Source organism: Trichosurus vulpecula, chromosome 4, assembly GCF_011100635.1.
Source record: "Trichosurus vulpecula isolate mTriVul1 chromosome 4, mTriVul1.pri, whole genome shotgun sequence".
Taxonomy (NCBI): Eukaryota; Metazoa; Chordata; class Mammalia; order Diprotodontia; family Phalangeridae; genus Trichosurus; species Trichosurus vulpecula.
In genome coordinates this window covers 185220001-185444133 of record NC_050576.1, presented here as the reverse complement: position 1 = coordinate 185444133, position 224133 = coordinate 185220001, and the positions used below count along the sequence as shown (strand labels likewise).

Below are 224133 nucleotides of genomic sequence, written 5' to 3'. Positions count from 1 at the left end.
CGCTGTTCTCTATAACTAAATCGTCCTCCCCGACCTTCTTTTGTTGAATTTCTGCCCATGCTTTATTTTTTCCCAAAGCAAAGGCAGTAAATGGAATCAATACTAGAAACGTAATAATGGCAGCGATTATATGACGATTGAAATATTATCTCACTTAAGACTCACGGTAACCCTGGAAGTAGGTACTATTATCTCCATTTTACAGATGAGGAAACTGAGGCAGGCAGAGGTTGTGCCTTGCCCAGGGTCACACAGCCAGTAAGTGTTTGCGGTCATATTTGAACTTAGGTCTTCTTGACTCCAGGTATCCATCCCATGACCTAGCTCTCTCTAAAAGTAGCAACAAAACATTCTCCCATAAACCTGGGCCACACTCTCTCACAAATTATATGCAGCATCGGTGCCTACCCTTGGTTTAAAGGACTAGGAGGTTGGACCTGTGATTATAGAGGTACAGGGAAGACTGAAGTGAGCAAACTCCCTCTACCCGTGCAGATTGACAACTCTTGGGCTTGAGCCTTAAAGATTTGCCTAGAACACTGAGATAATAAGTGATTTGCCAGCAGTCACATAACCAGTATGGAGGAAGGCTTTGCGTACAGGTCTTCTGTCTTCAAGGCTAGCTACTTATCCTGTAGGTTAAGCTACAGCTCTCTATGCTTTAAGGCCATATCTCCTCCATAAAGCCTTCCCTGTTTCATCCTTGTACATAAACATCTTCTCCTTCAGACCTCACGTAGCCCTTTGTTCTGCTCCTCTCTGATGTTCTTATCACAAACATACGTTATAGTTGTTGAAGTTTGTCTCGTTCCATTTTTAGCGAATGTTCCACGAGAGCAGGGACTGGGTCTTATCTAAACTTTGTTTCTTTCTGTGCCTAGCAAGATACTCTGTATAAAGTAGGAAGCTAATAACTTCTTACTGAACTGAAGGGTGACCTTGGGAAAGCATCTTCTGGGACCCAGTTTCCTCTTCTGTAAAACAAGAAAGTTGGACCAGACAGTTTCCCCAGGTCTGGAATTTTATGGTTCTCTGATCTTGTGTGTGTATGTGTGTGTGTGTGTGTCTGTCTGTCTGTCTGTGTGTCTATCTGTGTCTAGTCTATCCTGGATCCCTCCAGTTACAGAAATAGTTTCTAATTCTTTCTCATTTATGAGTATTGAGTGTGTGTGTATGTGTGTGTCTGTCTGTCTGTGTGTCTCTGTGTCTGTCTGTGTGTGTCTAGTCTATCCTGGATCCCTCCAGTTACAGAAATAGTTTCTAATTCTTTCTCATTTATGAGTATGAGTATGTGTGTGTGTGTGTGTGTGTCTGTGTCTGTCTGTCTGTGTGTGTCTAGTCTATCCTGGATCCTACGGTTACAGAAATAGTTTCCAGTTCTTTCTCATTTATGAGTATTGAGTGTGTGTGTGTGTGTATCTGTCTGTCTGTGTATCTGTCTGTGTGTGTCTAGTCTGTCCTGGATCCCTCCAGTTACAGAAATAGTTTCTAATTCTTTCTCATTCATGAGTATGAGTGTGTGTGTGTGTGTGTGTGTGTGTGTCCGTCTGTCTGTCTGTGTCTAGTCTATCCTGGATCCCTCCAGTTACAGAAACAATTTCCAGTTTTTTTCTCATTTGAACCTTAGAGGGTGCCAGGTCCTCTCAGGTCTCTGTATTAAGATTTCCCTGGTGCTCTGTGCTGCTGTTTTTCTCCTAAGCATAATACTCAACATTACACAGCTTAACAAATAAGCTGTTATACTGCTGGAAAAAACAAATTCAACAAACATTTATTAAGGAGGTGGCTTGGTATGGTTGGTGGAAAGAGCCCAAGCACTGGAGTCAGAGGACCTGGGTTCCAATCCCACTTGCCAATACTTTCTGCCTTCTTGGGCAAGTCACTGAATCTCCATGGGCCTCAGTTTCCTCATGTGTAAAATGAGGGGATCAGACCAGGTGGCCTCTGAGTCTCCTTCGAGCCCTAGCCCTGTGCTCCAAAAAATGCTATGTGCTGAGTGGCACAAATACCAAGAAAGGGCGGGCACTGCCCCTGTCTTCAGGGAGCTGACGGTATAGGAGGAAAAATAAGACTCTTAACTGAAAACACATTAAAAAAAAGGAAAAGAAAACATATTGCATGTCCTTATCTGCAAAATGGGCATAATAATGCCTCCAAGTGCCTACATCACAGGATTTGTTTTGAAGATCAAATCAGATGATGGAAAGTGCTTTGAAAATTTTTAAATGCCCTAGCAATGTCAGCAGTGATGATGACGCTATGGGATAATTAGCATTGATATAGTGGCACTGTTCAGATAGGGCATCGGCAGCCTTCAGGGGGTCTGGGAGCCACAGGGCTGCTAGTACTAGGAGGGTGGTGATGGCTAGGCTTCTTTCACAAGTCACAGTGGGGGCCACTCACTCTCCCTCCTCCACATCTGTAATGAGGCTACAAGGAAAATCCAGATGAGTCCTGCTAAGAAAAGGGAGTAGGGCAGAATGGGTGGGGCATCAGAATTACCAAACAGCCAGCTCTGAGTGTCTTCGTCATGACAGTGTTTTCATTTTATAGTCAGCGCATAGTAGGTGCTGAATGAATGCTTGTTGAATTGAATGAGGAGGATTCTGGGGCTAGTTGGACATCCACGTAGTGGGTCATAGATTCAGAAATGGAAAAGATCTCAGAGGCTAGTTAATCCAGCTCCCCCATTTTACAGATGAGAAGACTGAGGGCCAGAGGAAGTGACTTGCCCAAAGTCATTTAGCCAGGAAGTAGCACAGCCAAAATTTGAACCCAAAGCGCTGACTCCAAATACATTGCTTTTTCCTTTTAAACACATTGCCTCCTAAGGAGCTCATTCTTGTAAACACTTGGCTGGCAGAACCAGCACTGGTCGCATCTTCCAGATCCTGGGAAGCTCACCTCACCTGGCCCCACAATGATCATCATTGCCCTCCCTTCCCACACTGGGCAACAACTCTGATCATCATACTCTAGAGATGGCTTCTAGGATCATACCTAACTTACAGCAGATGGAGCTATTGGGGGCCAGCATCCATTTTAATAGAATGTCAGAGATGGAAGGGGCCTTTGGGATCACCAAGTCTAACGAGGGAACTGAGGGACCTGGATCCTGTGATTTCCAGCCATAGCTGGGACTAGAATCCAGGGCTCTGAGGAGGGAGAAAAAAATACATTTATTAAGCACCTCTGTGGCGGGCATCATGCCAAGCACTTTACAAATGCTATTTCATTTGACCTTCAAGACTCTTCAAAGTAGGTGCTGTATTATTCTCATTTTAAAGCTGAGGCACACAGAAGTTAGTTGCCCGTGGGTCACACAGCTAAGTGTCTGAGGCTAGGTTTGAACTTAGTACTTCCTGACTCTGGGCCCAGAGCCCTATCCACTGAACCAGGAAGGGAATAGATAGCTCTGGAAAGTCAAAGTGGGGATCAAGGGCTGAATAGGCCAAGAGGGTCAGTCACCTCCACTTTCAGAATCTGCCCTCTGTCCCAGGGGTGGGGACGGTGGAGGGTGGCACCCATGCCCCAGACCATGCCCCCTGTTGGCTGGTTCTGGGGTTGGGGGGGGGAACTGCATGCTCCTCCCCTACTCCTCTTCCTAGGAGCCGAAACCTTAGGTGTCCCCTTCAGTGTGAGTGGGAGCTGTTTGCTGCTCTGGACACCTGGGCCCCTCCCCTCTTCCCTCCCCCCACCTCCTGCGACACCTAGGTCCCAAAGGCCTGGATTAGAATAGCACAAACACTCCCCACCCTAGCGGCCGGAGGAGTATTCTCTTTTTTTCTCCTCCCTCCTTCCTCCTAGCCCCGCCTCCACCTTTCCAATCCCAGTCACTTTACCGCCTTTCCAGCCTTTCCTCCCGGTTCTACCACCTCTCTACTCCCCCTCCCCCTACCAGCACATTTTCTGGAAAGAGAAACTCAGGAATCTGACCCTGGTGTCCTGGACCCTTGGCTGTCACCAGACAGAGCTGGACATTGGACCCCAGGCATTTGGGCCTCTCATACTGGGGCTTCCCAGGTAGGAAGATAAATATCTATCCAGGATAACAACCTCCATTCACCCTTATTCCCAGTATCTGTACCTGCTGTCTGTGCCAGGGCCCCTTGCAGGTGGGCTTGGTGTCTAGTGGGCAGTGTTGTAACCCCAGCCCGGTTCCCATGACGGCAGGTAGGGATGAGGAACCTATGAAGATTGGAGGGCTAACGAACCTGCAGAAGGTACTGGGGTGGAGGTGGGTGGAGGGGAGACACAGGTGGATAAGGGCAAGGTCGGTCCTCCCCAAATGGATTGCCTCAGCCAGGTGTGTGCCAACACCCAGGGTCCAGGTAAGGGCCAGGCTCGGCAATCATTTCTGTCTCCTCCGCTGACATACCTGGGACCTGAGGGCGCCCTACTGCCCAGCTCCTTCCTTCTTTGTTTCTGGTGTGCCTGTGGCTTCTCTCACCTGCTTCTCCCCTTTCTCCATGTCCTCCCCTTGGGTCCAGCGTGACTCCTCCATTTCTAAAGATATCTTCTGTTTCTCTGTGGGGAGAATATTGGCCAGCATTGTGTCAGCTGGAGGGTGGTGGCAATAGGGAATCTTTTCTCATTTGGGTGATTTCTGCTTCCCCTGGACAGCTCTCCCCCTTCCCTTCCTAAAAGGGAGATAGGGGTAGGGGGAGGCTTTAGTTGGAGGCTCAGTGTCACAGTAAGCCCCCATTCCTTTTCGTCTCCACAAGCCTACTGTGAGCTTACCCTGATTGGGATTCACCAAGATTTGTCTAGAAATGGGCCTATCAGGGGTTCCTGAAAACTTCATTTCGGGGAGCAGTAAAACGATTAGGGCACACTGAATTAGAATTAGTTTTTGGGAGAGAAGAATTAATTGTTCCTTCTTTCTCCCCAACTTTCATTGCTCAGTGGACTGAGGTGGATGGCCTCGACGCTGTTCCCCAACTTCCAGCTCCCCAGCAAAATACTTAAATCTCAAGGATCTTGTTGATTGGGTCCTAGCTGTGTGAAGGATGGAGGTGGGGGACATGGGGAACTCGATAGTGATACCCCAGCTTCAGGACAGGAAATTGTGGGGCTGGATGTCTGGGTCCCTGCTAAAGAGACTAGAGAATGGGGCAATTAGGGTCCTAGTACCTAATTTCCCCTGTCAGATGAGGTGGGAGCGCTCTCTGTACCCAGAAAAGGATGCAGGCTAGTTGGGGCTCATTCTTGCTATAAATCCTTCTCCTCATGGGGAATTTCAAATCCATTTCCCCAGTGCACCTTCAGTAAAGACTGAGGATAATAAATCTGTTACTTTTGGACTCTGCTTCCCCCACTCAAAAAAAATCAGCTTAGGGGAGATGGGAGCCATCCCCCCAGGGTAAATAACCTATAATGATTAACCCTAATCAGATTCTGGCCACCTTTGCATATTTTCCAAATTAAACTTTAAAGTTTGATCCTCCCCCTTCCAAAGGCAGACACACCTTTGTTGTGAATTTCTTCTTGTGGGTAGGTTGGACCTCCGTTTCCTGGTATCTTCCTGCCTGATGCAAAGGTCAGGGTAGATGTCATCCTGGGTCTCTTATATTGTTTACCAGTGATCTCCCATAGTTGCACCTCAAAGATTTCCCCCTTTTCTTCCCAAATCTCATTTAAAGGGAGAACCTGGAATTCTCACCCAAAGGGGGAGGTTCATTCCCTGCAAATGGGTATGCCTGTAGGGAGAAGGGAGGACCTCTAGCTCTGGGCCTCTGGACCCTTTTCCATTGTCCAATCCTACCTCTTCAACCTTTACATAATTTCTCCCAATCTTTCCCCTGCCCTCCAAACTACCAGTGGCCCCCAGACCTCCAGTGCCCCCCCCAAGAGTTTCCAAGACTGTGATGTTTAGCAGAGGACCTAGAATATTTAATATTGTGTCCCTGACCCCCAAACGCTCCTCTCCCAGCTTTTGCTAGCCAGTAGGGGCAAGTTTCAGGAAGTAAACAAGGAGACTGGGGAGAGAAAGGGGGTGGGGAAGAGAGCTTCCGGGGAACTTGGGGTGGGAGGGGAATACTTTTGAGGTGCGGAGTATGAGCTTCTTTGGAGCACGGAAGTCTGGGGATGCCTGTGGGCAATTGCCCTCCTTCATAAACCTTTCCCCCCTTTATTTGTATTCTCCAAACCAGTTTGGTGGGTGTGGGAGGACAGACTGGCCATTCCAATTTCGTCCCTCTGGGTCTCTTCTCTTTGTCTTGTTCACCTCACATACTTTCCAGTTTTTCCCTCCTCTGCCATGATCCTGACTGCCCTGTTCCAGAAAGTAGGGTCTGGGAATGAAGGGAGCGGGGAGTGGAGAGAAAACTGAACCAACATTTCCTCACCCCCTCACTCCTCACCCCTCACCCCTCCATCTCTTTTCTATGTCTGGTTCTCTACCCGCAGGCTAGAAAGTAATATACTGTAAGGTAGGCTAAGTCATTTATCCCTTAAAAAGAGCCCCCCACCCTACCCTGTCAGCCTTTGTCCACCCCACCCCCAGATTTTGGCAGAACTGTCTCTTGCTTTTTATCCATCCCCCTCCATGGGGGATGCCATTTAGTGTTGCCTGTGTTCAGGAACTGGTAGGGAAGGGAGAAGGTGAGTATGTTGGAGGGCCCTAACAGAGCTCATCCACTCCCCCCCAAACACATAAGGAGTTAAGGACACCCCTTCTTGGCCCATGAATAGACTGAGGGAAGGACCTCCTAGGGATATTGGTTGATTGTCAACTCTCCCCCCTTATCAACAAAGCTCCCTTCTTTGAGTTTGGAAGATGTCTCCATCTCTTCTATGTTGTTATGTCTGGGGTCACCCTTGTCTTAGCAACATCCCTCTCCCTGTATCTTTTGGCTTTTTATGCTATTTCTGGGTCTTCTCTCTCTTTGTATTTCTCTAACCTTAGGAATTCTGAACTTTTCATATGTCATGAACCCATTTCACAGTCTGGTGAAGTCAATGGCCCCCTTCTCAGGAAAAGGTTTTTTAAAAATTGAGGGAAGTTCTCAATTTCACTTAGAGGTTAGTGAAAATAAAGATGTCCTCGTTTTCCTGACCAAGTCTATAGATCCCCTGAAATCCTTGGACCTCAGGGTAAGACCCCTTGCCTTTCATGGTAGGGGTAAATGGTAAGAGATGCCCTGTCTCCCTGCCTCAATAGTCTCCAGGGACAGAGTTGGGAAAGGGTTATCTCAGGTCGAGCTGAGTGTAGTGGGGTGGGGTGTCCTGGGAGGGTGATGGCAGACTAGGAGACCAGGAGACCTGTGGGGCTCGAGGGAGTCAGGTTCCCTAGGAGTGGGGTGGAGAGAGGAGGGGAGGGAAGGCTGGGCCTGACAGGGCTGGGCCAAGGCAGAGCCAGAGTGGGGCATCTGAGCCTTTTTGTACACAGTGCAGGGAGCAGAGAGGACAGGCGGCATATGGAGGCACTGGGATCCCCTCCTGAAGCTGGTTGTGTTCCAGGTGGGTTTCTAGGCAGGGGGCAGCTAGGAAAGCTAGAGAGCATCATTGTCCACCACCAGGAATGGCCCTATGGGTGGTTGGAAGAATGGGGGACTGGAGAGGGCACTAGATAGCGACCAGAAGGGGGGCTGCTGGGTATGAATGGGGAAGCCCCAGGCTACCTCTTCCACCCTAATAAACAGTTGCCCCCTGACCTTTATCTGCCCCTCTCCCCCCTTGTTTTGTATGAGTAGGGGTGGGGGTGGGAGGAGCAGGTTGTTTGTGTTTCTCCAAAGCCAGGAAGTTGTGAGGATGAGTCAAGGTTGAGTGGAGAGCCCCAGGCATCTCTACCTCACCAGCCCCTCCCTGACTCACCTGCCTCGGCTGTCTCCTCCTCCTCCCTCTTCAGACCCCAAATCTCCTCTGCTATACCCACACCCCCTCAGGACTAGCAATGCCTATTTTTTCTTGCTCTCTGCCTTACACCTTTCTTCATTCCCCAAGCTTAATGTCCACCACCCTGCCCCTCCTCCTCCTCCCTCCTCAGACCCCAAATCTCCTCTGCTACACCCACACCCCTTCAGGACTAACAATGCCTATTTTTTCTTGCTGTCTGCCTTGCACCTTTCTTCATTCCCCAAGCTCAATGTCCACCACCCTGCCCCCACTCTCTTGGGAGCCAGAGGGGAAGGGCATCTAGGAAGTCAAAATAAGTTGTCATCTCAGTCTCTGCTACCCACAGGTGGCATCAGACAGGACTGGACTGGCTGTGCCAGTCTCAGGGGTGCCTCTTGGGCAGAACTTGGTTTTTGCTGCTGATGTTGATGATGCCAGGCAAGCAAGATGGGTACAGTGGAGGTGGCAGGGGTTGATAATCTGGTGTTGGTGTTGGTTGCTGACAGATGGCAGGATGGGTAGGTGTTCACCTTGTCAGAGCTAAGAGAGATAGAGACAGAGACAGCCAGAGTCAGCGGCAGCTGGTTCAATAGACCAGGTAAGGTGGGCTACAATTATCCCCATTTGTGTTGGGGCTAAGGGGAAGAGAGTCTTCACAGCCAGGTAAGACATGCCCTATCCTGTAGCAGGCTACAGGATAGTGTCCCAGGGTTTCCTCCTCAATGGAGAAGGATAAATGGGTCGGGTTCCTGCCAGCCCTCCCCCCCCACCCACACCTTTAGCCACAGGTTCCATTGCGCTCCAGAGGATTACCTACTTGGGCTGATATCAGCTGTCTATTTCACTGGGAGTCTCTTGCCTTGGTTTCTCTGTGTTGCCTCCTATCCCTAAATGAGGCCTCTCAGGTGAGGAATTTATTCCAATTGTCCCCCTTTGCCTCTCTTGCCTGCGGACTAAACTCACCTGCCTGGTTTCCTGCTATACATTTCCTCCCCTCCCCCCATTCGAGTCATGAATACTGCTAGCTCCCTCCATGCACGTCACTGGCAGGTGTTGCCACAACATGCCTCTGGCATCTAGGCCCCTGCCTGGTACCTGGAAAGGTGGCCTGCCAAAACCCAGAGTAGAGCAGGGCTAGAAGGGCCCTGAGGTCTGTAGAGGAAATCCTGCCCTGTTTGCTCTTTTCTGTCAGTCCCAGGGGTACCTCCCTACCAGGAATGGCCCTATGGGTGGGTGGGGTGGTGATGGTAAAAAAAAGAGAGACTAGAGAAGGGATAAGCTGCTGTGGAGTACCCAACCCCACCCCAGGCATTCCGTCTGGCATCCTAAGGGTGTAACTGATTAGTGTGTATGGGTCTCAAGGGTGAGAGAAAAGACCCCTGGATTACAGAATCCTGAGACTGGAAGGACCTTTCAGGCTTGCCCATACCTGTACAGGATGGGTGCCACATCCCAGACAAAAGATCATCCAGCCTTCATTTAAGGACTTAGGCTGATGAATGAACGAGAGAATGAATGCCAAAGCATTTAAGTGCTACTGTATGCCAAGCCTTGTGCTCCGTGCTGGAACTACTGGTAGGGAGGTAGCACATTCTATCTTTGGACAGTTCTAATTTTAAATAACTTCTTCCTTGTTGTTGTTCAGTCGTGTCCAACTCTCCATGACCCCATTTAGGATTTTCTTGGCAGAGATACAGGAATGATTTGTCATTTCCTTTTCCAGTTCATTTTACAGATGAGGAAACTGAGGCAAACAGGGTTAAGTGACCTGTCCAGGGTCACACAGCTAATAAGTGTCTGAGGCTAGATTTGAACTCGGGAAGATCCAAATCTTCCTGACCCCAGGTTCAGTCCTGTATCCACTGTGCCTCCCAGATGCCTGACTTCTTCCTTAAAATCTTCCTCTTGACAATTTCTTTCCATGATTCCTCAGTATTGCCCTCTGGGGGTAAACAGAACAAATCCAATTCCATCTGACAAGAAAACTGTCTCTCATAATAATAATATTTATATAGCATTTGAAAACTTGCAAAGAAAATTTAAAATATGATCTCATTTTAGCTTCGTAACAACCCTGGGAGGTAGGTGCTATTATTATCCCCATTTCGCAGGTGAGGAAATTGAGACACAGAGAGGTTAGGAGACTTGTGAGGATATTACATTCCTCTAAGTGTGCTGTATTCCAAGTTAAACACTCTTAATTCCTTCGGAGTCAGTGTCATGTAGGTAGCTTGCCTCAAAATCAGGAGGACTGGGTCTTCAACCTTGCCTCTCTCTGACACATTCTGTCTCTGTGACCATGGGCAAGTCAGTTAAGCACCCAGAAATTCTCCAGGAGTCTGTATTGGCAGGGAAGGTACCCACCTGCATGGGTAGAGGGGGTTTCCTCACTTTCCTCACTTGGGAGTTTCCTATGCCATTGAAATTACAGATCTAGTCTTAATCCCTAATTCCTTCAACTAATCCTTCTAATCTAAGGCTTGGCTCCAGGCCTGCCCTCTGAATGCATTCTAACTTGTCAATACCTTTCTAACTTGGGCAGTATAATGTCTTGTGTACCCTGGAACTGTACGGTGGAATGATACTAGCTTCCTCATTCTGCACATTATATTTCTAGTAATATAGCTTAAGGTTGCATCATCTGTGTCCTAGGACTATGGATGGAGAGTCAGAATGGACTTCAGGGTCATCCAGCCCAGTGCAACAAGCATTTATTAAATGCCTACTATGTGCTTAGTAGGCACTGAGTATACAAAGACAAAATGAAAAACAAACAAACAAACGAAAACAAAACCTCTGCCTTCTAGTTTCCAATCTCCTGGCAGGGATAAAAACAAGTCAACAGATAAATATATGCATGGTCATTTGAGGAAGAGAGAGAAGGCATTAACAACTAGGGAAATCAGGAAAGGCTTCCTGTAGGAACTGGCACAGGAGCTGAGCCTTGAAGGAAGGTGAGGATTTTCTGTGAGGCTGAGGCAAGGAAAGACTGCAGTCCTGGCATTCTGTACATTTGCACTAGACCCAACCTGTGCAAAGTCACAGAGAAGGGAGATGGAGTCCTAAGTCTGAGGAAAAGTAAGTGGGCCAGTTTGGCTAGGTCATAGAATTTGTGAAGGGTATTTATGTTCAGCAAACCTGGAGAGGTAGGCAGGAGTTAGAGCAGGAAGGTCCTTAGATGCCTAACTCAATGAGGAGTTTGTATTTTATGCTGAAGGCAATAGGGAGCCATTGAAAATTCTTGAACAGATTATTTTGGCCACTCTTCTGGAAAAAGGGTTAAAGAGGGAAGAGATTGGAACTTGAAACCAGTAAGTAGGCTAATACACTAATTAATATAGATGAGAATTAATTCAGCTCTGGGCTAGGATTGTAGCCATGTTAGAAGAGAGAAAGGGATAGATACAAAAGATATTGTGGTGGTAAGAGTGACAAGGCTTGGTGATCGACTGGATATTTGGAAGAAGGAAGAGTCAAGAATGATTTCGAGTTGCAAACCTTGGATGACTAGGAAGGGTTTCTTTATTGGAAAATACTACTGGAAAAACTGGAACACAGTCTGGCAAAAAAATAGTTGTAGACCAGCTTTTTATGTCTTTATAAAATGATACATTCCAAGTGGAATTTAGGTTATTTTGTTCGACACCTAGAGAAGTTCCATACTCTTCATTCGTTGAACTTGCTTTCTGTGAAAACCCCAAAATCTTTTCTGCACAAAGTCTCTAGCTTTATCTCTTCCATTCTATATTTATGTAACAGTAAGGCTTGCTACTGGGCCCAGGAAGTGGAATGCTGTACTCTCCCTCCCTACTAAGGATCTCTACTTTGCCCTATGCATGTGGAAGAAGTTCAATTCTAGGGGAGCCTGAATTCCCCCAAAAAGGGTTAGGCTTTTTTTTGTCTCATTCTTTGACTCTTTGTCTCTTTGTACCCCTTAGGAAAAATAATTGGAAGCTTAGGTCTTGGCTCATGTCTACGGTACACCCAAAGGGAGTAGTAGAAAGGTACTTGATATACAACGTGGAACAGGTATAGGACTGCTATTATTTCCTCTACACAAAAGGAACGTTTAATAAACAAAAGGCCCGAAAGTAGGAATTGACAGGAAAAAAAAAGAAACTGAAACAAGCAGCCACAGTAACATAGTTACTAATATATTCTCCTGGGAGGCTGATATTTAAAACATCAAGACGTGATGCAGTTTGTGGAACTGTCAAATACATACTTTGCAATTCCCCTTAGTTCTGCACTGGCCAAACAGTTTCCTTCAGGTCCATGTTCTGTGGCAAACAAGACCAGGACTTGGGTTCATTCTCCTCTAGGTGGTCATCTTCTCCTCTAAGAAGCAGTGTAGTGAAAGTATGTGACATGTTCTATAATGTAGAGGAGGAACCTCTATTTAAGGAACCTCTCCTTAATCTTGAGAACTCACAGAGTTACCTCCGAGGCTGGACATGGCCATCTCAGGATTTCTGTGTTTGGGGAAGGAATCATGAAGCAAGAAAGGCAGCCAGGGCCTAGTTTCCAATCTCTCACATGAGAGCAGTCACCATGCTCCCCCCACCACAGCCATCCTTCATGGGAAGTCCCAGAGTTACGTGATGTTACCTGGAGAATTGAAAGAAGAGGGTAGAGTCACTCCCTTTTTAAGATCTACCAAGTGGCCCATTGGCCATTCTTTAGGCCTTAGTGGCTTAGCCTCCTGGTTTAGCCTCCTCTCATCTACCTCTGTGGGACAGGAAACTCGGGAACCACCCAGGGTTTACTACATCAGCTCACAGCAATGAGGCTTTCAGTGCTAAGCCACTCTTATCCCTGGAAGTTGCCTGGGGAACGAACACAAATACACACTCCGTGGGACAGCCCCAATAGGTCCAACCCTACTCCATAGGGTTCAGTGCCTACTACACTTAGACATTTGATTAAAAAAACCCACAACAACCCTCAAGTATAGGATTTTACACTTATTCCTGTTTGATTTGATTGTCATTAGATATGGCCCACTATTCTACCCTACCAATATGGAAGATCTTTTTGGGTCCTGACTATTGTCCATCATGCTCTCCTTTCTAGCTTTATCCATAAGTTTAATAACCATACCGTCTGTGCCTTCATCCAACTCAGGGATTAAAAATGTTGAACAGCCCAGGCCCAAAGATGGATGACTGGGGCAGTCTGTCTCCCTCTAGGTGGACTTCTATCCATTCTTTAGGTCATTCTTTGAGGCAACTAGATGTCAAAGTAGATAGAGCTCTGGTGCCAAAGTCAGGTAGACTTGAGTTCAAATAAAGTCTCAGACACTACCTATGTGACCTTGGGCAAGTCACTTTACCTTGGGCTCCTCAGTTTTCCCCTAAAATGGGGACAATAACAGCTCCTACTTCCTAGGGTTGTTGTGAGGATCAAATGTGGTAACATTTGTAATTTTGTTGTCGCTCTGTTGTTTCAATCATTCTAACTCTTCGAGATCTCACTTGGGGTTTTCCTGGCAAAGATACTGGAGTGGTTTGCCATTTCTTCCTCTAGCTTATTTTACAGATGAGGAAACTGAGGCAAACAAGGTTAAGTGACTTGCACAAGATCACTCGGCTAGTGTCTAAGGCCAGATTTGAACTTAGGAGCGTGAGTCTTCCTGACTCCAGGCCCAGCGCTCTATTCACTCTGGCCACCTAAGATTTGTAAAGCATTTAGTTAAAGGGCTTGACACATAATAGGGCTTAATAAATGTTTATTCCCTTCCCTCCTTCTTATCTGATCATTTATCCAGTTCCACTGAATTGTTCTATTATCTAAGTCAATAAGCATTTATCTAGTGCACTTACTATGTGCTAGGTACTAGGCTAAGCTCTGGAGATAAAAATACCAGCAAAAAGAGAATCCCTGCCTCCTTATCCAGAGTTTATTATCTAGCCTTCTTTTAATTTTGTCCGTAAGGACAGTGTGAGAAACTATCCAATGCATTAATGCTCTATGTAAGGCATTTAACCAATCTATGGACCAGGTAACCTTGTCAAAAATGTAAATGAGCTGCCTTGAATGAAGCTGGTTGGGTGTGGCCTGCTTTGGATGAACTCATTCTGGCTCTTCATAATAACAGTGCCTCCCTTCCCAGGGTTGTTGTGTGGATCAAGTGAGATCATAATTGTAAAGTGCTTAGCACAGTGCCTGTACGTAGTAAACATTATAATAAATGTTAGCTATTAAAATTATTATTAGTGATCACTGCTTCCTTTTCTAAGAACTCACACACCATAACAGATTCAAGTTTCCCCAGGAATTTATATTGGACTAACCTCTGTCTCTATAGTTGTGAAGAAACCACGTTCTTCCATTAAAAAAAAATATTGACATTAACCTATCTTTCTTCATGTGGCTTTTCTGTTTTATACCTTTTTCTTTTAAAAAATACTAAATTTATTGGTATATTTTGTTTTAGCAAGACAAACCTCCCAAAGGTATTAGTCTATCAATTGTTAGCACCAAGGAAGTCATGTAATTTGACAGCTTGGGTCTAAAATAATGGATAGGGTTTTGTTGCCTCTATGTAGAACTAAGGACCGGATCTGTGATTTCATTGATTAGAGGAAATTCCCTCTACCAATGCAGGTTGGCAGCTTCTCTTAAAATTCATAGTCCTAGAAAGTTGCATAGAGCACTGCGAGGATAAGTGATTTGTCCAGGGTCCTATAGCTAATATGTGTCAGAGATAGGTCTTTGTGGCTTTGAGGCCAGTTCCGCAATACTACATTGCCTCTTACTGGTTCAGTATGTGCTTACCCCATGCCTGTAAGCACGGGTAACTAGTTATTCCACCCCTGGATGGTCAATGTCCGTACTTTTTAAAAGGATAAGTCGCTTTTCAGCCATCTAAGATGGAGGTCTGTGATGCCCTTAGGAGTCCGGAACTGCACAAACACTACACTTAATCTACATGTTAAGTTTACGTACATTGTTGTGGTCATTGTCTCTATGGTTCTTTTGATTCTCCTTACTTCATTCTATATCACTTCATGTCAATCTTCCCATAGTTCTTTGAATTCTTTATATTCATTAATTCATATTCTTGATTATAGTGCCTTTTTCTCTGTTAATTATTTTATCTTTATCACGTATTTTGCTCGTTTGTATATTTGTATGTAGTCTCCCCATGAGACTGTGAGCTCCACGAGGGAAGGGACTGTCTTTTGCCTCTTTTGTATGTTCAGCATTTAACACTGTACCTGGCACACAGTGTTGATGTTGCTAAGTCATTTCAGTCCTGTCTGACTCTGCTTGACCCCATTTGGGGTTTTCTTGGCAGAGATACTGGAGTAGTTTGCCATTTCCTTCTCTAGCTCATTTTACAGATGAGGAAATTCAGGCAAACAGGATTAAGTGACTTGCCCAGGGTCACACAGCTAGTAAGTGTCTGAGGCCAGGTTTGAACTCAGGTCCTCCTGAGCCTTCTGGCACATAGGAGGTGCTCAAAAAAGGTTTATTGATTGATTGATCATCATTCCTTATGGCCCAACATTACTTTCCTATACCTCATTTGTTTCAGCTGTTCAGCTGTTGTTGCACATTTATTGTTTCTAGGTCTTCTTAGTCACAAATAATGCTTCTTTGAACATTTTTGATACATATGTGTCTTTTCTTGTTGTCAGTAAACTCCTTGGGATGTAGTCCCAGTAGTGGAATCCCTGGATCAAAGGATATAAACAATTTGGTAACTTTGCTTGTGTGATTCTAAATCATTTCCCTGTATGATTGAACCAATTTGCAACTCTGCCATCAGTGCCTGAGTTCTCCCATCTTTTAGGATCTCTGCTACCTTAAAGGGTTTGAGATGTTACCTCAGCAGTTTAACTACATTTTTTCAGATGGCCGCTAAAAAATGTCTTCTTTGTAATATGTTCCCATATCTTTTGACCACTTTTCTATTGGCTCTTCATATCACAAATTTGTGTTTATTCCCCATAAACGTTGGTTATCAGACTTTTTAAAAAATCAATATTCAATACAAGTTTGTTTTCAGTCCACATATTTTCTTATGATTCTAGCTGCATTCATTTTATTTGTGAAAACACTTTTCCATTTTACGTAATTGAGAGCTTCTGTTTTGTCTTCTTTGATCTTTTCAACACTGTCCATAAAGTTAACATGTAGATGAATCGTAGTGTTCATGCATTTCCAGACTCCTAAGATCTCCATCTTAGATGGTTGAAAAGTAACTTATCCTTTTAAGAAGTAAGGACATTGACCACCCACGGGTAGAACAACTAGTTACCCATGCCTACAGATTTTTTTTTCCCTATCTATAATTGTAAATGATAAAATGTCACATTCTCCTTTTTTTTTAAATGATGTGATTTAAAAAAATATTTAGAACATTTATCCATTTTCCCTAATAATCATTGTCAACGAAAGAATGTCTTTCCCCATAGTTTGTGTTTTGGGGTTTATGGAACAACTATCTTTTGTGCGCTTTTTTTCCCTTCTAATTCTTCTCTTCTTTGGTCTATTCCACTTATTTACCTTTTTATTTTTTACTCAGGGCCAGATAATACTGGTAATTACTGTTTTGTAGTATATTTCATAGTATACTTTGAAATCTGGGAGTGCCAGGTCCTCCTCCTTCCTTATTTTCATTATGTCCCTTGATATTCCTGATCTTTTATTATTCTAAAGGAATTATTTTTGTTATTCTGCCTAATTTGTACAGCATCTCCTTGGTAACTCATTGTCTTTTCATTCTGTCTTTTATTCATGTAAATACCCAAAGACATACATTTTCCTATGAGAACTACTTAAGCTTTATCCCACAAATTTTAGTGTACTGTTCTATTGTAATAATTTTTTCTAATATAATTATTGTTTCTATGATTTTTCGTTGGCCTACTAATTATTTAAGATAATATTATTTAATTTCCCTTTAGGCTTCTGTCCTTTGTTCATATTTCTCTTCTTAATTAGAATTGTTATTGTGCTATGATCTGTAAAGAATGCACTGAATATTTCTCCCTTTATACATTTATCTAAGAGTTCTTTATGTGCTAACTAGCACACGATCAAGGTACCATGATGCGTAAAAATTGGTATATTCCTTAATAGTGCCATTCAATAATCACCAAAGGCATTTAATGACTAGGTCTTGTTTTTAATATGTACTCTTCAAATCCTTAAATTTTTTTATTTTTATGTTAGAGTTTGTCTAAATTTGAAATGGGCTCATTGAAATCATGCATAATATCTTCTTATCAAAGCCTTAAAATTCAGTTAACTTTTTAAAAAAGTATTATTGTTCAGCTGTTTTCAGCTGTGTCCAGTGCTTTGTGACCCCATTTGGGGTTTTCTTGGCAAAGATACTGGAGTGGTTTGCCATTTCCTTCTCCAGCTCATTTTACAGATGAGGAACTGAGGCAAATAAGGTTAATTGACTTTGCCAGGGTTACACAGCTAAGTGTTTGAGGCCAAACTGGAACTCAGGTCTTCCTGACTCCGGGCCCGGTGTTCTATCCACCATACTACCTGGCTGCCCTTTTTTAAAGTACTGAGCTGCTAAACCACTTGGTGCACACATGTTGAATATTAACTTCTTTTCGTTATCTATACTGCCTCCAACCATAATGTATTTTCTCTGCTTGTGTCTCTACTCTTGTCTGAGAACATGACTTGGAATTTTTGAATTCTCCTGAGGCAGCCTAATTTGTACTATAATAGTAGTATAGACTTAGTGTAGTTGCTGGGTATGGCCATGGTGGGGGGTGCTGGTAAACGTTTAACAACCAGCTTCTTGAATGGAAAAAAAGTGCCATGCACTTTTAAGTTTCATCTGCATTATTAACATTTTCTGCATCACTTTCTTAAATCTAGACAATAACAAACCCAATATTATACCAGTCTTTGATTTGTACTTCACTGTTTTCTTAGGAATAAATAATGCTCACACTGAAGATTTAACAAATGATGAGAGCAGGTAGGAGCCGATCAGGCTCCAGCATAACCCTGTGGGTATCCCAGGTGACACTCCAGGTGTTGCAGGAACACCTGTCTGCCGACACCAGGTTCTTATCCTCCCTTCTGTAAGCCTTCAGAAAGACAATGTCATTTTGTCCTTAACCAGTAAAGGAATGTAATTTACAGTTTTGCCCAGCAGGTGGCGTGGCATTGCTCTAGCCACCACCCCAGTGGCCCCCTCTTGCAGGTGTCAAAAGTTCCCTTCTATCTGCAGGTGCAAACAGCCCAACCCCCATCAAGCTTCCACCATTGACTCTTATTAGATGTCTTAACTATGGGCAAACTATTTAACGTCTCTGAGCCTGAGATTACTCATCTGTACAATCTGCTAGTAAGAACTATGGTTGTCAATGTAAATTATGAATGTTGAAGAGATGGGTGGCACTGCTAGGGAAGAGAGCCCTCAAAAGACAGCTGGCCTTGGGGTCAAGAAGACCTGAGTTCAAGTAGCCCCTCTGACACATGCTGGCTGTGGGACTCTGGGCAATTCGCTTTCACTTTCCGTGGTCCTGAGCAGTTGGACATTTGTATCAATAGAGGAAATTTCCTCACTGGCAGTTCCCTACATAATTGTACTTATCTGATAGGGATACTATAAAAGATCAAATGTGCTAGTACGTGGTATGTGTATGTATGTATGTATGGGTGTATGAATGTATGTAGATAGAACATTTAGTACATGCCTACTATGTGCCAGTTGCTGTGCTCTGGGAATATAAATACGAGCAAGCAAGATAGTACCTACCCTCAAGGAGCTTCCATGATGAAAAATAGTTCTTTTTAAAAAATTTAATAGTATTTTATTTTTTTTAAATTACATGTAAAGACAGTTTTCAACATTCATTTTTGAAAGACTTCGAGTTCCGAATTTTTCTCCCTCTCTCCCCTCTCCTCTCCCCTCCCCAAGATAAGAAGCAATCTTATAGAGGGTATACATGTGTGATCATGTAAAACATATTTCCGCATTAGTCAGGTTGTGAAAGAAGAAACAGAACAATAGGAAAAAACACACAAAAAAGTGAAAATAGTCTGCTTCAATCTGCATTCAGATTCCATCAGTTCTTTCTCTGGATGTGGGTAGCATTTTCCATCACGAGTCTTTTGGAATCATCTTGGATCATTGTATTGCTGGGAAGAGCTAAGTCAATCAGAGTTAATCATCACATAATGTTACTGTTACTGTGTACATTGTTCTCCTTGTTCTGCTCACTTCACTCAGCGTCAGTTCATGTGAGTCTGATGAAATGTAATTCTTGAAGGAGAACTGGAAAGGGTAGAGGAATATGTACCTAGTTTGCGACAGTGGAAACTATATGTCTCCCAACCCAAGCCCACTATGCTACTACTCCTGGGCCATCCTCATGACTTGCCACTGCCTGCATCCCCTCCCTTTCCTCCTTTCCACCACATGCTCTAAGAACAGTAATTCAAATCAATGCTACCCATTCCTAAAATGAACACGGCAGTCAATTGCCCTATGACTCCACTTACTATCCTTCTGACTTTCTTGAGTATTATACTCCTCCCTGGCCACCACTCTCCTGTGTATGTGCTTTCCCCTATTAGAAGGTAGGCTCCTTGAGAGAGGAACCCACTTGCTTTGTTGTATTTATATCCCCAGTTCAGTGCCTGGTATGTAGTAAGTGCTTAATAAATGTTTTTTCATTCAATGAACAGGGCAAAGAACTTGACCTGGGTTCTGTGTGAAAATAAGATGGTACTCTTCAGGATTATAGGAATAAGACAGTTTCTACTTTTAGCATTCCCATCCCCCTCTTGTCTGGGAAATTGCCTGGCTTAGTTTCGACTCTATATTCATGACTCATAGGAAAGAAACTTTCCTGTGACCACATGTTTATTAAACAGTAAGGTAAAAATTAAAAAGAAATCATCACAAGCTTCACTCCAATCCTCTCCAAACTTCTTCCTGATTACCTTCCCACTTCCCTGGGGTGCCCAGGGAACAGTCTTACACTTATTTCTGAAGTCATGGACTGCTTTATGACTGAGCTGCTGAGATCTCTCACTGGGGCAGCAGTTATAAACATGGGAAAGCAAGGAGAAGAGCTTAGCACGTAGCAGACACTTAATAAAGCTTGTTGACTTGACCTGAAGCTTGGGGAGGAGTGTTGGGGGTTTGGAGGGATCACCTGACTTCTTACCAATGGCTGCCAGTTTGGATCGGACTTGACTCCACTCAGGCTGGATGCTGATTGGCTGCTCTGCCTCCCAGTCTGATCCAGCCCTCCTGCTGCCTTTGACCCCAGAGAGAAGGGCACCATCCCAGTAGCCAGTTGGTAGGCTGGAAGCTCCTGGCCACTGATAGCACAGATTTTTAATCTGGGGTCCAATAGATTTCAAGGAGTCTGAGAACTTGGATTGGAAAAGAATTATATCGTTACATTTACCTACCAACTTCTAACTGAAAGTTAGCATTTCCTTCAAAATGTTATTCTGAAAAGAAGTCCATAGGCTTCACCAGATTGCCAAAAAAGTTCATGACACAAAAACGGTGAAGAGCCCTATATCTGAGATCTCCAAAAGGTTGCTAGATCTTTCTCAATCTTTGGCTGCTGGGCCGGTGAGGGTCTATCTAACAGTCCCAATACTTCAACATCATTTGCTACTCACCTACCTGATATACAGTTTCCCAGGCATCATCTGTCATCAGCCAAACATCCCCCCCCCCCAATCAATCAGCAAACATTTATTAATCCCTTATTGTATACCAGGTACTGCTCTAGGTGCTAGGGATTCAAATACAAAGAATGAAATATACTCCTCAAATGGTGAAGAAGTTGAACTCAAATCCCCCAGACAAACAGGAGGAAAAGATATACTAATCTGGTACACCCATGTACTGCCTTGTCATTGCTCTGCCGTCTTGACTGGCCTCCTGTCCCAGAGTGGCTTCTCACTGTCTGAGGATTCTATAAGGAGGTAGGGGGGGGTGAGTAGGGGAGTGAGGTTCCAGTTGGCTACTCCCTGATAGAGAAAAAGAAAACATGGCCCTAACCAAAAGTGCTCCACCAAAAGGCTGCTGCTTTGGGTTCTAGAGCAGATGTAGTCTAGAACTGACAAAGGGACTTCCTATGGACATGGTACCCGTGGCATGTATACTCTAGCACAGGTGCAAGCTCTCATTTTAGCTTTCGGTTTCGAGTGTATTTCTTGTATGGAATAGATTATTGGGTTTTGTTTTCTATCATGTTCTGCCACCTTTTTCTGTTTTACAGGTGGCTTCTTCTCCCCTACCTCTGTGTTAAACTTTCATTGATAGCTTTTTAAAAAAGCCTTTTTGGGGGGGATAATGGTGAGGTTCACGAGATTTCCTTCTCCTCCTCCTGTGTTTTAATGACCTTTACCTGTCATCCCTTGGTAATAACAAGAAATGCCAAATTCCCCTCCTCCTTTTTTCTCTAGGGTATCTTTGCCCAAGCAAGCCCAGAGTTTGATTTTCTTTATTTCTTCAAGGAGTCTTAGGCAAGGTGGGACTCTTGGAGGAACAACAATTTTTGCTCTAATTTTCAGGATGTAAGCACTGAATCTTTATCCACCCCTTTTAGTTGTTCAAACTTGTTTACCTTTCTTAAGTTTCTTTTGTTTGCTTTGCTTATGTTTCAAAACTGCTGCCCAGCCTTGGTTTTCTCAGCAGGAGTGCTTAAAAGTCATCAATTCTGTTAAATGTTTCATTTTTCTATAGGATTAATTTTAACTTCACAGAAAATATTATTCTTGGGTGCCAGCCATTTTCTCTTGCTTTGTGATATGTTGTATTGTAAGCATTTCTTCCCTTCCTCGTTGATGAGAATTCTTGTGCTATCCTCACTAGAGGCAAGTGATTTTCACCTCCTGACCACTTGCAGTATTTTTCTTTGACCCAGGAATTCTAGAACTTTATGATCACATTTCTCGATGAGTTAAATTTGCAATTCCTCTCTTGTCCTGACCTGCAGATTTTTTTTTGTAATAGTCCAGTGATATGAATTTACACAGTGTCCATGTCAAAAATGCATGTCTCTTCCTTGCACCTTAAGTCCACTACCTCTCTCTTAGGAGATGTGTAATGTGCTTCATCCAAGTTCCTCTAGAGACATGGTTGATCATTGCTTTGACTGGTGTTCTTAAGTTTTTCAAAGTTTTTTTTTTCTTTACATTGTCGTTGCCCTCTTACAAATTGATCTCCTGGTTCTGATCACTTCACTCAACAATCAGTTCATACAATCCAGGATTCTCTGAAATCATCTCTTTCAATGTTTCTTACAACACAATAATATTTCAGAACATTTATGTAACACAATTTGTTTAGCCATTTGACCTGTGGATTTTATTGATCCTTTGTCTTCTGGTTCCAATACTTGCAGGCAATTTTCTTTTATTACTTCTTGAAATGTGGTAATCAGGTATCTTTTTTTTGTTTGTTTTGTATTCTTCTGGGAGGTCAACGATTCTTAGATTATTTCTTTCTCAACTTTGTTTTTCAGTTGCTAGCTTTTTTGTGTGTGACGATTTATTACCTGTTCTTCCATGTATCTTGTCTTTTGTCTTTGACTCGCTCTGTTTCATCTCACATTTATACCTCATCCCCATCCTTCTCCCCCTGTAATCTGCGCCTTCCCTTACTACTTCAGATCTGTCTTCCTCTTCCACTGTGCCTTCTGGAGTTCTCACTCCATGATTTACAAGCTTCCTTCCTTTTTAAAACTCCTCCTTCCATCTTTTAGGACTCATTGACACCTGGCTTGATTCAGATGACACAGCATTCCTGGCTATCCTCTCCAGTCCTCATTACCTTGTTTTTCATACCCTCTGACTCACTGGTACTGGTAGGAGAGGCAGAATATTCCTTGTTCCTCATTGCCAAGTTCAAGTATATGAGCATCCCTATGTGTAGTTGAGTTGGAAAGTAGGAGTAAGTCATGGAGCTTGAATAGACTGACCCTTCCAGACTCTCCCTCTACCATTCTGAAGCCTCTCTTGAAGATTACACTATCCAAATTTATCCAGGACTCAAATCCTCGTGGTTGTTACCTCCCTTCTTTCTCAATGAGTTCAGTGCCTGACTTATATTCTCATTTTCCACCCTAGTTCCTACCTCCATATCTTTGTTGTTACTGTTGAGTCGTTTCAGTCATGTCCGAATCTCCATGACCCCATCTTGGGGTTTTCTTGGCAAAGATATTGAAGTGGTTTTTCATTTCCTTCTCCAGCTCATTTTACAGATGAGGAAACTGAGGCAAGCAGAGTTATGTGACTTGCCTAGGGACACACAGCTAGTAAGTATCTGAGGTTGGATTTGAACTCAGCTCCTAATGACTCCAGGGCCAACACTCTAGTCACCTAGCTGCCCTTCCTTCATACTAGTGGGCTTCAATATACACCTTGATGTTCTCTCGAATATCCCAAATTCCTAGTTTGTCAATTTACTTAACCTTCATGAACTACTCTTTTCTGCCTCAATTACACATAGAGATGTCCATCCACTTGATCTTGCCATGTTTCATAAGTGTTCCCATTTCCACATTCAAGAACTCTGAAATTTCTTTATCTGACAATAACCTTTTATATTTTTAAATTTTGCATTCATATATTTTTATTTCTACCTTCTCAGTTTACCTTACTACTCCTAACACAGTCTTCAGCCTCATCATGACCCCCAGTCCTTCCTTCGGTACTCTATCAGACTATCCACCACTCCTGTTCTGGCTACACTCTCCTCTCTTCACAATCTTGACCCTTTGCTGAACCAGTTCAACTCTACACCATCCTCTATTCCCAAATCCCTAAACCCTTTACCTATTGAAGATTATTTCATACCAAATCCCAGCCATGATTTGCTCCCACCATCTGCTTCTTTCATTCCTACTCATGTGCAGCAGAATGGAGCTGGAGGAGGTCATGTAACCATGCTGACTGGGTCCATTACACATTTATGTTCTCTAATCTCAGTTGGCCCTCACTGCAGCAAGGCGATCTTTCTACTCCTCCATAGTCAGTTCTCTATCACATTCATAATAGCAGCTGTTCCCAAGCTCAGCTAGGTAGGGCACAACAGGTAGAATGTTGGGCCTGGAGTTAGGAAGACCTGAGTTCAAATCCAGCCTTGGACATTTACTAGTTGTGTGACCCTGGGCAAGCCACTTAACCTCTATCTGCCTCAGTATCCTCAACTGTAAGACAGAGACAATAATAGCACCTATCTCTCAGGGCTATTTCAAGGATCCAAGGAGATCATTTTTGTGAATGTGAATGGTTCCTGGCATGTAGCAAGCTCTTAATAAATGTTTGTTCCCTCCCTGCTTCCCTTCTCTCCTCAAACCTTACATGGTATTTGTACTCTCACCTTCTCATCTGAGGAATTTGCTTCATATGTTAATGAAAAATAATTAGTCCGTTTGCCAAGAGTACCGTCTTCTCTCTTCCTCCTCATCTCACACCCCTCTAATTTCATCTCTCACTATGCCTTTAAAATAACCACTGATAAAGAATTAGCCCTCCTTCTTGCCAACAACAAGCCCTGCCCCCCCCCAACATGGACCCTTGATCCTATTCCCTCCTATATTCTGTAGCAGATTATATCCACTATCATCCCCACTCTCTAATCTTCCTTCTTTTCTTTTCAGTTAGTTCCTTTCTTGCTGTCTATAACCACACCATCCCCATCCCTAAAACATGATCACTGGATCTTACCATCTCCGTTAGCTATAGCTGTAATATTTCTTCCTCATGTGCTCCTATCTTCTATTTTTTTTTACTATGTAATATTTCGGTTTTTTCCAATTACATGTAAAGACAATTTTTAACATTCATTTTTAAAAAATTTTGAGTTCCAAAATTTTTCCTTCGCTCCCTAAAAAGGTAAGACATATGTTGCACCCCTGGTCTTTTTCAACTAAATTCCTTGAAAAAACCATCTACACTCGATGCCATCTCTTCCTCTCCTTAAAATTTCTTCTAAAGTCTCTGTAATCTGACTACACATGTATAACCTATGTCAAATTGCTTGCTTTCTCAATGGGAGGGGGAGGGGAGAGAATTTGAAACTCAAAATTTGAAAAAAGAACGTTAAAATTGTTTTGTTTTGTTTTGGAAGGGGGAAGGCAGGGCAACTGAGGTTAAGTGACTTGCCCAAGGTCACACAGCTAGTAAATGTGTCAAGTGTCTGAGGCTGGATTTGAACTCAGATCCTCCTGACTCTAGGGCTGGTGCTCTACTCACTTCACCACCTAGCTGCCCCTAAAATTGTTTTTACATGTAATTGAGAAAAATAAAATATTAAGTTAAAATTAAAAAAAATCTCTGCAGTCTATTTCCTGACAACATCATTCCAGTGAAACTATGCTCCCCAAAGTTCCCCATGGAATCTTGATTGCCAAATCTAATGGCTTTTCTCAGTCATCATCCTTGAACTCTCTGCAGCACCGGACACTGTTGACCACGTTCTCCTCCTTGAGACTTTCTGCTCTCTGGATCGTCACAGTGCTGCACCCCTTGTTCTTCTCCCACTTACCCAATGATGTTTCCCTTTTAGTCTCCTTTGCTCTGCATCCATGGCATGTCTTCTGACTGTTGGTCCCCACGCCCCCTTCCCCTCCCCAAGTTCTGTCGTGGGCTTTCTTCTTTCTTTTCTCCATATTCTCTTACTTGATGACCTCATCACCCATAAATCCAATTCTGGTGACCACGCCGATAATTATTAGATCTATACCTCTGTTCCCGGTCTCTCTTCTGGGTCATGCATCATCAGCTATATACTGAACATTTCCAACAGGATATCCTATAGGCATTGCAAACTCACCATGTCCAAAACAGAACTAATTATCTTTCCCTCTTCCCAACTTCCCTATTAACTATCAAGGGAGCCATCATCTTTCTAGGCACTGAGGTTTGCCACCTGGGTTTCATCTCCAACTCCTTGTTCTCACTCACCCCACTTACTCAATCAGTGGGCAGATCTTTTATTGTTCTCCATAGCATCTCCCGGCATCTGTCCCCTTCTCTTCACCTGTACAACCACCACCCTAATTCAGGCTCTTGTACTTATCATCTGGGTTATTGTAATATCTTTTTCTTTTTGAGGCAATCAGGGTTAAATACCTTGCCCAGGGTCACATAGCTAGTAAGTGTCTGAGGCCAGAGTTGAATTCAGGTCCTTCTGACTCCAGGGCTGCTGCCCCCCAATATCCTTCTAATTGGTCTCTCTGACTCAAAGCTCTTCCCACTCCAGTCCATCGGGCCATACAAATGTCAAAGTGATTTTTACTAAAATGCAAGTCTGACCACGTCACCACCCCCTAATAAAATCCAGAAGCTCCCCCAAACCTAGGATAAACATAACTTCTCTGTTTAGCATTTAAGGCTCTTTATAACCAGGCCTCTTCCTACCTTTCCAATCTTATTACACATTTCTTCCCTCCCTACTCTATGGTCCTGTCATACTAGCTTATTTGCTGTTCCTTACCCCTGGCACTGTCTTCTATCTCCACACATTTGTGCTAACTGCCTCCCATGTATAGAGCAGAATCCCTCCTGGTCTCCGACTCTTAGAATCTCTGGCTTCCTTCCAGACTGCTCAAACACCACCTTCTTCTCTAGGCCTTTTCCAGTCTCCCAAAGTGTCCGTGCCTTCCCCACTAAGATTATTTTCCATCTATTCTGACATATCTTAGATATTCAGCCTCCCTCACATACTCACTTGTATATTTGTGTGTTATCTCTTGCCATTAGAATGTAAGCTTCTGGAGGGCAGGGATTGGTTTTGTTTGTTTTCTAAGCTCTTAGCATAGTCCTTGGCGTATAGTATGTACTTAATAAATGCTTGTTAATGGATTTACCCTTCACATTTCTCAAATTCTTCATTGTTGTTCCTTGCTTGTGCAAAAAGACTCCACTACATTCATATAATACACATTTTCCTGCCATCCTTTGGTCTGCAGGCATCTACCTTGTTTCTAATATTTTGCTACCACAAAGAGAATTGCTGTGAATATTTTGTTGTAGAGAGATCTTTATTTCCCCCATCATTGACCTCTGTGCCAAAGGCAATGTAAAACACATTTGTGGACATAGCCAGTGTAGGAATTTGTGTTGCTTGACGACGAATATTTGTTACAAAGGTTTTTTTTTTCTTTTTTCAATTGGGGGATGGGCTGGGTTGGGGGAGGGAAGAGAGAGAGAGAGATTGAGAGAGAGAGAGGGAGAGAGAGAGAGAGACAGAGAGAGGAGAGACAGAGAGACAGAGACAGAAAGAGGAGACAGAAACAGAGACAAAGACAGAGAGAGACAGAGACAGAGAGAAAATAAACGCAGCTAGATAAGTGCAGATAAAGGGCTAGGAAGACCTGAATTCAAAAGTAGCCTCAGATACTTAACTAGCTGTGTGGCCCTGGCCAAGACACAACCTCCGTCTGCCTCAGTTTTCTCACCTGTAAAATGGAGATCATAATAGCACCTACCTCCCAGGGTGGTTACAAATGAAATAACATTTGCAAAGCATTTTGTAAACCTTGAAGTACCATGTAAATGTTAGCTATTTTTATAATCAATGTTTATTAAATTATTTATTTATTATTTATTAAATTATTTAAAATTATAATTTATAATTTATAAATTATTTATTAAATTATTAAATAAAAATTTTTAAAGGCTATTATGACTTGCATAATTCCAAGCTGTTTTCCAGAATGTTTGGGCCATATCTTAGTGTGCCTCTTTCCCCATAACCCCTATAATACTGACAGTTGCTCTCATCATCTTTGCCAACCTGATGGGCTTGGGTTAGATGCTGAGTTGTTTTAATGCGCCTCTCTCTTATCTCTAACGATCTGGAGATTTCTTTTGTGTGGTAGTTGATAGTTTGCAGGGTTTGTTTTTTTTTTAAGAATTTTAAGACTATGTCTCTATTATATATCTTGGATATCAACTTTTATCAGAGATATTTCATGAGAACATTCTTTTTTTTCCCCAATTGACAGTTTCTCTTAATCTCCTTATTTTGGGCCCCCCAGTATTTCTTCATCATCTTGAGTTCTCCTTTGCTCCTTCATTTCATCAGACCTTCTCTTGACTTTTTTTTTTTGGTCTGGACTTCCTAGTGAAACTTTCTTCCTTTTCTCCACCCAGTTATTGTCTGTTTGTTATTGAGTTGTTTCAGTCAGTGTCCAACTCTTCATGACCCTGTTTGGGGTTTTCTTGGCAAAGATACTGGAGCAGTTTGCCATTTCCTACTCCAGCTCATTTTACAGATGAGGACACTGAGGCAAACAGTTAAATGACTTGCCCAGGGTCACATAGCTAGTAAGCCTTGGGGTCACATTTGAACTCAGGAAGATGAGTCTTCCTGACTCTATGCCTAGTGGGCTGTGCACTATGGCGCCCCCTAGCTGCCCCTGTTTTCTGTTTACTCAGTCTATTTCTAGCACTTTAGCATCAGGGAAGCTGGCCTCCTGTAAAGCTTCTCATTCATCTGTCTTGCTAGAAATTCTTTTCCCATTCTTTTTCCAAGATCCTTTCTCTCACTCTGTTCTCTCTTCTAATTCCTCTGCTCACACTGCTCCTCAACACTCCATTCCTACCCATTTTGTTCCCCCCAAATTCTCCAAAATATTTTACACTCTTACCTTTTTTCCCTACTCTGTCCTCCTCTGTCTTTATTCCCCCCTAGCTGTTAGGGTAAGAGGGCAATACGGTGTAATGGATAGTGCTGGATCTGGAGACATTAGGGGTTGGGGGGAGAAACCAACATTTATTAATGTTAATTATTATGTTATATTATATTATGTCATTTATTATATTATTATACATAACATATTATTATAATATATTATTATATATAATTTATATTCTATTATAATACATTATAATGTAATATATGATATTATAATAATTAATGCCAGGCTCTGTGATGTTGTGGAAAGGAATGTTTTACAAACATTTTCTTTTTTAATCCTCACAACAATCCTGGGAGGTAGGCACAATTCTTCTTTTTTTTTTTTACAGTTGCAGAAACTGAGGCAGATAGAAGTTAAGTGACTTGTCCAGAAAATATCTGAGGCTGGATTTGAACTTAGCTTTTCCTGACTCCAGCCCCAGGGTTCAATCCACAGTGCCACCTGCTGCCTCTAGATGCATAGATCTAGATAGATCTAAAGCCAGAAAACATCTAGTATGACCCTTTTATTTTTACAGATAGAGAGCTGAGGTTCAAGGAAGTTAAATATCTTGTCCAAGGTCATGCAGGTCTCAAGCAAGCATCAGAGGCAGGGTTTGAACCAAGATCTGTGGACTCCATACTCTTGCCATGGTGTCACGCTGTCAAGAGTCCTTAGTTCAGTGGTGTGCTGGGAAATATTCACAGGTTCTCTGTGGGGGAGAAGTGCATGCAAGAAACACCTCCAATCTTAATCTGCATTATCACCATTTTCCCCATCACTTTCTTGAGTCTACAGATCAATCAATCAATAAATCAGGCCCTGATTTGTAGCATTTCACAGTTCCTGAGGTGTAATTCTAAAATTTAATCATTGGCTTTCAGGTTTAGCTAGCTCCAGCACACCTAAGTTCATATCTCCTTTCATAGGGGCAGCTAGGTGGTGCAGTGAGTAGAACACCGGCCCTGGAGTCAGGAGGACCTGAATTCAAATCTGAGCTCAGACACTTGACACACTTACTAGCTGTGTGACCTTGGGCAAGTCACTTAACTCCAATTGCCCTGCCCAAAAAAAAAAACCCAAACCAAAAAAAAAAATCTCATTTCATAGACTTGTGATTAAAGAACTAGGCACTTAGTTAACCTCCCAAAGCCTCAGCTTTCTCATCTGGAATATGGGAGGGGGGGGGATAGTATACCATCTAACTCACAGGGTTGTTGTGAGTTGTTTCTTAAAAATTATTTTTATTTTATTGAATATTTCCTGATTACTTGTAAAAATTTTTAGCAATTATTTTAAATAATACTTTATTTTTTCCAGTTACATGTAAAGATAATTTTAAACATTCATTTAAAAATATTTTGAGTACAAATTTTCTACCTCCCTTCCCTCCCCCACCCCAAAAAAGGTAAGAATTTTAAAGAGGTTTAACAATAATTCAAAAAAAATTTTTTGATTTCCAAATTATCTCCCTTCTTACGAAGGAAATCACTTTGATATAGATTGTACACGTGAAGTCACGCCGTGCATATGTCCATATTAGCCACGTCGCAAATGAAAACAAACAAAGTAAAACAACAAAAATAAAGAAAATTTTAAAAGGGTGCTTCAGTATGCACTCAGAGTTCATCGATTCTCTCTCTGGAGGTGGATAGCGTTTTTCCATCATGAGTCTTTTGGAATCGTTTTCGATCGTTGTATTACTGAGAATAACTAAATCTTTCACAGCTGATCGGTGTACAATATTGCTGTTACTGTGTGTAGTTTTCTCCTGGTTTGCATGAGTTCACACAAGTCTTTCAGGTTTTTCTGAAACCGTCCAGCTCATCACTTCTCATAGCATATTAGTATACTGTCACAATTGTATACCACAACTTGTTCAGCCATTCCTTGATCGATGGGCACCCCCTCAATTTCCAGTTCTTTGCCACCACAAAAAGAGCTGCTATAAATACTTTTTACAAATAGGCCTTTTTTTTTTCTCTTTGATCTCTTTGGAATACAGCCCTAGAAGTGGTATTGCTGGGTCAAAGGGCATGTACAATTTTATGGCCCTTTGGGCATAGCTCCAAATTACTCTCCAGAGTGGTTGGATCAGTTCACATGAGTTGTTACATGTTAGGGTGGAAGAAGGCCTGGTTCACAGAATCATAGATCTGGAGCTAGAAAAGAATTCCCAAGTCATCTAGTTCAGGGCTTCTTAAACTTTTTCCATTCACAATCCCTTTAGCACTTCTTAAACTGTGGGTCCATCCAACTCTTTCTTTTTACAGATGGGGAGACTAAGACCCGGATTAAGGGACATGTCAAAGTCACACTGGTACCAAGTGTCAGAGGCAGGATTGAGGCCATGTCCTGTCTCTTCTTTCCACTGTACAACACTGACTTCCTCAAGTCTGTTTTTCTCTTCTCTCCTAATTCCAGATGTCATGGACCTGGATCTATCCCTGCCCCATCTCACTAACTCCTCAGATGACCCAAGCCCCGAGCCCGGAACCCCTCCTGGAACACCCCCAGGGTCTGATGCTCATCTTCCTGGGGAACTGAAGAGATCCCAGCCTCTTTCCATCCAGGCCAGCAGGTAAGAGAAGGACTAGACATGGGGAACAGGACGGGGAGAGAAGACAAGCATGTTATCTACCCTGGTTTTAACTTGACTTTTTCTTCTTACAGGAAACTTAGGGAGGAGGAGCTCCGAGCCTCATCTTTGCCCGCTATCCCTAACCCTTTTCCTGAGCTGTGCAGCCCTCCTTCTCAGTCACCCATCCTGGGGGCCCCCTCCTCAGGGCGGGGGTTCCTCTCAAGAGACAGCAGTGGCCCCCATGTGAGTTACTCTGGGACAAGAAATGGGGGGGTGCTGTGGAAAGGAAGGGTGGAGTGACTGGAGATGGGGGTTTTTGTAAAATGCTAGATGGGTGGAGGATGTCCCTCTTCCCCTGGGACAACACCTACTGATGGCTTCTTAGGGGGAGGGAGAGTTAGGGTTACCCTCTCTGGGAACAGCAGCCTGCTTCCAGTAATCCTAGTATCTCAGGCAGGGAGCCCTAAATCAGGCAGGTGTTGGACCGCCTTCTTGTTCTGGGTGGTGGGGCAGGTGGTGAAGGTGTACAGTGAAGACGGGGCCTGCCGGTCCGTGGAGGTGGCGGCAGATGCCACAGCCCGACACGTGTGTGAAATGTTGGTGCAGCGGGCACACGCCCTGAGCGACGAGAGTTGGGGGCTGGTTGAGTGCCATCCCCACCTGGCACTGGGTGAGGGAAGGGACCCTGGTGTGGGGCAGTGGGTGGGCTGGTTTTACCCATGGCTATGGGAAGGGATGGGAAGAGTCACTATTGGGCTTTCAGGACCATGGGAAGATTGCTCCATTCCCACCCCTTCCCCTGCACGTTGGGCATCCTCATCTCATTTGGTTAGTGTTTGTCCCATAGGCAAAAGACACAGATGTTCAGCAAATCTGTCCTTTGTGTCAGGCTCAGCCTGTGTGTGGCACACGGGAATAGGGACGAGTTTGGGAGCAGCATTGTCTCTGAAGTTAGAGGACCTGCATTCAAATGCCACCTCTGACACTAACTGTGTGACCTAGAGCAGGTCACAACCTCCCTGCCTCAGTTTCCTCCACTATAAAATGAGAGACTCGGACTAAATGGTCTCTGAAGTCCCTTTGAACTCTCGGTCTAGGAGACTATGATCTGTTAAAATGCATGGGCTCCAGGGTTCTCCACCCTATCCCTAGAGACTTGAACTTGGGGTTAGGAAAAAGTTCAAATCCTCTCTGACACTCACTAGCTGTTTGACCCTGGACAAGTCTCTTAATTCAGTTGCGTTAGGGAGTTTGAACTTGGCGGCTTCTAAGGTCTCTTCCAGCTCTACATTTATGAACTTATGATCCTACCTCAGACACTTAGCTAGCTGTGGGATCCTGGGCCAGTCACTTAACCACTATAATTCCTCAGTTTCCTTATCTGTAAAATTGGGATAGGAATACAGATCTGTAGCTATCCCTCTCTCAGAGGGTTGTTATAAGGACCAAGCCAGTATACATACGTACATACAGATAGATAGATAGATAGATAGATAGATAGATATATTTAGATATATACATGTGTGTATTATAGACAAATGGAAAGACATAGATGGACACATATACATGCATATGTATATCTGTATGTGTGCCTGTATATATACCTACGTATGTAAACACATATATACATTGTTGTTGTCGTGTTTGTTCTTTGTTCTCAAAGAGGACCATGACATCAGGGAAATGATGACATGACTTGCAGTAGACTTTTATTTGAGTGAGGGAGGGCTCTGCAAGGTCACCAGTCTCACTTTCTCCTCCAGAGCCATCTGGGTCCAGTGACCTGACATTCATCAGGATGACAGCAGATGGCCCAGGATGCAATGGGAGACCCTGGCCCTTTTAGGCTAAGGCCTTTTCATGTACTCACTCTAGTAAGATAGTGCCCATTCAGTGAATAGGCCTTTTTAAGAAGTGAGTCCAGAGATGGCCCCTTTAGTTAGAAAAAAAGGAAAAAAAAATCAAGCTGGGAAGGGAAGACCCTCAGGGTTGCTGTTCCAAAGAGAAACAGTTACTGCTGACTTTCACTCTTTGTGAGTCCCTTTGGAGTTTTCTTGACAAAGATACTGGAGTAATTTGCATTTTCCGTCTCCAGCTCATTTGACAGATGAGGAAACTGAGGCAAACAGAATGAAGTGACTTGTCCAGAGTCACACAGCTAGAAAGTATCTGAAGTCAGATTTGAACTCAGGAAGATGAATCTTCCTGACCCCAGGACAATCTAGCTGCCTAGATGTATACATATACGTATATACAGATACGTGCGTGCACACACACACACACACACACACACACTCACAGTGCATAGAACTCTTCAAAATGGTTATATTTGTGTTTCCAGAGCGGGGGCTGGAGGACCACGAGTCAGTGGTAGAGGTGCGAGCTGCCTGGCCTGTCGGGGGAGACAGTCGTTTCGTCTTTCGAAAGAACTTTGCCAAATATGAACTGTTTAAGAGCTCCCCAGTGAGTGAGCGTGTGCGCGCGCATTCGTCTGTGTGTGTGTGTGTGTGTGCGTGTGTGTGTGTGTGTGTGTGTGTGGAGCCGGAGGGGGAGGGGAGGAAGAGATATGGTGGATGATGTTGAGATAGAGGGTTTCCACCCATCAGCCACCCCTAGAGCTGCAGCATATTTGACTAAGCAGTTCTGCTGAGTGGAAGGAGGGGAGGGTGGGGGTAGCCCATAGGCCTCTCCTCCCCTTCCTGACCTTCTCATCCCCATCCTCTCACTCAGCACTCCCTGTTCCCAGAGGTAATGGTCTCCAGTTGTCTAGATACCAACACTCGCATGACCCATGAGGAGCTCATCCAGGTGAGGGACCCTTCCTTCCCCTCCTGCCGAGTCTCTTTTCCTTCCTCTAGTTCTTCTCATCTTTATCCTTCCCCACAAAGGCCCTCTTATCCCCCCTTTCTAAAATTCCTCCATGTCAACCAGTATATGACTAGGGTACTCAGTGGACTTGGAGTCAGGAAGCTCTGAGTTCAAATCCTGCTTAAGACCCTCACTCGTTGTGTGACTCTGGGCAAGTCACTTAACGCTATGCCTCAGTTTCCTCATCTACAGGAAAAGGGGGAGGGTCCCTGGACTTAATGGCCTTCTAAGGTCCTTTCCAGCTTTATATCTCTGATCCTATGGTTCCCATCTCAAATTAACCTTCTTTTTCCCAGAACTTCCTGAACGCAGGTAGCTGCCCTGAAATCCAGGGTTTCCTCCAGCTTCGAGGGTCAGGACGAAAGCTCTGGAAACGTTTCTATTGCTTCCTACGCCGCTCTGGCCTCTACTATTCCACCAAGGGCACCTCCAAGGTTGGGACCCTCTGCAGACACCCACCTCCTATAGGACTCCCATGCTGGCCCCATTCAGAGAGCCCTCTCCTAGGGATACCCAAGAAATGGCCCCTCTACCTCTTTGGGATTCCCAGATATTGGACCCCATAGCCTCACCAACACTACTGTGGCAGGAGGGGCCCATCTATGATCATGCCTAGAAGCCAGAACAAGTCTTGGACTCGGGGCTCTTTCTTATCAGAGGCCCCCAGGCTCTCCCTAGCATTTTGCCCCTGGGACTCTCCTGCTTCCCCTGCTCCCCTGCTCCAGGCAACCTGATATGATCCTTTCTTCCAGTTCAGATCTCTTCTTCATTACTATTCTAGCCTAAGAAATCCGTCTTCTTTCTACCTAGGACCCCCGGCACCTACAGTATGTGGCTGATGTAAATGAGTCCAATGTGTACCTAGTGACCCAGGGCAAAAAGCTCTATGGGATGCCCACTGATTTTGGCTTTTGTGTCAAGGTGAGAGACCTTTAACCCTAATATCCTGGGCTCTAAGGCCTGACTGGTGTTTTGGCCCTGATCCCAAACCTGGTTGCTAGTTCCTCTGGTCCACTATCTCCCTGGCTCCCTAATTCCCCAGAATTCCCAGTGAACCCTAACAATAGAACTTCACCCCCCTACAATTCTCCAGTCCCATTCATTCCTCTTTTCCCTTAACCCCCAGAATTCCCAATTCTTGCTCAGGTACAGAGAGAGGTTGGGGGGAAATGGGGGGAGGGTCCTTGGTTCACTCAGATCTCCTTGTTGTCTAGTGGGGAGATCCCAAGGTGAGCAGGAGGGAAGAAGCAGGACTCTGGCACCTAATGGGTTCTTCCCTCCTCAGCCTAACAAACTGCGTAGCCCAAAAGGACTTCGGGTCTTCTGCAGCGAAGATGAGCAGAGCCGCAGCTGCTGGGTGGCTGCCTTCCGCCTCTTCAAGGTATCTGAAATCACTAGAGGGAAGGTGATGACCTAGAGATACTAGCCAGGACCCCAAACCTTGGCTCCTAGCCTGGACAGAGGAGGGAGGAGGGAAGGCCCCCAGGAGCTCCCAGATTAATGGAGGAGACCCAGTGCCTGGTCTCAGGGGGCTCCCAGTCTGATGGAGGACACCCAGTGCCTGGCCTCAGGGGGCTTCCAATCTGATGGAGGAGACCAGTCCATGCTCTCAGCCAGATAGGCAGGACACAGTCTCTTTCCTAAAGGAGCTTCCAGTGAGGCCCCTCTCCTGTTATCTCCCCAGTACGGAATGCAACTTTATAAAAATTACCAGCAGATGCAATCCCGACGAATTCGCCCATCCTGGTTTGGTCCTACACCCCTGGTGAGTGCTCCTCAATGCTGGCACACTTTCTCTGCCCCAATACTTCTGCCCCATACTTGCTCTTGGCCACACTCATCCCAGGGTTCCCATGTACTTGCTCATCTCATCTCTCTTTGTCTCTCTGTGTCTCTTTCTCTCTCTCCCTACCTCCCCACCCCCCCCACTCCAGAGGAGCGTCTCGGATAATACTCTGGTGGCCATGGACTTCTCTGGTCATGCTGGACGGGTCATTGAGAATCCCAGAGAGGCTCTGAGCGCAGCACTGGAAGAAGCCCAAGCCTGGAGGGTGAGAAGAGAAAGTGGGGAGAGGAGGGAGGCAGCAGGTGCAGAGGGCCTAGGAATTGTAGGGGGTTCTTTAAGGGCACTGGTCTAGGACCAAAGGCACCTCGGCCCTCATATCCATAAGTCAAGGACCAGTGATTTTTGCCTGATCAGGGTTCTCTTCACCAAGACATATCATACACAACAGCCATCTTACTGCTTAGCCTGAGGCTCAGAGCTTAAAAGACCTGCCCAGGCTCATTTAATCAGTAAATAGCTTCATTGCCAGCCGCCCCCCACCCCTTCCCCTTTAGATGTTGTCTTCTTCCACTAGAATATAAATTCTTTGAGGGTAGGAACTGTCCTGCTTGATTATTTAGCATAGTGCCTGCACCTAAAATGGGGCTTAATAAATGCTTTCTCTCTCTCTCTCTTTCTCTCTCTCTCTCTCTCTCTGTCTTGCTCTTTCTCTCTCCTCCCCCCTCTCTCCTTGCTCTCCCTCTCTCCACTTCTCCCCCTGCTTTCTCTTTCTCTCCCCTTTCCCCCTCTTTCCCTTTCACTCTCTCTTTCTCTCATTCCCTCCCTCTATATCCTCTCTTCTTCCCCCTCTCCCCTCTCTCTTCTCTCTCTCTCCTCTCCCTCTTCTCTCTGTATATTTTTATATACACACATAAACTATATAAATGTATATATTTTTCCAGGAGTTCTTAACCTATGATCTGTGAGCATGATCTTTTTTTTTTAATTTGGGTAAGATTGTAACAATTTTTCTCCTCCATTAGAGTATAAGCTCCTTGAGGGTAGGGACTATCTTTATTTTTTATTTGTATCTTCAGTGCTTAGCATAGTGCATGTAGTAGGCACATAATAAATATTTATTGATTGTATTTAAATATAGTTGACTTCCTTTACAATCCTATACATTTTACTTTGTCAGTTTAAAAATATTATTTTGAGAAGGGGTCCATAGGTTTGGCCAGATGGTCAAAGGAAGGTCCATGATACAAAAAGTTTAGGAACTCCTGTGTCCATGGTGTCTCTCTCTTTGTCCTTGTCTCTCTATTTGTATCTCTGTCTGTCTCTGTCTCTGTCTCTCTCTGTCCCTCCCTCCCTCTCTCTCTCTCTCTGTGTTTCCACTGTGTCATACTGCTTCTCCCACCTAAGTTTTAGGGCCAATTTGTGTGCTTTGATTCCTTTTTCATGTAAGAGGCTGAATTTCACAGATAGACATTCCTTTCTCCCACCCTGCCTCCTCTTGCCTAGCCCTTGAAGTTAGGACCCTCTAGGTGAAAAGACCCTCAGTTTTGATGGCATGCCAGGAAGCGCTACTCCCAGACTGTTTCATCTGGGAAACAAGCCTCTGGGGTCTTGGAGAGAAACTCTGAGCCACTGACTGATTCCTTCTTCTTTTATCGCTCCCACCTCCTTCTAGAAGAAGACCAATCACAGATATAGCCTGCCTAATCCTTGCCCAGGCAGCACGCTCAGCTCAGGTGAGGGCCTTGGTGTGGGAGGCATGGAGTAGGAGGGACCATTGCTTGGGTGGAGATGAAATGCTTGACATGCTGCTGTGGACTGATGGGGTTTCCCAAGGGGACTTTATGTACATAGCGGGAAAGGGGGTGGGCGAAAGAAGATTGAGGGTTTTCACCAAGAAAAAAAAAACTTTCCTGAAATCGTGTTTGATTTCTTCTTCTTCTGCCTCCTCTTAGCCATTCACCGCTCCCAACCGTGGTTCCATGGCCGCATCTCTCGGGAGGACACCCAGAGGCTGATCGGACAGCAGGGCCTGGTAGATGGGTAAGATTAGGGATGTAGGGGCAATAGGGGCAGGTTTCTGGGTAGTGGCATGTGTATGGGTGTGAGGTTGTATGAGAAGAAATACCTAATCTAACCAGGGTTCATATGTCTCATTCTATGCCCTGGCAGTGTGTTTCTTGTACGAGAGAGTCAGCGCAACCCCCAAGGTTTTGTCCTGTCCTTGTGTCACTTGCAGAAGGTGAAACACTACCTCATCCTTCCGGTGAGTGACACCCTCCCGAGCACACCCTTAGGGGCTCCCATCCCCACAACACATTCCCTAGGTCCTCCTGCTAGCAGATCCCCTTCCCCTTTCCTAATTGCCCAACGGAATCTCCTAATAGATCCCAGGAACGAAGCCTTCCAGGTGTCCCCTCCTTCCCTGTTCCAGAAAGATCCTGTGAAGTCCTTGAATGACTTAGGGGCAGGAGAAGTAGGTGGTTAGGAGGGAATTGATATAGGCTACTTGAGGAAGCAATTAGTGTTGGGTGGAACCCTTGCTGGGTCGCTGTGCTTGATGGTCTGGCTCTTTTGGAAGGAAGTGTACAGGAATGAACGGCAGGGGGCAGGAGGGAGACTCAAGTTCACCAATGTCTCTCTCACCTCTTGCTTCCATCCACAACCCCCCAGAGTGAGGAGGAGGGCCGTCTCTACTTCAGCATGGATGAAGGGCAGACACGTTTTACTGACCTCCTGCAGCTGGTGGAGTTTCATCAGCTCAACCGTGGCATCCTGCCTTGCCCACTTCGTCACTGCTGCACTCGGGTGGCCCTCTGAGTGGGTGACTCGGCAATTCTTCCCTCCCCCAGAGAGAGGTATCTTGTCTCTCTCATCTTCCCCCACCCCTGGCCAAAACAATAGGGGAATCCTTTTCCTCCCCCACCAACCCTGTACCTCATCGGCCCTGGAAGACATGCCCCCACCTCTGTCTGACTCCTCAAGGACCAGGCTTTGTGGGTCAATGCACTTTGGATCTTGGTGGGAACACATACATCAGTAAGGAGCCCCTTCCTCCTGCTGTCTCTTCTTTCTCTTTCCTTTCTCTTTCTCTACTTTTTTTCTACTCTTTTTCCTTACTTTTTCCTCTCTCACTCTTTCAGTCTTCTGACTCTCCTCTTCCTTCTCTCCTTCCCATCCAGGCATAGGAATTTCTCCCTCTCCTTTTGCCCCAGTCTCAACCCAAGACTCTGCGAATGGCTTCTCCCCCTTTCCCCCCAGCACTGAGCCCCTGGTTCTCTCAGTCCCTAAAGCTGTGGAGCCTGGGGCAGGGCATTATGGGAGAACTGGGGGGAAGGGGGTGGGAGCATCCTCGTCCTTGTACAGATTGAATGGCCAGTTGATCTGCCTTGTTTTATACTAGTAACAATAAAAATTATTTTTGGACCTCTGGTTGGGTTTTTTTTTTGTGGGAAGGGCTAAGGGGAGCTCGGTTGTAGGATACTGGAGAAGAGAAGGCAGAGGGGGCAGGGAGAAGATGAAGTAGGATCTGGCTTCTGTTACAAGAGGAAACTGAGAGATTTGAGGGTCTGATTTCAAGGGCTTCCTGACTGCCAAGGACACTGGGAAGGTGGCCACGTGGATCTGAGAATGTCAGAGCTTGAAAGGGAGGTTTGAGACTTTCTAATCCCCTTATTTTACAGAGGGGGAAAGAGAGGCACAGAGAGGGGGAGTAATTTGCCTATGCTCAAGGGTCACATGGCTGGTTGAGACTGGGCCAAGGTTGGAAACTGGGTGTTTTAACTCCCAGGCTAGTGTCTTCTGTACTAGACCACACCTCATTGTCTCTCCTGGAAAGATTCCCTGCTCCTGACCTGAGAGCCAGCAAGGCGTGGAAATGTCCTGAAATGACCCAAAGGCAGTTTCTCTGCTCTTGTTTGGCCCTGGCACCCACCTGGTTACATCTGGCATCCACAGGGCAGCTTGTGACTTTAGCCCCCACTGTTCTGTCCCACACCTGTTCAGCAGTCTGACTAATCCCCTACATGTGGGGAGCTTGGTGCCAGGGTCCAGGCAGGCACCAAGAGGGGAGCTGTAATCTGCTTTTCAGATTTGGAGTCTACAGAGGGATTTAACCCTTGGAAACTTAGTGCCCTGTGGTGGGAGGGACAGATTAAAACCTCCCTTTATTAGGGCTAGAGAAAAACCCAGCAGGGAGACAGAGAGTAGGGCAGGGCGCAAATGCCAAGACTGATCCTGGTTCCTGCTGTGCCCCCATGGCTCCCAGAACAGTCCTCATCACTGGCTGTTCCTCAGGCATTGGGTTGGCATTGGCTGTGAAACTGGCCACCGATTCCCAAGGACGCTTCAAAGGTAATGACTCCCCCACACTCCATTCGGAAAATGTGGGGGGAGACTGGAGACCCATCTAATTGCTCCTTAAAATCCTTTATACCTCACAATCCAGCCAGATATGCCCCAGGGATGCCAGGGCACTAGCAACTGGGAGCTTAAGCCCTTTCTTGGGGCTCCTTCCTTTTTACTCTCCCCAACTCTCACCCTCACTCAACATAACTTTTCCTGGGGCACAATTTTGCTTTCTATTACTCACTCTCTAATCCTATACAGTGCTGGCCACCATGAGGGACCTGAGTTGCCGTGGACCCCTAGAGGAAGCAGCTGGATCAGCTCTGGGGCAAACCCTAGAGATTGGGCAACTAGACGTCTGTGATGAGGACTCCATCACCCGTTGCCTGAATAAGCTTCCGGGACAATATGTGGACATCCTTGGTGACTAGTTTAGATCCTGGGAAGGCCACCTTCCTAGGCAACAGGAAGAGACAGCTAGAAAAGAGAGGGCTGGGAGCAAGGGTTTGTTAGGTTTTTTTAATGGGGGAAGGTTTTTGTGGGGGCAGCATGGATGTGCTGGGGGATCCTGATGGTAGAATTACAGAGAGACTTGCAAGAGATCAAAGAATTAAATTTTTAAAAAATTAACAAATATTTTTCTTTCTCCCACCTTTACCCACTTCATTAGGGGAAGAAAAAAGAAAAACCAGTCCCTTGTAAAACAAATTCCTTGCTAGGTCCAAAGACGTGCTCCCCGTTCTGTACCCCAAGTCCATCACCTCTCTGTGGGGAGGTGTGGGTGGCCTGTTTCATCACTGGGCCTTTGGAATCCTGGCTGGGAGGAAACTGCAATCTGGAGAGGTTATGGCTTTTACCTAATAGATAACAGAGCTAGGATCTGAACCCAGGTATTCTGGCCATAAAGCCAAGGCTGTTGGGACTCTATTGCAATGCCCCTTATCCCATTTTAGAGAAGGAAGTGGAGGCCCAGCAAGGAGAAGTGAGTGCCCAAGACATTTACTATTTCCATGACCTTGGGTAAATCACTTAAACTTCCTGGGCTTCTGTTTCCTCCTTGATTAAAGGATTAGAGTAAAAGAAGATATTTCCAGCTCTCTATTATCTTATACACAGCTAGTTAGTCACAGAGCCAGCCCCAGAACCCATAGCTGTAGTTGTTCAGCTGTGACTGAACATTTGGGGCTTTCTTGGCAAAGATACTGACGTGGTTTGCCATTTCCTTCTCCAGTTCACTTTACAGATTAGGAAACTGAGGCAAACAGGGCTAAGTGACTTGCTCAGGGTCATACAACTAGTAAATGTCTGAGGCCAGATTTGAACTCACAAAGATGAGTCTTCTTGACTACTCTATCCACTGTACCACGTAGCTGCCTCTAGAACTGGTGTCTCCAGATCCCTTTCAAGTCTGTTGTTCATACCAGTCTACATTCCCCCTCTTAGAATACTATTGGGCCACCTTGTTGTGTTGCTTTTTGTGGTGGTGGTGGTGTTTTGTTTTGTTTCATTTTTTAAAGAGCTCAAGTGTTATTTTGGTAACAACCTTTGTAAAACACTCGGAGTCAGCTGTTAATTGTGGAGGGAAGAGTGAAAAGAGCAAACTCAAGTTGGAGGATGGGAATGCTTATTAACTTCTGAAATCTGGGGGAAAATAGATATAGTCTGGGACTCTTGACAATGAAGGTCCGTACAGTCAGTGTTCAGCGATTGCTCCTGGCTTCCATGGAGAACCAATCAGGAGCTGGGTGTTCAGCGATTGCTCCTGGCTTCCAGGGAGAGTCAATCAGGAGTTGGAACTATAAAATGATGTAGGATCTTCAGGGGTTCAGACCGTGGGAAAGGGAATCATCTCCTTTTCTGGGGAAGAGTAGCTGACAGATGTGGCTTATGTGAGTTGATCTGAAAAACTCTGTGGGACAGGTGGTATATTATGCCCATCTTTTACAGATAAACTGCAAAAATTCAGAAGGATGAAATCTCAAGGTAACACGTCTAATAACATTCCTCTGTGCCCCAGAATCTGGGCTGGGAGAGGGGAGAGATTATCACTGTCCAGAGGCAAGGAAATACTTGAAATGGCAGCAGAGGTTAACTTTCGTAGGAAAGGGGTCCGGGTTAGGTAGAGACTTACACCTAAATGGCCCCAGGAATAGACAGCCTGTGTTGGGGAGGGGTTTGGGGGAGAGGAATTTCCAATTGCCTGACTCTACCTCTTGCCCCACTTCTCAGTAAGCAATGCAGGCATAGGGCTCATCGGGCCACTAGAGTCATTGTCCCTGGATGACATGCGCCAGGTCATGGATACCAATTTCTTTGGGTTGGTGCAGCTGGTTCGGGGACTGATGCCTGCCATGAAGCGCCAACGCCGGGGGCACATCGTGGTTATCAGCAGCATCATGGGCTTGCAGGGTATGGGACAGGGGCAAAGGGATAATATGGGATAAGGGTGGGAACTGAGACAGCCAGGGTAGGTGTTGGGGGTCACTGATGACTAGAGATGGTGGTGGCCATGAGGTAGTGTAAGACCCAAGTTTTTTCTCTCCTTATCAATCTCTGGGCCTGTGACTGGTAACATGGCTATTTGGAGGGGTCAGGGTGTCACCCTCCATAGGAAAAGACTCTTAAGAATTGGACAGATCTAAGTATCTGACTCTCAGGGACTACAGGGGAACCTGTGGACAACCTCTTTTCTTCCATCTTCTCCATCAGGCATCATGTTCAATGATATCTACGCAGCCTCCAAATTCGCAGTGGAGGGTTTCTGTGAGAGTCTTCTGGTACAGGCACTTCAGTTCAACATTTCGTGAGTGACTGGCAGGGAACAAGCTGGGGAGATATGCCAACTGCCTAGGACTTGAGGATATTTGGAAATTTCAGCTCCTGGCCCAGCCTCATAGGTTAAAGGAAATACTGGAGGGTGGCAGGTGGGATGCTCTATACAGGCAGAATCAGGATCTGGGTACAAATTCTGGCTCTGTTAATGTACGAAAACCACTGAAAATCTGGGCCCGTTTTCTCCTATGCAAAATAAGGGGTTGGACTAGGGGGTTGTGGATAGATTTCAGAGGGTCCCTGAACTTGGATCAGAAATAAAAAAAACAACCCACATCTTTATTTCAGTAATCCTTTGTTATTATGCTGAGAAGGGGCTCGTAAGCTTTACCAGACTGCCAAAACGGTCCAGGATACAGAAAAAGAGATTAAAATCCCTGAACTAGATGAATCTTAAGGTCCCTTCCGGCACTAGACTGGTCATGAGGGTGACCCTGAGGATCGAGTCCCAGAGGGTCAGGGCAGGGGGGTTCCTTGTAGGGTAACACTGGTAGAGCCAGGCCCTGTGACCTCAGAGTTCGAGGGAAAGCTGTATTCCGGGGTGGAGCAGGTGGACTGTGTTGGCACTGACTCTGAGACGGCAGACATCTTTACTCGAATCTACTTGCCCAACTCCCGGGCTCTCTTTGCTAGCGTGAGCCAGAGTCCTGAAGATGTGGCCGAGGTGGGTGTTCTGCAAAAATATCTGTCTTCAGTCTGTCGCCCTCAGGCCCCCATTCCCAGTCTCACTCCCCACGAGGAGAACTCCCCCCGGGTATTGGAAAGCTCCAATAAGCCATCTCTCTTAGGCATCATTCCTTCACTACACCCTACCTATAAAGTTCCCCACCCACCCACCCTTCCAATCTCTAGGAAAACGCCAAATCTCTTTGCCCCCGAGTCCAACAACCATCCCTTTCCCTGGAGCCTCTGGTGCAGTGTTGAAACAGATGATTCTCTCTTCCCTCTGACCCATTGTTGTGATCCCTCTTCCCTGGTTAGCCTCTATCTATTACTGCAGGCAGTCTCCCACTACTAGCCTAGTTATCCCTGCCCCGAGGGGCCCCAGCCTAGACACTGAACTTCCACCCGACGCCAGCGCTGTAGGGCAGTGCAGGGGAGGGAGCTAGATCCCTAAGACTGATTGCCCGCTTTGTTGTCGCAGCACACCCTGAAGGTCATCTGTGCCCGCCGCCCACCCTTTCGCCACCAAACCAACCCGGCCTACACGCCCATGCTGGCCCTGAAGCGCGCCGACCCGTCCGGGGAGCTGGCTGGCACCGCCTTCTACAGCCTGGTGTTCCGTCACGGGCCACTACTCCGGGCCAGCCTTCACGCCGTGCGCTTCTGCCGCTGGAAGGCGCGCAAGCTCCGCCAGGCTTTACGTTTGCTCGGCCTCAGCTGAACCGGGTCCCCTCGGTCCCTAGCCTCGACCCCGCCGGGCTGTGGGCAAGCTCGAAGAGGCTTCTCTCGCTTTCCCTCATTCAGTACCTAGCTCGGGGATCCCTTCCTACCCCCACCCCACCCCACCCCCAACGGAGTGCGCTGGAACCCGGGCTCTGGGACTAGGACGGGAACGTGTTGCGTGTAGGTCTGTGGTGTTGGAGTGGAGGATTCGGAGCAGCCCGGGCTCCTCTCTCCCTTCCGTTCAGCTGCTGGGATGCCAGTAACCCACACTTGGCACCGTCTAGGCCAAACTCTCCCCCTTCTCATTCTCCAAAGGGGAAAACCGAGGCTCAGAGAGGGATGGGAACATGTCCGAGGTCACACAGAGTCACAGTGGAACCCGGATCTCTGGACTCCAAGTCCCCGATATCCTGACACCACAAGGATCTAAGGCGCGGGGCTGGGGCGGGCAGCAGCGGATTGGGGGGCGGGGCGAGCCAGCTGGTAAGGGGTGCCCAAGCGAGTTCTGGTGGAGGATATCCTTGGAGGGGTCTGGACAATAAAACGCTAAACAGCACCTGCCTGGTTTGGGGCATGTATTTGGGGCCCGGGCTTGCGGCCGGAGCACGAGTGTGGGGCACGCGGAATGGGTGCGAGTGGAGCGCGCGTGCGGTGGGGATTCCAAAAAGTTCTGCGAAGGAGCCCTAGGGTTTCCCTGCGCCGGGACCCCCGGAACCGAGCTCAGTCGTGCGGCTGTAGTGACACCCAGTGACCATCCGTGGGAACTTCAGGCGGCCGCGCCCGGCTCTGGCAGCTCAGGTTCCACGAGGTTCGGAGCGGATACCCAGAGGCGAGAGCTGAAGAGTACAAAGACAGACCTATAACCTTCCTCCCCTCTCCTCCATTCCGCCCTATTCCGTTCCTCGGCTGATCACTTTCCCCTCCCCCAGTTTTCTCTGGCAAGACTAGTATCTATTAGACGCCTGGAGATCCACGGGCGGCTGGTTCCCGGAAGGGTGGAGCCGGGGGGTCACTAAGCCGTGACAGGGTGGGGGGTGGGGGTCAGTTTCACTTCTGGATTTCGGCCCTCTGTGAAATAGGAGTGTTTCTATATTGGGCAGGGCGCGGCGAGGGAGAAGGGGGCAGGTGGGAACAGCCAAGGGTGTCATCGTCGTAGTGAGTCTGCCCTCTCACCCCGTCGCCTCCCCCGCCCCATCCTCAGCGGCTCAGCGGCCAGGGTAGTGAACTCGGGGTTCGAGGGATACCCAAGAATGTCAGGCAACCCACTCAGCATCACTCACACCCAGATCCCTTTCTTGTCTGTTCAATTCAGTGGTTCCTATGTAATAAAGGCTTTGGTTCCCTCTTCTCCAGTCCCCGCCATACACCTACCCCTCAGCACCCTCCTCCTCCATCAGGACCTCCCAGCCCCCGGAGAGGCCCCACAGATCCGTGGGCGGCTGTAGGGAGCTAGCTGTGAAGCCACAGGGGAGAGGAGGGGGGCTGTGGGCTGCTGGGACGCTGGGGCTGTTTCTCAGAAGTGCCGCTGCCCCTCTCCTTTCATCACCATCCCCCCCCCTCCATCTCCCATCTTACACCGCCCCCCTCCTTGGCACCTCCGGATGCGGCTGCGACCTCCTTCCCCTGGACCTTGCTCATCACCACTCCCCCCAGCGCCTGGGAATCCGGGTCGCCCCCCCCCCACACACACACCTTGGGTTGGGCCCTTGTGGCTTCAAGTGGAAAAACTGAGGCACAGGGTATGAGGCAGGGAGGTGTAGGAGTTGGGAGTAACTCTCTCACTCAATGGCAATATTCAGAAACCCAGCATTTCCAGGTCTACACTGCTCAGGAGACAATGTTTCTCCTCCACCCCCTTCCCTTTGCAGGTTCTATTCTGGAACTTTTGAGAAAGTGCCCGACGCCCCCTCTTGCCCTCAACCCCTTTCTCCCTACCTCAACTTGTGTTCACCCAGATAACACTCAATGCTTTTAACCTAATTTCTCAGCACTTTAGATGGTCCATCTTTGGGGAACTTGAGGGAAGCCTTGGACAAACATTTGACTTTGGATGGAGGGAAAAAAGGAGAACTCGACTTCCACCCCCCCCCCCAGAGGCAGGGAGGTGATGTGTGTGTGTGTCCATGTAGGCTGGGGGGAGATGGAGATAGCATCTCAGAGATCATCTGTTCCAACTCCCTTCATTTTACAGATGAGAAAGGGAGACAAGTTTAAGTGCTTTAAGGTTACTCAGGAAGTAACAGAGCTGGGGATGGAAACCCAGGCCTTCTGACTCATTTAAGTATTCCTTCCAATGCCTGTAGGTCATTGCCCTCATCCTAATGAAGGCAGAATCCCACTTTTGAGACATACTAGCAGTGTGACTATGAGCAAATCCTTGTTTTCTGAACCTTGGTCTCCTGATCTGTAAAGTGACACAGTCAGACGAGATGAAATTCAAGGCCCCCTTCAACTCTAAATCTATATGATGGCTTGCTGAAGGACACAGAAAAGGAGCCCAGGTGTCCTGACTCCCAGGTTAGTGCTTCCACACCTCTGCCCCAAGAGCCACTGACTTGCCCTCAAGTCCCCGGGGTGGAGCTGATGAAGGCACAAGTTTGATGTGTGTGGGCCAGAGAACATCATTCCAGCGGGGGTAGGAGATGGCATTTTTAGACCCTATGCCCAGGTGGAGGTGTGGAAATGAAGGGGAGTTGGGAGAAGAAGGGATGGAAATAGTGGAAGGAACAACTCTGGGGGAGGAGACATCTTGGTAGTGTCAGTCCCCCCCAGTTCCCATCCACCAGCCACCCTCAGAGCTGTGGTTTATTTGACTAAGCTGCTCTGCTGGGCCCAGGGGGGCAAGGGGGAGGAGGTGGGGTATAGATGATGGGAAATGGGTCTCTTCAATTCTTCCTGTTCCCCATACTTTTGTGAAAGGGGGCAGGGAGGAGAGCCACATGTCACACACTCAACCTCCATCCCTGCCCCAGTGGTCTTTTCCTTTGGTCACCACAAAAGAAGACATGATGAGAAGGGAGCTAAAACTCAGTTTTCAAATAAAGCATCTCAACACTTCAAACCCCCTAGGGACTTTGACCTTCTTCCCCAACCCCTAACTTCCATTGCCCATCGAGGGAGTCTCACCCTAGTGATCTCCCCTCCCCAGGTGCAATTTTGGGGGCTTTTATGCAAACCATTGTCTGAGCTGGGAATGTCTCAGTAGCCAGGACTTGTGATTTGGGGAGGGGTGGGTGACCACTGACCTGTTCAGTTTCAGTTCTCTATTGCCTCCCTCCTGGAACTATTGTGTGCCTTCCCTACCTGATGGTCTGTCATCTCTGGGACTTTCTCCAACCCCTGGAGATCAGGGGAATGGAATGACAAAGAGCTGAGAAGATATCTCTCCTCTTTCCCTCATCTTGGGGCTGGCTGTTGTAGCACAGTGGGTGTTTAGAATGCTGCTTGGGAGAACGGAAACATTTCCTCGTCTATACAATGAGGGGGGGTGGACTACATGGATTCTGAGGTCCCTTCCAAGTCCAGATTCCATGATTCCACAATCCCATGATTGTTGTGGAGCCATGTATGAAGGGTGCTTTTAGTGGCTGCTAAGGGGAGTGATGAAGGGCACAGGTGGGTGCCCCCATTGCCAACCTCACCCATGAACCCCATGGGAGAGAAGAGGGAGGGATTGACTTAGTTGAACAGGCACCAAACAAGGTCTCCAAGAACAAATGAAGTCAACCTATCTTCATGTTTCATTTTTAACTTTATATTACCAATACCTAGCACACAGTAGGCATTTAATGAATGTTTATCGATGAATTGATGTAGAAGGAGCCATTTCACAATACCTTACAGTGAGGTGTAGACCTCAGTTCAAATGAGACAGCTCTCATCCTTAATCTATCTGTATGGTAGTGGGCAAGCCATTCCAATGCCTCTGGGCCTCAATTTCTTTATCTGGAAAATGAGACACTGCAAAAATTTATCTCTGGTTTGTTTGTTTTTTTCTTCTGAGTTGGTTCTCCCTGGGGGAAAGATCACATCACATGGTCTCTCTTTCCAGAGGAGCTCACAATAAGACAGTTGTTTTATATGTATGTTTAGAGAGTAGTTCTTTAAATGCTAAAGCCCCTTGGTGAATGAGACTCCCTGTCCCCCCACCTCCCACCCCAAGCTGTTCCTTCTCAGTGCTATGGGCTAGGAATGCGGGGTGGGAATGAAGAGGAGGAGGAAGCTCATAGTAGTCTTGGACTTCCAGGAGCCCTTCTGCTTTTAAATACATTTCTTTTGGTATCCTTTTATACTAAAGACAAGGCAGGTTGCCAACACATTGGATGGACACCATGTCTTGAATTCGTGGGATGATATGAACGAAGAAAAGTCCAACAAGATGAGAAAACATGCATGGTGATTCCACATCAGTGAGACCACTGGTCCATCTGAGTAGTGAAGAGAGTAGTTGTCTTGGAGTCAAGAGTCATTGGCTTGAGTTATAGTTCTGCCATTTATTATGTGTGTGACCTTGAACAAATCCTCTCAACAACTTCTAAACTTAAATGTCGTTATCTGGAAAATAGGTATCACATTTGTGCTGTTTACCTCAGACATACTACACAAATGTGAGCTATCAGTATTTTGACTTAGTAGAACTACAATGTGGTTGAGGGTGGTGGATGTGCTTTCCAAGACTAGTGGCCTACTGAAGAGACTGCCTCAGTTAGAGAGTTCATATTGATCTCCATATTGTTTTGTGCATATTTCATATGAAATGTATGGCCTCTTCTCTAGTACTACTCCCCAGGTTTGGGCTAGCCAAGTTTGGAACTAGTAGTGGTTTGGCTAAAGCTACCTCTCTACCTACAATCAGGATTTTCTGGGAGATGCTTGAACAAAGAAAGAGGCAGGTTGTCTATTTCCCTAAGAGCTCCCGATCTCATATATATGTTACGGGTCTGGGCTTTGGTCTGATCTGAAACATACCAAGGACTTGGTATCTCAGTTTTTTAAATACTGTACAGACTCTAATTGTGGCTGATCTTTTATAGTTTTCTCATGGTTTTGATTACTTAAACTCTAAAAATGAGGGGGAAAGGGTCTGGGCAAAGTGAGAAGAATGTAACCTTTCTTTTCTCTTCCAGGTGGGATCCTTTTAATCCCCTGCCAATCACACACTCACTCCAAAGCTGTGGGATTTAGCTTTCCAGTGCTAGGCTATGTTTCAGGATACCCAGGAGTCTAAGTCACTATTGCTTTCCTTATCATGGGAAAATAAAAAACTGTTGCCTTCTACATTCTCTAAGCCCTTTGGGGGAAGGGGTTCTCTTTTCTGACAGAGACCAAGAGAACTGGAACAGCAGAGCTAAGGGTAGGTGTGGATGTCATCACTTGGAAGGGTTGAGTGGGAGGAGACCCAAGGTCTTGGCATCAGGACTGGACTAGGAAAATGGTCTCCTGTGATGTGGCTTGCTTCTTGATAGGTTCCTTGAACAGAATACTTCAGATGCTTTCATATGGACCTTGAAATATTTCAGTTTTAAAGGAGAATAAAACCCAAAAAGAATAGTAAGTTCTTGAGTCCAAAACCCTCCACAAACCAAATGCATCAAACATATCTAATTTCAAACACACCAATTTTTTTTATTTTTTTCCCTGTTAAAACAATCACAAAGAAACTTTAAACACCTAAACAACCTTGTTCTTAACACAAGGACATATTGAAATTTGGACAATGGTTAGCACTGCTACATTACAAAAGCTTTGGTCTTTGGAGGATCTGGGCATCTTGCTGTGACAAATGGAAGGACTTCAAGTGGCTGGATTATTGGAATCACACAAAGGACAGGGTCACTAGAAGTGGGATGGGGGTGCCCCCACTGCTTGCTTGGGAATGGGAGTGTTTTGGGGAGTCACACATCAAGGAGGGTGCTAGTGGCACCAGTAATAAGAGGATTGCTTAACAAAGGTCTCTAAGGCATACAAGTGCAAAAAACAACCTGGTGAGACATAGTCCTCTACCTCACCTTTGCTCCTGCTTAGAGGGCCATTTATTCAGATGTGTGGGAAGGTAACCTAAGGCTGAGACCTCAGTTTCTTTCTCAGTGTTACCCTAGTCACTCAGGCGATCAGGGCCATCCACAGACCACACCTGTGGCTTTGGAAACCAAAAGTTAAAAATAAAGCCTTGGTTTTTCCAGTTGCTAAAATGATCCCTCATACCGGCTCAAAGCCTGAGAACTTGAACATTCAAAGCCACTTGTCTAGCTGAAGGAGTGTCTGCTCTTTAAATGACCCACTAACCACTTGTAACCCACAATGATTTAGTTTCCATACACGTAGCCAGGGCAAGGATGTCTTCCAAAAAAAGGGGGGAGGCAGAGATGTCCTGTATCTGTTGCCCTACTAAGTTGAAGGCCTGGGAAATTCCTTACAGAGGTGAGATGGAAACGAGGCTGGCTGATTTAGCTAAAAGGCTTTTGCTATGTTTGTGGGACACTCAAGCTCTATATTACCCACCTAGGAAAACAGAGAAACTGGTTGCTTTCTGCCTTCACTGGGTGAGGTGAGTGAGGAAGCAAGTTCACTTTGAAAAGTTACAGATGGTTGGAGAGCTGAGAGTAGAATAGGTGTGAGGAGGGTCACCTGGAGCCTCTCCAGGCTTTCTAGAGTAAGGACCGTAAGAGAAAGAGGTTCTAAGGCACTGATTGAGGAAAAAAAAAAACATAAGTTGCTGAAGGCTACTGGCTAGAGGCCTATTAGGACAGCACAGTTTCTCTGCATACATCAAATTAAGAGTCTGGGTACTTAATGCTAATGAATGAACCTGGTTTCCCTTCTTAAAAGGGCCTGACAGGTTTGACAAATATTCTTCATTTATACCTTGAAACAACATAAAGGGAATAAAACCAAGGAATAAACCAGTGTCAATGTTTAGTATTGAGAAGTTGCCTCCCCTGGGAACTAGTTCAAGTTCAGGACCCTGGGCTGGGCTCAAATTTATATCCCTTGAAGTCTTTGGGACACTAGTATAGTAAATCACCAAAAGATACAACCATCTCGAGTGAACTTTTATCCAGAATCAGAGCTCATTCTAGACACGGAATTCTATGACTCCTCATAATATCCCCTGAGGTAGATATATGCATATACTTCTTTCACTAACTTCTCTCACAGTTAGCACTCGCCTTTCGACTGACCAAGAATCACATGGCTCCAATACATCACAAGACCAAATTATTTTACGAGGAAAAAACCCTTTAAAATATAATCCATTTCTTTTTTCTGGATGATGCCCTTGGGGCCTAGAACTGCTGAGTGTGGACACGTGGATGAAGTAACTACAAGGACTTGGTATCCTTCGCAGAGCTCAGACTCTCTCCTCTGTGAGGAATGGATGTCCGTGGGAACTAGCAAACAGATGGCTTCTTTAAGTGAATAATCTTTTACTATTATGATTTAAGAGAATAAAGGGGGATTTTCCTCCCTCATCAACGCCTTTTGGGACTGACTCATAGCCTGACCCATTTGGTTTTTCCAACAATGTACCTTCCCCAACGCTATAATGGACTGAGTGGGAACAGGCAGCTAACCAGTTCTTAGCACAAAGGAAACAACTTTCCAACAGTGAGGAAGTCTTGTGGTACAAATCACATAGAGCTTAGGTAAGTGACAGGTATCTTGTTACTCAACGGCTTTAACAAGCATTAACACATCCCCTCCAGGTTCTCCTGATCATCAGGCTTCTTCTCTCTCTTGACCTTCTCTTCTTGACCTCTCAGGTCAGGGCCACTGTTATTTCCTTGCAACTATCTATGACCAATCCTACTTCTTTTGGTCCTTACACAAAAGCAGGGTCCCTTTTGTAGCTGAGGACATATTGAAATCATTCCCCTTCAATCCTTAATTGGATTGGAACCTGATCTCTGCCCACATCAACTCCCTCAACTAACTTTTCCTCTGATCTAAGAACCCAGTCTCCTAAATCTTCCCTAGTTATCAGTGTTTCTCACTAACCTTCTTCCTCTAACTCCAGGATGAACTGCCCCAGCCCCTTAAAAATCACATTATCCTGGTTTTCACTCCATTTTCATTTATCCTCTTGAAGAGGTCCAAATCCTTTCTCCAATCTGAATAGCCTGGAGGCCCCAGCTCCCCACCAGGAATCACCCCCTCTCAGAAAGGTCACACATCTTTATTCTATTCTTCCAATCTGCCCTAGGATCTCTCAGCAATATACTTTCCCTTTCACTACCTACACTCCTATATTTAGCCAGACATATTGAGAGGGGAGAGGCTAGGGAAAATGAGATTTTTTTTTTGTTGGTGGTAATGGAAATTAAATTTTTGTAATCAGAAATTTTTTTAAAAGTATCATGTTTCAATTAGAAGTCATCTTCAAATTAATGTGGTATGTGCCTCACTACTACATTTAAAAGTGAGAAAATGTGTCAGTGGTAAAGTTAGGAGCTAGGGAGGCAAGAATTGAGAATGGTAAGAAAGATATCAGGTTAGTCTGCTTTTTTTCAGAGTGTGACTGTAGGAGAATGTGGAGGGCTTTTTAAACTGGAAGGAGGGGGAAGAGAACTGTTCCACTCAAAACTAAGTATGTTGTATCTATACAAAAAAAAAAAAGGAATTGCTATTCAGTAACCCTTTCACAACAGTTATTCTCTTCCCTTCCCACACCCATGCCACCCCTGTCTCCTTAACTTCGAATGAATTTTTCCGGGGCTGGTTGTTTATCTTACTATGGTTTTCTGGGTGGGAGGTGGAATCCTTGCCTAGTAGATTTTGTGGGAAAGCAGAAGTACAGAGCTGAAGGCCTGCTTCCTATCTTCCCAGGTCCTGGGATTGCAAAGTAACTGCTAAGAGAACATCTATTTGCAGCTACTGCAAAAGTTCCCCGGTCCAAGAAAGCTATGAGTTTATAGCTCTGAACCAAACCTTCCTTTCCATTCTTCTCAAGAGTTGTTTCCCCCCCCCCCCAACAAGCATGGTGTTGACATGACAAGCATATCAGGGTGGCTTCAGAAAGAATAGTTGGTTCCATGAGTTCCAATGGATAACTGTTGGGGTTAGACTATGAGACTGAAAGTGAATAATTTTCACAAAGTACTATTAGATCCATTTTGTCCCATCCTTGGAACCCTAGTATTAAGAAGTATGTTCTTTGTGACTTAACGCCCTCTTTCCCCAAAAGAATATATTTCTAGTAAATTGGCACCATTCAGGAAACCAATCGGGCATCAGAACAAGGTAAATGAATGAAGGTTATGAGATATTCCTATGGTTGGTGGAACAAGTCTTGTCGTCACCATTTTGAGATGTTAGAGTCATCTCTTCACCAGAATTTCTTCCTTAAGGTGATAAGCTTTCCTTTTTCCTAACACTCACCTTCAAACTTCTTCTCTTCCCCAACCCCCTAAATATTCAAAAGAATTTGTGAAATCTTAAGAATGATATGAAAAGTTCCTCTTTTACTGGGGAATCTCACTTGGCACAGAGTCAAATACCATACGGTGATTGATTGAAAATGACACAGAAGCATCTAGGCACACAGGATCTAAGAGTTGGATACCCTTATTTTATAGATAAGGGAGCCTGAGGCCCAGAGAGGCTAAATTACTTGTCCAAGGTCACACAGTGAGTTTGAGGAAGAGCCAGAACTAGAAACCAGATCTCCGAGCTTCCAAGGCCAGGATTCTTTCCATCATAGCACACTGCCCCTACTGCCCCTGGGTAACATCCCCAAAACAGCAAATGACTACAGAGTTTCATGAGTGAGAAAAGGCAAAGTTGCAAAGGATGATTTGTGACTTGCACAATCAAGGGGAGGATGTTTAATTTCTCACAGTATCTAAAGAAGCTGAGTGTGAACTTAAACCATAAGCCCTTTCAATATTTGGCACATGAAAATTGCATACATTTCAATCTCATACTTATCCAATGCAACAAGCTATCCCTTTTGAACCCATTTGTTACAGTTACAGTTACAGTAGCCATGGAGAGAGAGCTGTCCTTGTTCTCAGGAAGACCTGGGTTCAAATCCTGCCTCTGACACCAATGAGCTATGTGACCTTGGACAGGTCTCAGTGCCTCAGCCAAATCTCTAAAACTGTAAATCTCAGAACAATTGCAGATCTGCCTTGGTAGAGGGAATTTCCTCATCAAAAGCCTCCTACACCAATGAAATCACAGATCTACATAAATCTTTAATCTGCCAGGAATTTGAGATTTAGTAGAAATGCTCAATGAAGCTTAATCCCTCTTGTAATGGGCAGCACAGAATTGTTCCACTAAACAGAATTCTTTTTTCCTAACATGAGATAAAAAATTCTTTGGCAAGAAGCTATTTGCATTACTTTTTGCTCATACTTTGGGGGAGAATTAAGATGTTTTCCCCCTTTATGTTCCTCTTCATCTCCCTCATGACCCAAAGATGTTTAAGGAAAAACTGAAATACATTTTCCTTACCATCAGATAAATGTGCAATATACCTACATTAATATTACATACACATATACATTAATTATATATATAAAAATTTATGCCCACTCAGTTCTGATAGATGAGGAAGCTTCAAAAGGACCTGTAGTCATCCCAAAATCAGACTGTCAGAGTAAGAAGGAACTTTAGCAACTGTCTAATCAGATACTGTTTTGCAGATGAGGGAACTAAGGTTCCTGAGAAGTACAGTGACTTGGTGAAAACTCATACAGGTGGTGGCAGAGCTGGGGACTAGATTCAAGGTCTCTTAAGTCTAAGACTCTTTCCTCTGTTCCACGATGTATTTCTTTTATATTAAGGCTTATCAACTCCTTCTCCATTAGACTTGTGATTGATACACCTCCTTTGATGAAGCGCAGACTACGAATATTTAGCTAGAATATGAGCTTCCTACTGGCAGGCACTCTTGTCATTTTTACCTTTGTACACCCAAAGCCTCTGGCTAGTGCCCTTCCCAAAGCAGATGCTTAATAAATATGTGTTGCATTTACTGGGTCACCTCTATCAAAATATAAACCTGTCATATTGCCAAAGATCTTGTGCCATCAGAAAGGCTATCTCCCTGATGGGCAACTTCTGGCCTGAAAAACACTATCCCTATGACCTCTCAAGAACTGCCTAACCTTCCTTAGAGGTGGGGGAGTTAATATGCAACTAAACAATGTTTTTAAAAATTTTATAATACTTTCAAGGAAGGGTTGGTTGGCAGTTCTACCTGGACTCTGTAACAATAGACTGTGAGGGGTCAGAAGAACATAGTATCTGGCATACTTAATACAAAGCACTTAATAAGTGCTTGCTGATTGATCATGTAGGTAGGTGTTTCTCCTGTTTAAACTGCTGAACTATTTCTTTCCCCTCTTAGATACTCCCTCTTCCCATCTCCGGGGAAAGGAAATTGATGCTGAGTTCCATAACGGACAATTTGCTATGTTTTAATGAACATATGTCTTTGTTTATAAAAGATGACTCTTCTTATATAGAATTCCTTCCAGAGTAGTTTGCTTAACCCAAGACAGTTCTTAGAGAATTGGGGGAGGAAGGATAGTAGGGAGAAGCAGCAGGATGAACACGTGACTGTCTTGGAGCACGCTGCTGGTCTAAGGCAGATTTGATGTTGAGTTTGTGGTCTTCGAATACAAGATTAGGTCCCTTGATCACATAAACTATCACACTGCTGTTCTTCCCCTGTTCTTTATATGGCACTTGGAAATACCTTCCCCTACAACCCCCTTCCCCCAAAATCAATGCAGTCCAAGATTTGAGTGCATGCAAAATTCTGAGTCAGTTTTCTGACCAACATCAGTCTTCCCTGTTTATGGAGCTGAATACATGTCACCTCCAAGCTTTCAGACAGCACAGCCAGGGGACTGTTTGAGGTTTGAATGGATGACAAACTTCTCAACGTAGATTTGAGTTGTGCTGTTGTAGAAGGCAATGATTAAAGATTCCCCTGCTTTTAGTCCAATAATATAAAGTCCCTGAGGAAAAAAAAATGCTATAAAAACCCATCTCTCAATAGTAACACAATGGGTTCACAAGAATTATTGAATGAGAGCAGAATCCCTTAGGCAGTAAATGAAGACATTACACTTTTTATGTCAGAACTGATATGAAAAAAATATTTGAGGTGGTATAGTTTCAGCTAAGTGGAGGTGCTGGTTGTTTGTTGTTCTTGTTGCTTTTTAATGATGCTTAATACTTAAATCTCTGAGACAGAATTGAGCTATTTACTTTAACATGACTCTGTGTTCTCCTCTAGCAATGTGAGAGGAGAATTCATACCTGTCATGGCTCCGGTACCCACACATGTTACACTCAAAAGGGTCACGAAAACCGTGACAGCCCATGTGAATGGTGAACATCACATAATCCAGGAAAAGGACTCGGCAGTGGTCACACCTGAACACACCCATCACCTCTCCATCTTTGTTGATCACTTTGATGGTATCTCGAGGGCAGATAGGTGGGGGTTTGAGGAGTTCATAGGAGTGGGGCAGCTCCTTCAGGGGTGGCATCCCATTTCTGGCCCGGGGAGGGATCATGAGGTTCTGCTGGTAGGCATGATTCTGGCGTTCTTCATGGTTGCTATCTGTGTCTGTGGAGTCGTGGCCACTGTTGTTGGGGGAGAGGCCTCTTTCAGAAGGTAGGCACTTGTCTGATAGGTGGGTGTTTTTCTTCTCTAGGTCCTGAGGGCCACCGTTAGGCATCTCTGTACGGGTAAGTGCAATGGGGTACATGCTGCTGATAACTGGGACCATCTCTGAGGTTGGGGCAGGAGGGGTCTGCACTAAGGGACGCAGGGCCTCAGCTCCAAGGTAAGTGATGGCATTGTTAATGGCCTGATCCATCATCCGAGTCTGGATCATCTCACTTTCCTTCTCATACATGTAGCCGGAATTATAATTGACTTCAAAGCAATGACGCTTCTCACCTGTAAGAGGGAAAAGAATAGGTTACAACTGAGCCATATAGGCACGGGGATCTCAGAATTGCTCAGAGATTTTGGATTGTGGGAGACTGTGTGGTCCATTAGAGAACACAGAATGCAAACAGTACTGACCCTTTATGGAGTTACAGACTTGCTCCATGTCAGAGGCCACCGGCCACTAACATTAGGTTGAGGCAATAGTTTTGTCGTCATCTCCTGGTCAGAATTTGGGGAATCCCAGGCATGGGAGAGATGTAGGCGCACATTAAGACTGGGTTCAAATGACTGAATGACAAGTGGTAGTTCAGTGCTGCTATCATGTCCATCCTCCTCTCAAAATACTGGCAACCCTTCACCTCTTGTTTTCTGCTAACAATTTTTGAAAGATCAGGATAGAAATGAGGCAATGGATGGCAAAGTTCATTGGCTGGTGAAAGTATTTCCCTTAAGGAGATCAAAGAAAGAGGGAAAGGACCCATTTGCATGAAAATATTTATAGTAACCCTTCTTGTAGTATCAAAAAACTGGAAACTAAGGAAGGACCTATCAATTGGTGAGTGGCTGAACAAATTATGGTATATGAAAGTAAAGGAAAGCCATTGCACTATAAGTAGTGATGAAAGTGGGGCAGCTAGGTGGCGCAGTGAGTAGAGCACCAGCCCTGGAGTCAGGAGGACCTGAGTTCGAATCTGGCCTCAGACACATTTACTAGCTGTGTGACCTTGGGCAACTGCCCTGCCAAAACAAAACAAACAAACAAAAAAAAACTAAAAAAAAAAAAAAAAGAAGTGATGAAAGGCATGGGATTTTAGAGAAACCTGAGAAGATCAGGAGGAGAAATAAATAAGCAAATAAATACACACGTATATATACATATGTACACACATATATGTCTATGCACATATACACACACATATATGTATACGCACAACATTGTAAAGACAAATAGCTTTGAAACACTTAAGGACTCTGAGCACTGCAACGACCAATCATGATTCCAGGGAGCTGATTATGATCTATGCTACCCACCTTCTGACAGAGAGGGGATGGATTCAAGAGGCAGAATCAAGCATACATTTTTAGACAGGAATTTGTTTTCCTTCACTATGCATATTTGTTTTGAGGGTTTTTTGTTTTGTTTGGTCGGGGGGAACGGGGTGGGACAGAAAGAAAATAAATGCCTCTTAATTGAAAAGTATGACAAAATTATTTTTAAAAAGCTTTTTAAAAGCCATCGGTTTCACGCTCCTCAATTATGCTCAGTCGCCTGACTGAGTCAATAACCGGGAAAGTGAGAAGAAGCCTTAGCAATGGGAGACTAGAGTCAAAGGTTGTTTCAGAAAATGTTCTCTCGTTATTTACTTAAAAAATGGATCCATGATCAATATCTAAGTGTTGATTAAGATTTGTTTTGCCCTTAACTGAAACAGTTCTTATGGTTCCCCCCTTCCTATTTCTCATTTCAGACTGATGAGAAATTCTGAAAGGCTGTCCTAGCCTTCCCCTGGGTGTGTGGGTGTTGTGTGTCAGAAAGCAGAGGCTTCCAGGCCACAGGGAAGACTGGGATGGATCGTAGCAGTGGTGGCAGGTGCACTTAATGGGTGAGTAGCAGGTGAACAAAGGAGAGACTATGAAGGACTTATCAAGTAAGTGGAAGAGATGGGGCTGGGGCCTTTGGTGCTGCCTTTCTCATCCCATTGTTTTATAAGCTCTAAAAACACCTGTTGTATTTCATTCATCCTCTGCAGACTTTTCTTTTTTACATAGAATTGACACCAAATCGTGTCACTGCAACTTATATAAAACATTCCTTAATTTTAAAAAATGTTGAATAACAGTACCTTTTAAGTTTAGCTAACTACTACAGCCATCATTTGTTGAATGCCTCCTGGATTTTTAGCACTTTGGGAGACATAAAAGAGGTGACATGATCTCTGAACCTTAGCAGCCTACAATACAGTTGGAAAAAGACCAAAAACCTAACTGAAATAACTATAGAAAAAAATGACCAGACAAAATACAAGTAAGTAAATGGCTGTATGGCGTAGACTGCCTACAGAAATGTTTAGGGAACAAAAAGTAATTTTGGGCTTAGTCAGGGAAGCCTTCTGGGAAGAAGTAAGATGAGATGGGCCATGAAGGATGAATAGAATTTAAAGTAGCAGAGAGACAAACTGAATCAGAGAACAGATCAAGTATAGACACATAGGGAGGAATAAGCAAGATATATATGGAAAAAAATAATGGTTGAAGTAGAGGGGCAATGTTGGGTAGAAGTAAGGACTAAGATTGGATGGGTACAGTAGGACTGGTTAATGGAGAGCCTTGGATGCCAGTTTGAGTCTGGCTTAGATTCAAAAGAGAGCCCCTATATACTCTTGAACAAGGGAAGCATGTGTTGAAAAATGATGTTTTAGGAAGTGGCAGTAGGCAAAAAGGATTTAAACAGAGGGAAACTAGAAACAGACCAGCTAACTGGACACACCTGCTTCCACATTCCCTAACACCTACAAGCCAAGGTGATTGTTCCAAGACCAAAACTGAGGAAACAACAGGCAGTGAATCAGATCTCTCCTTCTTTACTCAACAATCAACCTTAATGGAAGAGCAGACCATAGGCGAATTTACCATGGTCTCTGCTGTTCAACTTCTAAGAAGAACGTGCCTCTGCACACTGCTGCATTGGGAGGAGGGAGGGGCTGAAAAAAATGCAGTCCAGCAAAGCTTTAGACTTCCCAAACAACCCCTAGAGCATGGTACCCACATGATGAAGCTTCATGTAAGTTTGGTGTTCCATCCCACCTGCTCTCATTAATTCAGCCTCTTGACAGGGTCCTCTCAATATCTTCAGCTAAGGGAGTAGGTCCAGGACATTTTCCCCTGAGATGAAAACCCTTCACTAATTCTTGGTCTTAATCCTCACTCTCATCAACTTACTTCACTTAGCTAGGCCTGACTTCACAATCTGTAGCACCTGCAGCACATTGCTAGAAAACAGCTGAGTGCTAAAAGTTCTGAGAGGCAAAACATTAAGAGGAAAAAAGAAAACAAAAACCTCTGGATGAGTGGAAATAAGTAACTGAATTCTGTGGTTAACGAAACAGCCATTGTTCATTGTTAAGAAGACAGAAGAACCTCACACCTTCACGTGCAAGCAACTTGCAATGATCAAATCCCCTCATCTCTGAGTTACGGTAACTTAAACAGCACAGATGTATATCAGTCACCTGTAGAGATGATGACTCAATGGGTATGAAACTCTTCAGGGTGAGCTACAGTAATCGAAAAGCCAAGAGCTCACGTTTCTTTAGTGATACACTCATTTAAAAAAAAAAGGGTTAGTCAAACCACAAAAATGTAACTGCTTCCAAACCCACACTGGACCTATAGTTCGGCTTCAAGTCAGAATCACCTAACATCTCTTGAATGATTCATAATACCAGCTCTGGGCTGAACCAAAGGCTCTTAACCAATAAAAACAAAACATCCAAAGAGCAGGCTCGGTCAGGCTACCTGTTCTCCCTACAAAGTCCCATGTTTAGAATAAGTCATTTTACGTGAGAATAAAACCGTGACACAATTTGTTTATAGGAATTCACAGAATTTAGGGTTGGAAGGGACCCCAGAACAAAGGAGAAATTATCTGGTCCAACCCTCTAATTTTATGGACTGTTGTTGGCCATTTTCTTTCTTTCCCATCATTCTTTAAAAGCAGGGGTTCTTAACCATTTTTGTGTCATGGACCCCTTGGGCAGTCTGGTGAAGCCTATGGACCCCTTTTTCAAAATAATGAATAAAGTAAAATACATAGGAATACCACGGAAACCAATTGTATTGAAATTTAGTTATTAAAATTTTTAAAAAGGGAGGGAAACTAGGTGGCGCAGTGAGTAGAGCACTGGCCCTGGAGTCACGAGAACATGAGTTCAAATCCAGCCTCAGACACTTGACACACTAGCTGTGTGACCCTGGGCAAGTCACTTAACCCCCACTGCCCTGCCTTCCCCTCTCCAAAAATAAAATAAAATAAAAATTTTAAAAAAGTTCGCCCACCTCAGGTTAAGAAGCCTTGATCAAGTCCAATGCCCTCATTTCACAGCTTAGGAAACTGAGGCACAGAGAGGGGAAGAGATTTACCCAAGATTACACATTGTGTTCAGGGGCCGAGGACTAGATGAGGTAATAGGATCGTAGATTTAGAGCTGGAAGGAATGACAGTGAATACCTCTTATTTTACAGAGCAAGGGACGGAGGCCTAGGGAAGGGCTGACTTGACCAAGAACATATAGCAAGTGAATGGCAGAGCCAGGATGAGAATTCTGTTGGATGAACAAGTCCTGTAAGAAAGCTGCAAATTAACCCACATCTATCTCCCATTGCCCCGGGTTTTCCCCAGTAGGAAAGTGGGGGCCATAAGCACTTTAGTATCCTAACTCCAGTACCCAAAGCAGGGAGTATTAACATTTTTTTATTTCATGGACCCCTTTAGCAATCTGGTAGAGCCTATAGACTCTTTCTCATATTAATGTTTTTAAATGAATAAAATAAAATACGTAGGCTTGCAAGGGAAGTGAATTATACTGAAATACGGTTGTCAAAATGTTAACAGCAACAATAACAACCACCAAGTTCATGGACCTTAGGTTAAGAACATCTGTTCTAAAGGGTGTCAATCCCTAGTCCCTAGGCCAAACCCCAAACTGCGTCATTTGCCCCCAGATACAATATTCTTCATTTCCTGTTCTAAAACTGTTGGGTTAGTGTGGGCACGGGCCTGTTAACATCTTCACGAGATGTGAACAAATCTTAGGTATCATTATATAAAAACGCTGGGAGGGGCCTTGAAAGATCAGTTTGTAATCATGAGAGTACATAAGGAAGTCTGCTGAAGAGATGAATAAGATTTGAACAGTCTTTTCAGAATCTATAGTTAACAGAATGAGAAAAGGCAGCCTTAGCCCCATTCCTACCATTTGACACTAGATGCTTTTGGCCCCCTCCACCCCCAACTTCAGGAAAATGACTGAACCATCCAGAAGAAAGGTCTGTGGGTAGATTTCAGGGGATCCATGAACTTAGATGGGAGGAAAATTACATCTTTATTCTCGCTAATCTCCAACCGAAATGTAGCATTTCCTTCAATTATTTAAAAAACATGATTCTGGGAAGGGGCCCATAGGTTTCACTAGACTGCCAGAGGGGTTCATAACATAAAAATGGTTAGGAATCTTTGACCTAGAAGGATGCCATTGTTGGATCCCCTTTCCTTTTCGGTCTTTGCACATCTTTGTATCTCTTTTGACACTTCATATAGCACTTTGCACAAAGTAGGCCCTTAATAGTATTTTTTGATTGGTTGGTGTTTGGGGCTGGTGATAGGGAAGTAGTGCTGCTCATCCTAATTCATACCCCAATTCATTCGCTGAACAGTGTCTACAGCTAGGTGCTGGGGAAGATAAAAATATCAACAGGACACAAAATGATTTACAATTCTTGGTGGGGGAGGGGAGGAAGGAAAAGTACAGCCCCATGTTGGTCATTGACTCTAGCACAGGAGAAGGCACCAAACACAGTCTCTTGTGGCAGGGGCAGCTGGCTGCAGTTCTCAGAAGAATTAGGGTAAGGGATATGGTGGCAGCACCTGGTCCACACACATTTTTGGCCAATACATTCATATTATATAATATACACTGAGCACCTGCTATGTGTCAGGCATTATGCTCAATGCCATGGGGGATATAAAAATTAATTAAGCTGGTCTCTACCCCTAAAGAACTTATAAATTAATAGGGGAGAAAAGACATAAGTGCCACCTAAGTGTTGCCAAATGCCAAAGGAAGGCAAAAGACATAGAAATAATGCAAAAGGAGCTCACAATTTTTAATCTATCCCTTTCTCAAATGCAGGTATTCTGCAAATTCCCCTGAATACCCATTCTGGCATTTTTGTCACCTGGACAGGTAAAACAATAGAACATTTTCAGATATTCTTTACATGGTCATATTGTCTAGATACTGTTTGCAAAGAAAGTTGCTGCCTCCTCACAAGTGCCAATAGCTATCTCTATTCGAATGTGAGCTTAGAACAGGGCCTTTCTTTTTATCTCCAAAGCTTAGCCAAAGTCTGAAACATAACAAGTGCTTAATAAATGCTTGACTTTGCATTTTCACTGGTTATCCTTCATACCTGGAATTCTCCCCCTCCTCAGCTAAATTTCAGCTAAAATCTTACCCTCTGCAAAAAAAAAAAAACTTTACTGGTCCCCCTTAATGTTAGTGCCTTTCCTCTGCTGACTATCTCCATTTTACCCTGTATATATCTTGTTTGTACATAGTTTTTTTGCATGTTGCTTCCTCCATTTGATTGTAAGCTTTTTGAAGACAGGGACTATTTTTTATTTTACCTCTACTCCACTCCCCACAGTTAGCACAGTGCAGGACACATTGATGGAGCTTAATAGATAATTTCTGCTTTGCTGACTTCACTATTACCAGATAAGTCCCCATGAATAGTTAGGGTATCAGAACTATGCCTCTCAGTGTGTTTATCTCCTATCAGACCTTGGTAAACAAAAGCAGTAAAAAGGAAAAGTTAACTCCTTTCTCATTATGGATGTGGTCTCAGGTTAATTGTGATGAAAAATCCCCTGCCTCTGACTCCACATTGGAAGAAAAGAGAGAAGAGAACAGAAAAGTGTAAGAAGGAGAGACGCAGAGACAGAGAGAGAGAAGAGAGAGAGAGAGAGACAGACAGACACAGAGAGAGACACAGAGAGAGACAGAGAGAATAGCACTGATAGAGATCAGGAAGAGAAACTGCAGAGGGGTCAGAGTGCATTTTTTTTTTTGTTTTTTTGGTGGCAGAACAATTTGTTCTCTGTAAGGTGGATGCCATTTGTTTCAGGAGAGACAGCACAGGAAGATAGTTCTGGTCACTAGGAAATACCCAGTTTCTCTTTCTACTAGACTGTGATCTTCTCAAGAGTAGGGACTGTCTTCTGCTTTTTTTTTTTTGTATCCTTAATGCTTAGCACAGTGCTTGGAACATACTAGGCACTTAATAAATATTTGTTGACTGACTATCATTGACCAGCTCAGCACAACCTTAGAGCTAGATAATACTGTGCACACAGACGTGCATACACCCACCCAAGTAGCTTTTCTCCCCCCATTTTTCACCCTGTCAAGTTTTTTCCCTGACCCACAACTGGCCAGATACACACACCTCAACTCAGCTCAGTGAAGCTTAGAGGCCAGGGATCCTTTATGCCTCTGGGAAGGGAGAGGGTACAGGCAGTTTTCACCCTTAGAAACAGGTAGTGAAACTGCTTCCTACAGTTCTTTTAGCCAAAGGAAGCAGTTTCTCATTAGCTGCTTTACACAGAGAGCTGGTGGTATATTATTTTGAAGTGTCAGGATTTCACTAACATTCTTACAGTGGGTGAGAGATTTTTGCGTATGTATGTGTGTTGTTTTCAATATAAAGAAAACATCCTTTAATATGAGGAATAAATGAAAAAAAAAGCAGGGGAAACTCTGGAGTGTACTCCTTGTTCTAAACTGATGAAGAAAGAAAATCCAGAGAAAGCAATTGTGCTTTTTTCTGTTTGTCCCCCAAATGGGGAATCCGTACATACTTTCATTTTGGGCCTAGTTGTTCAATGGTGGCCTTGTTAGGAATTGAGCCAAATAAGGTTCTGTCAGTAAAACAAGATGTTGAGAAAGGAAAACTCCAGAAAGATTTGTGCTATCAAAAGTAACATCCTGGCCTTTCATAAGAATAGCTAAGAAAACTTTATTTCAATGATGTAAGGATGTTGGCTGATGAGTATGTATCATCATGTTATTTCCTACTTTACAGAGAATTTCCGGGAGAATCAATTAGAAATGGGTTTTCTTTTTCTTCTGTCCCCTGGCAGCTTGTGTTTACAGTCTTATTCCTCAATAAAAACGATTTCTACGTGTCCAGCCTGCTCTGAGCTTTAATCTAGGGCCTTCGTTTGAAGCATATGAAAAGTAGTGCTTAATTTGGGTGTAAGAACCAGTGTGTCTGTACAACAGGTTGCCCTGATGGCACATTTTGACCTTTGCTTTTATAGTTCAAGAGGTTAGGAAAGCCAAGATTGGTCTGAGTACTCTGTAATTGGCTTCAAGTATTAAAGGGAGTGACTCATTCTTCCTTCACACCTTACCCATCTCCCTGGGAGCTTATGTCTTCAGAAAACCATGTCCTAGTTCTTCAGACAGTCAGAAAAAGAACTCTTCCTGCCCTCCCCATCTTTCTAGTCTTATTATACCTCCCACCCTCACTTACTCTCAGATCTAATGATGCTGACCTCCTTGTCATTTCTTGAACAAGATACTTTATATCCCAACTGAGGGCATTTTTACTTGCTGTCCCCCTACTTGGAATTCTTTCCCTCTTCTCCCTTCCCCTGTAGCCCCTGGCTTCTCTGGCTTCCTTCAAGTCCTAGCTAAAATCCCATGTTGCGCCTTTCTCAGTCTGCTCAATCCCTCTGTCAATTATCTCCAATTTATCCTGTCTGTAGCCTGTTTGTACCTAGTTGTTTACATGGTGTCTCCCCTATTAGATTGTAAACTCCATGAGGGCAGGGGCTATCTTTTGCTTTTCTCTGTATCCCTCAGGGCTTGGCACAGTGCCTGGCACACAGAAGGCACTAGATACATGTGAACTGACTGACTGAGGAAGAAGTAGCTAAGCTAAGAGTGAAGGTTGTAAGTTGATGCTGGAAGACTGGCTCAGTGCTTTGCTTTGTACCATCTTAGGTAAAACGCATCAACATTTGCCTAGTCCTAATTCTGCAAATTCTCTGATTCTATTTACAGAACGCTGAGAGAGAGGTACTATGGTTGCCGCTAAAATAGCACCAAGTTAATCTGGCAACACACATATAGCTTGGTGTCATATGATACATGCTGTTTAGTTGCTGTTTGATAACAGCACAAGGTTGACTGTTTGGTAAGGAATTATCCAGCCATCATGAAGATGGTTTCCTAAGCTATAAAGGGGATTGTATGTGAAGTACATTGGTGGAAGGAGTACCTCTTCTAATGAAACCAGCAATCTCTAAAGTAATAATAATTAATATTATTAATAATAATAATTAAGAGCATTGTGGCTCACAGAGCACTTCCTTCATAACAACCCTGTGAGATAAATGGCATACATTTCATTCTTGATTTTACAGATGAAGAAATCAGGGCTCAGGGAGGTTACTCACTTGCCCGAAGTCAATCAGCTAATAAGTGTCAGAACCAGGATTCGATGCCATGACCAGGAACAGTCTTCCCATAATGCATGCTGGGACTTCCCATAAAGAAACTCACATAATGAACATTGTATACCATCCTTATTGTTAACCATCCTTCCACAACTTTACAACTTTGAAAAAAATAAAGTTACAAGTGCCAAACATGGACAATGTAAACACAAAATGACAGCCATAATGGCTAGCTCAGATGTTCTCTTCTGTTACCTCTACCATTCATGCTTTCTCCTGAGCAATTCCCAGTTATTGCATAGGGCCAAGAAGCCCTGAACCTGCCACCTCAGTTCAGATCACCTGTCAAACATAGCAGCTATTTGATGACTCAGATGATAGGGGGAAATCAACAACTAAGAAGTCTAGAGTGGTGGTGTCACACTCAAATACAAATGAGGGCCACTAATCCCTGTGGGCGCATATTGGTTTGAAAATGTAATGCTACCTATGTTTCATTGCATTTTTATTTGTTAAATATTTTCCAGTTACATTTAATCTGGTTCAGGCAGCGCTGGGGAGTGTTCGTTTGACACCTCTGCTCCAAAGTACTTGACACTAGTCTGGAGGTAAAATATTGAAATCGTATGGCCACAAACAGCAAAAAGCAGTCAAGATCCAAAGTATGTTGTTTTATATTTGAAACATGTACCTGAGACTATAGCCCAAAAATAGGTTCAAGACAATGGCAATATAAATGGTTAATATTAATCATATTAATTATATAATATAATCTATTATGTTAAATATATAATATTGTATTAGATATAAATTTTAAACATATGATATTAATTCAACATATTATAATAATTAGTCTCATATTTCAGTTCCTTCAAGTAAAAATGTATTGCTTATTGCCGGTTTAAAATTCTGCAACATATTAATTTTCAAATTTTCAAAATATCAATTTTCTCCCATCCATCTTTACTCTATCACCATCAATCCTTCTGATTAAACCAACCCTTTCTCCAGATTAAAATATTAACCAAAGTGTTTCTAGTCAAAGTCTTTCCAGTCTTAAAAGAAAACTGAATGCAAACAACAGAGCAGGGGGGAAGGGAAGGGAACAGAAGCATTTATTAAGCACCTACTATATGCCAGGAACTGTACACTTTTATAAATATTACCTCATTTGATCCTCACAATAACCCTGGGAATTTGGTGCTGTTAATATTGTCCCTATTTTACAGTTGAGGAAACAGAGACAGCCAACAGTTAAGTAACTTGCCCAAGGTCACACAGCTAGTATGTACCTGAGGCTGGATTTGAATTCAGGTCTTCTACCTGACTTCAGGGCCAGCAATCTAACCACTGTGCCACCTAGCTGCCAGGATCTAGGAATAAAGAAGGATGGAGGGCTGGGTTTGGTATTGCACGACCTGATTTGGAGTCTTGCCTGTGCTGCACTGGGCAAATCACAAACTCTCTGGACTGAAGGTTCCTCATCCGTAAAACAAAGCCCTCAGACTAAAGGGCCTCTCAGGTTCCTGCCAGCTCTACTTTATTTGTGTGCTGTCTTCAGAAACTCTTAAGTATTCAAAGATGCACATTACCTTCAAAGGTAATGTACTCATAAAATTAGTCAGAATCATAATTCTGTACCTGAAACTCTGTGAGTCTCACTGCTTGACCACATTCCCTAAGGATCAGTAAGGGTCTTGATCAGACTAAATTAAAATGTATTGTTTATTAGTCCAACATAATTTATTCTTAATCTGTCCAGTGATATGAAAATCATTTATCCAGGAATAAAACCAAAGAAAGATTCAAGTTAGATAACCCTGAAACATGGATTCTCTTAATTTAGCAATTTATCACAACATACCTATGCAGAAAAAAAAAACCTCTCCAGGCCAAAATTAATTTCACTCAGTTCGACAGTAGGGTAGGCAGTTGATCTTTGTAAAAGATATTAGGGATGGTAGTAGGGAGAGAAAGAGAGCTGAGATTAGAGATAAACAGATGTGAGAGAGGGACTGACAGTGCTGCTAAAACTCTGTGTGGCAAAGCAGCTCTATTTTGATTCGGATAACTATTTTTGTTCGACATCAGTGCCTTGAGACTAATTTATAAGTAAACTTCATGCATTCATTTCAGCTGTCCACTTCACAAAAATAAATCTCCTTTAATTATCATGGTCACACGCATGCAAACATCTGGGAGAATTTATCAAAATGTTGATGGTCCTCAACAGTTGAAACATTTTGAGAAACATAACTTTTTTTTAGTAATCTCATTTTGCACCATTTTCTAACAAGGTGAAAGCCAATGACACAAAAATTAACTCCAGCATGCAAAACATTTCCATCAAATATTGCTATTTAAGATATTTGATTTTAGGCATTCTCTCTTCAAAGTCAATCCCTGACCCATTCTAAGAAAACATGGCAATATTTTTCAAAGTATGAAATCAATTGGAGCTTCAAATAGAAAAACATATGAAAAGGCTTACCATAAATGCTGTCCTGACACAAAAATAAGGGAAGGTGAAAAAAAATATTCTATTCAATACATGTCACACAAGGAAGAAACTATAATTTTTATACAAAAATAAATTCTATTTATTAAGTGCAAATTCCCAATACTTGCATAATCTTTATTTGTCCTTCTTTAGTTAATCAAATTCATCCTATTTGCTCCATGCACCACAATGACCTTTTAGAATAAAAAAATAAGCTAGAATGAAATAAGAAGACAATATAATGAGAAACGAATTACTTATTTAAACCTAGACTGGGCCAGGATGGCCCTTGTGTAACATGTACTCTGTGTTATCCCCTTCAGATGGATCTGCTAACAGCAGCAGGCAAAGGGCTTGTATTCTTACCAATAAATTTCTGGGGCATCGAGCTTTTTCGTTTGGCCACGTTGGTTGCTAATCTGTCCAGCACAAGAGCTCTTTCAGTTCCCATCTCTGCTTTGAGATGTCTTGCCTCCACGCTGGCTGGTTTGGGAAAATGTAAGAAAGGGAAAAAAAAATAAACAGGTAGGTAAGAGGAAACGTTTGGAGGTCTGATGCACACCTGGTTGTTGTGGCTTCCTGTCTAATATTGTTTGGACTCTTGCAGAGGGTCCCTGCTGTGGTCAGGGAAGCCTAGCACTGAGCCATATACAAACCTTGTTGTCTTAGGGTGAGGTAGGAAAGTATGACCCATCCCCAACCAAGACCTTCATTAGCATGAAGAAGTATGAAATGAATAGCCTGGATGTGGTTGGCTGAGAGAGAGAACTTCTAACCCCCTCCTCTGCTTTCTTTCTGATTCTGAGTAAGGCTGTGTATGTGAGACACCTGCAGACTGGAATATCTAACAACTTGTCAGAGGGCTAAAAAGTGTGGTGCCCTGCATAAAGGACTCTATTTGTGTTAAACACACCATAGGATTTTTTAAAAGTAAAGTAGCAAGAAATCTGCCTAGTTATTTGTACTTCTAGGGGTGTGTGTGCGTGTGTGTGTGTGTATTTAACATGCTTCTGTCTGTTTCTCTTTGTAGGGCAATAAATTTCAGCTTCAGTCAAAATGCCTTGGGCACATCTAACAAACATTTTACCATTATTTTCTAAGAGCAGATTTTTGGCTGACAGTCATTGTATGAACCATTGAATGAGGCAGCTATGTGATGTAGTAGATAAGAGTGCTGGGCTTGGACATAGTAAGACCAGAGTTCAAATCTTGCCTCAAACACTGACTAGCTGTGTGACCTGGAGCAAAATCACTTAACCTCTCAACCTCAGTTTCCTCCTCCGTAAAATGAGAGCTAGCTTTTATGTAGCTCTTTAAGGTTTGCAAAATGCTTAACATATGTTAGCTCATTTTCTCCTCGAAAGAACTATGGGGCGGGGGGGTGGGTGGGGGTGGGTAGGTGTTACTGTTAGTTCCCATTTTATTAATGATGAAACTAAGGCTGAGTGACTTGCCCAGAGTCACAAGGCTAATAAGTATCTGAAGCAGGATTTGAATTCAGGTATTGTTGGTTTTGATCAGTCGTTTTCAGATCACAGTTTCAGACTCTGTGACCCCATTTTGGCTTTCCTTGGCAAAGACACTGGAGTGGTTTGCCATTTACTTCTCCAGCTCATTTTACAAATGAGGAAACTGAAGCAAACAGGATTAAGTGACTTGCCCATAGTCACACATCAGGAAGATGAGTCTTCCTGACTCCAGGATCGGCACTCTATTCATGTTGCCATTTATCTGCCCCACACAATTCCTAACTCCAAATACAGCAGTCTTATCCACTGTACCATTTAGCTGTAAAGTGAAAAGTCTGGACTCTACACTCTAAATCTATGAGACTACAAACGTTTTGAATCTAATCTACAGAACCATAATGCTTGATTCAGCAACTAAATCCTTTTCTTGGAAGTCATTTTCCAAAAGCAGCAGTTCACCTTCATACTAACCCCTCAGGTTTATGCCCTGAAGTGAAGCAGTGACACTATCTGTTCCAAAAACACAGTTTTCTGTTAAAATACTTATATGCTGTCCTAAGCAAATACACTGTAAAAGACACTCACCTCTTACCATGGTGCATTTTGGGAATTTCAGGAAAACAACTTTTAAGGTGTTCAAGGAATAAAAAATTGAGAGGTGGGCCTCAAACTGCCATTGAAAAGGATGCAGTTTGAAGCACTGGGCTAGGAATCAAAAGAGCTGGGTTCGAAACTTGACTGTAACACTTATTAGTGACATAATGTTAGGCAAGCCATTTAGCCTCTATGGATTTTCATCTATAAAATGAGGGGGTTGGAATGCATGACACTATGGACCCTTCCAGCTCCAGCATCCTATAGGTCTATTATAAGCACCCCCCAAAATCAGTTATAGATACAAAGTTTGCATCAACTGAGAAAATTATTTTTTTCCTACATCACGTGGCTATGAGATTTGGAGTTTGCTAAAGTTGCTGGTTTGAGGGGTTAACAGTGTGATGGACTTATTACAGGAAGAGGCTCCAACCCGACATTCTCTGGGGGTCTAAGAGCTAGGCATTTCAACACTCCCAAGAGATACACATCTGGGGTCCAGAAAAAAAGAACAAAAAAGCCGCCACCTCTGCAATAAGTGAAAAGGAAGCAATGATCACCAGAAGCCAGCACAGATTCACAGAAAACAGATCCTACCAGCCTAATCCCATTTCCTTTTGGGACAGAGTTACCGTACTAGTTGTGGTTCTCAAGGTGTAGTCTCGGTACTCCCCCATAGCAAGACCCTTTCATGGGGTCCTCAGGGTCAAAACTATTTTCATAATAATACTAAGACATTTTAATTTATAATAAGGTAAATGTTGATCAGTATAACTCACATAAACAAAAGCTCTTTGTGGGGAGGTCCTCAGTGATTTTTAAGAGTATAAAGGGGTCCTGAGACCAAAAGTTTAAGAACCACTATATTAGGGAAATGTGACAGATATATTATAGTCTAATTTTTAGCAAGGCATTTGACAAAAAATCTCTTTATCATCATGAACAAGGAAGAAGTACACAGGCTGGGATCAGAGCTGGTTGAATGAATGGATCCCCAAAATGATGATTATGTTGACCTAGAGGGAATGCCATAGTGCTCTGTCCTTGACCATATGATACTCAATGCTTAGATGATATCTAAAAACAAATTTTTACAAATGACACAAAGCTTAGAGGGACAGCTAAAACTTTGAATAACAGAATTAGAATCCAAAAATATCTAGAAAGAGGGACCAGATCAAATAATATGAGATTTCGTAAAGCCTTCTATTTGATATTGTGGGTTAGAAAAAACCCAAAGCAAAACAAAATGGGATCACAAGTGTAGGATAGGGGTGGATGGGAATAGAGATGAAGTTAGGCAACAGCTGATGTCAGATTTTAGTGGACAGAAAACTGAATGAGTCAAAAGTGTTGTGGAAGCAAAATAAAACAATTTTTTTCTTTTTACTAATTTGATCTTAAGCTTCCCTAATAGACACATTCCCTGGAACAAAAGAGGTTCATTTGTCTGTGCCTAAGTCAGACAACATCTGGCATACTGCATTCAGTTCCTGATGTCACATTTTAGGGGGCCTATCAACATGGTGGAGTGTATTTGGAGCACAGTGACCAGGACATTGAAGAGACCTGATAGATACCATGCCATACGTGGGATGAGGATGGGTTCAAGAGACTGGGAATATTTAACCTAGAGAAGAGATGCCTTGGAAAACCAACACAGAGACTTCAATCATTTGACAAACTGTCACAGAGAGTAAGAATTAGATTTGTTTTGCTCAGCCTTAGAGGACAGAACTAGGAATATTAGGCAGGAGGTGTATAGAGAGGCAGGTTTCAGTTCTTCATAAGGAAAAATTTCCCAATGTGAGATGGACTCCAGAGATAATGAGTTCCATGTCACTGGAGGTCTTCAAGTAGAGTCGGAGATGCTGGGGAAGATTCCTGGATCAAATGGCCTCTGGAGGTCCTTCCAACTCTGAAATTCTATGAATGTGTAGGGAAGATTCTAGAGCAGGAGTTCTGAACCTTTTTTTGTGTCCTGGATCCCTCTGGCAGTCTGGAAAAGCCTATAGACCCCTTCTGAGAACAATGATTATATATGCATAACATAAAATACACAGGATGATAAAGGAAACCAAAGATTAGTGGAAATAAAGATGTACTTTTCCCTGGCCAACTTCACAGACCTTCTGAAATCTATCCACAGACCCTGTTGGAACCTCTTTTCCAGCTAGTCAAACATGACTAGGTGGATGTGCTTAAGAATTCACAAGAAATATTGTCAGATGTGAAACTAACAGCATTTCTTTTTCTTCGCTATTTTGCAGGCCCTATGGGGCTTTACAGATCAGTCATTTCACGGGAAATTATAAAGGCCAGTCAGTGTGTCTATTCTGCTAGTGTCAGACAATTCTTTACTATGACTCAGGGAGGCCCGTTTAGTAAAAGACGTATTAAGCTACAGATTCGATGATATCTGCCTGTGAAAATAGGCTATGGAGGGGAAATGGGGCTGAGGACAATGAAGAATGACCAAACTGACTAGGCTTTAACGGATTGCTCTGAACAAGTGTTACCTCATCTCCCATCTTTAAGCTACCTTTCACATGAAGGAAAAAATGTCAAAGTGAAGGGCCCTGGGCATTACTGATAGAGTACACCATCCACAACCCTAAGCATCCTGGACACCCCATCTCCCAGCCCTCGGCATTTTCACTGAAAGGCTCTGTATCCTCAGCTCTGCCTCCTGGCTTCCCTGGGTTCTTTTAAATCAAAGCTAAAATCCCATCTCCTATAAGAAGCCTTTCCCAATACCCCTTAATTCTGGTGCCTTTCTCCTGAGAGGATCTCCAGTTTACTCTGTCTATAGCTTATTTGTACATAGTTGTTTGCATGAGGTCTCCCTCATCAGGCCATGAGTTCCTTGAGAACAGAAATTGTCTTTTGTTTTTCTTTGGATCCCTAGCACATAGTTCCTGGAGACAGTAGGTTCTTCATAAATGCCGTTAACTTGACATGACTTTATTTGAAAGGTCACTGCTTTGAGGATACTGTCACTGGGTAAATGGATCAAATACTTTTCAGACAACGGGTAGATTTAAATTGCCAAGGCATAAAACTATCACACATACTACTTTCAGACAAAAGGGAAAACTTTCTATACCCTTAGCACTGGATTGCTTCTCTACAGTTAAAAGATCAGGATAACTACATGCAGAGAGCTTGGCTGTTAGAAGACTGCCTATGAACCAAAGGAATGGCTGAATTTTAGAAGGCGACATAGCCATCCATGAATAATATCTACCAAGGCGTGGAGAGATGAGATCAATGTCAGTGGAGGGAGCATCCGCACCAATAAAATCACAGATATTTTGAAATATGGCACAATCCTGAGGACAAACTCAGGAGAGAGTTTGAACTAAGTCCTAGAGTCCAAGCTGGACTGAATGAGACTCCTAATCCTAGAAGGGTGAGAGAAGCTGATGAAGCTCCTTTGCCTAGAAAGTATTTGAATTTTGGTTCAGCAATAGCCGTCTATAGTGTTCATCCACATAAAATCATTAATTATTTTGCCATCGGATATTTATAGTAAAACGAGAGGCGATCAGTACAAGGCTCTGCCCTTAATCTCCACTACTGTCATTCTTTTCTTCCTCCAATTATTTTCTTGAGTCCATGAATTCACATGCACGAGTGACCTAAGAAATGTCTATTTAGTCCTATGACCAAGATTATTTTAGGATGCAAGGTCAGGCTCTCCCTTCTGCCTCTGGGGTGGTCACTGTGTCAATTGAACAAAGTCACTCTCAACTAGATCCAATAGGTCCACGCTGCTGTTTGATCAGTATCTAACAGATAGCATTAAACTGGCAAGCATAGCTAACCCACTGGATGACAAGAATCAAGGAAAAAAAATAAAAGATGTTAATTAATCCTCAAGGATGAGAATAGAATGTTAGGCTTAGTCTAACAGAATGAAATTTAAAAAAAGATAAATGTCAAGTCTTACATTTGGGTACAAAAAAAAATCAAATTCACAAGGGAGGGGAGACATGATCATACATTGGTTTGTCTGAGAAAGATCTGGGCGTTGTAGTGAGCAGCAAGGTTAGTTAAGAGTCAATAGTATGATGTGGCAGCCGAAAATGCTAATCTGGTCTTGGGCTCCATTAGGAGAGGCAGAGCCTCCGGAAACAAGGAGGTGAGAGTCCCTTTCTGTCTTCTGCCCATCTGGCGTCTCCTGTTTAGTTCTGGGCACCACCATTTAAGGAGGACACTGATAAACTGGAGACTATCTAGTTACCAGATGAGGGCAACTAGAATAATTAAAGGACTTGAGTCGGTATGAGGACTGAGTGAAGAGACAGACTGCAGAAGAGAAGAGTGAGGGAAGGTGAGGGGGTGGGAAGAGGGTTGGCTGGGGAGGAGGTGATGTTATGTTCATGTCTATGAAGGACTGTCCTGGAAGAGGCATTCTATTTGTCCTTTTTGTACTCAGGTCAACGAGGGCATAGAGTCAGGAGGGCCTGAATTCAAATTCGGCCTCAGACACTTACTAGCTGTGTGACCCTGGGCAAGTCACTTAAGTCCTATTGTCTCCAAAAAGAAAAAAAAGTAAAAAGAGAGAGCAATGAGTCTGAAGTTGCAAACACAAATTTAGGCCTGATATTAGGAAAAAACTTCCCTAACATTTAGAGTTTATCCCATATGGATGAGTTGGGAGGTGATGAGTTTCTCCCACCCTTGGAGGTCTTTAAGCAGAGAAAGAGAGAGAGAGTAGATCAATTCATCTCTAAATTTCTGATCCTCCGGAATATGAGAGCACATTGTGGGGAATCAAGTCCTTCTTTGGTCACTTATTTACCATTGCTGTGTTTACCAACAGACAGACTGACCAAAGGTTAAATAAACTCTATCTACTGAACATAGCATTCAATCTCATTTTTGTTTTTAATCCAAAATAGTCTATTGCCCTGTAGGTGTTTGGCAACTACTGAATTCTACACCTCCCCTCACTCCCAATGGTCACACTTTGATACACAAAAAAAAATGCTGTTGAATTAGAAAAACACACAGGAGGAGGAGTCCAGGTAGTTGATGGGGTGGGGTTGGGTGGGTAGGTGGACATATTACTAGATTCTAGTCCTTTGTATTAACCTCAGGACTAAACTGTCTGTTTACACAAACAGTCTAGACTTATTATCATGCCTTATCATGTCTCAGAAATGCAAGTGGCAGGCAACCAGTTTGGCAAGTTAGTAAGGGAACTAGATAATGGGTTTAAATGATGAAATAGGAAATCCGTTCCTGGGTGGTATTTGGAGGGTTAATGTTGCAAGGAGTTGGGCGTGGGGGATATGGGAGGGTGACAGAGGCGTACGCTATTTGCACACAGTTTGTGAGTGAGCTTGGAAATTCAGTATATATGCTTCATTTTAACCTTTGGGCCTCTGCCTAGCATAACACTGAAATAATGACCATTATTAGCAAGGAACTTTGAAAGATATGAAAGCAAAGTTCTATGATGGCATAAACAAGAAATGCTGAAAAGACAATAAGAATAATACAAAGCCATAGTAACAGACTGTTGCCTTTGCTTCCCTTAGAAAGATTAACTTCTTTTTCATCTGGTCATTGGTTAGTTGTTTCCATGATGCAGTTTCTGACCCAAGGAAATGGACTGTTTTCACTATGATTTTCCTTTTCTTTTCAGAGTTTTTCATTAGACCCTGAAGAGTTCACAGAAGAGGCTTCCTGTCTTTTTGAGGGTGTGTGGTCACTAGCTGATGGAACGTAGAAAGTGGCGGAGGGCAGGGAAGAGGGTGGGTTATTGTGCAATGAGAATTGTCTAATGAGATTGCTATCAACAACCTGGGGCAGGTTTTAGCAAAAGGCTACATGAAAAACTTGCTTTTTGGAACAAGTAGGATGAATAACCATGAAATATTATCAATTTTCATCTTCTATTTTTAAGAATGATAGACTTCTTAATATTCACATTCTTTAACCGTCTTCTCACCTTGGTCCAGACATAATATATTTGGTCCGAAACCCTTGCAATACAAGTCCTTGTTGGAAGCAAAAGGCATGAAGATTAAAGGTTCTAATGACTCCTCTTGGACCAGAGGTCCTGAATTGTGTGTGTGTGTGTGTGTGTGTGTGTGTGTGTGTGTGTGTGTGTGTGTGACAGAGAGAGAGAGAGAGAGAGAGAGAGAGAGAGAGAGAGAGAGAGAGAGATGGATCCCTTTGGCAATGTGATGAAACCTATGGACACCAGGGCCACAAAGGAAACCAATTCTATTGCAAGTTAAAAAGTCCTCAATTCTTTTGAATTTCATTCTATTGAAAGTTAAAAAAAAAAGTTCAAAGATCTCAGGTTAAGAATGTCTGTTCTAGATGTAAAAAGGGGCATCTGGGAAATGAAAACAGAGAAAATTACATAATAGTTATTATTCTTCAATTTAATTTAACTCAAAGTCTACCCTGATGCCTTTTCCAATGAATTCTAAATTCCAGTAGGTCCCACAAAATGGGAAAACCCTACGTAGGCTTAGCAACGGATTGTGTTATTTATTGTCAAAAGACTTGCCCTAGCTAAATGCAGAAAGCTTCATCATTGGAAGATTGGCTGCTAGCCAAGACATGACGAATGGCTGAACAACTCATCCACCAAAGCATGGAAGGGTGGAATCTGTGTCAGTGGAGGAGGTGCCCATGCCAGGGAAATCACAGATACTTGGAAATATTAGTCAGTGACTTAGAGCATCCTAATACTCCTAATCCCATAGAAGCTCAGCTCAAATGCCACCTCATCTGTCAATCCTTTGCTGATATAATCAAGTGGAAGAGATCTCACAGAACTTTATCTCCTCAGAGAGGCAACCTGATGGCATGGGAAAAGTACTGACCTTAGAGTCAGGAGGAACCTCAGCATTGATCCTGCTTCCAATCCTTACAAACTGTGCTGCACTGTGTAGGTCACCTAACATCTCTGAGCTCTGAAGCTGTCTCATCTATAATACCCTTAGTCATTATATTACATAAACGTCTTGAGAACAAAATAAGACTATGTATTTATATGTGTGTGTGTGTGTGTGTGTGTGTGTGTGTGTGTGTGTATACAGGGTATCCTAAAAGACTTTTAGGAACATGAATACATATACAGCATACATATATATGTATGTATATACAGCGTATCCTCAAAGTCTTTTAGGATTTTATCTACACACATGAGTACATATGTGTATACATATGTATGTGTGTGTGTGTGTATTACAGGGTATCCTAAAAGTAGTTTAGGAATGTATATATGTATAAATGTACAGGTATATGTACACACATTATATATATATGTATGTATATACAGGATGTCCTAAAAGTATTTTAGGAACATATATATGTACAACATACATATGTGTATATATGTATGTATATACAGAGTATCCTCAACATCTTTTAGGATTATACAGACATGTGATATATGTGTGTATGTCTATATGTGTATGTATGTATATATGTACAGGGTGTCCTAAAAGTCCTTTAGGATACTATCCATGCACATATGTGCATATATATATATGTATACATGTGTATGCATGTATGCAGGGTATCAAAAAACCTTTAGGAATATATATCCATATCCATATCCATGTATGTATGTGTGTATGTATATATGCATATGTAAAAAACTGTGTAACTTTAAGGCACTTAAATATGCATATTTTTCTGTCTACATGCTATCTTTTGTACTAAGCTTCCTGAGGACAGGACTCACAGCTTATTTATCTATCTATTTCTTCTAGTGCCTAAAACATAGTAAGCCCTTCATAAGCGTTTGTTGATAAAATGTTTACCACCCTACACAAATATGCAAATATTGAGTCCTACTCTAAGTATTTACAATTTATGTGATAATTAATATGAGCCTGAATTTATGCCACCTATTAGCCCCATGCTGGGAAAAAGACAAAATCAAATGAGAAAAATCTAACAAGTTTTGCCTTTTTACAATCTTGCATTCTTTTCCATAGCTTTTACTATGACTATATATTGATGACTCTATGTATGATGCCTACTAATATAACTATAGATAAAAGAAATTTGCAAGGCTGGATGTTTTGCCATACTAAAAAACCTAAGCTGTTTCACAAAATACCAATCTCATGACTCTAATCTGTGAGCTCAGGTCCTACACTTTCACTTTCCTGGATAACATGCCTACCAGGACGTCTTGAGAGTCTCCTAAGCAACATGTCCCAAACGGAAATCATCTCCCCTAAATGTTGCCCCTCCTCTCAATATCCTTATTTCTGTGGATGGCTCCACCAAGCCCAGCCCCATCAAACATTTAGCCTTAACATCTGAGTAACTCCTAGTCAGCCAATTCCTGTCCATTCTGCTTTCACATCCATCCTCCTCTCTTCCATCTCCTCCTTTCTGTCCCCACTGCCCTACTTCAGGACTTCAGTACCTCTCCCCTGGAGCATCCTCACTGGTTTACCTGCCTGCATTCTCTCCCATCTCCAGTCTATCAGTCACATCACTGACAAAATAATCTTCCTAATGCACAGATGGACCATTTCATTCCCTTGCTCAAAGACCTTTAGCAGCTCCCCACCACCTTTAGGATAAAATGTGAAAGTCTGACATTTAAACCCATTAATAATTCCAGTCTAGGTTATCTTTCCCATCTTATCTCTCTCTTTCACACTATGTTCCAACCAAACTGAACTACCAGCTATTCCCTGAATTCATCCTGCACTCTTCTCGTATTCATACAATGCCTGAAATCCTGTTGTCTCTGGCTACTGAAGTCCTTCTATTCCCCCAAGGCCCACCTTACATCCTCCATGAAGTCTAATTTGAGATGCCATATTTTAAAGAAAGAGAGGAAATGAAGAACAATGCCAACAATGAAGCAAATGGCTTAGTGTTGAGCAAGAGTTCTATTCATTCTGGATTAAAAGTCACGAGAAACAATTAGATGTTAGAAAATGCAACAGAACTGGGTCAAACAGATTGACATGTAGTCTCTTTTACCCAGAGAACCTTTTAACTAGAAGACCTTAGAATTTAGTGCTGAACCTTGCTGGGTCTCAGAAATCTCTTCCATAAAATGAGGGGGGTTGGACTTAATAATCTCTATGGTCCCTTCTGGCTCTGGATCTAAAATCCTATGATCGCTTTAACCATTTTCATTTTATGGATAAGTAAACTCGGGCTCAGAGAGGCTAAATGACTCACCCAAAGTCATACAGGTAATAAGGTAATCAACAGAACTGGGACCTGAACTCAGGGTCTTTGAAAGCAAGTCCATTGTTCTTTTGTTCACTACCCCATGCCATTTCCTGTTCCATGAATGTGTATATTTTACAAGATGAAACCACCATTACAGCATGTTCTATTCTCCAAAAAGAAAAAAAAAGTCAAACTTCATTTTGCCTACATTCTTTTTTTGCTGATACTTGAAAAAGTGTGTTGTACATACTCATAAAAGCACCCTATGAAATGTAAATGAACTCAACTTTGATAATTCAGCATTTCCTGAATCAATTTATGTCACTGAGGAGAATGAAATAATTTCTTTTGGTAATTCCACTAGTTTGAAATTCCTAATGGGTAACAGCTAGTAAGGGTATGGGAAAGGAAATACGTAAGATGGTAATGATCACCCAAAAGGTTGTCAATGTGTGCAGAACAATGGCTTTACCCAATTTCCTATTTATAGGATTATATAGCAATCTATGCTGTGATGAGTTTAGCAAGTCATTTTATCTGTCAAATCATGGAATTGGGCGAGATCATCTCTAAAGCCTCTTCCTGTGATTATTTTGTAATTATTATTATTTTTTGTTCCGTTGTTTCACTGGTGTCTGATTCGTTGTGACCCCATTTGAGGTTTTCTTAGCAAAGATAATGGAGTGGTTTGCCATTTCCTTTTCCAGCTCATTTTACAGATGAGGAATGGAGGCCAACAGGGTTGAGTGACTTGTCCAGTCACACAGTTAGTAAATGTCAGGGCAGTTTTGAACTCAAGTCTTCCTGACTTCAGGACTCCCACACTTTATCCGCTGTGCCACCTAGCCGCCCTTTATAGTATTTATTATTATATTATTAAGTATAACATTATTATGTTGGTAATAATATTATTGTTACATTAGTCCTGTAATCATTCCTATGATTCTCTCCAGAATATGGTGAGTTTTCAAAGCTTGGAAGTTTCTTCTTATTGAAAAAGGACCTGGCCCACTGTTTAAAAGATGGGTTTACATGCAGACTCTGGTTGGTGTTCCTTCTGTCTTCGGTCCAGTCTGCTTAGTTTTGTGTTCTCAGGCATGGCAGTTGAGTGCTTGGTTTTATTCTTTTCTTCTCTGTGTGTGTGTGTGTGTGTGTGTGTGTGTGTGTGTGTGTGTGTGTGTTTAAAGAAACTGGAGTAAACATTTCTCTTTAGAAATAAGGAGGAAATCCAACTCCCTGATAAAACCAAAGATGCCATCAGGATAAAAAGCAGAAGCAGTTGCAGACCAACTAAATTCAGTTGGCCAAGTCCTAACATTATATAAAGAAAGACTTTATCTAGACAAAGATTTCCACACCAGATTTCTACCACCACAGCTGAGCAACTCTTGATTTCAACTTCATTTTTTTCTCGGACTCACATTATTCTATTCTCAACACTTTGGCAGTCTTGCTGTTTTTAGGTACTTTTAAGCTGTTCAACACCTAATAGTGACCTACAGAAAGCAATTCATCATTCACTATAGGAAAAGAACAACTTGTTTCAAGAAATCGGCACTTGTAACAATTCATACTTATCTAGAGCACACTTGTGTGCCCAGGTTGTTGCTGCCGCTGCTATTGTTTTATTTCAATGGCTGCACCTATAAAGATTTTTGTACATAAAAAACCTTTTCCTTTTTCTTTGATCACTTTTGGGGCATGGCCCTAGTAGTGGTATGGCTGGGTCAAAGGGCACTGTTTAATAATTTGGGGTGGGGTATAATTCCAAATTGCTTTCTAGAATTGTTACAGCCGTCCAGATCTCCGCCAACAGTGCATCGATGTGCCTATTTTCCCACAGCCCTGCCAGCATTTGTCACCTTTTTTTTGTCATCTTTGCCACTTTGAAGGATGTGAGGTGGAATCTCAGAATTACTTTAATTTTCATTCTTCTAATTAGTAGTGATTTAGAGCAAGAGCTTGATTGCACTGGATCTAGTGAAAGAAAAAAAATCCCTACAAGTTTTGATCAACTCACCAGTGTCACCCATGCCGGTGTTCTGCAGGAAAGTGCGACATCGTTCCTTATGCTCCTCAAGGGAGCTTCTCTGCTTGTAACTCCTTCCGCAAAACTCACACTTGTAGGGCTTCTCAACTAGGAGAAGAGCAGAGGTGCACTCAGTAACCACCAGGGGCTCCAGGACAACCACCACCTGGTTAGTAGCTTTGGGCTCTAGGTTCACTGACCACGAGGAGGGAGGGGGGAGGGGGAAAATTTTTACATTTAGACATTGCAAATTATTACTGCACTTAATTTTTGTGGAATAAGATGGCAAATATCCTGTAACTAGCAGTCCCAGCAGAGATAGGCAGTGTAGAAAGCTACTTGATTCTTCCCAAGGGTAATATATCATGTCAGGAGGGGGAATTTGAATGTATTGATTGTAACTTAAGAGCTGTCATTGTCTTCAGGCCAAGTCTTCCTTCCCCATAATACATTATTATGATTGTGTTTATTCTTCCAGTTGGTCAGTGGGGTGTAGAGATAAGAGCAGAAGAGAAAGCCTCCTTTGGTGGTGGTGGTGGTGGTGGTGGTGGGGCAACCTGGCTAGAGGTAAGAAATGCTGTTGCCTAAGAGACTTCTGCCAATTAAAGCCTGATGGGTTGCCCAGGGGTCTAACATGGTTAGCTGTCCTTGCAAAATGGAAATGTTCTTCCTTATCCTGTGGCTGATTGGGAAAGTTCATGATTTTGTTGTGGCAATAGTAAAGATTGGGTCAAAGAAATGCTGGTTGGGCTAATCTCAATAGCAATTCCAATCCCAAACTAAATATTAAAACCCCATAGCCCTAACCTTTGAGATAAGCAAATAAACTGGTCCAATTGTTTGAATAAAAGGAATGGGAACAGGGAGTTTTCCCTTGAATTATCCTGATAAGTATCAAGAAGCACTCACTAAATGTTAGCTGAATAAATCAGAAAGCTTCCTCAAAAGGTTATCCATATAATTCAGGGGACCTCTACCTCTCCCATCCCTAATCTCCAAGTGACTCTCCTTGAATTATCCAAAAAACAGCTTTCACTTTCTGTGTTACTCAGGGTGTAGATCATGGTGGAACTTCCTGATGCTAATGAAACATATATCGTGAACATGATATTATGTATTAGCAGCTGGGATTTTTATTTTCCTTTTTTTCTTTACCTGAAACTTTTAAAAAATCAAATATTTTCCTTAAAATGTGTTTTCCATTTTAATTGTTTTATTGAGGGTTAAAAGGGGAAAAAATCCCATAATGAAACTACTTCAACTAGTATCATTTAAATTCAATGCAACCTTTAAGTTTACTGGTAACTAAAATTTTAAGTCTCTCCATTAAAGTCACTGGCAATCCCTAAGATCAATATTCAACATTTCCACTGCTCTTGGCTCTTACTATAAAAGACAACGGGAGAGAGTTCCAACTTTTCAACTAACCTTCTAGTCTTGACATATTTTAAGAGAATTCTTACTCTGTCACTTAAAACCTGTCTCAAGCATTCTAGTCTTTGGGGTGAACATGTTTTTGTTCCCTAAAAGTCTCAGTCTTAGTTGGAGCCAGGTACTTGATTACTAATGGGTTTTTAGTCAAAGCAATAGGAACAAATCTCAAAGAGGTTAAAGATTTGTTGTTTCAACGTAGTCTATTTCTGAGATAATCATCAAGAACATTAAGTTCCAAATTTTGTTCTGAGGGTTGGGCTCCCATTGCCCAGTCTCCCCATCCCCCATTATATTTACATCAACTCAGTCTTATTTTCCTGGGTATAAAACCCTGAACATGCAAAAAAAATTCATATTTGGGACCTTGATCGATCCAAATGAAGAGCAGAATCACCAACTGGGGAATGCAGGTTTTCGTGCACAATTGTTCTGCTGGTGTTCTAGAGAATTAGGAAGCCTGATGGTTAAAAGAGAAGTTAACTTTTGAGAATTTATCCCAGGAGGACCAAAAAGCAATCCCAAGGCACTGCTTTGTTACCAAAATGACTGAACTTCGATAGTACAGCATGAACGCTGGGAGCAGGGCTTGCTTACAGAAAAAGTCTCTTGAGTGAAAGATCTTTCTCAGGAAGCTAATCTTTCCATAAAACCTCTTTACAAGAAAATACTTGCTAGGCTATGGAATTTCTGTAAAATGTTTAAAAGCCTCTTTTAAAGGGCAAGCTCTTCCTGACTGACTATGCTGTTCTCTAGGGGAGCAAAGATGGTAGAGAGATGATCATTCCCAATGAGCCAGACGGAAGGCAATTAATGTCTTAATGAAAGTGTAATTAGCCCTAGAGGTCTCTGCTGTTGTTAACCCTTCAGAACATGAATGACAGATTAAACCTAAATATTTAACCCTTTAATTTTTCACAGTCAGGATAAGAATGCCTAGAGTCAGTTCTTCACAAGACATGGGATGCTCATTTCTCTCACTTACCAGAATGTGTCCTAAGGTGACCTGTGAGAGCATCTCTTCTCTGGCATGCGTAGTTGCAGAGATGACACTTAAAAGGTTTTTCCCCTGTGTGAAGTTTAATGTGGCGGAGGAGGTTACCTTTCTGAGTAAAAGATGCCCCACACTGATTACACTGGAATGGGCGTTCACCTTTAAAAAGGACAAAAATGGAAACTTCCTGGTCACCAGGCAAGTGTAGAAACACATGTATACACACACACTCCCTATGGCAAGATGTCCTCATGGAAGTTCCTTCTTAGGAGGGATTCTATCCATACTGGGGATCAGCTAGGAGTGAGATTTCATGGCAGGGGAAAGCCTCAGATTATAGGCTATAGCATTACCTTCCCTGGAGATATTTTAGAAGAGGATAAGCACCCTTTCCACTGGGGGCAGTTTAAGTATTATCTTTCTTTGATTCATCAGAATGAATTTGATGGTTTCTGGAAGTACCTTACAGAAGTAAGGTTTTATGATTTCTTCTCTTCTATTTAGAAGTCCTCCATGATAAAAATGTAAGCACAGTTCAAGTAAAACCAACGGACCCTGGTCATAACAATGGGCCAAACACGAGAAATGGATCTTTTTAAAAGTCCTATATTAGAAGTCCAGGAAAGAGAATCACATTTAACGAGAGGGATACTTTTCTATGTATTTCTACTGCTGCCCCTTTATTTTTTAAAAGCATATGTTTTTAAGTTTGCCTTTAAAAAGTACCCCCTTTTTCTTCAAGCCTGGGCCTAACACAAAGTGACGGGCTGTTACTAAAGTCAAAATACAAACAGACAAAGGATGAAGTAGAAGGTGAGTCACAGAACTTAACTCCTATTTCTTAACTGAAGGAGAAATGTTCATGGACTTCTGATCTCCTATGGCCGCTTTCATTCAGAAAGCCTGTAAAATGTTTACTAGGTTGTTTGAAATGCTATGGTGAAACAGAAAGAAATCAGTGGGGAAAACGATGCCCAGAGAGGACCAGAACCATCCAGCAAAAGTAAAGGAAGATACCAAGAATCCTGATGCTATTACTCATCACGTTGCTGTCCATGGCTGTAGCAGGACAGTTCTCGGGGGAATGGAAGAATATTTACCAGTATGGCTTCGCTTATGAACCATCAATACATTGAAGCTAATGCAGGCTAATCCGCACACATCACAGTTCATTTTTCCACTAGTTGGCCTGCCGCTGTCATAAGAGACAGCGTGTCTTTCCAACTTAATGCTTTCGTATTCATTATATTCTCTTGGATAGCTGTAAGGTATTTCGGGATCTTCCGCATTTTCCATGGGGTCTGGCTTTAAAGCATTCTCATCCCTTTCACTGTATTCATCTTTCACTTTCATTGAATCATCATCTGCAGGGAAGAAAATGTGAGAAATGAAAAATGATGACGTCTGGAGCTAGCAAAGCAGCTCAAAGAGGAGAGACCCGCAGCTGACAACGTGACACCAAACGAGGCAAGCAGAATGCTGAGGCTAACTTAACGCCACAAAAACAAGAAGGCATCATTAAGAAGATCACTCATTCCTTGGGTTTAGAGTCACTGACAAAAACAAGAATGCAAAGAATGGATAAGAGTGATTTCAGCCCTTTGGGATTTAGAGGGAATAGATTTCTAACGATCACTAACACATGAAGTATTCTCATATCACTAAGTATGACGGAGTGCTGCTATTTGCTCTCTTTTGGCATACAGGGTTTAAACCGCATTGGTTCTCAAAGTTGGTGCCTTTTTTAGGAGATGTGGAGAAAGGGCTAGAAGATATGCCCTCAGATATAGTGACATACTTTTTGAATCCTTCAAATCCCAGTTACACTGAATTTAAGCCTCCTTCAGACTGAAAGATGAACAATTAACATGGTCTTCCTGCTTCCAAGCCATGCTTTTGTCTCTTTTCCCTTCCATTAAAAGTCAAAACATGTCTCATCTGTCTATCTCTCTTGCATCTGATAAAGACACTACATTAAAAGCAGAGGAAGTAGTCAGTACTAGTGAAACACAGTTGAGGAGGCCAAAAGGAGCTATAATTTTACAATTTAAACTTCCAAGGACTCATTTTAATTTGAACAGCTGGGGGGAGGGGGAGTTAGGGCAAAGAATTCCTCAACTCTGTACAGGAGAGATATACGAATGCCTAGGCCATGGGGGTGCTAAGTCTCGGGCATCAGAACCACAAGACTGAGAGAAACCGAGATGGCCCAATGGAGTGAGTAGTAGGCTGTCCCATACACTGAGAGTCACCAAAAAGATCTCAATCAGAGATCAACCACTTAAGCTGAAGACTGGAAAAGGCAGAAAGGCAGATGTGTTCGGTGGCACTAACAAGTGTAAAGAATTGTGCATCAGCTGAACTCAGAGGGATGGCATTTTTCAGATATTTACTACTAATTGTTACTTGCAGGAGCCTCTTGAAACTTTGGCTCTTAGAAACACCAAGTTACCCTTTGACCAGAGGAATCATCGAATTTGAGTGCTTGAAGGAACCTTAAGAGATCATTTAGTTCAAAACTGATTTTACATTTGAGAAAAATGAAGCCAAGAGAGAAGAGGGGACATACCCAAGGTCATAGAGCTAATTAATGGCAGAACTGGGACTGGGAACCAGGAATGATCTTCCTGTCTCCAAATACAGAGTACCCCCAAAATCTTTGGACAGTTTAAAGCTGCACTGAGAGTTTGGAAACACCCTGAATATGGATCTGTCCTCCAGGCTTATAAAGTTCAGGTGGTTCCTTGGATTTTTATTTTAAACTAGATCTGTGACTTAATTGATGTAGGGAACTGCCAGGGAAGAAACTCCCTTTGCTTGTGTACACCAGAACCTGTTTTGCCACTTGTAGTCCTAGAGAGTTTTCTGGGGCACTGGGGGGTAAGGTGACTTGCCCAGGGTCACCCAGTCAATATGTATCAGAAGTATGACTCAAACCCAGGTCTCCCTAACTCCAAAGGCAGCTTTTTTTTTTTATCAACTCTATTTCTCCTTGTTAGGCAAGTATTTCCTCTTCTTCCCCCAAACTATCTTTGATGAAAGGCTTAAAAAAATTATATCCCCTCCAAAACACATCAGTACGTGCCACTCCTGCCGCCACACAGGAGGAAGTACAAACTGCAGCTGGGCTACCTTCTACCCAAGTTTCAATTTTCACTTCTACCAAGGTCTTAACTTTCATCTATATTAGCTATGTTTGCTTAATAGAGCAAGACAGAAGCATAACCATGAGCAGAGAAGACATCTCTCAGCAACTCCATTCCATTGCTTCTCACCACAGGTCACGGTTCACAACCTTCTCCTCTATAGAGTATTACCAACGTCCCTTTGTGCTTGCTCAGTTGTATGTGTCTGGGTTACAGGTGAAAGATCATCTCCTAAGTAGGCATGTTCATTTCCCAGTTTTTTGCGGGGACAGAGGACAATCTTTACCTGTTCAGAGTTGGGGCTGTTTGATCTACCCAGACTTTGTTTTCTTCAATCTGGTGGGTTTTTTTTAAAGGATGCACCTGAGGGCTGTGCCCTCCACCCCCTTCCACTGTCCCTCCAGCTGTGGGTGACATCCCACCAAAGCTTGAGTGCTTTTCAGTTTGCATGTAGGCGTTAAAAAGAACCTCAACGGAAAACCTGAGCTCTGAAAACCAAAAACAGCACATAGCAAGGGCCAGCAGAAGAAAGCGCCTTTTCATTTTGGTTAGAAAAATGGCTGCAAAGACATTGGGCCAGTCTCGTGGTCAGTGAATGTAGCGAAGTGATGAAATGGGCTGGTCAGGTCATGTAGCATACACGGGATACACAAGAGGAAGAAGAGATCGAGGTCTTTGGTGCTACTCTCTAAGGAATTTGGCTCTGGAGAGGCTGGTACACCCAGTGCTATTCTGTCATATTGGCTTGACCCAAGACCAATTAATGGTCGTCTTAAATCCAGAGGAATATGATGCATAGTCAGGAGAACATTTTTTTCTCTTTGTCTCAAATGCTTAGGTCTCAAAGTCACAGAGAGAGAGAGAGAGAGAGAGAGAGAGAGAGAGAGAGAGAGAGGGAGGGAGAGAGGGAGAAAGACAGAGAGAGAGAGACAGAGACAGAAACAGAGAGAGACAGAGAGAGACAGAGACAAAGATAGAGACAGAGACAGAAAGACAGAGACAGAGAGACAGAGACAGAAAAAGAGAGACAGAGACAGAGAGAGATAGACACAGAGAGAGAGAGAGACACAGAGGGACAGAGAGACATAAAGGTCTTTCTGGATCAAAGGAACATGACTTGTCATTGCTGTTGGTTTAATACCGGGCTAGCCAATATAAGGGTGGACCTGAATGGTCAAGAACCAGGTGTGAAGCAAGCTGAAAGGAAACAACGTGCTGCTAGGATTAAAGCACAGCTTTTGTTAGCAGCAGCAGCATTCATAATTAAAGAACATCATGGATTAGAATACAAGGTCTGGAAAAGATCCCAGGAGGTTATTTAATTTAGGTTATACCTAAACCCAAAGAGACAGCTGTCTATTCTTCAAGGGGAAACTATTTCCAACCTTTTTATCATGATAAAGCTTGATTCAATTGTTTAAGAGTACAGAACACGGAAAATGGGGGAAAGGGGAGAATTCTTAAGGCCTCTGCAAGGAAGACAGACCCTTTACAACAAAAAAATGGGAATTAGATGGGGAAGGGATTGATTAAAAACCTACTGTGTGCCAAGTGCTTTGCAAATATTATCCCATGAATTAGATCTAGTTGCTATGGACCCAGTGCCCATAGAAAAAGAAATCTGTGCTTTTATCACTGAGGGTATGCCTCACTTTGTGCAGAGATGTTCCTGGTAAATCAAATTCTATTTTTCCCACTGATATTCCTCATAATTTTAGAGATGTTATCTTTAGTTTTTATTAATCTTCGGGTCACTGCTCATATTTCAGTTTTACCTGCTGAGGTTAAAACAAACAAACTACTGACCTGTTATCCAACACTTGACATACTAGGGAAATTTGCTACTGGAGCACCCTGAATTTTTGTAAAGCAAAGAACACCCCATAACTTATCTGTATTGTGAACGCATATTTTCCTATAGTGTTTCTCTAAAAGTAAGGTGTACCTGAATTATTATATCAATACTTAATCTGCTTCTTGACAATAGTTCCAATTTAGCTTAAGGAGAAAAACATGAAAACACACATACATACACACACACACACACACACACACACACACACACACACACACGTGGGCCAAACCACAAACTGCTGGTAAAGGCAATTGCTCTAAATTCCCAGAGGGAAAAAGATGTGCAAATTGAAGCTAACCCACAGGAAACTAGATTAAACTAAACTTCTTTCAAAAAGAGCTACTTGGGTACATATGCTCCCATTTTTCCATGTCGTGGAGTGCTTAGGAAGACTACATACACTAACACACACCCTGTCCCCCTTCTCCCCGCCTCCCCCCCGCCCAGGATTTTGTAGGCAGAAGAGAACAAAGGACTGGCTTGGCTCACTGGGGCTGATGCACATGGTTTCATTTCCTGGGGTGATGGTTATCACATGAAAAGCTTACACTCCAGAGTAGACATTTTTGGTTTCACCTGAGACGCTGCAAAAACAATGGGTTCTGGAAAGGATCCAACATCTAAATCCTGCAGGGGCAGTATCAGTCTCAGCCAACTGTGCCTCGGTTTGTTCTTACAGGCACCATAAAATGCACCGGTGGAGAGATGAACCTAGCAAGGATGGCAGAACAGCAAAGGCAACCTGGGTGTCCATCGCAGAGCATTAATAGAAATCTCCATGTGGAAAAAGGCGGGGGCGGGGGGATCCTGAACCTTCACTCTGAACGAGAGAGAGCTGGAATTGAGCGCTGGGAGACAGACATAAAGTTTGGAATTATGGCCTGAAGTTTGCTAATAGATACTATGAAGAAGGCAGAAAGCAGAAGACGGAGGTTGTTAAACATCGGAGGCACAAAAGGGTGATGCTGTTCAAGTGTTTTACAAGGATCGGGGGTCATAACCATGAAATCCTCAGCACATGCAAAAGTCAACTGGATAACAAAGAAACTTAATCATCTTAATGTGGCATTTTAATGATGCCACTGATTTGCTATGCCAATTCAGAGATAATGAGGCCCTAATGCTACAGATGTTCAGCCAGGCTAAAAAAAAAAGGGGGAAAGAAAAAAAAAAGCTTTTCTAGCATGCCATTTCCTAACTATCCAATTAAACAAATTGTGAAAGCATCTAAATAGTTTACCAGGTTTTGACAGCTGTTAATAGGATTTAGAAGCTTGAAGCACTAAAGAGCAGAAAAGGGAGATACATGTATTTGTGGGGCCTTAGTCTCTAGTCAAGTTTGTTGGTGGAGAACAAAGCATGTTTCTTAACAACTGAGACATCTCTACACTAGCCTGGTCAAGAAAATCTTGATTTGTAAGGACAAGTCTTGGCCACAGGGTCACTTAGAATACTTCTCCATCTCTCCAACATGCAGTTTTTGCCTATGCCTTTTGCAATGGCCTGTGAACAGTCAACAGAAGCTCTTGTTACTGCTTCCCAAATAGTTATATTTTCCAGGTGCCAGGATGAATGTGAAAACTTAAGTCTCAGTGCCAAGAGTCATTTTTGGTCAGCAATTTATGGGGTCTACTCTCCAGCATGATTTCGATGCTTGCACATAGCAGCTTCTTTTCTTTTCTTTTTTTTCCCCCTAATTTAAAATGACAATCCAATGGTTAAAAAAAAAGAAAATGTCTATTTAAAATCTGGGATAAACATATGATTCAGCCTACTGGGAGAAAAACAGTTATCATCTCAATGGCAGTGAGGCAGAAGGTGGCAGGTTAGGACCAAATCCAGGTTTTGAGTAAACTTGTGAAAGTTCTTGTTAAAACACATTCTCATCAGACATTTAAATTTGCTCTTAAATCTTCTAAATTAAGTAACCAGCTCACCATGTATCACTGCAATGTCTGAAGAATTAAGAATCAAGTTTCCTGAAATGTGGAAACAGTTCCAGATGCACAGGAACTAACCTGAAGTTTACCAGTGACATCACTTTGATCTTACTGACAACCTACTTATTGACACTAGCCTAAAAAAGAGATTTTACCTTACGAGAAAAAATCAGAAAATTATAAGCAACACAACTGCTTTCTTAAGTGTTTGTCCAAAATGGGCATTTGTTCAGTAAATTATTTTTGTCCTGATAATATTATTATTTTAATATTACTTTAAGCTTAAGCTATATATTATTATATCTCAGAAATAACAAACTATCATTTCAAAATAATGAATAAAAATACATTTGGAGATTCCTAAGCCTGATGGACTATAGTGCAGCTGGTGGAAATTTAACTTACAAAAATAGGAGACAAACTTTTATAGTTCTCCTGTATAGAATACATATTCTATACTAATTAGGCTTTTTATTGTTACAGAGATCAAAGATAGGGAGGTGGATTAGAATACAATTAAAAGAAAATTTTAGGAATGTTTGTTAATACAGTTAAATTGGCTACACATACTGTCTAATAAATTATTAGAACCCATATGAGGTCGAGACCCACAGTTTAAGAAGCACTGAAGGGGTCACGAATAGAAAAAGTTTAAGAAGTCCTGGACTGCCTTACTCTAAAATACTTTATCTCAGTACTGAGTTCAATTCTCTACCCAGGCCTATGGAAAAGGAAAAGGCTCTTGGTAGAGGAGAGAATGGTTTGCATAGCCAGGCATGGGAGAATTCATGGAATCCCAGGATTTCAGAGGTGGATGGGAACTCAGCCATCTAATCCAGTGCATACCTGAAAGGAATCCCAACCATAATACACCCAATAAGTGGTCTTCCAGCTTCTTCATGAAAACCTCCTAAGGAAGATAAGTCTAATTGGTAAGAAGTTTTTCTTGACATCAAGAACAAATTTGTCTCTTTACAATTTCTATGTATTCCACCCTGGAGAGAAACAAGTTTAATAATCCCTCTTCCACATGTCAGTCTTTCTATTACTTGAAGGCAGCTTTCATGCCCTTCTACTTCCTCCTGCCCCCAATTCAGAAGATTCTAATCTCTTCTCCATGCTGAATATTCCTAATGCCTCAAGCCAACATTCATATCATATGGATCTTAGGTCCTTCACTCTCTTGTGTGCTCTTCTGATAGATAAATGTTTTCTATCAGTTCTCTCTCTCTGTCTCTGTCTCTCTCTCTGTCTGTCTCTCTCTCTCCTTCTCTCAATACTCTCCAGTTTATTGATGTCTTTCATAAACTATGGCCCAAAGAACCCAATACTCCAGAGAAGGCCTAGACAGGGCAGAGCACAGAAGGACCATTGCTTCACTCCTGAAAGCTGTGTCTCTCTCTTCATACAGCTCAAGACAATTAGCTATTTTGGTAGCCACATAATACTGCTGACTCATATTAGGCTTGCAGTACACTGAAACCCTCAGCTCTTTTTCAGACAACCTGTCTAATCATATCTCCCCCATCCTGTACTTGTGATGCTGAATTTTTGAACCCACATGTAAAACTACATAAATCAATTGAATTTCATCTTTGATTCAGACTAATGCTCTCCTATGTCAAGATTATTTTTGATCCACTGTGTTATCTGTTCCTCCTAGTTTTGTGTCATCTGCATATTTGATGATAAAGAAATGGCTCTACAAGGCATTTTATGTATTCTTGGGGCAACCTAGAACGGTCAGCTTGGGCAAAGAAGGGACACAGCTGGGAGCTGTGGAACTGATAATGAATCTGCCACTACTCTCCCTGACTTACCCAATAAGGAGTAAACCTTTTTATAAGTATATAGTAAGGGCCTCTCTTCCCTGCCAAATGGCTGAGAGAAACCTCTATACCACTATCACACCTCTCACATCTCTCCTCTTTACTTCACTCACATCCTTTCCCTTACTTCGGAATCTCATTACTTCTCACCTAGACTATTATAACAGCCTCCAAACTGGTCTCCCTACTTTCAGTTTCTCTCTTCTCCAAATCAACCTTCATACAGTTTCCAAAGTGATAGTCTTAAAAAACAGATCTAACCACATCACTCTCTTACTCAAAAAAAAAATCTTAAGTAGCTCCCTACTGATTCTAGGATATAATACAAGTCCTTCATCTAGGCATTTAAAGCCCTCTACAATATGGCATTCACTTACCTTTCTAGTCTTTATTTCATATTACTCCCCTTCCCACACTCTCCTTTCCAGTCAAATGTTCCTCACATTCCAACACTCCCATTTATTGAGTTTAGATCTTTGCCCAGGTAGCGTGCTGTATCTGGAATTCATTCCCTCCCCACCACCACTTCTCGGAATTCAAAGTACAGCTCAGATGCACCTCCTATATAAATGAGGCTTTTCCCGATCCCCCTTCTCCCTCTTACAATTACTTTACATGGCTTTTTTTTTATTTCTTTGTTCGCATACTTGTTGCATTCCCTCAATAGAAAGGCAAGGAATGTTTACTTTACTTACCTTTCCCAGTCCTCCTTAATCTTAGTGCCTACTCTCTGAGACTCTCCCTAATTTATTCTGTTATAGCTTGTTTACAGATACTCATTTGCATGCTGTCTCCTCCATTTTGTTATTTGGGGGTTTTTTTGTGCTAGTTTTTGCCTTTGTACTTAGCCCAGTGCCTGGCATGCAGTAGGTATTTAATAAATGCTAATTGACTTTATGTTCTTGTAGCCTCAGATACTAGAACAGTAACCTGTACACAGTACATACTTAATACATGTTTGCTGGGTTGAATGGAAAGGCCAAGATAACAGTGGGAAAGGAAACTATCTAAATACATGCAATCAGGCAGGTAGCAGTGCCTGGGTAGGGCTAGCCTCTAAAATGAGTTGGTGACTCAAAGCCTAGGGCACCATGAAGTATATAACACAGCCTAACAGATTCTAGTTCCAGTTCAGGTGCTAACTCACTGTGTGAACCTGGGCAAGTAACTTTCCCTCTCTGGTCTGTTTCCTCCTCTGTCTCATCAGAAAATTGTATCTTTCTTTTCTGACATTCTGGGTTTCTATGATTATAAGGAGCATCAAAATCAGACGGGAGTCCAAAGTTATACTTCCCATAGATGTTTTGACTCCCTGAAGGACATTTTGGGAACCTCCAGGACAGTTCTGTGCTTGTAAGCAAGTAAGAAGAGAAAGAAGAAATGGCCCTGCCCCCTCTCAATCACAGAGTCAGGATTTGAGGTTTCAAAAACATATCACATTGAATGCAATTTTGGTGAAAACACAGCTTGGGACTTTAGAGCATTATAAGTGAAGCACAAATCAACTGTATTTCTCAGCTAGGGTATACTAACCAGAAACAATAAGATCTGGAAAGCATTTGTGAAACAAGCAGAGAACCCTAGAGGAGAAGGAGGAAGAGTTTGGGAAATTTCTGTGCATTCTGACAGTGAATTAATATTATTCAAAGGCACATACAAAAATAACATAAAAATTTGGACCTATTTTATTTAAGTCAACAGCCTTAGCATTGTTTTATAATGATCCATAGCAATGAGAAGTATGGTAGGAATATAACACTTTTTTTTCACATGTGCACCAAGTACAGGAAATAGACTGTCTTGTCACTGAAATATAGGAATCCCTGAGGGTGAAGTGTTAACAACTGCTAAACAGCTGCCCAGTAACACACTTTAAGGCTGCAAGCAAAGATGAATCCTGGCTCTATTTGCAACTGTGAAGACAATATTGGCCAGTGGGGTGGAACTAGGGTGGAACCTGGCCAATATTCTGGAGCACACTCCTCAATTCTCTCTCTGAGTCTCTGTCTCTCTCTCTCTGTCTGTCTCTCTCTGTCTGTCTGTCTCTGTCTGTCTCTCTCTGTCTCTGTCTCTGTCTCTCTGTCAAATCTAATGACTGCAAATAGAGAAACGACTACCTTCTAACAGTGCCTTCAACTCATGCCCCAACAGCCATCCATCAGGATGCTGCATTAAAACATGACAGTACTTTGTAAGTAATTAGGAAAAAAATGAGGTACTGAGCTTCCCTCATCACTTTGCTTGGCAAGAACACATTTGAGAGGTTTTTTTTTTTAAACCAAGAGTTCTAAAAAGTTCTTTAATGATATAAGGTTTGATATTTCATCATACATATGGCAGGGGAGCAAAGGGTTGCCAAGCATCTAATGTGCTCACAGCCTTCTCCCCACGGTGGGGCTGTCCAGGATTTGATGCCTGCTAGGAGTGGCTTTTCTGGTGACAACTGCAAACTGCTCCTTGACTCCTTCTTCTACTTCCCATTCCCTTCCCCATCATACTCCTGTAATGCTCTAGTTAGGGAAGAAGAAGGAAATATTTCTCTTTAATTGATTTCCCAGCAGTTAGGGCTCTTCTATGACCATTTTCCAAGTTCTGCCTTGCCTGCTCTGGTGGTGCTCCTGCTAGCGGGATCCTAGATCTTGTTTTCCCCCTTCTCACCCTGAGGATGCCCTTACGCCTGCCTAAGGACCCCAGCATTTTCACCTGGATCAGGGAAAAATCAACTGGATATGGTTTTCTCCCTGTGTCTTCTCTAGTCATTTTGTCTTCTGCTGCATATGGTCCTTGGGCTCTGGTTGGTGTGGTCCAGAAAAGCAAAAATGTCAAAATTTTAAAAGGCTATGTATATCTTTGTCCACCAAACCTTACACTCCACTGCTGGCCCTTCATGACAAAATGCAAGACTAGGGTAGCAAAATTCAGTTGGAAAGATCCTATTTAGCCAAGAAGATAAGACTGAAAAAGCTGATTGATGTAGGAGAGGGGTTTGATAGGATCTGGTTTGATGGGAACCTTCTACAAAGTTCATGTTTTAAAATTTAGTTATTAATTTAAAGAAAATTAAAATTGAGGTAAATTTAATTTCTTTTGTTTGATGAATACAAATAAAATCTTTCATATGTATAATAAATGTTTGTCTTCTAAAAAATTAAAAATCAAATTCCCTGAATACCCATCCTAATGAAATGTGCGGCACATCCCACCAGATTTCAACACTATCATGTATTGAGGGTAGAATGCTCTCCAAAATTTTTATCCACTGTAAAAAGGCAGCAGCAGATAGCATTTAAATAACCCACCTGAAGAGAGTTAGTGATATGACTCTTTAAAAGAGCTATTATATTCATTATTCTCTCTAGGTAATGAAAGAGAATACATTTTGTCATGAAAATAGTAGATAAATTTTTCAACATTTAAAACCTTCCTTAATTGTTCTCTAAATTCCACCTTTTGTCCTGGTTATCAGATGAAAGTTCTTACCTAAGAAAGGCATTTTCAGAAGGATACCTTTAGTCCTGATACTGATATGCTCCAAATTGTTCTGCACTTTCCACTAAAACTACTAGAACTTTTTTATAGGCTTGGCAAGAAAGCAAACATGCATCTATGTACTTCTGATCGAGAGTTGAGTTGACCTGGCAGTTCTTTTCCAGTATGAGCAATATTATATTGCCACTTCTCTAACACCTTGCTAAAATCCACAATAACCAGGTTCATCCAACCAAGACCACTTTATCCTTCCCTCCCCCCTCTTTTTTGTTGCCTTTATAGATTAGACCACTAACTCACCAGGAACAGGAGCTATGTTCTTCTATTATGCATAATATCTAACCTATTCATGCATCTTAGATGTGTCATGAAATGATAATGATAATGAGATGAAATTTCTAACTTATTGCTAGGTTAGGGGGAGAGGAATAAATCTAGAAAGAGTAATCTTCTGAATGCTTACGTGTGAATGGGAGATGCCAACCTCCTCACCTTCCCACTCTTTCTCCCTCCCTTGCCCAAGAAAGAACAACCAATGGAAAGTTGTCTTCCCCAAACAGTTCCAAGCACATGCAGATGCATCTCAAGAGCCAGAACTAAAGAATTGGGCTAAATAAGAATAGATGCTGAGGCTGTAAACACTCTGTATAAAAATGCTGGAAATAGTCCTGAGTCCCAGCCTATATAGATGGGGGAATGAAGGCCCAGAGATCAGTGTCCCATTTTCTGTGCCAAAGGAACTGGTGGATGTGAAGTGTGGCCATAAGCCTGGAAGATTGAAAGGAGGTTAATGAAGAGGTTTTCAGGCTCCTCTAGAGTTGCCATGGACTTCCTTTAGGGGGAACAAAAGCATGACTGGGATTTCTGCTTCTGTAGACGCAGGTGCAGAAAAGACTGGCTCTAACGAATCTCGTCAACGTCCTTAATGCCACCAGACTGACTAATATCATGAAATACCTATTACCATTCAATTTTTACTTATTCAGTTGACATAATTAACAAATCTATTAAGGGTAAGGTCACAAATTATTTTTAATTATTAAACCATAGGTTCCCATCTGTCACTATTTAGATAGCGCCGCTCACTGCAGAGTCTGGTTTCAAGATTGTCGTTCCTGCAACCCCAAATTCAAGTCCAACTGTAGCCATTTAGAGCAGATTTCAGCAAGGCAGCTGAATCAGAAAACATCTGGACCTACCAGTCAGACTGAGAAAGGTCACATGTTAAATCCTGATAATCTCATTTATTGGTGTTTGAAGGTTATACACCAAGGGCCGGATTACCACTGTCATCATTCAAGACCAGTTCTGACATCTTCATTCACATGCTGCAAGACACTTCAAAGTTGAAACATTTAAAGCACCATGTTGCTAGTTGCTAGTAATTTTTCAAGTCTCAGGCTAGATTCTTCAATTAACAATCGTAAAAATCCATATATTTAGACTACAAACAAAACTATCGTATATCGTAAAACTATATGATTTTCTTAATCTGTTTTTTCTAACTTCTGCCTCCATCCCTACACTTCCTTTCAAATTGGTGGTAGGAAAGATAAAGGAAGAGGATTCTTCTAGTTCCAGGTTAGCGCAGAAAGCAGAAGTGATGACCCCCACTCTAATTTTCCTCATTTAGTGGGCAGTTTGTAAACACAAACAACACTGAGTCAAACTTCTTTATACTAGAAACAAAACCTTCACAGACCATTAAACCTGGAACATTTGCTAACCATTTGTATCCTATACTACTAGGAAGCAGCAACACTAACAGTAATGAAGCAATTCTATATCACAGGTTGTATATGTTTAGCTTTTAACTAGTTAGTTGTAAATTGCCTCTGCCGGCGCCAGTGGTTCCCAATCTGGTCAAGCATGAAAGCATCAAATAGTTTTACAGACATCCTCCCATCCGCATCCCCACACACTTGTAAGAGTTTTGCGATCATGTATTATATCTTACTGTTGATTGGGGGAAAAGAAAACAAACATGATAACAAAAAGTTAGTGAATTCAGTAACACTGCAAAGAATTTTAGTTTTATCACAGCAGCATCTATATACATTTGAAAAATAGTAATAAATATATGTGAGATATTATTTAGTCACTTTGTAGCTGGTATGTTTGCTTATTTATTATACTGAGTTGGACTATATAGTTAATTGGAGAAAAATAAAGATTAAAATGAGTATGGATTCATGGACTCCTTATAATAACTCCAAAGTTTCACGGGCTGGGAGTCATTAATCTACATTTTAACCTCAGACCACAGAATGACCAGAATCCAATACACATAGACACCTAGCCTTTTCTCACTTCACAGTGCCTTGACTACAACAGACACTTTAAAAATGTTTGTTAAATTGAATTAAAAAGTATTTATTGAGTATCTACTATATATCCACAGAGTACAGTTGTTAGGCACTAGTGCAGGGATTGTAATAGGAAAAAAATTTCAGTTCCTTAGATCAAGGAGTTTACAATCTTTTTAGGAAATGAAACGTTATTCTGACAGCCTCAAACCATTAACAAATATTGTTGCCTGCATCTAGGGCCTCCTTCAAGAGTGGGTGGGGCTGTAGGGAGATTAATGGGTCATAGATTGCATCAGTAAATAATCTGAAATTCACATCTTATTCAGACTTGTTCCTTCACTTCCCTTTTCATTCCAGCATTTTCCTTTGAATAAAAAGCACACACATACCTCCTTAGGATCCATGATCATGTCTGATCATTTCAACTGTCCCACTGTAGTTGCCTGCTACCCTAATAACCTTACGTTAAACACCTCATTCCTGGTTCCTTTTGGCTGACTGGCACCCATGAGGCACAAACTAAAATAAAAGCTTTCTGTCAACAAGATTCAAGGAGCAGCATCTTTACTTTTTTCACCTCAAAAACTTATCCATTTGACACAGTAGAAGCAATATTGCCTCCCCTGCCCAGTTTTAACACTTACAGAAATCCCCTGTGAGTGAACTTCTGCAGCAGAGTACTGCTGATTTTGTGAGATAACCCCTGCATCCCATGAGCAGCAGATCTTGATCTGGGCTTGGGAGATGTAATATTCTGATAAAAAACGACACTTCCTTTTGAAGCACATACTTGCGTGTGCTGAACAGTACCACTGGAACCTCAGTGAGTGCCTAGGCGAGAGTAAGTCTGCCTCTCCAATCTCACTCCAGCCAGAGACCCCTTCACACATCTAAATGTGGTGGCAATTAGCATCCATGAGCCACAAATGTGGCTTGCTATTTTTTCCTTCAAAAGCATGAACATTTTTAGCACTTGTCTCACTGAGAATACTGTGTACCTCAGCTGGAATGAAGATGATCACAGGGAAAGTCTTTTAAATATTTGAGCTGTGTCTCCCAGGAGAAAGAAAACAGGCTTCTTAAGGTACTTTTAAGTTTAGGTTCTTACAGAAGTTAAGGACCTCCTCCATATATGGTGATTAGAAGGAAAAAAAGCTTCTAAGTCTTCTCTTATGAGCTACCTTCCTGTCAATTGCAGAAAGCATTATCACATTGGATGTGGAATCAAGCCAGGATCTGTCAAAAGTAGGACCAGAGTTTGGGGATTTTTCTTTGGGCTATTTTGTTAACAAATATGGTTACAGCTCATTTTCTCTGGTTAACTGCATCACGGCGTGAGCTCCTGTTTTGTAGGGAACGTCAAGAGTACTTGACACTCAATACTTAGAGCTCCAGGGAAATACAGGCAGACTTGCGAGACAAGCAGAGTAAAGAAGACTATTTACTCTAGTAGCATTATTTGGTTTCAAGGGTATCAATGGTGTACCCATAATTTTTGGTAGCTATAGTGGCTTCAGGGCAGGCCACGTGGATAACTAGGAGGAAGACATAAGATAGTTGTGGGGTGGCTGAGAGATCTGGGCATACAGAGTGCTGGATCGAAGGAGGATGGATATTAAGTGTCAAATAAGCTTTACGTTCCTCACAGTTCAGAACCAAAGAAGTAATACCAAAAAACACAAATCATAGCCATATGATGTGTATGAACATGGCAGAATCCCTATTTACTACTTCAATCTGTGGAAGGGGAAGGGAGGTGGGTAGGAGTAGCAATGAGGACTGGCTTTCAAAAGAACAACAGAGGCCTAGAGAAAGGGAGTGGGGGGTGGGGAAGTACCTCTCAACCCCACCGCCTCACACCTATACTTCCCCTCCTCTTTCAGAATTGCACCAGGAGTGGCTGTTCTTTCCTTCCTCCTCAAGCTGGTTATGTTATTAACTATACTAAATGGAAACACCCCCAGAGGTTCTCATTTTTCTGCATTCCACTAAAATCAGGCCAAGTAGGAGTAATTGGGGAATCCTGTTCTCATGCAATATCATGACATTACTTCAATCTTTATTACTGCTATCATAATATTTCCTAAGTTTTCAGGCAGCCAGGGCAGGTCCCAGTTCCTATATGTTCCCTAAACTAAGTGCCTATGATACAGCTAGCACTCAACACATAATAAATGAAAATATTAAAAGACTCAGTGATCTCTTAATCCTTTGTTCCTGGTAAACTTCAAACGATTCCAATGACATAGGTAGAAAGTGCCATTTTGCAGAGTCAAAGAAAAATGGTACAACCTGAGCATTTAATGAGTCAAAGGCTGAGCAATAAAGCAAGTATCTTCATTCCTTATCCTTTACCCAATCTGGCCTGGAAATCACCACTTCACAAAGCTAAAAGTTTTTTAGAAGTCAAAGGAATATAACTGACCATTGATATTTGTTGAATTTTTGAGTATTTATTATATGCTCAAAATTTTTGCCTTTCTTTGTATCCCCACTACTCAATATGGTGTCTAGCATATAGCAAACTCTTTAATAAATGCTTCTGGAATGATTCCATGAAACAGAAGCATAAAACAAAGGGCTTTCCCCTCAAGAAACTTTTAGCCTCATTGGGAAGATGTTATGCATGTAATTAAGAGTTAAATTATTTGGTACAGACTATAAGAGCTGTAGGGGTTCAAAGGAGAAGGGAGATCAATGAGGGATTGAATAATCTTGACATGGGTCTTGAGCTAGCTAGCCACTGAATCTATCACTGGATCTAGAATTTTTGTTTGGAGACTTTTTGCCAATCAAAATGGAAAATATAAAGCCACAGAACCAAGAGAACATTGTATATAGTAACAGCAATATTGTCCAAAGAACAACTGTGAAAGAGCAAGTTTTTCTGAGTATTACACTCAGGTCAACTACAAAGTACCTACAAGGGAAGATACTATTCACCTCTAGAGAAAGAACTGATAAATAGAAGTATGCACAGTCTGGTTGTGTGTGTGTGTGTATATATATATGTGTGTGTGTATATACATATATATACATATATATAATATATATTTACATTTATACATCATACACACACACACACACACATATATACACATAATCTGTGTCAAATGGTGGCCTTCTCCAGTATGGAGTGGGAAGGGAGGGAGGGAGACAGTTTGGAACTTAATATGTAACAAAAATAAACTAAATTTTAAAAAGGCTATGAAAATATTGAGGGGAATTACCATTGATAAGTCTTAACGCTTTGTCATTTAAAAAATTTGTAAATATTTGTTCCTAGTTGACCTGTGCAGGTGGGTAGGAGTGGCCTAGAAAGGTTTTGAAGGTTAACTAAGTGATGCTTATGATAGGAATTTATTTTTCTAAGTATCTTCTATTTTTGTTTTAAAAATGGAATCAATCTAATGTTTATCAACCACAAAAAAGTCTAAAGTTAAAATAGCCCTTTTCATTCAACAACTGAAAGTAAGAAGACAAATTTTATAGGGAATTTACAGATAAATGGTAACAAATTCAAATAGAAATGAATCCCTGCATGCCATCTATTAACTTAGAAAACCACAAATTGATATTATCTATGTTTTATTGTAGTTTTGCTTATCCTGTTAAATATTTCCCAATTACATTTTAGTCTGGTTCAGTTCTGCAGGGGCAAGTTCAACATTGTCATAGCTCACCTGGTCCAACCCTTTCACTTTCCAGATGGGGAAAACGAGGCCTCCAGGGATTCAATGACTTGCCCAAGGCACACAGTTCAGAAGTGGCAGGGCTAAGATTGCAGTTATTCACTGAGGAAGTATTGATTAAGTGCCTACTACTCGATGGGGACAAAAAGACAAGAACAAAACAGTTCTTGCCTTCAAGGAGCTTACATTGTATTGAGTGGAAACAACATGGGCGTAGGAAATATATACAAATAATTCCTAGGGTCTGTGGATAGATTTTAGGGGTCTGAGAAGCTGGATAGGAAAATGATGCATTTTTATCCCAACAGAATCAGTTTCCTTTGTAATCCTCTGTATTTTATGCGCTTAAAAGCACCATTCTGAGTGGAGTCCATAGGCTTCGCCAGATTAGGCCCAACGCACAACAAAAGGTTTAAGAACTCTTGTTTTAGGGGAGGGGTCCTGTCGGGTGGAAGTGAGGCTCAGCACTGGATTGAACTGAGCTTTGAGGAAAGCTAGGGAATCTAAGGGTGAAGGTAAAAAGAGAGTACATTCTAGGCATGGAGGATAGCCTTACAAAGGTTGAGAGACGATTGAGAGATGAAATGTTATACAAAGGGAACAGAAGCAGGTTGGTGTGGCTAGACTTGTAGCATGCATGGAGGGATATAACACACAATAAACCTGAAAAGGTAGGCTGCAGCCAGATTGGAAAGGGCTTTGAAAGCCAAACACAGGAGGCTTAATTTCATCCCAGAGAAAAGAAACCAGTAGAGCTTCTCGAGGAGAGTGACATAGTCAGCCTTGAACTTAAGGAATGTGTTAACTGTGGGGAGGATGGACTAAAGAAAGGAGAGCCTGGGGCCCAGGAAGCCAATAAGACTATTGCAATAGTCCAGGGGAGAGATGCAGAAGGCCTAAATTAGGATAATGGCTGCATGAATGGAGAGATGGGGTTGGATGTGAGATATATTGTGGAGGTAAAATCAACAAACTAGCAACTAGATGTAAGGTATGAGGGAGAAGGGAGAGCTGAAAATGACTCTGAGGCTGGGAGGAATGTGGGTGAGATGGTGGTGCCCTCAAGAGAAATAGGGACATTAGGAAGAAGAGAGTCTGAAGGATGAGAATATTTGGACCTGGTCCTCTGGTTCTTGTTCCAGCATTCTTTCTGCTATACTGCTTCATGGTAAGGAGAATGCAGAAGGAACTCTAGGGAAGTCACTGGCTCCCTACTGCCCACCTGACTGGCCCATGCCCCCACTATCTGTCTTCACTTCTATAGTTCCATAAAATACATGCAAGCACATTGGGGTGTGTGGGGTGTTTCTACAAAAAATGACCAAAATATCTACTGGATGTGATGAATAAAGGAATTTATGCCAAATCATGTTGGGTTTTAAATTCTGCTTCCACCACCACCACCTCTCTACAATGCTAATGATACTAAGCTACACTCCTTTAAGGAGGTAAAGGCTATGGTCGAGGGCTTAGCCCAATAGTTATTTTTGCAAAAATCACCCTGCTTTCTTCTAGACCACAAGAAAAAATGTGAGTGTCTCCACTGGTTGCCTGAAGTTTTCTACAAAGCAAACTTTTAACTGCTGGAAATCTGCACAGAGAGATCTACTTCATTAAAAAAAAAACCCACACACTTTACCTCTCTTAGAACCTAAAATAAAACACAATCAGCACTGACTCAGGATAAAGGTAGATCTTTGTCACTAAAAACTCTAGAACTCCTCTAGGTGACCTTTTAAAAATGTAATGATTACAATTAAACTGGGATTCCTAAGTACTTGACAATTTATGTGGTCATTTTTATTACAATTAACATCAAATTTTCCCTCTCTAAGGCTGGACAAGGATTTGCTGAAAGATGCATCCTGGTACCACGGGTACAGCTCCCAGTGCTGCAGAATTAGATGTACCACATTATACAACGTATCCACTTCTGAATATCAATGTGGGTTTGTGTCTGTGACAGGATTTAGATATCTCCCAGGCAGTGCTGCTCAGGCTACATTAGGCAAGCATTATTTGCATTGTCAAATGCTTATGATGAATGTCCAGTGATCATTATTATCCCACATTAAAGAGCAGAGATCCTGGTCCCTGTCCTTATCAAGTCTATGACCCAGACTGAGTGCCACTATTAACCTAGGTGTGACTGGTGTACAAGTGAACTGGGACACAGAGAATTAATTCTAAGAAACAGAATTAGTCCACTCAATTCTTTTTTTTTTAAGGGAATGTAACAGTATGGGGCGAGGAAGGAAGAAAATTCTCCATCCTAGATTATTTAGGATTACTGGCCTCATGCCTGGTCGCCCAGGAGAACTGCACAGCAGTCCTAGCCATAAGGCACCTGGGAAAAGTAGTTTCCATCCACAGATGTCCCTTGCTTCTATAAAACCGTAGTTGAGGGGGTGAGGGTGACACCACAACAGGAGAAGTATATTGATGAAGTGGAATAAGCATTAGACTAGGAGTCAGGAGACCTGGATTTGAGTTCCAACTCTGCCACTAAATACCATATGACCTTGGACAAGTCACTTAACCTCTTAAAGCCCCAGTTTCCTTGTCTATTAATTAACCAATCCACAAGTGTTTATTAAGTGCATAGTCTGTGGCAGAGAGGCCACAGTGGCATAATGGATAGAAAGCTGGCTTCCTGGCCTCTGACATACGTAAGCTCAGACAAGGCATTAAAACCCTCAGGCAACTCTCTTGGTATATAAACTGCAAAAAAGATGCCTATCTGCATTGGCAGAGGGAGTTTCTTCACCTGGGAAGGAGTTCCCTATATGGAATAAAATCACAGGTTCAATCCCTACCCCCGTCCCTATGGGACAGACACTGCCAAATTATGGCAATACAAAGAAAAAAACAAAACCATTTACTCTCAAGGAGCATATGATCAAGGGCAACAACATTGTAGGCAGATATAGTAAAGGAAAATAAAAGGATTTATAAAATACAGTTGGATATAATTGTCCTACTCACCTGCTTAGTAAACTTTGTGGTACAATAGAAATAGAAGTTCTGTTTCTGACGCTCTGGACTCAGCTATTTTCTCATGCAAGAAGTTTACTTAGTACCTGTGATCTCACTCTGGAACATCTCTCCACCTTGTGGCCCATGCTCCCCTTGGCGGGTCCTCCCAGAACCTCCACTGTGTGGCAGGGCTCAGGCCAGACATGCTTCATTACTCCCCCAGGTCTGCTTCTGACTCTCTGGGTTTAGCCACTATCTCTAGAACCCTCCCTTTACTACCCACTGCACCCTCCAGCAACCACCACCACCTTTCAGCTCCGTTAGAATGGAAGCTTCTTGAGGGCAAAGGCTATCTTTCTTTTTGCTTGTATTTGTATCCCCAGCACTTAGCATTGTGTCTGGAACATAGTAAACACTTCAAGTCTGTTGACTCAGAGCACTGCTCTTATAGTCAGGAAGGCTTGAGTTCAAATCCTGTCTCAAACACTGGCTGTATGATCCTGGTTAAGTCACTTAACCTCTGAGTCTCAATTACCTCAGCTGTAAAATAAAGGAGTTGGCTTCAATGGACTCTAAGGTACCTTCTAGTTCTAAATCTATGATTCTAAAATCCTCAAACCTGAGTCTGAATCCTGCCTTAGACACTGTGTGTGGTCTTATGCAAGTCACTTAACTGCTCTCAGATTCAAGTTTCTTTATTTGTAAAATGTTGTTGTTGTTCAGTTGTTCGGTGTTGTCCCACTCTTTGTGACCCTTCTCTCCTCCACTATCTCCCAAAGCCTGTCCAAGTTCATGTTCATTGTTTCCATGATACTCTCTCCATCTCATCTTCTGCCACCCCCTTTTCCTTTTGCCTTCAATCTTTCCAACATCAGGGTCTTTTCCAATGAGTCCTGTCTTCTCATTATGTGGCCAAAGTATTTAATCTTCGGCTTCAGTATCTGACCTTCAAGTGAATAGGCTGAATTAATTTCTTTAAAATAGGGAGGGATAATAATAGCACCCACCTCACAGGGGTATTGTGAAGAACAAATGAAATAAAATATATAAAGCACTAATTAACAATTATTTATTAAGCATCTGTGTGTCAGGTGCTCAGTGCTGAAATATATAAATATTGTATATAAATGTTAGTTAGCTCTTGTTATTATCTATATATATATATATATATATATCTAGATTATCTATAACAATCAACTATGTCCCAAGATGCATGAGCTCCAGAGATTGAGTCTCCCTCTTGCCACTTGGGTCAATTCCTCTAGAATACAGTCACTGACAATGATGGCATATTGCTATCTAGGTTGCATTTGTTACCTACCACACCGTATTCCTTCACAATAGTTTTCAAAAATTGACATGAATAAAAAGAATGGTTCTGGCTTCTTGTCTTAGGTTGGGGGTTCGGGAGGGGTGGGGTGAAGGGGTTGTCAGTTTTAATTGTTACTAAACAGGATAATCATACGCCATGTTTCAAGTCTAAAAGAATTTTTGACAAACAATTCTAAACCCCCTACACCCAATGGTTTCCAAATTCAAACACTATGATATGTGCAAGTCCTTACTAAAAAAAAACTTCATGCCAGGCTGGAGCCACTCTCTGCCTTGATGAGAGTGCAATGCCATGGATAAGTCACCTTCAAGAAGTCTCATGGAGCTGGTAGAGCACCATATGCCTTCCTCAGCACAAATGACCACATCCTGTGCCAAGCAGCACTTTTCAGTCTCTGTGGTTTAAAACTGGCACAAACTAATGTACAGCTCGGCATAGCTGGAATGTTAGCTGATGCTGTGATTTCAGTCTCAGAGGTTCTAGACACACAGCTCTACTTCATGACCTCTTTAAATATTTACTATAGAGACTTCAATGAAAGACAGAGATCCTAGGAAAGTGTCTTTGCAATACGCCACACATTTAGACACACATTATATATAATGATCCTAGGGCTGACTCCAAAAAGCAATATAGACTGTTTATGTTATATGTCTGTGCCAACATAAACATTAATGTAAAAGATAAGTGCAAATTCAGTGTAAGCTGTGCATTTATTTAGGAGACTGGTGAGACATCCTATGTTCTAAAAATGTGATGAAATTTTGGGATGAATTTAAAGAAGGCACAGTAATTGAACCAAACTGTTTTATCCTTCCCCAAATAATTTGTTTTCCATTATCCTCAGACAGCTCCTTATTTTCCTTAAAAGTTGAACATTAATCAAATCTTTAATCATTAGTTTCTGGCAAGTAAATTCCAACTTACCTCCTATATCCTCATCTTCATTGGGTGGGACCTGGTCTTTATTGTCTTCTCCACTGTCCATATTTTCTACCTCCTGAGGTTTGGCTGAACTGTAGTCCTTCAAAATCACCTGGCCTTCTAAATGAAAGAAAGTATAAATAATAACAATCTTAATTATTTACCTACAATTCAACTCTTAAACATGTCATAAGACATTTATTAATAAGACAATCAATGACCTGCTTCATACAAACCCTTGGTAGTAGGTGGCATATTAAGCTTTTTTGGTAAAATACATGAAATCTTCAGAAGCTAAACAATGCCCTCAAGCTCATGCAGTTTTCCTTCATACATGGTCAGTTAAATCTTAGTAGGTATTTCATTTGTTTGGCCAGAACTAAAATGTGAAAGAGAGTTTGTTTTTTATTTAGTTTGGTACTTCCTACTCTCATAATATTTAGTAGGATGCTGTTACTGTTTGTGTTCAATAAATGTTAATGGATAACAAACAGAACTAAGTATTGAACTTAAAACCAAAATATTTCTGAAAGATATATGGAAATAAAATTTTTGCATATCAAGTTCTATTTTCCCATGGCTTATTAGGAACACAAAGGTGTATTCCTTGTCTAGAAAATATAACTGCCTCAAGATGTAATTAAATCCTACCTAAGGCTATAGCAAGAAGTTGGCAAAGAATACAAAAGATGGGAATAGTCAATGTTGCAGGAGTTGGGAGTTGGAGGAAGATAGGGACACTAGTGCATTGTTGGTGGAGCTGTGAATCAATAGAACCATTCTGGAAAACAAATTGGAATGATGCAAACCAAGTGAGTAAAATGTCCATACTCAATACCCTTTGCAGATATTACATTGCTAGCCTTAAATACCAAGGAGCTTGTTGATAAGAAGTCCTCAGAGATGCTAAAATACTCGTAGCAGTATTTTTTGTAATAGCAAGAACTGGAAACAAAGTAAATATCCATTGATTGAGGAATGGCTACGCAAATTGGGTATTGAAATATTACTGTGCTTTAAGAAATGATAAATATGACGAATGCAGAGAAGTATGGAAAGATCTCTTTGAACTGATGCAGAGTAAAGTAAGCAGAGCCAAGAAAACAAAATACAAAATGACTACAACAATGAAAATGGAAAGAACAACCACAAAAAAACTCAGAGTGAATGTTACAAAATTATGCAGAACAAGCATGACACAAAAGAAAAGATATGAAAAGATACCCCCACCCCATTCCTTTGTAGAGATGAGAGGTGCACAAATGTTGTACACCGCACATTTTTTCAAACTTTTTCAATGTATTGATCAGTTATGCTGATTTTTTTCCTCTTCTTTTTACTTGTTATAACATACGGCTATATGGGAGGAAGTAGGAGAAGGATACTGGGGGAAATTATGATGACATGAAAAGAACAAATACATCAACAAAAACTTATTTTAAAAATATACTGTAGTAAGCCTTTAAAAATCACATGTAACTATGAATAAAGGGATGGGGAAGTGTTCATGACCAAACAAGAGATAAAAGGGTTCACAGGAAGTAAACTGTAGAACTTTGATCACATAAAATTAAAAAGTTTTTGTACAAACAAAACCAGTGCAGCTAAAATTAAAAGAGAAGCAGGTAAATGATGGGGGGGAGGGGAGATCTTTCCAGCAAATTTCTCCGATAAACATTACATTTACAAGTTATATAGGAAGCTGGTTCAAATTTATAAGAATAAGTCATTCCCCCATTGCCAAATGGTCAAAGGCAATTTCTAGAGGAAGAATTCTAAGCTATCAATAGCCATATGAAAAAATAATTAGAGAAATATAAATTAAAACAACTCTATGACTCTGCATCACACCCAAAATATTGGCTAAATTGGGAAAAAAAGGAAAATGAGTAATACTAGAGCGGACGGGGGAAACAGGTACATTAATACATTGTTGGTGGGGCTGTAAACTGGTCCAATCATTCTAGAAAGCAATTTAGAACTGTACCCTCCTCCCAAAAAAGAGGCTAGTAAGAGTCTTTGACCTAGCAATACTGTCTATACTCCAAACAGACCAACAAAAAGAGTAAGAGGACTCATAGACAAAAATACTTATAGCAGCTTTTTGCGGTATCAAAGAATTGTAAACTAATGTAGCAGTCATCTGGTGGGGAATGGCTGAACAAGTATGGTATATGAATATGATGACATTCTATTGCGTTGCAGGAGATGATGAAGGGCATGTTTTCGGAGAAACTTGGTAAGTCTTGTGTAAACTGATGCAGAATGAAATGAGCAGAATCAGGAGAATAATTTATACAATAATAACAATACTGTAAAGGCAAACACCTTTTAAAGATTTGGGAATTCTGATCAGCAGTGTCCAATCACAATTCTAGAGGACTCATGATGAAATATGCTGCCCTCCTTCTCATAGATAAGTGATGGACTTAGAGTGTGTTTGAGAAAGAATTTTTTGAACATGGTCTATGTGGGAATTTCTTTTGCTTGACTATACTTGTTTATGATAGGGTTTTTGAGCAGGAGGTGTCAGTACATAGAATAAAATTGAATTTTAAAATGTAATAGGGTTTTTTCTTTTCAATTGGGGGTCAAGGGAGGTGGAAGTGACAGTAGGCAGATATTTATTTGAAAATAAAATTTAATTTTAAAAATACATCTAAAAGAAAATTATACTTCTTTGACCAATTAATGATGAGATTCCTACAAGGAAGCACGATGAACCATTAAGTATACTAGACAGAGTCAAGAGAGACCAGGGTTCAAATTATGCCTCCATCACTGACCAACCAAGAGACCTTGACCTTGGCCAAATAATTTTTCTTTCTCTGAGCTTCGGTTTCCTCATTTGTAAAATTAATAACACTTGTAGTACCAACCTGAGACTTGTTCTGAAGAGCAAATGAGAAAATATTTGCAATGCCCTCTGTAAAGCCTTAAGGCGCTATGTAATAACAAAAGCTAACATTTATATAGCACTAAAGGTTTGAAAAGCATTTTACACAGGTTTACATAGACATAAAGGTCATCTACTATCATTATAAAGCATCTAGAATTACATTTATATTTAAGCATGATTAAATAATTAAGCAGAGCACAAAAAACGAAAAATTACTCAGCTTCTGTCAATAAATAAAATCTACTGATCACCCTCCCATTTTGAAAGCACCAGAATTGACATTATATCCTCAAGCAGGATAACATATGCGATTCCCTTTAGCTTCTCAAGTCTTATGGCCTAACACTTACTGAATTTTGCAGTTTTTACAAATTAAAAAGTTAACCTGGAACCAAAGGCATAGGAAAGTAGAACACAGCAAAGGCAGCAACCCAAGAAATAGACAACGAAACTAATGTTTGGGCCAGCATATTTACTAGAATACATATGACAGTAAATGAGGTTATGGAAAAAACATATCTACTAAAGTATATTCTGTAAAGAAAGTCAGTATATGGTAAATATTGAATGAAATCCTTGATGCGTAAAAACTCTAAGTTCCAAATTCTATATATCATGTATCTGCATGGTAAGGCACGGGAGTTTTAAGACATCAGTTCTAAAAAGTGGACTGCCCTCCTTGTTCCTGAAATAATTAAATATGCAACGTACACTTAAAATGTATAGGAATAAATGACAATACAAATCCAAGATGATAGAATGTAAGTGCCATTTTATGTAGGATGTAACTGGTTCATAAATTAAGAAGGCACACAAATTACAATATTTAATTCAATAAACATTTATCAAGTATTTACTATGTTCAAGACACTGCCCAAGGAGCTAGGACTACAAAGACAAACACAAAACAGTCCCTGCCTTCAAGGGGTTTATACTCTTCTACAGAGGATATGAGATGTATATAAGCAAGCAAATGCCAAGTATACACAAAGCAATTTCAGAAGAGTAAAAGCACTAATAACTGGGAGAGGTCTGAGTCAAAGCTTCATGTAGAAGGTGGCACCTGAGCCATGCTATGAAGGAGACTAGAGATTCCAAAAGGCTGAGGCAAGAAAGAAGGGTATTTCAGGCATGGCACAGAGATAAGAGACGTAATGTTATGCATGGTGAAACAGAGAGCAGGTCAATTTGTACAGACAAATGAGCATGGCAAGGGCAGTAATATGAAATAAGACTAGAAAGATCAGAGGAAGCTTGATTGTTTATGTTATGTTAAATGACAGACCAAGGATTTTAGTTTCTATCTAGAAGAGGTAGCCATTCAAGAATATGAGTAGGAAGGATGCATGACACAGTCACTGTGTTTTAGGAATATCTATATGCTACTTGCAGCCAAGATGGTGGAGCAGAGGCAGTAATCTAGCCAAATTTTCACAGTATTTCTCTCTAAACAACTTTAAAATTAACACCTCAAATAGAATTCTGGAGCAGCATAGTCAACAAAAGGTTAGGGTAAGACATTTTCTAGACCAAGACAACTTGGATGGTGGGCAAGAAAGGTCTATGACACCAGGGTGGGTGCAAGTCTGGAGTGCAACTGGTTGTTGACAATGGTAGTGATGGGCTACAGAAGCAGCTGCAACAGTCACAGTGGCAGCCTTGGGACCTCTTAGTCCAGAGACAATAAGGGAGTTGCACAACTGGTCAGAAAGATTACAGAGAACCCAGAGGTGAAATTGGGCACAGGACTGAACACTGTTTGGCAACTCTATTGTTCATATGCAGTTCTGGGTTGCAGTTCCAGAACAGAGAGGTGCGCTTATGGTAGGTCACAAGAGAGCAGGGTACCTAGTCAGTTTCAGGGCCAACAGGAGTGCTAGAGTTTGCAGCTGCAAGGGAGCAAGGCGATGGCCCTTCCTGAGTAAAGACCAGAGCACAGACCAGGACAACAGTGTCCACAACTCTCCCTGGATCACACTACCTTGGAAGCACCAAAAACTTGCAGACCTCCCAGAACTAGCTCTGAAAACAGCAGTGCGGAAAAAGGCTGAAACTTGGGAAAGTGCTTCTCTACCCCCAGGTGAGCAGAGCCCAACTTTGTAACATAAAGTTCAAAAGCAAGAAATAGGCTGGAAAATAAGCAAACAACAACAACAAAAGAACAGACCACAGAAAGTTACTATGGTGGCAAGCAAGACCAAGACACAAACTCAGAAGAAGACAACAACATGAAAACAGCTGTAAGCAAAGCCTAAAAGAAAAAATGGATAATGGAAGGGTTAAAGAAAGAGATTAGAGTGGTAGAAGAAAAATTGGGAAAAGGACTATCTTTATGCTACTTAAGTAAGACAAGCTTAGATTTAAATATAAAGGGGGTTTCTTGTTGCCAGGGAAAACATTCACGTAGCCATTTATTCATTTATCGGTCAACTATTAAAATATTTTTTCAAAGACTTATAGTTTGCTATGACACAAGAAACATGGTATTCTTTTAGTAATTTACCAAATGCTTCTTTGGTATTAAGAGAATGACTAATGGTTAATTTGACAATATGAGGAAAAAATTCACCTCACCTGGATTTAAATGTATAGCATAATGAACATATTCACTCTTCAGAAAGCAATGGTCGCTATTAACCTTTTATAAATAAATTTCCAATGTATAAAAACCCTCAATATTTGACCATGCATCCTCATCCTATTCAATATTTCAAGGTGTTATTTTTTTTAAGATTTTGGACCCTACTAGAAAATCAAGTTAATATTAATGATTCATTCTTCTAAATTAAATTAAATTAAATCAAATTAAAATTTAACTCTTCATTACCTTCCAGATAACAGATAACTCCTGAATGGATAATAAAGATCTACTGGAAGCAAAACAACCAATTAAAAAAATGAAAAATTCAGTCCTAGACCAGAAGTGGTAGGAGGGAGCAGGATTGGCTGCCATGATGATTAAAAAAAACAAAACAAAACTCATGCAACTTATTTGGGGATTTAATTCAATAGTTATCTTGGTATCATAAAGACATGACCAATTTCTCAACTGATGAGTTCCAAGCACTTTCACTAGACTGACAAGATACCAAAATCTGAAAGAGAACATTTTTCCGTCCTTTCATGGCTTAAGGACAATGTTTTTAATGACGGAAAACCTGATGATACCTGTGAACACAGGCTGCTCCTGTGAATTTCTCAGCTCCACAGTTGATTGGGTATCTAAAAAGACAGCAGAGATTGTATATATTAGCAACATAGATCTAAACTGTTTTCAAGCAGTATTTTGGTAATCCAAATCTAGCAAGGACAAGGATGAAGTACTTTTTTGGAAAGCACCTTTTCCATCTGCAAAATGGATATATAACTTCTACTCAAAAGAGCTCCTCATCCTCTCTACCATTCCCTAAGAGGAACATTCCGATGCCAGGATCCCCGAAAAATGAAGCTTCTCCCAAGAATTACAAAGAGAAGGCTCAGTGGTATCAGGTATAATGTGGAAACAACATTCTACAAGAACAGAATTTTCAGGATGCTCCTGTGGCTTAAATCTGATTCTCAATTTTGGAGTTGTTTCATGTTAGCTTTCAGACACTGTCTACAAAACACAGAGGCAAGGGAAATTAATTTATGAAAGATGAAAGGTCAATTATAAAACTTTAGCCTTATACCAAAGTGATGCCTAGTAGCAAACAAGAAAAATGCTCAAAAGAACATCTAAGTAGCATTTATGGGAAGCATTTTTTGGTAACTACAGAACAATATGGAGCCTGACTGGTGATCTATCTTGAGACAAAATGCCCTGGTCTCTGAACCATAGTCGCACTAACACTGACATCAAAAAAAATATTTTAATTCAAAGTTTTGAGTACCAAATTCCATCCTTCTCTCCCTCCCCTCCCTCAACAATGACATTTAAACAACTTAAAACACATTTCTTTTCCCCAAGTATCAAGTACCAAGTTAGAGTTGTCTTTGTGCACTACGATCAACACAGAAACAAATAAGTACGATTTTCAAAAGAAACTGGAGATTCTGACCACTTAGCATTTATAGTTTAATAAAAGGACATAAATCCAACTAGGAGAAGCCTTTCTAGGCAATGTAAAATACTTAATGCTTCAGTTTAGATAATTTATTTGAAGAAAATAAAATTAAAACACTACATTCTAGGTTCTTGTTTCCTTCCGCTTTCCCTCTCCTTGCCAACTCCTGAATCAGTAGTATATGTAAGGGAGGGATTACTACCTTGTTAAGATCTCCGAATGCAGAACTATTTTGGTTTTTATTTAACTATCTTAGTCCTTCTAAAATGTACCCCAAAGCAGCTCCTAAAGAGTCTCCATCTGGTGTTATCTACTGAGCTGCCCAGGTGATGTACCTGGCACCAAAATGTTTTCTAGAAGAAAAGTGTTCTAGAGAACTGAGCAGGAATATTTCCTGGTATCTGACAGCAATCTTTTTCTAATGAAATCTCAATTTATCTGACAACAGATGGAAAAACTCTGGATTTTATTGGTCTTGTCAGAATCTTAATCATACCACTTTCACCAGCCTTAAATTATCAAAAGCATCCAAGGTGATACCAATATCAATGAACCATCTAGTATCTAAATTTCTCTACTGATCTGTATTGACAACACTGGAGAGCTATTTTGACACAAGAGATCTCTGGATCAGGGCCAAAGAAAAAAAGAAGCGAATAATCCTTCAAGCTTGCATTAAAATTAAGATGAAAAAATGTTGAGTAGCAGCAAACATTTGAATAATGGCTAATTTCTAATATTAACTTCCAAACTCCCACAATGTGATCTCAGAATAGTCATGTAGAATTATCAATATTTTTCATAATTTAATCATTCAAAAAGTTTTGTTGAGGGCCAAAAATGTTTAAGGTACTATACTAGTCAACTATTGAACAATATGGCATTTGGGAAGGACTAAAGCACTCTACAAAGTTATTTTATTTGAATAAATTGTCATGACTTTGCAGCAGGTGAGGGACATGACGTGAGAAAGTTGCTAAAATGATGCTAAAAATCCTGATGAAATATGGATAACTGAGTCATATGCACATTTCCAAATATACATCTGTATATATGTGTGTGTGTATCTACATCAGAAAGCTATTGTGACTTACTAAAGAAATATTCTAATGCTATTTTTCTATGAGTTTAATTAAATTATTATAGGTTTTCCATGAAGACTTCACCCCTTGATGCTTACCTTTTAAGAAAATATTAAAATTATTCTGAACTTTACTAAAGTTCAAATTATTTATCTTGCAGCTTCTAATAATAGCCTATTAATTGTTTGATTATGAATTCCAAACTGTGTCCTACTAATATTTCCAAACATCAATGTAAAAATCAATGTAAATCCTGGGAATTTTAACAAGTTATCACTGAGCAATACAAGTCTTAAGCTTGTTTTAATCCCATTAGAGTCTACTTTTAATCAACAAAAGATGTCCTAGGAAGCATTTCTCCAACTAGAATTTTTGGAGAGGAGCCAGAGTTTTTTCCTCAGAGATCCTAACTTCAAAATGAAAGAGCATAGCTTATAATTAAATCTAAAAACTTTTGATGGCAGATGTATATAGTTCATTGTGATCTCTGCAAAGTTCCTGTGTAAATGTTCATTCTTTAGTGCTTCCTCCCTTAAATTACCTTGTTTTCAAAATGGTACTCATTTCCACTGATTTAACTTCCTAAAATTTTTAAGTTTAGTCACAATTCAGATGGATGACAGCATTATTTCTGAATTCTCAAATCATTCTTTAAGTCAGGACAGTGTTTAAAAAATTCTGCTCTCAACTTCACAGAATAGATCTCTACTCAGTCTTCTGCTTTCCCAGTAGGAAATGTGGGCACTAATGGAGAACAAAATATCAAATCCTAGAATAGAATCCTGTTCTGAATTTGCCAGCTGCCAACAAGGTTGGTGGCTGCCAGCTGCCAGCAAGGTCTATCTGTTGATATTTCTTTTCATCTTTATAAAAGCAAAATTATCGAATTATCATGCTCTTTTGCTTCTTGGTTGTTTATTTTATCCCAAATTGCTATGGTTAAAAGAAAAGAAAGAGGAATCAAAAATGAAGGCAAAGGCTTAATGAAGAAGAAATGCTCTCCTATCAGTTGTCTAATACCATGGACAACCAATGTTGCTATGGCCATGGACTATTAACCACTATTGCTGAGAATATATAAGCGGTGGTCTTTTTTGATGACACATATTCATCACACTTTTAATGCTCTAGCACCACAGGTAATGCCATATGAAATGGAAAGCTATATATGTAGCCTACATGAAGTATCAACGAAGGTGTTCCTCTAAACCAAGGGTTCTTGCCCTTTTTCTTACCTGTTTTTTCATGGAACTTGTGGACAGTCGGCTGAAACCTAGGAACTTCTTCTCAGAATAATATTTTAAAGTACAACACATGGGATTACAAAGAAACCAATAATACTGAAATACAGTTAGCAAAATATATTTTTTAAAAACCAAGTTCACAGACTCCAGATTAAGAATGCCTGGTTAAAATGCTTGAAGAGTAAGAATAGAATACTTTCCCACAAATAATTCAATCATTCATTTAAGATGAATGACTGCAGTTGTTCTGAGAATACTCCCAGAAAGAAATTCTATATGGGAGATAGGAAATGCACTATTTGTTCTCCCTTTTCACAGAAAGTAAAACTGAGGTACAGAATATGACTTTATTATCTGGCTTTATAGGAGCATTCATTCAAAGCTGCCTCTCAAAACTACAGCACTTCTAAGATCCCAAACTTTGAAGATTTGACTCTCCAACCACAACCTCCTATTCCTTTTGCCTCTCCCACTCTCTTCCTCATCTGTCACCACACCCCAAGTCCCTTGGCTCATCCTCTGACCCATCTCTAGTTTCCTAGTCCAGTGTCTCTACTGTTCAGTTCAGTCATTTTTCAGTTATGTCTGACCTTCATGACCCATTTTGGGGGTTTTCTTGGCAAAGATAGTGGATGATTTGCCATTTTCTTCCCCAGCCCATTTTACAGATGAGAAAACTGAGGCAAACAGAGTTCAGTGACTTGCCCAGGGTCACACAACTTGTAAGTGTATGAGGCCAAATTTGAACTCAGGTCTTTCTGACTCCAGGCCTGGCGCTCTATCTTCTGCACTACTTAGTGGTCTCTACTATAGCTTTCCTTTTATTTATACACAGGAGCTCCATCTACAGGGGAGTGACCCCATGGACTGCTGCTAAATTATTCCCCTAGAGTTCTTTGCACTCCTGACCTTCCACTATTCCAGACCTGGATAATCCTCACCATACGATTACTCTGTTCCCACTTGAGTAGTGCCAAGTGTCCAAGACATCATTAAGTGAAGCTGGTTTCACCCAATACACCCTTCTGATAAAGAATTTCATTTGGGTCCTTTTGACTGCTGTATAATATTTCTACTCTATAATGACTGACTTGCTGTATCTCAATCACCATGGAATCTATTCCAGACCTTTTCTTAGCTATTCAAACTCTCATTTGCACCCTCTCCCTCCACACTTAGAGTATTTAGCTTCAAAAGCACAAACCTTCTTAGCATCAGCATCTAGTTTTTCTCTAATCCTTTCTGATGTTTACACCTTTGACCTTTATTTTTACCCTAGATCTAATTTCCCTCCTATCCTCCCCAGGATCTTACTGTAGGCATCTGCACCTCCTTTGTTTCTGCATTTACTAACTCTCCCTCTCCAGTGGTGCCTTTCCATTTGCCTACCAGCTTACATAAATCTCCTTAATCCTAAAAAAAAGAATGAAAAAAGAAAGTTTTTCCTTGAACTTTCTACCCCATCTGTTATCCCATTCTTCTCCACCTAACATTAAACTTCTTCTAAAAGCTATACATACTCCATGCCTCCACTTCCTTACTCTTCACTTAACCCCTTGCAATCTAGCTTTAGTCCTGATCTCTCAAAAAGCACCAATAACTTCCACAGTCTTTTTCAGTCTTCTCCCTCACTAGTCTATTTACAGCTTCTGACACAGGCAGCCACCCCCTACCCTTACTCCCCATCCTCTCCTCTCATTAAACATCACACTTTCCAGATTCTTCTCCCACCAATATAATGTCTTCTTCTCTTCTTTCTTTGTTCTCTTTCAAACCCCTTAACATGGGCAGGCCCCAAGGATCTGTCCTTGGTCCTCCTCTCTTTACCCTCTATATTCTATCCCTTGGCAATCTCATTCACTTTCAGGTGGTTTCAACTACCACCTTCTATGCAAATGACTCCCAGATATATCGTTCTAGTCCCTGACTCTGCTTCTGAGTTCTAGCCCAGAATCTCCAACTGTTTTTGGAACATCTCCACTTAAATGTCCCACTGGCATCTTAAACTCAATGTGTATGAAACTAAGGTTATTATCTTCTCCATGAAACCTGTTCTTCTTTCTGACTTGACTATTTCTGTCTGTGGCACCATTGTTCAACCCAGTCTCCCGTGGTCAAAAACCCCGAGTTATCCTTGACTCTTCCCTCATCTCTCATATCCAGTCAGCAGCCAAGGCCTATCAATTCAACCTCCACTACATCTTTCCCATCTGTACTGAAGCAGCAGGGTACAAAAGGAAGAATGTTGGATTTAAAGGGAGAGGATCTCAGTGCAAATCTTAGCTCTGCTACTTATTACTTATTTGAATTTGTTCGAGTTACCACACTTGTCTGGGTCTTCATTGTCTTATGTAATATGAGGTTAGAGTAGAAGACTTCCAAGGCTCCTTCAATAATCACATGAATAATCTTTTAACAGGTTTTTCTGTCTCCCCTCCCCTTTCTCTTCAATCCATCCTTCATTTCCCTGCCAGAATCATCTTTATTATAGTTAGGTCATTCTTTCATGCCTACAAGAAATGGCATAAAAGCTATTATCCAGGAGCTTATGATCCTCTCAGCTTCTTTTCGGAGGCAGGAAAGTCATATAACAAGGAGAGGTTAACAGATGAACAACCCAAGTGGCAATGTTAAAAGAGCCAGGAGAAGGTCTGCATGGCTCCTTTATGCAGGATTTAGAAGAGAATGTGGACAAGAGTCAAAATCTGGTAGAAAGTGTCAAAGGGTTGGAATGTACTGTTGGAAGCAAGACTCAGCAATGCAGCCACCAACTCACTGAAATATTCATTTATTAAGTATGTTTGGATCTACTCACACTAATCCTCTCCTCAAAGATCTTCCCTTGGGTCCCTCTGCATATGAAGTTAAAATGCTTTGACTTCCAATCTGACACCACCCTACCGCCTTTCCAGCCTTATTCTTATTCTCCTTTGCTGTCTCCCCTAAAACTGACTATTGAATTCCTTCCTTTCCTTTGAAGTCCAACTCAAGTCACTTTCTCCAATCCCAGACTTGTGATCTCACAGAATAGTTTGTTTTGCAACCTTCTAATATCCTTATTATACAATACTGTGCATTATAGTTATCTGTGTTTGTATCTTGTCTCCCAACTAGACTGTAAGCATCACAAAGGCAGGAACCCCATTTATCTAAACTTTATATCTTCCTCCTCGCTCTGCACATAATAAGTGTTCACTGAATTAAGTGATTTATCAAGGTCACAATGTTACTGTCACAATTGGGAAATAAAAAGTTCTCTTGCATTTATTTCAATGTATGTTTTCCCTGCCACTGTAACATAATTTTTTTAGATATTTAAATGATATTTAAAGTTCTCTCTAAACATTAGGATAATCATTATGACAGCAAGCACCATTAAGTGTCATTAAATTTCTCCCCCCAAAAATTATATAACTAATCTTTATTTGGGGGCTAGAAGACATTAGTCAAGATACAACAGATCTACTTCCTCAAGGACATTATTCAGACTATAGGATCATAAATTTAGAGATGAAAGGAACCTTAGAGGTCATCCAGTCCAATCTCTTCATTTTATGAGCAAGCACAACACCAGAAGAATGATGTGACTGGCCTAAAGTCACACAGATAGCAAATGTCAGAGGTTGGATTCAAACCCGGGTCTCTGACTCTAAATGCAGAACTCTTTCCACTTTACCCCTACTGTTTCTTACATAGCCCAAGTAATTCTGGTCCTTTTTAAATAACATTTTCTAGTATTTTTCTCTGCAGGAAGTCTCTAGAGCAATGGTGCTGAACCCTTTTTTGTTCACAAGAGCCCTCTGGTCATCTAGTAAAGCCTATTGATCCCATTTCATAATAACTTTTTTTTAAAGCATAAGAGAAAATACATAAGATTAAAAAGGGAACCAAAAGGGAGTGAAAATAGAGACGTAATTTTTTTCCTATCAAAGCTGACAGATCCCCCTGAAACCCATCTACAGACCCCTTGAAGGCCTATGGACCTCGAGCCAAGAAACCCTGCTCTAGAGGAAACTATGGATTGTGGGAGACAATGGCAAAAAAGTCCAATTCTAGGGTGGCTTGGCAACTTCACAAATGCCTACCCTATCCTACCTTTCCCTACCCTAAAATTTTAGGAAAATAAAGGTACTACTTTCATGCATACATGTGTGTATGTATACATGTACATATGTCCACATATGTCCATATGTCCACATATAAAAGTTCTTCAGCTTCAAGATAAGTTGCATGTGTGTATATGCATACACACATGTGCACATACATGTATACACAGTATAACAAAAGTCTTAGTGAAGTTTTAAGATATTAAAAAGCTTATATACCTTATCTATATGATATATAACATATGTATTATATAGAATATGTACATATATATACACACATATATATAAAACAGTGTTATATAATATATGTGTGTATACATATTATTGGAGGGGCAGTTTAGCTTAGTGAATAGAAAACTGGCCTCAGAACAAAGGAGGCCTGGGTTCAAATCCTGCATAAGACACATATTAGCAGTGTTACCTTGGACTAGTTAATCTCTTACTTTTCTAGGCAGCTACCTAAGTTGCAGAGAAAATGCCAACCTGCATTGGTAGAGGGGACTTCTTTATCCAGGAGCTCCCTATATTAATGAAATGATTGGCCCACTTTTTACCAATTATCTCTGTATATTTATCCCTAAATAAAGAAGTTAAGGAGTCTCAATGATATTCAACACATACTTGTTGAGTACCTACTATGTGCAAGGAACTATACCAGGTAGTAAGCAGGAAGAGAATAAGCATTTCACATGTCAGAGCTTTGTTTCAAAATGTCTGAGCTAAAATAATTTCAATGGTGGAAATGCTAGATGGCAGGGACACGTTTTTAATACATTTTTATAACTTTCTTTCAACAAGTTCTCCAGTTTTCTCTCTTTGTCAAGTGAGAGTAAATGAAAGTATCTTTTGAAAAAAAATATCAGCAATAATCTTTTAAAAACTCCAATGAAGACTATATTTCCAAATATATAGAAATTTGTAGAACATTAATGTTGTGATTAGTGCATGCAGTCAATTTTCCCACATTTAAAAAAGTTTCATATTCAAAGTTACTTTATCATTTCTATGCTGCACTAATTTAGGCAATTATAGGAAATTGCTGAGGACTTATACAAGGAACTGTGCCAGACAGAGGGAAGGGAAAAGTTATATCTGTATCAGTCACAAATTGAACAGGCATTACCTTGAGATTTTTCTCACCCAACTAAATAAAGAAATTATTCTCAATGATATTTTAACCAAACCAACCAAAACTTATATTCAAGCTGACATTTTAAGCTCTGTCTCAAATCTTAACTTTTTTTTTTACAAACTTGGACCTACTATTTTAAAAAATATTTTATTTTTTCCAATTTCATGTAAAAAACAATTCTGACATTTTTTTATGTTTCAAATTCTATCGATCCCTTCCCCATCCCCTCATTGAGAAGTCAAGCAATTTTACATAGGTTATACATGTGCAGTCATGCAAAACATATTTCCATATTAGTCATGTTGGACCTGCAGCTTATTGGACATAGATGTTGTCGTTTTTCCAGAAAAGGAATGGGTTTCTCCAGACCATCAAGTGTGGTCCGAAGGCTTCAGATGATTTTCCAAGTGGTCTGTGGTTGTAGCATCTCCTATATTAGAATACATTTTTGCTTCTCCTGTATGATTGAACAATGAGATACTTGTATATGATCTACTATTCTAGTTAAGAGGAAAAAACCAGAAACTCACAATTTTAAAATAATTTTAATATAAAGCATCTTCAAAGCCGGGAAGACCTGGGTCCAAAGTCCTGTCTCTAACACATACTGCGTTTATGACCCAGAAAGAGTCACTTAACATCTCAGTATTCTAGGCAACTCTCTAAGACTAGGGTGCAGAAAAGGTACCCCAACCTGCACTGGTAAAAGGAGTTTCCTCACCTTGGAGTTCTCCATAGTAATAAAATCACAGGTCCCATTCCTATCCCTATCCCGATCCCTATCCCTATAATAAAGTGGACTTAACACACACAGAATGAAAATAATCAGTCTATTTTTGATGATTCCAAAGTTACCTTACTGGTTACTATGAACATACTAAATGCATATTAAATGTAGGAACTGAGGTAGGTGCCATGTTATATAGTTATAAAGTTATGCAAAATCTGATCCCTGCTCTCAAGAGACTCACAATTCAGTGAGGGAAATCAGGTGTACGTAAATCTCTACTATAATAATGCAGTAAATATCTATGAAAAGTACTAAATGCTATAGTACTGTGGCTGGGGAGGGGGGAAGAGTAATTTCTGGCTCGGAGGGTTGGGGTCAGAAAAGACATTGCAGATAAAACAGTATTTGTGTTGGACTTTGAAAGGTGGATAAGATTTTGATTGACAAATGTGGAAGAAAGGTCTGAACCTTCCAAGTAGAGGAAATGATACAGATATGAGGAAGAACAATGCCCGGGAATGCAAATAACCCTAAGAAGCTGAAGAGGGATAGAATCTGAAACTTTGAAAGAAAAAAAAAAACTAATGTAGGAAGGTATAGAAAGATGAGGCTCTAAAGGTATCTTGGGGCCCATCTGTAGAAGAATGATGACATCTATACTTCTGGATCTAGAATAATTTTTACACCAAACCAAAGAACTGAGGAGCCACTGGAGGTTTTTGAGCAGGGGAAGGCAGAATCACAGCAGCCTTTTCAAAAGACAACAAGAACCTATTAAAGCTTTAAGGTCTACAAAGTGCTCCCTTCCCAGGAACTCTGTGAAATAGGCAGGGTAAATATTAGTAACCCATTTTTCTGATGAGAGAATAAACTGAAAAGTTAAGAGGCTTAACCAGAGTCACATAGCTGTGAGAGCTGAGATTTGAACCCAAATCTCTTTACTAGGAGTCCTACACTCAGCTCTATGATGCTACCTTACCGCATACTAAGAGCAGGATACCAAATGCTTCAGAAGGGATGGAGTAGGTGATGTTAAATCTAGGCATAGGATGACTAGGTCCTTAAATAGAATGATGAACCTAAGAATGCTTCAGGGTCATCCTTATGGATATCAGTTATTACTGGTCAGTACTATAGGTGGCAAAGTAGATAGAGTGCTAGGCCTCGAGACAAGAAGACCTGAGCTCAAGTTTGGCCTCAAACACTTATAAGCGGTGTGACCCTGGGCAAGTCACTAAACCCTGTTTGCCACAGTTTCCTCATCTGTAAAATGAACTGGAGAAGGAGATGGCAAACTGATCCAGCATCTTTGCCAAGAAAATCCGACGTGTGAGACGCGACTGAAATGACAGAACAACAAAAAAACTACTGTTGTAAAGGTGCGAAAGGATGCCTCAGCAGACTCAATGCACCCTGAAAATTACCTAGTTGAAGTAATTCCTCATATTAGCTTTTTTATTCATCCTTTGCCTCTTTGTGTGAAAGACTGAAGAATAACTGATTATTTGAGTTTCTGAATGTGTAGGCTATGACATCTATACTTCTGGATCTAAAATAATTAATAACACACGTATATAGCACTTTAAGATTTACAAAGTGTTTGAAACACTTTGAAGCAATTTTAATTTTATTGATATTTTTATTTTCATATAGTTTTCATTCACAGATATATTGTTACCCTATACAGCCTTCCCTTGTAACAAAAAAGGAAAAAAAATCAGTTCTGTATAACTACGCAACACATCAACCTAGTTGGGTTGTATGTGCCATGTTCTACATCCACAGTTCCCTGCTTCTTCAAAGAATGGAAGGAGGTATATTTTCACATCTTTTCTTTAGGGCCAAGCTTTATCATTATAATTACACAGCTTTCAGTCTCAGGTTTTTTGTTTTTCAATTAACATTGTTATAGTCATTGTCCACATAATTTCCAGGTTCTGCTTACTTCATTTTGTATCAGTTCATATAAGTCTTATCTGCTTCTCTGTATTCTTCATATTCATTGATTCTTAGGCACAATAATATTATATTCATGTACTACAACATTCCACAACTGATGGACATCTACGTTGTTTCTAGTTGTTTGCTACTATAAAAAGTGCTGCTAGAGATGTTTTGGTGCAAATGGGATCTTTTTTTCTATTTTTAACCTCCGTGGGGTATATGACTAACAGTAGAATCTCTGGGTCAAAGGGTATGAATATTTCAGTAACTTTCTTAGCAAAATTAAAAATTGCTTTCCAGAACTGTTAGACCAATTCACAGCTCCACCAACACTGTATTAGTATGTCTGTCTTCCCACCGCCCCTACAAAACCTACTATGTCTCTTTTTGGTCATCTACATCAAAACCTCCCAGTTAATTTTGCTGTTCAATTCTCTTGTTATTAGTGAATTGAGATCAATCTTTTATGTGGTTGTGGTTTGCATTTATTTTTCTCATAATAAGTTTGTAAAGTATTATCATTTTTATTTTACAAATGAGGGAAAATGAATTCTGAGATATTAAGGAGTTTGCTTAGGGAGGGCAGAACAGATAAAGGGCTGGACCCAGAGTTAGAAAATGTAGATTCAAATCCTGCTCTAGACACACTGACTAGCTCTTCTGACGACAAGTAAGTCACTTAACACCTCAGGGCCCTGGGCTCCTACGCTGTAAAATACGGTAGTACAGTGAAAAGGGCATTGTCCTGAAGTCACAGGACCTGGGTTCAAATTCCACCTGTGATACTAATCATGTGACTGTGGGCAAACCACTTAACCCCTCAGGGCCCCTATCTTCTCATGTGCATGATAAAGAGGTTGTCCTCTGAGGTCCCTTCAATGTTAGAGCTATGAGCCCATGATGATAAAACTAGTAATGTCTTGGGATTGTGGTGAGGAAAGTCCTTTGTAAATCACCATGTAAATGTGAGTAACTATTAATACTGCTGTCATCAGGCTTTGAACCCAATTCTATTGATTCCCACGCCCAGTTCTCTCTTTCTATTACACTTTCTTTTTTTTTTTTTTTACATTTTTATTTAAAGTTTTGAGTTCCGAATTCTATCCTTCCCTCCCTAAGACAGTAAGCAACCAGATATAGGTTATACATGTGCAATTATGTAAAACATTTCCATGTTGGTCATTTTGTGTAAGAAGACTCGAATAAAAGAAAAAAAGAAAGAAAGAAAGAAAGTGAAAAACAGCATGCTTCATTCTGTATTCAATCAGTATCAGTTCTTTCTCTGGAGGTAGATAGCATGCTTCATCATTAATCCTTTGGGATTGCCTTGAATCATTGTATTCCTGAGAATAGTTAAGTCGTTCACAATTCTTTATCGAACAATATTGCTGTTACTGTATACAACATTCTCCTGGTTCTGTTAATTTCACAATGCATCAGTTCATGTAAGTCTTTCTAGGCTTTTCTGAAATCATCCTGCTTGTCATTTCTTATCCATTACAATCATATACTACAGCTTGTTTAGCCATTCCCCAATTGATGGATATTCCTTTGATTTCCAATTCTTAGCCACCACAAAAAGAGCTGCTATAAATATTTTTATACAAATAGGTCCTTTTCCCTTTTTTAGATGTCTTTGGGATATGGACCTAGCAGTGGTATTGCTGGATCAAAGGGTATGCACAGTTTTATAGCCCTTTGGACATATCTACTGCACTTTCTACTACATGCCCCTCACACCAGGGTTGGGCAGGCCTAAGGGGACAGGAGATATCCTTCTCAACTATAACTGTCCTCAAGGTGTTTATAATTTAGAGTTTTTCATAACTTTATATTTCACACAGCACCTGTTACAATCCCTAATATATAGTAGGCACTCATTTGTTGAATTAAGAGAACGTTATAATCATCAATGACAATTTATGTTCACATTTCAATTGTTTTAGCTTGCATACACATAGTGCTTTAAGGTTTGCAAAGTGCTTATTTGATCCTCACAAGGTAGGTGCTATTGTTATCCCTACTTTCCAAATGAGGAAACTGAGGCTGACAGAAATTAAATGACTTGTTCAGGGTCATAAGGCTAGTAAGTGGCTGAGATGGGATTTGAACTCAAGTCTTCATGACTCCAACTTCAGTTGTCTGCTAACCATTAATTGGGTATATAAATATGAGCTAGAATGACAAATAGCAATTTTTACCCAAATGATGTGATAAATAAATGTTCTTTTTAAAAGTTAAGACTATAAAACCAAATATAGTCTCCTTTGAGCACTCTCTAACCAATAGCATGCAAATGGGAGACAAACGGATGGAATTTGGAATTTGGTCTGTGGCTGTGGAAGAGGGTAGATTTTTCATTTGGAGCTAAAAGTTTGGTGTGGGAATCAGAACCGAAATTTCAGTGCTATCAACATGTATTGTGACAGCATAAAACGTTCCTTAAATTCAATCTCCATCTTTATTCAGAAGTTAAATTGTCTTACAAAATGATAATTCCAGTACCAGTCCTACAAATTGTTTTAAAGAGGATATGCATAATTTAGAGGTTTTTTTTTCTTTTATTCTACTAAATGAGTCTGTAAATCTACCTTTAAGGTAAGAGAGTTGTTTCCTGGAATGAATCATAGAATATAAGATTCATTTAACCAAAATGCTATTTGAGAGCACTATGAGGTACAGAATCTTAGCCTGCCTGTTAGGATGCTGGAGTTCTACCCTTGTCTTTCACTCTAATCAGCTGTGACTTTAGACAAGACAAATAACCTCGAGCAGCCTCACTGAACTCAATGACCTCTAAGCAGATATACCAGGAAGAGTACTGAATTTGGAGTTAGAAAAGACGTGCGTCACCCTGATTATTATGGTTCAGTTGTTTTTCCATCCTGTCCAACTCTCCATGACCCCATTTGGGGTTTTCTTGGCAAAGAGGCTGGAGTGGGTTTGCCATTTTCTTCTCCAGATCATTTTACAGATGAGGAAACTGAGACAAACAGGGTTAAGTGACTTGCCCAGGGTCACACAGCTAGGAAGTGTCTGAGTTCAGAGTTGAACTCCAGTAGATGAGTCTTCCTGACTCTAGGCCCAGCGCTTTATCCACTGCAACACCTAACTCTGCCCATGTCACCCTGGAAAAGTCCCTCAGTCATGCTAGATTTCAGTTTTTCACTGATAAAGTAAAGAGATCATAAGATCATATATTTAGGGCTAGGATGACCCTTAAAGGCTAGCAAGTGCAAATTCCTAATTTTTACATTTGAGGAAAGTGAGGCACAGAGAGATTAAGTGCCCAGGGTCACACAGCTAGTAAATTTATGAGGCTGGATTCAAACCCAGGCCTTCTTGACTCTAAGGTTAGCTCTCTTTATACACTATCCCACGCTCCCTCTCACTAGCTATATAATATAGAAAAACTTAGAGAAAAAAATATATAGCTTAATAGAATGACTTACATATTTACTGTTCTCTACAAATGATACATCCCATAGTGGTTCACACAATGACAGTTACAGGAAACTGTTCTGATAGGTCAAATATCCTGATAAGAGTTAATAATCACTATTTGTTACAAAGAATCAGGTCAAACATATAGCAAGCAGGAAATGAACAGATTCTGCAGTAACAGAGAACTCTGAAATAAAGCAAAAAACATTCCTTTTTATCAACTGTAAGAATGAAACATGGTTTTCATAAGGTGGAGAATGGAGAATGGCTGGGTTGCTCTGGGATAACAAAGAGAACAGAACTTTTTTTTTTAAACACATAACCAAATAATCAAGAGATGTATATTTTTGCAAAAAGAACAGCCAATTTGGGATGTGATAGGGGACTCTATGAATAAAGTAAACCTAGACAATTCAAAACTCCTTTTTAGCCAACATTTTGTTGTCTTCCTTCATCAAAACTTTGACTAAAGCTTTTAAAAGATCAACAAATTAATATGTATCTTCTTGCTCAAATTTTTTCAGTAGAGAACTTATAAAATGAGTTTGCTTTTCCTTATTGCATAGATTGCCTGAAATATGATAAAGAAAAGTCAAACTATAGCAATTACTTCACAGAGCTGTTCCGAGTTTCAAATAAAATCATACATGTTAAGTATTTAGTTGAATTTTAAAACCTACATAAAACAGATGTTGTTAGCAATCCTAAAGAGTAACCATGAGCAAATACACATTTGGCTGCTTTATAATAATTCCCAACTGGTATCAAGAGTCAGAAGACATACTAATTGTCAATTAATTAAAATAAGTAAACAATATCGCTCCATAAAAGTTAGCTAATCATTTCTCATATCTTATATAAGGATGAGATTCATATACAATATTTTATAACATTAATTCCTCACACAAAGTTAACCACCTCAGATTCTCTAATAATTTTGTTCAGTTAGAGAAATAAGGCATCAACTTAGACTTTTAAAAAATATAGTAAACTCTCTTAGCCAATATTACTAGGAAATGAGGTGTACTGACAAATCAAATATTAACAAAAAAGTTACCATTATGTGTCAAATGTAAACTACCAATTTTCAGATAATTAAAATACAATAAAAATTAAGATCATTTAAAAATGATTTTCTCTTTATTATTCAAAGGGCACTTATGGATATCTTTATAATACCCACAAAACATAGAATCCTAAACCACCTACGAAACGGTTTGCTAACTCTTTAAAAACAGGTAGCTAGTGATTATCAGTGGGCAGAGCATAGGGCCTGGAGTTAGGAAGATGTGAGTTTAAATTAGCCTCAGACACTTACTGCTGGGATGCTGGGCAAATCAGTTAACGACTCTCAGACTCAGTTTCCTCATCTGTGAAATGGGATAGTAACACCATCTACCTCCCAAGCTTCCCGTGAGAGTTAAATGTGATGATGTTTGTAAAATGCTTATCAGAGTACCTGTAGTAGGCACTACATAAATACTAGCTATGAGATAACAATTTAACAGATGAGACACGAAAAGAATATGTACTTAATTGAAGATCTGACAATGACCACTTGTTTCTAAATAAGTGATGATGTACACAATTGTATTTTCAATAGAAAGGTTATAATGGAACAAGCTTTATTCAGATATTCAACAGAAGAAGCATATGTCATTTGTATCGAACCATCCAAACCAAATTTATGGGCAGGTCAACATCTGATCAATATTTGATCCATGCTTTTCAGGAGTAACATTTTCTTTAGTCTTTACGGATGTGAAGAAAATGGGTGTTTTGTCATAGAATAGTATTCTAGCCAAATAATGGAACAAAATGTTTAGTGTTAATGGTGGCACTTTTTCCATACCATTTAATGTTTCTAAATCATCTAAGTATTCGTTGAATGATTATATTCTATGAAATGATGGTTCTAATGCCTATCAATAAAAATCTCTACTAAAAAACATTATCCTCTGAAATAAACTGAAGTCCCACTAGAACTTCCCTGGAACTATTTGTGGCTTGTTTTAAAGCTCCTTAGACCTAGTTCCTGATCTTACTTCATTTTAGCCTTCATTCAGTCTCTATGTGGTATGAGGGAAGAGGAAATCTCCCTCAATAATCTCAATCTCTCTCTCTCTCTCTCTCTCTCTCCATACATATATACACATATATGTATATATGTACACATATGTATGTATATATAGGTGTTTATATACATGTACATACATATATCAAAATTCCAAATAACTAAAGATTAATCTTCTATCAACTACAACTATTTAGAAGAGAGGGGAATCCAGATATTAAAAACACTTCTTAGTGTTTCTGAAGATAGCTGTTATAGATTATGCTGAAAGGACTTTGTAATTATAATAGCTAGCATTTATATAGCATTTACTATGTGCCAGGCACTATGCTAAGTGCTTTACAAATATTATTACCTCATTTGATCCTCACAACAATCCCATTTGACAGATAAGAAAACTGAAGCAAACAGAGGTTAAGTGACTTGCCCAGAGTTACACAGTCAGTAAGTGTCTACGGCTGGATTTGAACTTAAATCTTCCTGACTCCAAGCTTAAGAGAAGGCCCTTAGGTACTCATCCAGGTAGATGCGGAAAATAAATCAGTATATTAGAAACCAGAGAACACACCAACATCAACCAAATGTGACAACTGACAGCAGAAGGAGGAGAAAGAAGAACTATAAAATGCAGACAGAAGAACTAATACTAATAAAGCACAAACTGGGTCCATTTAGTGAAGGAGCAAACACTGTTTTATGGCTCAACAAACCCTAAATGGGATCAATACTATATCCCAAAATGCTAACACAAGCTAGCAAAACTGTTATCTTTATGATTCTTTGTCACTAAGAAATGATTAAATTATTTTCAACATACGCTAAAAGAGATGTCTCAAGTGTTTTAGATGCAAAATCTAAAAAAAGGTTTAGCATTAAAAGGGTGGACTTCAGTTAATACAGTAAAATTACTTAAATGGAATGCTTTATTTAGATTGAAATCAGATAACTGATGTAAAAAAAATCCAAAAATTGATTATGTAAAAAATAACTATAAAAGGCACTCCTAATTCAGTAAAATATAAAATGGCCTTTGGAGGAAGATATTTAGGGCCACAAATTTTGATTAAGGATAAATAAAGGATTGATTTATAATATGCATTAATATCCCTATATTAGTGTGTCAACATTTGCACTTATCATAGGATCATAGATTTAGAACTGGAAGAGCCTTTCAAGACCATCAAGTCTAACACCTCTCCCCACCCCCACCCAATTTGCTGATGAGGAAAATGACACCCAAGAGTATTTAAGTGATTTGTCTAGGGTCGTGCAGCTAGTAAGCGTCTAAGACAAGATTTAAAGTCAGGTCTTCCTGACTTCAGGTCCAGAGTACTATTTGTTCAACCTCTTAGCTGCCTTCAAAAATCCTCTTTCATCTGATTCCTCCAGTACAGAAAGAAAACAAATAACTATGCATATTTCTAAATTTCAAGTATCTTATCTGCACTCTTCAGGCACAAGTTCATAATAGGAAAGAGATATTAAATTTGCCATCATGCCAAAGAATGGACAGGAAAAACGTAATTCAATGCCATTCTTTTAAGTGTCTCACATTAGAAAGAGGTCAAATCCCAATACATAGAAGTAGGATTAAAATGTCAGCATACATTATTTTACCTATTAAAAAAACTGAGAGCCACATCAATCAGTGGTGAGTGCCCACAGTGAACTAGGTGGCACTTACTCAACTCTGCCCTGCCCGCAACAAGCTTGCACTTGACCAAGTCAAATATATCCCATCTTCTTTTCTTGTGGTGTTTTTGGTTTAAGTTTTTGGTATTCATTTGTTACAACGGGGTTTTTGTACAATTAATGTTGTACCTAACCCTTGACATTTCTAAACTCAAAACTCAACACAAGGTCATTTATTTCCTACTTCATTATTCTACTTAATAAAATGGGTACATCATTAATTTAAATCTTCATATAGCTTTTCATACAGCAACTTTGACTCTTTACTTCTTCCTTGTTTATTCACTAAAAATCCCTTTTAGGAGATAAGTATCCTAAATTCCATCATTCAGACAAATCTGTTTCTTCTCTTCATACATAATAAATCCACTGTTATCAAAATGTAGGAAGCCAACAAACCACCTCAGTCATATGGACTTTTCAGGTTTCCACAAGTAATGAATGAGAAGCAACACTGTTAAGGCTGGGAAAAATCCAATTTCAGTCTGATAAATCCATAGGAACAAATTCTTAAAGTGACAAAGTCCTTCCATCTGAAAAGCACCTAGTCGCTGATTTTAAATATTTTAAATAGACTTTTTAAAAAATAATTTTTCTCACAGTCTAGATTTATTCCTTTGTGTTTCTAACCACTGCAGTTTTCACATGGTAAAAATTTGTGAAAATGTCTCCAGATTTTCTTATAGTTATTTTAACCCTACATCTTGATCATTTAACCCTACATTCTGATATGTTAGCAAATAAGGAGGCTATTTCACATGAAAAGACATGTATGTCCCATACTGTGATGGTCAGACATTTTAAATCTTCTATTCAACAAATCATTATCTTGGCTCACCTTCCATCATTATTGTGTTGGTTAACCTGGGAAGATATATTTACTTGGACAGAAATGTTTTCATGGATCAGGACAGCCAAGAAAAGTATTAAAAAAGATTAGGAAGAAAACTGAAAGAACCTAAGATTATGATGATTGATACTGCACCCAACTCTGCTAGGAAACAATCAATACAAGTTAGTTACATTGCAGTAACTTTCATATGTCTGAACTTGAATGCTGCTTCTAATACCATATGTATCCACATTTGACCCTCTCATTCTTAACCACCAAAAAGTTTTCATTCATACTAATAGAAATCCTTCAACTGCAAAAGAAAAATAAATTCATGAAATCCGGTATTTCATCAACTCGAGGTTTCAACTTACCTTCTTGTAAATGGAAGATATTTTGTCTTACAAATCTAGATGCTTCAAAAACCCAACCCCTCAAACGAACAGTTTCAGCTTCAGCGACACAGGCCATTTTCAAATTTTCTGAAACTTAGCTTGCTCATTTTCTCAAAGCTGAAAATGCCCATTTGAGTGGGATTTTACGAGTATCAGAGTTCAGATCTTTATAATTTCAAAGAAACACACACTAAAAAATTTTTACCAGAAAGAAAGATAGCATGTAGTTTTCTAACGTAGTACAAAATGAAAATTTCCCATAAAGTGAGCCTAACTTATTGGCAGATGCTTTGGACAATCTTGATGGGAAGAGAAAGAGAAGCTGATTCCAAGACCTATACATGCCAACAAAAATAACCCGCTTACTTTTTTTCCTAACTAAATTGCTATTGAAACAAACAAACAAAAAGAATATCTACTTTCCTTCACAGCTAGTGCTTCAAATTCGCCCAATCCAAATGGGCACTTGATACTCAAAAGGGAGTCTGCTTTGTTTCCTAGTTTTGTAACAATGGGGCACCCCACAACTTAGGGATTATTTGATGTCTAACGGGGTGCTATTTAATTTCTGACAACCTCCGTGTAAAATCAGCTTTAAGAAGACAAAAGGTCTTTGCGCCAAAGGGGTGAAAACCTTCAAATCTTTGCCCTCTGAAATAGATCATATTTACTTTCTGCAAAATAAACAGAAGTAAAACCGAGAGAAGGGACTCCCTTAACCGACGGAGTTTTTCAAAGACTCCTCAAAAGAATGAGGTTCGCCTCTCACCTTCCATCCTCCTGCTGCTTCTGGGGCTGCTACTGCTGCTGGGGCTGCTGCTGCTCCACGTGCTCCTCCAGAGTCGCTGGGATCCTGCACTGCAGCTGGCGGGAGATTCCCTGAGCAGGGACTTCCCCTCTGGATACATTCGAGTGGCGTCAGCGAGCTTTAAAGTGACAGGAACTAAGTACGACTTCTGTGTATGAGGTTAGAGCGGCGCTGGCTGGTGGTGGCCTTTTTAAAGGACTTTTATTACAAAGGGGTGCCTGAGAATCGTATATTCCTTTTAGTTTTCCCTCTTAAATGTCAAGCTTGTGAACCAAAACGTGAGCTTCTTTTTTGGAAAGAGAAGGGGTGGTGGAAGAGTGAATGCTTCTTTTTTACTTCGTAAAGGAAACAATGCATTAATGATTGAGTTGAAATAGTTGGAAAAACTCATGTAAGAAGAACTCGTGTGAATGCATAATACTGTTTTAGGAAGAGGTTTGTTTTTTTTTTGTCGATGTTGATTTGGTTTGTTTTCTTGTAACTCTTCATTCAAAGCATTTAGCTGGATATGTTTAAATAAAGTCTCCCACAGATTTCTAATATATCGCTCATTCTGGACTCCTCCTAGAATTTGTATTCCAACTTGTATTATAGTTATTTGCATAATTATCTCCACCTATCCTCTCTCCATTCCCATCTAGAAGCTACTTGAGGGCAGACATAGTGCCTAATTACCATCTTTATTCCTTAAGACCTAGCTCATAATAGGATAATGATTTATGTTTGTTAAATTTGGGTTGAATATGTCTTGGACTTTAAAATGGACTAGGAACAGATAGTCATTAGAACTCATTTGGTTCAAAATACTAAGTAATTTTTTAACCTTTCCATTTCATATATTTTATTTCTTTGTGTTCTTAACCACTGCAGTCTTCACATGTTAAAAACTGCATTAAAAAAAAACAACTAAGTACAAATTCTCCAAATGATCTATATGTAAGCAAAGTGTTGTTTTGAAAAAAGTTTAGAGGGTTGGAAATCAAGATGGTTCCTCCTGGGGCTGGCGTTGCCACTGTGTCTGGGCCTCATTCAGGCAAGCCCTTAGGAGTTACACTTGGATTTGTTGAATATTTTATACTCAAAACTATCAAAATGAGAAACCTCCAACAACAAGATGTTGGGTCTTTTTTTTTTTTAACCTAACTTTCTCTTTTATTTCAGAACTAGAAAGGCATGAAGAATTAATTTGTAGGGAGGAGGAAAGGGAGGAACTATTCTTCATATATATTAACCAAATTAATGGAGTAAACAAAATGGCAGAAAACCTATTTAACCTATTTAAAGGAACAAACTACTTAAAAATACTTTAAAAGTATTCACTTACATATATTCAATATACTAATTTAAATTGTTTTTATATGTTCATTAAAGTAGGTCTCTAAACGCTATCTGCCAACTCTTGACAAGATGTTTTAGAAAAGCAAGCTGCACGTGAGAGAGTTATAGTTTCATGTACAATCTTCTCCTTACTGTGCATATGGAAAGATCCATTTGTATTAAGTTCCAAATAAAAATGATTCGTGTTCAAAAGATGTTTTAGATCAGGGGTTCTTAACTTTTTTGTGGATATTATAGATACCTTTGGCAGTCTGGGAAAACCTATAGAACTCTTTTCAGAATATTTTTAAATGCACAAAATAAAATACATAGGATTACAAAGGAAACCAGTTATGTTAAAATAAAGATGTAATATTTTCCAAATTTATGGACTCCTTGAAATACATCAACGGACCAAGGGGTACATGGACCCTTGGTTAAGAACCCCAGTTTTAAAGTATAAGAGCTTTCTCTTATGAAATGGACTAAAACAAAATATTTGTGCCTACTTAATCACTAATTTTGAGCTCTAGAAGAGAAAGACAGATTTGCTGATCCATTAATATCTCAAGAAAAAAACCAGTATCTAATAATAATAGCTTACAATATAGTGCTTTGGGGGGTAGCTAGGTGGTACATCAGATAATGTGCCAAGCCTGGAGTCAGGAAAATTCATATTCATGAGTTCAAATCTGCCCTCAGACACTTCCTAGTTTTGTGACCCTGAGCAAGTCACTTAACCGCTTGCCTCAGTTTCCTCATCTGTAAAATGGGGAGAATGAAATGGCAAACTTCTCCAGTATCTTTGCCAAGAAAGCCCCAAATAGGGGTCACAAAGAGTTGGACATGACTCAACAACCACATATAGTGTATTAAGGTTTCCAAAGAACTTTACACACATTCTTACTTTTTCCTCACAAATAGGCCTCTGATATAAGTTTTATTATTATCCCTATTTTATAAATGAGGTGAGTAGGAGCCAGAGAAGTTAAGTGACTTGCCCAGGTGACACATGAGGTAGAATTTGAAACCAAATCTTCCTAATTTCAAGCCCTGCACTCTAAGCACTATATGACCCTGCATCTACATATTATGTCAGCATTTTTGTTTAGCATCATGAGATGCACAAACTAAAGTACACCTGAGGGAGTATGGAGTGGGAGAGAAAAGAGTAATAGATTTGGAATCAAAGGACCTGATCTGAATTCCAGCCATCTTATATGTCAACTAGGACAAGTCACTTAAGTTGTCTGGGCCTCAGTTTATTTATTTGTAAAATGATAAGATGGGACTAGGTAATCTCTAAATTCCCTTCCAGATTCTATGTGTCCCTGATTCTTATTAGGATTTTCTGAAGGGCTCTAAATGGCTTTGCCATGGCACCATCTCAGAAACAACTGTTTTCATTTATGGAGTTAAATAATTCACTTTTCTCCCCCTTCTGGGACCTCTTTGTTCATTCCATAGGCATTTATTAAAATTGACTACTATGTGCCAAACACTGTGCTAGATATATAAAGGTAAAAAAAGTCCCTGCTGTTAAGGAGCTTATATTCTTTTTGGTAAATACTATATAAATTCAGATGAGTTAATACAAATTACATACAAAGTAAGTCAAAAACAATTTGGCCTGTCATCTATTGGTCACCAAAATATTACAGAGATGAATGATTCTAAAATAAGCTACTGCAAGCCTTTATTAGACATGTGCTTTGTTTTCTTGCATGTGTAGGTGTCCTATATTTGGGACTGAAAGTTGTTAATATTAATGAGGTTACTACATTAGCAGGCCATGTCAGAACATATTCACATTTGCAGCTAAAGAATATATGTTTTGGTTTTGTGTTTATTTTCCTTTGCTCCTAAATTGTACCCAGCAGACACTCAATAATAATGAACAAATGAATAAACTTGCATTTTCTTTTAAGGTTATGACAAAATAGTAGCATCTCAATGCCTTGTTTTGGCCAGAATTTCAAAGGATAATGCCGATTTCACAGCACTGCTGTAAAATGCTCTAATTTTAGTGTGGAAAGGGGAAATTTGTTATTTGTTAGTTTCTAAAGGCAAAAATAGCACATAGAAAAGTAGAAGAGGAACTGTAAAACTTTACAGGGATGGTGTGAGGATGAATGGTTGTTTTTTTTTTTTAAATACCTTTACATTTCTTCTGCAACTGTATTTTATGCATATGTTTTAATCACACAACTCAAAGTCTATTTCTTAAAGTCTGCATTAAACTTAAAGTCTGGATTTCAAACTCTGGAGAGAGTACTACTGTATAATTAAATTGGAAGATGGGTGGGAAAAATCCAGTTTCAATGACTAGTTATTATTTTGTTCATCTCTTTCCTAGGATTTTATTCTTTTCTCCCACAAACCTAACAAAACCTATGTAATTAAAATGTTTATAATCATTTGGGAGATACTGAAAGACTGGGTATTATGGTAATAATGAGTAAAACTGGAATAACACGTTTCTGAGCAACAGAATATAAATCAGGCTAAATTTGCTTCCATCTCCTCTAGAAAAAGGGGACAGTTGAGACTGAGACTCGAATCTTGAGACATGGGGTAACCGACAAAGGGTGGGTCTGACTCACCGAATCACTTTTCACACTAACGCCACATATGCAAAATTACCACTGACTAAAATTGAAAATCACTGACAAAGGCTCCTCTTGGACTATCTGAAAGAGTCCTAGGACTGACTCGGCTCAAAGGAACTAAAACTGAAAACCCTCAATCTCACCCCAAATAATCATTCTGCACCCTGTCTGAACCTTGGGCTCTCTCCCACCCACAAACATGCCAAAAATCAGAAACAGGCGGGGGCTGTCCCTGTACGGTGAAGGATAGACTACAAAAACGGAAGAGGCCATTCGCTCATCACTCCCTCCCCCCTTCTCCATCTCCATCTCCATCCCTACCCCCATCACCACTGCGCCATAACCCAGGGGTCTGAAGAAGCCTCTGAGGCTTAGCCTTGGTTTTTGGGATTTGTAGTTATTTGGGACTGTTTACGTGCTCTCTAATAGCTTCCTATGAGGGAATTCGCAGTTTTTGGTTAGTCCAGGCATGAGGGAAGGGGAAATGGAAAGAGGAGGGAGTAGCAAGCTTTAGTTGCCATGGTAACTGATGACAGCGCCTTCCCTTCGAAGCGCGCGCGTCTCCCGCGCCAAGCCACGACTGAGAGGAGGAAGGCGGGGAGCCTCCTTCACACCTTCCCCCTTTTCCAGGCCACGCTTTGCGCTCTCCCCGCAGCACATCTGGACGAACTTCGGCTTGGGGTGGGGGTGGAAGAATGACGGGTGCACGCTTTCAGAAAAGATTTCGTGAGAATAAATGGGGAGGGCGTTCCCACGCGAGGCTGGCTCTTCGAGCTGTTCTAGGAGAAAATTCTCACAGGTTGGCGACCATAGACAGCGGGGCGGGGGTGGGGGTAGGGGGTCCAGTGTCCTCGCTCCCTCCCAGACTCGACCACTTCCCTCCTTCCTCAACCCCAGGGCTAGAAGAGCCAGCGCTCCTTTCCTTCTCTCGTCTCTTCTTCCCTTCGCACTCTCCTTCTGCCTGCAATTTAACGGACTTTCCCGCCGGGGCGAGAGAGGCCGCCTTTTGCTCGCGCGCGGACCGACGTCCAGTGCATGGTCCAGTTCTTCCCTTGAGACGCCACTCCCAGCTCGCGACCCAGCTCCCAGCGCGCGATGCAGCCCCTCGTGGGAGACGCAGTCCCTCGTGGGAGACGCTGCCTCTAGCGCGAGCCCTAAGTCCAGCGCGCGGTTCAGTCCCTAGTAATACTGCCTAAGCTCGACGCAAGCCCCTAGCGCGCGATGCAACCCCCAGCTTGTGACCCGAGTCCAGCACGAGATACAGCCCCTAGCGCGCGGCCCAGCCCCGAGCACCAGCCATGGCCCCTAGCGCGAGGCCCAGGCCCAGCACGAGATGCTGCAGCTTGCGCTAGGCCAGAAGACCCGGGCGCGGGCGGAAGGCCGGGAGCGGTTTCCAGGGAACCCTTAGCGGGGAGGGAGTTGGGGGAGGGCTGGCTGAAGCCCAGGTGAGGAGGCCATCACGTCTTCCCCACGCCTCCCTCCCACCCTCACCTTCCCTTGAAGGAAAGTCTCTAGGCCATGAAGCAAGGCTGGGCCCTGCTCCTTGCGGTGTTCCTGTACTTTGCAGGAGGTAGGCCAGGACAACAACCCATCCCTCAAAGGAGGAGACCACACCTCTTACACCCCTCTGGGATCCCAGACCTCATCCACCCTGGAGTTTCTTTTGCTCATTGTTCCTCGATGGGGTTTTCTTAAAGAGCCAAGTCTTCTCTCCCCCATTTGACGAGACTGACTGAGGCACAAGAGAGGGGAATTGATTCGACCAAGGTAACACAGCCGACTAATGGCAGACCTGGGATTAGATTCCTCTGATACTAAATCCCTTACTCATACAGTACTGGGGATTAAAATATTAGTATCCCCCTCCTTCAGTGTGTTGGCTTCCTCACCTTCCCCAGATCCTAAATCTCACTAAAGAGATCTTGTTGGCTTCTTTCCTCAGGAGTAGGAGAGCAGCTTTCTGTCCCAGAAATCAAAAACTACATTTATGGCAACATAGGACACCCAGGTAATATGTGAGACCTTTCCCACTACAAGGTGCTAAGTCCCACAAAATCCAGCTCTATATTTTGATAATCTTTCTTACAGTGTTGCCTTGAAAGGGGGAGAAATTGTCCTTATTTTTTGACAGAGGGGGAAGCTGAGACTCAGTGAACTTGACAGTAACTTTCCTATCTGTGTGATAACCCAAAGTATCACAGCATGGTAGTGTGGTCCTCTTGCTAAATGTGAAACAAAGTGGTTCTTAGTAGACAGTGGCTATCATCCCAGACCTTCCTACATTCCTATTTATTACTCTAAACAAACAATGTGGATATGATGTATACTTGAACACAGAATTGTTTTGGGGTCCAACCATGAAAATCTTGCTCAGACTTCACAATTAGTTAACTCCCTTAATAAACCTCAACTCCATTGACCCATCCAGTCTGTGATACTGTAGGGCTCTGAAGTGGGCCCTGAATCTGTACAAGAAAAGTTGCATTACATGTCTTTTCTGATTAAAAAAAATTTTTTTTTTAAAGTTCAAAATCCAGAGTGTCAGAAAAGAAGGGAAGAATACTTTAATGTGAACACTGTCTAGAGCAGCAAAAGGATATCTTTATGGGAGACAGAAGGGATTTGCCAGATACTGTAAGGTCTGGGGACACATGACAGTTATCATCCCTGTTCTTAAGGAACTTACAGTGGGGGATGGGGTGGAAGAAGAATATCGCCAGCTTAGTAATTGCAAAATATATACAAAATTAATTCAAAGTAGTCAAGGTGAGGTCGTACCAAGATGGGGGAGGGGGAATCAGGCTTCCAATAGCACTAGAGCTGAGCTTTGGGGGAGCTGGGAGTTACAAGAGGAAGTGTTTTCTGGTGGGGGCGGGGATGGGGGAAGGGTGTAGCATTTGCAAAAAGGCCCAGAGTTTGGAGATAGAATGTTTTTTAAAGGGGAACAGTAAGTGGGTTAGTTTGGTTGAATTGTAGAAAGGGAAAGGAATATAAAGTTTATTTGGAAAGATAGGATGGAGATAGACTTTAGGCTTTAAATGCCAGACAGAAGAGTTTTTATTTTATCCTATGGACGATAGGGACTTGCTGTTGTTCACTGAACAGGTGAGTAATAGGATCTAACCTGTTCTTTAGGCATGTCAAGTTAGCAGATGCATGGCAGATGGGTTATAGAGGGGAGAAGCTGCATTCAAGCAGACCCATCTCGATTGGCTTAGATGTTGAAAGGAGTTCATTTTTCTTTGGAAACATTTGATTTTTAATACCAAAGCACTAATAATTTACTATAGTAATTTAAAGATAGAAAAGCACTATGTAGTTTTATGTCATTTTACTATAATACTAAATGCTATTTACCTTTTTTTTCTCCATTAGTGAAAATCTATGTAAAAATGCACCAAAATAGTCCATTTCTTGTCTGCATGGATATGGAGCTTTCTCAAACAGAAATAGTAGACCCCATATCTTTGTGGATGGGACCAAATGGAAAGCATTTAAAAGGTAAATTACTTGAGTACATCTAACCCAAGCCAGTCCATTTATTAAATGACTGCCATATCCAAGTCATCGTATCAGGCATGAGGGAAACAGAGATAAAACTAAAAACAACTTGCCTTCATCTTTAATAATGTTAGCATTTTTGAGTGCATTAGATAGAGCAATACATGGGTAGTGGGATTTTTTTGAGGGGGGAAGGCAAGGCAGTTGGGGTTAAGTGACTTGCCCAAGGTCACACAGCTAGTAAGTGGGTCAAGCATCTGAGTTCTGATTTGAACTCAGGTCCTCCTGACTCCAGGGCCAGTACTCTGCTCACTGGGCCACCTAGCTGCCCCGTGTAGATGGCTTTTTCAAGGAATTTAGCTGAAAAAGACAGAGGACACAATATTTGTCTTACCTTTTTAGGGAGGGAGGGAAAAATTTTGGAACTCAAACTTTTTCAAAAATGAATGTTCAAAATTGTCTGCTCGCTGCACCACCTAGCTGCCCCGGGTAATGGGATTTTAACCTCAGTTTCACTTGCTCTTCCTGGCCTTACCACTTGTGTGAATGTGGGCAAAATCAGGTTCCTCATCTATTAAATGAAGAGCATAGACCAAGTGACCTCTTAGGTCGCTTCCAAATCTAAATTCATAAGTCTGCGATCCTCTGTCCTTGGAGAAGTTATCTTATGTTTTGGTTGGTCGCTGCTTTCTGCAAACCCTTGGGTAGTGGGAATACTGGTTACCTACCTCTGCAGACTGTAAGGGATTGATGCTTGTAGTATTAGATATGTAAGTAACACTTTACCCTCAAAGTTTAAATCTTCTTACCAAACCTGAAATTTATCCTCGGAAAGCTCCTGGTGTGCAGGCGTTGTAAGTTTTGGTCAAAGTTTTGATGAAGGAAGAGAACAAAATGTTGACTAAAGGGGAATTTTGAATTGTCTAGGTTTACTTTATCCATGGAGTCCCCCATCACATCCCAAATTAGCTGTTCTTTTTGCAAAAATATGCTGTACATCCCTTGATTATTTGGTCACAAATTCAAAAATCCTATTCTCTCTATTATCCCAGAGAAACCCAGACATTTGCCATAGAATACCTTATAAAAACCATGTTCCATTCTTACAGTTGATAAAAAGGAATGTTTTTCGCTTTATTTCAGAGTTCTTTGTTATTGCAGAATCTGTTCATTTCCTGCTTGCTGTATATTTGACCTGGTTCTTTGTAACAAATAGTGATTATTAACTCTTATCAGGATATTTGACCTATCAGAACAGTTTCCTGTAACTGTTATTGTGTGAACCACTATGGGATGGATCATTTGTAGAGAACAGTAAATATGTGAAGCCATTCTTGTTAACCTTCATATTTTTTTCTCTAGGTTTCTTTTATATTATGTAGCTAGTGAGCAGGACCATGGGATAGTATATAAAGAGAGTTAATCTCAGAGTGAGGAAGGCCTGGATTTGAATCCAGCCTCATAAATTTACTAGCTGTGTGACTGTGGGCAAGTCACTTAACCGGTCTGTGCCTTAGTTTCCTCATCTGTAAAAAAATTTAGGGATTTGCACTTGCTAGCCTTTAAGGTCCATTCTAGCCCTAAAATATGCTCTTGGGATTCTTTTTACATTATCAGCGAAGAAACTGAAATCTAGCATGATTAAGGGACTTGTCTGGGGTGACATGGGCTATGTGGCACAGTGGATAAAGTGCTGGGCAATGATTATAACAAAAATGAAACAAGACACAACACCTGCCTTTAAGGAGCTTGTAATCTAAGGGATGGGAAGGGAATAAGATAAATAAGACATTATAAAACAACAACAAAAATATGCTATAATATGACATCGTACAGCAGAGATTTGATCCTAAAGGATGTGAAAAGGCAGAGATGATTTCAGGAAGGGTGAATCAGAGGAGGTTTCATGGAGGAGCTGGCATCTAAGCTGGTCCCCATAGGAAGGGATTTAGATAGAGAAGAAGGAAAGAGACAATTTCAGGTATGAAGAAGAATGTATGCAAAGGCCCAGGTGCAGGAAAGAACAGGATAAGATCAAGAACGTTGAATTTGCCTTTTGGTGGTGGTGAGTTTGATGCCTTTTGTTGTTGGCTTTTTTTTTTCCACTAAAGTTGCCAACGCCCAGAACTCTCCCTGTAACAGAGTGTTAATTAACATTGACCGACATAACATTTGTCTAATAACAATAATGATAGCTAGCATTTATTTAGCCCTTTAAAATATGCAAAGCACTTTACCAACACTATCTCATTTTATCCTCACAATTTTAGGAGGGAGGTGCTATTATTAGCTGAGGAAACTGAGGCAGACAAGGGCTAAGTGATTTCCCTGGGCCACACAGCTAGTGTCTGAAGCTGGATTTGAATATGGATCTTCCTAACTCCAGGTCCAGCACCCTATCCACTATGTCACCTAGCTGCAGTATTCCATAACCATAGTCACCCATCTCTGAGGGGAAGGAGATACTTCATCATCTTTTCCTTGGGACCAAGAAAGCATTTATTTTGACATCACTTTTGTTTTTGTTTAAATTATCATGGCCATTGTGTATATTGTTCTCCAAGTTACAGATCTTACCATGTTTCCTCAAATTATTCATATTTATGTCTTACAGAGTAATACAATTCCATTATATCATATACCACAGTTTGTTCAGCTGTTCTCCAATCAGTGGGTCCCATTTTGTTTCCAGTTTTTTGTTTTGTTTGGGGCTGTAAGAAAAGTACTACTATGAATATTTTTATATTTATATTTCTATATATTATATATAATATTCATATCTATAATTTATATATTATATTTGTTTATGTTTTATTTTTAAAATATATTTTATGTATTTATTATGTATAACATATATATTATATATGTAACTTAACTCCCTTGAAACATATGCCCATTAGTGGGAACATTAAGTAAAAAGGTAAAAAAAAAATTAAATGACTTTTCTTGTGTAATTTTAAAATACAAATAGTGAATGTTAGCTGTATAAACCTATGAAGATTAGATTGTGGTCCTGAATTCCAGGCAAAGGAATAGGTATATTATTCAGTAGGCAGGACATAAAAACTAAAGTTTGGGTTTTTTTTATCAGGGAGTGATGAGGAAGAGAAATAAGAGCAATACAGATTGGAAAAAATAGAGACTGGGGGCAGGGAGACAAGTTAGGAAGCTTATAGTCGTCCTTGCGAGAGGTAACGAAAGTCTAAGTCTTTGGAGTTGAAATTCATAGAGACTGTAGAGGTCAAAAGGACAGAATTTGGAAACTGATTGGCTATGGGCATGAGGAAGAAAGAAAAGTCTTGAGCTTGAGTGACTGGGAGAATTTGTGATATTAGCAGCAAGGGAGAAGTTAGAAGAAGCAGATTTCTCAAAGATTTATGGTACTCCAGAAAAGTGTAATTCCTATCTAAATTAAGTTGTTGTGGTGGTGGTGGTTCAGTTGTTTTCAGTCATGTCCAACTCTTTGTGACCCCATTTGGGGTTTTCTTGGTAAAGATACTGGAGTGGTTTGCTATTTCCTTTTCCAACTCATTTTACAGTTAAGGGAACTGAGGCTAGCAGAGTTAAATGACTTGCCCAAGGTCACGCAGCTAGTATTCTGAGGGCAGATTTGATCAAGAAGATGGGTCTTCCTGACTCCAGGCCTGGTACTGTATCCACTGTAGCACCTACCTGCCCCATCTGAATTATTGTCATAGATAAATTAAGCAGGCAGAATTAGCTTTTTTCAGGAAAAGATTCAGTATCAAAGAAATCTAAAATATAAAAACTTACGAAATAAAAATGTCCCTAGGTACAATTTCATTTAGTAAAACTGATTTTCGATACTGTATTTACATGTATCATTAAGTTTTGAATCAATTATGTGCTTAATAACTCTCAAATCTGGTCTTTTTATTTAGAGGGAAATCATATAAACCTAACTTCAGTAGGAAAACTAATGATTACAAATTTTCAAGAATCTTTGTCTGGATCTTATATATGTACTCTTACTTATAAAATCATCAGTGAAGAAACCCAAAAAGAACAAGAGCTATTTAACATATATATATTTATGGTATTTGGTAAGTATATAGAAGCATTTCAATCAGCATATGATTTGAAGCTAAGTTTGTGATTTCAATATTTAGTGGAGTCTATTAAACTATAATTATAATGTAGAGAATGGGCAGCTAGGTGGCACAGTGGATGTAGTGCTATGTTTAGAGTCAGGAAGATTCATCCTCCTGAGTGTAAATCTGTCCTTAGACACTTACTAGCTGCGTGACCCTGGGCAAATAACTTAACCTGGTTTGCCTCCATCTCCTCATCTGTAAGATGAGCTAGAAAAGGAAAAGGCAAACCACTCCAGTATCGTTGCCAAGAACACACCAGATGGGATTAAGAAGAGTCAGAGATGCTTCAAACAACAGAACAACAAAAATCTACACATTTAGGTGTATTTACCCAGTCAAAATCTTAATTTTTTTAATTAAATGTTTTTATTGCTGAAACCTTCCCTTCACATTGACTGAGTGGACAGAAAATTTGGTGCTATTAGAACAGAAAATCTGTCTCCAAAAATTTCTAAAAATGTTAAGATGTTAACCCCAGAATCTCTCCTGACTTTAGAACTCTGGAGCCAAGTCATTGCCAAGGATGGAAACATCCATTTTTCAGGTTTCCTTGTCACTGGCCTAGGCTAAGGGAAGAAAGCATTAAAGGATAAGAAAGCCTCCAAGAACTCAGGAGCTCGCCCAGGCAAACATGCACTGCCTGCCATGATCTTGCAGCCACCATTGCATTTATGGAAGGAAGAGAGATAGATAAATCATTTCCTCAATCTAGAAGTCCAAGAGGAGGAAAGTACACACCAATAAAAGGGCCCAAAAGAGGGCTAAAGAGGGAAGCCTCACTCTTAAAAGACTTAACTAGCAAGGGAGGAGGTTCGTGGACAAGAATCTATTGCCCTGCCTCATACCCCACAGTAACTAGTCGTTTTCAGTGCAAGCTTAAGCATTGAGGACCAGTCAGAAAAGAAGGTGCTTGTCACCGAAGTGTTTGGCATTGTCAAATGGCTCAGCATTGGAATCTGAGATTATTTTATCATTGGAAATGACCTTAAAGGAGGTGCTTTGCCATCTGCTTTGTCACTTGTGACCTAAGGAACATGGAATTTTCTATTTGACTTGTAACTGAAGCCTTTCATATAGGTTGTCTGCTGTATTAGAGTGTGAGCTACTTGAGATCAAGAGCTAACCGAATGCTGAGTGCAGTGCTTTGCACATAGTAAATGTTTCATTTATTCAATCAATCAGGAGTTACCATATCTTCTCAGCAAGGCATATGTCTTTCAACAAGGGACCAGAGCACATGTCCCTCAGAAAGGATCCAGAGCGCACGTCCAGCTCTGGGGGAGGTGTACCACGGAAGGAATTCCAGAGAATCAGGGATTCCTCTGATTACAACGCTCAGATCCTTTTTAGATCAACAGGCAGAAAATAACCATCATATGTCACAAGATTGAGCTGATAACTCTTCTGTTAATTCAGAAATCACTCACCCCTCCAAATATCATCGTTCATTTCCACAGCCCTATTTCAAAGGAAATAAAAGGCAACAGCAAATAGGAGTGTATAGTTTTGTTTCTTCACCACTCCATCTCCATTTCAGAACAGGCCTGCAAGTACAGAAAATAGCTAAGGAAAAAAGCTAGGAAAACTCAGTGTTATTTAATAGTCTTCTTAATAGAATTTACGTTACTTACCAATTTACCAGTTGCCAACTTACAGAAGTAACTTGTATATTTATGCTAGGTAAGCAATCATTTAAGCCAAGTGAAAAGAATATAACATCCCCCATAAGAGCCCCTCTTTGTAACAAACAGTTACACAAAACTGACCAACAAAATTTCCTCTTATGTCAGCGTATGTCATAGTCTACTGTCATGCCCCCAGCCTCTCTACTGATAGCAGGCAAGTATATTCTCTGGGACAAAGACTGGTTCTTTCTAAGTTCCAACTACAGTTGAGTGTTGTTTTCGTTTACGTTGTTATAGTCATGGTGTATTTCATTTCCCTAGTTCTGCTTTCTTTGGTCTGTATGAATTTCTATAAGGCTTCTCATGTTCCTCCGCATTCTTCATAGTCATTCCTTCTGGCACAATAATAAGAATAGTGATTTTATTACTGTGACTATTTATGGATCTTGGATGAAGGACAAGGTGGTAAAGCATTTTTTTCTGGGTTGGTTAATTTTGTTTATTTGCAACTGATATGTGTAGCAAAGAAAGTCATACTGAACATACATTATTCATATATCCATCTGCCTTAGGATACCAGGAGCCTGATTATGCGTATCAGATGACTGTACGATTTACCACAGATTCTTGTAATGGAAAAAAAAATTCTCAGTTCTTCAAATTGCTGATGAGGATCTTAGATGAAATCATCTTTGATTTGACATGCCACATTGAAGAACCATCATATAAATGTCATTTCCTTGAAATTCCAAAATATGGCCTCAAGGAAGAGCTATTTATAGCCTTTCAAGGTAGAATTTTTTAAGTATTTTATTTAATAGGTAGCATAGTCTTGATCTATAACGAATCATTAAGATAGTGGCATAATTATCATTAATAGCTATGTAATGGAATTTATTGAATCATGTCCAACTCTTCATGACACTGTTTGGGGTTTTCTTGGCAAAGATGCTGGAGATTTGCCATTTTCTTCTCCAGTTCATTTTACAGATGAGGAACTGAGGCAAACAGGGTCAAACGACCTGCCCAGGGTCTCACAGCTGGGAAGTATCTGTAGCCAGATTTGAACTCAGGAAGATGAGTCTTCCTGATTCCAAGTACAGTGCTCTATTCACTGTGCCACCTAGCTGCCTCTATGGAAGGGCATACTGCCTGCTACGTTGTGTCCTCTAAATATTATGCTTAATAACAAATTAACAAATATTGACTACCTCTGTAGTGGTTAGAGTTTTTAATCTTAAATTACTGTCATTTTTCTTGCTGGATTATTTGATTAATTTTGAATTCACTTGCTTCAAGTTTTGAAGTATTGTTACTTACACTTTGCAAGACAACCTGATTTTATAGAATATAACCTTTAGCAGTGCTGCTGATAGTCACCTATGTTACTGCACTTGTAGAATTATATCATTTTAAGTAAAAGCCCTGGTATAATGAGAAGAGGGCTGGAGGCTGGAGCTGGTGTCAGAGGGACTAATGTATGCATTCCAACACTGTTACCTACTACCTATGTGACCTTAGTCACTGAAGTCCTGAGCCTCAGTTTCTTCATATGTAAAACAAGGAGGCTGGACTACACAATCCTTTAAGGTCCCTTCCAGCACTAAATCGAAGAACTGACTTGTAAAGTCTGTTCCTTGTAATTTCTCCCATTAGCCCATAGGTGGAGTAAAAGCACAGTTACCAAAGGTTACCCAGAACTGCCTCCCTTTATTCTTAGGATGATAGGTTCATTGAACATTTTTGGAATATATGATACCTCTGTCTTTATTGAACTCGATATTTTTTTTCTCTAGTAAGACCTTTTCTACCAGAGCAGAAAGCAGCTTGCAGAAAACTTTCTGTTGACTGTGAAGAAATCACTAACAGTAAAGTTCATCAGGTGGGAATATCAGTACAAGGTAAAAAAAATGTGAAAACTTTGGTCCATTTGCATATTAAAACCAGCTAAATTTCTTTATTCATTAAGTCCATTTTGAAACTTTCTGTTTGCATAGAAGCCTCTGCTATTGTCATAGTAACATCTGAAGGACAAGTAGATTTAAAGCAGGTCCTCTTAAGATTTAAAAAAAAAAAAGCCCAAATGACAAGTATTATTATCTCTTATTCTTGGCTTTCTAAAGTAGTCCTGGGAGGTGTTTGTGGGCTATAGGGCATTCTACATAATTATTTCATTAAATAGGATACATGCATTGTATCATTTGATGAAAAGATGGTATAAAGTGCTTGGCAATTCTTATTCTACTAAACAAATAGATCAGCATTTAACATGCTATGTCTCTTTTTTCACATTTCCTAAAAGTTAAAACACCTGGAACATAGCATAGTTCTTTCTCATTATACATAATACCCTTAATTTTATTTAATTTTTCCTGAGAACAGGACAGAATTTTTATTCTTTATTCTTCAGATAGTGATGAGATACAACTTGAGCAACCATGATATTATTCTCAGAGGTTAGGGATTTGTTCAAAGCACAGAGTATATTTAAATATGAGAGCACTGAGGCTCAAAGATTACCTTACTTGTCCCTGGTCACATGTGTAGTAAGTGTCAGAGGCAAGATTCACACTTAAGTCTTCCTAATTACAAATCCAACACTTTTTTCCCAGTGCCATGTTGCTTCTTTAGCAGAGGAATGATATGATCACAGAGTACATTAGGAAGATTAGTCTGGCAGTTTGTGTGGAAGATGGATAACAAAGGGATAGATTGCAGGCAAGAAACCCACTGGGGGTCATTATATCAGTGGAGGCAAGAAGATCATAGATCATAGATTTAGAACCAGAAGGGAGATGAAGGCCTGAGCTTAACTGGAGAGGAAGAGCTAGATGCAAGGGATGAGTAAAATAAGCAGGACTTGCCAACTGATGGGATATTTGTGAGAGGGAAGAGTCAAAGATGTCTCCAAGGTTACAAATCCAGAATGCTGGCAGATCAGGGGTACCATTCATAGATATGGAGAAGTTGTAAAGAAAAGCAAGTTTAGAGAGGAAAATGGTAAGTTCAGCCTTAGACATACTGAATTCGTATGTCCTGCTAGCACCTCAAGTAGTAATTCTCTCAAAGTCAGCTGGAGATAGGGAGCTAGAGCTCTGGAGAGAGTTTGAGAAGAGAGATGTAAATTTGGGAACCATTTGACTCCCATTTGATAATAATTGACATGGAAGTAGATGAGATGAACATTAGACAGGAAAGATTATAGAGAGAGCAGACAAGAGGGTCTAAGACAAAACCTTGAAGAATACTCACAATTAAGAAGCAGAATGTTCATGAGGAACTAGCATGGGAGACAGAAGGAGCAGCCACAGAGATAAGACAAGAACAGCCAAAACAACAGTGTCACGGAAGTCTAGGGAGGAGAGGGTGTCAGGAGGAAGTAATTGATTCACAGTCTTGCAACCCACATATTAACTATCTCCCCTCTAGGGCCACTTCTTCAAAGCTAGCTCTTACCACAGTTTCTGGCACATAGTAGGTGCTTAATAAATGATTATCAACTGACTAACCTTCAAGCTCTGAATCTGTGATTCTGTGACCCTATAAAAATGGGGACAGAAAAAAAGATAAGTCATGGAAAACTCTTGATTCTAAATTTTAATTGCTACAAAAGATCCATGATTTTATGAATGAGAACATTCCCTCTTACCACTGCAGATTTCAGCCTCTCCATGTCTTCTTAGTAGACAGTTTCCTAGTGACCTAGAGTCTGGTGATAGCCTTTCTAATGTTAGCTAGGCTAGTCCTCAGACACAACCTGTTGCTGATTTTGTGCAGCAGGCCTTGCCAGTCCTTGAGTTCTTATGACATAACTCTTAAAAACCAATCATTATATCATGAGGACACATCAATATCTTTAGTGGAAGCTCAGAAGAATATATACTGATTCTGTTATTAATGTAAGACTATGGACTTTCGTTACAAAATGCCATTTCAGATGGAGGTCAGGGAAAGGAAAGGAAATGCCTTTGTCCCATTTCTGCATTCTCAAAGAAGCACAAGGGGAAAAGTGAAGGACTTCTCAAGAATTGGGTACTTTCCTACAATCTCAGAAAGGCTGTACTGCCCACTAACACCACCAATCTAGGGGCATGTCTGTTGCCTTTGCCAATTGTCTTCCCAGTTTTCCTGGTCCTTTCATATGCTAATTACCAATTGATGGCTGAAAGGGATACGTATTTTGTGGGGTACAAATATGCCCTTTATAATCAGGCCACTCCAAATCTGAAAGGGGCATGCCCTTATGCTTCATTGTGTCTATCATTGCCCCTTACATCCTGTGATTTTATCAGTCAGATTGGGAGAGGCTTAATTATTAAATAATCACCATATTCAAACTGTATTGTCAAACAATAATAACACATGTGCTAAGCTAGGCTAAAAATTTGGAGGGTAAATCTACCATGAGAAAAATACATTGAAACCCAAGTAATTATTTTATCCCTCTTACTCTTTTGTAATTCCCTTGAGAACAGTTATTTAAGGTTTTGAATTTAAGGTTTTGAATCACCCATGCCACCACGACTCTCTACTAGCATGTAATTCCAATTCAAACCAACAAATATGTACTAAGTGCCTACTACGTGCAAGTTCTAGAAATGCAAAGACAAAAGTGGAATAGTTACGGCCCTCAAGTAGCTTACATTCTATCAGAGGATTACAACATGCACTCAAATAAGGAAAATACAAGGAAAATTGAGGGATAGACCAATCACCAAGGAATCAGGAAAGACTAAGCCTTAAAGGAAGTTAAGGATTCTAGGCTCTGGGGGTGAGGAGAAAGTGCATTGTGGGCATGGAGGATATCTTATGGAGGAGTTTTGAGTTAGAAAAATAGCTCTTAGTCCAATTTTTCTGAAATGTAAGGTTGCTATTGTTTGTCCTTCATTCTGGAAGAGGGCTGTGATATCAGGAAGACGGTGCCATGACTTGCAAGTAAATTGGATTTAAGTGAAGGAGGGCTGTGCAAAGGTCACCTCACTTTCTCCTCTGGAGCCATCTGGGTCTAGTGACGATACAATTTGGGATGACTGGAGGTGGCCCCAGATGCAGTGGGAGACCAAAAAAAAAGAAAGAAAAAAAAGAAATGTAGGGTGACCAGGAAGAGGACGAGTATGAAATAAAGCTAGAATAGGTAGGTAGAAGGCAGACTGGGGAGGACCTTGAGTGCCAGCCTAAGGAATTTGCATTTTATCTTCAAGGCAGTAGGGAGCCACTGAAGGTTTTTGAGTAAGAGAGTGACATAGACCTGTACCTTAGGTAAATTATTTTGGATGTATTGAGGAGGTAAATTACAGAATAATCATCTTCAAATCATATCAAAGACATTTACAAAATAATGTCTCCTTTAAATAAAATAAATAACATGTTTTCAGCCATAAAATATTATATAAATGTGAAATTATTATAAAGGGCTTCCTTTCTGAATTTGAAATATTATTTTTACAAAAAATTTAATTTATACTGAGCTCTTCAGGAACTCCTTTATTGTATAAAAATATCACTGTTCTTTATTTTTGGGGGGTACTGTCTAGTAAAAGGGAAGCACTGGTACAAGCTTTTAATAACTGATTGCTCTTCTTTCTGGTATTTTCCAAATCTTAGGCAAGAGATCGCATAGAGGAATTCTTTGTTAAACAGACAGATATTCTAAAACGTGAATTTTACTATATACCAGATATCCGTTATGTTGACCACAGCTTTAAGGTTATACGCATTGACAGCTGTCAACCAGGCTTTGGGAAAAATGATATTCTCCACAGTGACTGTGCTAGCTGCTGCGGTAATTATAAAATTTGAATTCGTACTTTTTAATATGATGTCATCATCAGAAGAAAAGATGAATAACTTGGACTTACTGAGTTGAATATTGGATTAAGCATCTTTCTGCCATGTTGCTGTCATAACTGTCTTTAAATTTAACTGAAGGAGGCAAAAGTTCATGCTCGGGGTTCCAAATAATGATCTTACGATTATTGTTCGTTAATGAGACTCCATTTGTATTAGATAGAATCTAGGGGACTGTGCAGTGAAGAGAACTTAAAGAGTTCTATAAAGAATAAATTGAGAATAAGTTTGGTGCATCATATAAGCAGAGCACCATAAAAACATATTGTAAAAGCAGCTAGAATAAAAACTAGTAAAAAAAATCAAGTTAAAATTAGAATGTCCTTTCTATTTAATGTCACCTCATTATAGAATTTAAGGCACTATCAGAAATTGTCTGATTGACCAAATGTTCTTCAGTCTAATAGTTGCATAAACTAGGTAGGTTGTATTTACCACCAGTGTGTAAATTTACTCTGCATATTTGTTTTCTCTGTAGTGGTTTGTGATCCAAGAACATATAGTCCTGACACTGATGTAACTTGTCAAGCCTGCTTAACCATCCGCAACTATGGAGCTAAAATTTGCCCATAAACCAAAACCTAAAACTGGAAGATTGAAGACAAGAGGTGAAAACATCATTACTTGGTTTGTGTAGGGGAAGAGAAGATGTGGAAAGGGATTAAGGTCATCTGTTCATATCAGATTTCACCATAGCTACTGTTACCCTTGAATCTTTGGAAGACGCCAATTCTGAATGGTCCAAGAAATGACAGATATGCATTTTTCAGGGGCCAGATATACAAAGAAAGTCAGAATTAGGAAGTTTTTGGTTTGTACAAATAACAGTGTCCAGCTACTTCTCTCTATTTTGCTTAAAAACAAATGAAAACAGGGCAGCAGCTAGGTGGCGCAGTGAGTAGAGCACCAGCCCTGGAGTCAGGAGGACCTGAGTTCAAATTTGGCCTCAGACACTTGACACTTAACTAGCTGTGTGACCTTGGGCAAGTCACTTAACCCCAATTGCCCTGCCTTCCCCCCCCCCCAAAAAAAATGAAAAATTAAACTAAGGGACTGCACAAAGTTCAAGAAAAGTGATGATAGTATGGTGAAATTGCTATAGAAGCAATATGGTGACATATGCTTGAACTTATATTGGTAGCTGGAAATACATATTTCTATAATATGAACGAAGAGTTATTTCTTTTGTTCTTTCTAGTTTTGTTTCATTTTTTGAGATATCTAATTGTTGCAAAATCAGCTATTTTGAACTGGAATTTTTATCACTGTACTGACATTCTAAATTGTTTTTCTAATAGAAAAGCTGGGGGAGGGGTGCTTTGCCGATTGAAAGTGATAAATATGTGATGACTTTTGCTATTCAATGTTTTCCAAAAGATTTGTTGCCCCTTCCCCTTCTTATTTGGATATTAACTGCTGATTATATTCAGTAGTAGTTTTCTTATTGTTCACTACAATTCAACTACTATTATTAAGTCCCTTACTGCATGTGAGGATTGTGCCTAGGGGATTCAAAGATAAATAAAACCCAGTCCCTGCCCTGTAGGAGACTACAGTATGTGAACAGAGGAGACACACAAATAACAGTAATACTCGGCAGAATGTGGTATAGCAAAGTACTATGAGACATTTGAAGAAATCTCTCTTCCAGCTGAGAAGAACAGTCAAGACAGGTAGCATCTGAAGAGAAAAGTCCAGTCTAACCGTGATGAACAACATAAAGACATGGATGTGAAAGAGAACTGTGAATAGTGGTCAGATTTATGTAGAATGTTGCCCCCTTCCCCAGGCATATCTAGAAGGTTAGAGTTAGATTATCAAGAGCCTTGAATGCCAAGATAAAGAATTTATACTTCATTTGATAGACAATGTAGAACAAGTTTTTGAGTGGAGAAGTACTGGGATGAGAGTGGTCCATAAGGAAGATTACTCTGGCAGTGGTGTGAAGGATGGCTTGGAGTGGGAAAGCAGGTAGGAGCCTATCCCAATTGATCAGCCCTGGGGCTATAAGGGCGGGACCTAAGCTGGCGGCAGCAGCAATGGAAAAGAAGAAGCAGATACAAGAGATATTGTAGAGGCCAGTCAACAGGACTGAGCAATTGATTGACTATAAGCCAATAGACACATCAGAAATTACTCTTAAGGGGCAGCTAGGTGGCGCAGTGAGTAGAGCACTAGCCCTGGAGTCAGGAGGACCTGAGTTCAAATCCAGCCTCAGACACTTGACACTTAACTAGCTGTGTGACCTTGGGCAAGTCACTTTGACCCCAACTGCCCTGCCTTCACCCCTCAAAAAAAAATTAACAGTTTTAAATATGGATGACTAGGAAGAAGGTGGACCAGTGGCTGAAAAACTCAAGGAACTCACAATATGATGTCATGTGTGGAATGTAAAGTAAGGTAACAGGTGGAGATATCCAGTAGACAGTTAGATATATGGGAACAGGGGCTTGCAAAGAAGTTGAGACTAAAGATAAAGATTTGAAAGTCATTGATATATTGGTGATAATTGAGCCCATAGGAGAGAGTGCACAGAGTGCATGTATAGGTAGGGCCTAGATCATTTTAATGCCCATATGCATTGTTATTGACATCTTAACTCCATGAAGCTATTTAGCATTTCTTTTGCAACTTTAACTTTAGTCCTCATTTTAAACAAGTAAAAGGTTACAGTTTTAGTAAGGGAATTTGCAAATTGTTCCTGTTTTGAAGATGGTCACCATTTCCTTCATTTTTTTCAAAGTTTGTTAGCTTATTCCTGTGTCGTGATAATCGGCTACATTATCTTTTCAAAGTTACATATGGAAAATTTACAGTGTCTTCGACTCATGTGTCAGTGATAACAACTGGCTCACTTTTCACCCAGATTTACCGTAATATTATCCTGTAAAATAATCTTTGTTAAGTAGGTCACAGGCTGAACCTGCTTGAATCTAAAGTATAAATCTCATGTTTCATGGTTTTGTCCTTTAGCTGTAGGCGAAAATAAAAGATCTTGTCAAAGTGTGAAGGAGAAGATTTTTAAAAATTATTCTTTTTTATGAAAAGAAATCTTGTGCACCCTTCCCAGAATGAAACAATACAGTTCTTATTTGTGTGCTTGTACTATATCATGCAAAAGCTGAATTTAAATTAGTTAAATTTTAAGGAGCTTATATCTAGTTGCTAAATTAATAGCCATTTTGTGAGTATTTTTTGCTATTCATATTTAGGGCTTTTTCTCTTTGGTAAAATTGAATGTACACATTTGTAGGAGCATTCTCTGTATAACGCAAGGAGTTAATCTGGTCAGTATATGTTGATATCTGTATATAAGCATCTCTGAGAGTTACTAGCTATCATATACACCAATTATTTTTTTAATCAAACCTGGACTTCAGAGCATGTTTGTTCAGGTAGAATGTCATTCTCCTTTAAAATTTAAATTCTAAAGCTTATAAACTCAGCACCTCTGATGCTTATCTACTGTATAAGATACACTGAGAAATTAAGGGTAATTCTTAGATGTTTACATGAATGAGACCTTTTGGCCATTAGTACAATAGGTGGCAACAGAAAGAAACCAAGGAATTCTAAAATCATTTCTACAGTTTCAAGAACTATGAATATAACATTTGTACTGATGTAATTACCCTGGTTGACTCCTCAGGATTTATGGATTTGGCCCAGCCAAATGCCTTTTAAGTATGTTAGTGTTCTAGTCATTGGAACATGTTTTATAGCCCCCCAAAATACTGTAAGCCCCTTTAAGGCAGAGATGCTCACCTTATATAAACTTTAGATCTCCTCTAGCACCTGGCTCAGTGCTTCTGCACCATAGCAGGTTCTTAATAAACATTTATTGAATTGAATTCTCATTGAACTAATAGCTTTGAAAAAGTTTCTGCCAAGCAGTCGGGTTGTGCTGACTGACCTTAGGAAGCTTTTTTAAAACACATATCTCTTCTGTTTGGACACAGATATTTATCACTTTATTATAATTGGTATCTTTATATCAGAATGGTATCATAGAAAACCAGCCAGGAAGACCTGAGTTCAAGTCCCACCTGTGACACAGCCTGGCTGTGAAACCCTGGGCAAGTCACTTAACTATCCAGTTCGCTAGATGTAGCTCTCTAAGACAGTTAATTGCAAAGAGGGTGCTGACCTATCTTGGTAGAAAGTTTCCTCTCTTGGTAGTTCCCTCTACTAATAAAATAACAGGTCCCATCCTTATCCCCATTCCTCTTTACATCAGCAGTATAGAACATTTTCCCCCCAAAGGACCACCCCTTCCTTCAAATTAAGAGCCCTATACAGAAAAAAAAAAATTCATCTTGATTTAGCTTTTTTTAAATGAGAAATAAGAAATGCCTCCTTTCCAAAAAAACTACTTATAAAGTTGAGGGGGGGTAAATTTGAATACACATAACAAAAATGCACTGTACTTTAGTGTTGTGCCAACAATGAATGTTAAAGGAGAGAAACGGGATAAATAGAAGCATGCGGACAGGGTGAGGGAAAGTCAGTCAGGGAACAAAGAGAAATAGGGAAAAGGAAAAAAGGGAGAAAGACCAGAAAAAAAGAAAGGAGACAGGGAAGCGAGTTTCCCTGCTCAAAAGCTTTTGGTGATTTCCTGCCATCTATTGAATAGATACATCAAATGAATACATCAAAATCCTTAGGCATTCAAGGCCCTCTACCATCTGGTCCTAAGTTTCCTTTGTAACCTGATTATCTCCTACTACTTCTACAACAGGCTGAGTTGACATCCAATGTCACATCCAGCTAGAAGCTCCTAGGTTTCAAACGCTTGAACCATTCACTCCAACCAGAGAAGCCTCTTCACAGTCTCCAACACCTCTTCTCATGCTGTTCTCCCTTCTTGGAATGGTTTCTTCTTTCTGTCTGCCTGTCTGTCTGTCTGTCTATCTATCCATCTATCCATCCATCCATCCATCCTGAGTCCCAAATCAAGTCCCACGCTTTTCCTAAACCTTCCTTGACCACTACAGCCAACATAAACCCCTCCCCCTTGTAACCTTTTTTCATTGTCTCTACCACTATGATGTTTAATCTTACACATTTTAAAAATTATTTTTATTTCTGAGCTTCAAGTTCTTCCTATAAAAATTAAAGAGTTGAACAAGATAGTTCTTCCAGTCCTAATATTCTGTTTCATTTCTGTATGTCTTGAATCCTAAGACTGTCAGTCTTTGAGGAATGAATGAATATATAAAACACTGATTAAGCCTTTACTATGTGCAAAACACTGTGCTGGAAATACACATAGAAAAGTAAGATTGTATTGTAATTTTTCAGTAGGGTCCAATTCTTAGTGACCCCCATTTGGGGTTTCTTGGCAAAGATACTGGCGTAGTTTGCCATTTTTTTCTCCAGCTCATTTTCCAGATGAGGAAACTGAGGCAAACAGTGTTAAGTGACTTGCTCAGTATTACATAGCTAGTAAGTGTCTCAGTCTGGATTTGAACTCGGGAAGATGAGTCTTCCTGTTTCCAGGCCTGCTGCTCCATCCACTGCACCACCTAAGCTGCTAGAAAAGTGAGATAGTCCCTGTTTTTAACAGGACAGTTTCAGTTGTGACTCAGATGGAAAGGTCTCTTGGTTCTTAGAGTGCAGGGACAAAGTAGATGTTAGCGCATCTTCTTTGATGTCATTTCCACTGATAAAAAGAGAACAATTTCTGATGTTGAGCCATGTGACAGTGCCTTGAGGATTGAGTGGGTATCCCTTTTGTATTCCTCAACAGCACATAGCACCATACTATAACACACACCTATAGTAGAAACGTACCATACATGTTGATAATTGAGAGTATTGACCAGGAGTAAATTTTTCTCATCAAACCGTAACTTTTGGGGAATATTTATCAGTGAAATATCAATGCAGTGCCCCCCTTCCCTTGCCCCCTAAAAAGCAAGCCAATCACACTGTTAAAGGTCATCATCATTTAAAAAAACAAACAGATGTTGGGCTTTTGTTTTGTGGAACAATAAACCTGGAGGAAAATTGTGAAGTAACTTTTTACGTCTGTCTCAGTTGGCATAGCTGCAGCTTTGTGAAAGAAGGTCCTGAAGAGGCAAAGAAATCACCTCTTGTGATGTCGAAGGAAGCTGGAGCTGTGTCAGAGAAAGCTGGAGCTGTGGCAGAAAGCAGTTCAGCCAGCCTGCCCAGGGAAGGCCCATGGCGTTGCTCCCTCAAGGGGCTGGGCAAATCCCAGGAGGGCTGGGGAGGTCTCAGAAGTCTCAGGCCCCACAGCTTCCACCCATCAGAGGAGTTATATTTGAATGGATTTTTTTAAATTTTGCTGCTCCAATAGTATTTTCTGAAACCATTGAATTATTAATAATAAACTACTGAATGTATTATTCCCCATTTGCTTTGTTTTTTTTTTTTACAATTTCCACATCTGTGTGTTGCCCTTGTGTTACTGTGCTTTGGGCCCCCAGTGCCATGTCACAAGTATTCTTCGAAGCAGGGGAAAGATCTCATGGTTTTACTTGGTCCAGAGCACAAAATAGGAAGCAAATTGTGAGGGCCTGATGAATGCAGTGGATAGAGTACTGGGCCTGGAGTCAGGAAGATTCACCTTCCTAAGTTCAAATCTGGTCTCAGACAATTACTAGATGTATGACCCTGGACAAGTCATGTAACCCTGTTGGACTCAGTTTCCTCATCTATAAAATGAGCTGGAGAAGGAAATGGCAAATCACCCCAGTATCTTTGCCAAGAAAGAGTTGGGCATGACTTAAAAATGACTGAACAGCAATGAATAAGTGGAACTATTTCATTTGCTGAAGAAAAAGAAAATCTACAGTAATTAATTGCCTAGAGTACCCAGCAGTAGTTGTACACACAGTAGGTACTTGATAAATGCTTTTTGAATTATATATATGTATGTATGTATGTATTTGGAGGCAATCAGGGTTAAGTGACTTGCTCAAGGTCACATAGCTAGTAAGTGTCTGAGGCCAGGTTTAAACTCAGGTCCTACTGACTCCAGGGCTGGTGCTCTATCCACTCCACCACCAAGCTGCCCCGGATTGAATATATTTTAAATCTATTTACTTTGTCTAAATCTCCACTAGAAATGTTTTCCAGTGCTTCATTGTGTCATGTCAATGGCTCCAGGTCCTTGAAGTCCAGGTTGGAAAAGATTGAGAGCAGTCTGGATCTGGGCTGTTATCCCAGGCCCAGCCCAGCTAAGTTCAGAAAAGTTGATCATGTGGTGATAAATTTTTTTCAGCTAATTAATAAGTTTTTTTTCAACCTTAGCAACTCACGAAACTACTATATCATTGGAGGGCTGAGATTTGTGTCACTGGAAGGGATTCCCACATCTGCAATCTGAGGCTCGCCTCACTTTAAGGTCATTAAATTGATCAGGGAACTCCCTTGATCCACCCCCTTATGATATGATCCCAGGTCCATGAAGTATTAAAGTATTCTGTATAAACATAACCTGCCTTCAGGGTTGTCACTATCTGAGAAGGAAAGACCATGGACTTTCTTGTCTCTTAGCCTGGGGCGGCTCTAATCACCTTAAGGAGGCTTCTTAGGATATATTACTGTTGTATGTTAATTCCGAAGGGTTTGATCTTGGCTCATGTGGCTTTCTACTTTATGTAAACAGTTATATCATCCTCAGATCATCCTCAATTTCTTGCTTAAATATCATCGCTTGACATATAATCCATAGCCTCCGGTTATTCTCCCAGAATGTCCAGGAAAAGAAATTATCAAATGTGATCCAATGGAAACTATGTTTAGTTTGTGTATTGCAACAGAGTGCAGACCAGGGGCTTTAAAGTTGCCTCTCCATTACTTATTAACATTGATAAAATGACCCTAGAGGCAGCATAAATCTGCTGACTTGACATCTTATATATTGAATAAAAAATGAGGTGCACTGATAAGTAAAGTTTTAAGATGTAGCAGATGTATTATTTCTTGTTTTGACTAAGAACTAAGAACTTTTTCACCGTTTTTCATAATAATTTTTTCATATTTTTTCTTAGCATTTTAGGAGTTAGCAGGTAGGAACTGTGTAGTACCATGATAACTCCCCTGGCACCTAGCATAGTAGTTCGCATTTAGTAGGTGTCTAATAAATGCTTATTGAATGAATATGAATTTCAGCTGTCTCTTCTATTTGCTGATAGGTCCACTCGAATAATTTTATACAGATTTACTTTTAAAAAAAAGGAAGAAAGAAAGAAAGGAAGAAAAGAGAAGGAAAAAAATCCACAGGCCACCCAAAGCCAGCCCTTACAGTGCCTCCTAATAGTCATTGCTCACATAATCTTCTAACAGGCCTTCCTTAAGCAAAACAGCTTAACAAAAAAGGACAATTACCTGTTGTTGAAAGATTAATTGTGAAACCATCTTCTCCTTCTTCTTCTTCTCCTTCTTCTTGTTATTTAGTTATATCTGACTCCTTGTGACTCCATTTTGGATTTTTTTTTTGGCAGAGATACAAGAGTGGTTTGCCCTTTCTTTCTCCAGTTCATTTTACAGATGAGGAAACTAAGGGCAGTAAGGGTGAAGTGACTTGCCCAGGGTCACACAGCTAGTAAATGTCTGGAGCTAGATTTGAACTCAGGAAGATGAGTCTTCCTAACTCCAAGCATACACCCTATCCACGGTGCCACCTTGCCACCCAACTAGCCTTTGTCAAAAAAGAAAGAAAATATATAAAGAAAAGCAGAACTGTGGATGAACTCCACTGGTGATGGCATTGGAAATGTGAAAATGCTCCTCATCCTATTTGATGTTATTTCAGTTCATGCTTGACTTCTTTCCCTCTGTTAAAAGATCCTAAAATGTCTGGAACTTCCTGCAATGGTTCCTCTGGATGAGCTGTATTTGCATTATCATGTTTTAGATCCCAGGTGTCATGATGGCATGTACAAAGTGCACTACTCTTGGGTTTTGGACTCACATTTTAAAATTTAACTGACCCTTCCCTTATTGTTAGTGAAAAATGTGTTTTTTGTACCAGGTCACTCCCCATACACCCATTTAATCAACTCCAGTGATTCTCTATTGCCTCTAGAATCAAATAGAAAATATTTTTTTTATAGCCCTCCATAACTTTGCCCCTTCCTACCTTTCTCATCTTCTTACACATTACATCTTACCATATATACTTTGCAATCCAGTGACCCTGGCCTCCTTTTCTGTTACTCCCACAAGACATTCCATCTCCCAATTCCAGGCATTTTTACTGGCTCTCCCCCATGCCTGGAACTCTCTCTTCCTCCTCATCTGTGCCTCTGGACTTCATTCAAGTCTCAGCTAATGCCATACCTTTTGCAAGAAGCCTTTCCCAATCCTCTTAATGCTAGCACCTTCCCTCTGTTGATTATCTCCAATTTATCCTTTATATATCTTTATGATCTGTTCACATCTTGTCTCCTCCATTAAACTGTAATCTCCCTGAGAGCAGGGACTATCTTTTGCCCTGGTAACCCTAGAAGGATCTTAATAAATTCTAGTTGACTGGTTGGCTTTTTAAAGAAAATCTGCTGAATTGGGCTTTGGGTGGACACTTCTAGGGAGGAAATGACTAAGAAATAGGTAAAGATGGCAGTGAGGCTTGGACTGGAACAAATGTGAAGTATTCAATCGCATCCCTAGGGTGTCAGTTTGACCAACCTTAAAAATTAGCTAAAAGGAGACCTTCTCGAGATGGAAGAGTGAATGGGAACAGAGGAGCCCAGCTCTCATACAATGCCTCTAAAGGATGAAAAAATAATACCAGACCAAGTAATGATTTAGAAATCCAAAGAGAAGCAGCAATAATTATATTGTGCCAGTCTAATTCCATACAAAGAGACATCTAGAAGGCTGAAAGAACTGCAGAACGGTTCAGTCATAAAAACCCAGGCTAAGAGCCCAGATCACAGTGGTTTTCTAGTATACAGACCAGGGATGGATCAGGAGCCTGAAGCTAGGCACTCTGGGGAAAGGGAGCATTGACCAGAGGCAAGCCAGTGACAACTGGAGTACTCAGCTGTCAATCAGTTAAATTTACATTTCATTCAAGGAGTCTGTTACTTGGAAAAAAGCAGTGGCAGAACCCCATATAATACAGTACAGGACCAAACAAAGTCCTGTCATTTCTTCCAGAAGTACACTCGGCCTGACCCTGACACAAAGTCTCAATTCAGGAAGTAAGGCTGGAAAAAAAAGGCAAAAAACTTTCAACCACAAATATTACAGAGCCAAAGTTGCCAAGACACAAATACTGAAGAACTCAGCAGAACCTACAAGCAAAGCTCCAAACAAAACATAGCTGTGTCACACGCTCTATCAGAATTCCTGGAAGAAATTAAGGAAGAGTTTAAAAATTATGTAAATTAAATGAGAACACTAAAGGAAAGAAAGGAAAAGAAAATGAGAATTATAGAGGAAATAATTGAAAGCACAAGAAACATCTTGGTATAGGAGGTAAAGAACCTTACCCAACAACCAATTCCTTGGAAATTGAATTGAAACAGACAGAAATCAGCAGTTCCATAAAACAACAAGAAATACTAAAACAAAATAAAATAGAAGAAAGTATAAGGTTATCTGCTATCCAAAATATTAAACGGGAAAAGAGGTAAAGGACAGAGAATCTTAGAATCATTGGATTACCTGAAAATTGTGATTTAAAAAAAAAAAGCCTGGATACCATACTTCAGGAAATCATGGATGAAAACTGCCTAGAACTATTAGAACCAGAGGACAAAATGAAAATAGAAAATATCCACCCGTCATCTCCTGAAAAAAAACCCAAAATATGAATATTCCAGGAACATCATATCCAAAATTCAAGTCCTAGGTCACAGTGCATCCAGAAGGACTTCAAGTACCAAGGACACAGAGCCAGAATCACATAAGACCACTACAAATGAGAGGAATGTTTTGAAATGTTATTCCAGAAGGCAAAAGAGAAAGCCTTACAACGAAGAATACCTTGCCTTGCAAAAATGAGTCTAATCCTGCAAGAGAATAAAATGTCCTTTCAAGCATTCCGGATGAAAAGACCAGAGCTGTATAGTTACTTTGAAATACAAACATATGCGTCGAGGGAAACATAGTAAGCAAAAAACTGGGAACAAAGAAGGTGACTATCAGTTGGAAAATAGCTGTACAACATGTGATATATGAATGGGACATTACCACCACATAAGAACTGATGAAAGAGATGGTCTCAGAAAGACGTGGGAAGACTTGGACGAACTGACACAGAATAAAGTGAACAGAATCCAGTGGACAATTCAGGCCATAACAACACTGTAAAGAAAAACAACCTTGAAAGACCAAAGAACTTTGTACAATAAAATGAGGAACTGTGACTCCAAAGGAGGACAAAGCATATTTTCCCCTCCTGATGGAGAGGTGATTGGACTCAAGGCGAAGAGTATGATTTCAGAATTCCACAATTGTAGTGCTTGGGTTCTATTACTAGAACAAAACATAATGTTAGTCATAATTCTGTTGATTCGAGTTCCTTGATTTATAAAGTAACAAAAGTACATTGGAGACAAAAGTAGAAAAGGAGGTAAGGAGAAATCTGTTGTTTTGGCTAACATTGGGAATAATTTCAGAATTTCAGAATGTAATTTTAGATGTGGCCAGTGTGAGAATTTGTTTTGCTTAATCATTCACTTTTGTTACAAGAGGTTGATTTTCTTTTTCTTTTTTTCCCATGGTGGGGAGAAGTATTAGGAAATAGAGAGAAGTGATAGGGTTGCCACTTAAAAAGAAAAAGAAAAGAAAGAAAAGAGGGTCACTGAAGCATTTTTTAATGCAAAGAAGAGAACAGAAGGAAGACCATGAGAAAAGAGAAATAACTAGGGCAGCTTTGAAAATTACATATTGAACTTAAATATATGTAAAAGGAAAAACAAACTACATAATAGAGAACTTCCAGCTTCGTGTACAATCCTCTTTTTCGTTCTACTTTGCGTTTAGAAATGCCCATTTTGTTTAGTATTTGTTAAGTTCAGAATAAAAACAATTTAAAAATGGGCTAAAAACCAGAGGTAACCCAGAACCAGCCTGACTTTGGTAGAGGACACTAGAGCCAGCTCTGAAGCAGAAAAGTAGCAGGGATGGAAGCCAGGCAAGGCCATTTAAGAAAAGATTCTCTCCAGAGGAAGCGTTATAGGTGACCACGAGGCAAAGCAAGACCTAGAGAGCAGTTAGTTAAAGAAGAATGGGGCTCCTTAGACCCAGGTGGCTAAGCCAAGCATCCATGGTTAGAACAGGACTATTTGAGGATAAGGATTCCATGCCCTATATCTCAGCAGTGATGTGCTCATTGGTTTTACAGTCTTTCTCTTATTTGCTATTAAAGCTCTTTTAGGAAATCTCTCATCTGGCTTTGGTGAACCAAAGGCAACAAAGGATAAATCCATACCTAAGCTAGGAGAGTTGTGGAGTCTTAGTATCCCAGAGGCCAGGCTGGGGCTGGTCCGAACAATGGGAGAAGAGAGAAGCTGTTATCCTAATAGCTCTGGGATGTGGGCCTATTAGAGAGGAGTACCCAAAACCTCCAGGTGAGGGAGGTAGTATGCTTACGTGACCTTGGACTTTGATTTTCTTCTCCGAAGTGCATGGGGGTCAGACTTCTACAATTCCTTCCAACTTGGAATCCTATGGGGTTTTTATTTTGTTTTATTTTGTTGTTTGTGCCACACACACACACACACACACACACACACACACACACCCCTCTTCAGTAAACTCATGTGGTTTCCTATTACCTCTAGATCAAATACAAAAATCTTCTTTGGTTTTTAAAAGACTTTCATAAGCTGACTCTTTCCTAAGTGTCTTTATACCTTACTCCCCTCCATGTATTCTATTATCCAGTGACACTGGCCTCATTGGGGCTTCTTATTCAAGACATTATCTACCAACTCCAAGCATTTTCACAGGCTGTTCCCAATGCCTGGAATGCTCTTCTTCCTCATCACCATCTCTTGGCGTCCCTGGCTTCCTTCAAGTCGCAGCTAAAATCCCACCTTCTATAAGAAGTCTTTCCTGGTCCTCCTTAATGCTATCGCCCTCCTTCTGTTGATTCCAAATTATCCTGTGTATGTATGTTTGTGTGTATATATACATATATATGTATGTTTGTAATCTTATTTATACATAATTGTTTGCATGTTGTCTCCCCCATTAGACTGTGAGAGCAAGGATTTTGTCTTTGTTTATTTTTGGTTTTTCTTTGTATCCCCAGTGCTTAGCACCATGCTGGCACAAAGTAAGCATTAAGAAATGCTCGCTGATTGATCAATAGAACAAAAGCCACACAATCCTGGAATAAACTCTAATCCTCAAGACAAAATTAAGAAGGAAGAAGCCATGACTGATACATTTCCCCAACAAGTTTATACAGACTTCAGTGGATAATCTGGTTTTTTTTTTCACTTCAGCAAGTATAGTATTTCATCAGTCACCCATTACCCAGAATTAAAAGTGCAGGAAGACAAACAAAGAATCTTTGTACTCCTGAGTTGGAATACTGCAGCTGGCAAGAAGCCACCATTTCAAAAATCCATTGCACAGCAATGAAGTTCGGACTGAAGGCCCCTGAGGCTGCAGACATCTGCTGCCAAAGTATAGCTCAGAAGGTCAGTTTCGAAGATGATGTTTACAGGAAAAGGGATCTAACTTGAGGCGGGTTTTAGACAAACAGATGAGGTTGCTGAATAATCTTTGGTTTTGCATCATAACAAAACCCCAGTACTGGATTCTGGCTTGAATCAGAATCCAGGGGTAACTATTCTCAGGTTTGGTAATGAGAGTAAAAAAGCAAGGGAAAAATAAGAGACACTAAAAGAGGGGGGAAGTGGGTGGGTACACCGTGATTAGAGAAAGGCTGAACAAATTGTGTATAAATGTAACAACATCATTGCCATAAAGCTTATGAAGAGCTGTATGAACTGATGCAGAGCAAAGAAAGCAGAACCCGGAGAACAATCCACACAGTGGCCAAAATAACGTAAATGAAAGTATCCCTGATGAAAAGCAGCCAGACTCAGATTCATTGCAACGAACAGCCTTGGTCCTGGAGAACAAATGATGAAACACACACATCCCTTCTCTTGGTAGGAAAGGGAGAAACCACAGGGGTGGAGCATTGTGTGCCGTATCACACATGGTCATTTTATCAATCCGTTTTGCCCTTTTTCTTTGTTGCATGGAAGGGAAGGGGGCTGGGGAGCTCCATATGTGCTGAGGGAGTATATCAAGAGATGCCTGGGGTACCCGGGCGGGGCGATGGATAGAGTGCTGGGCCTGGAGTCATGGAGACCTGAGTTCAAATTTGACTTCAGATACCTACTAGCTTTGTAACCTTGGGTAAGTCACTTAACCTATGTTTGCCTCCATTTCTTCACCTGTAAAGTAGCACCCACCTCCCAGGGTTGTTGTGAGGATCAAATGAAACAGCGTTTGTAATGTGCTTAGCACAGCACCTGGCACGTAGTAGGCACTATGTACATGGCCTCATGTCATCACAACTGTAGAGTGCAGGATTTGAGGTGGTTAAGAGATCAACAGTCCTCTCAGAAAGCCAAGCAGTATCCCCAGCAGGTGACTCCCACAAACTTCTTTGCCAGTAAACTCCAACCACTATGGTACAGTGTTGTGTTTCTCTCTGGAGCTGTTTCTTGGGTATTCTTCATAGCTCTTTCCTTCCCCTTCCTCTGGCATGGGTACCTCAAGTGGTCCATGCCCAAAGGAAGAAGTCTTGTGGTCCTTCCTTAGCTGGATTAAAGAAAGTGGTGGTTTTATTTTATTTTATATTTTTAGTTTTTAACATTTGTATGGGAAATTGTGGATTAAGAAGTCGTAAATAAGTAGCGAGTTTCTTCCCAAAATGTTTTAATAAAATATATTTTATATATTCATATACATTTATGTGTTACAAAACATTTCAAATATCAATTAGGAAATATTAAAAATTAGAAAATAAATGCCATAAATAAAATTCTTTAAATATAAATATACATATTTGACAACCTTAGCCAGCAACTGTGGGGTGTAGGAGACTTCACAGAGTAGAAGACACACATCTGGGTCCTCCAATGATAATGATGGCAAATATTCAAGTCTATCCAGTATTAATGAGATGATGATGATGACGGTGATGATGTCATCATAATTATTGGAGAGGCAACATGATGTAGTAAAAAAGAGAGTTATTTTAGAATCAGGAAACATGAATTCTAATCCTATCTCTGCCACTAAATTACTAAATGGCCAAATATACAAATATAACATTTCCTTTCAGAAGATAGGAGGTAGGAGTGGCATCTGCTTGGGGCTAGTTTTTCTTTAAGAGGACAGAGAGGCCATCCTCAGAATCTTGCCAGCCCAGGGTACTAGGGCTTTAATTTTTAATTTGGTTTGCTTCACCTTCTGAAGTATAAAAATTGCAGCCAATGGGAAGTTGGTGCTTGAGAGATTTTAGTAAAATTCATTGGTAGTCTAGAATTATGACCCTTCTATGACCTTCCATGTCTTATGACCAGCCTGCTTCAAGTCCAATGACATCAGACTTGAGCCTTCCCTGCCAGACAAATCTATGAGCCAGGAGATTAGGGAAGTCTCAGCAGGCCAGGCAAATAGAGCTGTCCCTTCAAATGAGCCCTTTGGGGAATGATGGGAGGAGGTTTTGTGCCCACATCCATAGTAGGCTGGCTGGAGGATAATGATACTCTTTCCATTTCAGACTTTCAATTTGGTTTTTGAAATATGGGGTTGACGAGATGATTGATGGTATGAGAGAGAGTTAGTAAAACTGTACTGGGACATCCAGGATAGAGCAGTCGGGATCCTTCTGCCTGACCCAAATTAAGGACATTCCAAAAAGTACCCACAATGGGTGGTTCTCCCTCACCCCACCTTGTCATTCGGAGCCATCTAATTCTGTATGCAGATTTGGGAGGCTATTGAGAAGATTTCCCCACTCCCAACTTAGGATGAGAGCTGAGGCTCCCCTCCCCGAAAGAAGCTCCAGCTGTTCCAACAAAGACACAGGCCATGTATCCCAGTCACTATGGCTTATAAAGCTTGGAGGAAATAGGGGAACAGATGTATGTGTCTGCCAGATATTGGCAGCTAGCTATCACTATGCTAGGGGACCTTCAATAGATCCATAGGAGTAGCCCAGCTTCCACTAGAGTCTTGAGATGAAGACGCCGAAGGGATAGCATGACCTTGATCGGGTAGAGGTGAGTGGAAGACCTGTTTGGGTCTTGGTGTTGGTCACTAATCAGTGGTGCATTATAGGCATGGATATAATGAGTTCTTGAAAGTCAGTACCTGTGTGAGCAATTGTGGAATTATCTATGCTGGGTATTGTGGGTAAGACTAAATGGAAGCCCTTGAAGTTGCCTAAACCATCTCATTCATTCACCACACCACTTCTAAAAATAGCTGCTTGCTATTATTTGACGCTAGTTGCAACTGAATGGATGATGCAGGTATGTGCCATCACCCTTCCTCCAGAGTTGCTCATCATAAGTTGGGAGATACAAGATGGTCCTTCTTACAAGATGGGTAAAGCACAGGTGGCTTCTATTGTTAAATGGAAGTGGCACATTCAAGAGCTTGCTCATTTGGATCCCCCAAGTATTAATTCACTTTATGAGTATGTTGGGACTTTACTGAATACTTAGCCTCGATGCTTTGTCAGTCAGTCAGTCAACAAGCATTTATTAAGGACCTACTAAATGTCAGGTGCTATGTTGAATACTGGGGATAAAAAGAAAGACAAAAGAAAATCTCTGCTTTCAAGGTGCTCACAGTCTAATGAAGGAGACAAAAAGCAAACAACGACATACAAACAAGCTATAGATAGAATAATTTGGAGATAATCAATAGAGGGAAGGCTGTCCTAGAAGGACATAGGTCTTGAGAAATGCTATTTTGCCTGGTTTGCTGTTGGCTGTGCCTATTATGGGAAAGAAATATGCAACTGAAAGTCAGCACCTATTAATCCATTAATGAAGGACATCCTGAGAGATGGGAATCCTTGTAAGTCCTCTCAAAGGGCCAGACTGCAAGCCACATGACTTATGTGTGACAGAGTTTTGGGGGATAGAATAGACAAGATTTTTACTTGTACTTATTGTTGGGTGGTAGCCTTTGGTCTGGCTGAGTGGTCTAGGGCCTGGAGGGGCCAGAATTGGATAATTAAAGGATTTCAACTTTGGGGTTACTGGAAAAATTATGCCTCCTGCTATTTACAATTTTTGTAGGACATATTAAGCCTTCTGCTGAACTTAATCAGGTTGCCTTTCCAACTATAGTAGAAATTGGGGGTTGGACATGAGGGCCAGGATGCTATACTGTAGAGGGTCTGGGACTATATGCCCCACCCTTTAGCTAAGGGTGATGTTCATTGATTCTCAGTCAAAGTGTCTTATCTTTGAATGATCAGTATAACATGATCCCACATGATTTTCAACTTACCTTTGACTTGGGAATTGATTGTTTTGGCCCTCCATCTCAAGGTAAGAGGTTTGCCCTTATTATAGTATGTAATTATTCAGGATATGGGGTTACAATTCCAGTTAAGTCTATTGTGGCATCTGTCTTCTTTATGGATCTGTGTGTACTGTTATCTTTGATCAAAGTACCCAGTTTACTATGGAGAAGGCCCCAGACTGGGCCTTTTACCATCACATTCATTGAAATTTTCATCTTCTGCACCATCATTAAGCAACTCGATTTATTGATCATTGGAATGGATCAACAACAACTTTGTCATCACACCCTTGATTACTGGGGTTGTATATCCTGTCTCCCAGAGGTCATGTCTTTGATAAGACAGCAAGAAGAGAGAAGAATCTCTAGTCTAGCAGTTTCTTGTATCTGGTCTCCAGGACTCATCTGATAAGGATAGACTACTTTTAGGTATCATTCTAGTTGACCCTATCCAGCTCTTCCTTATTCCATCCTGTTCCAGCTCTCACCTGGGGCTGTAGCATACCTAGTGGCCACACCCTGGCTGGTAAATCATCTCAGCAGATGGGCTAAACCAGTTTGAGGGTAACTGACAGGCCGCAAATCCATCAGTGAGTTATGGGGATGTCTACCCCAAGCATATGAAGATTTCCTCCAGCAGAATGTGCAGATGAGGATAGTTTGTTCCAACAGCCATAAAAGACTGCAGATGCTGTAGAACACTTAGGGCTTGTGAAGACACCAAGGTCTTTCATTGCATCCTGTTCCATCTTTTATCTTTCCATGACTTTTATCTTGTCACTGGAAGAGGGAGTGGGGTTAATGATTTTACTTTGTGCAACTCTGCCTCACTTAAATCCAATTCATGGGCTAGTCAAGACATCACCAAGTGATGTGACTGGTCCTCTTAGAAAATGAAGGACAAACAACTCCATTCCCTGCAGAGCCACTTGAGGTCTCTTTAGTGTCACTAATGCTTCTGGGAAGCCAACTGGGGGGAAATAGATCACTGAGGTCATGGGAGAAGTATCCTCGAACTTCCTCTTCTCGTTCCCCTTGAAGAGATTTCTGGTCCACCTTTCCACTTCATTCCTTCCATGCACCTGGGAGTGGAAAGCTTTTTGAGTCTGTGAGTTTTCAGTGGGGCACCAACCTAGAAATGCTTCCTAATTGTGCTTCCTGCCATGGATCCTGGGCCAGCTGCAGACTGAGTTGTGTTCTATGAAGAATAAGCTAGATAGATCTAGAAAGCAATGGTGGTCATAACAGAGATCTGAAGAAGAGATGGAGCCAAGGCATGTGAGATAAGAGACAGACTGGCAACCTGAGACTAGAATGGAATGACACTGAATGGGAATTTCAGTTTCTGTAGAACCCCGCCTCCAGCAGAACTGAAGCCAAGTGACAGGCTGTTCCCAAACCTTGACACCTCCCCTCTGTTTTCTCTGGCTACTTACTGAATCTGTCGCACTAAATTCCAAGCCCACAATCCTTTCCCCAATTCTATCCATCTTGAGTCCAACCTTCCCCCAAGTTTACTTACTGAGAGGAGAGGAATCCATTGGGAAAACCAATTCCAATTAAGGACACAACATGAAAGGTCATAAAGAAGCCCGGCTTTCCGCAAAGATCTAAAATGAACGTCAAACCGAACAGTGATCAAGAAGTCCAAATAGAAGTAAATGAATTAATCCAGCTTGAGAACTGCTCAAAAAAGGTACCCAGAAGTCTGGGGCACTGAGAAAAGAATCCCACCAAGGGAAACCAGCCTGAGCTCAGGTAAACAGGTCAGAAACCTGCCAGCACACTTTCTTTTTCATTGTTATTCATTTGGTGTCATTTATTAGAGGCAACACAACCATCCCTTTCATAACACACAAAGGTAGAAACACTCCAAAAATATCTAAAGTTCAAGTTTATATCCACACCAGGCCCAGGTTCTGTAACAGCAAACTAGAGGATAAAATATGCTTTGATATGGGAAATTGCTCCCAGCGAAATTCCCTTGCACTCCCCAGTAGACTATGTCAAAGTCAATAGGGACAGGGAGAAAGGAAATAAAGAGGAAGAATAAAGTTGAGGAGGAAGGAAAGAGGAATTAAAATGAAAGAAAAACAGTATAAAAACAAATGCTGGGGGGATGAGCAAGGTGAAAAGAAGAGGGGCATGGGAGTAGAAGCAGAACACTTCCGTTATAGATTACCAGTATTCATCATATTTTCTTTCTTTCACCACCTTTTTCTTTTTAAAAATGTATTTTTTGTAATTCTTAATTTGATCGACACCGATAAATATGAATATTTCCATGTCATGAAAAACAAAGAGAATCACACATGAAGCCACAGTCTGTCATTTTAAAAAAAAATAGTATTTTATTTTTTCCCCAATTACATGTAAAAACAATTTTCAACATTCGTTTTGGAAATTGAGTTTCAAAGTCTCTTCCTTCCTCTTCACCCCCTTATTGAGAAAGTAAGCAATTTTATATAGACTATACATGTGTAATCATGCAAAACATATTTCCATGGATATTTCATGTTATAAAAGAAAACAGACCAAAATAAAAACCCAAGAAAAATAAAGTTTAAAAAGTATGCTTTAGTCTGTATTCAGACTGCATCAGTTCTTTCTCTAGGCATGGATAGCATTTTTCATCACAAATCCTTCAAAGTTGTCTTGGATCATTTTACTGCTAAGAACAGCTAAGTCATTTCACAGCTGATCATCCTACAATACTGCTGTTACTGTGTACGATGTTCTCCTGGCTCTACTCACTTCACCTTGTATCAGTTCAAAAACAAATGCAGAAAAGCAGAAATATTAAGCACATAATTTATTGTCCACAACATAATAAATCATGATTGACAAGGGCATTTGAAGATAATATAATGACCAAATAACTTAAGAAGTAAAACTATAGACCAATATCCCTAATGATTATCAATACAAAAATATTGAATAAAATATTATCAAAATAGGGACAGCAACATATTTCAACACTCTAAGTTAGAGTTATATCAGATGCAAGGTTGCTTCAATATTAGGAATACTATAAATATAACAGAATGTATTGATAACAAAAACAAAAATTACATAATTATGTGAATAGATATAAAATGGATGCAGAAAAATCTTTTAACAAAATGCATCACTCATTTGCTCTAAAAATATATTAAAATCAAAGAAACAAATGGAATTTTCCTTTATATCATATATAACATGTATCTAAAACCAAGAACCACCATTATCTGTAATAGATAAATGCCAGAGACCTTTCCAGTAAGACTGAAAGTAAAGCAAGGATGTCCATTATCATTTGATATAGTTTTAGTCATACTAACTATAGTACTAAGACAGAAAAAGAAAGTGAGGGAATAAGTTTAGGCAAAGAGGAAGCAAGATTATCACTTTTTTCAGATGATGTGATGGCTTACTTAGGGAACCCTAGAGATTCAACTGAAAATTAATTGAAACAAATTAATTAAGCAACTATGAATTGAAATAACTTCAGTATAGTTATTGAATACAAAATAGACCCACAAAAATCATCAGTCTTTCTGTTTCTTGCAATAAACCCCAATAGGAAAAGAAAAAAAAGAAATTTCATTTAAAAGGACTACAGAATGCATAAAATACTTGGGAGCTTAATTACCAAGGCACATAGGAATTATATGAATGCAAATCTTTACTGAAATGCAGGAGATATTGTTCATAGCTGAGCCATGTTAATATAATAAAAGTGACAATATTACTTAAATTAATTTGAAGATTCAGTGCCATACCAATCAAAGTAACAAATTACTTTACAGAGATAGAAAAAACTGTAACAAAATTCATATGGAGGTGGGGAGAAAGGTCAAGAATCTCAAAAGAAACAACTTTAAAAATAGGAAGGAAGAAGCAGTAATATCTCAAAACTATGCTACAAAATAGCAATCATCAGAACTATTTGGTATTGGTTAAAAAAATTTTAAAAAGTCATCCGTGGTACAGATTAGACAGGTGCACAAGATCCAGAAGCTAACATAGTAGCATAGGGTTTAATAAATCCAAGGACCCAACTACTGAGATAAGAACTCACTATTCAACAAATACTGCTGGAGACACTAGAAAGCAATCTGGCAGAAAATGGGATTGGACCAGTTTCTCACACAACATATCGCGACAAGCTCCAAGGTTAAACGTGACCTAGATATAAAGGGTCGTATCATACACAAATTAGACAAACATGGAAGGAGATAACTTTCATCACTATGGAAAAGGAAAGAATCTATAATCAAGCAAGGGATAGAGTAAGAGATGATCACAGGAGATAAAATGGACAATTTGAAGTACGTAAAATTGAAAATGTTTTGCACAAACAAAACATAGTTAAAATTAGAAATGAGACAGTTAACTAAGGAAAGATCTTTAAAGCAAACATCTCTGATAAAGGTCTGAAATCTAAGATGTACATGGAAATGATAAAAATGTATAAGATAAAAAAATGAGACAGTTAACTAAGTAAAAATCTTTAAAGCAAACATCTCTGATAAAGGTCTGAAATCTAAGATGTATATGGAATTGATAAAAATGTATAAGATAAAAAAAATGTAATAGATAAATGGCCAAAGGACATAACCAAGCAATTCGCAAAAGAAAAAAAAGGCAAGCTATCAACAACTATGTCCGGTCACTAATGATGAGAGAAAAGCAAATTAAAATTCTGCAGTTCACTTCAAATCTATCCTATTGGCACAGCTGATCAAGTTTTTAAAAATAACAGCTGTTGGAGGGGTTATAAAGAGGGAGCACATTAATAAATTGTCATTGGTGGAGCTATGAATTGGTCCAGCCATTCTAGAAAGCAGTTTGGAACCAACTGAGCATAATTTTTGACACTGCAATGCCACCACTAGGCTTATTCACCAAGGAGATCAAAGGAAGAGGAAAAGGGCATATACATATATATGAAAACATAGCAACACTCTTGTAGTAGCAAAAAGCTGGAAACGAAGTTGGCGTCCATCAATTGGGGAATGGCTGTACAAATTATAGTATATGAATGTAATGGAATGTTATTGTTCTGTAAGACATTACAAGAGGAATGGATTCATAAAAACTTTAGAAGATTTATGTGATCTGATACAGAGTAAAGTGAGCAGAACTAGAACAGTTTACACAATAATTAGAACATGGTAAAGGCAAACAGCTCTGGGAGACTTCAAGACTGACAGATTCAATGACCAACCATGATTTTAGAAGATAAATAATGAATCATGCTTCCCACCTCTTGACAGAGAGGTGATGGACTAGAGGTGCAGAATGAGACGTAACTTTTCAGCCAATATGTGGGCTTGTTTTGCTTGACTATACTTATTGTAACAAGAGACCACTTTTACTTTTTTTTCCCAAGGAGAAAATTGTGGGTGGGAGAGAGCATTAGTAAGAGAAATGCAAAAAATAATAATAAAAGAGGAAAATAAAAGATAGTGAATTTTTTTAAGAGCAAAGAAGAAAGCAGAAGGAAGTTCGGAGTAAGGCACAGGCTAACAGGACGGTTTCAGAACTGCTATACCCAAACTGTTACAACCTTCTATAAAAAGGCAAGCTCTATATGTCTATTCATTTGCTACTTCATGTGGAACTCTCTTTTTTCTGTTCTTTTTTTGTGAAAGAGGGGATTGACACATGCACAGAGTACCTCTGATGGTACATTGAAGAGTTGAGGGAACTTGCTTCCAAAAGAGCTGTGATGACTTGTAATAGAAGTATCATGATATATATGTAGAAACTCTGTAACTGGTTCTGGTCTGGTAACCATGTGGTGGGCAGCAGCCTCTTTGGTTGACTTTATTTGCAGCATCAGAACTCGAGGCACCTTCAAAAGACCTTAGTTGACCTCAGCATTTTTTTTCTTTCTTGGTGTATTTTCTATCCAGAATTCAGAGAAACAACCGAAAGGGCAAAGGCCTTGGGCCCTCTCCCTCCAAAGATGTAGACCCATGAAAATGAGCCTTGGTGTTTGTTCTTTTGTTTTAGGTAAAGGAATTAAGAGGCTTCCACCTTGTGAATTTAAAAGGTCAGGAAAATGAGATGTCAAGGAGTGTGGGCATCTGAGCATCCAGTTGTCTAGGACTTGGGGAGTCTAGGAGTTGAGTCCGTTTGAGGCTTTGCAACCAGCCACAGTAATGATGCCCTGGGCATGGAGAAGCAACTTTAGAACCTAGCCCAGCAGTAGCTGACATGAGGTCTTATCCAGATGCCCAGACTTGAAAGGACCACTTCTATGTCCAAACTATGCTAAGTCTGAATCTACTCTCTCCAGAGACTGAGATACCTCAGTCTGCCTCAGAGGTCTTGGGGAGGAATGTTTATACTTTTGTTCTTGCAATATTTTCAAAGTAAATATCCCAGTCTAAAATTTAATTGATGTTAAGTGGTTGAAGGGACCTGGAACTCTAGTTTCTAGAGGTTAAGAATGGGGGATGTTGGGGGAAGGAGAAGCATAATCAGTGGGAGTGGAGGGGTTGAGTCAATAGCATTAGAGAAGAGACACTCTACTCCCTCAGGGTTACCCCTGGATCGTTGAGAGGAAGTGTAGCTGATCTGAATCTGGGATTGTGAGAGGAACTCATGCAAGACAAAAACTGGGCTCTTTGCATTGGTGGGGACTCAGAGAGTTTTGTTTTTGGATACGCTGATTTTCAGGATCCTAGAGAAATGAGCAAGTTTTTTTAGCCTTTTTGAAGGCATCTTCCATTCTGGTTCTAAAACTACAATCAAAATGGCTGCTCTCTTCCATATAGTTACCAGACTAGAAACCAGATACTGAATGTCTACACATGCTCCAAAGTATCTCTGAGAATTTCCACTATATGTCATGGTGACTGTTCTGGAAATAGGCTTCAGAAAAGACTTACACATGTTCTAGCCCAGGGGTGGGGAACCTATGGCATCAAGGCCACATGTGGCCTCGAAACTGAAGGTTCCCCACCCCTGTTCTAGTCCCTCATTATATTTGTATATGGAGGTGATATTGGTTGACATTTGTTAGATTTATAATAACAAAAGAGAACAATAATTTTAAATAAATTGAGCCTATGACTGAAGTTGATAGGTTGAGAACAGAAAGTTCCCCAAGTGTAGGATGGGGGCTCGAGCTCAGAGATGAAAGAGTTTCAGAAATTTGGAATCATAATCTATGCTCTACTCCTCAATCTATATTGAACCCTGGACCAATCCCTAGATGCCATGAACTGTGTAACCTTGGGGAGGGTAGAGTGGAGAGGAGGGAGTAGTCTAAAAATTTATAGACAAGAGCCCCTCTGATGAGCAGTGAAGACACTATAGACTTTGAGAAAGACAGCTCCTGCATTCTGAATGTAATGTGACAGAGCCACATGGCAGTCAGCTTGAGGGCAGTGCCACCTTGTTCCCAAATTATTTATATACTCTACTCCCCTGCTTTCTGAGTTAGTAAATGAATAGCTAGTTATGATTTGGAATATTTACTTTTCTCCTGGCTGATAAAGTGCTATTTTAAATGATAAATGTACTTCCAGTTCAATTGCATATTGTTTCATTTTTAGCAATGTTGATATATAAACTAACCTTTGCACAGAATCTCTTCAGAGGACTTTCCTCTCTTCTACCACTGTCACACAAGTTACATTTTCACAGAAACTCTACTGAATGACTGATCGGAGTTGCCGACCAGTTAATTTGAAAATCTATCAGATAAAAGAACAATAAATTAAGCAAAGGATAAGTTTAAGTCAGAAAACAGCTTTATTATTACAATGAGAGGCAATATTCATTAGGTTGTGAGCTCCTCAAGGGAGTGAACTATCTTTGGCCTTTTTTTGTATTCCCAGCACTTAGCACAGTGCCTAGTATATAGCTGGCACTTAATAAATGTTTATTGAATGACTGACTGATAAAAGGTTTGTTTTTGATGGTCCATGATAATTTCAAGATGACTAATAATGTGCATGCCTAGTGATCATGGTTTTCAAACACCCTGACATTTGCACTTAAAGAACACAAACATTAGCAACTTCTTGATCATGTGGTGATGGGGTACAATTACAGGGTTACAGAGGGGGTGAGGATGCTACTCTGATGCAATGCACAGAACAGATGAACGTACGTGCAGGTGTCAGAACATCCGTTGGGAATTGGTTGAAACTTGAGTATTAAACCCTTAGGATATTTTGGAAACAATTTGATAACAGGTTGAAAAACTGCAATAACACATTGTACTTGGTCAGAAATGGTCAGAATTCAATGTAATCACTGCAGGAATACAAAGTTGTTCATGTGATCATAATGGCTTCAAATCATTACAGAAACAAACCAATGATGCTTCAGATCTGCACACACTTGTTGTCACAGAGGGAATATCTCTGTAACCTATTTGGACAATTACTCACTACTTAAAGTACCATTAAAGAATGTAATGTGGAGACTACACCCGGTGGAATGGACGAATGAGAACAATCTGTTCCAACATGTTGGGATGGCCATAAAGGCAGGTGAACTGCTCAGATCTTGGTCAGACAGCAAAGGCGCCACAGTCATCGGCTGCATCCTGGCCATCGCCAGTCATCCTTTTGTCTTGCCACTGGATTTTGATGACTGTTGAAGAGAGAGTAAGGCTGCAACTCTGCCTCACTTAAATTAATTCATGGACAAGTTAAGACATCACCGGTGATAGCACTGGTCTCCTTCCAGAACAAAGGATGAACAACAAACACTGTCACAAATTCCCAAGGAAGAGAGAATGAGAGAATGATTTGTGCTTCTGTTCTTACTATATCTTCTCAGCAAATATCCTTTTGTAAAAGTTAACTGACTTTAACAGCTTAAATTGATAACCATGTGGAAGTCCCTTGTGGCTGCTGTGTTGTGCTGTGAGGAAGGGAGATAGCTTTCTGAGTCCCAGAAAGGGAGATCTCAACTTCCTGAAGCTGGTATCACACCGAGACTCCACCCCCCCAACCCCCCACCTCCACCACTACCACCCCAACCCCTTACACCCCCCCAACCCTCCCCCTCTGTCCCCCCACCCCATGAGAAGCATCATCTTCAGCTGAGGAGGGAAGGGAAGAGAGTGTATATTAAGCACCCGTTAAGTACCAGGCACTGTGCTAACCACTTTTAAAATTATCACCTCATTTGATCCTCACAACAGCCCTGTGAGGTAGATGCTATTGTTAACCCCATTTTTACAGTTGAAGAAACTAAGGTAGTCAGAGGTTGTGACTAGCTTAGGTCACACAGGTAGTGAGTGTCTGAGGTGGGATTTGAACTCAAATCTTCCTAACTCCAGGTCCAGAAATCTATGCACTGTACCACCCAGTTGCTGAGAATTTGAAGGTGGAGGAGATGAAAACAGAAGGAATTAAGCCCAAAATCATTGGGCCAGATAGTAGTGAAACTTACTTCAAAGTGAAAATTACAACATATCTCAAGAAACTCAAAGAATCACACTATCAAAAACAAAATGTTCCAAAGAACTCAGGTCTCTCTTTGGAGGTCAAACAAATGCAGATAATCATTTTCCAAAAGAGCTGGCCGTGAAGGAAGAAGATGTGATCCAAGTTTATCATGAACAGACAAGAGGGGGGTCATTTAACAATTTAGGTCTTTTTTTTCTTTTCCCTTAATTCTTTTTTTTTTAATTAAAAATACAATAATTCTTTTGTAATCTGTTATTTGACACTGAATTGAAAGTGGCCCCCTATCTCTGGTTATTTTGAATTCTGGTGCTCATTGTACACTATCATTTGTTTTCATTGTTCTGATCTCTTGTGGTCAAGCCACAGCTTCCTGCCTGCTTCCCTACCATCTTTTTTGAAATACAAGGATGTACAGACATGTCACACTTGCTATAATTGTACCTTGTCGTCTTGATGGTGATAGTCTCCAGAGCCAGAGATCAACCCGTGGTACAGTGGATAGATCCCTGGGTCTGGAGTCAGGAAAACCTGCATTCAAACCTGGCCTCAGTCACTTACGAGCTGTGTGATCCCAGGCGAACTGCTTAACCCGTTTGCCTCAGTTCACTCATCTGTAAAATGGGCTGGAGAAGGACATGGCAAACCACTCCACTATCTTTGCCAAGAAAACCTCTGAAATTACTGAATAACAACAATCTCTGGGCAGGTCACTTAACCTCACTTTCCTCAACTATAAAATGAAGATAAGAATATCATGATTGCTGGAGGATCAAATGAGATAATATCTGTAAAAAGCACTTAAGCTAGTGCCTGGCCCACAGTGGGTGCATAGAAAATGCTTATTCCCTCCCCCCACCCCTTCCTAGAGCAGTGTTCTAAACTACTTTCATACTTACCCTGAAGTTGCATTGGGCTGTTGCTTCACTCCTGGATGGCTGTCTTCAGTGGACAATGGAAGTCTGTCAGGGGACTGAGCTGTAGGAAAATGGTGTTTACTTAATTCAAAGCTACTTTTTTGTAAGCTGCTTTTTAAAAACACATCTGATGGCCTGGATCAGAAGAGTAACATCAGATTGGAAATAGAGATGACAGATTAGGCAAGAGTCATGAGTAACTCCAGAGATCCTTGACTTAAGAGACAAAAATACTTGGAGAGCCCAGAAAAGCTCTAATTTTCCACTAGCAATTAATAAAGGGTGCATGATTGCACATGTATAACCTCCATCAAACTGCTTACCATCTCAGGGAAGGAGAAAGGGAGGGAAAGAGGGAGAGAATTTGCAACTCAAAAATTTTTAAATTGGTAAAAATTGATTTTACTTGTAATTGGGGAAAAAATAAAGTATTATTCAAAAAAATAAAGGATGCAGAATTGTGTATAGCAAATCACTGCTATATTTTTACTTTTTTTTCTGGCCTAGGCACTTATCAGTGGGCCAATATAGGGAAGTAATTAAGTGTTACTTGGAGATTGGTAGTGGGGAGAACACATCAGAATGGAGGCTTCAGCAAATAGTAGGTAAAAACCTGTAGAATCCTGAGGGGCAGACACAGCCAGCCTTGTGCTAAGGACCCCAAATGCTAGTGTGCTTTTGGATCAGGAGAATAAAGGCAAAGTCTCACACATTTGTATACTTTATGTCTCCATTTTTGGATGTCGAGTCATTTGCGTCTTTTGCATTTTCTGTGATGGATGAAATAAAGTCTGTCCCATCCCTAATATCCATAATATACATTAAATGCTTGTGTGGGTGTTGGGAACCTTGTTACTCACATTTGGGGAAACTTAGAGCTATACCTAAGCTTTATTTTGGAGATTTTCCTGGATTAACTCCAGGGGGCAAAATGACAAAGAACCTGACCTTCATGGAATTCTGGCCCCAGTTCAAATGAGGCCAGAGTCCTAGGGAGAGGGAGGTTGTAGGTCATGGGTTATATCCCCAAAGGGTCAGGCCTCAGAACAGAACTTTGTCTGTATGACTCCAGTCACTGAGCCACAGAGAGGCACATTTTAAGAGCTGCTGGTCAAGAGTTCCCCATTCACCTCCGACCTGCACTGATTGAGAAACTCACAACTGTGGCAACGAGAGTTGGCAAGGTCCAGATCTGTTGCCTCACCCTTTCCCCAAGAGACAGCTTTTAGTCCTTCAGTTCAGGTCTATCCTTTTATTATTTAAGGAGCACAAAGTTGGGGAAATCTTTTCCCTATTGGAGACTGATGCCAGAACCCTTGAATTCAACTCCTAAATTTGGGATTACCCTGAGGCATCTCCTAAAGCTGCTGAAGCTGCTGCCCAGGAAATTTCCTTTCTCTGGCTGGAAGACTAGATTCCAGGAACATGGCTCCCTAGAGAATTTCTCATCTCCCCCTTCCCCTCCTCACCCCTCAGCTTTACTTAGGAAGTTGGTTCAGGAACAATATCTCTGAATTTCCCCTCTCAATACAAGCATATCAGTCAATCAACAAGCATTTATTAAGCACATACTATATGCCAGGCACTGTGCTAGGCTCTGGGGATACAAATGCCAAGAATGAAAAGCCCATATTTGTGTGTGTGTGTGTGTGTGTATACCTATTTATGGATATAGTTTGTTGAGTCATTCAGTTGTGTCCAAGTCTGTGATCCCACGGACTTTTGTCCATGGGATTTTCTTGGCAAAGATACTGGAATGGTTTGCCATTTCCTTCTCCCATATGTGCACATTCTATGGATGAGGAACTGAAGAGAATAGAGGTTCAGTGGCTTGCCCAGGTCAGAGAGCTAGTAAGGAAGCTGGAGAAAAGGGGTTGGATATGAGAGATGTCATGGAGATACAAATAGCAAGATTTGACAATTGTTTGGATGTGTGGGATCCAGGGGGAATAAGACGTCAAGGATGATGCCAAGGTAACAAACCTGGAAAGTTGAAAAGATGGTGGTGCTTTCAACAGAAATAGTAAAGTTTGAGAAAGGAAAAGGTTTTGGGGAAAAGATGAGTCCTAGTTTGAACGTGTTGAATTGGAGCTATCTCTAGGACATTGTGTGAAATGTCCAACAGGCAACTGGCGATGTGAAACTGAAGCTCAGGGGAGACTGGCGCTTTGAGAGACTCATTCTGGTCTTGGTTCTGATCCAGACTCGTCAGTGTTTTGCAGGTGACTAACAATTACCAGTGTTATGCAGTACACAAATACATTTTCTCTCCACAACACACCTTCCCTCCCCACTTCACCAACATAAACTCCTTGAAGGCAGGTATTGTTTCATTTTGGACATTGTACCTATAGCACAATTCCGGACACAAAGTAGATGCTTAATAAATTCTTGTCGATTTACATGGAAGAGGGATTTGGTACATTCCAGTTGGTCCCAGACAACAGAACTAAGAGCGGTGAGTAGCCGTGAGACAGACAGATGTAGGCTGGATGTGTAAAAACTTCGTAACTACTGGAGTTGACCCAAAGCAGAATGAATGGGTTGACTGGTGCGGTATTCCCCCTACTGTCTGTGCTTCTGACTTTCTAGACTTACAAACAGCAGATTCAGCTGAAGTCTCACCCAGGAATTTTCCTCAGCACCTGGGTCATCCTCAGGTGGGAATAACTATCCTCCCACACGGCCTTCTTACTCTAGAACTCCCACGCCACGTGGGGCCCTAATCTCCCATTGGTGAATCCCTCCTGGTGGCTCCATTTTAGGTTGGCCGACCTTCATTCCCCACCTAACTGTGTTTCTGATTTTCTGGACTTCAACACCATGCCTCTGTATGTGTTCCTCACCCCCACCTTCTTTAGCTCCCTTTTGTGTACTGTCCATGCCCATTAGAATGAAAACTCTTGGAGGGCAGAGACTGTCCTGTTTCACTTGTATTTGTATCCCCAGTGCTTAGCACAGGGCCCAGCATATAGTAAGCGCTTAATAAATGCTTGTTACATGCCTGCCCAAGGGGTGCTCTCTTGCAGGAGATCTTTAAGCAAAAGCTTGGTGGTCATTGAGTACAGTGTAGACAGGATTCTCGTTCTGGTTGTCTCAATAGAATTTAATAAAGGTAAACTGAGGCACAGAATTCTGAGCTTTATCAATTTATTAACAGGATGTGAACCTGTTAATAAAGTGGGTCAGTGAGGCCAATAACCCAGAGAAAGAGGTGCAACTTCTTTATATGAGCATAGGACAAAGAACAGAACTGGTTAGGTGAGTTATGGGGTTGGCAACATCATGGGAGTGAGAACATGACTGTTTACATTAAGAAGAGAGGACTAACACTCACATGGGGCTAGAAACTTTCTGTCTCTGTCTTAGAGGAATGCTTGATTGATTTATGGGACCTATCTGCATCCCAAGGCCATTGATAGTGGATCGGGGATAGCAGATTCCCTGGCTCCTGGGAGGGAGTTAATTGTACAAGGACAGGCCAGAATGGACAATATATCTTGTGGAAATGTACCAGGTCAGCTTGTAGGCCTTCAGAGATAACAAAACAGAGGTCACGGAATTTTTCAGGAGCTGAAGTTATAAAGGATAACGGGTTTTCTTTTAACTAACTCAGAGAAGTAGTTGAACTCTTGTGACTAAGAAATGTTCAGTGTTTGAGTGCACTTGTTAAGATCAGAGATAGTGGACTAGACCCCTTGGTATCTACCTGCATCCCTCAAGGATGGCAGATTTCCTTGAGGCAAGAATAGAATGGTGATTAGTAGGAGAACTGGATTTCTAAACTTAACTTATTATAGGCCAGCTGAATTTCTGAACTTAGAGACTTAGGTAGTTATAGGGCAAGATCGATTAACTGTAAATAGGATCAATAAAAAAGATACAGAATCAACTTAATATCTTCAAGATACAGGTTGGATTAGGTGACTTCTAGAGTCCCTTTCAACTCTGAGATTTTGTGAAATTGATTAATTACAAAGGCAAAAATTAAACAGTCCTTACCCTCAGGGAGCTTACAGTCTGCTGCACAAAAGATAGACTACTGTATGTCTCTGGTCATTTTCTTCTCTGGAATAAAATCATGTGAAGTTATTTTGATTGATAGTCTGGTGATTTGGAATTTAAATTACCCACCCCTAGGAAACAAAATCAGAGCACAGAACTGGAACTTTGAGCTAATAGAAGCAGGACAGAAAGGGCTGTGTAGAGGGCACAGAGAGACTGATATGTCTCTGAGTTCCAGGTGACACTGAGGTCTAGCTTGTACTCTGGGTCACACATTCTCACAAGGGTATGGGTGACCGAGTCGGCCTTCAAAGAAAATGATCCTGGCCCACTCTTGGAGGTCTGCATTAGGATGTCCTCCACCTGGAAGAAAGGGATTTATGCTATATATAGGCAATAGTTGGACTAAGATGACCAGCTCTAAGGTCATTTCCAACTTGAAGATTCTATGATGCCCACTAGATTTAAAGACATTGAGACCAAGCTCTATCTTGCCCCTCCCCCGTTTTCTGCATCTTCTCAGCTCCCTCAACTCTAGAGGTCCCTAATCCAATCTGTACCCATACAAGAATCCCACCTAGAGCATACCTACCCACTCCAGTGATAGACGCAGCCAGGAGGGCTGTGTCCTGAGCTTTTTTTCCCTCTGACCAAGCCAGGGAGCCCCTTTTTATTTGAAAGAGCAGCAGCAGCAGCTCTTTTTCCACACCTCTCCTCCCTATCCCCCAGCCTCAGAGCTCTTTCCCAAGGAGGCCCAGACTTTCTCACCAACTCCATTGGCTCAGATGAGAGCCCCTCTTCCGCAATCACAACCAACAGCTTCTGTTGCAACTCTTTTAGTTCTGTGGACAGAGAGCAGAGGTGGATGAAGAAGAAAAGGGTGTGAGTCTTTCTTCCCAGATTAGGTCACAGGCTGGAACGCATCATAAATAAACTCTTGAGGGGCACCCAGAAATGCTGGATGGGGAGTCATCCAGTTGGGATAATGATAACAATAGGTAGCACTTACATAGCACTTTAAGAGCAGCTATGTGGTGCAGTGGATAGGGCACAGGGCTTGGAATCCAGGAAGACTCATCTTCATGAGTTCTAATCTGGCCTCAGATACGTCATAACTGTGAGACCTTCGGCCAGTCACTTAACCCTATTTGCCTCAGTTCCTCATCTGTAAAATGAACTAGAGAAGGAAATGACAAACCACTAGCATATCTTTGCCAAGAAGACCCCAAATGGGGTCACCAAGAGTTGGATGTGACTGAAACAACAATACATAACACTGCAGGATTTACAATTTGATCCTCAAAACTATCCTATAAGGTAAAGGCTATTATCATCCCCATTTTACAAATGAGGAAACTGAGGCTGAGAGAGGTTAATTGACTTGTCCAGGATCACCCAAATAGTAAGTGTCTGAGGAGGATTCAAACTCAGGCCTTCCTGACTCCAGGTCCAGAACTCTACCAAATGTACCACCAAGGTGCCTAGGCTGGGTTGGGAAGGAGGCAGTGTCAGCCTCCAGGAGGCCAGCCAGAAGAGGAAAACAGAAATGGCACCCTTCACCTCTGTGAAAGAACAGCTTATTCAAAGATGCGGCAGGAGGAACAATCAGCTCTACTTAAATGCCCCCAAATAAATGCCCACCTGACTCCTCATCAGCCACTGCCCCCAAGATACCACCCCAACCCTTTTCTTACCTGCCAGTGCCTCAAGTAAATACAGTATGGCATCACCCCTTCGCATCATGAAGCTCTCACAGTCATTAAACAGGATGCTCAGGGTCTCTTACCTCTTCCATGAGAAAGGTCACATTTACCTAGTAGTCAAGAGAAGGATGAGGGGAAACAAGGGTGTGACTCTGTGATTCTCTTGATCATCCCACAAAAGAGCTCTTTGAAATTCTACCTTCGGCTTGGACACATGCCCTGCTGCTCGCCAAACTGGGCAGGGAATGGGAGGGGGGCTTCTCACCTTTTCCTCTACTTCCCCCAGTGCCCCATCCTGCAGACACCCCCTAAGCAAGTCCAGCACATCCTTCCACTCCCTTTCTGTCAGGTCTCGAAGCTCCCAATTCAAGTCCTTCTCCTGCAGACCACCGCAGTTCTCCAGGGGCTGGGAGGGCTCCTTAGTCTGCCATCCTAAATTCAGAGAAAAGGCCTGCCTGCCCCTTTCCTAAGACCCTTGAGTAGTTTCTTCTTCGGGCTCTAGACAGAGGATTCATCTCTTCAACCCTTCAATTGCTTGACTTATGACTGAATCACAGATCCGGAGCCCGAAGGGATCCTAGAGGCTGACCAACCCCCTTGTTCTATAGATAAGGACACAGAGGCCCAGAGAGGTTAAGCAACTTGCCTAGAAACACACACCAAGTGTCTGAAGCAAGATTTGAGTCTAGGTCTTGACCTAGTTGAGCACCCTAACTAGAACACGACTACCACAAGGTTCTTAACTTGGAGTACATGAACTTTTTCGATTTTAAAAAAATATTTTTATGATGGAATATTATTGTAAAAAAAATTTTGATCATTGAATTGTGATACATACTTGGTTTCCTTTGCAATCCTATTCATATAATGCATCTTAAAACATTATTCTGAGGAGGAGTCCATAAGCTCCACCAGACTGGTCCATGATATGATAAAGGTTAGGAATCCCAGCACCACCATGCTGTCTCCCCCAACTCATTTTCCTCTGCCAGGAATCCAGGCATCAAGGGCTCCAACACCCCTTTTGTGGCAGGCTCAGAGCCTTGACAGTTTCCCTTACTGCTATTAACCCAACACTTCATTCTAACTGGGGTGTAACCCACTGGGCCCCACATCCCAGCCACTTGGGCTGAGTATTTTAGGGGAGGAGTGAGAAAACTCTGACCTGCTCAGTTCTGAGAGCCAAGGAAGAGGATGATCTCACTCTTGCTGGAGTTGGGGTCTCCAAGGAGAACCACCCCAGGGGTTTTGGGCGAGGTATTGATCTGACTTCCTGCCCCACCCCTGGATTGCAGGGGTCACTGATGGCCCTTTTGAGGTCTGAAGCCCAACTTCCTTCAAAGCTGGTAGACTTAGTCTTACCTGATCTGGAGGCGTTTTCACTTTCTGTAACAAAAAAGAATAATGGCCACTGAGGGTGAGACACAACAATAGGAACTAAATCTTACCTAAATTGTGTCTGTCTTGTGCACAGTGGCTTTATTGTATTTTTTTCTTGTTGCGTTATATTGGCCAAGTCTCATCATCCCCTCAATGATGGAGTCACAGAATTTGAGAGTTGTTCAGCATCTCTCTACCAGGGGTGGGGAACCTGAGGCTTCAAGGCCACATGTGGCCTTCTAAGTCCTCGGGGTGGCCTTTTGATTGAGTCCGTTTTATAGAAAAAAATCCTTTTATTAAGAGGATTTGTTCTGTGAAGTTTGGATTCAGTCAAAGGGCCACACTTGAGGCCCTAGAGGGCCACATGTGGCCTCAAGACCACAGGTTTCCCAACCTGGTCAAGGCCAACCCATTCCTGAAAGGAATCCATCCTCACTATATCAAATAAGATACAGAACACATTTATGAAGTTTGGATTCAGTCAAAGGGCCACACTTGAGGACCTAGAGGGCCACATGTGGCCTCAAGGCCGCAGGTTCTCCACCCCCAGTATAGGCTTTCTAGGAAAGGGGGCAGAGAAGTAGGGAGAAGCTATCCAAATGGTACACTTACCTAAAGGAAAGGAATTTTTATCATTAGAATGAGAAATTCCTAGAGAGACAGAAAACAAGAATAGTTCCTATTTGTGATACACTTGGTTTTTGTGATAATCAATTAATCAATAAACACTTATTAAGCACCTACTCTATGCCAGGCACTGTGCTAAGCCCTGGGGATACAAAAAGAGGCAAAAGACAAGCCCCTGCTTACAATCTAATGGAGGAGACAACCTGCAATCAAATATACATCATGACTCTATGATTAATCTTGCTGATGAAGAAACTAAGGACCAACAAGGTTAAATGATTTACCTAGGGTCACACAGCTAATAAGGATCTAGGCTAGAATTTGAACTCAGGCCTTCCTGTGGTGTATCCTCCTCCCCTATAGCTGCCTCTCAATGGGAGACTGGGAGGGGATTTTTCCTCAGAGCTTCCTTCCCTGAAAGAGTTCTAGAAAGGCCACCTGTAGCTTTCTATTGAAAGGGATGGGGTAGATCCCACAGTGGTCACAGGTAATTTGTGGGGCACAATGCTGATAAGTCCAGATCAGAATCCTAAAGGCCCACCCCCTCTTCTTCCCCACCATCCTCCTCCTCTTTGATCCCCATGCCTGCCTGTGCACCAAATCTCTCCCCCTTGAGCAGAGTCTATAAGGTGGCACTAAGGCCCCTCTACTTAGTACAGCACTTCTCATCAAAGACCAGCAGGTTTAATTTGAAGGCAAGAGCACTCCCAGAAGGGATGGTGACAGTGCTGTTGAGATTGATATGTCCCTAGGATGAGAAGTGACGATTAAAAGGAGGTAGAGAAGGCCTCACCGGGGAATGTTTACAGGGTCAGAGCAGAGACAGAGGGCAGAGCACAATGAGACTTGAAGGCCCCTGGAAGTTTCCGGTGGGAACTATTTGTCATCCTTCCCCACGCCCCCACTCCCGCCTCCACCAGGATTCTAACCTGTATTCTCCCCATCAGGCACTGGAACAAAGTGTCCATTAAATATTTTCTTAGTACTTTTTGTTCCTCTGACAGCTCCACAGTTTCTATCACCATATACAGATTTTCTCCTGCTTTCTTTAATGTCTCCAGTAGAGAAGGCTGCTCTTTCTTCAGCTTCCTAGAGAATGAGACAACCAGGCAGAGTGTAAGTTGAGGGAGCTCAACCTCCAAAACAATGCCTGATTCACTAGCATCACTCTACCACCCGGGAAACCACTTACACTAGGAACCAATTTAGCTTTTGAGAAGGAAGAGGTGTAAGGGATTGCCAAGGACCCCTTTGGGAATCCTCTTTGGGCTCAGGCTAATCCTGAAGGAAGAGGAGCCCAAGGCAACAGATGTCAAGTTAGGGGAGCAAGGCAATCTGAGGTCTTTCCTTCACCTGAGGTTTTCTATAACATTGAGGTCAACTAAGCCATTTCTGGAGCAACTCCAGATTTGGGCATACATAGATCTAGAACCAGCCTGGCCCAATCTGAGAGAGGCAGCACAGAAGAAAAGTGGAATGGGGTTCCCATTCCCTTCCCAAGAAGCAAGAGCCTCTTACAATTCCAGTTTGACCACTTGGGATGGTTTTGCAGGTCTTGCAGCTGTCCTGCCAGCTGGAGATTTCAAACTCCCAAGCTGTCAGGGGTCCCCTGAGATGTGGCTACTAGTTATCCCTAGTGAAATTCATTGGGTCCTTAAGGTGTACACTTGGTAGCACTTGCCCTATGGGGGAAGCAGGGTAAAGATCTTATGGGGAGAATAGGGATGGTCAGCCATGATATAATCTGCAGACTCCTGACCACCTCCCAACCAAAAAAAGCCTCTCCCTTTTCCCTTCCCAAAGGCACAGCCTCGCCAATGGGACAAAAACTCCTTCCCTTCCTGGGAGATCTCAAAGGACTTTAACTTGAAGTCACATACTGTAGAGAACTCAGCTTCCTCATCTAAGGATGTGACTTGGGGTATATTTAATGTAATATTCATCTTCATCTTCACTTTCACATTGTCCTCAGTCCTATAATTCTTTTTCTCTTTCACCTCTAGAGAAAAAAGGAAAGAGAAGGCAGAGATAATAGTTTTCTGATGAACCAAGAGATAGCCATTATCTTTTTCCCAGAAAGGACCAACTGAAACAGCCTATTTCTTCTACAATCCCACTTTCCCAAGAATGCTTACTGCAAGGATACCTGGAGGGAATTATGGGTGTGGTTGGGGGGTGGGAGTGGGAGAATGGAACTATGTGGGTCCCTAAAGAGTCATAGAGTCAATCCATGGACTAGAAGGAACCAAATGGCCCCTGAGCTGAGCACAGAAGTAAGGTAAGGATTTGAATGGCAGAGATAAGAAAGGAGTTAATTCCAGGCATGGAGAGAAAGAATACCTTTTAAATTTTGATGAAACAGCTAGCAGTCCAGCTTGGCTAAAAGACAGTGTGTGAAGAGGGATGATGTTAAATGAGGCTGGAAAGGTTGGTTTGACTGTGCATACCCTTTGATCCATCAATACTACTACTTTGATCTCAAGGAGATCAAAGAAAACGGAAAAGGACCTATATAAAAATAGGACCTGTATAAAAATATTTATAGCAGCTCTTTTTGTGGTGCCAAAGAATTGGAAATTGAGGGGATGTTCATCATTTGGAGAATGGCTGAACAAGTTGTGGCATATGATTGTGATGGAATACTATTGTGCTATAAGAAATGATGAGGAGGTGGTTTCAGAAAAAAAATGGCAAGACCTATATGAACTGATGCAAAGTGAAGTGAGAAGAACTGGGAGATCATTGTGCACAGTAATAGCAATTGTTGTAATGATGATCAACTGTGAGAGACTTGGGTATTCTCAATACAATGATCCAAGACATTTCCAGAGGACTCATGATGAAAAATGTCCACCTCTAGAGAAGGAACTGATGAACTCTGAATGCAAATTGAAGTATAATTTTCTCAATTTGTTTTTTTCTTGCTTTTAAAAAATTATGGCTAATAGAGAAATATGTTTTGCATGATCTCCCATGTATAATTGGTATCAAATTGTTTGCCATAATGGTTGGGTGGAGAAAAGGATGGCAGGGAAAGAATTTGGAACTCAAAATTTAAAAAGAAAAAAATGTTAAAAAAAAAGTAATTGGAAAAAATTAAAAAGAAAACTCAAGAGACCAAGTTCTAACTGGGAAAATGAAAGAAAGAAAGAAAGAAAGAAAGAAAGAAAGAAAGAAAGAAAGTGTAACCAGAATGGCCTTTGTTTTCTTTGAATGACTCAGCTTACCTCATTGAGCTTCCCTGGACGCTGGGGCTTGCTCTTCCGGGGCAGGACCAGAACTTCCTGTGTGATGAGTCATGGGGCTGGCTGAGGGGAGGTGTTAATGTCTATGCTAGGGGGAGGGGCCAACTCAGGAACCAATCGGCCCTGGTCATTCGGGCGGAGCTTGATGATGTCAAAAACCCTATAAGAGGGGAGAGGACAGCTTGAAGAGCTCTCTTTCCTTTTCCGGTTTGAGCCAGCGACAGTTACATCGTCAGTTACAGCGACCGTTACATCGTCAGTTTCAGTTGCAGCTTCAGTTACAGACACAGACACAGCTGAGGCAGGAGCTGCCAGTAGCAGAGCTGATCTACGGGAGGAAGCTGAACAAAGACTTCAGGCCAGTGGGTAATCTTATTACCATCGAGGGGGAAGCATGATTTTGCTTTACGCAATCATGCTTCTCTGTAGCCTCCTGGTTACTCTTGCAAGGCGTACTTATTGGGCCTGGAAGATTTTGATCAACATATCAAAATGGGGCTTCTGGTTCATGGGTTGGTTACTGTGGAGCCTAAATAAATGTTTTGATTCTTCTGCCTTCTACTTTGAGAGTTTCTTATATCCGGCGGTTCCGAACCTTTCAGACATGTTTATGATCCTCTTTGAGATTATAAACTCGGCCCTCCTGATACATTTGGCGTCACGAACAGGATCGCTAGGTATAAGATCTCTATTTAGAAGCAGAACAATTTCAGAGGAAGAGATGAATATCCCAGGATGGGAGGATCCATTTTATTCCTCCCTAGCAAAAGAATTGGCTAAAAAAGCTGGACCCTGTGAAAACTGGGAACCAAGGCTACGGAGAGGAGATCCTAGGGATTTGGAAAAGTGTTTACGAGAAGTTGGGATTCAGTCAGGGGCATCACTATCTAGGCAAAGCTGGATAGTGTTATCAGCCTACCGGCTAGTATACGAAAGATTGAGATTAAGTGAAAGACATGGGGGCACTCCTACCCCACAGGAAGAAGGGGAATCTCAGATAGCAGAAGACCAAACTGACTCAAATGAGAACTTTTCTATTAATGTGGCTAAGAGCAACAGGAGACCAAAAAAGCCCAGAGTGCATTTCAACCCAGCCCAGAAAGAGCCTGACTGCCTGCTTCGTCCTAGCCATGGTGGCAGAGGAAGTGAGTGGGGAGAGAATGAGACAATGTTAGGGGCTGAGGCACAAAACACTACTGGGGTTCAGGATGTGCCTCACACAGAGAATAGGAGATGGTTAAATGATCAGACAAGGGCTCGACCCATACAAAGGAGGAAGACAGAAACCCGAGGTGAAGATTCAGTTACAAGGGAAATTCAGGAAGATTTCTCACCGCAAGAGGTCACAGATATTTTGAGTAGATTCAGCCAAAGAATAGGAGAACCATTGATATCTTGGATGGTAAGACTCAGTGATCAAGGGGCCGGTGGAATATCAGTAGATGGGACAGACTGCATGAGATTCATAGGTATCAGCCATGATCCTCTAGTTCAACAAGCTTTTAGGGAACATCATCAGCAAGGAGATGGTGATAGCAGGACTACTCTGTTGGCATTAGCCGCTGTGGGATGCAATAAGAGATATGCTACTGATTCTATGTGGCCCACTGAGCACAGACCCTGGTATTCACTTAGAGATTGTATCATGAGACTAAAGGAGGAGGTAATGAAGACTGCCATTATGACAGGAACTGCAGACAAATATTACAATGATTCAATGGAACTGCCTCATAGGAATTTAATAATTAGGACAGCTCCCCCTGCTTATAAACAACTAATTTTGAATTTATTACTTGGAGAAGTAGGGAGCCGTCTTACAACAGTGATAAATAAGATTTTACAGTTACATGACTTAGGTGACTGGGGAGGGGATAGATCTCCTCGAGAGAGAAGAGTGAATAACCAGCAAACTTGGCGCCAAAGGAGAGTAACAAGGAAAGAAATGTTTACTGCTTTATTGAGAGCAGGGGTAGGTTTTGAAATGATAGATGGAATTCCAACCAATGAATTATACAGAATGTATAGAGGACTTGATAACATGAGAGATAGGGAAATAAGAACTGCTCCTGCAAGCCCACAAGCCACTCAGAGTGAAGGTGACCTTGTGTGATCAACGGATGAAAACTTGTACATTTGGGGAAAGGCTGGGAGGACAATCTTAGTCTATATCTAGGGTGGGATCCTCTTGGCTTCCTCATTATGTTCCTTTTGAAAAGAAACATTTCCCACCTGAGTTTGGCTCTGATGTTGGATCTTTGCATAACTGAAATCTCAACCAAACTTGAGATGATTTTATTTGAAGAATTATAGTCCATACTTGTCTATTCTTTTTGTCCTTTGTTTTGGCTAACCTTGTTGCTAGTTTTGTTTCCTTCAGGCTTAAGCACCCTGCACTTTCCGGTGACTGCCTAAGCATGTAGCATTCTTGGAATTCCTGCCAGCTTGTTAAAGAAATGACCTCTGGAATGGGACTTTTTGGGGGCAGGGCCATCTCTACATCCAATTTCAGCATGAAGAAGCTATGGAAAATGAGACCTTCACCCCTCACCCCAAGATTTTGAGCCCCAATCGTTCAAGGGGGGGGTGGAAATGATGATAGTGTTCTGTTTACTTATTTTGTGTTATCCTTGCTGTGTTGTTTTATTGTTATGATATTATTGATCCTATGTAATGGATACAAGGATTTAGGGGTGGACATTTGAATTGTTGATAATTGTTTTGGGGATGATTGATTGAAGAGATTATTTTGCTGGGATCTAGGGGTGGATCGCATTTGAATCGTTAACCAATGTTTGGGAATGTCACTGAATGATATGTTTTGCTTTATAATGAATGATATGTTTTAGTTTCCTTTGTAATTGGATCACAATGTATGTTCTAGGATACATGGCTGATTAGATTATGTATCCTATAACAAGGGGTGGAGTGTAACCAGAATGGCCTTTGTTTTCTTTGAATGACTCAGCTTACCTCATTGAGCTTCCCTGGACGCTGGGGCTTGCTCTTCCGGGGCAGGACCAGAACTTCCTGTGTGATGAGTCATGGGGCTGGCTGAGGGGAGGTGTTAATGTCTATGCTAGGGGGAGGGGCCAACTCAGGAACCAATCGGCCCTGGTCATTCGGGCGGAGCTTGATGATGTCAAAAACCCTATAAGAGGGGAGAGGACAGCTTGAAGAGCTCTCTTTCCTTTTCCGGTTTGAGCCAGCGACAGTTACATCGTCAGTTACAGCGACCGTTACATCGTCAGTTTCAGTTGCAGCTTCAGTTACAGACACAGACACAGCTGAGGCAGGAGCTGCCAGTAGCAGAGCTGATCTACGGGAGGAAGCTGAACAAAGACTTCAGGCCAGTGGGTAATCTTATTACCATCGAGGGGGAAGCATGATTTTGCTTTACGCAATCATGCTTCTCTGTAGCCTCCTGGTTACTCTTGCAAGGCGTACTTATTGGGCCTGGAAGATTTTGATCAACATATCAAAATGGGGCTTCTGGTTCATGGGTTGGTTACTGTGGAGCCTAAATAAATGTTTTGATTCTTCTGCCTTCTACTTTGAGAGTTTCTTATATCCGGCGGTTCCGAACCTTTCAGACATGTTTATGATCCTCTTTGAGATTATAAACTCGGCCCTCCTGATAGAAAGAAAGAAAGAAAGAAAGAAAGAAAGAAAGAAAGAAAGAAAGAAAGAAAGAAAGAAAGAAAGGAAGGAAGGAAGGAAGGAAGGAAGGAAGGAAGGAAGGAAGGAAGAAAGAAAGAAAGAAAGAAAGGAAGGAAGGAAGGAAGGAAGGAAGGAAGGAAGGAAGGAAGGAAGAAAGAAAGAAAGAAAGAAAGAGAGAGAGAGAAAGGAAGGAAGGAAGGAAAGAAAGAAAGAGAGAGAAAGGAAGGAAGGATGGAAGGAAGGAAGGAAGAAAGGAAGGAAGGAAGGAAGGAAAGAAGGAAGGAAAGGAAGGGAAGGGAAGAGAAGGGAAGAGAAGGGAAGGATGGAGGGAGAGAGAGGAAGGAAGGGAAGGAGAGAGGGAGGGAGAAAGGAAGGAAGATTAGTTTGAGCCAAATTGTGGAGAGCTTTCAATGCTGGGCACTTGGATTTTTCTTGTTGACTATAGGGAACCACCAAAAGGTTTCAGGCAGGAGAGTAACATGATCAGACATGTGCCTTAGGAAGCCTTTCTTGGCAAACATGTGAAGGATGGCTTCGAGAAGATGGTGACCTAAGGCAAGCCAATTATTTAGGAGGTAAATATATAACAAACATTTTAAAATCTATTATAGGAGCTGTTTTAATATGAATACTTTTTTGTTAAATGAAGAATCCAATAACTCTCATACTGGTATCTGCACCCACTCCTTTCCTCAAAAGTTATCTGTTTTGACCTCAGCAGGCCAGAACACTGATCTGAATCTAAGAAAATTAAATTAAATAAGAAGCAATACTTACAGTTAAGTAATATTCTACATTTAGATACAAAAAATCAATTCCATCATTACATGTCCAGCTAGACAAATTTCCACGAAAATGATCCGGGGAATTTAGTGGACTATTGGCTCAGCTGAGTAGGAGTCAACAGCGTGACAAGGCAGACCCTCAAAAACAGATGTAATCTTAGCCTGCATTAAAAAAGGCACAGAGCCCAAAGCATGAGGAAAAATAGCTTAGCTGTACCCTGTCCTAGTCAGACTATATTATATTCAATCCAGGTCATCCCATTTTAGAAAAGATATTGACAAACTGGGTTGAGCCCTGGGAAATGTGACCAAGAAGGGGAAAGGATGAGAAATTTTAAGCCATATGAGAATCATTTGAAAAAAGTTGGGAAGTTTTGCCTAGAGAAGATTTGGCTGAAGGGAAAATATGATAATTTGGGGGTATTTGAAGCTTAGTCTTATGAAAGAGGGAGTAGCCTCATCCTGCATTGTCCCTAAGGGCAGAACCAAAAATTTGGGTATATGTTGCAAAGGCAGATTTGAGTTCAGTACAAGGAAAACCTTCCAAACTATAGGAGCTGTCCTCATACAGAATAGTTCATCAGTGGAGGCCATGTGTCTGTCCTCACTGGAGATCTCCAAGTAGCGGCCATGTGGCCACATGTTGCTATTGTACCAGTGTTGATTCTTAGGTTCAGGTGGAACTCACATCTTTTTCTAAAAGCACCCTTTTTAAAATCACCTACTTCCCAGGATTATTGTGAGGATCAAGTGAGATAATAATTGTGAAGGGATTATTAGCACAGTGCCTGGCACAAAGTAGGTGCTGTAGAAATGTTATTTTATTATTTTATTATTATTATTTTCAAGTCAGATTTGGGGATAAGCTTGGATTTTCATATATTGATTTTTCTCATAGCAAAATATACCCTGCCATAATAATTCTTGGCCCATGACCACTCTCCTCTGTCTTTCTCCAACATGGCTTTCCATTGGCTGTTTCCCACAGGTGGAATGCACCCCCTCTTCACCTTTGCCTCTTGGAATCCCTGATTTCCTTTAAGACTCATCCCAAATCCTACCTTTTCCAGGTCTTTCCTGGTCTTCCTACTAGTGCCCCTTCTCCCCAAGTATTCACTTTGTGTGTATTTTGTATATATTTATATTTACATGTTGCATTCCCCAGTAGAAAGTGACATCTCACTTTTGCCTTAGACCATTGCCTGGCATACATACGGCTGTCAGCTCAGATGCCTGGTCTCAGCATCCCATCCCTCTCCCTGTCACCCACATCAACATCACACTGACCGGTGGAGACACAATCCAGCTCATCAGAGGCCTCCAGAAGGTCATCCACAGTAAACTCTGTCTTCCAGTACCGAGGTTTAAAGAAAGGGAAAAAGCGCTCTCTTTTGCACACGAGAGGACAACAGTGGAATCCATTCACGTCAGTGAGGCTGTCAAGAGGAATTAGATCTCCCTTCTGATTCAGTTTATGGACCACACTTCTAGTGGTCATCTCAGATATGGAAGACATTGTCTGTGAGGCAACTGTTGGGGAACAGCAAGGGTACTGGAGGAGACCAGATTCAGGGAAACCGCACTGCCAGAGATAAATGCCCCTAGGCAACTAGGAATGCTGGGCCTGGAGTCAGAAAGACCCGAGTTCAAATTCAGCCTCAGACATGTGTGACCCTGGGTAAATCACTTCACCTCTGTTTGCCTTAGCTTCCTCAACTGTAAAATGAGGACCATAACAGTGCCTACTTCATAGGGTTGTTGTAAGGATCAACAATTAAACAACATTAAAGCACTTATCATGATGCTTGGCAGGTAGTGGGCCCCATAGAAATGCTTATTCCCCTCCCCTTACCAATTCGGACTATAGGCCTACATGGAATGTTTGGCCAACCTTTGGACACCCTTTACTGCAGAGATGACCATAAAGGTAGCTCCTTAAAAGAAACTGAAAGAGAAAGGATGACAAAGAAAGAAAAGCAAGGAGCTGGGAATGGAGAGATCTCTTTTATCCCTAAAAGTCAAGGTTTACAAACAGAGGCCCCCAGATTTCAGAAAATGTCCCCTCAGCCAAGAGGGGAGAGATCTGTCCTTCCAGTTCTCCAGGATATCCTCCATGGCTTAGGACTCTCCTAATTCCCTGAAACCTGTTCCCTCTGGGCCACCTTCCAACACCTGCAACAGGCTCCCGGTGCCTATTGCTCAGTGAGTGACATGTAGGTGAGAGGGCTGGAATTGGGAGTCAGAAGAGACCTGGGTTTGAAACTTCCCTCAGATACTTAGTAGTTGTGACCGTGGGCAAATCACTTAACTTTTCTGGATCATGGCTTCCTTATCTAAAAAACATGTCAAGTGCTGTAAAAATGTTTACCGTTGTTGTTAGTCACTTCCTTCCCCTGGTCATGGGAACCCCATATGGATGGCCTTTTCTCCTGGCATCCTAATCTCCATTCCCGTGAGCTATCCCAGAAGTCACTTCCAACATCTCCTTTCCAAACTGTATTTGCTGCAGTCGAATTTCTGAGAATCACCGGTTTATCTCCCTAATTCCATGACCCCAAGGACATCAGGAATCATTTTTAACAGTTCCTAATGAGGGCACCTGATGGTCGATTCCTGGATTCATTGATGTTCCCTTCCTGTACCCCACTGTCCCTCAAGAACTTACCAGTGGGCTGCTACTCAGTAGTTGGGGGTGCTCAAAAAATTTGTTCACTCTGGAAGGTCTAGCATGGATCCTGGCTAGCCCGTCTCAAGGAGGCCCAGAAAGAAAAATGAAACTTCCACAGGTTACAAGCAGGCTAAATGAGGCCCCTCCTCCATTTGTTGGGTGGGGCAGAAAGACTTGGGGTCCAACTTCTAAGGTTGGTTTATCCTAAATATAGCATGAAGATAAAAAAAAGAACCTATGTAAAACAGATTCATTTTGTTACTTTATTTGCAATACATTTGGAAATTTTGCTGTTTTATTTGTGAGGGTGGGGGGAAAATGGAAAAAATCAGTGTGTCCATTTACTGGAAAATGGCTGAATCAATAATACTATGTGAATATAATGGATTATTTCACCATAAAATGGCAAATATGAAGAACAAAACATGAAAAGGACTAGTGAAAGTGACAAGGGAGGTCAGGTGGAGGGGATGGAGACAAAAGTAAATACGGTGTTCATTGGCTGTTAGTTTGTTCCTCCGGTAAAATGCACAAGACAGTAAATTCATGGTTTCATGATGACCTCATTCCTTTTTTTGTGTATAGCTTTTTATTCAGTTGATGATTTTTAAAGATTTAAATAACAGTTGGATATGGGCAGAAGCAACCTGGGCAGGGGCCCAGGCCCCATCTCAGCCTTTAAACGCAAGTGGACACTATGAGGTTTATACACTAAAGTGACCAAAAAAAGGAGATAAAGGACACAGATGTCCAAAAATATTTATGGCAGCCTTCGTTGCTATAAAATATGAATGATTCGCCTGTGGAATTTGGTACAACATGGGTGTCCATTAGTTGGGAAACAGATGAATAAATGATAGTATGGATTATCACATGCTAAGGAATTATACAGGGATGTATTCAGAGAAACCTGGGGAGATTTCTATGCTCTAATGCAAAGTGAAGTGAGCAGAACTGAACAATTTCTACTGTAACTATGACACTGTTAAGAAAAGCAGATCTGAAAGACAAGAATTCTGGTCAAAACAATGACCATCCATGACTCCAGAGGACGGATGAATGGAGTACACTGCCCAGTGACTGGTAGCACATTAGCAGAGAGGTAGTAGACTGGAGTAGATTTGAGACATAAATTTCCAGACATGAGCAATACGTAAACCTGTTTTGCTTGACTATGATTATTTGTTACACAAGGACTATTTGTTGTTTTTAAAGGAAGACAGGAGAAGAGTGGGACTATTAACAGTGATAACAAAAATAAGAAAGAAAGGAAGCTCATTGGAGCATTTTTTAAATGCACAAAAGAAAGCAAGAGGTTCAGAAGAAATGACAGTTCTGAAACTAAAATGTTGAACTTTATATAAACATATACAAATACATACATATACACACATTTTTTAAAAATGCAAGCTATAACAGGTTTGATTCCAAATGTGATCTTTTTTCTATTCCTTGTATATAGAAATGTTCATGTTTCTTGACATTTGTCAAATTCGGAAAATTATTCAAACCCTCACCCCCACACACAACTCAAGGGGATATGAATCTGAAGGCTGTTACCGGCCCCTTTTTCTCAGTCTCAGGAAGCAGGGCAGGAAGTCCTGGTCCATTTGGATTAAGGTGGAAGTAAAACAGGGGATAAGATGTAGTGGTTTAAGCAGTGAAATCTGATGAAGTGTTAGACAAATCATAGAGATCAGTAGACCAAGGTGAAAGGAGAAGAGACAATACCACAATTGCAAGGGTGCTGGATGGGCTAGGAAAAGGGAATAATAATACAAGCCCCTCTGGGAGAGAAAGAAAGTGGGAAAAGGGAGAGGGGAGAGAGGGAAGGGGGCAAAGGACCCTAGAAGAGAGGTTTGGGGGTAGGATAACATTGCCATAAACAAAGGAGAGCTCAGCCACACAGGCTGGGGCCAGACATTACAGTGGAAGTGTGGAGTGCTCTAGCATCATGGACCTTTCAGAGACCTGGTCAAACAGCCCTGGTTATGGACTGGTCCTCCTTATAGTTACACTGGCCCTCCTCCAGGCCATTGTGGCATAGACACAAGGTAAACAGTGCTGAGAGGACAATGACCTTGCAATGGGGCCAGAAAATCCACTGGGTCAAGAGCCAAGCAGGCAAAGGGCAGATCAAATTGATATTCTCACTGACTCCCCACACCAACCTCCAGAAGTAACAAGTTACACTTCTCCTTTTGTTCTCAGCTACAAGCTGCTTGTGGAGAGAGTTGTCACAGTGGGGTGGGAATCAGTTTGGATTGTGGAGAAGGGCATGGTCTCCATATTTCAGGTCATCTCCACCTCCACCAAAAGGCAATCCCCTGAGTAAGTTTTCTAGTAGAGTGGGTCCAGGAGAGACAGATGGGTAGCACCTGGTAGTTAACCGAGAATTCTGAAACTCCAAAGCTCAGTCTTGCCCACAGTGAGTTCCCAGGTTTGCCTTGTTGGGGGTCACCACAGTCGCTGGTGGTAGCACTGCCTAGGATGGAGGCAGCTGAAGAAGAAAACTTCTCAATCCCCAGCCATGGAAGGTCTGTGCTGAGCAGTGTGCCAGGTGGGGAGGAGGTTACAAAAATTACATAAGGCTTGGCCCATGCCCCACCTATCCCCCGCCCCCCCAACACCAAACACCCACCAACAGGATACAAAGACCAAGCAAGTGGAGGACAGGAACACACTGCCTTTTATTTGCTTCTTTCAGAATACTGTACAAAGAGGGAGTAAAAATCCTATTCACACTGTCTTAGAAAGGTTTTGAGTTGAAAGTTCCCTATAATACATGGAATGGGGATTGTGAAGGAGGGGGAACCAGAGGCAGAGTACAAGGCATAGTAATCACCCCTCTTCCCTCACCCTTTGGGGAGGGACCAGAAGGTATCTCAGAACACAAGGATCTTGTACACACGTGCACATGTGTGCAGAAACACATGTGTTCTCTCTCTCGCTTTCATCCCCTTTTTTTCCAAAGTAAAATTCCTCAATTTCCTCCTGAGCCCCACTTCTTTCCTGCTCAGTGAGCTAACTACCAGGAAAAGAAGCTCTGGGGTGGTAGGCCATGCCTACCTGAAGAATGCCAACTCCAAATGACAGATGCCCTCAACAGCAGGAAAAATAAGGGGCTAATCAACCAACACTAACAATGTACCCACCCATCCTTGCCACCTACGCCATATGCCCAAAAGGACCTGGTCTCCAGCCAAGCAGTGCTGGGAGGGAGGTGAGGAAAGGTAGGCTGACCGAGAGGAGAACACTCTTCTGCTACCCAACCAGAGGCTATACTATCTGCCCCTATCCTTAACCCACTTAATTCCCAAAGGCAGTAGCTGTATCTCAAGGAAACCAGTGCAGAGTAGGCTCTGTGCTCACCACCCTCCATGGCCCTCACCAGTAGGTGACAACATTAGTCCTTTGAGGACTCAAGTTATTCCTCTGCCTCAACACTATAGCCCAACGATGAGCTACTGACAAAAGTGACAGGCTCAACCTTGTCCCTTCACCTCCACACCCCACATTCAGCAGATGAGTTCTCTGTGCCTCCACCTCTCTAAACTGGCTCAAGAACCAAGAAAACGAGCCTCCATTTGTAACTCTTCTTTCTGCTCCTCTCCAGCATCACTACTCACCATCCTGACCTCTTCTAGCTGCCCTCCCCACACACACAACCCCCAGTTCCACCCTAAGCTAAGCCAGAGCCTTAGGTTCTTCCCACTTCGGGGACTAAGATGCCCGATTCCTTGCCCACTCACACAGTACCTTCCCCACTCCCTTTTTCCTTGATCTTTTGTGTACCTAATGGACTTGACTTGGTGGACAGACAGATACTGTTCTGCCCTGAAAGGTAGAATCGCATGCATAGACTCATACTTCTCTCTCTCTCTCTCTCTCTCACACACACACACACACACACACACACACACACACACACTCTCTCTCTCTCTCTCTCTCTCTCTCTCACACACACACTCACTCACTCTGAGTGTCAACCAAGAGAATTAAAGTGAAATATAATCTAGAGGCTGTACCATTTCCTCTGCCCCCTGCCCAGGGGGGTTAAAGTGCATTGGCCAGAGTTACAGTGAATGCATGGGGTTTCCCAACATCCTCTGTCCCTCCTCAGCCCAAGTATCTGGGCCCACTGAAGTACCACACAACCCCTCCCACATTTATTCTCTATTCAAATGGGAAAAATCAAAAAGGGGACAAAGCCACTGAGAGGGGAGGGGGGAACAGGGGAGAACCCCCCTCTCTAACCCCACTAAAGGCTACTCCATTTTGACTACTGGGGGGAGGGGTGGGGGAAGTAGGGGGAAGGGAGAGCTTTAATTAGGCCCACAGGCTCAACACCAGTCTCTGGGCATCTGCATGGAGGCCCCCTTCATCTTCATCTCCTCAGATTCCCCTAGGGCAGGGCAAGGAGGGGGCTGGGTCCTCAGTACTTATTAATCCCAAAAATCCGAACACCATGGAGCTGAGGCAGCTTGGGGATCAGCACACTCATCAGAGACACTGTGTTGAGGATGAAGTGAAGCTGGTCGTACTTGGTATAGAAGCTGGTTAGGAAATACCTGATTGGGAAAAAGAATGAGAGGTGTAAGGCGCTGACATGAAAGTGGCCCTCACTCCCTGAGAGGAAAGAAGGTGAACAACAGGTGACTGGATTTCTGAATTGTTGCTGAGGATGGAAGAAGGCAAGGCCCCCAAATCCCTGGTGGTTACTGGGAGCCCCTCAAGGTACACTGTCCCTTCTATACATCATCCTCTTATGTCCTCTTGGCCCATGAGTCAATCTCATGAGAGGTTAATGGTCAAGACACAGAAAATAAAGAGCCCTACTCCAGGAGAAAGAGTCTAATAGACAGTAAAGCTTCTGCTCCAGTCCCCTCAATCTTTCAAAAAGGGCTCCCTACCTCTTTCTCTCAAGGCCTCCCAAGCTAAAACAGCAGGAGGAAAAAGGAACTATGTCAAGCCAGGTCCTAAAGACACATCGCATCATTCTATTCAGAAGAGCTACCCTGGCTGTGTCTAAGATAACATTAAACACCAATCCCATACTCTGGGCACTCACAGCACGATCGGTGTGATGGTCAGGAACTTGCGGGAGGCCGTGAACTGTACACCATAGTCCATCTGTTCCCAGTGAGTAAGCAGCCGTGCCTTACCCTGGTCAGGCGTTTCAAAGGGTGTTCCCTTTACTGTATGTAGAAAGATGTACATACCCTGGAGGAAGGGGACTTGTATCAGAGCCACTTGGAGATTCCACACAGAGGCGTTAATGACCCATACACACACCACCCCCACCACCCAAGAGCTAAAGACAATCTGGGAAGAAGGCCACGGAATTAAGAGCTTAGTCCTTCTGCCAGTGCTAGGCAGAGGGCTACAGGCCAAGGGGCAAATACTATATGACTGGGAGATTAGCAACAGAGAGAAGACTGAACCCTAGGGGATGACTCCATGTCTGGGTAACAGGGCAGGGGAGTACATTCACAGCTCAAGTCAAAGTGCACGAGGAGAGAAGGGAACAGCGTAAGCACTGAAGGCCCAATATAGGTAGCCTGGTTCTGGAAGGAGTACTGTCCCACAACAAACAAGGAGAGATGGGTTCCTGTCCCTAATCTCTTTCAAAATGGGCAGAGGTCCAAGCTCCCCAATGGATGATACCACATTTAATCTGGTTCAGGTTTAGGTTGGTGAGGAATGGCCAGAGAAGAGGGGAATCAAAAAGGGAGAACAGACATAGATTCTAGCCCAAGAAAATGATTAATTAAAAATAGTGGGGGGAGAAAGGGACCAACATAGGGCCAAGAGTAAGGGTCTCCTGGGTTATAACCATTCTTCCTGGTCCTCAGCTCAGTTTTCAGTGAGTGGCTTTCTTGTCCTGTTACCATTCCTATACACTTGTTTTTATCACAAATCTCACCTAGAGATCTGTACAGCTATAGTGGGGAAGATACTTAAAGATAAGGAGCTGAAGAGATGACCTCAGCTACGCAAGAGCCAAATCAGGGCCCAGTCATGTTTAGCAGTAGGTAAGAAAACACCTGGGGTTGTCCCCATGACAGCCAGCTGGATGTCATAGCCAGATCACATCTGGAACTAGTCAGCATACTTGAGTCATGCCAGGAATACAACCAATATAATCAGGAGCTAAGAACTAGGACACAGGAAGGATCCTCACCATGTTGTGGATGAGGTTGGTGAGGGTCCAGACGACTGGGACGCTGACAAAAGGGATACTGAGCAGCACAACGTGGAGGAGCCCGATGGCCAGCACATACGACAGCCAGATGCCCCGACTGTTCATCACCCGAGTATTGGGGTTGACCTCGCTGTGTGCCGTGCCCACATTCATCTTGCCGCCCCTGGGGCCACCACTCTGAAATCAGTACATAGGGGTTTGGAGGTAGACACAGGCTGAAACATTTGCTCTGGGCTCTCCCAGCACAAGACTAAAGTTCTCCTGAAAAGAGGTAGGAGGCTAGAGAACCCTGCCTTCCACACCCCATAGATCCAGATTCTCCCCCAAAAAAGGTAACAGAAAAGGTCCTTCCCTGCCCCCGCCTAGAGGCTCCCTTCTATTCACCTGGTTAGTTTCTGAGCCTGAGAAGGGAACAGGAGAGAAATCAATACGGACTCAACTTGCTATTTCATACTGCAAGGTAGAAATAAACACCACCCCCACTCAACCCATCCCCCACTGGGACTCGTCCTTTGGGAAGTCGGGAGCCGGAAGCAGCTGGAAATATCATTCCCAAGTCCTCTGACCTCTCCCCACAGGCAGAGAAGGAATCAGGAATAGAATGCAGCAGGAACCTACAAAGGAAGACCAATTCCCTGTAGTCCCCTCACCCCCACCAGAATGGAAATAATCCTTTCCTCATAAAACTGCAGAAGGAAAAGAAATTACCCTTGCCAGAGGGCCAAGGACACTCTAAGAACCCTCCCTCTTGTCCTAATCTCCACCTTACCCTTTCTGATGGCAGCACAATAAGAACCCCAACTTCAACCCCTGTATCTCAGGGACAACCTGTGCCTCCTTTCTTCTCCTCCTCCTGTCCCAACTCCCACCCCACGGGATACAGGATCAGAAGGAAGAGTGGGAGGATAAGACCTGTAGGGGCCAGCAGCAGAAGTGTCTTTTGCTAGTAACTTCTCCGCAAGCCATCCCCCAAACTGATAAATGCATGCTGCTCCCACCACAAAAGGTTAATTTAGGATTAAGAGATCGGCAAAACAAAGACAATTTCCAATGAGATCCTACTTCTACCTCTCTACCCCACGAGTTGGGAGACCCAGATGGCGAGTTATACTGCCCAGCCCATCCAGATGTGCCATTCTCCCTTTAAAGAAATTCTCTGGATGCCAGCAACTCTGAGGTCAAAGGCTTAAAGAACCCTCCATCACTACCACTGTCAACCACCCTAACCTGAAGCATAAAAGAAATGGAGCTTCCTGGCCAGTATCCACCAACCTTGTTCCTGTACCTGGGGCCATCAGGAACACAAAGCCAGTACTCTTCAATACTTCCTCCCTCCTCTGCCCCTCCTTATTCTGCTTTGCCTTTCCAATCAGAAAGAGGAGGAGGTGGCACCTTTTCACACCATTTGTCATTTCCACATCTACTTGTGTGAGCCTAACAAGTTCTCCTGCTTCCCAGGCCACTCTGACTGGCACTGGAGTTGGAAAAAATCGTCAGTGCATCCAGAAGTGGGCAGCCAGTTTACTTTTCAGAAGGGCTAAGGAGCAAGGGAAGACAAAGACCTTTTTTTTTTTCCCAGTGGAGGTTTTTGTTTAAACATGTTGAAGTATTAAGTATGGAAGCATGCAGAGCCACATAGATATAAAGAAGTGACTTTCCCAGCCTATGCCCCTCTCTGAGTGCCTCCTAACTCCTGGCCTGTGGGCCTCAGCCTTCTGCTCGGTCTTTTTCATAGTGTTCCATCCTGTGCCAGGCACCTAGGAAAGTACTTCTCTTCAGGTTATACCCTTTACCAGTTCTCAACTGGGGAGACTTCTTCATTTGCCCTGACCCCAGTCTCTGGTTCACCTCAAAGAGCCTGTTATTTGCTTTCTGTCTGTTAAAGTCTCCAGGGGGGCTCTCTTGCCCCCAGCTTGACTGTTCTTGTTTCCCCGATGACTCTAGCAAACTGGTGGAGGAGGGAGCAGATAGTATCTCCCCCCATGGCTAGAGGAGCTTTTACTGACTCCTCAGGAAGGGAGGGGCTGACAGCAAGGCCCGTTTGAGACCTTGGGGGGCCTGTAGAAACCACAAGGCTTTTTCCTAAAGCAACGGTCTCATATCTCTTGAGGACATAGAGGGACCAGGAAGGTGCCTCCAAGGAATATTACCCCAACCACACAGTCCATGTGTGAACTTGCCCCATTTCCTCATCCAACTGAGCTGATCAGCTCTAGGAGGCAGACTACCTTTGCCCAGAGTTCCTACACTGTCAGGAGCCAGATATCTTGGGTCCTAGGCTCTAAATTTCCTAAGACATTAAGGGCAAACCTCCCAACATGTCACTTTCCCAGGCATAGGGCTTTAAAATCTCAAGAGAAACCTTCATTCTCCATAACAAACACATATCCACATGAGGTTACAAAGTCCAAGGAAGTCCGGCCCCAGAGTGAAACTTGGATAGGTTAAGCTTCCAGGGGGACTAATCACCACAGCTTATTAAACCTGGTAATTAAGCCAAACAAGAATACAAGAAGCTAGAAAACTGGAAGTAGTTCAGTTGTTTACTGGCCCAGGCATGGGAGTGGGAGGGTGGAATAAAAGTGAAGGTGCGTATTATTCCCCAGACAAGGTTTGTCTGGGGCAGTTTGATTCAGAAGAACCAATATCCAGGGAGTCACTGATTCCTGTTACCTTTTGAGTTCTGACTATGATAGATCAACTCACTGCCTAGTCAATTAGGGTTGTATGATCCTAGGAGCCCAAATATCGTGGAGAATAAAATGAATGCTCTTCCAGTAATTGGGAAGGAAGGAGCCACCAAGCTCTAATGACAGCGAGAAAATGCAAAGAGACAGGACTCTAATAATGCCATAAGTCCCAGGAGACTCCCCCTACACACCTAGAGAATGACAGGAACACCAACAGCCCCCAGGATACTTCAAGATGGCACCGAGAATCATTCTTAACCCCAGGCCCTCAGGATCTGTACGAAGACTACCACTATCTTCCTTCACTCCAATGTCTGAAGAGCTGGCCCTTCTCCTTCCCAAAGCCAAGCTTTCTACATGAACCCCTGATCCCAACCCCTTTTCTACCTCTCCTTGTTCTAAGCTTCCATCTCTCCCTGTTGCCTATAAAACACATCCAAGTTTCTTGAATCCTTAAAAAAATTCAACCCTCATTGGATCCAACCATTCTGCCAGCTATAAGCTTAGAGATTCTCTTCTCCTTCTCAGCTAATCTCCTTGAAAAAGCCATCTACATTCAGCATCTGTACTGGTTCTCCTCTCACTCTCTTCTAAACAAATCCTAAGCAATCTAGCTTCCAATCTCATCACTGAATTGAAACTCCTCCCTTCAAAGTTGCCAAAGATCTCCATTAGCCAAATCTAATGGCCTCTTCTCAATCCTAATTCTTCTTGACTTCTCTTGCAGCATTTAACACACCTCCTCTGGATATTTTTTTCACCTCTAGGCTGCCTAACAACTTCTCAACCTCTTCTCCTGGCTCTTTATCCATGTCACACCCACTAACTGGGTAAACCATCCTGAGCTCTCTTCTCTTCTCCCTCTATACTCTATGACTTAGTGATCTCATCATCTCCCATGAGTTCAATTACTATCTCCATGAAGATGACTGCCAAATACTTATATCCAGTCCTAGTCTCTCTTCTGAGTCCTGGTCCTGAATATTAACTCACCATGTCTAAAATACAACTCATTCTCTTTTCCCTCTCAAGCCTATCCCTCTGCTGAGCTCTCCTATTCTGCCTATGGCACCACTAATCCTTTCAGGAACCTCAATTCACAACTTCAGTGTCATCCTCAACTCACTCTCACTCACCCCACATATACAATCAGTTGCTAAATTGTCATTTCTCTGTAACATCTCAACATACAACCCCCCTCCTCTTGACTCACACAGTTGCCACCTTAGCTCCCTCATTACCTCCCACCTTGACTACTACAATAGCATCCTAAACATTGTCTCCAGATGGGGACTCAAATTCATCAGTCCTCCACATATAGCTGTCAAAGTGATTTTCCTAAAGAACAGAACTGCCTATCTCCCCTTTCCCCACTCCCCCTCCATTAGTGGTTCCTATTGCCTCTGGGATCAAACACAAACTCTTCTGCTTGGCACCGAGCTCTTCACAACCTGGTTCTTTTCCTCTTTCCAGTCTTCTTTCACATGACACCCTCTACATACTCTAGGATTCAGCCATACTGCTGCTCCTCACACAAGAGACACCATCTCCCCTGCTCTGAGCGGACTGGCTTTCCCTCCATGTCTGTTATGCTCTTCCTCCTCTCTGCCTCTCACTATGCAGAGCTTCCTTCAAGACTCAGTCCAAACACCACCTCCACAGGAAGCCTTTTCCAGTCCCCCCAGCTGCTAGCAACTTCCCCTCGATGGGATCGTTCATCTACTTTGTATGTGTCTCATATGTACCTATATAGGGACATGCTGTCTTCCCCATTAAAATGTAAACTCTTTCAGGACAATGGGTCTTTGCTTTTTCCTTGTATCTCCAGTCTTAGCATAGTTCCTGGCACACAGAAAGTACCTGTTGACTGATTAACAGCAGGGAGAGGAAGAGAGTAGCAATGACTGCCATTCCAGCTGTTAGCCAGGTCCCAGTCTAATCCAATTGGGTAGCTCAATGAAATTCTCAAATGCAGTATGTAGGTGACAGATATGGAAGGGCAGAAACCACCAGGAGTCCCAGGGGAGAGAACAGACAGACAGACAAGAGAGCCAGGGAGCCTTACATGCACATCTACTGTTAAAAGGCCCAACAATTCCCATAAATGAAATGGCAATCTAATAATATTTCCCATTCCTGGAGTCTAACTTCTCCTAGAGACCACCAGCCAGGAAGGCTTAGGGTGAAAAGAAGTCCTGTAGTGAGCCTGCAAAGAGTCCCCACTGGCAGCGGAGGCTGAGTTCTAGTGACTGTGGCTCCTTCGTTCTGGTTTCATAACCTGATCTGTGCCAGACTACAGCCTGGAGCGGTTTTGTTAACCGATCCCTTGCCAGACAACCCTTCCCAGAACATACACCTTTTCCTTGCTGGACATCCAACTTGATACCAGGGTGAAATGCCCGTAGTTTGGCAGCTACACAAGAATGCCCCAACCCCTCAACCCCTCTCCTCCTACACACAGCACTTCCACACACTCCAAGAGCAGCTAAAAAAGAAGCAGCCTTTAAAACAACTTGTCTACTCTTTGGGGGGGGGGGGCGGGGCGGGGAAATTCAGACCCTTTCTTTGCCACCCAAGTGAGGAAATGTGACTCCCCTCCAAGTAACTACCTCCCCAGTCACGACCCTTTCCCCAGCTTTCTTGAGTCCCCTCTTCGACTCACCTCAGAAGCCGTTCCTCTCAGACTAGTAAACAGCTGCTTCAGTACTCAGCTAGAGGCAGGGGGAGGAGTTGGGGCAGAGAGAAGCGAGAGGAGGAGGAGGAGTTTTCAACTAAAACTGGGGATTGCTGAGCTAAGATCTCCCCACCACCACAGCGCAGCAAGACACAGCTCTACAACTCAGACCCACCACCTCACTCCTGACTCTCCACTTCCTTCCAAACCCCAGTCCCTCACTCCGTCTGCACTAACTGCTCCCCTCACCCTGATGCCAAAGAGCCCACTCCCTCCACTTTTTTGCACGGTATCCTACCTCCTCTCATTCCCACGGTCTGGATTTCCCCTCCCCCCACCCGGGATTTCCCGTGCACATGGACATCTCCTCACCATCCAGCTGAGCCTTCTCTCCCCGCCCCGGGCACCCCTATACACACAGATACCCCACTTATATCACAGGCATACTGCGCCACTCGGCTGATCCCTCCTTCCCAGGCCCCCTCTATACAAATCATCACACATATACAGGCGCAAACCATCTGTCCACGCCATCTCCACGATCTTTCTCTTCGATTCTCCCCAACACACAGGATCATAACCACCTTTCCCAAGCGTGGCTCCAACCCCACGACCCCTCCTAAGCAGACCTGTTACCCCTCTCCTCGTGACTCCTCACCCCAGCCCCTCATACACGCATGCCTAAGCAGCCTTGACGACAACCCCCCCTTCCATACACGTGCCCACATCCTGACCCCCCCCTCAACACGGCTTCACACACGATCACAGCCCCCTCCCCCACCACCCTCTCCCCTGAGCGCCTCTTACACAAGCACACACCCCCTCCCCGCCCACTCTCCCCTCTGACCCCCCCCCCATGCCTGCCCCCGCTCCCTCCCCTACACCCTGTCCACTAACCCCTCCTTTACACATGCGCACGCCCCCTCTTCTGGTCCTACTTACACATAGCACACACCCCCTCCTGACCGCCCACCCCTCTTCTCTGACCTCCCCTTTACACACGCCCCCCTGCTGACCCTTTACACATGCGCATACACCCCACTCCCCATCCTTTATTCTCCACTTACACATGCGCACGCCCCCTCCCCGGCCTCTCCCTTGCAGTCCCCCCTTGACCCCTTTTGCACATGCGCACACCCCTCCTCTGACCCCCCCCCTTTTTGCCCCCCCCTTGCACATGCGCACACCCCCTCCTCTGAACTCCCCCTTCGGGCCCCCCTCCTCTGAACCCCTTTTGTCTGACCCCCCCCCCCCCACCTTGAACATGCATACACACATCCTGCCCCATCCTCGAGCTGAGGTCTTGTTACCCCCAGCCCAGACCCGAGGCACCCTAGCTCCCTCTCAACCAACTGCCCCCTGCCCTTCCAGCCCCCTCCAGCCCCTGCCCTGCCTCACCTCACCACTCAGGCCCAGACGGTCGAGGAGCCCGGGGCGGCGGGCTGGAGGCGGCCGGGGGCCGTGCCTTGTTTGAACAGTAGTAACTACCAGCGGCGACAGCAGTAAGAGCGACAGCAGCAACCCCGCTGGCAGAGCTTGGCGCGTCACTTGTCCGCGACGCCTATGACGTCCCCGCCAGGCGCCGGCCCGTGGCCTCCTAGGAGTTGTAGTTCTCCGTCCTGCCTCGCCACCAGGTCACACCTTGACCGGATAGTAATTCCCCCAGCCACTCTCTCCAGCTTGGGAGGGCGGGGTGGGGGTGGGGGCGGGGTAACCTGCCTCTTGAAGCATGGGTTCGGTTTTGCTGCGGGGGAGATGGGCCAGATCGCTCTCTCTGTAGAATCTAAATAATCACAGGAAAAGCTGGTGTTTACACTAAAATGCCCCTTCTGGTTATGAACAGGCAGTTTTCAGAGGAAGAAATTAAAGATATCTATAGGTATATGAAAAAATGCTCCAAATCACTATTGATTAGAGAAATGCAAATAAAACAACTTTTGGATGCCACATCTCTCCTGTCAGCTTGGCTAAAATGACAAAACAGGAAAATGATAAATGCTGGAGAGGATGTGGGAAAATTGGAATGCTGTTACATTGCTGGTGGAGTTGTGAACTGATCCAGGCATTCTGGAGAGCAATTTGGAACTATGCTCAATGGGCTATAAAAATGTGAATACCCTTTGACCCAGCAATACCACTTCTAGGGCTGTATTCCAAAGTGATCACACAAGTGGGAAAGGGACCCATATGTACAAAAAATATTTATAGCAACTCTTTTTGCAGTAGCAAAGAATTGGAAATCAAGGGGATGCCCATCCATTGGGGAATGGCTAAACAAGTTGTGGTATATGAAGGTAATGGAATACTATTGTGCTATAAGAAATGGGGAACATAACAGACTTCATAATAACCGGGAAAGACCTATATGATCTGATGCCAAGCAAAAGGAGAACCAGAACATTGTACACAACAACAGACATATTCTGTGATAACTAACCTTGATAGACTTGGCTCTCCTCAGCAATACAAGGTTCAAAGACAGGTCCAAAGGACTCATGATGGAAAGAGCTAGCTTTATTCAGAGAAAGAACTACAGAGTCTAAATGCAGATTGAGGCAAACTATTTGCTCTCTTTTTTTTCTCTTCTTTTTTGGTTTTGTTTCTTCTTTCTCATGATTCATTCCATTAATTATAATTCTTCTTTACAGCTTGTAAATAAGTTTAATGTGAAGGTATATGTAGAACATATATCAGAGTCCATACCATCTTGGGGCAGAGGGAGGAGGGGAAGGAGGGGAAGAAAATTTGACTCAAAAACTTGTGGAACTGAGTATTGTAAACTAAAAATAAAAAATCTAATTAAAAAATGCTCTTTCTGTTTCCAATGCATTACTTCAACTGATCCTCAGATAATATTCTTTGCATTTTGCAAATGAAACCAAGACCTAGACAAGTAAACTGATTGTCCAAGGTCACAAAGCTAGGGAAAGTAAAGTGGAATAGTCTGGGGTCCTGGGTTCCAGGGTCATCTTTGTTATTTAATGCCTACATGACTTTGGGCAAGTCCCTTTCTGGGTTTCCTCATATATGTGTAAGATGGAGGGTTTCCAGCCCTTCTTAAACTGTGGGTCGCCACCCCATATAGGGTCATGTAATTGAATGTGGGGGTTGCAAAACATTTGGCAATGGTAAAAGATTTCTGACCACCCAAGGACCAAAATTAATTCAGAGTCAAACGCATAATGAAGCGAAGGTGTTTCTGGCAGTGCTTGCCCACGTTGCATTGTGCAACTTCACTATAGTCTTGCTTCTGAACACACAACATGAACATTTTGCACTGTGCATGCTGTCACGCCACGCAACACCCAACAAATGCTGCCAGAAACACCTTGGCTCGGATTGGAGATGTTTGTATGTTATGAATTGCAGTGTTTTTTACTGTACATACAAAGTTTTCTGCTCTTACATAATAGTTTAATTATGGAAAATAAAGATATTTTCCTCTCATTATTCTTCAGCATGTCAGCATCAAATTAGTATGTCTTTGGATTGTATTGTTAGAATGTTTGACCTTAAAAATTGCTGTTATCTCTGTCTTTTACAGAAACATAAGTGTTTAATTGCAGCAAGTAAAAACAAAAACTCTTTAATAATATTTCTCCACCTTTACCACTGTATGTGTAAGTGTAAACATCAATTTTTTAAATTAAGCATAAACAAATGTTATTTCATACACTAAAGCAAGTATTTATTTGAGAAATTATTAGCAATATTTATGTTTTAGAACAAAAATATTTTTCAGTTATGGATAAGTGGCTAAATTTAGAAGAAGAGGTAAAAATACTAATGACAATGCAGCAGAGTCTTCACTACCAGGTTATAGTACACCTAAATTGACAAGAAAAAGAAATTATGTCGAATCATTTTTGCAGTATGGATTTACTTCTAATAATGATGATCGTGTGAAAAAACCTCTTTGCTTAATTTGTAATGAAGCTTTCTCTGTGGAGAGCATGAAACCAGCCAAACCAAAATGACATCTTAATACCAACCATGCAGCACACTTCAATAAACCAGAGAAATATTTTGAACGACTTCTAAAATCTTCAAATAAAGAAAAACAATGTTTTGAAAAATATGTTTCTGTCAATGAAAAATATTTACTTGCATCTTACACTTATTTAATTGCAAAAACTAAAAAGCCCTACAAGCTAGGAGAAGATCTCATGTTACCTGCTACTATTAAAATGTCAGAAATAGTTCATGGGAAAAAGCATGGGGATGAAATTCCTTTATCGAATGATACTGTTTCCAAAAGAATTTCTGAAATTAGTAATGACTAATTCCAGCAGCTTATTACCAGGCTTAAGGGCAGCCCAAAGTTTGCAATTCAGTTAGATGAAACAACTGATATTTCTAACATGGTACATTTGTTACTTTATATAAGATATGTTTATAAAGGAAGCATACATGAGCAATTATTGTTTTGTCACCCTTTGGAAGGGCACACAAGAGGGGAAGATATATATATTAAAGGCGATGAATTTTTCACAAATGAAGATTTACAGCGGAAAAAATGCATTGGAATCTGTACAGACGGTGCTGGAACAATGATGGGCAAGAATTTTGGATTCGTAGCAAAAGTTAAGGCTGGTGGCAATGAACATATCAGTTTTAATCACTACATGATCCATTAAGAGGCACTCATAGCCAAAAAAATGTCACCAGAAATAGATGTTGTGCTTCACGATTCTATCAAAATTATTAACTTCATTAAAAGCCATGCCCTTAAGAGTTGTTTACTGTCAAACCTTTGGAAAGACATGGATTCTGATTACAAAAGCTTATTACTACATGCCGAGGTAAGGTGGCCCTCAAGAGGGCAAAGTTGAAACAGATTATTGAAATTGAAAGATGAAGTTGTTATATCTTTGACTGAGCAGAAATCCAATTTTGTTAATTTTTTTTCATCATGACTTATGGTTTTCAAGAATTGTGTTATTTTTCAGATACATTCAAAAACTCAATGATTTAAACATGTTACTTCAAGGAAAAAATCGTAGCACATTTATGTTAAAAGATAAAATTGAAAGTTTTACTTTAAAAGTTAACATATGGAAGAAAAGGTTAGAAAATGGTTCTTAGAAATGTATACAGCTATGGATGATTTTATAATTAAAATAATCTTCCCAGAGATTTAATTGTAAGAGTTATAATTGATCATCTGAAATGCCTAGAGACACAGTTTCAGAAATACTTCCCTTCAAATTCTGATTCTAAAAAACTAAGTTGGGCTCATAAACCATACTCAACTGAAATCAAAAGTATCAATCATCTGCCATTGATGGGGTGACGGGACCTAGATCCATAAAAGGAAAAGATCATGTCTTTGAAAGCCACCCAGTCCCGGAATTTTCCCGTACATTTCAGCAGGCCAGATCACAGGCCTCCACCAAAGGCATCTGGCTCACCCCAGCCCACCTAAGTCCTCTAATTAGTTTACTTGATATTCCTTTCACTGTCACACTTGGCCCAGCCTAGACTACTTGCATATAGGACCATTCCTTAATCCCATCTAGATCACCTAATTAGCCTACTTGATAGTCCTTTCACTCTTACACTTAGCCCACCCCAGACTACTTACCACTTCTTAATCCTATCCAAATCCTTACACTGTCCTTTTTTGTATATAAGCATCAGCCTTACTCCCATTAAGCTGCGGGTTCACTAGGAACTCTGCTGCCCCTTGACTGGAAGAAGGTTTGAATGTGTGAATGAATTCATTCTAGGAGGATGCTGCTCTGTACCCTGACATTTAGGGTTCCCAACAACCCCAAACTGGATCACCATTAGAAGTTCAAGAAGAATTTGCTGAGTTATCAAGCTACACAGGTTTAAAACTTGAGTTTCCTAAAAAATCATTAAATGAATTTTGTCTTGGGATTAGGACAGAATTTCCAGCAATTTCTGAAATGGCCCTAAACATATTTCTGCCATTTGGTACTACATATTTATGTAAAGTGGTGTTGTCGGCATTGATGATTAAAATATCGATCAGCTCTGAAGTTGAAGATGCTCTGTGTCCTGCAGTATCGAATATTCTGCCAAAATTCAGTTCTTTATGTAAAAATACACACGCACATCTATCTCATTAGTATGAAAATTTGCTTTCATCTTTAATAAATGGTAAAATTATATGTATACCAAAGAATTATTTTGAAATAAATTTATTTATGATTTATTATCAGTAAATGTTTGATTCGTATAGCTACTTTATATACCTACATACCCAGGGACCCGTAAAAATTTCTTAGACGAAAAAGGGGTCTAGAGTAGAAAAAGTTCAAGAAGCCCTGTGTTAGACTATATATTCCCTAAGGTCTGTTACAACTCTAAATCTGATGAAAAGCCTGGATCTGCTTCATTGCAGACAATCGGGGTAGCCCATCAGTGGCATACAGTATTGCAGGTAATAGGCCAGCAAAGATAATGACTCATCAAAAAGATTCACCTCATCACAAAGGAAGCAGGCTGGGCAAGGCCTTGTCATGAGAGTCAGAAGACCTCAGATTTCAGTCTCCCTCTGTGACCCAAGGCATCAACTAACCTTGAGGGTTTGACCACAACAATTACAAATAGAATAAACATTTTTTAAAGCAAATATTTACTGTGAGAAGGATAAAAATGTCCTCTACTTCCTTTCCACTCACTTTCCTCTCTTCAGACTCTACAATCTGGCTTTCAACCTTATCATTGAACTAAAACTCTCCACAGAGTTACCAGACATCTCTTAATTGACAAATCCAATGGCCTTTGACACTATATTATGCTCTTCTTGACACTCTTTTCTCTAGGTTTTTGTGATACTACTCTCTCTTAGTTCTATTGCAGTTTGGGGTGCTGGGAACCCCAAAATTCAAGGGTACATGGGATCTTCCTGAAAGAATTCAACCGCTCAAGCCTTCTTTCAGTCAAAGTAGGGAGGTTTATTTTAACACCAGTATGACAGGCAAGATTCCTAGTAAATCTACAGTATTGTTAACTCCGATAGGAGGGAGGAAGATTCCAAGTGAATATGTGAAATTAATGGGGGTAAAATTAGTACTTATATACAAGAAAAAACTGTGAGATGATCTGGATGGGATTAAAGTATGGTAAATAGCCTGGGGTGGGCCAAGAGGACAGTGAAAGGACTGTGGGCCAGATGCCTTGGGGAGGAGGTACCAGTGATCTGGGCTACTGAAATATATGGGAAAATTCAGGGTCCAGGTCCCATCACCCCATCAGCTCTCCTACCTGTCTGACTGCTCCTTCTCAATCTCCTTTGCTGGGTCTTCATCCAGGTCACACCCACTAATCATGAGTGTCCCCATGGGTTCTATCCTGACCCCTCTTCTCCCATACTATTTTATTTGGTGATCGCTCCAACCCTCACAGAGTCAATTGTCTTGCCTATGCTTGATCATTCTCGATTCTAGTTATCCAACCCTAACCTCTCTGCTGACTTCTAGTCTCACATCTCCAACTGCCTGTTGAAATCTTTTCTCTCTTATAACACCGCTGCCACTTTGATACATGAACTTGCCCAGACTACTGCAGTAGTCTGCTCTTTGCCCCTGCCACAAGTCTCTCTCTGCTCCAGTTCATCCTCCACTCAGCTGTCAAAGTGACCTTCCTGAAGCACAAGTCTGACCATATTCAATAAGCTCTAATAAACTATCACCTCTGGCATGAAATATAAAATCCTGTTTTTGGCGTTCAAAGCTTTTCATAACCTAGTCTCTTTCAAGCATTCTAGCCTCCCTATACATTACTCACCCCCATATACTCTGCAATCCAGTGACACTGACCTGGTTGCTCCACACACAAGACACTCCATCTCTCAGCTCCAGGAATTTTCACTGGCTATCCCCAATGCTTGGAATTCTCACCCTCTTCATCTCCACCTTCTGGCTTCCCTGGCTTCCTTTAAGTCCCATGTAAAATCCTGCCTCCTACAAGAAGTCTTTCCTAAACCCTCTTAAATGTTAGTGCTTTCCCTTTGTTAATCATGTCCAGTTTATCCTGTATGTGGCTTGTTTGTACATAGTTATAGAGCAGAAATTGTCTTTTTCAGGGTTTTGTACCCCAGTGCTAAGCACAGTGCCTGGTACATGGTAGGCACTTAATAAATGTTTGTTGACTGACTAAAGAACTCCTGCACTAGGCAGATCCCTAAAGCCCCTTTTAGTGTAACATTCTATGATTCTATGAGTGTTCTACCCTCAACCACTTTGCCAATGTCAGAAATGGCAAGAGTCAGAGCTGCCTTCATACCATGTCGTGACCTTCTAAATCCCAAGGAACTGCTTCAAACTCACCCTACTAAGTTTTCGTGTTAGAACTTGGATCTGAGTTACTGGGGAATCCTCTTTCCTAACTGTCACCTTGTGAGACCCTGTGAGAGCTGTAACTCACACTACTGTAATTCTTTTTTTTTTTTTGGAGGAGAGGGCAATCAGGGTTAAGTGACTTGCCCAGGGTCACACACCTAGTAAGAGTGAGGCCAGATTTGAACTCAAGAAGATGAGTCTTCCTGACTCCAGGTCAGGTGCTCTACCTACTGTGCCACGTAGCTGCCCCTGAATTTAGTCAGGAGACCAGTTAAAACCTTGTTGCCCTTGGTTGGCATACCTCTCCTTAACTGACAAATAGTTCAAGTATTTTCTGGCTGATATAGCTTGTAGGCTCTTTTGGTTTCTTTGTATTGGCATTTAATTTACATTAATTAAATTTCGTTGGAGGAAGGAAAGGAGAGAAAAGAATAAGCATTTATATAACACCTACTATTTGACAGACACTGTGCTAAGTGATTTAGGAAATGGTGCTGAAAGACATTTATCCATCTCCTCCTTTTTGGCATCGACAGCTTGTTTAAAGAAATCATATTGTAGTAGCCTCGATTTTAGGCCGTATCTTCCCCTTTTTAATTCTTTTTCCTAGTTTGATTTTAATTTTTTCATTTGTTCAAACTAGTCAGTAGTAGACCTCTACAGAGACAATTGATTCCAGGAGAGTCTGAACCCCAAAGCAGTTTGGCGATTATTGGACAAATGGCCACAGGCCAAAAATGGCCTAACCTGCATAGCTGAAGATTTGGGAAATGTACTGATAGTTACCAAAGTTAGTGTAAAGCCTTACCCTAAGAAGATCCTGCCTTGTACCACAAAGAGCTGTTAAAAAGAAGGCAAGGCCTAAGGGGCATCAGCTTTGTAAGAACTTGCTCTCCTACCTTCTGGAATGGGAGGTGTTGGGCCTCAGAGATAAGGCCCCAAGAGAATAGAACAGACCAGAGGATATTTATTCCAGTTCATCGGTAAAGGTTCCTTTTCTTTCAGAAAGATTATAGCAATGTAATACATACACCCAGCCAAGAATCGTTACTGGTCCAAGAGCTGGAGAAATAGAGGCTGAGAACCTTCTCTTAAGGAGATACCACTGCCACAAGGATCAGAACCAAGACTGAGAGTAAGACTATGTAAACCAAATAAATATGAATGCTGGGATAGAAGATGTGTTGCTGAATCCCCACACACACACCCTTCCACCACCACCACCACCACCCTACCCCCTACCCAGGGCAGTAATTTTATATTTCCTTTCTCCCCTTTTGAGAAAATGAACTTCCCCAGTCTCTTTTCAAAGGTCAAGGACTGTAAGTCTGGAATATTGTACATACCTCTAGACACGATGAATGTGTTGATTGGATTTAGTGTTTTTAAATCTTTCTTTTTTTAATCTTTGTTACGAGGGCTAGGTATGAGAGAAGGAAAGGGAGACAGTCAGAAATGAAGGTGAATGTAAAAACAAAAGACCTCACTATGGCCAGGTATAGTGGCACACATTTATACTTGCTGCTACTGGAAAGGTTGAGGCTGGTGGATCATTTTAACTTGGGAGTTCTGAGCCACGCTACAATAAATCAGTCTGGTGTCTTCACTAAGTCCAGTGACAATAACGGGATCCCCCAGGTTTAGGGGAGGGACTGGAATACCAAGTTGCCTGAGGAAGGGTGAATTTGCTCACATTGGGAGCAGAGGGTCAAAGTTCAGGTGCCAGTCCCACTGGTTGCTATATTTCCAGTCTGAGCAAGAAAAGAAGACCCAGTCTCAAAAAAAAAAAAAAAAAAAAGAGGAAAAAAAGGTGTATGGTATAATAAGGATAGTGTAATTCAGTCAAAAGAGGGATGGTATCGAAGGGTGAAAATCCTGGCTTTGCTGCTTATCTGTCAACTTAAGCAAGCTACTTACCCTTTCTTTGACTCAGTTTCTTTATTTGTAAAATGAGAGAATTAGACTAAAATGACCTTTGAGGTCTCTTCCAGCTCTAAATCTATGATCCTACATTCCAGATTTTTAAATATTATTTGATTCCTTATTTTTCACTTCTGGTAATTAACATCACTGCTTGGTCCAAGGGACTGGGATACTACGTTCTTTTCCTCTATACAAAGGGTTGCTTTGGACCCATACATTTCAGCCCGGACCTAGTTCAGTTCTGGCACAGCCTGCTCTGACGGGAGGGTTTAGGCTTCCTTTTCTCGCGTTCTTTAGCTGAATACATCTCTTACTCTGATATCCCAAGGGAAAACTCCTTAAGGCTCTGGTTTGGGTTTATGTCTAGGTTCTCACCAAAGGTACATAATATACAATGTCAATCAGGTATGGGACAGTATATACACAGATGACTGCTGAATACAAAAATTCCTTACCAACTTGAATTGATAGAAAAGTTTGACACAGGAGTCAGTAACTTTTAACTACTGTTATACTCAATGTATGCTTAAATTTAAACATGTAAGTAAAGGCAGAAATGTGTAAATTTAAATAAGTAAACATGCTGGAGTATCTTTCCCCCTAACCCTTCCCTCTCTTCCTACCTTCCCTATTACTGTAAAGGGCAAGACCATCCTCCCAGTCTCTGAGGCTCACAACCTAGGAGTTGTCCTGGATTCCCCCCCCCCTCTCTCTCTCTGTCTCTGTATCTCTCTGTCTCTCTCTCTCACACAAACATACACACACACACTCCCAAACCCAAGCTGTTGCCAAGACCTGCTGATTTCACCTTTGCAACATCTCTCCAATATGTTTCCTTCTCTTCTCTGACACTGCCACCATCCTGGTACAAACCCTCATCGCCTCACACTGGGACTACTTCAACAGGCGGCTGGTGGGTCTGCCTGCTTCACATCTCTCCCCACCCGAATCTATCCTCCATTCAGTCACCAAAGTGATTCTCCTAAATTTCCCACTATGTCACACCTTTACTCCTTACTCCTACCTCTACTACCCCCATACTCAATAAACTTCTGTGGGTTCCTACGGCCTCCAGGATGAAATACAAAATCCTCTGGTTTTCAAAGATATTTGTAACCTAGGCCCTTCAACCTCTCCCATCTTCTTACACATTACCCATCCCCAAGTATACTGACACGCATCAACACTGGCTTCCTGGCTGTTCCATGAACAAGACACTTCATCTCTTGGCTCTGGGCATTCTCTCTGGCTGTCCTTCATGCCTAGAATGCTCTCCCTCATCTCTGCCTATTGGCTTCCCTGGCTTCCTTTAAGTGCCAACTAAAATTCCATCTTCTCCAGGAAGCTTTTCCCAACCCCTCTTAATTTTAGCACCTTCCCTCTCCTAATTAGTTTCTATTTATCCTGTATGTAGCTTGTTTGTACATATTTGTTTGCTTATCTCTATCATTAGATTGTGAGCTCCTTGAGAGCAGTGACTCTCTTTTGCCTCTTTTTGTATCCCCAGCACTTAGTACAGTGCCCAGCACATAGTAGGCACATAACAAATGTTTATTGACTGACTTACACCTGAAGGTTGAAACTTAAACATCTGAACATATAGTGATTTTCAGGACTGCTAAATAGGCATTGTTACATTTCACCCTATTTTACATAGCTCAAACAATTCCCTCAAAGTATACGTTTTCTAGCAAGCCAGGCCATGGCTTGTTCTCATTCTCTTCTTGATACTTACCTTCTCTGATTCAGAAACTCCCTCTACCACTAGTCAGAGATCCAGGATCTGCTGACCTCTTAGATTCACAAGGCTGCTTCCAAGGCTGTACACATCCATCTCAGGATCACTATTCCATCACCTATGATCTAGCAAAGAAACACAAAATGGAAGAAGCAGCCAGAGGCCCTACCTCTAACCTAGCTGACCTAGCTTACCTGGTTGAGTCCCAGCTGTGGCTCTCATGAAGCCACCTGCCACTATGCTAAAGGGATGGGGAAGAGGGGGGAGGGTGCTGTCTCTCCCCCACTCTTCACTCTACCCTGACATGATTTGCTTCTGGAGGAGAATAGCACAGCTAAGAAATGGACTTTCTCTTTTAAAGATCCAGAATCACTGGTTCTTTCTGCTAAGAAGCCAATAAAGAGGTCACTTGGTCATCTCAAAACACAAGCCCTTTAGTACTAAGTCACACGCATCCCAGAAATTTTCAGAGGTAAGGTTTTCTTGGTAAGCTCCCTATAGGCCTATCCCCAAACATGCTCCAACCTTGGCTAGATACGTTTGATTACGTGTTCATGTAGATGCCTATATTCTTAAACATAAGTATGACAACAACAAAAGAACTGCCTGATCCAACCTTCAGGTTTAGGGTTGGACTGGTGAACATCATCCCCATTTCATGCAGAGAGACGTCTGTGATCTCCTAAGAATACTATCGAGAACAATGTAGGTTGCCCATTCCAAGATGTTCTGATGACTGACCATACTCAAAGCGTTCTTCCTATTTTGCAGCCTATATTGCTCTGACTCAAACCTATTTTTACCTGTTCAGGCTTTCGAAGAATATTGAAAGTGATTATGTAGTGTCTTCTTTCCCCCAAGTCCTCCATTACTTATAAGGACTTCTCAAGTCACTTCTCTAGGCTAACCAACCCTAGTTCCTTTATTGTTTATTCCAAGGCCCAATCTCCTATCTTTTCATCATTATTATCTCTCTCCTCTAGATCATCTCCAGGTTCCCTAAACCCTTTTTGGAGCGAGGGGACCCAAACTGGATACACTGACCTCATAATGTAAAGAAGGGTTTGGGGCAGCTGGGTGGGGCAGTGAAGAGAGCACCGGCCCTGGAGTTAGGAG

General features: G+C 41.5%; 6 protein-coding genes across 15 annotated transcripts; 3 read left to right on the top strand and 3 right to left on the bottom strand.

The window, feature by feature from the left end:
- The first annotated feature begins 3867 nt into the window (after nucleotides 1-3867).
- On the top strand, nucleotides 3868-38850 carry GRB7 (growth factor receptor bound protein 7). Of its 6 annotated transcripts, none has more exons than XM_036755095.1 (15): nucleotides 3868-4023; nucleotides 30906-31062; nucleotides 31155-31305; nucleotides 31576-31732; nucleotides 33404-33525; nucleotides 33793-33870; nucleotides 34227-34364; nucleotides 34741-34851; nucleotides 35216-35311; nucleotides 35615-35695; nucleotides 35865-35981; nucleotides 37389-37449; nucleotides 37669-37756; nucleotides 37886-37979; nucleotides 38387-38850. In XM_036755095.1, exons 2-15 carry the CDS (start codon nucleotides 30911-30913, stop codon nucleotides 38531-38533), a joined length of 1593 nt encoding a protein of 530 aa, XP_036610990.1. In that variant the 5' UTR covers nucleotides 3868-4023; nucleotides 30906-30910; the 3' UTR covers nucleotides 38534-38850. The 6 variants fall into 6 exon arrangements, with proteins under 6 accessions (XP_036610990.1, XP_036610989.1, XP_036610991.1 ...); XM_036755094.1 differs by lacking the exon at nucleotides 3868-4023 and adding an exon at nucleotides 4041-4173; XM_036755096.1 differs by lacking the exon at nucleotides 3868-4023 and adding an exon at nucleotides 4156-4223.
- Nucleotides 38851-39969: 1119 nt separating this feature from the next.
- On the top strand, nucleotides 39970-44276 carry LOC118849163 (retinol dehydrogenase 8-like). Its single transcript, XM_036758244.1, has 6 exons — nucleotides 39970-40066; nucleotides 40322-40483; nucleotides 42290-42469; nucleotides 42770-42863; nucleotides 43373-43556; nucleotides 44037-44276. Exons 1-6 carry the CDS (start codon nucleotides 39970-39972, stop codon nucleotides 44274-44276), a joined length of 957 nt encoding a protein of 318 aa, XP_036614139.1.
- Nucleotides 44277-49882: 5606 nt separating this feature from the next.
- Nucleotides 49883-134659, bottom strand: IKZF3 (IKAROS family zinc finger 3). Of its 4 annotated transcripts, XM_036756561.1 has the most exons (8): nucleotides 134521-134659; nucleotides 114199-114252; nucleotides 108135-108251; nucleotides 85739-86002; nucleotides 84630-84797; nucleotides 82205-82321; nucleotides 69308-69424; nucleotides 49883-57203 (listed from the first exon to the last, which is right to left on the bottom strand). In XM_036756561.1, the coding sequence occupies exons 1-8, from the start codon at nucleotides 134657-134659 to the stop codon at nucleotides 56500-56502; spliced, it is 1680 nt and encodes a 559-aa protein (XP_036612456.1). In that variant the 3' UTR covers nucleotides 49883-56499. The 4 variants fall into 4 exon arrangements, with proteins under 4 accessions (XP_036612456.1, XP_036612457.1, XP_036612458.1 ...); XM_036756562.1 differs by lacking the exon at nucleotides 114199-114252 and having other exon boundaries at nucleotides 134521-134593; XM_036756563.1 differs by lacking the exons at nucleotides 84630-84797; nucleotides 85739-86002 and having other exon boundaries at nucleotides 134521-134590.
- A 5344-nt stretch (nucleotides 134660-140003) lies between these two features.
- ZPBP2 (zona pellucida binding protein 2) lies at nucleotides 140004-159830 on the top strand. Its single transcript, XM_036757593.1, has 9 exons — nucleotides 140004-140055; nucleotides 140428-140493; nucleotides 141861-141986; nucleotides 145889-146050; nucleotides 148299-148517; nucleotides 149523-149608; nucleotides 153331-153508; nucleotides 154052-154181; nucleotides 159613-159830. The coding sequence occupies exons 1-8, from the start codon at nucleotides 140004-140006 to the stop codon at nucleotides 154144-154146; spliced, it is 984 nt and encodes a 327-aa protein (XP_036613488.1). The 3' UTR covers nucleotides 154147-154181; nucleotides 159613-159830.
- A 25724-nt stretch (nucleotides 159831-185554) lies between these two features.
- On the bottom strand, nucleotides 185555-198323 carry LOC118846962 (gasdermin-A2-like). The gene is made up of 9 exons (XM_036755621.1): nucleotides 198095-198323; nucleotides 190936-191119; nucleotides 190050-190209; nucleotides 189771-189868; nucleotides 188318-188397; nucleotides 187349-187545; nucleotides 187105-187189; nucleotides 186179-186252; nucleotides 185555-185773 (listed from the first exon to the last, which is right to left on the bottom strand). Exons 1-9 carry the CDS (start codon nucleotides 198321-198323, stop codon nucleotides 185555-185557), a joined length of 1326 nt encoding a protein of 441 aa, XP_036611516.1.
- Nucleotides 198324-202141: 3818 nt separating this feature from the next.
- ORMDL3 (ORMDL sphingolipid biosynthesis regulator 3) lies at nucleotides 202142-212603 on the bottom strand. 2 transcript variants are annotated; one of them, XM_036756158.1, is made up of 5 exons: nucleotides 212443-212603; nucleotides 211033-211081; nucleotides 205660-205857; nucleotides 204547-204698; nucleotides 202142-204046 (listed from the first exon to the last, which is right to left on the bottom strand). In XM_036756158.1, the coding sequence occupies exons 3-5, from the start codon at nucleotides 205831-205833 to the stop codon at nucleotides 203911-203913; spliced, it is 462 nt and encodes a 153-aa protein (XP_036612053.1). In that variant the 5' UTR covers nucleotides 205834-205857; nucleotides 211033-211081; nucleotides 212443-212603; the 3' UTR covers nucleotides 202142-203910. The 2 variants fall into 2 exon arrangements, with proteins under 2 accessions (XP_036612053.1, XP_036612052.1); XM_036756157.1 differs by lacking the exon at nucleotides 211033-211081 and having other exon boundaries at nucleotides 212443-212594.
- Between the last annotated feature and the right edge of the window lie 11530 nt (nucleotides 212604-224133).

Coding starts and splice junctions, on each gene's coding strand:
- ORMDL3 (XM_036756158.1), bottom strand. CDS start 205,833: ATGAATGTGGGCACGGCACACAGCGAGGTCAACCCCAATACTCGGGTG. Junction 204,699..205,659: donor CCAACCTCATCCACAACATG/GTGAGGATCCTT, acceptor CCCTTCCTCCAG/GGTATGTACATCTTTCTACA. Junction 204,047..204,546: donor ACCATCACACCGATCGTGCT/GTGAGTGCCCAG, acceptor TTTCCCAATCAG/GTATTTCCTAACCAGCTTCT.
- LOC118849163 (XM_036758244.1), top strand. CDS start 39,970: ATGGCTCCCAGAACAGTCCTCATCACTGGCTGTTCCTCAGGCATTGGG. Junction 42,470..42,769: donor CAGCATCATGGGCTTGCAGG/GTATGGGACAGG, acceptor CTTCTCCATCAG/GCATCATGTTCAATGATATC. Junction 43,557..44,036: donor GTCCTGAAGATGTGGCCGAG/GTGGGTGTTCTG, acceptor TTGTTGTCGCAG/CACACCCTGAAGGTCATCTG.
- ZPBP2 (XM_036757593.1), top strand. CDS start 140,004: ATGAAGCAAGGCTGGGCCCTGCTCCTTGCGGTGTTCCTGTACTTTGCA. Junction 141,987..145,888: donor AAATGGAAAGCATTTAAAAG/GTAAATTACTTG, acceptor CTTTTTATTTAG/AGGGAAATCATATAAACCTA. Junction 149,609..153,330: donor CTAACAGTAAAGTTCATCAG/GTGGGAATATCA, acceptor TCCAAATCTTAG/GCAAGAGATCGCATAGAGGA.
- IKZF3 (XM_036756561.1), bottom strand. CDS start 134,659: ATGTATCCAGAGGGGAAGTCCCTGCTCAGGGAATCTCCCGCCAGCTGC. Junction 114,253..134,520: donor AAGCAGCAGGAGGATGGAAG/GTGAGAGGCGAA, acceptor CTGTCTTTTTAG/ATACCCAATCAACTGTGGAG. Junction 86,003..108,134: donor TGAAGATGAGGATATAGGAG/GTAAGTTGGAAT, acceptor TCTTCCCTGCAG/ATGATGATTCAATGAAAGTG.
- LOC118846962 (XM_036755621.1), bottom strand. CDS start 198,323: ATGTCTTCCATATCTGAGATGACCACTAGAAGTGTGGTCCATAAACTG. Junction 191,120..198,094: donor GCTGGATTGTGTCTCCACCG/GTCAGTGTGATG, acceptor TTTTTTCTCTAG/AGGTGAAAGAGAAAAAGAAT. Junction 190,210..190,935: donor AAGGAGTTTTTGTCCCATTG/GCGAGGCTGTGC, acceptor CTCATTCTCTAG/GAAGCTGAAGAAAGAGCAGC.
- GRB7 (XM_036755092.1), top strand. CDS start 30,755: ATGGGGAGACTAAGACCCGGATTAAGGGACATGTCAAAGTCACACTGG. Junction 31,733..33,403: donor CCATCCCCACCTGGCACTGG/GTGAGGGAAGGG, acceptor TTGTGTTTCCAG/AGCGGGGGCTGGAGGACCAC. Junction 34,852..35,215: donor ATTTTGGCTTTTGTGTCAAG/GTGAGAGACCTT, acceptor TTCCCTCCTCAG/CCTAACAAACTGCGTAGCCC.